General features: G+C 45.0%; 2 protein-coding genes across 4 annotated transcripts in view; one reads left to right on the top strand and one right to left on the bottom strand.

Annotated features, from left to right (window-relative positions):
* LOC121290833 (beta-1,3-galactosyltransferase 5-like) overlaps positions 1–6992 on the bottom strand; it is a 24397-nt gene extending 17405 nt beyond the window's left edge. The window contains exon 1 of the mRNA XM_041211821.1: positions 6937–6992. The gene's annotated coding sequence lies outside the window, so the exon portion shown is untranslated. The remainder of the gene's footprint in view (positions 1–6936) is intronic.
* Positions 6993–79499: 72507 nt separating this feature from the next.
* Positions 79500–193830, top strand: LOC121290832 (immunoglobulin superfamily member 5-like). 3 transcript variants are annotated; one of them, XM_041211818.1, is made up of 11 exons: positions 79500–79546; positions 80391–80564; positions 85134–85191; positions 111933–112011; positions 120566–120880; positions 126696–126995; positions 135887–136003; positions 138377–138401; positions 140332–140444; positions 146192–146250; positions 192461–193830. In XM_041211818.1, exons 4-11 carry the CDS (start codon positions 111966–111968, stop codon positions 192569–192571), a joined length of 1086 nt encoding a protein of 361 aa, XP_041067752.1. In that variant the 5' UTR covers positions 79500–79546; positions 80391–80564; positions 85134–85191; positions 111933–111965; the 3' UTR covers positions 192572–193830. The 3 variants fall into 3 exon arrangements, with proteins under 3 accessions (XP_041067752.1, XP_041067754.1, XP_041067751.1); XM_041211820.1 differs by lacking the exon at positions 85134–85191; XM_041211817.1 differs by lacking the exons at positions 79500–79546; positions 80391–80564; positions 85134–85191 and adding an exon at positions 95557–95757.
* Positions 193831–288358: the final 94528 nt, after the last annotated feature.

Below are 288358 nucleotides of genomic sequence, written 5' to 3'. Positions count from 1 at the left end.
CTTGGTGTAGTTTGGAAAAGAGGAAGATGCAAAGGAGGAAGATGCGAAAGATTCAAGAGTAAAGGAAATTACGATTGTATGAGGCACAAGTTGGCTACAATGGATTGGGAGACTTTACTTAAAGGGATGATGGTGGATAGGTAACAGCAAACATTCAAAGAGTGCCTGGGTGAACGGCAACAATCGTTTATTCCTGTCTGGCGCAAAAGTAAAACAGGAAAGGTGGCCAAACCATGGCTTACAAGGGAAATCAGAGATAGCATTAGATCCAAGGAAAAGCATACAAATTGGCCAGAAAAAACAACAGACCTGAGGATTGGGAGCAGTTTAGAATTCAGCAAAGGAGGACCAAGGGATTGATTAAAGAGGGGAAAATAGAGTACGAGGGTAAGCTTGCAGGGAACATAAAAACTGACTGTAAAAGTTTCTATAGGTATGTGAAGAGAAAAAGATTGGTGAAGACAAATATAGGTCCCTTACAGTCAGAAACAGGGGAATTTATAATGGGGAACAAAGAAATGGCTGACCAACTAAATACATACTTTGGTTCTATCTTCACAAAGGAGGACGCTAATAACATGCCAGAAATGTTGGGGAACACAGGGTTTAGTGAGAGGGAGGAATTGAAAGAAATCAGTATTAGTAGGGAAATGGTGTTGGGGAAAATGATGGGATTGAAGGCCGATAAATCCCCAGGGCCTGATAATCTACCCCCCAGAGTACTTAAGGAAGTGGCCCTAGAAATAGTGCATGCAATGGTGGTCATCTTCCGAGATTCTATAGACTCTGGAACAGTTCCTACAGCTTGGAGGGTAGCTAATGTAACCCCACTATTTAAAAAGGGAGGTAGAGAGAAAACAGGGAATTATAGACCAGTCAGCCTGACTTGGGCAGTGGGGAAAATTCTAGAGTCCATTATAAAAGATTTAATAGCTGAGCACGTGGAAAACAGTGGCAGAATCAGACAGAGTCAGCATGGATTTATGAAAGGGAAATCATGCTTGACCAATCTACTGGAATTTTTCGAGGATGTAACTAGTAGAGTTGTCGAGGGGGAGCCAGTGGATGTGGTTTATTTGGACTTTCAGAAGGCTTTCGACAAAGTCCCACATAAGAGATTAGCATGTAAAATTAAAGCTCATGGGATTGGGGGTAGTGTATTGAGACGGATAGAAAACTGATTGTCAGACAGGAAACAAAGAGTAGGAATAAATGGGTCTTTTTCCAAATGGCGGCAGTGACTAGTGGGGCACGCAGGGATCGGTGCTGGGACCCCAGCTAATCACAATATACATTAATGATTTAGATGAAGGAACTAAATGTAATATCTCCAAATTTGCAGATGACACAAAGCTGGGAGGGAGGGTGATCTGTAACGAGGATGCAGAGATGCTTCAGTGTGATTTGGACTAGCTGAGTGAGTGGGCAAATGCACGGCAGATGCAGTATAATATGGATAAATGTGAGGTTATCCACTGTGGTAGCAAAAACAGGAAGGCAGATTATTATCTGAATGGCTATAAATTGAGAGAGGGGAATGTGTAACGAGACCTGGATGTCCTCGTACACTGTCACTGAAGGTAAGCAATGCAGGTGCAGCAGGTGGTAAAGAAGGCAAATGGTATGTTGGCCTTCATAGCGAGAGGATTCGAGTACAGGAGCAGGGATGTCTTGCTGCAATTATACAGGGTCTTGGTGAGACCACACCTGGAATATTGTGTGCAGTTTTGGTCTCCTTATCCTGCTATAGAGGGAGTGCAGCGAAAGTTTACCAGACTGATTCCTGGGATGGCGGGACTGACATATGAGGAGAGATTGAGTCGGTTGGGATTATATTCACTGGAGTTCGGAAGAATGAGGGGGGAATCGCATAGAAACCTATAAACATCTAATAGGACTAGACAGGGTAGATGTAGGAAGGATGTTCCCAATGGTGGGGGAATCCAGAACCAGGGGTCACAGTCTGAGGATATGGGGTAGACCATTTAGGACTGAAATGAGGAGAAATTTCTTCACCCAGAGAGTGGTGAGCTTGTGGAATTCGCTACCACAGAAAGTAATAGAGGCCAAAACATTGTATGTTTTCAAGAAGGAGTTAGATATAGCTCTTGGGGTGAAAGGGATCAAAGGATATGGGGAGAAAGCTGGACCAGGCTATTGAGTTGGATGATCAGGCATAATCATAATGAATGGGCGGAGCAGGCTCGAAGGGCTGAATGGCCTACTCCTGTTCCTATTTTCTATGTTCTATGTTTCTATGTAAGTGCACCCTCCACCAGTGCAGGCACACTCACCTCGGTGGACCCTCAGGCCCTCATGGTGGTACAGGGTAAGTGATATATCATGAGAGAGGTGAGGGGGCAGAGGTAGCTTTGGGCAGTCCTCATGGGAAGATGGAGAACAGAGACAGCTACGCTCAAATGGACTGAGGTGCCAAGCTTTGGTGTGGTTGCCTTTTAACTTCGCAAATGGGAAACAGAAGTTAAGACTGTTTCCGGGTCCCGGAACAGCATCCCCAGGGGGAAACGTCACTCTTTGAGATTTTGACCAGGGTGCCCCTTAATTGGCATGGAGATAGGCCGACCAGAGGCATTTTGGTTTGAGAGGAGCAGCAGGCTGCAGTAACAGGTGAGTAACTGTGAGGGTGCTTCAACGTGCAGGTGCCCTCTCACCAACATTTTCAAAAATTTAAATAAAAAAATAGATAAAGCAGCTAGGAGTGGGGATGCAAGGATGGAGGGGGATTCCTTTACGGGGTGGTCTATGACTGCAACTGCACTCAGGTAGGCAGGGAGGGCCTGTATGCACGTCTGGTGCATTGGCCCCTCAACCTGCCGCTGATTCCACTATACCAGTGGGCCTCCTTTAAATGCTGTTAACAAGGCATTTGTTAATGAGCCTAAAATAAAAAGAAATACTTTACAGGTCTGGAAGCATCTGTGGTGAGAGACAAAGAGTTAATGTTTTGAGTTGAATATGACATTTCAGAGCATTTATATTTCAGATTTCCAGCATCTGCAGTATTTTGCTTTCATTTTAATGAACCTAATTGGCTGCCTGCCTCATGGGGGCATGGACCTGCCTCCCCTAAGATGGCCAGCGCCGGGAAATGTGTGCCCAAATGTTCCTTGTGGCTTTGCGAAGTCACGGATAGAGAATGCAGGAGTCCATCTATGACTTGCGCAGCAACATGTCTCAGGCATTAAGACAGTGGCCAAATCTCTTGGTGAGCTATATGTGGCATCACACTGAGTGGAGGCAGGAGCAGTGCTCTGACTGCCAGTCAATGAATGTCACCTTATGTAGCATTGACCAGTCTGTGGCACGGATGGTGCAAGATGTATAGAGTGGATGCCTGGTATTCCCCAGTTAGTATTTCACACTGATATTCAAGTGGACTAAGGAGTGAGGCAGGTGATGAAGAATGCAAGGGGACCACTTCTCAAGAGAGCATCCTTATTTTCTGATGCCCCCTTGGCCCTCTGACTGAGGCACCATTAAAGTAGGAAGGCCCTGTGTCAGTTGTTGGCCCTGAATCACTGCAGTTGGGGACATAAGAACATAAGAAATAGGAACTGGAGTAGGCTATTCAACCCCTTGAGCCTGCTGTGTCAGTCAATAAGATCATGGCTGATCTAATGTGGATTTAACTCCACTTCCCTGTTGGCCCCACAAAACCCTTGACTTCCTTGTCGATCAAAAATCTGTATAACTCAGCCTTGATATATTCAATGACCTAGCCTCCACTGCTATCTGAGGGAAGAGTATTCAAAATACGAAAAACTCTCTGAGAGGAAAAAATCCTGCTCATTTCCATCTTAAATGGGTGACCCCTTATTTTGAAACTGTGCTCCATAGTTCTGGATTCCTCCTCGAGCATCTAACCTGTCAAGACCCCTCAGAATTTTATATGTTTCAATAAGATCAGCTCTCATTCTTCGAAACTCCAATAAGTACAGACTTAACCTGCTCAACCTTTCCTCATAAGACAAGCCCTTCATCTCAGGAATCAGCGTAGTGAACCTTCTCTGAACTGTCTCCAATGCAAGAATATCCCTCCTAAAGCAAGTTGACCAAAACTCTAGGTGCAGTTTCACCAAAACCCTGAACAGTTGCAACAAGACTTACCTACTTTTATACTCCATCCCCCTTGCAATAAAGACAGATATTCCATTTGCATTCCTAGTTACTTGCTGTACCTGCACACTGACAGCAGGAACAGCCTGTTGTGGTGCCCCCACTAGCATCAAGTCAATGAGAACAATATCTCAGCCTCATCCACACGTGAGCAGCCTGTCTCCACCTCACCTTCTTCGGCAGGAAGAGCATCATGTAGGAGAGGCCAAGATTAGAGGCCTCCACATAGGTGATCTCACAGTTTGACTCACTTGAGTGACCTTTGTCATGTTTTTGAGATGTTACACTGATTCAATGTATTTCATTTAAGACAATTATGACAGCACCCAGCTTTCTGTGAGTCTCTTGACTAATGGGTTATAAACGAATTGTGAGGTGGCGAAGAGGGGCAATTGAGTGTGTTAATTGACATAGTGTGGCTGGTTGGAACTTGCCTTCTAGGCAATGTAAGGACCTGTGATGCCTTTATTAACTTGTCTGCTTAGTAAAAATTTGCACCCTTCCCCCTAGAAAGATCCGATTGTGAGTCTCTGGTCTTTCACAATGAAGAGTCCTCAGGAGAAACGTACCTGAATCAGAGTGATTCCAACCTGATTTCAACCTTGAGCCATCAATAAGACCTCTGGAGCTTGGGGCTGGGTCACCCACCTCTGCCTCTGCCTTATCATAGTCCACACCTCTCTGGAGGGCCATGTTGTGAAGAGCACAGCAGACCACTTTAATCCAAGCACAACTGAGGGACCAGACTGGACACCCACCCATCCCGTCCCTTCCCCAACCTTGACTGGTCAAAGCACTGGAACCATGTATTCAGCAGTTAAATAGCCTGCACTGCAGTGGCCCTTGCGCTGAGATGGCTGTGGCTGGAGGGCTTATAGTGCTTCTGTGCCTCCATCAGTATTGGGGTATAGATGTCAGCAACCTCTTGCTGTGTGAGTAGCTGCTCATCCTTAAATCCCAACCCCAAAATTAATATAATCACTCAAGTCTACCAGTTTTCTTTATTCTTCCATGCGATAGGGGTGTCACTGGCTAGGCCAGTATTTATTGCCCATCCCTGAGTGCACCCCAGAGTCAGCTGCATTGCTGTGTGTCTGGAGACACATGTAGAGGCCGGACCAGGTAAGACAGCAGATTTGCTTCCCTGCAGGGCATTTGTGAACCAGATGGGATTTACAACAATCAGCGATGGTTTCATGGTCATTATTAGACTTTTAATTCCACATTTTTAATTGAATTCAAATTTCACCATCTGCCCGGTGGGATTCAAACCTGGGTTCCCAAAGCATTACCTGGGCTTCTGGATTACTAGCCCAGTGACAATACCACTACACCACTGTCTCTCCAGAATACAGTAGATCATGTGTTGGAATTTAAGCATTTCTGCAACATTGCATATCAAATGGCAGAAGGCATTTATATATTAAATTACATTTATATAAGGGAAATCAATTTATTTACACATATATAGAAGCAAAATGCTAAGCAAGTGTACTGTATAATGGGGGTAATTCTAACCTAACTTGTCTGGCAGGAAACCACAGGACTGGGTGAGTGTATAAATGGAGAATAAATTTGGGCAGGTATAATATCACCCAAGCACCCAATCCCGTCAATTTTCCAGCAGGTAGGCTAGGTTAAAATTGTTCCCAGTTGGTCTGCCCTGGCCTATTGGATAGGATGCAGAAGGATTATTCTAGAACTAGTTAAGCAAGATGACCCATCGAAGTTGGCTCTTTGTTTTATATATTTACGTGAACACAGAGTTGGTAATAATTGAATCCAGCAATTCTGCTCATACCAATCATTCTGCACTTTTCTACTGTACTGTAGGATAAAACTGGATGGTTTGAACCAAACTTTTCCTTCAGAGACTTGAGAGAAGCATGCACAGGATGTGAGTACCTGGTTCAGATTGCAAAAGGTTGCTACACCCCTGGGTTATGCTATTGTACAAGCAGATAAAAGGACAATCTCTCATGAAGGAAGATGGTCAAGGAACTTAGGGAAGTGATGAACCAACCCACTGAACCTGAGGAGTTATGCACATCAATTTGTAATGCACTCCTTTTATAAAATTGAATCGAAATACATAGTTTTAAAAAACTGTATCAAAAGCCCTTTTCTAATCTTGAACCAACAAAATATTAGGTCTCCTCTATATTGGAGAGACCAAACGTAAACTGGGCGACCACTTTGCAGAACACCTGCGGTCTGTCCGCAAGAATGACCCAAACCTCCCTGTCGCTTGCCATTTTAACACTCCACCCTGCTCTCTTGCCCACATGTCTGTCCTTGGCTTGCTGCATTGTTCCAGTGAAGCCCAACGCAAACTGGAGGAACAACACCTCATCTTCCGACTAGGCACTTCCGGATTGAATATTGAATTCAACAACTTTAAGTCTTGAACTCCCTCCTCCATCCCCACCCCCTTTCTGTTTCTTCCCCCTTCCTTTTGTTTTTTCCAATAAATTATATAGATTTTTCTTTTCCCACCTATTTCCATTATTTTTAAATATTTTTAAATCTTTTACGCTCCCTCCACCTCCACTAGAGCTATACCTTGAGTGCCCTACCATCCATTCTTAATTAGCACATTTGTTTAGATAATATCACCAACTTTAACACCTATGTGTACTTTTGTTCTGTTGTCTGTGACATCTTTTGATGATCTGCTTCTATCACTGCTTGTTTGTCCCTACAACCACACCACCCCCCTCCACTTCTCTCCCTCCACCCCCACCACACCCCCCCCCACCCCACCCCCCACCCCCCTCACACACACACACACACACACACCTTAAACCAGCTTATACTTCACCCCTTCCTTGGATTCACCCAGTTCTGTTGAAGGGTCATGAGGACTCGAAACGTCAACTCTTTTCTTCTCCGCCGATGCTGCCAGATCTGCTGAGTTTTTCCAGGTAATTCAGGTTTTGTTTTGGATTTCCAGCATCCGCAGTTTTTTTGTTTTTATAATATTGGGGAGTGCCAGTGTAGAACAGATAATACATTCCTCCTTATCAATCTGCAGTGCATACTGATCTAAGAAGATCCTGAATTTCTTCTATGTCAGTTATGTAGTTGAGCTGGAAAGTTATGCTATTTACCAGCAGAGTGATCAGCAGGCATGTTTCCTTACTCATTTAAACATTTTATGCAAATTGGGCATAGATATATGTGTTTGAATATTGGGTTACCTTACTTTTCTACCAGAAGGCCAGCTGCTTCTGCAGCTCAAATGGTATTGTTGTAATGGGCATTGTTGCCTCTGGTAACACTAATTCTAGCTACCTATGAAGGTTTAAGTGATTATTGTTTTGAGATATGTTAGCAATGTAAGGTTCTTTCTACCACTTGCATTTATATTGTGGCTTTAATGTAGGAAAACTTCCCAAGATATGTCACATAACCAAGTAATAAAATAAAATCTTTAATTCCAAATTTTAAATTTGGTCTTTTAAGGTGGATCAATGTACTGGATTTAATAAACAGCTCATTGTTTCAATGCATTTTCAGCATTGACTTTCTTGTAATTTGTAAACAGAATATGCTCCTAACCATTTGAAGTTTTGTCCTACACTTTCAGTTTCCCAGAAATAATTTAACTCAAGTCTATTAGTTAATGTTGATTATAGCAAATTGTGTAGCGGAATTTAAGGATTCCCATTATTTCTTCAGTATATCAAGTGGCAGAAGATATTTACATATTAAATTGAACCAGCAGAGGCGAAACCCTTACATAATGTGAAGCATGCTTACTATACAGCACAAATAGCGTTTTAAAATACAGTTACAGTTAGAATGTCCACTTGAATGCCTTAAGTTTTCCAATCTTCTTACAATGGCTAGTAACAAAATAGTTAGGTAGAGGGTTCCATTTGAAATACGTCAGCCCGTCATTCAATACTGTTCTGTTAGTCTGAACACTTGAGAAGTTAAAGCCAGAATTAAAGAATGCAGAAAAATCCACTTGTTTTAAATGCTTGGTTCCCTTGAACACAACACTATACTGGCACTTGGAAATTGCACAGATTCCCTAACTAAATTTAGAGAACTATGATAAAGAGTCAGAAGCTTTTTCCCAGGGTGGAAGAGTCAATTACTAGGGGACATGGAATTAAGGTCAGAGGAGAAAACTTTAGAGGAGATGTGCGGGGCAAGTTTTTTATGTATTGGGTATTGAGTGTCTGGAATTCGCTGCCGGAGGAGGTGGTGGAAGCAGGTACAATAATGGTGTTTAAGAGGCAGCTTGACAATTACATGAATAGGATGGGAATAGAGGGATACGGACCCCGGAAGTGCAAAATGTTTTAGTTTGACAGGCTATATGATTGGCGCAGGCTTGGAGGGCCGAAGGGCCTGTTCATGTACTGTACTTTTCTTTGTTCTTTGTTCTTTAAGACACATCCTCAATTGAGAAATGTAGGAATCTATGTTTGTCCAACACTTGAGTATCTGCAACCAAAGGATTGCAACACTGCTTATAGCCTGAAAGCCCGGGTAGCTCACAAAAACCTGCATAGTCCAGTGCACACCTACATCAAAGGGTTATATGGCTTTAACGTGGACAATGCTTATACTAAAATGGCTATTCAAAAAGGCAAAGGAAATCTTATATTTGGTCTACCATAAAAGGATATAAAAATTGGATATGATAATCAAGGTTACAGTTCCATTGTCCAGTAACTCTCCTAGATGACCATTCTTCATAAATAAAAGTAAAAATGGCTGGCAATAGCAGGCCAGGCAGCAATTGTGCAGAGAAACAGAATTAAAGTTTGGTTTCAGGTCGATGATCCTTCTTGGCACAGGTACTGCATGACCTGCTGAGTATTCCCAGATATTTTATTTTTATTTCACATTTCCAGCATCTTCTATGGTTTGCTTTTGACCATTCCTCAAGCCACGATAGCATTGAGGAACCAAGGAGTACATTTTCCTATTGTCTACTTTTGCATACTGATTGCCACTATGTTCCTGCTAAATTTCTCTCCGACCTAGTGTAAGGTGTAAACAGGGCGTAAAAAAGTCTGAATGCGTTCAAGTTCATCTGTGAACTTTGTCAATTAGAAAATACACCCATATTTGACCATGGCGGATCGCAGTTGAATTAATGATGTTTTCAATAAAATTGAGATATCTTACCTCTCTGCGCTGGATGAGTCCTGCCTCACCACAGACCTAACAACAACACCATTAATAGTGCTCAGCCAGGTAGCGGTGGATAGTTTTACAGCCAGGTTTGAAGGCAGAAGTAGGGATTATCCTTAAATTATAGAGCACCTACGAGTGTGTAAAGTTTAAGTCACAAGGTTGGGTCTGCTCCATTTGTATTCATGGCTAGTTTCATTGTAACCTGAAACTGGCTGGTGGCTTAACTGGTCTAAATGTGGTGGGGCAATCCAGCTTTGGAAAATACAATTTGTGGGTGATATGGGGAGAGAATACAAAGCAGCAAATGCACTAGAATTAAGTCTCACAGGCAGCTGAATGAATAGTCTTGATCTTTATAACAAAAAAATCCATGAGTTCTTCACATTCCTTGTTGACAAAGAAGGTGGAAGAAGCAGGGAGAGGTGGTTTAAGAAGATATTGTGTGGTAGAAAGAAGAAGTCAGGTCTTACTGCAATGTGCAGAAGGTAGTTAACAGAGACAATGGGTGGAATTTTACAGCCCCCCTTGTGGCAGAGGGTGGGGGTGGAGTGGGGGTGCAGGGCCATAAAATGTAGCGAGTCGTTCAAAAGCCCATTGACTTCGGCAGGGCTGTGAAATCCCGCCGGCATAAAAATCTGCCCAATATCCGTCGGAGCTGCCTGGCAATATGAAGAGGGTAAAATGGATAATGACACATCATCGTCCTTAATTTAACTTTAGAAGGGGTACCTGGAAAGACAAAGATATCCGACTCCAAGGTGAAAAATTGGGATACGGTTATATAAATGTAATTTGTCATTTCAGATGTTACCACATAGTCAACCATTGTTACCAACCAAAGTAAGTTTTCTGGTGTCAGGTCTGCATGGGAGTGCTGCTTTGGGCTGCATTAGAATGCTTCAGTTGGAGTTTGGTGAGATAGGGACTTTTAAGGGTTAATTTCTACCGAAAATCTAATCTTTTTTTACTTTAGCAACTAACTAAAAGTTGCTCTTTCGGTTGGGAGACGGTGAGTTTTAAAATGGGTTATACAGGCTCTGCTTGCAGCTGCAGCTAATAAATTAGTTAACTGACTTAAAAAGGTTTTCAGAAGCTAGATTCAGGCAGCATAAAAGCAAGCCATCTACAGTGGACACCCTGGTCCACTCCTCCATCACCCCCTACTCCTCAACCCCCACCTATGGCACCTCCCCATGCCCACACAAAAGATGCAACACCTGCCCCTTCACTTCCTCTCTCCTCACCGTCCAAGGGCCCAAACACTCCTTTCAAGTGAAGCAGCATTTCACTTGCATTTCCCCCAACTTAGTCTACTGCATTCGTTGCTCCCAATGCGGTCTCCTCTACATTGGAGAGACCAAACGTAAACTGGGCGACAGCTTTGCAGATCGCCTGCGGTCTGTCTGCAAGAATGACCCAAACCTCCCTGTCGCTTGCCATTTTAACACTCCACCCTGCTCTCTTGCGCACATGTCTGTCCTTGGCTTGCTGCATTGTTCCAGTGAAGCCCAACGCAATCTTGAGGAACAGCACCTCATCTTCCGACTAGGCACTTCCGGACTGAATATTGAATTCAACAACTTTAAGTCTTGAACTCCCTCCTCCATCCCCACCCCCTTTCTGTTTCTTCCCCCGTCCTTTTGTTTTTTCCAATAATTCATATAGATTTTTCTTTTCCCACCTATTTCCATTATTTTTAAATCTTTTATGCACCCCCCCACTAGAGCTATACCTTGAGTGCCCTACCATCCATTCTTAATTAGCACATTCGTTTAGATATCACCAACTTCAACACCTGTGTTCTTTTGTTCTATTGTCTGTGACATCTTTTGATTATCTGCTCCTATCACTGCTTGCTTGTCCCTACAACCACACCACCCCCCTCCACTTCTCTCCCCCCACTCAACCTCCCCCCCACCTTAAACCAGCTTATATTTCACCCCTCTCCTTGGATTCACCTAGTTCTGTTGAAGGGTCATGAGGACTCAAAACGTCAACTCTTTTCTTCTCCGCCAATGCTGCCAGACCTGCTGAGTTTTTCCAGGTAATTCTGTTTTTGTTTTTATTATTATTGCTTTTGTCTGCACTGGAGTGCTGCTTTGGGCTGCATTAGAGGGCTTCAGTTGAGTTTGTTGAGAGAGGGAGTTCGCTGAAGAGGGCTCCTTTCATTTTCTACTTTTCCTTAGTAAGAAGAGTGACGGCCTTGGTAAGTAGGACCTGGTAAGCATTTCTTCTTCTGTCCTTAATATTCTTTAAACTAGAGGAAGTAAAAGTAAGAGGAGTAATTTAAGGGTAAGTCATGGTAGGGCAGCTCGGCCAAGTGGAATGCTCCGCCTGTGCAATGTGGGAAGTCAGGGGTACTTCCAGTGTCCAGGGAGACCATGTGTGCAGGAAGTGTCTTCAGCTGCAGCTATTAAAACCATGTTTCAGAGCTGGAGCTGTGGCTGGAGTCATTGTGGAGCTCCGCAAGAAGAGATCATCGTAAATAGCAAGTACAGTGAGGTAGTCACACCACAGGTAAAGAGTACACAGGCAGAAAGGGAACGGGTGACCGCCAGAGAGGGTAAAAGCACTAGGCAGGTAGTGCAGGAGTCCCCAGGGTCCATCTCCCTCTCTAACAGATTTTTTGCTTTGGATATTACTGGGGCGGGGATGGTTTCTTAGGGGAATGCAGCAAGATCCAAGTCTGTGGCAGCACAAATGGCTCAGCCGCAAAGGGAGGGGTGGGGGGAAGAGTGAGAGAACAATAATGATAGGGGATTCCATTGTAAGGGGAACAGATAAATGTTTCTGCAGCCACAGACGTGACACCAGGGTGTTACCTCCCTGGTGCCAGTGTCAAGAATGTCACTGAGCGGCTGCAGGACATTCTAAAGGGGCAGGGGGAACAACCAGAGGTTGTGGTCCGAATCGGTACCAATGACATAGGTAAAAAGAGGGATGAGGTCCTGAAAGCAGAATATAGGGAGCTAGGAAATAAATTAAAAAGCAGGACCTCTCCCCAGACCCCCTGCAGCTTCCCTTGGCTGGGAACAAGTTACAATGAGCTGAATGATTGAATCAGCTCTTTCTACTTCAGTTCTTTGAGCCAATGAAGGAGCCAAGGAAATAGATATTTTAATTGTTGAGGCAAGTATTATGTGGCTTTGTTTCCAAAAGTTTTGAATTTAATGCAGAAAGGCCAAGTGCAGTGTAATGCTGCCAGAAGTAGCATTAACATCACAATAAACATCCTGCTGTGCATAGCATCGTTTTATTTCTTGCAAAATATTCTGACGCTTGTCATAAAAAATGAATGTAAGATAAAAATTGAGGTGAAAGAATTGCTTATCTGTTGACGATCCCTTTTTTCTGCATCAGGAGAAACTTCTGAACAACTGCCCTGTGACACAGGGCAACATTCTATTACCAATCCCAAGGCAATAATTAATCTTTTTTTCATTCTCCCTGTACTTTATCAACACCTTTCACTGAGGATGTGATAGTTATAGTACTGGAGAGAATGTTAGCATGTTCTGACCACCAATACTAACCACCCAATTACAACCTCAAACCGCCCCCCCTCCACTCATCCCCCCCGAACCCCTGACTGCCCCCTGACACTCTGACTATCCCCCTGAAACACTGGCTAACACTCTGACCACTCTCTGACCATCCAACTACACCCCTAGCCACCTGATTACCTCCTGACCACCCGACTACGACCCTGACCACCACCTCACCCACCTAGCATCCAACCATCTGCCATGGAGTGGAGAACTTCCATAGGGTTTTCCTGATCTCCCGCTGTAACTTTGGTTGAGGGAAACATTGGAATGCAATGCCATTTCACTGAAGGTTCCCGCAGGGGATTGGCAGAAGCCCACAAAAACTCAGGTGAGACCGATCGAAAGGTGAAGGTGCATTCAACATTATCTTCAGCATCGAACTCTTTGCTGCACAATTGTACGCATGCCACAGTCACAGCGTGTGACACCCTCTGTGGGTGACGACAATGCATAACACACTGGCCCGGATTTTGCGGTCAGCTGAATAAATGACTTTAGCTGCTCATTACACTTTTGCTTTGCCACAGGTTTCAGTGCTCATGAGGGCAGGGGGTGTGGGGTTGGAGGGGGGGGGTGCAGCAGGGTGGGGTTGGGGTTGGGGGTGGGGTTGGGGGTGGGGGTGGGTGTGGGTGTTGGGTGACCTGACTGGCGTGACCAGGGGCAGAATTTTCCGATCGGCGTGCGGGGGCAGGCCTGACACGCCGATGCGTAAAAGGGATGCGCGATGATGTCAGGCGTGTGTCCCGACATCCGGTGCGCAATATCGCGATATTTCGTTCGGCAGGCGTGCACCGGAGTTGCCTGCCAAAATGCAAACGGCCTATTAAGGCCATTAAGAAATTAAAGCACTTATGAACGCTGCCCATCCAAACTTAATGTTGGCGGGCAGGCATAAAGCCCAAGCGGGCTTTGTGTTTTTAAGGAAACCTCATCCACGGGTAGGATGAGGTTTCCTGAAGCTTTTATTAAATAAATAAATTTTCATAAATTTAAAAACATATTCCAACTCATGTGACACAGTCACATGAAGGGACATGTTTAAATAACTTTTTCAATCATTTATTCAATCTTTTTCCTATCCATTCAATCTCCCTGAGACAGCTCTGTGCCCGCACAGGTAGCACTTACCGGCCTGTGTATTACGCTAGGTGGGGGCCTTAATTGGCCCGCCCACGTAAAATGGTGGCGTGCAGCCATTCCAGGCCCACCCCCACCCGCTCCCACCCAGCCCGCCCACCGTGGGAAAAGTCCTGGCCCAGGTTTTCAAGAGTCGAAACCAGGACAACATTGAAATGCCTTGGGAAGGTGGGGCTTTGTGAAGATTGACATGTTGGGTGACCAATGGCAAGAGTCTGGGGGGGGGGGGACTGTTGAAGGTAGGAGGTCATGCGATGACATCTCCTGGAATATGTCCAGCCAGAGTTGGCAACCCTATTAAGATGCCCAATTATTGAAGACAGCAGTTACAAATTCAGACTTTTGTTTCAATGACAATTCTGTGTCATTTTCCTAAAAAAAGAACTGAACCAAAGCTTAGTTTGTCACAAGATCTCAGAATTCTCTATTCCACTCTAACTTTATAATGCAATGAACAATGGTAAGACCAATTCCCTTTTCAAAGTATTATCTATTTTCATTTGCACACGATTCTAACAATAGATGTTTTCAACTCGAAGCAGGATTTTAGTGGATGTATCTCAAGTGTGGGAGATTTTGTTGGCAGCCAGAGCCACAAGCAGGAAAGCACGGGGACCTCTCAATGAGAAGTTTGGTTGAATATGCCACTGCACAACCAAATTTGCCTGCTTCCTTCCTCAGCGCCACTTGGTGGTTTACTGACTCTCTCTTCAACTGTGGTTTTGCGGTTGGCTGGCACCACTGTCATTTTTTTGACTCCTTCCAGAGGCGGATTCCCTCCTAGCTCCCAGCTGGTCATGGGGTTAATTTATAGGAGGTCGTGGGGATAAATTACCCTGGTAACTCCTATAAATTAGTGCTACTCCTACTGGCCTTATACTCACCCCCATCAGCCTCCCGATGACGCCCATTTTACACTCGGTCGGATTGGGTGTACGCCAACCCGCCGAGCTAAAGATTTTGCCCCGTTGGTTAGAATAGTTAGATAGATGATTGACACTGGGTAAGCTACCAGCTCCTAAAGAAGCATATATATTTTGGTGTTATACTGGTGGTAGGGGTTTGAGGTGCTGGTGAGGTGGCAGTGCTCGTCAGGCTGCTGCCTTCTTCAGATGGAAGATGGGCCAGAGGAGGAGGAGGAAGATCGAGGGAGGAGTTTCTTAACGCTTCAGTGAGAGAGCAGATGCTGTTATCATAAGCTACTGAGATCAACAAACTTTGCCGTTTGGCCTCTGGGATCAGTAAACTGCTCTGAACTGTTACAGGTTGTATACTTTTTCTGTTTAATTAGTTAATGTGTCATGTGTAAACTGTTGTTTCTTAATAAACTTAATAAGCTATCTTAAAATTATTTATGTCTAGTCGGCTGCCTACATAGGTATCTCTGGGCCCGAATCCAATAATCTTACAATACTTTTGAGTATATACGTAACATGCTCCGACTTGTGTGTTCGCTTTTGTTCCTGTACTTGCTGGCATCACTAATCAAACATCCTTTTATCTCTTTTATTCTTCCCCCTCTTATTTTTCATTTGTTCATTCTGGAGATTTTATTCCTATATCTGGTAATTAGCAAAATAAGATTGGAACTGAAAGATTTAATGGGCCTCAATGAAAATGATACTAACATGTTTGTGACGTTCAAATCTCACCTTCACTACTATATGGAGGTGCTTCGATGCTTAGAAAATAAAATAAGCTTGTAACTCCATGGTAACAGTTGTAACCACCACAAAATAGTGGCTCCAAAGTTAAGGATAGTCACATAGAAACTGGGTATATATGAATATGTTACTTATGGTAAGCAAGGGCAGAAAATATTAAAGTCAGCATCTGAAAGGGGAACAACAAGTGGAGTAAATTTTCCAGCTACTTTCTGATATGCTCAGGGAAGGGAAGATCTCTTCACCAGGTCAAATTTGGTCAGTTTAGGCTACAGTTCTTCACTGACACTCTTATGAAGAATCCAACATATTAATTGATGAACCTGCTAAATATTTCCAGCTATTTATGTTTTTTAAAATTTGATGCAAAATGAGAGTTGCACTTAGATTTCCAGAAGGCTTTTGATAAAGTGCCAGATCAAAGACTATTGCAGAAAATGAAGGCTCATGGTATGGGGGTAACATATTGGCATGGATAAAAATTGTACAGCTTTGGTCACCTTATTCAAGGAAGGATGTAAATGCATTTGAAGCAGTTCAGAGAAGGTTTACCAAACTAATACCTGAATGAGGAAAGGTTGGACAAGTTAGGCTTGTATCCACTGGAATTTAGAAGAGTAAGAGTTGATTTGATTGAAACATATAAGATCCTGATGGGTCTTGACAAGGTTGATTTGGAGAGGGTGTTTTCTCTTGTGGGAGAATCTAGAAATAGGGGTCACTGTTTAAAAATAAGGATTCGCCCATTTAAAATGGAGATGAGATTAAATTTTTTCACTCAGAGGATTGTGAGTCTTTGGGACTCTCTTCCTAAAAAGGCGCTAGAAGCAGAGTCTGAATATTTTTAAGGCAGGGGTCTATAGATTCTTGGTAAGCAAGGAAATGATGTGTTACTGGGGGTAACCAATTTTCCACCACCCTCCCCCCTGCTAAGGCCCTGAAAAATTCCAGCCTCTGTCATTGATACAGGATGTGGATTTGAGGTTACTATCAGATCAGCCATGACCTTATTAATGACAGAGCAGGCTTGAGGGGTCAAATGGCCTTCTCTTGCTCCTTGTTTTATGTTCGTATGTATGTTCGAAACCAGTGGATGGCAGTGGGAATGCCTGGAGATTTGATTTTAATTCAAGGGCTGGGATTTTTCAAGGCCTTAGCAGCGCATTGAGAGGTGAGGGGGGAAGGGTGGTGAAAAATTGGTTGGGAGAGTTGGGTGTGGCTTGCCCGTCAACTTTTGGCTACCGCTGGCATTTTACCAGTGGCCGAAAGTGACGGATGGCCCTCCTGCCCCAAGTCCAGTTGAAGCCCTTAAATGATCAATTCGGTCCAGTTAATGGCTCTTCCCATTGGCGTTGGTATCTTACTAACAGCACATGGGTCTGCTGCCACGTGAAGAGACCACCAGATTTACCCTGTCAGCCTCCTTGCGGGTGCAGGGGGTGGAGTGGTCCTTCTGATTGGGCACCCTGTGGTTCTTGAAGGCCTCCTAGGGACAAGGTCCTGCCCCCTTGAAAATAACCCCTTTCTGCCCTCACCAATGTCCACCTACCCCCGCTTCCTTCCGCAGGGGCCTGCGTGAATGGGTCTGGCGAGCTCGACTCCACTCGTCAGGGTTCCGGGACCTTCTCCACCAATGCTGCTCCTACCTGAGGTGCAGTCTCAGCAGTGTCCCAGTGCTCCTTTTAGCGCTGCTGGGACTGAAGAACTGCAGTCATAGAGGCAGGACATTGTCCTTTAAAGGGATGGGAGCAGGCAGTTAATTGCCTGATGCATGTAAAACCTTGCTGAGGCTCTCAGAACCAGACGAGATCAAGTTGCCCAGACTTTCTGGCTGGTGGACTGGGTCACCGCTGACTTGCAAAATCCTAGCCTAGATTCCAGGATAAGAGATACGCCTGACAGCAATGGCAGCACAAAGTACCAGTGCAAAGAAAGCAGGAAGGACTTATCTTTATATAATACCTTCTCATGATTGGGGAATCTAAGGGCCAATTGACTAACTTTTCCAAAGTTTAATCGCTGTTAGAGTTATAGCTTATTATAGCACAACTGGAGGTAATTCAGCCCATCATGCCTATGCCAGCTCTTTTAACTCTGAAGAAGGGTCACACAGACTTGAAACGCTAACTCTGTTTCCCTCTCCACAGAGGCTGTCAGACCTGCTGTGTTTTTCAAGCATTTTCTGTTTTTATTTCAGATTTCCAGCGTTTGCAGTATTTTTGCTTTTATCTTAGTGTTCAATTCACTGCCACTTCTCTTCCAGGAATGCCTACCTTGAAGACCTTAAGACCATAAGACATAGGAGCAGAAGTAGGCCATTCGGCCCATCGAGTCTGCTCCACCATTCAATGAGATCATGGCTGATCTGATAATTCTCAACTCCACTTTCCTGCTTTTTCCCCAGAACCTTTGATTCCCTTACTGATTAAAAATCTGTCTCTCTCAGCCTTGAATATATTTAAAGGCCCAGCCTCTACAGCCCTCTGCGGTAAAAAATTCCACAGATTCACTACCCTCTGAGAGAAGAAATTCCTCCTCATCTCTGTCTTAAATAGGCGATCCCTTACTCTGAGATTATGCCCTCTGGTCCTAGACTCTCCCACAAGGGAAAGCAACCTCTCAGCATCTACCCTGTCAAGTCCCCTAAGAATCTTATATGTTTCAATAAGTTCGCCTCTCATTCTTCTAAACTCCAATGCGTACAGGCCCAACCTACTCAACCTCTCCTCATAAGAAAATCCCTCCATAGCCGGAATCAACCTAGTGAACCTTCTCTGGACTGCCTCCGATGCCAGTACATCTTTCCTTAGATAAGGGGATCAAAACTGTTCACAGTATTCTAGGTGTGATCTAACTAGTGCCTTGTATAGTTTTAGCGAGACTTCCCTATTTTTATACTCCATTCTTCTCTTTAACAGGATTTCCATTTGCCTCTTTTGCCTTGTTCATCTTCATTGCTTTCCATTTCCCTCCTGGTGTTTGACAAGGTGCTTACCAAAACTTGCTTTCACAGCCATATTCCCTTCCTCAGCGACTATCTCTGTCTCCGACTTACCCCACGTGGATTCCAACTGAAGTCCCATCCCTCATGTTTCGAATCCACCCTTTTTAGCACTATTTGATTCCTTTTAGTGCAGGATATTTTCCACTCAACAGTTATTTGTCCTTGTGTACTATGTTAACATTTTGATATTGTATATTAGGAAAAGGTGTTGCAGAACATTTAACACAATTTAGACATGAAAGTTTGTAACACGGCACATAAATAAACTTATACCTTTATTTATTATAGATACCCTTCCAATTAGTGCACCGTATAATACTAGTATTAAGATTCTAAGCATAGAAAGTAGATATAGTTTTTTGAATGTCAGTGACTTAATCTGATGTTTTATAAGAATGGTACAAAATTATAGAAATCATTCTACTTTCCAAATAAAACCTTATGTATTTGTTTTTTCATTTAAAACAGGTATTTATCAGATAATTGAATGGCAAATTTCTGAATGCTGTGGTTTTGAAGCAAGGTCACTTTTTATGTGCAGGAAATACATGCAGAGTGTCTGTGTGTGTGTATACTGCTGTCAGGTGATTTTTTTTCAATCCTTTTTGGTGAAACAGCTTGAGATTTTGCTTTTCCCTCTGTTTTGTGAATTTTTTGACTGCAGACGTTGACTGACAGATGCATGGCTGAAACCTCCATTCTGCTCTTCACAGGATATGTATGATGGATAGCGATCTCTTGGTCAGGCATGGAGTCAGCCATTTCTCAATTCCTCTCTTATTTTGTCTCACTTAATTTTTCTTTCCACTAACTTCAGTAGAATCCACTCCATTAATTGACTGGTTTTCCATCTGTATGATTGGTGCTGATTTTAATCCTCACTGCCTCCAATATTGAAGCTACTTGTTTCCAGAAGTAACACATACAGGGGGATTTGGTTCATTGGCAGCAACAGCCAGAATTTTGGAGGGAAATCCTCTTACAACCATGTGGGGCTGTATGGTGTGTGTGTCCATGGTATGTGATACAGAAGGGCCGGCGTGGGGACCATGTTAAGTGATTTCTATCTTTGTGTGGGGCACAACGACAAATTTGCCGACCAGTTTCTGGAGTTTGAATTCAGACTAGGTGGTAAGAGTTCACAGAATCACACAGTGCAGAAGAGGCCCTTTGGCCCATCGAGTCTGCACTGGCATGTGATGAAACACCTAACCTACCTACCTAATCCCATTTACCAGCAATTGGCCCATAGCCTTGAATGTTATGACGTGCCAAGTGCTCATCCAGGTACTTTTTAAAGGATGCGAGGCAACCCGCCTCCACCACCCTCCCAGGCAGCGCATTCCAGACCTTCACCACCCTCTGGGTAAAAAGGTTTTTCCTCACATCCCTCCTAAACCTCCTGCCCCTCACCTTGAACTTATGTCCCCTCATGACTGACCCATCAACTAAGGGGAACAGCTGCTCCCTATCCACCCTGTCCATGCACCTCATTATCTTGTTGACCGGAATATCTAGAGCTTGCAGTGTGGCTGTGATTCCAGGGAGGTTAAAAGGGAGGGAGGGCTGGGCCCAGGCTCTTGGGCCTCATATTGCTGCTGCTGCTGAATGTCTCTGAGTCAATGTTAAAAAAACAACAGACCTTACAACCCCATGCACAAAGTCTTTTCATAAACAGACATTTCAGGGTCTTTGAAGCTCAAGGTTACTGGGATCTAAAGCAGCATCGGTATCCGACTGATAGTTTGCCTACTGAACGTTGATTCCTTGCCTGCGGTGGCCTGAGGGTGTGAAACACGGTGTAGTGTTTGTATTCCCTGCTGGCAGTGTTACATGGCATTTACAGCACAGAAGCAGGCCATTTGGCCCATCTCATCTATGATGGTGTTTATCTTCCACACAAGCCTCCTCTCTTTTTGATCACACTATCAGCTTCTTTCTTCCTCACGTGTTCATCAAGTTCCTTGAATGTATCTATACTGGGATCATAGAATTGTTAAAGCACAGAAGGAGGCCATTCAGCACATTGTCTATGGGTCAGTTCTCTGCAACAGAAACTCAGCTAGTGCCACACCTTGATCTTTTCCCTGTAGCCCAATAAAATCTTTTCCCTTTAGATAATTATCCAGTTCCCTTTTGAAAACCGTAATTGAATCTGTCTCCACTACACTCTCAGTGCATTCCAGCTCCAAACTATTTGGTGCATAAAGAAGTCCTTCCTCATGTCGCGTCTGGTTCTTTTGTTAATCACCTTGGGGTTCTCAACCTTCTGGGAACAGTTTCTCCCCGATTACTCTATCCAGCCCCCTCATGATTTTGAACATCTCTAACAAATCTCCTCTCAACCTTCTCTTCTCCAAGGAGAACAGCCCCAGCTTCGCCAGTCTATCCACATAACTGAAGTCTCTCATCCTCAGGACCATTCTCATGAATCTTTTCTGCACCCTTTCTAAAACCTTCCTATCCTTCTCTTTGAGGCTGAACCTCAAGTGTTTTATGAAGGTTCATAACTTACTTGCTTTTGTACTCTGTGCCGCGATTTATAAAACTCAGGATTCAGTATAATTTATTAACTGCTTTCCCGACCTGCCCTGCCATCTTCAATGATTTACGCACATATACATCCAGGTCCCTATGATCCTGCATTTCCTTTAGATTGTACCCTTTATTTTATGCCACCTCTCCTCATTCTTCTGACCAAAATGTATCACCACACACTTCCCTACATTAAATTTCATCTGCCATGTGTCTCCCCATTCCACCAGCCTGTCTATATCCTCTTGAAGTTTATCACTATCCTCCTCACAGTTCACAATACATCCAAGTCTTGTATCATCAAATTTTGAAATTGTGCCCTGTACACCCAGGTCTAGGTTATTAATATAAATCAAGAAAAGCTATGGCTCCTCTTTATACCATCCCCCAGCCAGAAGTAAAGCTTTCTGTAATTCATATTTTTAATAGGCTTGAATTGAATAATTAAACTGTTGCATAATGAAATTCTAGCAATGCAAAAGACTTGTGATTCATAACACCAAATGGTTCAAAATAAAATACTTATGGGCACTAATATTTTTCACTTAAAAAGCATAGTTTTACTGACTTTTGGGGATTCAATTGATTAATACATATGACAACAACATAATGGTAGACTTAGAAATGATATGGCCCACACACTTTCTTAGAGCTCCAGCACCTCAAAATTTGGCATTACACCCCTGTCTGCAAGGACTGTGCGATGGACACTCCTACTAATATAATCATGGACAGATCCATCTGTGATGGGTAGACTAGTGAGGACAAGGTCAAGAAGTTTTTTTGCCCTTTTGTTGGTTCCTTAGCCACCTGCCGCAGACCGAGTATAGCAGCTATGTCCTTTAGGATTTGGCCAGCTCGATTAGTAGTGGTGCTACCAAGTAACTCTTGACAATGTGCACTAAAGTCCCCTACCCAGAGTACATTCTGTGTCTTTGCTACCTTCTTCCAAGTGGTGTTCAATTCAACATGGAGGTGTATTGATTCGTCAGTTGAGGTTTGTAATCAGTCGGATATTTCCTTCCCCATGTTTGGTCTGTTGCCATGCGATTTCATTGGAATTAGATGTCAATGTTGAGGACCCCCAGCTGGCTGTGTACCACTGTGCTGCCATGTCTGGTAGTTCTTGAGTCAGGACATACGCAGGAATGGTGATGGAGGTGTGTGGGACATTGACTGTAAGATACAATTTGGTGATTCTGACTACAATTTGGTGATTCTGACTGTCAAGCTGTTGCTTGACAAGTCTGCGGGATAGCTCCCTCAATTTTGGCACCCTAGATATTAGTAAGGAGGTCTTTGCAGGATGTGCCTTTGTCATTTCTATGCTTGGTCGATGCCAGGAAGTCTATCTGGCTTTATTACTTTTTCAACTTTTCTGTAGTAGTTTGGTACAACTGAATGACTTGCTAAACCAATTCAGAGGGTAGTTAAGAAGCAACAACATTAGCTGTGAGTCTGAAGTCATATGCAGGCCAGACCAGGTAACAACGGCAGATTTCTGAACCGATCTAGGATCAATGTTCTAGCGAAAAGGGTAAATAGGATGGTCAACAGGACTTTAAACTAGAAAGGGGGGTGGGGGGGGGAAGGGAAGGGTAAAACTCCAAGAAGTATGACTAATGGGAAACAAAGCAGCAGGTTAGCATGTGGGGGGTGGATTCAACTTCATGGAAAATTATGAAAAAACTGAAAAGAAAGGAGAGCCCAGGAGAGACTATTAAAGTCTCCAGAACACAAAATAGGACAGAGTGTTTGGAAAGGGCTAGGAATCTAACTTCAAGCACATCAGATAAAGGGATGACAGTGAGAAAGGGGACGGGAAATACAGGACTGAAGGTGTTGTATCTGAATGCACGCAGTATATGAAATAAGGAAAATGAGCTTGGGGCGCAGATTGAAATTGGCAGGTATGATGTGGTGGGCATTACGGAGACATGGCTGCAAGTTGATGAGGACTGGGAGCTAAATATCCAAGGATATGCATCCTATCGAAAAGATAGGCAGGTTGGCAGAGGGGGTGGGGTTGCTTTGCTAGTAAGAAATGAAATTAAATCGATAGCAAGAAACGACGTAGGGTCAGGTGATGTAGAATCTGTGTGGGTAGAGTTGAGGAACCACAAAGGTAAAAAAAACCGTAATGGGAGTTATGTCCAGGCCTCCGAACAGTAGTCAGGATGTGGGGCACAAGATACACCAGGAGATAGAAAAGGCGTGTAAGAAAGGCAAGGTTACAGTGATCATGGGGGATTTCAATATGCAGGTAGACTGGGAAAATCAGGTTGGTAGTGGATCCCAAGAAAAGGAATTTGTGGAATGTCTACGAGATGGCTTTTTGGAGCAGCTTGTGGTGGAGCCCACTAGGGAACAGGCAATTATAGAGTTAGTGATGTGTAATGAGACAGATTTGATAAGGGAGCTTAAGGTGAAGGAACCCTTGGGAGGAAGTGACCATAATATGATAGAATTTACCCTGCAATTTGAGAGGAAAAAGCTGGAATCAGATGTAATGGTATTACAGTTGAATAAAGGCAACAACAGAGGCATGAGAGAGGAGCTGGCCAGAATTGACTGGGAGATGAGCCTAGCAGAAAAGACAGTGGAATAGCAATGGCAGGAGTTTCTGGGAGTAATTTGGGTGACACAGCAAAAATTCATCCCTAGGAAGAAGAAGCATACTAAAGGGAGGACATGGCAACCATGGCTGACAAGGGAAGTCAGGGACAGCATAAAAGCTAAAGAGAAAGCATACAATGCAGTGAAGAGCAGTGGGAAACCAGGGGATTGGGAAGCCTACAAAGACCAACAGAGAACAACTAAAAAAGAAATAAGGAGGGAGAAGATTAAATATGAGGGTAAACTAGCCAGTAATATAAAAGAAGATTGCAAGAGTTTTTTTTAGATATATAAAGGGTAAGAGAGAGGCAAAAGTGGACATTGGGCTGCTGGAAAATGACGCTGGCGAAGTAGTAGTGGGGAACAAAGAAATGGTGGAGGAACTGAATAGGTGCTTTGCGTCAATCTTCACAGTGGAAGACATGAGTGAAATCCCCAAAGTTCAGGAGAGTCGGGGGGCAGAGGTGAGTATGGTGGCCATTATCAAGGAGAAGGTGCTAGGAAAACTGAAAGGTCTGAAGGTGGATAAATCATCTGGACCAGATGGATTACACTCCAGAGTTCTGAAGGAGATAGTTGAAGAGACAGTGGAGGCGTTAGTGGTGATCTTTCAGGAATCACTAGAGTCAGGGAGGGTCCCAGAGGACTGGAAAATCGCTAATGTAACCTCGCTGTTTAAGAAGGGAGTGAGGCAAAAGACGGGAAATTACAGGCCGATTAGCCTGACCTCGGTTGTTGGTAAGATTTTAGAGTCCATTATTAAGGATGAGATTTCAGAATACTTGGAAGTGCATGGTAAAATCGGGCAAAGTCAACATGGATTCATCAAGGGGAGGTCATGCCTGACAAATCTGTTAGAATTCTTTGTGGAGGTAACGAGTAGGTTAGACAAAGGAGAGCCAATGGATGTTATCTACTTGGACTTCCAGAAGGCCTTTGACAAGGTGCCACACAGGAGGCTGCTCAGTAAGATAAGAGCCCATGGTGTTAGAGGCAAGGTACTAGCATGGATAGAAGATTGGCTGTCTGGCAGGAGGCAGAGAGTGGGGATAAGGGGGTCCTTCTCAGGATGATGACCGGTGACTAGTAGAATTCCGCAGGGGTCAGTGTTGGGACCACAACTTTTCACTTTATACATTAATGATCTAGATGAAGGCACTGAGGGCATCCTGGCTAAGTTTGCAGATGATACAAAGATAGGTGGAGGGACAGGTAGTATTGAGGAGGTGGGTAGGCTGCAGAAGGATTTGGACAGGTTAGGAGAATGGGCAAAGAAGTGGCAGATGGAATACAACGTGGGGAAGTGTGAGGTCATGCACTTTGGTAGGAAGAATAGAGGCACGGACTATTTTCTAAATGGGGAGAGAATTCAGAAATCTGGAGTGCAAAGGGACTTGGGAGTCCTAGTCTAGGATTCTCTTAAGGTTAACTTGCAGGTTGAGTCGGTAGTTAGGAAGGCAAATGCAATGTTGGCATTTATTTTGAGAGGACTAGAATATAAAAGCAGGGATGTGCTGCTGAGGCTTTATAAGGCTCTGGTCAGACCACATTTAGAATATTGTGAGCAATTTTGGGACCCATATCTCAGGAAGGATGTGCTGGCCCTGGAGAGGGTCCAGAGGAGTTTCACGAGAATGATCCCAGGAATGAAAGGCTTAACATATGAGGAATGTTTGAAGACTCTGGTTCTATACTCGATGGAGTTTAGAAGGATGAGGGGGGATCTGATTAAAACTTACAGAATACTGAAAGGCCTGGATAGAGTGGACGTGGGGAAGATGTTTCCATTAGTAGGAGAGACTAGGACCCGAGGGCACAGACTCAGAGTAAAGGGAAGACTTTTTAGAACAGAGATGAAGAGAAACCGCTTTAGCCAGAGAGTGGTGAATCTATGAAATTCATTGCCACAGAAGGCTGTGGAGGCCAGGTCATTGAATGTATTTAAGACCGAGATAGATAGGTTCTTGATTGGTAAGGGGATCAAAGGTTACAGGGAGAAGGCGGGAGAATGGGGTTGAGAAACCTATCAGCCATGATTGAATGGCGGAGCAGACGTGATGGGCCGATTGGCCTAATTTCTGCTCCTATGTCTTATTTCCTTCCTAAAGGACCAGATGGGCTTTTGCAACAATCTGATTGTTTCATGGTCACCATTAGTGAGACAAGGGGTGCAATCATGCCCTCCCCCATGGCATGTTTGGTGGCGGGGAACATTCAATCAGACGGGAGGTGTGGATGCGTCCCTGCTACCTATCCATCTCCACCCCAATTAATTCCAGGGCAGGAAGGCCCGTGGATGGCCTTTCCACTCTGCTGTTAATGGAGGCTCTTAAGCGCCCACAGAAATACCTCATCCCACTGCCACTGGTGTTAATCCAGCAGTGGGCAGGGGGCACGCCATGCAGGGATCAAAGCAAGCAAACCTGTGTGGGTTTGCTTGCAGGGTCCTGGCGGGTGGGGGTTGGGGAGGTTTCCTCATTCAAAGGCACTCAGTACCTGATTGAGGGACCTGCCATTGGGAAGATAGAGGCCCACTAAGAGCAACCCCCTGTCTTTGCTGATGACTCCCCCACACCACCTCCCCCAACATCACTCACATGTAGCCTGGAACCTAATGATGATTCTAGGCCTTGGGTGGGTGTCGTACCAATGGCAGCCACCATCTCCCCAGTAGTGCTCTCATTCAAAAGAGCAGCAGGCCTCTGATTGGTCGGCAGCTCTCAACAGGCAGGACTTCTGCTCCCAGGGTCCTTGATCCTGGAGGGAAGGACCACTGCTGGCTTGTTAAGTGCCTTGGTGGAACAAGATGCATTGGGTCTTCCTGGAAAGTGGCGACACGGAACTGTGACACCGGTTACCTCCACAAGATTCCGGCTTAGCTTTTAACTCCCGATTTATTGATTAATTGAATTAAAATTTCACCAGCTGCTGTGGTGGGATTTGAACTTGTGTCCTGAGAACATTAGTGGGGGACCTCTGGATTACTAGCCCAGTAACGTTACTATGACCTCTCCCATCTCCCACTGCCTGCACCTGTATGCTTCAAATAGTGCCATTTAGATTGTACTGCTTTATTTTATTCTTTTATGGGATGTGAGCATCGCTGGTTAAGCCCAGCATTTGCTCCCTATCCCTACTTCTCAATATTATTTCTCCTAAAGTGCAGCATTTCACACTTACCCACATTAAATTAAAATGGCCAGTCGCCTGCCCATTTCACTGCTCTGTCTATCTTCCCGAATATGTTACTCTGCTGCTCACTACTCCACATTTTATGCCATCTGCAAACTTTGAAATTGTACTCACTATGCCTAAGACCAGATCATTTATATTTCACAAGAAAGGCAATGGTCCTAATACCAACACCAGAGACTTCAGTGCAAATACCTGTTCACCACTAAACTCCGCCTCCATCCCTTAGCCAATTGTGTACTCAAATTGCTACCACCCCTTTAATATCCTGTGCCTTTTCTTCTCTAGGTGGCATCCTCGATTGTTTGAGGATCGCCAGAACCACAGCTCATGCTGCGATTTTGCTACGGGGCGAGGCCCCAAATTTACCTCAGCCAGAACAGGGATCAATCCTTGTGCTGTTGGGGTTATTCTGAGCCACATGCTCAGCGGTCTAGCTGACTGCCTCCCTGAGCCCCTCTGTGCTTCTATTTCACAAAAAAGAATCTGTTATGTGGTGCTTCATCAAATACCTAGGGAACATAACAACAGGAGCAAGCCATATGGCTCTTTGAGCCTGCTTCGCCATTCACTGAGATCGCGGCTGATTTGTAAACTAACTCCATTTAACCACCTTTGCCCCATATCCTTTAATACCCATCAATAACAAAAAGCTATCAATCTCAGTTTTAAAATTAACAATTGATGTAGCATTCTTTGCTGTTTCCAGAAAAGAGCTCCAAGCTTCTATAACACTTTGTGTGGGAAGTGTTTCCTGATTCAACTCCTGCAATTTCTGGCTCTAATTTTTAGATTATGCCCCCTCATTCTAGTTTCTCTCTATCCACCATATTTGCTTCCCTCAATAACTTGAGAACTTTGGGTAAATCACCTCTTAACCTTCTAAATTCTAGGGAATGTACCCCTGCTTTGGTGTAAGGTGGCAGGGGAGGAAGATGTGGTGTAGTGGTAATGTCACTGAGCTAGTAATCCAGAAGCCCAGGCTAATGGTCTGGTGATATGGGTTCAAATCCCACCATGGCAGCCTGTGGAATTTAAATTCAATTATTAAATCTGGAATATAGCTAATCTCAGTGATATCTTGATTTTTTTGATTTTTGTAAAAAACCCATCTGGTTCACTAATGTCCCATTAGAGAAGGAAATCTGCTTTCCTTACCTGGTCTGACCTGTATGTGACTCCAGACCCACAGACCTTACTCAGTCACTCAGCTCAAGGGCAATTAGGGATGGACAACAAATGCTGGCTTTGCCAGTGATGCCCACATCCCATGAAAGAATAAGGTCAAGAAAATCTCACCTTGTAATTTAACCCTTAGAGTCAGGTATCATTCTTGTAAATCTACACTGCAGTTTCTCAAAGGACAATATATTCTTCTTAAGATGCATTGCTTTGTACAGCTGATAAATCATCTCTCATCCCTTATATTGTAGTCCTCTAAATCTTCCATTCAGGGTCAGAACCCCTATTTCCAACCCTGCTCAGACAAAAAAGTACCCACTTACCTTCCTCCAATCTTCCACTGGATGATCCTCCCAAACTCACTCAGTGCAGGAAATCTCGGAGACATCAGCAAAGGGAATCTGTGAAGGAGCTGTGCCCCTTTTTTAATGTTACTAGCTGCTGTGTTCTGGTAAGTAAAGAGTTCAAATGTCTCAAAGCTTCTTTGAAAAGCTACAGATAGAAGTTAATCAAGCAAAGGAGTATGTTGGGTGAGGTAAGTTGGGGTGGGGGTAGGGTTGCAGTTGGGTAGTGTGGCAGCTATGAGGCCGGGTCAGGTTGAGTCAGGGTAGTCAGAAGGCCAGGGGAGCAGTCTGGTGGTGGGGACTGGTCAGGGGTTTGGGGGAATTGGGGGGTTGGAGGCGGGGGGGCAGGGGGTTTAGTTGTATAATTACCCAGGAGTTAGACTAGGATTTTTCTGTCTAACGTTTCCTATATCACCTTTTAGGGTAAGTCCCACAAAACTGTCCGAAGTCTCCAACTCGAACTCAGAGTTGGATATTTTTACGGAGGGTCCCGGGTAGCAGGGGAATTGCCCATCGGAAGTTCAAACTTCTTGGGCAATTCCCATGGAGTCAGTGTGTTAGGACTTCTGGGGGGGCTCCCGTCGCACATCTTGGGAGGTACTTCTTGTCTTTGATGATCTGGAGACTGAAAGAACCAGCATGATAGTCCAGCATTCAATCAATATTTTGGATTTTTTTCTGTATATTTTCATAACATTTTAATGATTTATGTACCTGAAGTCTCCAAGTCTCTTTGATCCTCTATTCATTCTATGTATGGAAATATGGAAAGTCCATATATACAATATCTAATGCACTACTTTCATTAACCCTCCTGTTACTTCACCAGAGAACTCTATCAGGTTAGATAGATACAATTTGCCTTCAGAAAATCTGCACTGCTTGTATCTTATTAGCAACTTTCACTCTAAGCCATGTGACTGTGTGGCAATGCAGCACCCTGGAAGTTCCCAAACAGGCCATGCACAAGATGGCCATTTTATGCTGCTGTGCGCAAATAAAAATGAAAGGAACCGCACACTTAGACATATTGCCTGTACGCCCCAAAGAGGGGCTTGGGCTCACACTCTGCTGGTCACCTCACAGACACATGTTCACAGCTGAGGAGGCAGTGTCTGCCTAGGCATGATCAAAAGACTAACTACGCCAGCCCTTGTCAAGCAGGTCCATTCCCTTGGGAGGATGGATGTTTGCAATCGCAAATTGGCTGCAGTTCACCAGCATGTCCCTTGTAGGCATCCACCTCCTTCCTCCTCTTCTTCCTTAGCTCTAAATGGAGCTGATGGCAAATAGCTCAGAGTGAACAGCAGCTCTACACCTTACTGGGATCTCATTGTAGTGAGAACCCTCTAGGCCAGACCTGCTGATGTTTGGGCTTCACCAGACAGTGAGGATTTGCAAAGCCAAAAGCTCTCATACAGTCTCCACATGATTATTAGTATTTTCCTTCAGTTGTCCAGTTGTGCTGACCTTCAGCTCCACCCACCCAAAAGGACCTCCTCCCACCTCAATGTTTTGCAGTTGGACATCAAGAGCGTTGCCTTTTTGGTGAGCTGCCTTGTCTCAGGATGGTACATGTAACATTTGAGACCATTTCCTCCACCTTTTACCCTCCTGTTACCCATCAATATCCCCCCATCACCATTAAACTCACCACCAACACCGCCACCAACCCCCCCCCCACCCCGCCACTGCCCCCCACAAAGTCACTTTCACTCTCCCCTGAATAACCCTTGAACCTCTCCCCTTCAGCCAGGACCTGATCATTTGGACATGCCTTCCCTCCCTGTTTTGATGCCCACCATGATCGTGTCCACTCCCCTGCCACAATTCCTGTCCCCCTCAATAACCCTTTGGATGAAAACTACATCCACCACACATGAACTCTGAGTGTACCACCCTGCCACATCCCACTTCCCCCTCTGACAGTGGCTGTCCCTTCCTACCACTAGCACCCTGAGTTCTCCCCCCCAGATTCCAACATTGACTCAACTGACCCCTCCTTTGAAACATTCTGCCCCGCCCCATTCTTCCCCACTCACTCTCCCTGTTCCCTTGATGTCTTCTTTACCCCCTTTCCAATCATGCCTTCATTTCCCCCTTCACTCCACCCACTTCCACACGTATCAACTCCTGTAGTCCTCGCCAGTGGTGGATGCAGAGTCGACTGACTAAGTCTTGAACAAGCAGACAAGTCTTCAATTGTATAGAATCTTGGTTAGACTGCACCTGGAGTACTGTGCGCATTTTTGGTCACCTTGCCTTAGGAAGGACACTATTGCCACAGAGGCAGGGCAACAAAGGTTCACCAGAGTTGTTCCGGGGATGGCGGGACTGTCCTATGAAGAGAGATTGAGGAAACTGGGCCTGTATTCTCTAGAGTTTCAAAGAATGAGAGATGATCTCATTGAAAGCTACAAAATACTTGAAGGGGTAGTAGATGCAGGTAAAACGTTTGCCCTGGCTGGGGAGTCTAGAGCCGGGGACACAATTTCAAAATAAGGGGGAAGCCATTTAGGACCGAGATGAGGAGAAATTAATTTACTCAGAGGGTAGTGAATCTTTGGAATTCTCTACCCCAGAGGGCCGTGGAAGTTCAGTCATTGGGTGGAATTGTCCCAGATTTGCACTAAGGGTCGTGGCAGGCAGGAAAGAGGATGCTTAACCTGCTGGCTGCATTGGAGGGTTTGGGCCATATCGTCACGCTGGGTCGCTGGCAAGGCATCCCCTGATTCGCCCACCCCATCATCTCCTCAGGCCTTCAGTAAACTAGGGTGCCATATTTAAAGGACGCCCCTGCAAAGAGCCAGCACTCTTCAAGGGATAGGAAGCTGCTGGGAACTGCTGGCTACCGAAGGGAGGAAACAACCTGCCCCCAGATTTAGCGACACCTCCCTCAGGCGCCTACTGGATGCAGTGGAGGAGTACCACGGCGTTCTTTACCCCCGCTCTGGGCAAAGGCCAGCAAGCAAGATCGCTAATCCAGCATGGCAGGTGGTGGTGCAGTGGTCGGCGCCACCGTCTTGCAAAAGAGGACAGCCACCCAGTGCTGAAAGAGGATGAATGGTCTCATCTGTTCGGCCAGGGTCAGTCACTTTTTTCATCACTCAACACACATGCTCACAAACCCATAAAAAGTCCACAGGGATCTCACATCTCAAGGGACAACACCACCTCTCACACAAAGCCTCACATCTCCATCAGGTTCATATCCTTTGGAGCTCGCGTCCTCATCCTAACCTTGGCTCCGCTCACTTCACAAACATTCTCCACAGTGCCACGTGTCCGGCTCACACTCTCTCCATCTGTTTCCTTGCAGAGCAAGCCTGCTCACATCAGCAGGGAGAGGTCCCAGACCAGGGGAGGAGTGGCCCACATTAGGTCCCTCACTCACTTTGAGGAATGTGCCATTGTGCTGACCGGTGAGGATGTGGACCGTACCTGTGGTGGTGATGATGTCGGCGGCAGACACCCTCTTTGAGGACCCTGCACCACACCATCCTTCTCTCACACTGTGAGTGCTCTCTGTCCTGCTTTTGAGCCTGTTGTCATGCACTAATTATCTCTACTTCGGCTCACAGGGAAATCTGCCAAGCGACCAACGCCCTCAGATAGCCAGTCCCTCAGCTCCCGGTCCTCACCTCCAGCCAAGAGGATATCTCCTCCATTGAAGAGCTGGAACGAAGTAGCCTGGAAGTCCCGTCACAGTGCTTACCCACACCCTGCACCAGCGCAGAGACACACACCTCGGTGGGACCTAGTTCTAGAGCGGGCTTGCTCACAATTTGGTGTTCACCGCACAGACATGTATTTGCAGCAGGAGGAGGCAAGTTCAGCCTAGCTCCCTGGCACTTGGAGGACTGCTAGGAAAGAGGCATCTGTGTGGTCTGAGTCAGATGATTAGCCTCCAGATTTGGTCTTCCAACTCATCGTGGACAGTCAGCAGAAGGCAGTGGAAAATCACACAGAGCTGTTGGAAGCCCTCAACAGAGTGGCACGCAAGTCGGATGAATGTGCCGCCTACTCTCTGAAGATGTGATGCCCACATAAGAACATAAGTACTAGGAGCAGGAGTAGGCAATTCAGCCCCTCGAGCCTGCCCTGCCATTCAATACGATCATGGCTGATCTCAATTCGGCCTCAATTCCAATTTCCCGTCCTCTCCCCATAATCTTTCAACCCATTACTAATCAAAAATCTGTCTATCTCCTCCTTAAATTTATTCAGTGTTCTGGCATCCACTGCACTCTGAGGTAATGAATTCCACAGATTCATGACACTTTGAGAAAAGTAATTCCTCCTCAACACTGATTTAAATCTACCACCCCTTAGCCTAAAACTATGGCCTCTCATCCTAGAATCTGCTCCACGTCTACTTTGTCTATCCCCTTTAGCATCTTATATACCTCAATTAGATCTCCTCTCATTCTTCTAAACTCTAGCAGTATAGGTCTAAACTGCTCAATCTCTCCTCATAAGACAAGCCCCGCATCTCTGGAATCAATCTAGTGAACCTCCTCTGAACCGCTTCCAATGCAACTACATCCTTCCTCAAGTAAAGGGACCAAAACTGTGCACAGTATTCCAGGTGTGGTCTCACCAATGCCTTGTACAGTTGCAACAATACTTCCCTATTTTTATACTCTATTCCTTTAGCAATAAATGCCAAAATTCCATTTGCCTTCTTTATTACCTGCTGTTCCTGCATACTAGCTTTCAGCGATTCATGCACGAGGACACCCAGATCCCTCTGCACTGAAGCATTCTGAGGTTCTCTCCATTTAAATAATAAAAGTCACCTTTTTATTCTTCCAACCAAAATGGATAATCTCACACTTATCCACATTAACCTCCATCTGTCAAATTTTGGCCCATTCACCTAACCTGTCCATATCCATTTGTAAATTTCTTATTTCTTCATTACAACTTACTTTCCCACCTATTTTGGTGTCATCTGCAAATTTAGCTATAGTACCTTCTATCCCTGAATCCAAATCTTTAATATAGATTGTAAATAGTTGGGGCCCAAGGACCGAACCCTATGGCACTCCACTAGGTACAGCTTGCCATCCAGAAAAAGACCCATTTATCCCGACTCTCTGTTTTCTGTTGGTTAGCCAATCCTCTATCCGAGCTAATATATTACCCCTAACTCTGTGTAATCTTATCTTGTGTATTAATCTTTTGTGCAGCACCTTATCAAAGGCCTTTTGGAAGTCCAGATATACGACATCTACAGGATCCCCATTATCCACTTTGCTTGTCACATCTTTAAAGAACTCCAGCAAATTAGTCAAACACGACTTACTCTTCATAAAACCATGCTGACTTCGATGGATTGCATTTTGACTTTCCAAATGCCCCATTACTACTTCCTAAACAATGGATTCCAACAATTTCCCAATGACAGATGTTAAACTAACTGGTCTATAGTTTCCTACTTTCTGCCTCCCCCCCTTTTTGAATAAGTGTGGTATATTAGCATTTTTCAAATCCACTGGAACCTTTCCAGAATCCAGGGAATTTTGGAATATTATAGCCAATGCATCCACTAACTCCCCTGCCACTTCCTTTAAGACCCTGGGATGCAGGCCATTGGGTCCTGGGGACTTTTCACCATTTAACCCCAATAGTTTGTTCAGTACATTTTCTCTAGTGATGGTTCCTCCTTCTCCCTATCCTCTGCACTACCTGTTACTTTTAGGGTGGTACTAGTGTCCTCTACCATGAAAACTGATGCAAAATATTGATTAAGCGTCTCTGCCATTTCTGCGTTCCCCACTATTAACTCCCCAGTCTCATCCTACAAGGGACCAACATTCACTTTAGCTACTCTCTTTCCTTTTATATACTTGTAGAAGCTTTTGCTATCAGTTTATACATTTTGTGCTAGTTTTCTTTCATAATTTACCTTTGCTCTTTTTATTATTTTTTTAGTAACCCTTTGTTGATCTTTAAAAGCTTCCCAAACTTCCAGCCTGCCACTGACCTTTGCAATTTAGTATGCCTTAGTTTTTGGCTTTATGTTATCTTTAACTTCCTTGCTTAGCCATGGATGCTTTTCCCCCCTCTTACCATCTTTCTTCCTCTTTGGAATATATTTTACTTGGGAGGAATTGAATATCTCCTTAAATATCTGCCATTGTTCATCAACTGTCCTACCTTGTAGTCTTCCTGCCCAGTCCACTAGGGCCAAATCTGACCTCATGCCTATGTAGTTACTTTTGTTTAACTCCAGAACACAGAAACATTGTTCCCAGGAAAGGTACAATGTAGTCAATGTGTATTTGCACCCAGGGTCTACCTGACCACTCCCATGGGTGTAATGGAGCTGTCACTGGCAACTTTTGCAGTTGCTGACATTGCACACAGTGCTTCACTAAACTTTCTATTTCGCCATCCATCCCAGGCCACCATAAATAGCGGCATGCTACTGTCTTCATTCGGGAAATTCCTGGATGAGCACTGTGTAGCTTCATTAAAAGTGGCTCCCTTCCCTTTGGAGGAACTATCACTAGATGCCATCTTGGCTGCTTATTTAGTGTCTTCTGTTGAAGTACGGTTTCATTTTATCAGATGCGGACCCCTGTGACCAACCATGTAGCACTTGTCCTCATACTTGAGATAGGACTGGGTCCCGACTTGTTCAATCTCTGACCTGCTGAGCAAATACCAGTGAGGATTCTAAGAAATTTAGCAGTAAAACAAGTTTTTGTGGAACTGGGATGTGCTCATCATTTTCTTGTAAAGGCAAACAACCAAGGGCATTGGCGTTTGCGATTTGATTGCCAGACCTATGTACGAAAGTGTATTCGTATGCTGCCACAATCAAAGCCCATTGTTGTATTCTTGCTGAGGCTATGGGTGGTATAGCTTTGTCCTCACTAAACAATCCTAGCAATGGTTTGTGGTCTGAATGATTGTAAAATGGTGGCTGTGTACATACTGGTGAAATTTCTGGACGCCAAAGATGATGGACAGGCCACCTTTGTCTATCTAAAAGTATCCCTTTCCTGCTGTGGTGAGCGTTCTTGATACGTAACCTATTGGCCGTTCCATGCCGTCATCCATCCGATGAGAGAGCACTGCTCTCATTCCATAGGGAGATGCATCACATGTCAGCACCAATTCTTTTGTGATTGGACAATTGTTTCACCTTTATGAAAGCTTCTTTCTGGGGCACCTCCCAAGACCACGGTTGGTTCTCTTTGAGTAGAGAATGCAGGTGGGGCCAGCACTGTAGAAAAATTGTGTAAGAATCGCTCAAAATAGTTGATCATTCCTAGGAATGATTGGAGCTCTGAGGTGTTCTTTGGTGCAGGTGCCTCTCTTATGCCTCTCACTTTCTCTTCAACCAGGTGGAGACCCTGTGAATCTACTTGGTGACCCAAATAGATTACCTCCCTCACCTGGAACGTGTACCTTTCTTTTGTTCGACGCACTCCAGGTTGCAAGAAATGTTTTGAGATTTCTAAGTTTGCCAAATGTTCTTTTTCAGTGAATCTCTGTCACCAAAACATTGTCTAAATAGACTACAACCTGGGGCAGTCCCTGCAGTAAGCTTTCTATTGTTCTTTAAAAGATGGCACAAGTGGAGGAGACACCGAAGGGCAACCTTGTATTTTGGCACAACCCTTTGTGGGTATTAATTGTGACAATTTCCCGGGAGGCACTTTCCAACTCTAGTTGTTGATAATCATGACTCATGTCAAGCTTTGTGCACTTTGTCCCTCCTGCCAGCTTGGCATACAGTGCTTCCATTTTTGGAATGGAGTGCCTGTTTAGCTTAGCTACTTTATGAACCATCAGTTTGTAGTATTCACAAATTCAGATGCTTTGGTCGAGTTTAAGGATGGGGACTATGGGAGCTGCCCATTCTGAGAATGGTGCAGGTTGTATAACACCCAGTTTCTCTAGTCTGTTCAGTTCAATGTCGACTTTTTCTCATAGGGTATATGGCACCAGTCTCACCTTCATGAAGCGAGAGGTTGCTTCCGGATTGACATGAATCTTGGCCTGTAGGCGCTGGATTTTCCCCAGTTCGTCCTTGAAGATGGGGCTTATTTCCTAAGTAGCTCTGGTAGCCCACTTGCTTTCAGCTGGAAAATTTCAGCCTATTCTAACTTAATCTCCTATAACCAATTTCACCCCAGGAGGCTTGGCCCTTCACCTGCTACCACCATCAAAGGTAACTTTGCCAATTGGCTTCTATAATGGACAGTTACTCTACTTATGCCTTTTACTTGAATGTCTTCACCTGTATATGTTTTTAGCTTGGCTGCTGTTTCTTCTAAACTTAATTGATGTTCAGCATAATTCAAATATCTGAAATATGTTCCTCATTTACTGTAGTGGAAGCTCCTGGTTTGCCATTTATTTTCACTGTGACAAATATTGGTTCTGTCTTTCCAACTTTCATATTAAACAACGAGTAAATGTCTAAATTTGTTGTTTCAGGCTCTTCTACATTGTAGATTTCATTGGGCTTTTTCTGTTGTTTAAAGCCAGCTTGAATCTTTCCTTGCACTGCCTCATTATATGTCCACTTCTGTGACAATAGTAGCATTCGATTTTTTTAAACTGCCAATCGCTAAAAGACTGATTGTTTCCACCTCTATTAAAATTATTCTTCAATTTCGCTGCTAAGTTATTTTTCTTTATTCTTTGGATCGCGGGACTGTTTCCTACCTCTCGGTGGAGTCTCGCTTTTTCAACCCTCTTTTGGCTGAGGTTTCACACCTGATGTGGGGGACGATGCCATTTTGCGCATCCTGTATTGCTTTTGAATCCGTACTGAACTCACAATGTTCCATTAGCTGCTTCAAATTTGCCACAAGGCATGCAATTGCTTGCCCGAGGTACAATTTCATGAATTAAACATAAAACTCTGTGCTGTGACTGAGGGCTTAGGTTGAAAGTGACCCTTCACGAGGTCCAGCAATTCATTGAATCTGGGGCACTGGGTGCCATCAGACTTCAAATCAGACAGTAGGTTTTGCTCCCACAAGTACTCAAGAGGATCGCTCGCCTCTTCTCTTCCCCGGAATCTCATTTGCTTGAAAAAAGAATGTGAGGTGTTCTATGTATTGAAACCAATCATCTGTGACTGGTTCAAAAGGACCAATTCTCCCAAATTGTGTTATTTTGAGAGGGGATAAAAACTTCAATTCTATCGGAGCTTGCTACTTACAATCACTGGGTGATGTACAGTGCTGATTTCTTTCTAACTTGATTTCTTGTGTTCAATCCTGTTTTATGCTCATTGCCAGTTTGTTGTAGGGTGGCCGAGTTGTACTATTAATGATAGAGTTGAATTGCTGACACTTCTTAGGTGGAAAAAAGTTTATTTCCAATATACTCAGCAGCAACTACACATGTGCTTTCAGCTCCAACTCTAACTCTACAGTGACTGCTAAGGGAGCCCGAGCTGCTCTCCTATTGGTTACTACAGATCATGTGATCTTGCCTAACAAGTATTATTCTTAAAGTTACATTACACACTAAATAAAACCATAATTACTACAACATGCCAGTTGGTCAGGGGCTTCCCTCATCAGTGCAGCTGCACCCCAGGTCAAAGAAGTACTTTTTTGAGGGTGTGAAGTGATGGGGTGTGTGAGGTGTTGGGGGGCGGGGGGCAGTGTGGAGCTGACTAGTGTTAGGGAAATTAGATCATACAAGATTTTTATGAAACAAAGTTCCCCAAAGAATTAGAAAGAGAAATCAATGAACTGAAGAAGTCTAATAGATTGCATTTTAAAAGAAACTGCAGTTCCAATTAGTCATATAGACTCTGGAGGGTTTATTTTCAGATGATGTAAATAAGACTGAGCATGTACGCTCTTTAACCACTCTTAATTACTGCTTTACATCTACTCTGCTGAAAGATACTATAGGTTGGTACCTGGTTAAGGACAACCATAGCACAAAATCAGGTTACTTAGGTAGCTATATTCAGATTGGTTTCAGTTTCTGACTCAGACTATAATAATGATATAAATTTGAATCTTTACTCAGTAAAATACATTTGTGGGATCTGTGAGATTGGCAGGGAGAGCACACTTTATCCTTAAAAGAAATGATACACCAATATTCATCCCTCCCTAGAGCATTTCCCTTTTGACAAGCATGAAAAATGAACAGAGAAGCGAGGCCAGTATTATGAGAACAGAGTGCAGAAACATTAACAAAAGACTACTTGCCGTTCTGCTTCAGGTATCAACACCCCAGTGTTTCCAATTAAAATGGCACTGCACATGTGCAGAAATGAAAGGCAGTGCAGTGACAGTGTGCATTTGCGGTGTTGCTCTCTTAAAGGGATAGGTGAACCTGAATGTGAATCACCTCAACTGGGTGACAGCTTTGCTTTGAATTCTGCACTGTAAGTCTCAGCTGGAGCAGTGTGAGGTATAAGATCAAAACAACTTGGCGATATTAGCATCTGAACACGTAACCCATTCATGTAACATTCCTGTTTCCACAAATATAAGAGAGAGTAGCCTGTTAATGTTAAAATAACATGTTAATTCCTTCATTAAAATAGCAGGGAAAACTGCCTTTTGAGAACATTTTAGGAAGTTCTGCAACAGCCGATCCATTTTTTCCCCTCCATTTTTCTCCCTTGCTATACTGAAGATTCAGTGTTGAGGAATAAACAGTCTTTGGCATTGCCGTTAATAAGGGGACAAGCATGCCTATATATATAAATCTGACAGGGGTGTGATTTAATTTCATATAATTGAAGTTAGCTTGTGGACTTGTGCTGTTGTTAGCACAAGTCCACAAGCTAACTAATACTGGGGAGGCTTCAATGCCCCAAGAACTGGTCTTAGTGCTAAATTTCCTTGATTCCTCCCCTGTTCATGCCAGACAAATCCGTGGGTGGACAAGCTGGGACCCACTATTGTCTGACATCCGGGAGCAGGTCTTGAATGGTTGGTCGGGCGGATCTAAATCCGAGGAGATGAAGGCCTATTCTGACCGCAAATAAGAACTCTCCTGCCAGGATGGCGTATTACTCTGGGGAGCTAGGGTTATCATGCCCCCAAGGGTGGGAAGGCCGAACTACATAGTGCTCACCCAGGCGTTAGTGGAATGAAGATGCTTGTACACAACTAGTTGTGGTGGCCAGGCATGGACTTGGCTATCGAAACCCCGGCCGAAAGCTGTCCTCAGTGCCAGCAGGTGCAAACACCTCCCCCCACTTAGCTCCATTGCACCCATTGTGGTATAAAGCTTTAGTCAGCTCAATTGTCTAATGGGTCAAATGGTCTAAAAGTGATTATATTGTAGAATGGTAATTTATGTAATCTTTACTAATCAAGCAGTGTAACCTAATTACGAGGAGTATCTTTGAAAAGTTTGTGGTTACAACTGCATCCTGTTATGTGCTAGATGAAAAAATGGTGCCCTGATTAAATGCACCATCTGCCTGTAATTGTATTACTGCGTTCTCCCTTTGATCGTGCTAACCATGACATAACTGTGATTTCTTGATGTACGAACCTTGTATGGTATGAATTTCCTGTTATGAGGGGTATAAACGATGCTGGATTCTCTGTTCAGGGTGTTAGACTGACTAGGATCCACATGTGGTGTTCTGAGCAGCCGACTCCCCAGCATGCTTAAATAAATATAGTTTTGCTTCTAACAAGTCAGCGTTCTCGTAATTGTGTCGCTATTCGACACCATGGGAATAGCTGGGGCGACCCTGGGTGCGCCTCCACGTCGATTTATATGGGACCCTTCTTGGACACACTATTCCTTTTACTGATTGGCTCCCACTCCAAATGGATGGACGTCTACGAACTCCGGTCGCCCACGTCGGCTGCCACCGTAGACCATTTGTGGTAGAGTTTTGCAGTACATGGGCTGCCGGAGGTCCTCGTGTCCAACAACGGGACCGCTTTTACCAGCGGGGTGTTCCACAGTTCACGACCCTTAACAGCATTAACGGCATCGAACAGCATGGCTGAGCGGGCAGCCCAAGCCTTTAAATCTAGGATGAAAAAGATGGAAGGTGATTCCATCGGCGTGAGATTGCCCTGATTCTTGTTTGCTTACCAGACCAAGCCACACACGACAATTGGCATTACCCCTGCAGAACTACTAATGAAGAGACATCTCTGCACCTGCCTGACCTTTCTCCGGCCGAATTTAGAAAGGAGGGTGGAGAAAAACCAAGAGGTGCAGAAGACCAAGCACGATGGTCATGGTCGCAAAAGAACTTTCATGGTGGGAGATGTGGTCCTCGTGAAGAACTTTGGAGATGGGCCCAATTGGCTGAGTGCAGTAACTGGAACCCTTTCCTATAAAGCATCAGTAAACGGCTGAATAATTAAACAACACATGGATCATCTCCGTGAAAGAACACCAGACCCACAAGAAGAAATGCAGTCTTCAACTAAGCTTGAGTTTTTGCCACATGTAGAGGACAGGTCACATGGTTTGGAATCACCGGTGGGGCCTGTGGGACCCGAGGGGGTCAATTTCCACTGAGGAAGCTAGTGGACAACTGTCCCCTGAAAAGGAGGTCTTGGAAACACCAGCCGAGGTTGTTGGGCTGCAATGCTCAACCTGTCAAAGAAAGCCTCTGGAGAGACTTGACGTGTAAATAGTTATTGTGTAAATAGTTAATGTGTTTTAAGTTTGTTAGCTGTGCTTTTAAATAAAGGGAAAGGGATGTGGTAAAGTGAGGTACCCTGTCCCTTTAAGAGAATGCAAGTGTACTAATCGTGTGAAGGACTGACAGATCACTGTACAGCTGAGAACTGTAAGTCTAGTTCTGGAAGTTTCTGAGTGAGCACGTATGATCTGGTGCTCTACCTTATGTCTCAATAAACCATCACTGTTTATCCTTACATCAGTCTCTCCCCATTATTGATTGCAAGCAGCAACTGAAGAGAACATAGGAAGGCGTGCAGTTAGAATTCGGATAGCCAACAAACTCATTTACCCAAGACATAAAAAGACGAAGTATTGGTACTATTATCTTTGCAGGGTAAACTCCTGAAAGCAAAATTCTGTGGCCCCTACAAGGTAGTTAGGAGGGTCAGTGCAGTGTTTTATCTGATAGATACTCCTAAGCATAGGAAGAAGAAATAGTTATGTCACATTAACATGTTGATGCAATATCATCGCAGAGGAGATGATCAGAAAGAGCAAGTGTGCCAGGTGGTAGGAGTAGTGGAGGATGACAAAGACAGTAAAAGTCAGGTAGAAGGAGAAGTAGACAGTTCACAAAGCGAACATACAATTCAACTAGCCAATATGAAAATAATGGGATGTGTTAGATCCTGTGATGCTGTGTCCTTATATTTAGAGGAAGGACCATGAGAAGATTTATCAGGTTACTTAGGAAGTATAAGGAAATTTGTAGGGATACACCTGGATGCACTATGTCAACTAAACATGATGTGGATGTAGGAGACTCAGTGCCAATAAAACAATATCTGTATTGGTTGAGTACAGAAAAACAAGCTCAGTAAGAAACAGAGAGCAAATATATGCTGGAAAATGAATTTATGGAGCCCAGCCAACGAAGCTGGGGTTCACCAGTCATGTTGGTTCCAAAGCTGGATGGAGCATAGTATACAGGAAAGTGATTGGGCAGTGCCTTGTTTCTTTCTAAAATTTACATATTGGAATGTTACTGATAAGTGCCATTAACATCAAAGGCTAAAGAAATATCTGCCTTGGTTGCACCAAGTGAACTGTATCAATGTTGAGTCATGCCATTTGGGTTTAAAAATGCCCCAGCTACATTCCAGAGACTTATGAATCAAATCGTAGTTGAAGTACATAACTGTGTGCTTTATTTAGACAATGAGAAGAACATATAAAGCAGTTAGAGGACCTGTCTAAGCAATTGCAATTGCAGACATAAATCTGGCCAAGAGTGAATTTGCAAAAGCAAGGGTAATTTACCTAGGTCATGTTGTGGGACAAGGGTAGGTGTTGCCGAAAACAGCAAAAGTGAATGCTCTAATAGAATTTCACATTCCTAAAACTAAACAAGAAATTGAGTTTTTTGGGAATGTGTGGATTTTATAGGAAGTTTGTGCCTAACTTCAGCACCATATCTGTACCTCTCACCAATTTGTTAAGAAAACAGGCAAAAGTTGAATGGTCAGCAGAATGCCAAGCAGCTTTTGAAAAGCCAAAGGTAATCTTAATAAATGAACCAGTGTTGGCTGCCCCTGACTTTACCAAACCTTTTAAAAAGGTGGTTGATGCTAGTGACTTGGGGGTATGTGCAGTCCTATTACAGAATGATGAATTAGGGATAAAGAAGCTAAATCAATATCAGAGGAAGTACTGTACCATTGAAAAAGAAACCCTAACATTGTTGTTGTCTTTTCAGCACTTTGAAGTTTATGCCTGACACGATAACAAAGAAACACTAATCTACACTGACCATAATCTGCTGATGTTCATTGAAAAGTTTAAAGCTTGAAATGCGAGACTGTTTAGATGGAGTCTATTGTTTCAACCATTCAATGTAAAGATTGTTCACACTGCCAGTAAAGATAATGTGATTGCGAATGCATTGACTCGGGTATAAAATACTGAAATAAGTTAAAGGGGCAGGAAATGCTTAAGATTGTATAAGGAGGAAGAAGAATGAATGAATGAATGAAAGTAAGTCTCGTGTTTTGGCATCCATGTGTCACACACCTTGTGATGAAACGCATTTTTGAAATGGCGTTTCATCCCTTTTTTAAGGGTGGAGGCATGTAAGGAACATATCTTTTTATTTTTCTTTATTTCTGTGGGACTGTGGTTTTAAAACTTGGACTGTGGCTTTAAAAACTACCATGGCTGCAGTTGAAAGACATGTTCACTGGAATAGGATGCGGAATATACAATTTTGCTCTCTCCTGGAACAGAGTGTGCCATGTTAGGACAAAATGGTGCCAGAAAGGGGAACTGCCTAGCAATAGCATTTTAATTGGCTCCTGATCAGGTCACCAAGGTTTTGTGTGATAGCAGTGAACAGGGAGATCCTAGCCTGCAAAGAGAACATGCCTAAAACCTCTCTCTCCTGTGTGTTTAAGATTCCAGTAAACCTATAAGGCTAGCTAGCTGGCTTTTTCTTCATATCTCTGTAACCTGCTCTCTGAAAAAAACCCCTATCATGTGGAAAAGAGGAAAATCACTAGTAGAGACATTGAAAAGCAAGTTTTCAACCAGTGAACTACAGACTGAAAGTGCTGGAAGACCATCTCATGTCGTTAACAATGAACTGCAAGGAATCTGGAAGACATCAATCAAAATCAACCCATCTAATCCCGTACTCCAGATTGGTGCTATGGAATTGTGTTATCTCACGCTTAAAGTTGATGTTTTGTATGTCGAGTGTGTGTGTGTGTATGTGTTTGTGTGTGTGTGTGTGTGTGTGTGTGTGTGTGTGTATGTATGTGTGTGTATAGGGGTTAAGAAGGAGTAGAGTTTAAGTTATGGAGTTAAAAGTTGGCAGTTCATTTTTTTCTTTTGCCACTGATTAAGGACAATTCGTTTAATAAACAGCTATCTACTTGTTAAGTTTAGAAACCTGGTGTTTGTATTCTGTGAACCTAAATTAAACAGTTAGATAGAATTGGGCCATTTGGTGGTCTAATCAAACTTTCCACATTTGTCCTGGCTCGGGGAGCAGTGGGGCTTGATATTAGAGCGCACTATTCTCAGTGAGTCGTGACAATGAGCAGCGTTTGTGTTATTCAGATGTAAAACTTTGGTTCCTGCACAAGGCAAAAGCAAGTGTCTCGGTCCAGGGCCTCCTCTTGTGGCAGCGTGTAACCTTCAGACCAAAGTGATAGTCCGGCTTCACACTCACTGGACACATTAGTGATGCCTGCTTGTTATTGCTGCCAGAATGCCGTGAGCAGGTGTCACAGAGATTCATCATTCTGTCTGTGTACTCTCAGCACCGTTGAGGTGGGGCTGGCTCCCCATCTCTTCAGCATCTGCGTCCATTGATGGTGTGCTCCTGAAGGGGTCAGGTGCTGAAGGCTGCCAAAGGAACAGGTGAAATTAAAGTTTCATAGCTGTCCCTCCATGATAGGACCCTGATCACAGAATGCAAGTGAGCTGCTCTCAGACAAACAGGAGTCAGATGTTCATAGAGGCTATATGAAGATCTATGGAGTCTCCTCACTGCATGTCGTCATCAATCTCCTGGAATCATGTGACTATTAGGGCCTGCATTGCATCTCCATGACACAAGCCTGAGCACTGAGGGTAGGTGCGCTGTCATCAGCTCCACAGGAGTCAAACATTCAAAGATGCAAGGTGAGGATGTCAAGACTGACATCTCATCTCACTGCATCTCATCTTAATCGTCCATGTACCTTATGGTTGTTAGGGCCTCACAAGCACGCCTGTCTCGTCTGGCCAGTGCCATGGCCTCATCGCCGGCATCCTCACCTGCGAGGACTTCGTCACCCTCATCCCCTTTGACGTCCTCTGCATCGGAGGAGACGTGCAGCTCTTCCATCTCCTCCTCAGCCAGAAGCCTGCAGCCTCTGTGGACCCTGGAAAATGTCAGGGTTCTGAGATCTGCTAAGGATGTAGGAGCTATGGACCTTTCCTGGGAAAGGTGGCAAACTTTAGGATGCATTTGTGGTGGTCACACACTAGCTGAACATTCAGCAAGTGGAAGCTCTTGCGGTTGACGTACTGGACTGCTTTTTGCCACGGGGATCCAAGGTCCACGTGAGTGCAGCTGATGACACCCTGCACCTGGGGAAAACCAGAGATCTGCACAAATCCCAGACCTTGCGCTCTTGCTTCCTGATCCCGATCAAAATGCATATAGTTCTGTGCCTTCGTGAAGATGGCATTTGTTACCTCCTGGATGCATTTGTGGTGGAGGTTTGCGAGATCTCTCACAGGTCACCTGTGGAGCCCTGGAAGGAACCACTAGTGTAAAAATTGAGCACCGCTGTCACTTTCACAGCCACTGGCAGTGGATGCCCTCCATGTTCCTGTGGTGCCAAGTCCTGCAGGAGGTGGCAGATGTGACTGACCAGCTCACTAACCATGTGCAGTCTTTGGCGACACTGGTTCTCAGTCATCTGCAGGAATGATAAGTACCACCAATGGACCCTGGGTCTAGTGAGGTGCCTGCGAGTGACAGATCACTGTGGATCTTCAGCTGCGTGTACATGAAGCCCTGCCATCCCTTCATCTTGAGGGTGATGCTCCTCCCATTGGTGAGCCAGGTGTCTAAGTTGAACTCTTCTTGTTCTCTACTTTCTGTAAGCCATGAGACACACCGATAGATCACCAGGCTCCATGATCCTTGCTGCAGGATCAAAGAGAGAGACCCATGGGTTAACATATATGTCCTAAGAACCTCGCTTGATTAAATCTCAAGGCCCCTTCACACATGCTGGAGAGTGCTGGCCACCACTTGGATGGGCAGTGTGTAGTGCGCTTCATGGCTGCCCGAAACCCCACCCACCTCTGCCCCACTCCACTTGACCGATTAGCAACAGTTTCTGCCACTGGACTGCATGCTGTGCTCTCAGCTCAGGTGCAGGCATTCTCCTAACCCGCACTGTAAGGCTGCGCTATTAGCTTGAACCATGAGGGTTACTGGTCCAAACCTGAATAAAGACATTGCAAGGGGCTGTGAGCGCCTCCACCAGTGACTGCTCCATGGCCACCTTTCGTAAGGAGATTGTACAACTTGCCCAGTCGGCCAATTGTTCTGCTGCCCCCTAAAATGCACATTAATCTGCAGTCTGCACCCGAGGGGTGAAATGTTCTGGAGAATTTCGTGGCACGTTCATGCTTCTGCGTTGCTTGAGCGGACAGAAATGCTTCAGAGGTCCGACTCCAAGCATGTCAATGGAGCTGTTGCTGAACGGTCTCAGCTGTGGAAGAATGCTCACTTTTGACAAGCTTTTCCAAGTGCATGGCCGCTTCCCTCACCCCCTACCCCCACCCTCCTGGCATGTGCTTGTGTACTTCCTTCAGTCTGTGCTGCCTTTACCCCGTTTGCCAGCCCCTGCCAGTTCCAGCCATACTGGAGCCTTTGCCCTGGCACCATACAGAAAGTCAGCCTGGAAAAAGCAACTTACCTGTGTCCCTTGTGATTGCGCGGCATCTGTTCCTTGATGTCCTACAGGCGATCCTCGCGAGTGCTGCGCAAGATTGTGTGCACTTACCTCCGGATTCTCCTCGAAGTTCAGCTCACCAGCTGAAATTTTACTTTTTAAAGGCATTTGTAACTTACACCGTTCTGAAGTCACTCTGACATGAGAGATACATTTCACGTTCAGGGGGGTGGGGGGTGGGGGGGTGGTGGGGGTGGGGGGTGGTGGTGATTCCAGCATGTTGGCACAATGATGAGATGCAAACGTATTAAAATTAAGTTCCCGACGTTGGACAGTGGGAAACGTGGTCCGTCATTGATGGGCAGAGTGGACAATTGCAAACTGGTTTCATGATGCCGTAAAATTGATTTTTGGCCTCTCACCATATTTTCCACTCACGCCCGCCATGACACCTGCCGCCAACAGGAGCAGACGATTCCGGCCAATGGCTTGAGGTTCGGTGGTGGTGTCATAGTCCAGGGGGAGGTAGGAATAAGTGTCTGAGAGTTGGCGATCAGCTTACCGCAAGGTAGAGGTTGGTACACAGGACAACAACAGCACCACCCTTGTCAGCAGGTTTGATAACAATGTCAGTGTTAAGTCTGAGACAATCATTGTAAACTATATTTGGTTGTTGGATTTGAATGTTCTTACACAAGGCAGAACAGCTAATCATAGAACCATAAAATCAATGGCCTATATTATGGGAGCTAAGCAGCCTACTGCCATACTGATAGAAGAGGTAAGGCCAGCAGCATTCTAAGTAGAAACACAGGAGTGTGATGGAATATACTCTACTTTCCTGGATGAGTGTAGCTCCAAAAACACTCAAGAAGCTTGACACAATCTAGGGCAAGGCAGTTCACTTGACTGGCACCTCATCCACCACATTAACTGTTCACTCCCTCCATCACTGGTGCAACTGTTATCATCATTGTGGGTCTTAGCCTCAGTTGTCCTTGGTAAGGATTGATAGAGATTGCAGGAGGCAAGGCTGTTGGTAAACTTTAACTTTTATTAAACATTCTTCTAGCTATGTACAAGGTAAGGCTCAGCACGAGGTTCCACGTAGAACCATCTCTCAGCATGCTCTGCTGTCATGTGATCTTACATCACTGATTACATATACTGTCTATTTACATTAACTCATTACACTACATACCCCCGCAAGTCTCTGACTCTATTAAATACATTATTTACATTATCCTACATCTCCCTCAAAGCCTCTGCCATATTTTCCGCTCATGCCCACCATGACACCCGTCACCAATGGGAGCGGATAATTCTGAAGTCTCTGCCTTCATCCCTGGTTCACAGAGGTAACCATTGTGGTGGTTTCACCAATCTCTCCAATCTTGTTCTCAGCTCTCTCAAAGATGTTTAGGATTCACGTTCTCTGTGTTCTCTCTTGAACTTGGTAGAGCAGTATGTGAGTCATTAGAGATTACCATGCTTGTGACCATGTTCTGGTCATCTTCTTGATCTTCTGGGTAACTGCTCCATTCCATTGAAGGTCTTCTTCTTGTAGATAGAAGTGCGCTTCTCTTTTTGTTCACTATTCAATTTTCAGTCTCTACAAGATAAGATCGTGGATGTAGTGTTTTTTCAAAAAACCTGGCCTTTGCAAACTTGATCACAAATCTGTTCTGACTCCCAGCCGTGAGTCTTGGGTAAGTCATGTACTCTATGGCATTGATTATAGTTTCTGGTTCGATTTGAAGAATAGACATCCTTCCCCTCCCTTACTCTCTCTATACCTGTTGCTTTGAGGCAAGGAATAAGCATATGCAGAAGGACAGGAAGTTGAATCTGCAGTCATCTTCCGCTTGAAGTTTCGATGGAGCCAGACCATTCTGGAGTGGTGTGGATCGGTAGCTCAAGAGGGCTAAGTTGATATCATAATTTTTCTTCAACAAAGTCTGCACCATCCTTACTCCTCATTTGGCCTCCCCATTAGCTTGCGGGTATCTGGATGAGTTAGTCATGTGAAAAAACCTGTAGGCTTCTGTGGACTATTTAAAATGTTCATTGGCAAATTGTGGACCATTGTCTAAAATGACAAGGTCTGGAATGCCCTGCGTGGCAAAAATTTTTTAGTAACATAATGACAGCTTCCAAGGTGGTACCATGTAGACACTTAACCTCGATTCAGCTGGAGTAATAGTCAACAACTATGACGTCTGTCTTCCCTTTGAGCTTGAAAAAATCCATTCTGAGACATCGTCCTAATCTGGACAGGAGTGAGGAGACCATCAGTGCTTCTCTTTTCTCCTGGCACTGGATTGTACAGGTGATGCTGTTTGAAATAATTTCTTCTCATGATTTTGAGATCCCTGGTCACCAAACAGAATTTTGCACTGTAGCACGACATTTTAGAATGCCTAGGTGTCTCTGAGGTATTCTCTGAGGTTCTCGAGTCCGAGGAGCCAGGTTAGGTAAGAACTTTCCTACTTGATTGATCATTCCCATGAAGCACTGAAGCTCTCATCATAAATCAGCAAGTGATCCATGACACTGAGATGTCTTCATTGCTTGAAGTATTGCTTTAGAATGAGATTATTTGTAACGTGCTCTGGCCATCTTTTGATGCAGTATTCCCGAATTTGAGCACACTGTTCATCGGCTTTTTGTGCTTTTCAAATTTCATTTAGCCTCTGTGCTTTTGCTGGCAGAAGGTTTTTGGTCAATGAAGTTTAATACTCAACATCTTTGACAAAATTTATGTCCTCTTTTTCAGGCTTGCCAGCAGGAATGTGTGACAATGCATTCGCTGGAGATTGTTGCTTTCCTTAGAATTTCTCAGTTTAGCATTTGAATCTCATCAATCTCAAACAAAATCTCTGGACTCTTGGCAGCATCTTTGCTAATTCTTTAGCATTTAATAATGTAATAAACAGTGGTCTGTCTCAATGGCATAGACATAGCCCTAAGACATAACTGGCAAATTTCTCACAAGCCCATGTATCTGCTAATGCTTCTTTTTTGATTACAGCATATATTCGTTCTGCTTCTGCCAATGATTGAGATGCATAGTTATACAGGTCTGAGTTTTCCATCTTTCTGGATTTGCAAGAGCACTACCGCTAGTCCAGTCGCTGATCTCTCTGGGGTAACTATCGTAGGCTGTTCTGATGAAATGAGCATCTCTTTTATCCTTTCAAATGAAATTTGTTGATTTTTTTTCCCAACACAATGCTTGGTCTTGCCTAAGCAATTGAGGCAGTGGTTCATTTACATGTGCCAGGTTAGATAAGAACTTTCCTACTTGATTGATCATTCCCATGAAGCGCTGAAGCTCTGACATTGCAAGGTGGAAAATCTTTAAATGCCTTGGCCTCTGAGGATCAGCCCTAATGCCTGATGTGTGAATGATGTTTCCCAGAAATTTAATGGTTGGTTGTGAGAACTCATATTTAATATTAAGAGTTGTTCCTACTTCTTGCAAGCATTGTAATACTGCTTTCACTTTGGCATCATGCTCTGATGTAGTGGATCAGGATGTCATTCATGTGACAGATGGCCTCTTCTGATCCTTCCAGAACGCTTGTGATCATTCTCTAAAAAATCTCTGGCGCTAATGTAGTACCAAAGGGTAGTTGATTGAAGTAATGTCTCCCAAATTGTGTGATGAATGTTGTTAATAGTTTGGATTCCTTGCCCTTGTCCGAAGGTAGTTGTCAAAAAAACCACTGTTTGTGTCTAGTTTGGTAAAAATTGTGCTTTTTGCTAGCTTTGCCAGACTCTCATCCACAGACACCATTGGATGGACCTCCCTTTCCACAGCTTTGTTTAACTGTGTGAGGTCAACACAAATTCGCAGTGAGCCGTTTAGCTTTTGGTACAAGAACCCTAACTGAACACTAACTTGTGGGTTTTGTTGCAGGTGAGGTGACTCCCTGATGCAGCATTGGCTCAATTTCTTGCTTCACCTTCCATAAAAGTGGGTGTGGAACTTTCCTTAGGGTGAACAAGCACACTGGTTTGGCATTTGGTTTCAATGTGATGTGATAGGCTGCTTTCAGCTTTCCAAGACAGCTAAATAAGTTTGGAAATTCTGTCCTGAATTCTTTTGTTTTGTCTTGGCTTCCCAATTTGCCTACTTTATAGATGAGTTGCAGATCTGTGCAAGCTTTTCGGCTTAATAATGGACACCCTTGGTTGTGGATCATGTACATAGTTTCTGTGATTTCTCTTCCTCTGTACTGAAGTTTGGCAGTCAACTGTCCCTTGACCTTTAGCTGAATGCCTCCTGGATCGTGGTTGTATGGTCGATGGCTGGAGGAAGCCTTGCTTTAGCCACTGTTCTGTGTCTGAATGAACTGAAACTGCTGCTCCAGTGTCTAATTTTAAACTTGTTTTATGTCCATTGAGCCATAATGTCTGCGCTCCAATAGTTCTCGTGAGATCCTGTAGCTTCTCCCAAAATTGGCACTTCATCGTCGTTTGCATTTTCAGTTTCTTAAGTGCTACACGCTTGAATCAGTTTCTCCCTAAATTTCTGAGTTGGAAGCTTTTTACTGTGGCATGCAGCTTTAAAACGTCCTCTACACTAACAGGAATGGTACTCCGCATTTTTGGCAGGACACTCTACGTGGCAATGCAGTCTTTTCCTGTCACAGCAAGAACATTGAGTAATGACGGCTATCATTATTCACTCTTTCCCTGCTGTTGAGCTGGTGCGCTGTTACTTCTGTGTCCTACAAACTGCTCTGTCAGTCGTTTTACTGCACAAAATCTCCCTGTCATCTCAAATAAATACACAATTTTGTTTTCTCACTTCTGCCTGTCTTGTTAACTGCACAGCCTTTGAGAGCATTAAATCCTCTCACAATTGTGAAAAATCTGATAAAGTCTCCACTAAGATTTTTTACAACAATGTAATCTCAAAGGAATTCATCTTTCAGGGTTCCATATTCGCACATCTCAGCTAGTCGATATAGATCGTTAATTAAGGAATCTACGTTCTCTCCAGTCTTTGGGTACATCTATTGAACTTCATCCTTTCTATGATTGTGTTTCCTCTTAGGCTGAAATCCATAACAAAGCTTTTATAGCATCTTCGTATGTCACTGTTTCTTCATTTATGCCCTGTCTAACCAACACGTCAGCTGAACTATGGTGTAGAGAAGGGTACTGATCTCTTCCTTGCTAGGCTTCTCTGCTAGTCAGGAAGCAGCTCTGTACCTGGCAAACCTATGACGCCAGTTTGCCACTTTTTGGTTTGATCCGGGCCTACACTTTTTCAAAACACTCTGCTAAGGGTAACATTTTCTCCATGGTTTTACTTCACTCTATCCTTTCTTTGAATTCTGTTGACGTTTGTTCCCACGCTGTCTTTTTCTTGCAGTGGTTTTGCTTGCTGCTTTTTCAGTGGCTGGGCCATTTTCTCAGTGCTTTTTCTGTTGTCTTTACCACAGTCACCATCTGTTATCATTGTTGTGGGTCTTAGCTTCGGCTGCCCTTGGTAAGGGTCGATAGAAACTGCTGGAGGCAAGGTTGTTGGTAAATTTTAACTTTTATTAAACATTCTGCTAACTATGTATAGGATAAGGCTCAGCATGAGGCTTCAAATGGAACTATCCCTCAACATTCTCTGTTGTCATATGATCTTATATCACTCATCAATTAGACTGTCCATTTACATTAACCCTTTACATCACATCACCCCCAAGTCTCTGCGTGGAAGATTTCATGTCCGCTGGCATCGGGTGTGAGCAGACAATATGGTGGGAAGGCCAAAAATCGGTTTCACAACGTCATGAAGCCAGTTTGCAATTGTCTGCTCTGACTGTCAATGGTGAGCCCCGTTTCCCACCATCGGACGTCGGGAAGGTCATTGTAATAAATCTGCATATCGTTATAAGCCCTGCTCACTGGCATCCTCTCCCCACATCAAACTTACCGCCTACATTGGCGGGAAAACACGGCGGTGCAGAGCACACCTTGACCTGCGTGACACGCAGAAGTCAGGACTTACCGTCAGGGCCTTGCTCACGTTGTGGACATGTGAGGAGCAGAAGATGCTGGAGCCCTAAAGCAATGGGACCCTGAAGGAACAGGTGCATCGCATACTGTGTGGATACTGATGGACGTGGCTCCACCGCAAAGCAGTTTACGGAAGGTGGAAAGTCAACATTGAGGGCCTGCTTCGGAACACCAGTGCCTTGGCCATGGTTTGCTACGGATGATCGTCAAGGTGGTGGAGAAGAAGGTCCAGCTGTGAGTGGGAGAGGAGGTTGTACCGGCGGGGTATGGGAGAGGATGATCTAGGCTTGACTGGGAGAGGAGGGCCTACCAGGAGGACAGCTGGTGAGGTTGGAGGGGTGGTGAAATTATGGTGTCGATGGGAGTGAAGTTGGGAGGTGGGGAGGGCGTACGGGAGGCGGAGAGTGTAACGGGGAGAAGGCGGCAACAGAGGAGGTTGGTGGAAGGTGTGAGGGAAGGATTTCAGAGGAGGTAAGGACTTTGGATGGAGGAAGGAGTTCAGAGGGCGCAGGACTCTGGCAGGGAGGAAGTAGTTTGGAGGGGGGAAGGAGTCCATGGAGAGGAAGGAGTTCAGAGGGTGGAAGGATTCCAGGCAGAGGAAAGAGTTCACAGGGGGAAGGAGTCAGGGAGAGAAAGGAGTACATGGGGAGGATGGATTAAGGGGTAAGGGTGGGAGGAAGGGGTAAAGGGGGGGATGCCCAGGTGAACATGCAAGGAGGGCTCTGTGGGGTGAATGACTGGCTCCTGGGGAGCATTATGAGGATGGGTGTGGTAGGAGGAAATGTTGAGAATGAGAGAGACTAGAGTGAACCAGTAGGATGAGGTTGCAATGGTAGTGGTAGAAGGGATGGCAAGGGTGGTTGGTGAGGACTCAGATGCAGACCCAGGGAATGGGAAGGAAGAGGCCAGAGAGGTCAATGTGGATTGGGGTGGGATTCTTGGGAAGATAGGGAACTTGCATGTTCACCTGGACATTTTGGCTGGTAGGTGATGGTGGGGAGGTAGAAGGTGATGACACGGGGTCAACAGAAAGGATATGGGTGATTGGGGGAGGGGAAAGGATGGCGGGAGCTGAAGACATGCTTTACTACAACCATCTTGCAAAATCGAAAGCGAAAGGAGCCTTGTGTTGGGTGGGAATAGCTGCTGCATGGGAGTGTGATCAGTGGGTGGGCGGAGATGCTGCTCAGATGGACAACTGAAAGAGAACCCCAGCAGACAGCATTGAAAATGTTTGGGACAGCGAGATGAGTGTGATGGAGGAAGGATTCATGTGTATGGGCGAGTGCTTGGACAAGGCTCTGAAAGGCCCTGCCACACACAACCTTCTCTATTCAGAATCACGTATGGGTCAGCTGTGTGCAGTTGACTGCAAGTGGCAGGGGTGGGGTGGGGTGGGGGGTTGGGGGGGTGTTGGGGGGGTGGGGGAATGCAAGAGGAGGACTTGTGAAGCCTGTAAATGAAGTTGAAAGACACCATTAAACATCATGCAGTGAAAGTGAATATATTTTCAGATTATAAAGTGACAAAATGTATTCATCTGTGCAACCCCTTGTGATCAGAAATTCCTAACTTTTTTAGGCCTGCCACTTCTTCTAGTTACGGCCCTGACATCCGCAGCAGGGGTGGAGGCTGCCTGTGCAATGTTTGGCCCTCTTGCCTCTGATGACTTCGGTGTGGGTCCTCTGGAGACCTGAGGCCTTGGGGGTCCTGGTTTGCTCTGGCTGTCTCCCTGTGGGCCAGCTACTCCCTCTGCCATGATAGAGGATGAGGTTGAGGGTGTCACAGGCAAAGAGGACTCGGAGGGAGAGGACAGCCTCTGAGATTCCTGAGTGGATGACCCCGGGGTGTTCAGCTGCTGCTTTTCCTCCCTTCGGGTGCTCAAGGGCCCTGGCCTGACTCAGTGAGGGGAAGGAGCACCTGGGGGGACGTTGAGGTGCCCCATTTCCCTCTCACGTTGCGACTACCGGAACTCACCCATGGCTGACATGATGGAGTGAAGGTCTGCGTGCATCTCTGCGTTCTGCTGGGCCAGGGTCTCCATGGTATTTGCCATCTTTCCCATGGAGATCTCCATACATGCAAATGCGCGCACCACTTCCTCAGAGAGCAGGTGGCCGCAATCCTCCGATGTTGAGTGCTTCCAACAGCTCTGCATGATGTTCCCCCGCCTTCTGCTGACTTTCCACGATGAGTTGGAAATCCGAACCCAGAGGCTCGTCACCTGACTCTGGCGTCACAAATACCCCTTCCCCTGCAGTCCTCCGAGTATCAGGGAGCATGGCTGAGCCTGCCTCCTCCTGCTGCAGACATGTGTCTATGCGATGACCACCTGATTGTGAACCAGATCCTCCTCTAGATCTAGGTCCCATCGAGGTGTATGTCTGTGCGCTGGTGGAGGGTGTGGGTAAGCGCTGTGACGGGTTTTCCAGGCTGCTTATTTCCAGCTCTTCAATGGAGGAAGTGTCCTCTTGGCTGGAGGTGAGGACGTGGATGGAGTTCAGAGACTGAGGGTGTCGGTCGCTTGGCAGAGCTCCCAGTGAACCAAAGTAAAAATAATTAGTGCGTGGCAGCAGAGTCAAAAGCAGGAGAGAGAGAGAGCACTCACCTTTGCATTGGGAGAGGGATGATGTGGTGCAGGATGCTCACGAGGTGTTTGCCACTGACCTCATCATCGCCACAGGAATGGTCCATGTCCTCACCAGTCAGCGTGGTGGCATACTCCTCAAAGTGAGCGAGGGACCTAATGTGGGCCACTCCACTCCACTCCCGGTCTGGGACCTCTCCCTGCTGCTGCGAGGCAGCTTATGCTGCATGAAAACAGATGGAGAGAGTGTTAGCAGGACACATGACACTGCGTGGAATGTTTGTGTGGTGAGTGGAGACATGGACAGGATGAGGATGCGAGCTCCAGAGGGTATGAACCTGATGGAGATGTGAGGGTGTGTGTGAGGGTTAGTGGTGTTGTCCCTTGAGGTAATCTTTGAAAGCTCTAATATATGCTCACTCTTTGGAAGTGTAATGTTACCCTTGATCAATACTGACAACCCTGCCTCCCCACCCCCTCCCCGACTCCACCTTTAATTTCCCTTCCCTTTCCCTCTATTCCTCCTGAATATATCAGAGTGCTCCATTGCAAGGCTGGTGGGCAGCCTTCACCAGCATAGCGCTGCTGAGGTGATTGCAGATGTAATGGAGGCTTGATCAGCATGTTGGGAGTAGCTGCCACTAGACCACTCCCAGCACTATCAGATACATCAGTCTCCAGGAGCTACAGACACCATGGCAAGCCTCTGCCAGTGGAAGCCATCAGCCTGGTAACTTTTTGCTGCTAAAGGAACTCTCATGCCGCTCTGGCCTCCCACCTTGCAGTCGTCTCCTCTGAGGCGCTGACTGTGCGAAAATTGCAAGTGGTGGAAGATGGGAATTAATGGCCTAATTATCTTCCTTAATTGCATTTCCACTGCTGCCAGGCAGGTTACTAACATAATACTACTCAGCCTATCCCTGGAAAATGTGGCCAAAGGCAGGAACACCTCGGCAAACCAACCCTATGTGTTCTCTTTCTGTTTGCTCTCCCCTGCCTCCAAACCTGCCTCCAAGAGACTGATCTAGTTCCTGAGCTGATCTTCCCTCTTGTGCTGCTTCTTTACACTGTTGCCGCCAGGGTGGAGATTTCACAGCCTAGTCTTGCACATGAAGAACTGAAGTTTGGGCGAAGTACCGAAAAGCTACGAACCCCAGCAAGAGTTAACATCTGCAGGGCAAGTGGAGGGAAAAGGAAGCTGTCGGCGGGCCCCATAATGAATTACCAGTTGGGCTTTCTTTAACTTGAAGGTGTGTCTCATTGCATGGCTGCCTTTGGAAATCAGCCCCAAATAAAAGTAACACAGTGACCCTGAAATATGGTTCTTGCAGGGAAAAAAAAGCAAGTAGCCTTATCCCCAACGAATTGTAATTTCATACAAATATAGCAGCGCTTGGGCGAATGAGAGCTCGTACCCGAAAATATGGTCAGCATTACACCTAGATTCCAAAGGGCTAAAACATCAACAGATCTCAAGATAGGGAAGCAACCCATTGAGCCCTGGTTTGCAAAAACCAGAGCAGCAATCCGAAAACCACAGGTTGTTCAGTGCCCACAGGATGGAGGAAAAAACCATCCAAGGTTCACACCCTTATTCAATATCTGACGGAATGTGCACATAAACACTCAGGTGGGGTTAAGTAGCTTGATGGTTGCTTGAGTGAGTTATGGAGTTCTACCAGGTTCTTTGGAACCACATTTCACTGTTATGACACAGCAGTTGGCAAAGGCTAAATTGTTTAAGTCCCAGGGGGAAACTGGAAATGACTGCCATGACCTACATTTTCAATTGGTATGTTTGAGATGCAGCTCTGAATTCAGGAATAAGACCACCGAGCCTCAAGAGGTTTTTTTTAATAAAAAAAACTAAATTAAACATTTATTAATTTACAACAAATTAAACACATACACATGTCTACAAGTTACCCCCATAATAACTTTTAAACAAATCCCCAAATTAACCACTCCCAGGTAAATCTACACCAAGGCAACAGTAACCATGGACTTTAAACAGACACCAGACAAAGCACATTTGACCATACAAATTCAAAATGAGGTTCCTTGCAATTTGGTTCCTTTGCAGATACAGTCGGAGGCTTACAGGCTGGTTAGATCTTAAATGCCTCTACCTTATACACAATCTCCTTTCCCTTTTGATACTTAGCTTCCCCTTTGAATGTAAATTTTTCATTGTATCACTAGGCTTTTAACTTCACATTTTCTAAAAATAACATTTTCATCCCATTAATTTTATTAGTAATATAAACACATTGCTTGGCGTCTCCCAGCTAGGTGAAAGATTTTACTCCCATTCTTGAATGCTTTATTCAACAAATGCAAATGTACACTTTACCTTCTATCCTCCTTACTGTTTACCCAATTAACATCTCAAACTAATGTACATCAAAGCACCCAGACTAGCTGGCTTTAATCCAATTAAGACATACACACAGTCAAACACATGGACACAGACCCCACTGCAAATCCATCTTTAAAATAATTTCCAATAACATTATAGATATTAATATTTCTTCATGACACCAACCCAGAGCCAACTCTTACAGGCAGAGTGTGAGAATATTGAATGAAGAGGATAAAAATGAGCAAAGGAGAACATTTAGACTTTTTTTCCTTTATTCTTCCATGTGGTGTGGGCATCACTGGCAAGGTCAACATTTGTTGCCTATACCTAATTTCTCTTGAACTGAGTGGCTTGCTAGGCCACTTCAGGGTCAACCATGTTGCTGTGGATCTGGAGTCATATGTAGGTCAAATAGCAGATTTTCTTCCCTAAGTGGGGCATCAGTGAACCAGATGGGTTTTTGCAGCAATTGATGATAGTTGACATGATCACTATTCATGAGGCTAGCCCTATATTCCAAACTTTTTATTAATTGAATACAAATTCGACCAGCTACCATGGTGGGATTTGAACCTGTGATCCCCAAAGCATTAGCTCAGGCCACTGGATTACTAGTCCAGCAACATTACCACTATGCTACCATCTCACCTGCACCCACTGGAATAGAAATACACTTAAGATAAGCAAACCCAGCAAAGTAAAAACTGCAGGAGTGGAAATAGCAAGCATACTTAATACCAAAAGTTGAGCCTAAGTAGAAAAAACATTGGCATCCGAACCCCAAACTGCTTGATAGCCTCCATTTTTTACATGTTATTCTACACCTGGCAGGACAACTTGGGCAATATCTTGAAGATGTTGGCAATTAGAGTATAGATTCGTAGAACAGAAGTGCAAACAGAAAAGCTGTTCCATGAGCAAAATGGAAGATTCATGAAAGAGAAAAAGAAGCAATTAAGTGAGAAACCTGCAATGGCAACATGAGAGGGAAACGGGGCTCCAGGTGCTCCTTCCCCTCAAGGAGTCAGGCCGGGGCCCCTGGGCATCCGAAGTGAGGAGGAGCGGCAGCTGGACACCTCTGGATCATCCACTCAGGAACCTCAGAGGCTGTCCTCTCCCTCCGAAGCCCCTTTGCTTATGAGCCCCTCAACCTCATCCTCTGTCACCGCAGAGGGAGCAGCTGGCCAACCAGTGATTCTAAGAGAAGGGCCTTTCGGGGCCTTGTGCAAGCACTCTCCCACGCAGACGGATCCTTCCCATATCAGACTCACCTCAAGGTCCTGAGCATTTCCAATGCTATCTGCTGGGGTTCTCTTTCAGCAGTCCCTCTGAGCTGACCTGCATCTCCACCCACCCACTGATCACACTCCCATGCAGCACCTGATCTCACTACTCTTATTTCACTTTTAATTTAGACAGCATGGTGGTGATACAGTATTTCATTCGCTCCCCCATCCTTTCCCCTCCCCCATCACTGTTGACCCCCTGGCATCGCCTTCCACCTCCACTCCGTGATCTACCAGACACAATCCTTTTTCTTCGGGGATGTCCAGATGAATGTGCACCTTCCCTTCCTTATCGAAAATCTCATCCCCATCTATGTTAAACTCCCCGACCTCCTCCTTCCCATCCCCAGATCTGTGACTGCCTCTGAGTCCCCACCAACCATCCTTGCCGACCCTTCTACCACTACCGTCAATCCCTCACCCTTCCACCCTATCGCTTCACTCTGCCCTTGGTCATTCTCACTATTCCCTTGTACCATGCCCACCCTCAGTTTGCTCCCCAGGAGGCAGACCTCTCTTGCATGTTCATGGACTCATCAGAGCCCTCCCTTGCATGGAGCCCTTCTCCCCTTGGAACAGCTTCCCCCCTTGGAACCACTCCCCCCATCCCAGACTCCTCCCCCAGTTCAGTCCTTCCACCTCCCTGACCCCTTCAGACACCCTTACTTCTTCCTCCCCGCAGACTCCCTCCCCTCTCCACGCTCCTTCCTCACCTGGACTCCCTCCCCTCTTTGGACCCCTTTCCCTCCCTGGATTCCCAGCCCCTCTGCACTCCTTCCTCCCACCCCCGGACTCACTCCCCTCTCTGCACTCTTTCCATCCTTCTTACATCTACCTTCCCAGTTGCTGCCTTTTCCCCCATTACTCCTTCTTCCCCGTGGTCCCTTCTCCCTCCCAACCTCAGCCTTCCCTGACATCTTACCCCCCATCCCACCTCACAACCTCCCCCCCGACACCTTCGATTCCCACTCCAACCTCACACCCCCCCGACATCTCTTCTTCTCCAAGTTGATCCCAGACCTTCCTCTCCCACCGCCCCCACTACGTCTTCCTCTCCCAAACACAGCTGGACCTTCCTCTCCACCCTCCCGACCATCATCCGTCGTGAGCAGACCCTCAACGGTGACTTTCCACTTCCCACGAGCTGCTTCGCTGAGGAGCCACGTCCATGAGAATCCACCCAGCGTGCCATGGACGCCCCTCCAGTGTGCCATTGCTGCCGGATTCCGGCATCTCCTGCTCCTTGGATGCCCGCGATGTGAGCAAGACCCTGGCGGTAAGTCCCGACTTCTGCACGTCACAGTTGTCCAGACGTGTTCTACACCGGCGCGCAATCACACCAGTGTGGGCGGACGATCCAGCGGGGAGAGTTGGGGGTGGGGGGGGGGGGGCGGCGTGGGGGGGGTGGCGAGGGGAGATGATTCTGGTGGGCTGGCCTTATAAAGATACGCAGATGTATTACAATGAGGTTCCCTAACGTCTGACGGCTGGATACGCAGCCTGCCATCGATGGGCAGAGTGGACGAGCACCTTATTGTCAACTCATGCCTGATGCCAGTGGGCGCAGAAAATTCCACTCTGGGGATACATAAGTAACACGGAAACTCTGACAGAACCTGATACACAACTGCATTCATTTTTATTGGATTTGCACATCAGCTGAACATGGATGGAATACGATCCCTGGCGGCTGAGAAATGTCCCTATTAGATCTGGTTCACCGCACTTAAATCGGCCTTTGTTAAAATAAAAAGCGGGAGGGTTGGAATTGGGTTTTGCATTCCTGATATTTTAACCAATCCCCACCTCCTGCCCTTCTCCCGGCTGTCAGAAGCAGGTGAGAGTGGGGGGGGCCGGGGGGGGGGAAAGCAGGAGGGGTGTAAAATATTCCCTCTGATTCTATATTCATAAGTCCAGGTAAACGACCCTACTCATTTCTGCCGATGTCACGGGCAAGAGAGGGAGCACGTTGTGTGATTCTGATGACAGCGTGCGGATCATATTTCAGTGACTCAAAAGCGGAGTCATGATGGCAAACTTGGGTGGGAGGAATAGCGGGAAAATGTGCAGAGCCTCCACACGTTGCTGCACTTAAGGAGTGGAATGGCAAAGGGGCGTGCAGGCCAAAGCAGTTTTTATGGAATTCTGAAAGAAAGAGATAGCAAAATCCCGAGCGATTTGTTCTGCAGTTGCTGTGCTGTGCATAGGCCCAGATGATTAATACAATTGTTTCAGAACCACTTGTTACCCGACACTGTCCCTGCAGCACAAGCCAAGTGCAGTCGGGAGTTATCCAGCTGCTACAGAGGTGGAATGTTTTCTCAGGCTCAGGTTTACCGGGAGTCTGGTTAGGTAACGTGTTGCAGGAGGAGCGGCGCTGTCAGCAACATTAAGGCGACGGGCGTCTTGCTTGTTTTCACCTCAGGCTCTTTCCAGGGCCCACTGGTAACATCAGTTGGCTTGCAGTGCACAACAAAAACAAAAATACTTGGAAAAACTGGCAGCATCTGCAGAGAGGAACACAGTTAACGTTTCGAGTCCGTAGGACTTTTCAACAGAACTAAGTAAAAATAAAAGAGAGGTGGAATATAAGCTGGCTTGCAGTGCACCGTTGCTTGAAGCAGGTGACTGATGCAGTGTTTGTCAGAACCAGTAATGCCATCACTTTGCCCCATGGGCAAAAAGAGAGGAAGGGGAGGAAAGAGCACTAGGTGTTTTTTTCCAGACCATGTTTTCCCCAAGGTCCAGAGTGTCACTGATGGCACATATACAATGCAAACAGCAACAGCATTGCCTCACACACAAATCGCAAAGGATTGCGTTCACTCAGCATTTAACTTGCATGCGAGCAGCCGTACGGAACAATACATGTGAATGCCTCGCTTTGCTGATCGCAGGGTCTAACACTGCTATGTCTTGACGGCCCAGCAGGCCCACATTGTTTTCCTGTTAATCAGAAGGTCAGGAGGTGGTCTGCTGGGTGACCCACGGAACTTAATGCAAAGATAAAAGTAAAATACTGCTGATGCTGGAAATCTGAAACAAAAACAGAAAATGCTGGAAAAACTCAGCAGGCCTGACAGCATCCTGCGGAGAGAGAAACAGAGTTAACGTTTCGAGTCCGTGTGACCCTTCTTCAGAGTTAAAGAGAAGTAGAGATGTGATGAAACTTATACTATTTAAGCGGGGCGGGGGGTGGAGTTGGATAGAAGATAGGTGAGGACAAAGAAGAGATTGACAAAGATGTCATGGACAAAAGGACAACGGGAGTGTTAATGGCAGTGGTAAGGGATAAAAATGGAGCGGATAGTGATAAAAGTAAGAAAGCAGAATGTGATAATAGCAGAACAAGGGAAAGCACTCTGTGAAAGAACAACGTGAACAAGTGACAGATGACCCTTGTGGGGGTGGGGAGGGGGTGGTGGTGCAGTAATAAAGGAATTGAAAATAGGATAAAAAGGGGATCAAACAATGAATAAATGAATAAAAATAAAAATGAATAAAATAAAAATAAGTGGGCAAAAAATAAAAATGAATTTTGAAAAAAGGAATAAAAAAGGGGTGGGGATAGAGGAGAGGGTTCATGGCCTGAAGTTGTTGAACTCAATGTTAAGTCTGGAAGGCTGTAAAGTGCCTAGTCGGAAGATGAGGTGCTGTTCCTCCAGTTTGCGTTGAGCTTCACTGGAACATTGCAGCAGGCCAAGGATGGACATGTGGGCATGAGAGCAGGGTGATGTGTTGAAATGGCAAGCGACAGAGGTTTGTGTCACGCTTGCTTTGGGAGCAGTGAATGCAGTGGACCAAACTGAAGGAGGTGGAAGTAAAACTTAGCTGTTGACCCCCTTGTGGCATTTGGATGTTACAGAGACTCAAAGATACAACAAGGACAGGCCCCTGCAAGATGCTTCATCAAGCGTATCATAAAACAGCAGTTCCAAAGCCTGGATAGGTTAGGTGTGCCCTTCAGACCAAGTTCCAAGCATTATTGTGGTTTGCTGTGTCGGGACCTTGTTATTGAAAAAGACATCTGCATGGAGCTCTTTGATGTAAGCAGTCTGCCTAACATTTGCAGGCTTTAACTATGGAGTTTGAAGAAGAACAGGCTTGTATTTCTTTTAATATAAAAGATTCAGAGGTGATTAATTGAGGTGTTGAAAGCATTTAAAGCAGTTGATTGGTTAGATAGAGAGAAACAACTCCCTCTGGTGGGGAACAAGGGACATGCCACTTCTTTACACAAAAGGTGGTGGGAATCAAGAGCTCTTCCTGTCGAGGCTGGGGGTTATTTGAGAATTTCAAATTGAGATTGTTAGGTTTCTGTTTGGCAAGGGCATACGGGGTTACAGAACTAAGGTGTGGAGTTGGAGTTAAGACACAGATCAACACTGATCTAACTCAATGGCAGATCTGCCTGAAGGGGCCGAATGGTCTATGCCTGTTCCTGGGACGGAGCAGAGAAGTATCTTCGGCAGCTGCAAGTGCCATTCAGCAGATCAGGTCAAGCGAGATTTGGACCTGTTTCTTGTTAGGGCAGCTTTCACCTCTTACAAAAGTTAGGTACCGCAGGGAATTTGGGACCCAAGTGATAACCTAGGCTAGTTTCAATTGCCTGGATGACTCAGAGACGAAGTCCCAGATCTTTCCCCCCAAATTGGCCTGGACTTTTTTCTGTATTTTTGCCTGTCTCAACAGGTCACCTGGTTTTGGGTTGGGCGGAGGGTGTGTGTATTGTGATGCACAAGGTATCACCATTGTGTAGGACAGGCTAGGTGGATCAGAAGGTCTTTACCAGTCCTTCATTATTGATCTGTTCAAAACTTTTTCAATATGATGCCCCTCCGCGCTCTCCATTTCAGGTGCTCCCTATATTTTTCCCTTTGCTCTTGAACAAATACATATTCCCAACTTTCCCAATATCATCATTCCAAGGCCAGGAAATAACTAGCTGGCCATGATGACTGCTAATGCAAGGAAACCGCCACTTAGCTTCCAGAATGTATATTGCTGCCTATAACCATGTGCTTCACCATTCCCGCTGTCTGCTTCTTTCACAATGCTGAAGATACTCGTGCGTCAACTGTTCTGTGGTTGGTAGCTGAGGTCCTGAGAGGTGAGTACTGCCATTCATGAATAAGATGAACAGTGAAGGAACCTATCGGGCCTGAGTGTGAACTGAGCATTCGATCCTAAGGCGATCCATACTTGTATCCTATCCTCGAATTAATTAGCCCATATTCCCAATGGTGAACTGTAGAAGGGTGAGCTACAAAAGCTCAGCATTTATTTTTCAACTTGCATGCTTCTTGAGCGCATATTTCCACTGGGAGTGTGGCGTCAGTGAATTAACTCTTCAATTTAGTTCAAGGATGGTTTGTGGTGAAATTCACACTGAACCAGCAGAAGGCATTCTTTCCAAGTTTAGCAAAGCTGAAAGAGTTTTAATTTGCATCCAACCTGTGCTACCCCAGAAGCAATTTGATGAAGCTCTGTTCCTGGAAGGGGGAATTCGAATGCACAGCTTTGCTGCATCTCTGCCTGCTCATGGGTGAAAAACTAGTGGGACAGCATGCCCACATTCTCAACCTGTGCCTCTGGTGGGCGAGGCTTCCCGCCGGGTACATGGTTTTAGAGGGCAGAATTTTACCACCTGCAGGCGGGCACACGCCCGACCTGATCAGGTGTAAAATAGCGGGCGATGGTGTCGGGCGAGCGTACTGATGTCATCGCGCACTCCCGAGATATTGCGGTCCGTGGGCGTGAGCAGGTGCCGGAGCCACGTCCGCCAATAATTAAGAGGCCCTTAAGACCATTAAAAAGCCAGTTGACGCTGATTTTCCATTGCCCGTGCAGTTTCATGCTTGTCGCACGGTCAAAATGGGCAGGCGACCAGCCGACATTTTCGAAAACCTCATCCACAGGCAGGATAAAATGGGTGAGCAGGGTGACTTATTGGTGCTTGGCAGCTTCATCTCTGTCTGGGGCTTCATTCTAGCATTTGCAGGTTTAATTTCAGGTCTCCTTGGTGTCTCCAAAGGCCCCTGAAGGATTCAGACCATGTGGACCCTTCCAGGCATCAGGCAGCCTTCTGTTCCCCTGGTAATGGGGATTGTGGTCTCTGCTGGTGGCACCTCCCCTGAGGAGGAAGAAAGGTGCAGAAGGGAGAGGAGGCCAGATGTCCCAATGCAGCTTCCAGGGGAGGAACCTGTGGGAGGAGAGGCGCAGGCACCAGGGGAGCAGGGCTAGCAGGAAGTCCAAGGCAGAAGGGGCTGCAGAAGATGCCACTATCCTGTTGCCAGGGTTTACAGGCGGTGATGCAGACATCTCAGTATGCCCGAGGTGCAAATGTCAAAGGAGGCTTCGCCTCTCCAGGGAGACTGTGACCTCCATTTGTCAGATGATTGGGCCTGAGATCAGCTCCAACTGTGTGAGTGGACACCCCATGCCAGTGGCTCTGAAGGTCACAGTGGCCCTCAACTTCTATGCCTGCGGTTCTTTCCAGGGGTTATTGGGGGATCTGTGTGGAGTCTCCCAATCAGCTGTTGACAGTTGCATCCAGCTGGTGGCAGAAGCTCTGTTCAACAGGTACTGACCCTTATTCATTACCGTACGGATGAGGCCAGCCAGGCTGAGCGAGCCAGAGGCTTTGCCGCAATTGCTGGGTTCTCCCATGTCCAGGGTGCAATCGACTGCACACATATGGCCATAAAGGCGCCAGTGGGTCAGCTGGGCGCCATCGTCAAATGGAAGAGATTCCACTCCATGAATGTGCAGATATTGTGTGACCACAGGATGCAAATTCTGCAAGTCTGTGCAAGGTACCTTTGGTGTTTACATCGTCAGACACCCCCAGGTGCCAAGGCTCAACCAAGAAGAGCGGCAGAGAAGAGTTACAATATGAGTCATATCTTCACAAGGGCGGTGTTATAGAGGACCATAGGTCTTCTTAAGATGCTCTCCCGATGCCTGGACCGTTCAGGGGGTGCACTCCAATAGCCCCCTCAGAGCGGGTGCTACTGATAGTGGTTGCATACTGCGCTCTCCACAATCTGGCACTGGCAAAGGGGGCACCCACTGGAGAAAGAGGATCTTGATGCACCTGTAGAGGCCACAGATGATGAGTCCAGTAGTGAGTCTGAAGATGAGCATGCTGAGGAGAATACTGAGGGCGTGAGGCAGACCTCAGTAACCTCCAGCAAGACAGGGACACCAGGGAAACCTTGATCTAATACTCCTTCAGCTAGACTACCAAAGATCAGCTTCAACCGCCTGCCAATTAATCCTCCAATTAATTAGCCTCCATCCCAGATGCCTGAAATGAACCTTTCGTTTGAACACGAAGAACACTAAGTGCCTTTGCAATGAAGTTCAGAGCCACTCGCATTCAGCATTACATATGGGTGTACCCTGCACCAAGAAACTAAAAAAATGAAGCATACACAGTCCGTTATGACAAAAACAAAATGGATCTCATTTTGACAATGTTAGGGCAGTTTTCACCTCTTACAAAAGTTAGGTACCGTAGGGAATTCAGGACCCAAGTGATAACCTAGGCTAGTTTCAATTGCCTAGATACCTCAGAGAGGAATTCCCAGATCTTTCCCCCCAAATTGGCCTGGACTTTTTTCTGTATTTTTGCCTGTCTCAACAGGTCACCTGGTTTTGGGTTGGGCGGAGGGTGTGTGTATTGTGATGCACAAGGTATCACCATTGTGTAGGACAGGCTAGGTGGATCAGAAGGTCTTTACCAGTCCTTCATTATTGATCTGTTCAAAACTTTTTCAATATGATGCCCCTCCGCGCTCTCCATTTCAGGTGCTTCCTATATTTTTCCCTTTGCTCTTGAACAAATATATATTCCCAACTTTCCCAATATCATCATTCCAAGGCCAGGAAATAACAAACTGGCCATGATGACTGCTAATGCAAGGCAACCGCCACTTAGCTTCCGGAATGTACTATTGCTGCCTATGACCATGTGCTTCACCATTCCCGCTGTCTGCTTCTTTCACAATGCTGAAGATACTCGTGCGTCACCTGTACTGTGGTTGGTAGCTGAGGTCCTGAGAGGTGAGTACTGTCATTCATGAATAAGATGAACAGTGAAGGAACCTATCGGGCCTGAGTGTGAACTGAATATTCGATCCTAAGGGGATCCATACTTGTGTCCTATCCTCCAATTAATTAGCCCATATTCCCAATGGTGAACTGTAGAAGGATGGGCTACAAAAGCTCAGTGTTTATTTTTCAACTTGCATGCTTCTTGAGCCCATATTTCCACTGGGAGTCTGGAGTCAGTGAATTAATTCTTCAATTTAGTTCAAGGATGGTTTGTGGTGAAATTCACGCTGAAACAGCAGAGGGCATTCTTTCCAAGTTTAGCAAAGCTGAAAGAGTTTTAATTTGCATCCAACCTGTGCTACCCCAGATTCAATTTGATGAAGCTCCGTTCCTGGAAGGGGGAATTCGAATGCACAGCTTTGCTGCATCTCCGCCTGCTCATGGGTGAAAAACTAGTGGCACGGCACGCCCACATTCTCAACCTGTGCATCTGGTGGGTGAGGCTCTCTGCCGGGTACATGGTTTTAGAGGGCAGAATTTGACCTCCTGCAGGTGGGCACATGCCCGACCTGATCAGGTGTAAAATAGCGGGTGATGGTGTCGGGCGAGCGTACTGATGTCATCGCGTACTCCCGCGATATTGTGGTCAGGGGGCGTGAGCAGGTGCCGGAGCCACGTCCGCCAATAATTAAGAGGCCCTTAAGACCATTAATAAGCCAGTTGACGCTGATTTTCCGTTGCCCGTGCAGTTTCACGCTTGTCGCACGGTCAAAATGGGCAGGCGACCAGCCGACATTTTCGAAAACCTCATCCACAGGCAGGATAAAATGGGTGAGCAGGGTGACTTATTGGTGCTTGGCAGCTTCATCTCTGTCTGGGGCTTCATTCTAGCATTTGCAGGTTTAATTTCAGGTCTCCTTGGTGTCTCCAAAGGCCCCTGAAGGATTCAGACCATGTGGACCCTTCCAGGCATCAGGCAGCCTTCTGTTCCCCTGGTAATGGGGATTGTGGTCTCCGCTGGTGGCACCTCCCCTGAGGAGGAGGAAAGGTGCAGAAGGAAGAGGAGGCCAGGTGTCCCAATGCAACTTCCAAGTGATGGCCCTGTGGGAGGAGAGGCGCACGCACAAGGGGCGCAGGGCCAACAGGAAGTCCAAGGCAGAAGGGACTGCAGAAGACGCCACTATCCTGCTGCCAGGGTTTACAGGCGATGATGCAGACATCTCAGTATGTGCGAGGTGCAAATGTCGAAGGAGGCTCCGCCTCTCTAGGGAGACTCTGACCTCCATTTTTCAGATGATTGGGCCTGAGATCAGCTCCAACTGTGCGAGTGGACACCCCATGCCAGTGGCTCTGAAGGTCACAGTGACCCTCAACTTCTATGCCTGCGGTTCTTTCCAGGGGTTATTGGGGGAACTGTGTGGAGTCTCCCAATCAGCTGTTGACAGTTGCATCCAGCTGGTGACAGAAGCTCTGTTCAAGCAGGTACTGACACTTATTCATTACCATACAGATGAGGCCAGCCAGGCTGAGCGAGCCAGAGGCTTTGCAGCAATTGCTGGGTTCTCCCATGTCCAGGGTGCAATCGACTGCACACATGTGGCCATAAAGGCGCCAGCGGGTCAGCTGGGCACCATTGTCAAATGGAAGGGATTCCACTCCATGAGTGTGCAGATATTGTGTGACCACAGGATGCAGATTCTGCAAGTCTGTGCAAGGTACCTTTGATGTTTACATCATCAGACACCCCCAGGTGCCAAGGTTCAACCAAGAAGAGTGGCAGAGAAGAGTTACAATATGAGTTATACCTTCACAAGGGTGGTGTTAGAGAGGACCATAGGTCTTCTTAAGATGATCTCCCGATGCCTGGACCGTTCAGGGGGTGCACTCCAATAGCCCCCTCAGAGCGGGTGTTACTGATAGTGGTTGCATACTGTGCTCTCCACAATCTGGCACTGGCAAAGGGGGCACCCACTGGAGAAAGAGGATCTTGATGCACCTGTAGAGGCCACAGATGATGAGTCCAGTAGTGAGTCTGAAGATGAGCATGGTGAGGAGAATACTGAGGGCGTGAGGCAGACCTCAGTAACCTCCAGGGAGGCAGGGACACCAGGGACACCTTGATCTAAAGCTCCTTCAGCTAGGCTACCAAAGATCAGCTTCAACCGCCTGCCAGGGCTGCCGCCTCCATCCCAGATGCCTGAAATGAACCTTTCGTTTGAACACGAAGAACACTCAGTGCCTTTGCAATGAAGTTCAGAGCCACTCACATCCAGCATTACATATGGGCGTACCCTGCACCAAGAAAATAAAAAAAATGAAGCATACACAGTCCGTTATGACAAAAACAAAATGGATCTCATTTTGACAATGTTAGGGCAGTTTTCACCTCTTACAAAAGTTAGGTACCACAGGGAATTCGGGACCCAAGTGATAACCTAGGCTAGTTTCAATTGCCTAGATGCCTCAGAGAGGAATTCCCAGATCTTTCCCCCCAAATTGGCCTGGACTTTTTTCTGTATTTTTGCCTGTCTCAACAGGTCACCTGGTTTTGGGTTGGGCGGAGGGTGTGTGTATTGTGATGCACAAGGTATCACCATTGTGTAGGACAGGCTAGGTGGGTCAGAAGGTCTTTACCAGTCCTTCATTATTGATCTGTTCAAAACTTTTTCAATATGATGCCCCTCCGCGCTCTCCATTTCAGGTGCTTCCTATATTTTTCCCTTTGCTCTTGAACAAATACATATTTCCAACTTTCCCAATATCATCATTCCAAGGCCAGGAAATAACAAACTGGCCATGATGACTGCTAATGCAAGGCAACCGCTACTTAGCTTCCAGAATGTACTATTGCTGCCTATGACCATGTACTTCATCATTCCCGCTGTCTGCTTCTTTCACAATGCTGAAGATACTTGTGCGTCAACTGTTCTGTGGTTGGTAGCTGAGGTTCTGAGAGGTGAGTACTGCCATTCATGAATAAGATGAACAGTAAAGGAACCTATCAGGCCTGAGTGTGAACTGAGCATTCGATCCTAAGGGGATCCATACTTGTATCCTATCCTCGAATTAATTAGCCCATATTCCCAATGGTGAACTGTAGAAGGGTGAGCTACAAAAGCTCAGCATTTATTTTTCAACTTGCATGCTTCTTGAGCGCATATTTCCCCTGGGAGTGTGGCGTCAGTGAATTAACTCAACAATTTAGTTCAGGGATGGTTTGTGTTGAAATTCACACTGAAACAGCAGAGGGCATTCTTTCCAAGTTTAGCAAAGCTGAAAGAGTTTTAATTTGCATCCAACCTGTGCTACCCCAGAAGCAATTTCATGAAGTTCTGTTCCTGGAAGGGGGAATTCGAATACACTGCTTTGCTGCATCTCCACCTGCTCATGGGTGAAAAACTAGTGGCACGGCACGCCCACATTCTCAACCTGTGCCTCTGGTGGGCGAGGCTCCCAGCCGGGTACATGGTTTTAGAGGGCAGAGTTTTACCTCCTGCAGGCGGGCATGTGCGTAAAATAGCGGGCGATGGTGTCGGGCGAGCGTACTGACGTCATCGTGCACTCCCGCGATATTGCGGTCAGGGGGCGTGAGCAGGTGCCGGAGCCACGTCCGCCAATAATTAAGAGGCCCTTAAGACCATGAAAAAGCCAGTTGACCCTGATTTTCCGTTGCCCGTGCAGTTTCACGCTTTTTGCACGGTCAAAATGGGCAGGCGGCCAGCCGACATTTTCGAAAACCTCATCCACAGGCAGGATAAAAGGGGTGAGCAGGGTGACTTATTGGTACTTGGCAGCTTCATCTCTGTCTGGGGCTTCATTCTAGCATTTGCAGGTTTAATTTCAGGTCTCCTTGGTGTCTCCAAAGGCCCCCGAAGGATTCAGACCATGTGGAACCTTCCAGGCATCAGGCAGCCTTCTGTTCCCCTGGTAATGGGGATTGTGGTCTCCGCTGGTGGCTCCTCCCCTGAGGAAGAAGAAAGAGGCAGAAGGGAGAGGAGGCCAGATGTCCCAATGCAACTTCCATGGGAGGGACCTGTGGGAGGAGAGGCGCAGGCACAAGGGGACAGGGCTAGCAGGAAGTCCAAGGCAGAAGGGGCTGCAGAAGATGCCACTATCCTGCTGCCAAGGTTTACAGGCGATGATGCAGACATCTCAGTAAGTGCGAGGTGCAAATGTCAAAGGAAGCTTCGCCTCTCTAGGGAGACTCTGACCTCCATTTGTCAGATGATTGGGCCTGAGATCAGTTCCAACTGTGTGGGTGGACACCCCATGCCAGTGGCTCTGAAGGTCACAGTGACCCTCAACTTCTATGCCTGCGGTTCTTTCCAGGGGTTATTGGGGGATCTGTGTGGAGTCTCCCAATCAGCTGTCCACAGTTGCATCCAGCTGGTGACAGAAGCTCTGTTCAAGCAGGTACTGACCCTTATTCATTACCGTACAGATGAGGCCAGCCAGGCTGAGCGAGCCAGAGGCTTTGCAGCAATTGCTGGGTTCTCCCATGTCCAGGGTGCAATCGACTGCACACATGTGGCCATAAAGGCGCCAGCGGGTCAGCTGGGCGCCATCGTCAAATGGAAGAGATTCCACTCCATGAATGTGCAGATAGTGTGTGACCACAGGATGCAGATTCTGCAAGTCTGTGCAAGGTACCTTTGATGTTTACATCGTCAGACACACCCAGGTGCCAAGGCTCAACCAAGAAGAGCGGCAGAGAAGAGTTACAATATGAGTCATACCTTCACAAGGGTGGTGTTAGAGAGGACCATAGGTCTTCTTAAGATGCTCTCCTGATGCCTGGACCGTTCAGGGGGTGCACTCCAATAGCCCCCCCCCAGAGTGGGTGTTACTGATAGTGGTTGCATGCTGCGCTCTCCACAATCTGGCACTGGCAAGGGGGCACCCACTGGAGAACGAGGATCTTGACAGACCTGCAGAGGCCACAGATGATGAATCCAGTACTGAGTCTGAAGATGAGCATGGTGAGGAGAATACTGAGGGCGTGAACCAGACCTCAGTAACCTCCAGCGAGACAGGGACACCAGGGACACCTTGATCCAACGCTCCTTCAGCTAGGCTACCAAAGATCAGCTTCAACCGCCTGCCAGGGCTGCCGCCTCCATCCCGGATGCCTGAAATTAACCTTTCATTTGTACACTTAGTGCCTTTGCAATGAAGTTCAGAGTCACTCACATCCAGCATTACACATGGGCATACCCTGCACCAAGAAAATAAAAAAATGAAGCATACACAGTCCCTTATGACAAAAACAAAATGGATCTCATTTTGACAATCCAAAAAAATTTACGTAATCTTCTCTGGTCTTCATTCCCAAGACAGCAAAGATAAACCAAACATAAATGAACAGAAAATCACCCGTGACCTGTCCCTCTTGTGCTCAAGGTGTCTTTAACTTACACTTCTGAGTGTTAAGGCTTGGTGCCCCCACTGCCCCCCCACCCCTCTGCTGGCAGCGGTATTGGAGGCAGCTGCTCACCCTGTTGTCTTGTTGGCCTTGATGACCTTGGTGGTCGTCCTCTGGCCAGTGGAGCCTGTGCTGGCCCTGCCTGGGAGGGAGTGGCCAGTGCCATGGCTGGCATCTCCCCAGTCATCGCAGCCTCATCAGATGTGACAGTCACTGGCAGAGGGGCAGAGGAGCTGCTGCCATCATCCAGAGCACCCTGAGATGAGCCCACAGAGACAACAAGCAGCTCGTGTGCCCATGTAAGGTCTGGACCTTCCTGCCCACCATTGATGGACGTTCCCCTAGCTGGGATTCATCTCCCACACTGACACTGACTATCTGAGGTCACTGCCTGTGTGAGGGCCTGCAGGTCTGAGCTTAACCCCAGGAACCCCTCATTCTGTCCCTGGAGCTACCTCTCCATGAGAGTCGCCACTCTCTCAAAGGAAGAGGCAGTGCGTTCTGCCATGAGGGTCAATGTAGTGCTCACGCTCTGCATACACTCCTCCATAACGGAGACCATGGCACACATACTCTCATGGATCTCTGCCAGATCCTCCTGCAGATCTCCGCTGGACATCCAGCATTTCCTACCTAATGGTCGACTCCAGAGCCTCATCATCTGCTTTCAACTGAGCATAGTCCTGGTCCCCAGTAGTCCTCTGACTGCCGTCGCCTTGGGAACTCTCTGCCTGCTCCTGCTCCTGCTCCTCAAGCGAGTGAAATGCCCTCACTGCTGAGCACCGACATTCTAGCCGCCGATCTAATGCCCACTTAGGTGCTGGTATCTGCGCTAGTGCCTGCTTCAGAAAGCGGGTGTGATGCAGGTGCAGATGAAGCAGGGTGGTCCTCTGGCATCGGGGTGGCCCTTCAGGGTCCACAGAGTGAGTGTGTGCTGGCGAACTTAAAAGGGATAATAAGGACATGTCATTAAAGTCATCACACAGTCACTGTGCATGCCAGGCACCCTGGTGAGACAATGGAGATCTGCATCATGGTGCCATCGTCTTTCAATGATCAATGGGGACTCCAGGTTCGAGGCTCCCTTCAAAGAAGAGACTACACTAGAACAGTTGCACAATCTGAAACTCTCACCTCTGTGCACTGCACTCTTACCTTCGACTGGCACCCCCACCTCTCCACGCCCGGTTGCACGGGGAGCGTGCCAGCTCTCCAGCTCCAAGGCGTCCTGCTCGAACCGGGAGGGCATCAGCAGGTTGGGTGGCTCTCCGCCTGGACGTGCCCTCTCAACATGGTTATGGCTCGTCTTCTCCTGAAAGGACACAGGAATATTGATTAGTCCGCTCTCTACCTGCAGCGCCATTGCAATCTGGCCAACCCCAGCTGAGGAACACCTCACAGGGCACATCCGAGTCGTGGCCCTCGAGCCGCAAGGCACTCAGTCCAAGCAGTCAGTCCCTTGGCCAGCTCTGCTGTCATTGACCAGTTGGCACTCGGACTCTAGCACCCCTGATGTCCACAGGAGGACGGCCACACCTTAACACTTCTGCACACTGACCCATGCCAACGCGGTTCTCACCCTGAATGCAGCAGGTCATTGAGCTACTTCTGGCACTGCACCCATGTGCTCCACACCACGCCATGGCTGCTCACCAGCGCTGCCACTTCCTCCCATGCCCTCTTGGTGAAGTGCGGTGGCCTCCTCCTCCCATCTCTGGGGACAAGAGCATCCCTCCCAGGAGCCACCTCCTCCAGTAGGACGGCGGGGCACTCGTCCAAAAAGCAGGGGGCCAACATGCCCTCCCGTGTGCTGTCTCCAGCCGCACTCGACTCTATCACTTGAGGTTGTGAATGCACAACAGGCGTTCTTCCATGGCAGCCTTCCAGGGGCTGCCTGTGCTGTTTTTAATCAGGCAGCCAAGTCGCCATTGGACCCAGCGGCCGACAGACACCCACCCGGCTTGGCCCTTCCTGACCAGTGTGGAGCTGCGTTTCACATGGGCTGTGCCTTAATTGGCCGGCCAGCATGAAATTGCGGTCGGGCCTGATTGCGAGCAGCGGACCATTTCTCGGCTGTTCCTGGGCCTGCCCACCATGCCCACCTACCATGCCTGCCCACCATGCCCGCCCACCATGCCCACCCACTGTGCCCACCCACCATGACTGCCCACCATGCCCACTGTGCCTGCCCACTGTGCCTGCCCACTGTGCCCACACACCATGCCCACTGTGCCTGCCCACCGTGCCCACCCACCGTGCCTGCCCACCGTGCCCACCCACTGTGCCTGCCCACTGTGCCTGCCCACCGTATCCACCCACCGTGCCCACCCACCATGCCCGCCCACCATGCCCACCCACCGTGCACACCCACCGTGCCTGCCTACCATGCCCGCCCACCGTGCCCGCCCACCATGCCCACCCACCATGCCTGCACACTGTGCCTGCCCACCATGCCCACCCACCGTGCCTGCCCACCCTGCCCACCCACCGTGCCCACCCATCATGCCTGCTCACCCACCGTGCCCGCCCACCATGCCCGCCCACCATGCCCACCCACTGTGCCTGCCCACCATGCCCGCCCACCATACCCACCCACCCTGCCCACCCACCGTGCCCACCCACCATGCCCGCCCACCGTGCCCACCCACCCTGCCCACCCACCATGCCCGCCCACCATGCCCACACGACAGCCTCAAAATCCTGCCCATAATATTACTTTATATACTTAGCTTCCCTTAGATAGTTTAAAATTGGAAATTTTCAGTTAAAACAGCTTAAACATGAAGCACGTTATGTTCGCCAGCACATATGTTGCATGACAATTACAAAGGCTGCAAAATTAGGCTAGTTAGTACCTGCCCTAGCCTCGAAAGCTGACAACGATGTTGGCCATGCTTCTGGCCATTTTTGGCTATTTCTGGCCAACCCTGGGCTATGCCCTCTGCTAGGAAGGGCGTTATCTTGGACGTGCTAAGTGTGCACTGGAAGCGTCAGAAAGGGCCCTACAATGACCCCAGTCAGCTGATTTAACACATGTAGAACACAGAACCATAGAACCATAGAAAAGTTACAGCGCAGAAAGAGGCCATTCAGCCCATCATGACTGTGCCAGGAAGAAAAAGTTGAAAAAGGAACTAGCTGCTCATTTTAATCCCACTTTCCAGCACCTGGTCCGTAGCCTTGCAGATTACAGCACTACAGTTGCAGATCCAAGTACCTTTTAAATCAGTTGCGCATTTCAGCCTCAACCACCAACTTAGACAGTGAATTCCAGATGCCCCACCACCCTCTGTGTGAATAAGTTTTTCCTCATGTCCCCTCTAATCCTTCTACTGATCACCTTAACTCTATACTCCCTGGTAATTGACCCCTCAGCTAGGGGAAACAAGTCTTTACTCTCTTCCTGTCGGCCCTTCATAATTTTATACATCTCAGTTAGGTGACCCTCAGCCTTCTCTGTTCTAAGGAAAACAACCCTAGTCTATTCAATCTTTCCTCATACTGCAATTTTCAAACCCAATCAGCATTCTAGTAAATCTTTTCTGTACTCTCTCCAGAGCAAGTATGTTCTCCCTGTAACGTGGTGACCAGAACTGTACACAAAATTCCAGCTGTGGTCTAACCAGCATTTTATACAGTTCCATCATTACATCCTTGCTTTTGTATACACTACCCCATCCAACCAAGGGAAGCATTCCATTTGCTTTCTTTACCATCTTACTCACCTGTCCTGTCATCTTGAGGGACCTGCAGACATGCACTCCAAGGTCTCTCACTTCCTCAACCTCTCTCAATATCCCCCCGTTTATTGAGTTTTGCTTTGTTTGCCCTCCCCAAATGCAATACCTCACATTTTTCTGGATTGAATTCCATTTGCCACTTTCCTGCCCACTCAGCCACCATTGATACTATTCTGGAGACAACAGCTAACCTCTTCACTAACAATTTTTGTGTCATCAGCAAACTTCCCAAACATACCTCCCACATTTATGTCCAAATCATTAATATATACCACAAACAGCAAGGCCCCCAACACTGAGGCCTGTGGAACACCACTGGAAACCGTTTTCCATTTGCAAAAAATCCATTGCTCATTATCCTTTGTTTTCTGTCGCTGAGCCAATTTTGGATCCAACTTGCCACCTTCCTCTGTATCCCATGGGATCTCACTTTTCTGACCAGTCTGCCATATGGGACCCTGTCAAATGCCTTAATAAAATCCATGCAGACAACATCCACTGCACTACCCTCATCTATCCTCCTTGATACTTCCTCAAAAAATTCTATTAAGTTAGTAAGATACTCCTCACAATATCATGTTGACTGTACTTGATCAACTCATGCTTTTCTAAGTGACAGTTTCTCCTGTCTCTCAGATTTGAAACTGATAATTTGACCACCATTGAAGTCAGACTGACCGGTCTATAATTTTATGGCCTATCACTTGCACCCTTTTTAGATAATGGTACAACATTTGCAGACCTCCAATCCTCTGGTACTCGCATGTATCTAGTGAGGATTGGAAAATGATCCTCAGAGTGTCCGCTATTTCATCCCGGGCTTCCTTTAACAGCCTAGGATACAATCCATCTGGCCCTGGATCTCAGTCGCTCCAGTACTTCCTCTCTCACTGTGCTTATTGTATCTAATATTTCACACTACTCCTCATTAACTAGAATGTCTGCATCATCCCTCTCCTTAGTGAAGACGGAGACAAAGTACTCATTGAGAACCCTGCCCACATCTTGAGCATCAACGCACAAGTTACCATCCACACCTCTGATAGGCCCTATCCTTTCCTTAGTTATTCCTTTGCTCTTAATGTACTGGTTAATCATGTTTGGGTTTTCTTTGATTTTTGCCAATTTTTTTTTGTATCCTCTATTTGTTTCCTAATTTCCATTTTTACTTCACCCCTGTACTTTCTATACTCCTCTAGACTTTCTATAGTATAATGTCTTTTGTGACTGTCATAGCTTTCTTTTTCTGCTTTACCTTGGCCTATATGCTTCTGGATAAGTGGGGAGCTCTAGATTTGGAGTACCATCTTTTTTATGTGTGGACATGTCTACACTGTGCCCATAGAATCTCGCTTTTGAATGCCCTCCCACTGATTTGACACTGTTTTCCCTTCTAATAGCCCAGTCCAAACTCGCCAGCTCACCTGAAGTTTGTAAAGTTTGTCTTCCCCCAATTTAGAACTTTCACTCCTGTTCTGTCTTTGTCCTTTTCCATAACAATGCTAAATCTAATTGTATTATGGTCACTATCTCCAGAATGGTCACCCACTGCTACTTCATCCATCTGCCCAGCTTCATTTCCTAAGACTAAATCTAGAATTGTGCCCCCTCTCGCTGGGCTTGTAATGTGCTGGCTAAAAATGTTTTCTTGAATGCAGTTCAAGAATCTTGCACCCTCTGTGCCCTTCACATTGTTCATATACCAACTGATATTAGGGTAGTTGAAGTCCTCAACTATTACTGCCATATTGTTTTTGCACTCAGAAATCTGCCTACGCATTTGCTCTTCTAACTTTTTCAACTATTTGGGAGTCTATAGTACACTTCTAACAGTACGGCTGCCCCTTTTTTATTTCTGAGCTCAACCCACACGGCCTCATTTGATACCTCATTTAGCATATTATCTCTCCCTAGAGCTGTGATTGATTCTTTAACCAATAATGCTACACCCCCACCATTTTTATCACCCTCCCTATCCTGTCTGAAAACTGTATATCCAGGGATGTTGAGCTGCCATTTCTGCCCCTCCTTAAGCCAAGTTTCCATTTTAGCAATGATATCATGTTGTCATGTGTCTATATGTGCCCTCAGCTCATCAGCTTTATTTGCTATATTCCTTGAATTTACATATATACCTTTGCCTTTTAATACTGCCAAATTCCTGTACCGTACACTTTTTAACCAGTGCCTCTTTTGTCTTTCAGAATCACTCACTAATTATCTCCTGTTCCTTGCTCTGACTTTGCCCTCAGATTCCCATCCCCCATCCCCCTGCCAATCTAATTTAAACCCTCACCCCCACAACAGCACTAGCAAATACCCCTGCGAGGATATTCATACCGGTGCCAATGCCCCAGAAATCTGATGCCCTCTCTCCTACACCAGCTTTCCAGCCACATGTTTAATCGCTCAAATCTCCTATTCCTATACTCACTTGCACATGGGACTGGGAGAAGTCCTGAGATTACTGCTTTAGAGGTCCTGCTTTTCAATCCCCTCCCAGCTCCCTAAAGTCTGCTTTCAGGACCTCACCCCTTTCCTACCTAAGTCATTGGCACCAGTGTGGACCATGACCTCTGACTGATCACTCTCCCCCAGCAGAATGTACTGCAGCCACTCCGTGACATCCTTGACCCTGGTACTGGGGGAGGCAACATACCATCCTGGATTCATGTCTATGGCCACAGAAACTCTTGTCTCTTCCCCTAACAAATGAATCCTCTATTACTATAACTCTTCCTTTCTTCTTCCTCCCCTCTAGTACAGCTGATCTGCTTGCGGTGCCACTATCTTGGCTCTGACTGCACTCCTCTGAGGAACCAGTGCCCTCACCAGCTTCCAAAACGGAAAACCGATTTGTGAGCAGGACCCCAGGAGACTCCTGCACTATCTGCCTAATTTTCTTGGACTGCCTGACAGTCACCCATTCCCTTTCTGCCTCCAGGCTCCTAAGATGCAGTGTGATCACCTCTCTGAAAGCTCTATCCACGCAGGCCTCAGCCTCGCGGATGCACCACAGTGACTCCAGCCACTGCTCGAGCTCTGAAACCTGGAGCTCCAGGTTCTGCAGCTGGCAGCATTTCTGCACATGTCTAGGACACCAGGAGCGTCCATGGCTTCCTACATATATAGGGTACACATTCCACACGACCCAGCTGTCCTGCTATGGCTTCAATTTACTTCTTTTACATTGACTTTATTTTACTTTGGTTTACTTCTGTGAACTTTGTACTTCTTGGCCCTACTTAATAAACCTTATAAAAAGTACAGTTCCTAATTTACTGTAAACATTAGGAATAGATTAAACCTTAAACACTTACTAGATATTCACCAGATACTCACCAAACAGCCTAGCTCCTTCTCCAGCCAATCAAACTGTTTTTTTCCTGCGATGTCACAATTTGTTTTCTTTTCACTTTCCTTTTGAACTCAGCGCTGGTCGGTTCCGAGCAGCTCACAGATCCTCCTCTCCGACTGCTCTTCCCAAAGGTGAGTGATGTGGCCGCACTCTCTGGACTGTATTTATTCTCTCTCCTCTCTGTGTATCTCCCGAAGGTACACCTCTCTGACTGCTCTTCCCGAAGGTGAGTCAATGTTTCATCACCTTGACCACACAGCATGACTGAATTCCTGTGCTAATGATTCACAGCTCAACATGTATTCTGCAGTTTGGAGGAACCTCACTAGTGTCACTTAAAATGCCAAGCATCCAATTTTAAGATAGAGTGCTTTTAGCTAATAGCTGTAATAGCTGTTTAGGCAAAGTTACATTGCCCCCCAACCCCCCGCACCCCACCCTGCACTCCTGCCAAGCTGACCTGACTCGACCATGCACCCGACTTCTCTCTGAGCCTCCCGACTATTCCCCCCGACCGGATGTGACTAACCCCGGACCTGACAAGTTGTCCCGACCTGAACCAAGCCAACTATCTCACCAACCCAACCTGACTAATCCTGACCCACCTCACTCACCCCATCCAAGTGCTACCCCACCTCTGTACTGACCCCCACCCCAGCATTCACTCTATATCCCCTTTCCCACTTACCTTACCCACCCTAAGCCCTCACCTACCCCACCCCCTCACACCCTACCCCTTACCCACTTACCCTACCCCGTCATCCATCCCTTCACTCACCCTACCAACTTACCTTATCCACACTATACCCTCATCCATCCTACCCCTTTACCAACCCTACCTCCTTACCCACTTATCCCACCCACCTTACCCCCTCACCTCACCTTACCCCCTTACCCACTATCCTTATCCACCCTACCCCCTTACCCACGCTATCCCCATACCATTTACCTTATCTACTTATCTTCTCTCCATAGTTGTTTACAAAGATGATATGGGACGTTTACACTCTGGAATATGGCAGCTAATGCTGTAAAAGGGGGACGTGTCTTCTGCACTGATTCTCTGCGCCACTCCCTATGAGGTTTGTTGCAATCAGGCGGATATGAAGGAACTTCCCTCAGAAGATTGCTCAGAAAAATCAGAGGAAGGTAAGTGCACATTTTATTGTCTGATCAGGGTTGGAAATTTCCCATCCTGAGTGGAACATCTGGGCCAGTAAATCATGGTAAATGTTTTTCAGACTGCAGGAGTAGCAAGCAGTAAAGATACCAATCGCCTGCAACAGGGCATAAATAGGCTAACAGAATGGGCAGACAAGTGGCAAATGGAATTTAATACATAGAGCTGTGAGGTAATGCATGTTGGCAGAAGGGATAGGGAGAGACAATATAGACTTAATGATGCAGTTTTAAAGAGTATGCAGGGACAGGTGGACCTGGTGCAGTGGGTTGGGGGGGGGAGGGGGTTCATGTACATGGGTATTTTAAGCTAGCAGGACATATTGGGAGAGTAGTTAGTAAAGCATTTGGGATCTTGGTCTTCATAAATAGAGATATTGAGTACAAAAGCAGTGAAGTTATATTGAATTTTTATAAAGGTCTAGTTAGACCACAACTAGAGAATTGCTTTCAGTTCTAGTTGCCAGACTTTAGGAAGGATGTGAAGGTCCTGGAGAGGATGTAGAGATTTACCAGTATGGTTTCAGGGAAGAGAAATTTTAGCTACAAGGTTAAGTTGGAGAAGCTGAGGTTGTTCTCTTTGGAGCAGAGGAGATTGACAGGTGATTTGATAGAGCTGTACCAAATTATGACAGGTTTAGATGAAGTAGACAAGGTAAAACAGTTCCCACGAGCTGCTGGCATAAGGTTTAGGGAAACAGATTTAAGGTTTTGGTCAAGAGCTGCAGTATGGGGGAATGTGAGGAAGAACTTTTCTCCACAATGAGTGGTACTCACTGCCCACAAGGGCGGTGGATGCGGAAACGATGAATGATTTCAAAAGGAAATTGGATGGGTACTTGAGGGAAGTAAATCTTTCAGGGACTAGAGCAGGGGAATGGGATTGATTGGATAGCCCAATAGAGAGTCGGCATGGACTCAAAGGGCTAAATGGACTTCTTTTGTGCTATAATGCCTCTAGTGGCAGAATTTAATGTCTTCCCCATGGTGAGTTTGGAGCTGAGGGACATTTAATCAGGCTGGTGGGTGCCAGGTGGGGACCCTAGTGCCTCTCACCTCTGCCCTGATTAAGCCTGAGGTGGAAAGGCTCAGGAATGGCCTACCTGCCCTGCTGCTAATTGAGGCCTTTAAGTGGGCAATTAATGCCCACTAAAAGAACTCATCCCACCACCACTGGTATTCACCCAGCAACAGGTGGGGCTAGTCGCCACATGGGAAGCCTGAAAAGCGAACTGTCGTGTTTGCTTGCAGGCTCTTGGGGTGGGGGCAGAGGCGCTCAGTGTCCAATTGAAGGGCCTGCCATTGGGAAGGGGGGCAGAATCCATTGAAAGCCCCTCCCTCTGACCTTGATGCTGGCTCCACTCCCCTCTTCTTTCACAAACCCCTCCCCGCGACCCCATCCCACCCTTACTCACTTGTGGCCTGCGTCCCTCAGGGAAACTTTTGGTTCATTCATTCATGGGATTCGGTGTGACTGGTTAGGTCGGTGTTTATTGCCCATCCCTGGTTGCCCTTGAGAAGGTGGTGGTGAGCTGCTTTCTTGTACCGCTGCAGTCCATGTGGTGTAGGTACACCATCAGAATGCTGAGTGACTTGGAGGGGAACTTCCAGGCGGTGGTATTCCCATGCATATGCTCCCTTGTCCTTCTAGGTGGTAGGGGTCGCAGGTTTGGAAGGTGCTGTCAAAGGAGCCTTGGTGAGTTGCTGCAGTGCATCTTGGTGATAGGCCTCTCACTGGGTGCATTGCCGGCAGCTACCACTGTTCCCACCGGTGTTGCCTGCAACGGGCAGCTGCCGGCCGCTGACTGGCCAGCAGCTCTCGGGGCCGGGGTTGTGGGAGGTGGGGGGGGTTGGGGGGGAGGGGTGGGGGGGGGGGGGGGTGGGTGGGGACAGGATTTCCACTCCACCAGGGTCCTTGGTCCAGGGGAAGGCCCACCACTGGCTACTTAGGTGCGTGAGAGGCACTTAATGCTGGTGAGCCTTTCCCAGAGGAACCCATGGGGGCAGGACTTGCCAGCTCTTTAGTAGGTGGGCAAGACCCCAGTCGACTGCACTACGTAATGCCCGATGTGCTGGAACCTCTGGTCACTGTGAACAGGCAGGAGCCAGAGCAGGCTGTATACCTGTCGGCCCCATGATAGTTATATACATTGCCTTCCAGCCTTCCACTGACCCAGAAAATTACAGTGAGATGGTCACCGAAGGGTACCATTGGGCTAGTTCAACTGCTGGGGTCATGACCTGTGGAAATTCTGCACATACACTACAAGCAATCAAACCCCACATACATTGAAACACTGAATAAAGTTGGATAATTACTTGAAGGGGAAAAGTCTTGCAGGGCCAAGGAGAAAGAAACAGGAGTGGAAGTAATTGAACAGTTCTTTCAAAGAGCTGGCATATGCACGATGGTATGAATAGCCTTCTTCTGTGCTGTATCATACCATGATAATATGAAAGTTGTTTTGGCTTTACCTGTCTTTATTTTATTGTGCAGTTCTGCAATTGTAAATATATTTAGATAAGCTAAAACAAGTGGGTACTGCATCGGTAAATGAAACTCAACCCTGACAAATGTGAAACATTTTATGTGAGGTGAAAGATGTGAGCATGCAATGGATAGTTTACTCTGGCAGGGAGAGGGTCAAAGCAGTTTGGTTTGAATTATGGAAATCCTCCAGCTGCAAAGGTTTAGTGTGAAGATAAAATCAGCTTTGGAATAATGTTTAAATTGCCAATTTATTTGAGACTTGTGGGTTGAAATGGCATTGTGTGGTATTAGTAACTAATAGATTGGCTTGTGTATTTAAATTCCTCCATCTGCTATTTGAATAGAGGACTTAGCTTTTTTATAAATCAAAATCTGGTCAATGGGTTTGTTAAAATAACGAACAGAAGAATGTCTTTCAGTGTGCTTGTTAATGCAAGAATATTAACTCATTTGTTGCTAATACTGCACACTGCCACTTCAAAGCTAATTCTTAAATCCCTGCACTTATGTCACCAAGTTCAGCCAAGGCCGAATCTTCCATACAAACCACAACTTTGCTAATTAGTGAAGCAGGCCACAAACTGTCTTCTTAATCTCTTTTGCATGCAATGCGAATGCTTTCCCTGTCTCCATTTTGTCAGTCTGAAAGGCAATAGTTTTTCCAGCTTTTCCAATTTCTGTGTTTGAGATTCGAAGCCATGGAGGGCACACACTTTGACTACTTTTAATAGGACATGGCTGACTTGGAACTTTTTGTCTCCTTCAGTAAATTCAGACTTCCATCACGCATCAAACAAGAGTGTTTGCTCCAGTAACTTAATATTGATTTCCAAGTCAGCAGTCTGGTGCTCTTCAAACAGATATACGAGCAGCTCCTGAAACTCTAGGACCTTAACCCTTTTCTTAGCTGATTTATTGGCTCTGGCATGGACCCTGACTTCTGGGTGTTCACCTTGCCCCACCACCATTATTTTTTTTACAACTATTATGTGACTTCAAAGGTCTGCAGCAATGGATCGATTAAGACATTCAGTTTTGAGCTCAGCAAAGTAAGTTTTATTAATAAACATTAACATTATGCCATTAGGTAGCAATTTGAATCAGCTGGTAGGACTCTCATCTCTGAGTCACAGCATCATGTCCTCAAACCCCACTCAAGGGCACATAACCTGGATTGTCATTCAGTACAGTGCTGAGGAAGTGCAGCAAAACACTTAGCTGAAACACGAATGCATGGTCAGGTTCAGATGGATGCTCGTGATTCTGGTACAACTAATTTCAGACAGTGTAAGAGGAAGCACTTTTAACATGAATTGTAGAGGCTGTATGGAACTTTCTTTCCCAAAAGGTTATTCCTGTTGGGTCAATTGAAACCAAGATGGAATTTTACAGATTTATGGATTTTCATAGTAAGGTATTGAAGGAAATGGATCAAAGGTATGTAAATGGAGTGGAGAAGATCAGCCATGATCAAACCGAATTGCAGAAAAGGCTTGTGGGGCTGAATGGCCACCTCCCCTGTTCTTATGTTCCTATTACAGAAGAAGCCTTGGAAACTGAGCTTGCCCCCACAGAACAATAGAACAAGCTGTATCCAGTCGTAATGGTATCTGCCAGTCAGTATCCACAAGGCCAAATGGACTCAACTTGAAGAAGTTCTGCTTTTCTCTCTGATAGGATTTCTGTTTGTCTCTTTTGCCTTTTCACCTGCATTGCTTTCCGTTTTCCATCTCCTGTTTGATCAGTTATTCAAAACTTCCTCTCACCGCCATATCTTTTTCCTCAGAACTGTCCCCATCTACAACATGACCACCATGTCAATGTAGGTAATACAAGTATGTCTTCAGCAGGCATCTCAGAAAGCTTGTTCCATCAGGAGTACATCATGTAATACTAGCAAGATAGAAAGGTCATGGCATACAACTACAGAAAGTACAAGAGGGAAGAAAAGTATACATACTTCCTTACTGTAGTTTCAATTGTTCTGTGTTTGATTATGTGAGTCTGTTTACTATTGATGCTCACGATGTTTGATTGGTTAAACCTAGGTGTGGAATCAGAGAAAAGTAAACAAAGCTGAAGAATGAGCTGGACGCTAAAGCTGAAGTATGAAGTAGATATTTAAAAGCACTCTGAATGAAACCTGTTTCCCACAGAGAAACTAATGTCACCTCTGCATAAACCTGAGATATAAAGTACACAACACTAACTTCATTATTATTTTTATTAGATGGAAAGACTTGCATTAATTTTATGGCCACAGGATTTCCCAAAGCATTTTACAGCGATTTAAATATTCCTGAAGTGTAATCATTGTTGTGATGTATGGAAATGCAGCAACCAATTGATGTACAACCAGCTCCCACAAACAGCAATGAAATCGTGACCAGATAATATGTTTCAGTAAAATTAGTTGATGGATATGAATTTGCTGGGACACCAAGGAGAACATGCATTGTTCTTCTTCAAAGCAAATGGGCATGGAAGATGGCAGCTCCGGCAGCACAGCATTCCCTCAGCCAGCCAAGATGTATCGTGGTATGTTAAACTTTACAGTTATGATATTTCTATTTTCCAGCAGTAATAATGAAAGGTTTGCTTAAAATCAAACCGCCCAATGAAGCAGCAATGGTACGGCCATGTTCTCACCACTACCCTTCTCCAGGCATCTCCTGGGATTGACGGAGACAATCATGGAAAGCAAGAACATCTGAAAAGTTTTCTTGTGGGAGGTGGGATGATGCTGACTGTCTCCATGGAGATGGGATGGAATATGGATTTGGGTTGGAAATATCTGGTAGGCCTCACCGCCTGACTATCCCTCCTTTTCCACTGCTTTATCATTAGATTTTGGCAGTAATAATGGAGAGATTTTCGGCTCAACATCCCAGATTCAATTTCAGCCTTTTGTCATCCTAGAATAAGGCTGTGAATCCATTAAGACATGGGCATTATGGAAAGTTGCTGGGAAAGATACACTCCTGAAGCATAATTCCTTGATGAATATCCTTTTTGCTGGTGAATGCTATTACACAGCTGCCAAAATAGCCAGAAAGAAAAACAGAAAATGCTGGAAAAATTCAGCAGGTCTGACAGCATCTGTGGAGAGAGAAACAGAGTTGACATTTCAGGTCCGTATGACCCCTCTTCAGAGCTACGGAGAAGTAGAAATGTGAGGAAATTTATACTGTTTAAGGTGGGTGGAGTAGGTGAAGCTGGGTTGAAGGGCAACGATAGGTGAATGAGTAAAAATGAAAATAAGTGGATAAAAGAAAATTGAATTGGAAAAAAAAAAGGATAAAAAAGGGGTGAAGATGGAGGAGAGAGTTCATGGTCTGAAGTTGTTGAACTCAATGTTTCATTTTTATTTTTATTCATTTGTTCATTGTTTGATCCCCTTTTTATCCCATTTTTGATCCTTTTTTCCTCACCACCGCCCCATCCCCCGACTCCACCCCCACAAGGACCATCCGTCACTTGTTCATGTTGTTCTTTTCAGAGTGCTTACCCCTGTTCTGCTATTCTCACATTCTGCTTTCTTACCTTTAGGTCACTATCAACACCTTCTTTAGCCCTTACTGCCACCATTAACACTCCCTTTGTCCTTTTGTTCAATCTCTCCTTCGCCCCCACCTATTGCTGGCCTTCCATCCAGCTCCACCTGCTCCACCACGCCCCCCTCCCCCCACCTAAACAGTATAAAATTCCTCACATTTCTACTTCTCTGTAGCTCTGAAGAAGGGTCATATTGACTTGAAACGTTAACTCTGTTTTTCTCCCCTCAGATGCTGTCAGACCTGCTGAGTTTTTCCAGCATTTTCTGTTTTTCTTTCAGATTTGTAGCATCAGCAGTATTGTGCTTTATTTTTGCCAAAATAGCCAGGTGGGTGCATATGATGCCAACTGCACCATAGGAAACTTATGTTTGTGCTGCCCTTTGCTGTTGCATACTGGAACAAAATGAATTGCCATGGTGGGCGGGGTGCAGAAGTTGAAGTTCACGTGCTGTCATTAGGTCCAGGCCCTCTTATCACAGCACTGAGGAGCTGTGGATTCCAAGTTCCCTGTGTAGCTCACCAGCCTTGTGAGAGCATGAATCCAACTGGCTCCCTGACTTTAAAAGGTTGGTAGGTCTGTCCACAAACGGGAGACCGTTTCAGGAAGGGCCTAAGACTAGTTGGCAGCAGACCAGGATGTTTTTATGGATCAGGGAAGAGCACGGTCATTGCTCCTGGGAATGGTAAAGAAAATGTTTAGAAGCTTCCTGGGCCTAATTTGGAGTGGCTGTCATTTGATTCCCTTAAGGACCACTGGTTAGACCACTTGATGCCAGTGAGTGGCATGTTCCTCCTATTTGTACCTGCAAAATGCTTGGAGGAGATGGTGGTGTCATGGCAATGTCACTGGACTAGTAAACCAGAGGCCTAGGCTAATGTTCTGGGGACATGAGGTTCAAATCTCAATACGGCAATGGGTGGAATTTAAAATTAATTAATTAATAAAGATCTGGAATCTAAAGGTGAAAACCCAGGCATTTTTTTTTATTTATTCATGGGATGTTGGCTTCACTGGCTGGGCCAGCATTTATTGCCCATCCCTAGTTGCCTTTGAGAAGGCGATGGTGAGCTGCCTTCTTGAACTGCTGCAGTCCATGTGGTGTAGCTACGTCCACAGTGCTGTTAGGGAGGGAGATCCAGGATTGTGATCCAGCAACCATGAAGGAACGGCGATATATTTCCAAGTCAGGATGGTGAGTGACTTGGAGGGGAACTTCCAGGTGGTGGTGTTCCCAACTATCTGCTGCCCTTGTCTTCCTGGACGGTAGTGGTTATGGGTTTGGAAGATGCTATCAAAAGAGCCTTGGTGAATTCTTGCAGTGCATCTTGTAGGTGGTACACACTGCTGCTACTGTGCGTTGGTGGTGGAGGGAGTCAATGTTTGTGGATGTGCTACTAATCAAGTAGGCTGCTTTGTCCTGGACAGTGTCAAGCTTCTTGAGTGTTGTGGGAGCTGCACTCATCCAGGCAAGTGGGGAGTATGCCATCGTATTCCTGACTTGTGCCTTATAGATGGTGGACTGGCTTTGGGGAGTCAGGAGATGAGTTACTCATCGCAGGATTCCTAGCCTCTGATGTGCTCTTGTAGCCACAGTATTTATATGGCTAGTCCAGTTCAGTTTCTGTCCCATGGTAAAGCCCAGGAAGTTGGTAATGGGGAATTCAGTGATGGTAATGCCATTGAACATCAAGGGCGATGGTTAGATTCTCTCTTGTTGGACATATTCATTGCCTGGCACTTGTGTGGCAAGAATGTTACTCGCCATTTGTCAGCACAAGCCTGGATATTGCCCAGGTCTTGCTGCATTTGGACATGGACTGCTTCAGTAATTGTGCAATCATCAGTGAACATTCCCACTTCTGACATAATGATGGAAGGAAGATCATTGATGAAGCAGCTGAAGATAGTTGGGCCGAGAACACTACCCTGAGGAACTCCTGCAGCAATGTTCTGAAGCTAAGATGACTGGCTTCTAGCAATCACAATCATCTTTCTTTGTGCTAGGTATGACCCCAAACAGCGGAGAATTTTCCCCCTGATTCCCATTGACTCCAGTTTTACTAGAGCTCCTTGATGCCACACTCGGTCAAATGTGGCCATGATGTCAAGGGCAGTCAGTCTCACCTCACCTCAGGAGTTCAGCTCTTTTGTCCATGTTTGAACCAAGGCTGTAATGAGGTCAGGAGCTGAGTGGTCCTGGCGGAACCCAAACTGGCTGTCAGTGAGCAGGTTATTGTTAGGCAAGTGCCACTTGATAGCACTGGTGATGACCTCTTCCATTACTTTTGCTGATGATTGAGAGTAGACTGCTGGGGCAGTAATTGATTGGGTTGGATTTGTCCTGCTTTTGTGTACAGGACATACCTGGGCAATTTTCCACATAGATGGGTAGAAGCCAGTGTTGTAGCTTTACTGGAATAGCTTGGCTAGGGGTGGGGCAAGTTTTGAAGCATGTCTTCAGTATTATTGCCGGAATATTGTCAGGCCCCATAGCCTTTGCAGTATCCAGTGCCTTCAGCCGTATCTTGATATCACGAGGGATGAGTCAAATTGGCTGAAGACTGGCATCAGTGATGCTGGGGACCTACAGAGGAGGCCGAGTTGGATCATCCACTCGGCACTTCTGGCTAAAGATTGTAGCAAATACGTTAGCCTTATCTTTTGCACTGATGTGCTGGGCTCCCTCAACACTGAGGATGGGGATATTTATGGACTCTCCTCCTCTCGTGAGTTGTTTAATTTTCCACCACCATTCACGACTGGATGTGACAGGACTCTAGAGCTTAGATCTGATCTGCTGGTTGCATGATGGCTTAGCTTGCTGCTTATGCTGTTTAGGCACACAAGTAGTTGTGTGTTAAAGCTTCATCAGGTTGACAACTCATTTTAGGTATGCCGGGAGCTGCCCCTGGCATGCCCTCCTGCACTCTTCATTGAACTCGGGTTGGTCCCCTGGCTTGAAGGTAATGTAGAATGGGGATTATGTCCAGCCATGAGGTTATAGATTGTGTCCGAGTACAATTCTGCTGCTGCTGCTGGCCCACAGCGCTTCATGGATGCCCAGTCTTGAGTTGCGAGATCTGTTCGAAATCTATCCCATTTAGTACGGTGGTAGTGCCACACAACACGATGGAGGGTATCCTCAATGTGAAGGCAGAACTTGGTCTCCACAATGACTGTGAGGTGGTCACTCCTACTGATACTCTTATGGACAGATGCATCTGCAGCAGGTAGGTTGGTGAGGATGAGGTCAAGTATGTTTTTCCTTCTTGTTGGTTCCATCACCACCTGCCACAGACCCAGTCTAGCAGCAATGTCCTTTAGGACTCGGCCAGCTCGGTCAGTAATGGTGCTACCGAGCCATTCTTGGTGATGCACATTGAAGTCCCCACCAGAGTACATTCTGTGCCCTTGCCACCCTCTGTGCTTCCTCCAAGTGGCATTCAACATGGAAGAGCACAGCAGGAGGTTTCCTTGCCCATGTTTGACGTAATGCCATGAAACCTCATGGGGTCTGGAGTCGATGTTGAGGACTCCCAGGGCAACTCCCTCCTGACGGTATACCACTGTGCCGCCACCTCTGCTGTGTCTGTCATGTTGGTGGACAGGACATACTCAGGTGATGATGGTGCCTGGGACATTATCTGTAAGGTATGATTCATAACAACATTCGGCCCCTCAAGCCTGCCCTGCCATTTAATAAGATCATGGCTGATCTGCTCCAGGCCTCAACTCCTCTTTCGTGTCAGTTCCTCACAGTCCTCAACTCCCCTTTATTTCAAAAATCTATCTACCTCCTCTTTAAATACTTTCAGCGATCTAGCCTCCACAACTCTCTGGGGTTGAGAATTCCAAACATTCACTACCCTCTGAGAGAAGAAATTCCTTCGCATCTCAGTTTTAAATGAGTATAGCCTTATTCTGTAACTATGTTGCCTAGTTCGAGATTTCTCCACTAGTGGAAACTTCTTCTCAACATCTACCCTGTTAAGCCGCCTCAGAATCTTTTACGTTTCAATAAGATCACCCCTCATTCTTCTAAACTCTAATGAATAAAGGCCAAATCTATTTAGCCGTTCTTGGTAAGTGAATCTCTTCATCCCAGGAATCAGCCTAATGAATCTCTTTTGAACTGCCTGCAATGCCAGTATATCCTTTCTTAAATAGGAGGACCAAACCTGTACACAAATTCCAGGTGTGGCCTCACCAACACCCTGTACAGTTGTAACAAGATTTCCCTATTTTTAAACTCCAAACCCCTGGCAATACAGGCCAAGATTCCATTTGCCTTCTTAATTACTTGCTGCACTTGCATGCTAACTTTTTGTGTTTCATGCACAAGAACACCCAGATCCCTCTGTGCAGCATGTTTTTGGAGTCTCTCTGCATTTAATTAATAGTCTGCCTTTTGATTCTTCCTACCAAAACCCATGACCTTACACTTTCCTGCATTAAAACCCATCTGCCAAGTTTTTGCCCACTCACTCAACTTATCTATATCCCCTTGCAGATTCTGTGATTCTGTATGTCCTCATCACAACATGCCCTCTCACCTATTTTTGTATCATCAGCAAATTTGGAGATGTCACATCCTGCCCCCTCCAAGTCATTAATATAGATAGCAAATAATTGAGGCCCTAGGACTGATCCTTGTGGCACTCCATTAGTTACATCTTTCCAACCTGAAAAAGATTCATCAATCCCAACTCTCTGTTTTCTGTGTGTTAACCAATCCTCAGTCCATGCTAACACATTGCCCCCAATACCGTGGGCTCCTTCTTGTGCGATAACCTTTTACGTGGCACCTTATTGAATGCCTTCTCGAAGTCCAAATACACTACATCTACCAGTTCCCCTTTATCAACTCTGCTTGTTACATCCTCAAAGAACTCTAGCAAATTTTTCAAACATGATTTCCTTTTCAAAGAACCATGTTGACTCTGATTGCATTAAGCTTTTCTAAATGTCCTGCTATTTCTTCCTTAGTAATGGACTCTAGCATTTTCTCAATGACAGATGTTAGGCTGACTGACCTATAGCTTTCTGCTTTTTGTCTCCCTCCCCTCACATTAATGGTTTTCCAATTCGCTAGGTCCTTCCCGGAATCCAGTGAGTTCTGTAATATTTCAACCAATGCCTCCGCTATCTCTGCAGCCACTTTCTTTAAAACCCTTGAAGGCAGGCCATCAGGTCCTGGTGCCTTGTCTGCCTTTAGTCCCATTAGTTTGTTAATACTTTGTCCCTCATGATAGAGACTTTTAGAACATGTTTCCTCCCATTAGCTCCTTGCTTATCTGATATCTTTGGGTTGTTTATAGTGTCCTCCACCGTGAAGACCAATGCAAAACATTGGTTTTAATTGTCAGACATTTTCCTGTTCCCTGTTATCAATTCTCCAGTTGCATCCTCCATGGGTCTCATTTTCACTTTAGCTACTCTCTTTTTATATACCCATAGCAGCTTTTGCTCTTTGTTTTTATGTTTCTTGCCAATTTACTTTCATAATCAATTATCTCCCATTTTATTAGCTTTTTGGTAATCTGCTGCTGATTCCTAAAAAATTCCCAATCCTCTGGCCACCACTAGTTTTTGCCACTTTGTATGCCTTAGTTTTTGATTGGATACTATTATGACACAGCTGATGGTAAAGGATGAATTGTTCAAATGCCAGAGGGAAACTTGAAACAACTGTCATAACCCGTTTTTTGTAATTTGTAATTTCGAGGTGCGGACATTTGAATTCAATAGGAATAAATGCTCTGAATCTCATGGTTTTGAATTGGATGATCAGCCATGATCATAATGAATGGCAGAGCAGGCTCAAAGGGCCAAATGGCCTACTCCTGCTCCTAGTTTCTATGTTTCCATTTCTGCTGAACTCTTCTGCTTATATTTTCTGCCCCTTTCTGTTATGTTTTGATTATCATTCGCCCACTTCACTACCCTGCACCTCTGATCTCTCATTTCTTTTCGATGTTTTAAACTTCCCTTCAATTGAACCCATACCACCTCCCCCTCCACTAATTAGTTTAAAGTCCTACCTACAGCCCTAGTCATACGATTCACCAAGACACTGGTCCCAGCATGGTTCAAATGAATATAAAAACAAAAAACTGCGGATGCTGGAAATCCAAAACAAAAACAGAATTGCCTGGAAAAACTCAGCAGGTCTGGCAGCATCGGCAGAGAAGAAAAGAGTTGACGTTTCGAGTCCTCATGACCCTTCAACAGTGCCACTGTGAAGAGACATGAGAGGTGTAGAATAAGTGGGAGGCCTCGGCCGTTGGTGAAATACCACTATTCTTATCGTTTTTTCACTTACCCGGTGAGGCAAGCCCCGAGGGGCTCTCGCTTCTTGAATCAGGTGGAAGCGGAGCTCTCGGTCGCCTGAACTTGATTTTCAGTACGTCAAATTTGATAAGCGTGGATGTTCGTCACTTAGGTACTGATGAAACTAGGTAGCCAGTCACATGGTTAGTGGTCCGAAGACCTACCCTGAATCACATCATCTGAAAAATGTGTGTTACTTTATTAATTATTTATTTACATTAACCCGAGGAAAAAGCCATATTTAGTTAACATAGTTATAATTAACACTGTGTAACCACTGCCAAATAATTAAACAAGGTAAAAACTAACCGTTATGCCAGACTATACAAGTTCATTTAACCCATATGTACAAATTGTCCACCTTACCCGCCCACCGGGGATCAGGCATTAGGCCTCCCATCCTGGAGATATACAATACCCATTTCGTGCAGCCTCTCCGTCCTTTGTCTTGGGTCTTGTGACATCTCCACAGGTGGTCTCTGTGAGACGTCATGAGGACTCGAAACGTCAACTCTTTTCTTCTCCGCCGATGCTGCCAGACCTGCTGAGTTTTTCCAGGTAATTCTGTTTTGTTATGGTTCAAATGAAGTCCATCCCAACAGAACAGCTCCCTGGTGCCAGTGCCCCATGAATCGAAAACCATTTCTCTCACACCAGTCTTTGAGCCACGCATTTAACTCTCCAGTCTTATTTACCCTTCGCGAATTTGCACATGGCTCAGGTAGTAATCCAGAGATTATTACCTTTGTGGTCCTGCTTTTTGATTCCATGAGGATGACTATGTCAGGTTGTTGCTTGACTAGTCTGTGAGCCAGATCTCCCAATTTTGGCACTAGTCCCCGGATCAAGAGGACTTTGCAGGGTGGACAGGGCTGAGTTTGCCGTTGTCGTTTCTGGTGCCTATGTTGATGCTTGGTGGTCCGTCCGGTTTAATTCCTTTCTTGAGACTTTGTAGCGATTTGACTCAACTGAGTGGCTTACTAGGCAATTTCAGAGTCAACCACATTGCTCTGGGTCTGGAGCCACATGTAGGCCAGACCACGTGAGGACAGCAGATTTCCTTCCCTAAAGGACATTAATGAACCAGATGGGTTTTTCCAACAATCAACAATGGTTTCATGGTCATCAATAGACTTTTAATTCCAGATTTTTTATTGCATTCGAATTCCACCATCTGCCATGGCAGGATTTGAACCTGGTTACTAGTCCAGTGACAATACCACTATGCCATCACTTCTGCTGAGCAGTTTGAATATCCTTTTTGCTGAAGAATGCAATTGCACAGCTGCCAAGATAGCCAGGTGGGTACATATGATGCCAACTGTCCCATAAGAATTTCATGTTTGTGCTGCCCTCTGCTGATGCTGGGACTAAATAAATTGTCACGGGGTGAGGGTGGGGAGGGGGGGTAGTGAACTGCCATGACACTGGGATGCTTTGTGAAAAATCTGGACTCTCCCGGCCAAAGCCACTGGCCACCCTACTGGTCTGGCCTACACTTGACTCTAGACCCACAACAATGTGCTTGACTATCAACTGCCCTCTGAAATGGCCTAGCAAGCCACTCAGTTCAAGGGCGATTAGGGATGGGTAATAAATGTTGGCCGTGCCTGCGATGACCAGATCCCATGAAAGGTTTAAAAAACACTACAAGCAGTCTCCTTCCCCTCCTTCAGGTGCCATGCCCTAAGAGGGTGTTGGCAACCATGGACCTCCATTGGATTGGTCCATGATTATACCTGGCAAAGTACTGCAGTATGGCTGACCAGGGAAGTCCCACTCTTACCACCTGCCATCAGGCATATTGGAAGGATTTACAGGCTGATAATCAACCTATTTGGCTACATTGTGTAAACTCCATCTGTGGCTATCAAGTCCTGAAGTGGGACTTGAACCCAGAACCTACGGCCCAGAGGTAGGAACGCTAACAGTACGCTTCACGACCTCCTGCTTCAAGCAGTTTCGGATCACTATTTGCATATTTAAACAGCCTCCCACCCGTTTTGGACTGGGAGGTCTGCTAGCCTACTGACAGGACCAGAAAAAATTGCACCTGGTGGTAAGTGGGCACCAACTGTGCAGCCAAAGTGTTCAGCCCAATTTTCAGTGCTTTGGTAACTTATTTTTCGGGTGAGAAACAGGCAGCCGGCAGTTGAAACTCAGTGTGTTGAAGGAAGGCGCTCGCGGCTTTAATAATGCGATCAGGCTGTACTCTAACTGAGTTATGGAAAGCCCTATAACTGAGTACACCAGGAGTAAAATGTAATCTTTTCTGCAGACACTGAGTCATTGTTGTGCATGCTGCAGCTGGTTTAACAAATTTTCTGTATGTTCGCGCTATTTTGTGGTCCATTGTCTGCTTGAGAAGCATTGAAAATTGATTGTTATGGGCAATCGCCGAAATCAGTTATTCTTTTCGTAACCAATCACCGTTAACTATATCCTTAAAATCACTGGTTTCAAAAGCTTGTGCTCCCTGGATTTCACTGGTGCATTGTTAATCTCTGGGCGTTTTGGCATTTTTAAAAACAATATGAATTTCAACATAAGACTGTATGGAACTATAGGGAGGTGCTGAAGCAATGTCACTTACTGGCAGGTATGGACTCCTGGAATGTACACAGTAGGTAGCTGGTTAAATATTAAACATTGATTTGGCAAACTTTGGCTTTCAACTTAGTCACAAAAATGTTCCTGGTGTGATACGAAGCAATAATTAGACATTTATTTCTGGGCGCCTTCAGAGAAGACTTCTAATTTGCTCCTTTTCGAAGCTCTTTCTCGGTAAGATTCACTTTTAGAATTTATACGGTATTTCCATTTGTTTATTTTTAAATTGACTTTGTTTATCTAGTGTCCTGTTCACACACTGATCTGTAAGTTGAAAGCTGCCCTTGTTTTGGGATTTCGTCTGCGTGCTGCTCACTGCAATACCGAGAGAAAACTGGGAAGTTCTTTAAAGATTTACTGGTACATTGTGGCTGACACTTCAAGAAAGACGAGGAAGATTAAGTTTTTACTTTCTCCTTAAGGCCGCTGAGCAGGCGTCAGTTATGCTTACTTTTTAAACAATCTAGTTTGGGAGGCAATCAACTTTTTGAAAAAAGGAGAGATGGATTGTTGCCACACTAAATGATTAAAATGACACGACAAGAATAATCCAGATTGGTTTATCTAAAATGGCAACTGGTCTGTTTATATCAAAGGGATAGATCCTCCATTTTTGACAAGTAGGGAAAGCATTCTATAAGTGAAGGCAGTGCTAGGGAGAAAAAGCATGGGCCCTTCTCATGTTCTTGGGCCTTGTGGAATACGAGTTTTGCTGTGCGGGGGGAAAAGGGAGGATTCTTTTTTTTATTCATTCACGGGATATGGCTTCACTGGCTGGGCCAGAATTTAATACCCATCCCTAGTTGCGTTGAGAAGGTGGTGGTAAGCTGCCTTCTTGAACTGCTGCAGTCCGTGTGGTGTAGGTACACCCACGGTGCTGTTAGGAAGGGAGTTCCAAGATTTTGAACCAGTGACAGTGAGGGAACGGCGATATATTTCCAAGTCAGGATGGTGAGAGACTTGGAGGGGAACTTCCAGGTGGTGGTGTTCCCATCTATCTGCTGCCCTTGTCCTTCTAGATGGCAGTGGTCGTGGGTTTGGAAGGTGCTATTGAAGGAGCTTTGGTGAATTCCTGTCCATCTTGTAGATGGTACACACTGCTACTACTGTGGTGGAGGGAGTAAATGTTTGTGGATGTGGTGCCAATCAAGGGGGCTGCTTTGTCCTGGACGTTGTCAAGCTTCTTGAGTGTTGTGGAAGCTGCACTCATCCAGGGAAGTGGGAGTATTCCATCACATTCCTGACTTGCGCTTTGTCGATGGTGGACAGGCTTAGGGGAGTCAGGAGGTGAGTTACTCATCGCAGGTCACCTAGCCTCTGACCTGCTTTTGTAGCCACAGTATTTATATGGCTAGTCCAGTTCAGTTTTTGGTCAATGGTAACCCCCAGGATGTTGATAGTGAGGGATTCAGTGCTGGTAATGCCATTGAACATCAAGGGGTGATGGTTGGATTCTCTCTTGTTGGAGATGGTCATTGCCTGACTGTTGTGTGGCGCAAATATTACTTGCCACTTGTCAGCCCAAGCCTGGTTATTGTCCAGGTCTTGATGCATTTGGACATGGACTGCTTCAGTTACTGAGGTGTCGGATGCAGGTTGTTGCTCCAAGATGGCAGCGCTGGTAACAGATCAATGTTACTCGCTGAATGATGTCACGATCTGCCTACTCTGCCTATTTCCGGGAAACATTAAAGGTGTGCCACTATAACCCCTCACCAAAATGGTGTCTGGCACACTTTGCATCAGAATCATGTGTATATGTGCTGCAAACTCCATTTCAGAACTTTAAGGCACCTCATAGCATCCAAAAATCCAATTTTGACATCAGAATCTGGTCCTACCTGTTTATGAATCTTGCTAAGTAGAAATGGGCATCAGAATTCCTTATATAACAATATTGACTACGAAGGCTGTTCACAGTAGCTGAAAAGCACCTTTGTGAAGTTGTGAAAGGCACCCTATAAACCATTTGGCAGGCAAAGTGGAACAAGGACCACATCGTCGGGGTGGAGGTCAAGAGGTGACATACCATCGAGGGTGGAGGCCAGGAGGGTCCAGGGGCATCATTGAGGAAGGAGTTCAGGAAGGAGGGCTTCAGTCGAGGGAGGAGATCAGGAAAGAGGGCCACCATTGAGGGAGGAGGCCAGGAAGGAGGGCTTCAGTCGAGGGAGGAAATTAGGAAAGAAGGCCACCTTCAAGCGAGGAGGTCAGGAAGGGATACACTTTTGAGAGGGTTAGGAAGGAGGATCACCATTGAGGGAAGGGGTTGGGAAGGAGGGTCGACAAGTGCGAAATGCAGACACCTGTGAGGTAGGAATGCCTTAAATGGGATGTGGAAATAAATTCAATGCAGTTGCAATAGTCCCTTTATCTTGTGCTTCAGTCAGGTCTGAAAACACCCACTGCCACAACATCCAACAAAAGCAGATTGCTCCTCATATGAGGCAGGTATGAAGTTGGTGTACATCTGCTTTGCAAGGAAGGGTTAATTGCAGTCTGTAATCTGCATTTTCGGCGGCTATCAAATTTAGCTCCCCCTGCTACTCCAGTGCTTTCCTAGACAGCTCCAGCTCATCCAAAACTCTGCTACCCATGTTCTACCTGCATTAAAACCTGTTCACCCATCCAGCTCAACGTTGTCCTCCTTTGATTAAATCCCTTTAAGGGTTTGCTCCCCTCTGCTTGCCAGCCCTACAACTCCTCCCAGACTCTCCATCCTTTTGGTTTCCACTTTTTGCAGATTCAACCCTCTCTTTGCTCTGCCATTGGTGACTGTGTCTTGGTCTCATTCTCTGGAATTCTGCCTTTTCTTCTCCACCTCTCTCTCGTCCTTTAAAGCCCTCCTTAAAACCCACCTTTTTAACTAAGTGTTTGGTCACCCCTTTTAAACTCTTCTTCTCTAATTTAGGCAAAGATAAACTGTCCCCATTAGCTGATGGTACAAGGACTGTGTAGTAACTGAAGGTATAGCCTCTCCTACTAGCTATCAGGGTCACGTGATGTTCTTGGAGGCTCCGACCAAAGAGCCTTAAGCGCGGGTAATCCGGGGGGTGGGGGCGGCTTCTTGTCAAGGACCTGGTTCAAGCTTGTAGCATCTGAAAAATTCTCAGTAAAGTTCATATGTTTCTGGTTGAAACCTGTCTGATCCATCATGTGATTACGTTTGGCGACGAGGGTAAAATAGCGTTAATGCTGCAGCTTACCTTGTTTTTTTAAAATTCATTCACGGGATGTGGCATTTGCTGTCTGGGCCAGCATTTATTGCCCATCCTTAATTGCCCTTGAGAAGGTGGTGGTGAGCTGCCTCCTTGAACCACTCCATTTGATGTGCTGGTACACCCACAGTGCTGTTAGGAAGGAAGTTCGAGGATCTTGACCCAGTGTTAGCACGAGTACGTCGAATCTTAAGAAAAAAGAAAAGAATATTCACCAGTTATGCCACTCGTCGGCAGAATCGATCCTTACAATGTGACTATGGAAGACTGGAACCAGCGTGTGGAACCCCTTGGTTTTTATTTTGGAGCGAACGGAAGTACTGTGGAGGAGAAGCAGAAATCAATCCTTTTGTGTGTATGTGGTAGCAAGACATACAGTCTCATCCGCAGCCTGACAGCCCCGAACACGCCCAATTCTAAGCGCTTTAATGAATTAGTGACCTTGAGAAAATGCATTTCCAGTCAAAGCCATCCATAATAATGCAGAGGTTTAAGTTTAATTCCAGTGTTAGGGCCCCGGGGGAGTCCATCGCAACCTATATCTTGAAGTTGAAGCAGTTGATTGAGTACTGCGGCTTCAGGGACACACTATCCCGAGGATAGATGACTTATATGCAAAGCTAGTTGGAGGCAAATCTTATACAAAACTGGACATGAGCCATACTTACCAACAATCAGAGCTGGATAGCACATCTAGAGGATACATGACTATCAATATGCACAAAGGTCTTTATCTATATACTCACCTACCCTTTGGAGTATCGTCTGTATGTGCAATCTTCCAAAGGACAATGGAGAGTCTTTTGTAAGGACTTCCTCCAGTAATAGTACAGCTAGATGATGCTCTGATCACAGGGCCAACTGAAGCCAAACGCTTGGCCAACCTGGAAGAGGTGTTAAGAAGATTCTTGAAAGCTGGCGTACGATTAAAGAAAGAGAAATGTACATTCCAAGTGCCAGAAGTTGCTTACCTGGGTTACAGGATGGATGCCATGGGTTTTCATCCGGTAGAAAAGAAAGTTAGGGCAATCTTAGATGCACCCTCTCCATCCAGTGTAACTGAATTCAAGTCTTTCCTGGGTATGATCACCTATTATAGCTGCTTCTTGCCAAACTTGTCAACAGCGTTAGCACCATTACACTTGTTAAAAAAGAATCATCGCTGGTCATAGAATTCACAACAGTAGGAAGCCTTTGTGAAAGTTAAGAAGTGATTACATTCATCATGTTTATTAGTACGCTGTGACCCATCGAAAGAATTGGTATTAATGTGTGATGCCTCTCCTTATAGTGTGGGAGCTGTGTTATCACACAGAATGGAAGATGGATCAGAAAGGCCAATTGGCTATGTCTGCACAATCCTCTCTACAGCCGAGGAGAGTTATTCCCAACTAGAAAAGGAAGGTTTATTGGTGGTATTTGGAGTGAAGAAATTCTGCCAGTATCTGCATGGACCACATTTTGCTATTGTGTCAGACCGTAAACCATTAATGGGTTTATTCAGTGAGGATAAGGCCATTCCGCCAATAGTATCAGCAAGAATTCAACGTTGACCTTTGATATTATTTGCATATGATTACACCTTTATGATCACACCTTTATGGTGTGCATATTGCAAATGCTAACGCACTCAGCCATCTGCCGTTACCAGATAGCATTGTACATGCTCCAGTGCCACAAGAAGTTGTGCTTGTACTGAATTTCTTGGATTCTTTACCTGTATGTGCAAAGCAAATCAGAAATTGGACAAACAGAGATCCAATTTTGTCGAACGTCAGACACTTTGTATTGCAAGAGTGGTCAAATTCATCTCTCTTTGAAGAGATGAGACCACTCCATGCCCGAAAAGCAGAGTTAAGTTGTCAAGATGGAATCTTCTTGTGGGGATCAAGAGTTGTCGTCCCTTCGCAAGGAAGAGAACCACTCTTGACAGAGCTTCACAGTGCCCATCCAGACATACCAAAGATGAAAATGCTTGTGCGAAACTATGTTTGGGAGCCAGGTATTGACAGTGATATTGAAAGCATAGTCAAGCACTGTCTCCATTGTCAGCAACATCAGAAGTTGCCTGTTTTAGCTCCACTGCATCCATGGGAGTAGCCTGGTCGACACTGAGTTAGACAACATATTGATTATGCAGGACAATTCTTAGGCATCAAGTTTTTATTGACCGTAGATGCTTATTCTAAATGGATGGACGTGTATGGAATCAGATCACCGACATCGAGCGTAACTATCGAAAAGCTGCACCATAGTTTTAGTATACATAGCCTATTGTAATTCATCATTTCTGATAACGGTGCAGTCTTTACCAGTATAGAGTTTCAGAGATTCATGAATTTAAATGGAATCAGACATATTAAAACAGCGCCATGTCATCCCTTATCAAGTGGTTTAGCTAATAGAGCTGTGCAAACTTTCAAATCTGGAAAGAAGAGGCTATCTGAAGGGACTCTAGAAACTCGACTTTCCCGCTTTCTTCTCAATTATCATACAACACCACATTCAACCGCAGGTTCAACGTTGTCTGAATTATTGATGAAACGCCGCCTACCTACAAGTTTAAGGCTGGTGTTTCCAAACTTAGAGGGGAAGGTAGAGGAAAATTAGAATAATGAAAAAATTGAATCACGATATTCATAGCAAAGCTTGCAGATTCACTGTAGGAGACACAGTTTTCGTTCGGAATTTTGGAAGTGGACCTTGGTGGGTTCCTGGAACAATGTGTCTCAGAAACTGATCCTTTGTCCTTCCAGGTAGAAGTGGAAGAACAAGTTGTTCGAAAACATGTGGGCCATCTTTGAAATGTCTTTGAGAGACATTGCAACAGTCAACCATTCTACTTGTGATTAATGTCGAATTATTAATCCCTGAGGCGACAGATTGACCTGCCCGATGTCTCTGTAGAGTCGCCAAACCCTGAACTGCCATTTTATAATGAAGTGTCTGGCACTGTACTTCCTGATCATATCAATCCTATGGAAGAATCTTATGTGGTAGGGCTCCGCTGCCCTAGCGAAATAAGGAAAGTGCCTCAGAGACTTAATCTTTAATCAGCTGAGCTGTATATATGCATATGTTGTTGGATATTCAAATGCTCTCCGTAAATAGAAACTTTAACAAACTAAAGGGGGAGGAAACATAGCAACTGGAGGTATAACCTCTTCTACTGTCTATCAGGGGTCACATGATGTTCTTGGAGGCTCCGACCAATGAGCCTTAAGTGCAGATAATCGGGGGTGGGGGTGGGCTTCTTGTCAAGGAGCTGGTTCAAGCAGTAGCATCTGAAAAGCTCTCTCTAATAAAATGTATCTGTTTTTGGTGAAACCTGTCCAGTACATCAAGTCATTACAGACTGGCAGACCCACATTTAAGATTCTGGGCAAAAGATAGAAGGAGGATTGTGCAGCGAGCAGTAATGACCTGGAACTCACTTCCTATGAGGGTAGTGGAAGCAGAGACGATGAATGTTTTCAAAAGGAAATCAGTTAGGCGCTTCAGGGAAATAAACTTGCAGGGCTATGGGTTTAGAGTTGGGACAATGATACTGATTGGATTTCTGTACAGTTAGCCGGTATGGACTCAATGGGCTGAATGGCCTCTGCCTATGCCCTAACGACCCTATGGCTCCTGATGTGCAGCATTGTTCTGTCGTGGAAAACGGGAAGATTTTCATTTTAATGATTGGGATTTAAGGGTCCTGCCCATGGCAGGAAGTGTTGTGGGCGGGACGGAAAATCCCGGCCAATGTTTCCATTGGTGCTGTTGCAAGTGGCCTGCAGTGATTCTCCGTTCCTCCTTCCTGGGTACAACAGTGAGCAGCAAACTGGGAATGTCACTGACGTCACCTGTTGGCTGCTGGAAGCAGCCCGTTGCAAGAAAGTTAAGGACCATGGTGACCTTGACGGCTACAGGCACTGCTGCTCGTGCCCTAGTTTGTGGCTCCGGTTGTAGTTGCTACAGGTGACATAGCTCGATCATGAGTGCCTCAAGGTGATGTTCAAGCTCCACAGTGAAACTGAAGAACGAGAATGCAAAAATAAAATACTGCAGGTGCTGGAACCCTGAAGTGAAAATAGAATACGCTGGAAATACTCAGCATGTAAGAGGCAGGGAATGGGGGAGGGGAGGAAAAAGAGCAAAATGGAAGGTCTGTGATAGGGTGAAGACAGGAAACAGGATGACGAGGGATTATGGTATAAGGCAAAAGGGGTGTGGTAATGAGATAAGGAAACAAAAGGCATGTCTAGAGGTGGTATCAATGGGAAAATGCTGAATCATTCCCAACAACTGTTATCCAAAAACAAAGAAGAAAAATGAGAACAGAGATTAGAGTCTGAAATTGTTGAACTCAGGCATAAAATTAGTAAAAGGTTGGTTAAAGGAGGAGTGAACACACAAGAACACAAGAATTAGAAGCAGGAGTAGGCCCTTTGACCCTTTGAGCCTGCTCTGCCATCCATTAAGATCATGCTGATCTGATTGTGGTCTCAACTCCACTTTCCTGTCTGTCCCCCATTAACCTTGTCCCTGGTCTATCAAGAAACTATCTAACTCAGCTTTGGACATATTCGATGACCCAGCTTCCACTGCCCTCTAGGGAAGAGAATTCCACAGACTAACGACTCTGAGAGAAAATAAAAGCCCTCTCCTCATCTCCATCTTAAATGGGAGATCCTAATTTTTAAATGGTGTCCTTTCTTTCTCAGAGATGATGACCCCTTGTTCTAGACCCGCTCAGCCAGAGGAAACATCATGCTTCCATCCATCCCTGTCAGAATTTTATACGTTTCAATGAGCTCTCCTCTCATTCTTCTAAATTCCAGTGAGTACAGACCTAGTCGATCCAACCTCTCTTCACAGAATAAATCCTGCTATCCCAGCAATTAGTCTAGTGAACATTTGCTGCTCTTCCTCAATGGCAAGTACATCCTTTCTTAGGTAGGAAATCAAATCTGCACACAATACTCCAGGTGTGGTCTCACCAAGGCCCTATACAGCTTTAGTAAGATATTGTTGCTCCTGTACTCAAATCCCCTTGCATTGAGGGCCAACATGCCATTTTCCTTCCTAACTGCATGCTGCACCTGCATGTTTGCTTTCAGTGATTGGTGTACAAGGACACCCAGGTCCCTTTGTATGTCAACATTTCCCAATCAATCACCATTTAAATAATACTCTGCCATTCTGTTTTTCCTACTGAAGTGGATAACTTCACACTTATCCACCTTATATTGCATCTGCTGTGTATTTGCCCACTCACTCAACCTGTCTAAATCACTTTGAAACCTCTTAACATCCTCCTCACCACTCACATTCCCATCTAGTTTGGTGTCATCAGAAAACTTAGAAATATTACATTTGGTTTCCTCATCCAAATCATTGATATATATTGTGAATAGCCGGGGTCCAAGCACTGATCCCTGTGGTATCCCACTAGTCACTGCCTGCCACTTCAAAAAATACCCTTTTATTCCTACTTTGTTTCCTATCTGCTAACCAATTTTCAATCCATGCCAATATATTACCCTCAATTCCATGTGCTTTAACTTTACACGCTAACCTCTTAGGTGGGACTTTTATCAAAAGCTTTTTGAAAATCCAAATATACCAAATCCACTGGTTCTCCCTTATCTATTTCACTATTTCTCAAAAACCTCCAGTGGATTTGTCAAACATGATTTCCCTTTCATAAATCCATGTTGACTTTGTCTAATTCCGTGGATATTTTCTAAGTGTCCTGTTATCACATCCTTTATAATAGACTCTTGCATTTTCCCTACTGCTGACGTTAGGCTAACCAGTCTATAATTCCCTGTTTTCTTCCTCCCTCCTTTTTTAAATAGTGGGGTTATATTTGCCACCCTACAATCTGCTTTTACAGTCCGCTTTTATGTTCCTTGCAAGTTTACTCCCATACTCTATTATTCCCCTCTTGATCAATCTCTCGGTCCTTCCAATTTTCAGGCTTGCTACTTTTTCTAGCAACTTTATATGACTCCTCTTTGGATCTAATATTTTCCTTAATTTCTTTTGTTAGCCATGGTTGGGCTGCTTTTCCTGTTGTATTTTTGCACCAGAAAGGAATGTATAACTGTTGCAATGCCTGCGTTGGCTGGCGAATTAACGGTCAGCCAGCAAGAAATTCATGCTGAGAGCCTCAGCGCTGCTGGGAGGGAGGGCGGGGGGAGGACTGCCAGTGCTGAAGTTTGCCCATGTGCGCGGGTGCTCTCACTGAAAGCTCCCAAGGCACAGAGCTGCCTCAGGGAGCTGAAGATTTTTAAAATGAAAAATGAAGATTTCGCAAATAATGTAAACATGTCCCCACATGTGACTCAGCCACACGCCGAGGGACATGTTAATGATGAGTTTAAATTTTTAAAAATCATTTTATTATTCCTTGCTGGAAACCTCATCCCACCCATAGATGAGGCTTTGCAAGAAATGCAAAGGCCCCATGCTTATTTACCTGCCTGCCAACCGTAAGGATGGATGGGCAGTGGAAAAATCTACTTCATGAGTTGTTTAAGGGCCTTAATAGGCCTCTTAATTGTCAGTGGGCAGGCTGCCGACTCTCACATGCATCTGCCGACTGAAATACCGCGCGAATGCGTGATGACGTCGGGACACTCGCCCAACATCATCACGAGCTATTTCACGCTCGGGCGTGTCGGGCACATGCCCACACGCTGAGCCAAAGATGCTGGCCTTGGTTCTCTAGCATTCCTTGGAAGTTATTTATGTCTGCCTCTGTGATGACAGAGCTAAAGTTGTTTAATTGCGCTGCCATTTCCTTGTTCTCCATTACGTATTCTCCCATTTTGGACTGTAAGGGACCTACATTTGTCTTCACTAATCGTTTTCTTCTTGTATACCTATAGAAGCTTTTACAGTCTACTTTTAAGTTCCTTGCAAGTTTACTCCCATGTTCTATTATTCCCCTCTTGATCAATCTCTTGGGCCTCCCAACCCTCAGGCTTGCTACTTTTTCTAGCAACTTTATATGATTCCTCTTTGGATCTAATACTTTCCTTAATTTCCTTTGTTAGCCATGGTTGGCCTGTTTTTCCTATTGTATTTTTGCGCCAGAAAGCAGTGTTTAACTGTTGCAGTGCCTGCATTGACTCCTTAAATATTAGCCATTGCCTATCCACCTTCATGCCTTTTAATGAAGTTTCCCAATCTATCGTAGCCAATTTACCCCTCATACCTTTGTAGTTTCCTTTGTTTAGATTTAGGATCCTAGTTTCAGATTGGACTACTTCACTTTCCAACCTAATGAAGACCTTCCATCCCAAAGGACCCCGCACAACAAGATTATGAATTAACTGCACAATACCAAATCTAGGATAACCTGTTTCCTAGTTAGTTCCTCCAAGTATTAATCTAAAAAACCATCTCGTACACACTCCAGGAATTCATCAGCCACAGTATTATTGCTAATTTGGTTTGCCCAATCTATATGTAGATAAAAATCACCAATGATTACTGTAGCACCTTCGTTCCATACATCTCTATATTCCTGCTTAATGCCAGCCCCACCTTACCACTACCGTTTGGAGGCTTATAGACAACTCCCACCAATGTTTTTTATCCTTTTTGCTTTTCAGCTCAATCCAGACTGATTCCAGGCTGATAGATTGGAGAAGCTGGGGCTGTCCTCCTTGTAGAGGAGAAGTTTGAGAGGGGATTTGATAGATGTACTCAAAATGATGAGGGTTTTGAACAGAATAGGTTGGTCAAGAGCCAGAGGACACCGATTTAAGACGATTGACAAAGGAAGCAATGGTGACATAGGAAACACATTTTTACACAGCAAGTGGTTAGGATCTGGATTACGCTGCCTGAGAGTGAAGCGGAGGCAGGTTCAATCATGGCTTTTAAAAGAGAATTGGATCGTTATCTGAAGGGGAAAAATTTGCAGAGCTACAGGCAAAAGGCAGTGGAATAGCACTAAGTAAGTTGCTCTTTCAGAGGGCTGGCACAGATAAAATAGGCCGAGTGGCTTCCTTCTGTGCTGTATGATTCTATGTTGAGTCCAGAAGGCTGCAAAGTTGAGATTCAAATTGTCCTTGAGCTTCACTGAAACACTGTAGAAGATCAAGGTCAGAGCTGAAAGTGGACACAAGTGGAGAATTAAAAGCATAGGTGAATAGAAGCTCAAGGTCACTCTTGTAAACTGAATGGAGGTTTTCTGAAAAGTGGTCACCCAAGCGACGTTTAATCTCCCTGATCTAAGAACTTAAATTAGAGCAGAAGTAGACCATTCAGCTCCTCCAGCCTTCTCCACCATTCAATATGATCGTGGCCTCAACTCCACTTTCCCATCCGTTTCCCATATCCCTTGATTTCCCTGAGAGACCAAAAATATATATATCTCAATCTTAAATGTATTCAATGATGGGAATGTTGAGAATTCCATAGATTCACATTCCTTTGAGTAAAGAAATTTCCCTTCGCCTCAGTCCTAACTGATCTGCCCCTTATCCTGAGACTGTGCTTTCATGTTCTAGGTTCCCTAACCAGAGGAAACAACCTCTCAATGTCTACCTTGTCAAACCCCTTCAAAATATTGTATAGTTCAATGAGATCACCTCTCATTTTTCTGAACTCCAGAGAGTGTAGGCAAATTTACTCAGCCTCCCATCATTGGACAACCCTCTCAAATCAGGAACCAATCTGGTGATTCTTCATTCCACCTCCAATGCAAGTATGTCCTTCCTTAAATATGGAGACCAAAACTGGACACAACACTCCAGGTGTGGACTCATAAAAGCCCTGTACAACTTTAGCAAGACTTCCTTATTCCTGTACTCTAATCCCCTTGCAATTAAGGTCAACATGTCATCTGCCTTTCTAATTGTTTGCTGCACCAGCATGCTAACTTTATGTTCCTTGTACAAGTGTGCATTATTTACAAGGTTCAAGTCTTTTAAAAAATATTTGCTTTTCTATGTTTACTACCTCACACTTCACCACATTATACTCTATCTGCCACCTTGCCTCCACTCACTTAACCTGCTTGCATTCCTTTGCAGCTTCTTTGTGACCTCCTTATAGCTTGCATTCCCAACTAAGTTTGTATCATCTGCAAACTTAGATACAGTACTCTTGGTTTCTTCATCTAAGTCATTAATAAAGATTGTAAATAGCTGAGGCCCCAGCACTGATCCTTACGGCACTCCACTCCCATTTATCCATGCTCTTTGTTTCCTATCTTTTAACCAATCCTCTATTCATGTTAGAGCCCACAACACTTTGAGTATTAACCTTTTGTATGGCACCTTATTGAATACCCTTAGGCAATAAGAGGTAACCGGATTGTGAGCAGTGATTACTGATAATTATATTGAAAGAAAGACAAGTAAATTGCTGTTTCACCTGGAAGAAGTGTTTGGAGTTCTAGACTGTAGCTGTTGGAAATGATCCTGCATTGCACCATCACCTCTTTTGCCACATAATCTGTCCTGTCTTCTACCTTCCCTCTGATTTGTCTCTAACTTCTTCCTGTTCTGATGAAAGTTTGTTGACCTGAAACATTGGGTGGAATTTAATGGAGCCCACTGGAGTGGACATGGTGGAGGAGCTGGGAGAATCAGGCAGAAATACCTACATCGTCTTCCCAACGTCGGGAAAATTGTCCCAAATTAAATTAGTGTGGGAAGGTCCGATGCGGGATTCCTGCCCACCGACAGTGGAATGTCAGTTAGAGTTATCAATAAGCTACTTTAGAGTAATTGTCTCTGAGCTCGCTGGAATTTAATGGTGGTTCAAGGATTTAATGGGATTCACACAGCTCTCCCACGCCTCTCAAAGGCTGCCTAGCAACCCGTGATGAGTGGCCTTGTAGGGTTGGGGTCACTCATGGTCAAACGCTCAGTGCTCAATCGAGGATCTGATGTCAGGAAGTGTGGGTGCTAAAAGCTACTTTTCTTGCCCTGCCCTTGCCTCTGACCACCCCCGATCTGCTACCGCCTTCCTTCTCCATTGACCCCCTCCTCACGACCCCCATCCTTGTGTAGAGGGATCCAGCGAAAGTTCTCAGGCTGGGCCCAGAAGCATCACTGGAAGCAGCCACCACTCCTGGTGATGCTGCTGACAATTGGTACCTTGTGTCTTATACAGTAAATAAGCCCAAGGTATTGACAGTGGGAGGGACCCCCTTCACTGGCACTGAGTCCTGGCCATTAAATCTGTTTTTCTCTCTCTCTGCAGGTGTTGCCTGACCTGCTGAATAGTTATAGCACTTTACCTGAGATATGAGACGTACTCCTTGAAGACCCACTGTGGATATTTCCCCTGTGCAGTGCCCTTCTTCTTGTTCATTTACCAGCTGCCCCTTCTCTCTCTTATCTCCTTTGCTGCTTTCTCTCTTCCTCCAGCCCCAAAGGCAGGCTTAAAAAAAAACCTTACCTACGATGGTAAGAAAACTGTGTTCAAGGGAGACAAAAGCAGTTCAGCACCAGCAAATTTTAATCCGTTGAAGTCACAATTCAGTTGTAGAATGCAGAAAATAGGGAGAAAGCAATCACCCATAAGTTATAATCATAGAATCAGTCAATGGCTACAACAAAGGAGACCACTCGGTCAGTCAAGTCCAGCCCACTTCTTCCTGTAACCCTGAAATTTTTTCCAATTCTCTTTTGAAAACAAGATTGTATATGCTTCCACCGCACTCTCAGGCAGCGCATTCCAGACCGTAACCACTTACTGCATAAAAAAAAATGTTTCCTCATGTTGCTCTTGGCCCTTTTTGTCAATCTGTGTCCTCTTGTTCTCATCCCTTCTGTCAATAGGACCCAGGATGATTTTGAATGTCTCTCTCAAATCTTCTCTCGACTTTTTCTTCTCTGAGAAGAATAGCCCCAACTTCTCCAATTTACCCAGATGCATGAGCCCCTCAACACCAGAACCATTTTTGTAAAGTCTTCACATCCTTCCTAAAATGCAGTGCTCAGAATTATACAAAATACTCCAGGTAAGGCTGAATCAGGCTTTATAAATTATGAAATTATGACCTATATACCCAGGTCCAACGTGCTAATGTTATCAAGGAAAGCAGTGGTCCTAATACTGACCCCATAGGAAAAACAATTGTACACCTTCCAGCAGTCTGAAAAGCTATCGCTGATTCAACTCTGCATCCACATTGCCACTTTCCCTTTTATTCCATAGGTTTCAACTTTGCTGACAAGCTTACTGTGTGGGACTTTATCAAATGCATTTTGAAAGTCCATGTACAGAACATCAACCACTTCATTGTTATCAATCCTTTCTGTTACCTCATCAAAAAATCAATGCAATTAGTTGGACATGTGTTTTAATTCATTCATAGGATGTGGCTGTCACTGGCTTGGCCAGCATTTATTGCCCACCCCTAAATGCCCTTGTGAAGGTGGGGGTGAGCGCCTTCTTGAACTGCTGCAGTCCATTAGGTGTAGGTATACCCACAGTGCTTTTGGGGAGGGAGTTCCAGGATTTTGACCCAGTGACAGTGAAGGAACGGCGATATATTTCCAAGTCAGGATTGTGTGTGAATTTGATTTGCCTTTAACAAATCTGAACTGGCCTTCTTTAATTAATCTGCAGTTGCACAAGAGACTCTTAATTTTGTCCCTGATTATTATTTCTAAAAGCTTTCCCATCACTGAGGTTAAACTGACTGGCCTTTATTTTGTTGGCTTTGTCCTTAGACCTTTTGTTGAACAAGGGGCAACATGTGCAATTCTCCAGTCCTCTGGAACCACTCAAACCCCACCCCCACCCCCACCCCCATCTCTGTATCTTAAGAGGATTGGAAGTTTATGGTCATTATCTCTGCAATTTCTACCTTCACTAGCCTCAACAATCTCAGATACATCCCATCTGATCCTGTCGACTTATTAATTTTAAGTCCAGCCAACATCTCTAATATCTCTGATTTATCAAATTTTTAATCCATCTAGTATGCCAACTATTTCCTCTTTCACTATGACTTTGGTAGCATCTGTTTCCTTGGTAAAGACAGATTAAAATGCTCATTCAGTATCTTAGCCATGCCCTTTGATTCTTATGTGTAGGTTTCTATTTTGGTCCCTAATTGGTCTCATCCCTCCTTTTACTATGTTTTTAATATTCATGTATCTATTGAAAAACCAGCAGCCTACAAGGACAAATCAGTGACTCATCTGTTTGGAGATGATGTGATTCTTAAATGGTGCTCCCCTGTTGATGCCATGATTTACTGAGCGAGTTTACCACATGATTTAGTGAAGCACTGCAATAACCATTTTCATTGAACAGTGCTACAACGAGCATGGAAGCCTTATTCAAATATTATCATGAACATTTTTAAGACTTTCGGTGCATCCTCTAGATGCATATGGAAGAAATTGATCCAGTATGTGCTTGGAGTCCTTCTTACACGGAATGAGTATGTGTATGCCATCTGTCATTTGGATTCCTATGTGCCTGATTTACACCATAAAATGATGGGCAGCATGATTGATGTTCCCTTCTAGTTTCTATCCGATTTCTATTGCCGAGAAACCTGCTGAGGTACTGGTGTGCAGTGCTCAACACTTGTCCTCCTTTCTGGGAAATGATATTCATCTTGTTAAATTAAAATTTGGTCCTGTATGAGTAGAACATACCCTCTTCCGTACCCTCACGTGCAGATATGGACCAACAAGGAGGGCTGCCAACTGTCCGGGATTGGTCTGAAGCCTCCAAGGATTGGAGATCAATCTCCAGGACATTGCTGTGTTCGACCCTGGAGAAAAATCATAGAGACATTAAAAGAGAATTTTTTTGTAATTTTCTTTGAACATTTCTCTTTCCCAGATATAAAAAAATTGAAAATGGTGGGGACAAAATTCTGTTTGGCTTACAGTCAAGCATCATCCAATTGGGTAATGAGTATTTTTGCTTTCCAATTGGTGTAGGAAGGCAATGCATCACAAATATAGATGTGCTGGCTGACTAATAGCTGGAGTGTGGGGTCAAGTCATGTGATGAAACTTGCAGGAATACATTTAATCACGGTTGGCAACCCTACCAACCCTTCCAGCATTAACAATCAGAAGCATTAAAATTGCATATTAGTGTAAGTTATTATTACATTTCCTTCAATGATCTAGATTGTTCTCCTTTCAGCCACGACTTTTGAAATGACACTTCTTATACATCATGGGGACTGTCGGAACAATTTTAAAGTTATTCAGCATATCTTTGGGTGAGTACACTACATAACAGTGTGCACTTTACAATAAGGTATTAAACATAGTGAAAACTTGTTCCATATTTATGTTCTTGCTCTCCCATCTAATTTTCTCTCTCTTTTCTCTTGTTATGCTGGTATTTGGTTCCAAGGTGACAAGCAGCCCACAAATGCCTCTCCTAAGTGGCCATTCTTCATGGGTGCCTCTAGATAATGAATGTCAGCAGTTTGTGTAAGAGAAAGGCATCAATGCTGCTGAGTCCAATCCTGTCCACACATGGACCATTCCAATAGAGCTGAGTCCAATCCTGTCCACACATGGACCATTCCAGTAGAGCTGAGTCCAATCCTGTCCACACATGGACCATTCCAATAGAGCTGAGTCCAATCCTGTCCACACATGGACCATTCCAATAGAGCTGAGTCCAATCCTGTCCACACATGCACCATTCCAACAGGAATCATTGGGCACTGATCAGAATTGGGGTCCCTGGCTGACATTTCACTTCCCTACCTGAGGGGAAAAAGAGAAAGATCTTACATTTATATATAGCATTTTTCATGACCTCAAGATGATCCAAAGTGCTGTAAGACTCTTAAACAGGGGGCCTCACTTCCCTCTAAGATCTGGATTCTAGGTGTCAATGACACAAAACAAACTTTGGACATAATTTCCACTTTATATGGAAAATCTTTATTAACCCACTCAGCAATAGTATAAAAGCAAAAAACTGCAGATGCTGAAATCCAAAACAAAAACAAAAATACCTGGAAAAACTCAGCAGGTCTGACAGCATCTGCGGAGAGGAATACAGTTAACGTTTCGAGTCCGCATACGGACTCATACGGACTCGAAACGTTAACTGTATTCCTTTCCGCAGATGCTGTCAGACCTGCTGAGTTTTTCCAGGTATTTTTGTTTTTGTTCAGTAATAGTATATATTTACAACACTAGTTGCTTAGTAAGTCCCACGTACAGTCGCTTGTTCCGGGAGCTCAGTCCACTGAACAAAGTCTTCCACATGACTTGCTGTGACTGACCACGTCACGTTTCCCTGGTTGTAACAATAACGTCCTTGTGGACTGTGGCTTTATACCCCTTTCTGACCCTGGTCCCTTGACATATAAAGTAATTGTAAAGTATTGGGAGCCCAGCACATCAGCACAAAAGATAAGGCTGAAGCATTTGCAACAATCTTCAGCCAGAAGTGCTGAATGGATGATGCATCTTGGCCTCATCCGGAGGCCCCAGCATCACAGATGCCAGTTTTCAGCCAAGCTGATTCACTCCCTGTGATATAAAGAAATGGCTGAAGGCACTGGATACTGCAAAGGTTATGGGCCCTGACAATATTCCGGTAATAGCACTGAAGACTTGTGTTCCAGTACTTGCCGCGATCCCTAGCCAAATTGTTCCAGTACAGCTATAACACTGGCATCTACCCAGATATGTGTAAAATTGTCCAGGTATGTCCCACCACAAAAAGTAGGACAAATCCAACACAGCCAATTACCGCCCAATCAGTCTACTCTCAAACAAACTAAAGTGGTGGAAGGGTCATCAACAGTGCTATCAAGCAGCAGTTGCTTAGTAATAACCTGCTCACTGATGCTCAGTTTGGGTTCTGCCAGGATCACTCAGCTCCTGACCTCATTATGGCCTTGGTTCAAACATGGACAAAAAAGAGCTGAACTCCAGAGGTGAGGTGAGAGCGACTAAACTTGACATCACGGCAACATTTGGCCGAGTGTGGCACCAAGGACCCCTAGCAAAACCAGTTAATGGGAATCAAGGGCAAAACTCTCTGCTGGTCCTAGTCTACCTAACACAAAGGGAGATGGTTGTGGTTGTTGGAGGGCAATCATCTCAGTTCCAGGACATCACTGCAGAAGTTCCTCAGGGCAGTGTCCTAGGCCCAACCATCTTCAGCTGCTTCATCAATGACCTTCCTTCCATCATAAGGTCAGAAGTGGGGATGTTCGCTGATGATTGCACAATGTTCAACACTATTCAGACACTGAAGCAGCCTATGTCCAAATGCAGAAAGACCTAGATAATATCAAGACTTGGGCTGACAAGTGATAAGTAATATTCGTGCCACACAAGTGACAGGCAATGACCATCTCCAGTAAAAGAGAATCTAACCATCACCTTTTGACATTCAATGGCATTACTATCACTAAATCCCTCACTATCTCTTGGGGGTGAAAGGGATCAAAGGAAATGGGGAGAAAGTGGGAGCAGGCTCTTGAGTTGGATGATCAGCCATGATCATAGTGAATAGCTGAGCAGGCTCGAAGGGCCGAATGGCCTACTCCAACTCCCATTTTCTATGTTTCTATGTTTCTATTGACATCCTGGGGGTTACCATTGACCAGAAATTGAACTGGACTAGCCATATAAATACTATGGCTACAAGAGCAGGTCGAAGGCTAGGAATCCTGAGGTGAGTAACCCACCTCCACACTTCCCAAAGCCTGTCCACCATCTACAAGTCAGGAATGTGATGGAATACTCTCCACTTGCCTGGATGAGAACAGCTCCAATAACACTCAAAAAGCTTAATAATATCCAGGACAAAAGTACTCCATTTGATTGTCACCCCATCCACAAACCTTCACTCCCTCTACCACTGATGCACAGCGGCAGCAGTGTGTATCATCTACGAGAGGAACTCACCAATGATCATTGGTTTGCACCTTGCAAACCCACGACTGCTATCATCTGAAAGGACAAGGGCTGCAGATGCATGGGAACACCAAGTTCCCCTCCAAGTCACTCACCATCCTGACTTGGAAATACAATCGCCATTCCTTCACTGTCGCTGGATCTAAATCATGGAACTGCCTCCCTAACAGTGCTGTGGGTGTACCTACACCACATGGGCTGCAGCGGTTCAAGAAGGCAGCTCACCACCACCTTCTCGGGGGCCATTAAGGATGGGCAATAAATGCTGGCCTAACCAGCGATGTCCACATCCCACGAATGACTAAAAAAATTGCACCATCTGTTTGCGTTTCAGTGCCTTATCAATCCCACCGTGGATATGCAAGACCACCTGCATGTGGTCATTCCCTCCAGTCAGCTGGGGGGGTGTCTCCAGGTGCTTATTACATAATATCTGCATCTTGATAGTGCAGAAGAAATCCATTTACACATATCCGTGGAGGCTATTATCTATGAGAGTTGTGGTGAACAGAGTGTCTGGTGGTGCAGTTAGTCATGTGTGTGCATGCGTTTGCATGCGTGCGTGTGTGTGTGTGTGTGTAGTTATAATTGCTTTATTTTTAAAAAAAGTCCAATATGAGCCCCAGCCAATATATCTTCAGTCAGCATTCTTCTCCCTTCATCCTGTTGTCGTCTGCATTCCATCTTCCTATTACCCAGTGAGCTCCACGCTCTGGTCCACGCCACAACTCTGTTACATTTTACTTATAAACAGAAATACAGGGATATTAAAAATGCCTTAGAGCATCCACCCTGAAGTGTATAAATTTCACCTCCAGACAGTACCACACTTGCAAATCTAATTCATTCACCTTATTCTGTCCCTTCATTACCATTTTCACCCGCTGTTCCGCTCTGCTACATTTGCGTCAACTACAAGGGCAGAATTTTACGGCCCTGTTTCGGCGAGGGGCGGGACCATAAAATGCAGCAAAATGTTCTAAACTCCATTGGCTTCAGCGGGAACGTAAAATTCCACCGCCATAAAACTTCGCCCATGGGCGTATTTTGAGCCTAATGCCCCACTAATGCTTATCACCAATGTTTAGTGTTTCTACTTTAATTTCCTAGTCCTTTTGTTGAAGGATATAAAAATATTTGTTGGAAGTGTTAATCCTCAGTAACAGCCCCATAGGGTGTTCAGGCAGGAAGACTTACATGAGTATGCCATACCCAAACCAGGCAACATATTCATGCAGCTGTCCTTCCAAGTCATCTCTTACAGTAATATTCACTTGTCCATAAGCATAAACGCTTAAGAATACCTGTGCACCCAGTCCAACAGGACAAGCTGGTGTAAAACAAATCATTCCATCAAGAATAGGACAGATCAGATCCTCAGACTGGCATCCCCGGTGTATGGTTCTAACACAATGTTCCTCCTTTCCTTTGTATGCCACCCACCCCTTCCATTATATACCACATGTGTCAGGAACTCTTTCCCCCTGGTCACCAGGACTGTACAATTGGACCCTCCCTGATCTGAAGTTAACCTGCAGGTTGGTGCTGTACTTTCAGTTACATCAAACAAGCAAACCGAAATATCCCCTTTCTGAGCACACCCAGACAAATCCAGGGCTATCCAAGTGATCCCATCCAGTCATACTAGGGTATTTGTCTTAATGTGGCACATGACCCTGATCCTCTACACCAATCTTTTCAATTCTTAAAAAAGGATTAGGCTTCTCCCCTTCCTTTAGGACAGGATAATACAGAACCAACCCTAGCATGCCCATGCTACTGTTCCCCAGATGGCACTCATTTCACCGACTATAGCTGCATGAGCTCTCTGATTTTATAGACATCAGTGGTAAGAAGGTAAGTGGACCTAGCCCTGAGATGTTTATCAGTCACTCAGGATGGCAACCTCCATTCCACAGCCCTCTGGAAGTTTTCATGAGTCTGTTCCACCAAACAAGAGCCATCATTTTTAGCAGCTTCCACAGAGGCATTTTATCCTCTCTTATAATTTCATTCATGCATAGGGCATGCTTTTCCAATTCCCCACCACATCTTGTTTGATATTCCTCTAATTCATTCTGTTCAACATCATTCATCCCCTTTAATATTTTCCTTAACCTATTTCTAACAGTTTTTACCGCTTCATCTAAAGTAACTAAATCAAAACTATTTACGAGTGATGTCCTGGTGTTAAATATAGTTGCAGCGTCATTAATTGAACTATGTCGTACCCACCCATGAGAGTGAGATTTCATTTGATTCCCTGAACTCTCGTAAGACTAGCATGTTCATCCTCCTCCATCGCAGTGCTGGTTCATTCCCTGAGTTCCCTCAAAACTTGATGCAGCATTCGATTCTGCAATGCTTGGGCTTTATGTTTATACTATGAGAGTAGGCCCATATCTGCTAAATTAATCACCTAAATCACCTGCACAACCTCATGGTGCACTTCGTGATTTAGTATCATTCGCGTGGGAATAACAACTATTCAGTTCTTTGGGCCTGGTGTATGTTTGGGGCATCTCGCTTTACTATTTGAGTGAGGAAAGGCCGGAGGCTTCCCTAGGCAGTATCACCTGAACGCTCTGCACTCTGCTCATCCTGCTATTTGAGCTGCATTGTTCCTGATCTTTATCCTTGCACACATTGATGCCTACCCCTTGAGCTTCAAATTACTCCCAACAAAATATCATCTTGTTGTGTCCCCTGGTGTCACCATCAAAACCCACCCTTTGACAATTTGGTGGTCTCCATATCCCCAACTATTTTACTTGCATCCTTGGGGACATTTGTATATGGGGAGCTATGCATGCAAAATGGTTTCCCCCATTCCACCTCTACGTCAATTAGACTCACAATCGCATTTGTAGGTCAGGTGTTTATTATTTCCCTCCTAACCGCAACCCTCATGATCATCACTTGAGATTCTCTCTTCCCTTTTTCTCCTGTATGAGAGATATAACTTTCACCGAATGCACCGGGAGTTGTGGGTTTCAAACTCGATTTGCTCCCTCTCTTCAGCGGTTGTTGTGTCAGCTCCTTTCCTCCGCTGGTTGGTCTGGCCATCTCTTTGCTGCCTTAAGTGTCAAGGGACACGTCTGCCAGGGACAAAGGGAATGAGCCCCGAGGACTAGTGAGTCTCAGATTGGTGACACACTATTGGCATGATTTGACCCATCATGCACATAGCAGTTTCCTGTTGGTGAGGGGCCTTGGTTTGGGATGTTGCTAAATTCATCTGATTAATGTGGAACCATTTTAAACATTTGGGAAACTGTACCGCACACCCCATAGGGCTATCCTTGTCCATTATGCTATAGGGTCCTTTGTACAGGGGTTCAAACATACTCACCCCCACATAATTTCACACCAGCACCTGGTTACCTATGCACCAATCCTGCTCTTTCAAAAAGGGTGGGAGAACAACCCTTATATGGACCTAGTGATGTCATCATCACTCTCTCCATAATTTCAAAAGAACAGAACAAAGACATTGCCAATTTCTGTGGCTAGCATTTGAACTGTTTTTTTCCCTAACAAATATCTCTTTAAAAATATAAAAATAAAAAATTTCCTTTGCTCCTCTCCGCTTTCCCCCTCCCACAACCTGCCCCCGGCCCCACCCCCACCCCAAGATTGACTCCTGAGAGTGAAGTTCTCTCCCTTCCTCGTCTGCCAACCCGGTTCAATTTCCCTCCAAGATTGACCCCTTGAGATCAAACCCCACCTCCCCCGAACCCCCGCCTCCAAAAAAAACACCAGCACAGATCTAGCTGGCCCAGTGGCTTCCATCAGCTGGTTCCCTGTCCGACCGGACGCCAAGGCCGAGATTTTCCAGCCCCATCCGCCGCCAGGATCTTCCAGTCCCGTCAAAAGTCAATGGACTTTTGGCTGGCCCACCGCATCCCTCGTAGCAGGTTCCGGCATGGCTGGGCTGGAATATCCCAGCCCAAGTCTGTCAGTCAGGTCAGGCTTACAAGTGAGGAACCAATCGGTGGTGTTAGGTGCATGCTGTGAAGTGACTCCCCTGTTCTAGCTTCCCCAGCCGGGGGAAATACTCTCCCTCCATCTACTTTGTCATGCCCTTTAAGAATTTTACACGTTTCAATGAGATCAACTATACATCAGCACTTTCTGGATTATCAATGTTCCTTATGATGACCCTTTAGTTATTGGTAATTCAATATCTCCTCATAGGCAAACTCTCACTCCAGGAAACAGTCCAATGAATTTTTGTTGCATTTACTCGCCGGCAAGTGAATCTTTCTTTAGTTTAGGAGACTGCACTATAAACAATACTCCAGGTGTGGTATCACCAAGTCCCTATATAATTGCAATCAGATTTCTTTAATCTTATATTCAATTTTCAGGCTAACATACCATTTGCTTTCCTAATTGCTTTTGTACTCCAACAAAACAACAGGCAGAAGTCAGTCAGCCGCCACAGATGGAAGAATAAATAGATTGACAAAGAATGCTATCCAGCTATCGTTGTAGTCAATTCCAACCAACAGTGGGCTTATACCCTTCCACTAGCATTTTGGGCATTGGATGTGTTCCTACCATTAGATTAACATGAACAAAACACTCTCTTTGGTGTCTCTACCTGGGGGCTGGATGGCTCAGTTGACTAGATAGTTTGTGTGTGGTGCAGATTAATGCTAGCAGCATGTGGTTCAATTCCCCCTTCTGGCTGAGGTAGACTCGGGGCCTGTCTCTACACCCTACCCATAGTAAAAAATCATGGCATTTTACTCTCGTTCGGCAAGGATCTGCCTTTGGGCAAAGAACTGAAGAGGATCACAATGATATTGCGAATCTGGAGAGAGCTAGACTGTCTTTGTCATTGTGTTTCCAATGTTTTTTCACCTAACTATCCAAGTCATCTCAATTGTGACTGACATTCAGGTTCAGTAATTTTCAAACTCAGTACCACCTGCATCTCTCCTTCATAGCTGAAACATTTCTTGCTATTTCCCAAACGACATTGTGCGCATGTTTTATTTGGATGTTCCCAATTGCCAAACTAGGTAAGGACAAGCGAGAAGTGTCACTGCGCTGTATGTTGTACGTACCTGCAAGCCATTGTAATCTAAAGGTGCTCAGCAGAGCAAGGATTAACATGGGACTGGAGAATAGCACAGCCCACAGTATGATGCATAGAGTCACATGGTAATAGACCACAAGACACTCTAGAAGCAGCCTACCCGCATGGCAGCAGCACCATGCAAGACAGTAACCTGGGATCTATAGTTAAGGATTAACAATAAACGGTTTATGTTTAAACATACAAATCCCAAGACCTTGTCAGAGACAGACACATAGCTGGCGGTGGTAATACAACACACTGAACCAGGCCATGATCCTGATTCATGACTCGGACCCCAATCCCTGACAACAAGTACCTGAGGGCTGCTGCCATCTTAGAAATGGCCCAAATTTAGAGCCATCTACACTAATGGATTATTGACGCTTCACCCAGCAACATTGAAATGACACCCAAGGATCAGGGGAACATCAGGCCTCAACATTCAGGTGCAGGCAGTGCAAATTATGTCCCCATCCCCGCATACCAAAAACTGGTTACAGCCAATTTCTAAGCCTTTGTGTGCGTAAGTGTGAGGCAGCTTTTTTTTAAAGCTATGAAAGCTTATCCCATACCAAGTCACGCTACACAGCAGAGTCCTGCTTAGACTCACATCCCATTTGAAGTCTTTAGATACTGCATCCTTCCTTGATACAAGTTGATGAGTACAGCACTAATGTGTAGCACTTAAAAGTAAAGAGGCTTTTTGTTGCCAACTTTCTCCTTTCTTCAAGACACCGTTTGTTGCTCGGCCCAATGTTACTTTTATCTAATGTCAACTATTTCTTTTTTAGGTGTGTGTTTATCTACAACTATCATAGAGGGTCCAAAAACTGCCTTTGTTTTGCTTAACTCTGATGCTACATTCAACTGCACAGTGTCTGAGCCTTGGACTATTATTATCTGGATGCTGAAGGAAACACCTGTCCTTACTGTAACACCAAAAGGACCAATTATTACAAACCCTCAGTTTGAACAACGCAATTATACAACTCCTAACAGTTTTACGTCAGAACTTATCATCTCAACAGTGACCTTCAACAACAATGCGACTGTGCAGTGCAACCTCCAAACTGATGGGAGTCAACAGGCAGCTTTGTTTGTGCAAGGTCAGTATATTTCTCCAATTTAAAATGAGGGACTTCAATTAAGCGGAGAGAATAGGGAAGCTGGGAATGTTCTCCTCAGAAGAGGGAATGCTAGGGGGATATTTGTTAGAGGTGTTCCAAATTCTAGAGGCTGTGTGACCACATGACACAAATTTAAGATAACTGGCAAAATGCCAAGGAGAAGATGAGGGGATTATTTTTACGCACAGCATGTTGTCTTGATCTGGAATGCTCTGCCATAAAGGGTGGTGTAAGTAGATTCAGTAGTAGCTTTCAAAAGAAAATGGCTATATGCTCGAAAAGGAAACATTTGCAGGGTTACAGGGTAAGAGCAGGGGATAGGAACTAAGTTGTTAGTTCTTTAAAGAGTTGGCACAGGCACAATGGGATGATTGGCCTCCTCCACATATGATTCTATGATTGTCACCTTATCTTCTATTAATCATCATCCCTTATGCCATTTAATCACTCCTGCCTTCCGCCCCAGCAGAGAGCTTCCCTTTTTGTTCTTTCCCCTCCCCCACTTTCCCTATCTCTGAGCTTGTTTAAAACCTGTTACATCTCTTTATCCAAGGCCAGAATTTAACGGGTAGTGGGGTTTTGATGCATCCCCGCCAATCATAGCTGCCTCGCATCCATTTAACATTCCGACCCATCTCAGAGAACGGCTGGCCAATCTGATTGGCTGGCAGTTCTGCAGCCCCAGCAGTGCCACCGGGAGCAGTGGTCACTGCAAGGAATACAAGCAGTTCCACCAGTCAAAGAGCTGGAGCCCACAGAACCAGCTAAGTCTGGGGTATCGCACTGAGAAGGGAGAAGAGGGGAGAGCTGGGGCAGGCGGCAAATGGGAGACAGAGGATGGGGGAACCTAACGACAAGGCCAAGTGGGGAGGGATCATTCGGGAAGGGTGGGGTGTGGGGCCGATCTAGAAAGGGGGCCTTTGATGAAGGAGCCCCCCTTCCCCCAACTCTCCCAGCTGAGGGCTGAGCACGGTGAACCTCTGGGCTTCCCTCCCATCCCGTCAGCCTCAAAACCTCATTAGTTGACAATTTAAGGCCCTTGATTGGGGCAAGGGTTGACCCTAGGCCTCGCCTGCCCTCATAAAATGGCGGACAGGTTAGGGGCATGTGGGAGGGCAGTAGGAAGGCCAACCTGGGAATTGTATGGCCCCTGCCTGCAAACCCAGCAGCAGGGGCCTTGAAAATTCTGCCCTGTTTCTGACAGGAGCTCACGGACCAGAAATATTAACTCTGTTTCTCCCTCTACAGATGCTCTCTGACCTACTGAGTTTTTCCATTTTTATTTAATAATTTCTAATGCATCTTTAGCCCTTTTTACAGTTTTTACCCTCACTAACTTATTCCTACATTACCCGGAAGCCTATTTTACAGCTAATAATGGAGATTTTGGATGGAATCTGAGGGCAATTTTCTGTCAGGAAGGTTTAAGGTGGGAATGGAGCACCTGCTTTGTGTCAGGTTTCATACTTCAGGCTGCATTTTGTCTCTGTGACCATCACACAGCCCAAATGTGTGTCTTCTTGAGTTGATGAACACCACAATTTCATTCAAGCTCGAAATGAGAATGAAATGGAGAAGGTGGGAGTTGGGGCAGGGATTAAAAAGGTAACCTGAAAGACCAAAGGAAGTGCATCACTGTAGCTTTTCATAACACCTAATTACAGAAGTGAAGGCAATCCTTTCCATCCTCGTCTCTTCATTTTGTGTGCTTTGGTTTTGTGGTGTATGCGGTTCTTCATACACGTCAGGTGCATGAGGAGCATTTTCGTCCTGTTTAGGCCGTTTTGATTCATCTCCCTCTCCGCTTTCTCATACATTCGCAACCACCCATTACCCAGGAGAACGGATCTGGGAATCCGGCTCTATTTCACTGCACAACGACAACATGGCAAAACATCACTGACGCTTCACAAGAGCGTCATCAATCAAAACCTAACACTGAGCCACAAAGGGAGATGTTGGGACAGATGGCCAAAGGTTTGGTCAAAGAGAAAAGTATCACTTACTAGTATTTTTGTGCAACTCAGCACAAAGCATTCATCCAGTTCTTTTAAAAGGCGTTTATTTAGCACAACTTTATTTACAGCCACCCTTGACATTTTTTAAATGTTCCTGTCTTTAAAAGAGTAACCTGTTGGGAGGGTGTTGGTTACAGAATTGTATGTCTTAAAGAAGTCTTTGTAGTCTTCAGTAGGTTAACTGTAAGTCTTTATTAACAAGTAGAACTATTTACACGTACAGTAAAGGGTACAGGCTAGGAATTATCTCCATGCTTAGGTCTTAACCCGTCTCTGCTCAACACCTCACTGGGTCTGGATTATGTGCCTTCTTACATCACTGTGTGGGTGGTACTGTACTCAGTCCCACATTAACCCTGTTTGTGTCAGACCCTTATACTTCATAATCTTTGTATGATGATCTGCATTGATATTTGTTATCAGCTGCTAGCCTCCATTGACCTCATTTGCTCTGAATAAAATACAGGGACACCATTGATAGAGAGAACAATGTACAGATGTGGTGGGCAAGGGACTTACACGATTATACTACCTCAAAAAATTAAAGTCTTTTCAAGTAACTCCCACAATCATGAAACTCTTCCATATAGCTGTATGAATGCTATCCTCTTTGGATGTCTCACCTGGCACTGTTAGGAAAGCGGACTCTTTAAGGATGCAGAGACTATTAAACCAAACAGTAAGGGTATTTGAAGAGCAAATCTTTCTCGACAAGATCCACTCTCGAAGAATTTTGATAAAAGTTAAGAGTGTCAGGAACAATCAGAATTGTCCCTCGCCTCTGTATTACAGCTGGTTGTGTTCAGGGAAAAGGCTACAACCCCTCAGATGAAGGCCAAATCAGCTCCTGAACTTGTTTGTTGTTAGCCTGCAGGTACAGCAAGCAATTAGGAAGGTAAATAACATATTGGCTTTTATTGCAAGGGGATTGGAGTATAATAATAAAGAAGTCTTGCTACAGTGGTACAGAGTTTTGATGAGACCACATCTGGAGTACTGTGTGCGGTTTTGGACTCCACATTTAAGAAAGGATATACTGTAGTGGAGGCGGTACAGCGAAAGTTCACTAAATTGATCCCTGGGATGAGGAGTGTCCTATGTTGAAAGGTTGAGTAAATTGGGCTTATAGTCTCTAAAGTTTAGAAGAATGAGAGGCAATCTCACTGAAACCTACAAAATTCTAAAGGGGCAGAGACTATTAAACCAAGCAGAAAGGGTATTTGAAGAGCAAATCTTTCTTGACAAGATAGAGTGGACACTGAGGGATTGTTTCCACTGGTCAGGGAATCTAAAACAGGGGGGCACAGTCTGAGGATAAGGAACAGATCATTTAGAACTGAGATGAGGAGAAAAGGGCTGTGAATCTTTGGAATTCTCTACCCCAGAGGGCTGTGATGCTCATTCATTTTTAAGGCTGGATAGACAGATTTTTGTCCTTTTAGGGATTAGGGATATGGGGATCGGGTGAGAAAATGGAGTTGAAGCCCAAGCCACGATTGTATTGAATGATGGAGAGAGCTTGATGGGCCATATGGGCTACTCCTGCTCCTAATTCTTGTGTTCTTCTCGAAAACAACTTTTAACAGAAGTATGGGCAGATTTAATCTGGGTGCAGTACTTTTGACATTGTCCATGAGCAGTTATAGTAGGACATCTATTCACATCAGAATAGTATAAGGAAAGTAAAAAGGATATGGATAAATTAATAGGTGAGCCAGTGAATGATGAATGTCATTTCACAAGAAAAGTTTATTGTAATGCAGAAATGTGAAACTTGTACACAATAGACTGGTGCTAACTGACAAAGATGGATAAGGAAATAGAGATGGGTGTGATTATCATCCATCGACTGAAAATGCCCAAGCAATACAAATCGACTAACAAGAATGCAAATACATGATAAGTTCCATCTCAAGGCAATTTGATTGCAACTTGAAATGAATTTATTTGAATATTTCCTTCAAGTTGCTTCCAAAGAGACAGAGCAAAGAGAATGTTGGGGCTTCTTGATCAGGAGAAAAGTTTAAAAGGACTCTTGATACCATCATAGCTTATATATATTCAAAACCTTCATCAGTAATTTGTTTAATTTAGGTTATGGTTGCGAGACCAAAGGATACATTAATAACTCTTGACAAAAAGTAAAAATAAATGTTTTACATGCAAAGTAGTAGCTATTTGGAATAGGTTTTAATCACAATTAATTATTCACAAACTATTTTAAGAAGATAGAGATTTTTCTCTGGTTTCCAAAGGATTAGATGTTAAGGGAATAAGGACCATGTATTCTGCGGAATATTAAGGATCCACTGCTTTGAAGCTAAGGAAGTATTGGGTAACAAGCAAATGCCAAATAACCATACTTTCAGAGTGTGGTGAAGGCAGGTTCAATCAAAGTGTTCAAAAGGGAATTAGACTGTTACCTGAAAAAGAAGGATGTGCAGGGTTACAGGTAGAAGATGGGAGAATGTTTCTAAGGGAGTTGCTCATTCGGAGAGCTGGTGCAGACACGAAGGAGATGTCCTCCTTCTACACTGTAGCAATTCTCTTTGATGCATGGAGTATGCACTCAGGATGGAACTCACTGACAATTTTAATGCATTGGAATAGATTTTACTATATATTTCAGTTAAGTTAGACCTCTGTGATAAGGTAATTTTCTTTCTTTTTATTGTTATTACTCATTTATATGTATTAACGAATGAGTAATGTATGCAAAATGAATTTCCATATAGACAATAAAGTGAAGATTGAATTGTATTGAAATTGAAATGGGTAGAACAGCATATATAAGCAGAGCCGGATCAGGGTACATACCTTGTTGCAACAGGAGGTCTTAATTCAAAGGCCACAGTGCCATGCCTATGATCTTCTGCAGCTAATGGCTTACTCCATCACCACTTTGGTTTCTGAGCAGTTTGGGCAGAATCCTGAGAGCAGATTACTTCAAAATAAGGTAGTGCAAGTAAAAACAGAAAATGTTGGAAAGACTCAGCAGATCTGGCATCTGTGGAGACAGAAACAGAGTTAATGTTTCGAGTCCATATGACTCTTCTTCACAGCTGCCAGGCCTGCTGAGCTTTTCCAGCATTTTCTGTTTTTATTTCCAGCATCTGCAGTATTTTGCTTTTATCTTAAGGTAGTGCAAGGGTTATGTTAACGGGCTAATAAACCAGAAGCCTGGACTAATAAGCCAGAAAATATGATTTCAAATGTCACCATGGCAGGTTAAGAATTTGAATTCAATTTTTAAAAAAAATCAGGAATTAAAAATCTGACATCAGTAAAAGTGAATATAAAGCTGTTGGATTGTTGTAACAACCCAACTGGTTCATTAATGTTCCTTAGGGAGGGACATCTTCTGTCTTTACCCGGTCTGGGCTTTAATGTGACTCCAGTTCTACATCAATGTGCTTAACGTTTAGCTAACGTCTGAAGTGGTCAAACATAGCCTGTCAGTTGTATCCAAACACTACCAGTGTTTCAAGAAGCAAGCCTACCACCCTCTCAAAGTAGTTAGGGATGGCTGATAAAGCCAGCCTCACCAGTGATGCCCACACCCTGAGAAGGAACAATAGAAGATGCACTCCTGCATGTGCAAGTCGGGTGATGGAGAAAGAAGTTCAATAGCAAGGAAGTGATAACAAAGGATAAATAAAGCACTTAAGCTGTTTTTGGAATAATTTTAATTCAAGAGTGTTCAGAAAAGTAATTGTCAAATTTATCTCTGATAAAACACTGCATAAAACTAAACCTTTGCTGTTATTGTGCCACAGTCGATGGAACGGTATCTTTTATGAGCACGATTTCATCTGTGGAGATAAACCATAGTACAGACATTGTCTGTAATGCAGAAAACTGGAATCCTGAGCCGACTATCACCTGGACAGTAAACCAAACAGCTGTGGATTCAAAAATGTACGCCACCACCTTTCACCCAACTTCAGGACACCTCTTCAATGCCCGCAGCACCTTAAATCTCACACTTAGTGCCAATGCTGAAGTTGTGTGTCTGGCCACTATAAGAGCACTTCCTCAGCCGAAAACTGCTGCACTTAACATCACTGTGAAACCACGTAAGTATAATGTCTTGTATATGTAAGTGACATTAGCTTTGTTTATAGTTACTGATTGGTCACAATGTCAAAATCTATATTAAACCAAGGCTGTATGAGGATTCTCTCGATAGTTCACTAGATAGATGTCAGTTCAGTGGAATTGAGCTGCGTAGAACAGGAACATCTCAAGATTATCCCTTGGAAAATGAGGAATGTAACTAATGTTGATGAGAGCACCATCGTCATTGGACTTAGAGCCCACAGGCTGAGGAGGGGAAAAATATAAATTGTCCTTTGATTCCTGTTGAAATGTACCTGGGAATGTCAGGTGCGGACAGGGCTAGGTTCAGGTGTAATTCCATCCATGGTCAAATCTCCTGTCAACATTCACTCCCTGGCCTCTCAAGAGGAGTTGTCCCCTAGGGGAGGTGGATGAGCACTAATCATGAAGCCAGCTCCAACATGAATCTGTGCCTTTGGGGACAAAGATGAGAAAATTCAGAAGTTTCATTGGTACTTTGGGCGTATTTACAGTGGACAGGCTACTTTGAAGTAACCATTATACCCAATCACACGACAGGGGTGACATCTTAGTGATGGCAGTACTCAGGTTATTGTCATGTCACGTGACCTAAAGGGAAATATTAACCAAACTATTTTTAGGAGAGCTCCTCGATTTTATGAAAAGGGAAGCTACACATTTATACTAAAAACTTCGGCTTCTAGTAGAGATGAGCTGTATAGTGCTCATATTTTGAAGGTTCTTATATCTAAGTTTTAAATGTTTGGTACAGTTTATTAGATTGCTGTGCACTACCAGAAGCCAGTAGGACTAATTGAGGCAAAAGAACCTACAAGATTGGAAAAGGCCAGTACAGGCCATCAGGCTGGTCTGAAGTTCCAAACAGTATAACGCGCTCTTCTATCTTAGATAGCTCTCAAATACTTCCCTCACCAAATATCTATTCAGCTCCCTGTTGAAATTATCACCACAATCAGTCCTCATTACCGCTAAAGCAACACACTGTTAATTCAGTTGTTAGTGGACTGGGTGCTTTTCTGTGATTTTTCTGTTCATGAGTTTCTCATATACAGACTAGTTACATAACATTGATGCAAAGGAAACCCTGAATTTTCAGAATTGGTATTTATTCTCGGTTATCCACTTCTCAGATTGATTGTCGGTATTTGATAATTATTTGCTAATCTTTCAACTAATTTGTGTTCACAAAAAGGGGTTACTTATAGATCAACATTAAAACTATCCAGTGCTGACAGTCAGAATGTGCATGTGGATAATAGAAGGATGAAGGAGCTGTTGATGAGAACATCAACACCATATAAAATTTATCAAAACTTGTCAATATTCATGACAGTGCAGTAAAACAATATGCTAATAAATTAACAATTTATTCTCTTTTTAAGTGTTATGATTTACTTTGTCAGGTACACAAAAAAAAAGGAGAAAAAAAAAAGGAAGACTTACATTTATAAACTACCTTTCATAACCACAGGATGTCCCAAATTGCTTCATCGTGAACCAAGTCCCTTTTGAAGTGTAGTCATTGTTGCAATGTAGGAAACACAGCAGCTAATTTGTGCACAGCAAGCTCCCACAAACCGTAATGTGATAATGACCAGTTAATTTGTTTTTGTGAGGTTGAGTGAGGCTTAAATATTGGCCAGGGCAACAGGGAATAGTGCCATCTGTCTGAAAAAGTAGAAGAGGCCTTGATTTAACATGCCGTGCAAAAGACAGTACCTGTGACTGTACAGCACTCCCTCAGTACTGTCTGGAGTATCAGCCTGGATTTGTTGTGCTCAAGCCCTAGAGTGGCAACTTACAAACTTTGGACTCAAAGATGAAAGTGCTACAAACTGAGCCGTGCTGATACTCCAATGTTTGGTCAGGTCTTGCAAATGTCTTTAAATTATGGCCACCTCAAAGTCACAAAAATACTAGCAGAATATTATAATGAGAGGCAAATGTTATAAATGTACTATTTTGTGACAATTATATCATAAAAAGACAATAAGACTTGTATTTCCACAATACCTTTTACAACCTCAAGACATCTCAAAGCACTTTACAGCCAGTGAAATACTCCTCAAGTGCAATCACTCTTCTAATGTAGAATATGTGAAGGATTCTGATGTCCTTTATTACTACTTATTATTAAACGGGATCATTTCACAATGATTCTGTGGTAATAGAACTATTGTATTAGCTCTGTATTGGTCCTGCCATTGATGAGCAGAGTGGATGATTGAAAACGGGTTTCACGACAGCGTGAAACTGATTTTTGGCCTTTCTGCCATATTGTCTGCTCACGCCTGCCATGATGCCTGATGCCAGCAGGCACAGAAAATTCTGCCTATAGTCTTTGTGATCCATCCGGTTTTGACCCCTCTACAATGGGTGTGCTTCAATTATTGTGACTGGGATCTATGATGTCATTTTGAAGCATAAATCCAATTTCATTCTGCACTTGAGCCAATTTTACTGGGTTTAATCTATGTGGGTGTTGCCTTATTGAAACTGAATCCCCCACATCAACATAATGCAAAACGAAATTTGTCTTCCTTGGTCTATTTGCATAAATTGCTTTTTGTGACTGCAACAGCTCATAAATCATTTTTCTGGAAGGTAATTTAATATCACATTTAGATTCTTAAATACTTCCTCATTATCCAATTTAATCAGAGCAAGGTCAATTTTGGAATCTTTAATTTCTGTTTCCTCCTCCTTACTTACCACGACTAGTATCTCCTCTTTATTCTCTCTGTCAAAATACCTTTTTATTATGTTTACATGCAACACTCACTGACTCTTTTTTCTACCTGGAGTATTCATTACATAGTTTACCTTACTCAGTCTCTTTTCAATCTGATGAGGTCCACTAAACCTTGCCTTTAATGGTTTGCCTGACACTGGCAACAATTCTAACAATTTTTCTCCAGCCACAAAACCACGAGCCTTTGCTCTTTTATCTGCATTTGCCTTCATCACTTGCTGAGATATATTTAAATGTTCCCTAGCTAACTCACATTCCCTACTCAATCTTTCACTGAATTTTGTTGCATTATCCAGGAGAGTTGTTTCAGAATTTTGACTTACTAATTTTTCCTGAATCAGTTTGAGTGGTCCCCTTACTTCATGACCATAAATTAATTTGAAAGGAGTGAACCCTGTTGACTCATTAGGTGTATCCCTAATGGCAAACAACAAGAATGGAATTCCTCGATCCCAATCATGTAGGTAGTCTTGACTATATGCTATAATCATAGGGCAGAATCTTCGGGTCGGTGAGTGGGGGCAGGCCCTGCTCGCCAACACATAAAATGATGTGCCGTGATATCGGGCGTGCGTCCCAACGTCACAGTGTGTCATTCAGATATTCAGTTCGGCGGGCGCGCAGCCAACTCCGGTGCGTGCCTGCCGAACTCGCAAAGACCTATTCAGGCCGTTTACGTTCCAGTGGAAATAATTAACTGAGCTGCCCGTCCAACCTTAAGATTGGTGGGGGGGGGCGCAGGCGAAGAGCCCAGACGGCCTTCGCCTTTATCATAAAACGTCATCCACGGGTGGCATGAGGTTTCATGAAGGTTTTAAAACACTAATAGAAATTTTAAATAAAATTTATAGACATCTCCCAGCTCATGTGATACTGTAACATGAGGGGACATGTCTTTAATTTTTTTTCCCTTTACTTTGATTTTTAAAAATTTTAATAATCTCCCTGAGACAGCTCTGCACATGCGTGTGGAAGAGCGCAGGCCCTGACTCAGCCGACTCCCTCCGCCCACACAGGGAGCACACAGCGCTTCCGGGTACATGTCACGCTGGGCTGATGTTAATTAGCCTGCCCATGTAAAATAGCGGCGCGCAACCGAACGCAGGCAGTGATTGGCTGTGCGTCCACCCGCGCCGGCTCTGGCCCAACGCCCCCCCAACGGGGACAAAATTCTCCCCATAGTCTTTCAAGTTTGATGTCACCTTTCTAAAACTCCTTGTGATTCAGGGTGATAGGCTGACGACCGAAATTGCTTTATTCCTAGGCTGTTAATTACTTCTTTAACCAGCTGTGATATGAAATTTAAACTCTGATCTGACTATATTTCTTTCGGTAATACATATCTTGTGAAGAATTTGGTTAACCCCTCTGCAATCACCTTTGCTGTAATTTTCCTTAAAGGTATTGCTTCTGGAAATCTTGTGGACACATCCATGATTGTCAGTAAATACTGATTTTCTTTTTTAGTCTTAGCGCAGGGTCCTACACAATCAATCAGGAGCCTACTAAAATGTTCCTCAAATGTTGGAATTGGAATTAAAGGTGCAGGTTTAATTACTGCTTGAGGTTGAGGTTTTCCTATCACTTGACATGTGTAGCATGTTTGACAGAATTTAACTACATCTTTATGTAGTCCAGGCCAATAGAAATGTTTTTGTATCTTAGCTTGAGTTTTCCTAATTTCCAAATGTCCAGCCATTGGGATTTCATGAGCCACTCCGCTACCCAGATGGTATCACTACTTGGTGCACTACCACCCACTTTTCTTCTGCCAGGACATGAGGCAGTCTGCACCTCCTCATTAACACATGGTCTTTAAGGTAAGAACACTCTGGAATATATCAGTTTCAGAATAAGCTGTCTGGTATAACTGCTTTAAGTCTGGATCCTGCTGCTGTGACTCTACGGACTTCATAGAACTAAACACCTCAACCTCATTCTCTCAAATCTCCTCTTCCTAAGTGATCTTTTCAAAGATTGATCCAGCCAACTGAGGTTCACCATCTTCCCCCTGTCTTTTAGATTCTCCCTGTTCCTGTTTAAGTTTGTGTCTTTGTGGCCTTGTCACCACACAATCTGGAAACAATACAGAATGCTCTTTCTGTTAAACCTCTGTTGATTGTATCTCAACAGGTTCCTCTACTTTAGTAGATGTAGTCAATATTTATGATCCAGCTATATCATTCCCTAGAATAAATTGAACCCTTGTAATGGACATTCTCTCTACCACTCCAATAATCACCTCTCCTGTTTTCAAATCACTCTTCAAATTTATTTTATATAGCAAAATAGGCGTACCCCTCTATGAATTCCACTAACTAACACTTTCTCTTGCAGCAACACTTTTGGACAGCAAATGGCACTATCCCATAATATTAATGACTGGCTAGCCCCTGTATCTCTTAAGATTTTAACAGTCTTCCCTGCTCTTTCTGGAAAACATGGATATATTTTCCCTTTGCATGTAAAAGTTTTAAACATCTCTGCCACTTGCCCTTCAGAACTTCCTTGGGTAGGCTGTGAACACATTCCCACCTCTCTGGCTAATACTGAACCTTCTTTTTCACCTGCTACTGGTCCATCTTGCGCCTGGGTCTCAGAGTCCACAGCACTTTCACTTACAGAACTCTTCTCAGTTCCTATCACTGTAATCAATCTTCCATTTAACTTCCAACAATTTGATCTTGTATGTCGAGCCTTGTTACAATGGCAACATACTACTTTTCTTCCTTTACCTCTGCCTTCTACCTTTCCATTTTAATAGATTGTTGCCTTTCAACCTGCTCCTTGTTACTAACACTTTTGCCGCCACTAGGTTTTCTATATCTCCAATTTCCTTGCTCAGCCCTGTATGATCCTTTTCCTACACTCAACTGTCTGTATGAAATATCATAAGTATTGGCTAAAACAGCAGCTTCCCTGATCTCTTTACTTTGTCTTTCATCTAAATATGTCTTGATAGTTACTGGAATACTATTTCTAAATTCTTCCATAATCATAATTTCTCTAATAGTTTCAAAAGTCTTGTCTAATTTCTTGTCTAAACCATTGAAACTAGAGATTTTTCTTCCCTCTTGCAAACTCTACAAATGTTTGATTAGGTATCTTTCTTACAGTCCTAAACTTAAAATGATAAACTTCAGGGACAAGCTTATGAGCATTTAGTATTGTCTTTTTTATTACCTTGTAATCTGCAGATTATTCCTCTGATCAACTAGCATATACATTCATTTCCGTACCTGACAAAACACTGTAACATGATAGTCTAAGAACCTCTTGGCCAATTCAATTTCATAGCTATCTCTTCAAATAAGGTGAAACATCTTTCAACTCCATCCTCCATAAATTTGGGGACGAACCAAAGATTTTTCATTAAGTCAAATTCCTCAAAGGAATCAAAATCATCATTTGAATCATTATTTCTCCTTTCATCCTTTATTCTAAGCTTCACTTTAGGTAATTCATACTGCCTGGCTTCTTTGTCTCTCTGATGCTCTCTATCTATTTCCTTCTCCCTTTCCTCAATTGCTAATTTCTCCCTCTGAAGTTGAAGTTCAAGCTTCCACATTTTTATTTTTGCATTATTTTATTTTCCTTTTCTTGCTCCTCTTTTTCCCATGCAAGCTTTTTTATTTTTCTATTTCTTTTAATCTGCCCCTTTCTTTTTCAAGTTTTTTCATTTCTCTTTCTTTTCCTTTTTCTTCTAATTCAAGTCTTTTCAGTTCCATTTCTTGTTCAAGTTCAAGCTTCTGCATCTACAACTCTCTTCTTGACTGGATGAGTGCGGGTCCAACCACACTCAAGAAGCTTGACACCATCCAGGACAAAGCACCACATCCACAAACATTCACTCCCTCCACCATCGACGCACAGTAGCAGCAGTCTGTACCATCTACAAGGTGCAATGTAGGAACTCACCAAGGCTCCTTAGTCAGGACCTTCCAAACCCACGACTGCTACCATCTAGAAGCTCAAGGGCAGCAGACACATGGGAACACCACCACCTGGAAGTTCCCTTCCACGTCACTCACCATCCTGACTTGGAAATTTATCGCCATTCCTTCAGCGTCACTGGGTCAAAACCCTGAAGCTCCCTCCCTAACAACACTGTGGGTATACCTACACCACATGGACTTCAGCGGTTCAAGAAGGCTTCTCAAGGGCAATTAGGGATGGGAAATAAATTCTGGCTGATCCAGCGATGCCCAGATCCCATGAATGAATAAAAATGCTGAAGTCTTACTACCTCTAGCTGTAGCATACTAGTTTCAGGTGTCTCCTCCTCTAACTTCAAATGCTGAGTAGGTACTTTAACCATATCAGCCCTACAAAATTCTGCTTTTGTTTCTACCTGCACTTCATCTGTTAACTCTGCCAGCTGAGTTTTAGTCAGCGATTTCAAATATGTCACAGTCACATCTTCCACTTTCAGAAAAACTCTTAGCAACTGCCAAAGCCATTTTACAGTCCAACCACTTTAAAATCCTCCAACACAAAACTCCTGAGTTCACTACTCTCCTCATACTCATATCCTTTAAACCCACAAATCCCAATTCAAGCAAGGAATTTTAAATCCCGCAAAGTGCTCCCAAATTTGTTATGATCATGATGTTACTTGCTGAGCGAGCCAGACCCCAGAGAGAAATTTGTCTTACTGTTCATAATTTTTTTTTGTATTTTGAAAATGAGGGTAAGAACTACTGATCCCAGAAGCATAGAATCCCAGTAACACTTTAAGGATTTTTCAACTAAGAGGTTTATTCACAAGAAGAAAAACACTTAAGCACACAAGATTTAAATTACACAGTTAGAACAGTTTTACAAAACATCCCCCAACAAACACACTTTGTCAGAACACACAAGTAAACTACTTGGCAACAGCTCCCTTATAGATTTTTAACTATAAAAATCCAGTAATATTACCCAAGGCAAAAATTGTTGTTCCTTCAGTAAAGGTATATCATATGACTCCTATGCTCTTCCATACTGCTGTGATAATCCAAGAAAGTTCAGAAACAACCTATTTTCTGAAACAAAGATTTTCCTGGTTTGACTGGATGGCTGTTTCAGGTTTCACACATTTTCTCAACACCGAGCTGGTCTCAGGACATCTTCCCCACACGTGCACCACAACTCAGCTTTCCTTAAATATGCTTTCCCCTTTCATCTCAGATTCCAATTGCTCTCAGCACCTCTTTGAAGTCAACTTTTTCAAAATATAAAAATCTTTCATGTTTTCCTATTGTCTCCACTTTCAGTTCAAATACAATTTAATAACCTTGCCTTGTTTACTTATGGAACCTTGGTAAATTGTAAAAGTTCATTGTCACTTCTAAACTCCCCTTTGAACTGAAAAGCCAAGTTCCTACTTAGCTCATAATGTAAATTTTTAAAACCCAACCTATGTACTTGTAAATCCAACTTCACCATAGCCTCTCATTATACATGCATGCATCCAACACCTTTACCCTTTTATCTCTCAACTCTCACAGTCAAGAGGTCATTCTGAACTTTCCCCCAGTTTAATTAATCATGGACACACACACAAGCTTCTTTAAAGAATATCACCATATTCCCAAAATATAAAAAAAAACATCCATCTTCATACCATGGAGAAGTAACTGCCAGAGCAAATAGGTTTTAGGTTTTAAATTGATCATCTGTGGTGAGTTAACTGATCTCCAATGGGTGATTATGCGGGTGCAAACAATTGACCTCAATCTCCTTAGGGCAGGAGGGTCAGCTAATTGCTAACACCAATTGTCAAATGCATGGATGTAGCTATTGGTGATGGCAGGGTCAGACTCAGTCATTGCAGCCTCAAAGTCAAACAAGCTCACAGAAGAAGTAGACACTTAAGTGAGTTACTGGAGTGAAACCCATGCCTCTGCAACCCTATCCCAGCTAGAGTCAACACTTTCAGGTGAGAGAGGGAAAGATTTCGACCTTGGTTTGAACTTCACTTTGGTGTTTTGAGACATTGCCTTGAATCCAAGCCTCGTCGCTCCTTGCTGTTTGTGTATGACCCTATCCATATATTGTAGATTATCAGAAAACGTTGTGTACTCACGCTAGCAGCTAATGACTAATTCTTTGAAATGTTTGATTTTGCAGCCAATCAAGATAAGGCCTGGCTGATTGTTGCTATTGTGGTGCCAATCGTTGTGGCTATCCTGCTCATAATTCTCATCATAGTAATTGTACTCTGCTTGAAACGAACCAAACGCTCTGGTCAGTGCCATTTTTCCTTTAAATGCTGACATTTATTTACAATTTTTTTTATTGCACTTGTTCTTTTGTTGCAACATAATTACATTAAATTTGTAAAACTCAATATACAAGGTTGATTGGTGTATGGTTTGATGTTGTATAATCATACGGTGATATTAATATGAGTAGGACATGTTCGTCACTTGGATTCTCCACCTGATGGTTTTTTTAAGTATTTACTGTATTGCAAGTAACCATGTGGTCTAATTTCAGGTAAATGCTGGGCTCTGTGTCAGAATTTTATTTTATCTGTGTTCCCTGGGCTTTTGACAGTTATCCTATTTTGAGTGGGGTGTATTAAAATCTTTGTTTTGAAGAAAGTAAGTTCTGACAATGTAAACTGAGATAGGAACATAGCGGTGGAGATCTTGAATATAGGCCACTGTGGTCCATTTCAAAAACACTCATCAATCGTTGTCTCTACAAATAGCTAGCTAGTTTTCTCCTGTATTTGCCAATGCTATGCATTATTTTCCAGACATTATGTCCCATATGTTCACCACTTACATGTAAAGTCATTAAATATAGACCATTAACCTTCTTCTGACCTTAAGTCAGTGCTTCCCTCATTCAGGTTCAAGTGTGTCAAAGAAAGCAAAAGTTGGTTATAAAGGTGCCACCTATGATGGACCAAAATTGATTGAACTAAAGTCAGTGCAGCACGTTGAGCCCATTACAAGGCCTGAGAGCTTCAATTTAAGACATTACTTTTGCTTTTAAAATTAATCGCACTCTCAAACTCAAACACATTCTTTCCCGAAATGCCAAAACTCCTTACTTCCCTTGTTAGGTCATTGGTTGTATGATCTGTAGGTTGTTAAAACCTAAACTTGTGATCATCTAACCATAATGTCATGACTTACCATATCCCTTCAGTTTTGAATATCTCTTGCACTGTCTACGTTGGCCCTTCACCTAGATGTAATAACTGATAAATTCTCGCTCCTCCAGCTGCTACACACACATACTTGGACAAAGACACAGTTAAAATATCACTTTGTTATGATACAGCAGATGGTATGTGCTGAGCTGTTCAAATCCCAGAGGGAAACTTGAAACATCTGTCACAACTAATTTTCAATTTGCATGTTTCGAGTTGTGGGCTTTGAATTCAGTAGTAAGACCACCGAGTCTCAAGATGTTTTTATAAAACTAATTTGAACATTTATTAATAAGAGAAATGATCTAAATGCATGCATTGGTCTACAAATTACTACTATGATACTTCTAAATCCCGCCTAATCAATCTAACTCCCAGTTACACTTTCGTTAAGGCAACAGTGAGACACATAGATTTTAAAAGACCCAGGCAAGGTGACCACAATACCCTGAACCAGTTAAATTCAAAGTGAGTTTTCTTATCTTCAGTTCTTTGAAAACAGCAGCTTGAGGCATAGATGCTGAAGGCTTTTCACACTTGTTAGATCTTAAACATGCCTATCCTTACACACAGCCTCCACTCCTTTATACATATTTTCCCCTTTGAATGCAAATGCCAATTGTTTCGCTACGTCTTTGCACTTTATCTCCCTGATCATTAAAATTTATCATAGCACGAATTTTACCAGTAATCTTTGGGAGGAACAAACACACTGGGCAGGTTTTCCGGTCGGCAAGCAGGGGTGGGGCCCGCTCGCTGACGCGTAAAATGACGTGGGGATACATCGGACGTGCATCCCGATGTCACCCCATGTCATTTAGATTTTCAGTTAAGGCCATTAAAAAACTAATTAGTCTCGTTGATGGATCTCCCTGTCCAAGCTTAAGGTTGGCAGGAAGGCCAGCAGCAAGGCGGGCCTTGGATAAAGCATGAAACCTCATTCCCCCCCCGATAGGTTGAAAATGCTGCTCACCATTTCTAAACTTCACCTGGCTAGGTGACACATTTCACTCCTCCTTTGAAAACAATCTAGCCTGGTTTATTTAAAAATGCAAATGTCCTTTTATACCTATGTTTACCGATTTAACATTTCAAACCTTGCTCATCTCCTAAATCCTTAAAGCCTTCAGACCAGCTGCCTTTAATTCAATTAAGTCTCTCTCTCTCTCTCTCTGTCACACACACACACACACACACACACACACACACACACACACACACACACACACACAGAAACACACACATATAGGCACTATTTTACAATAAATTCCAGTAACATTACAAGAATTATCATATTTTCCTGACAACTTTGTGTTGGAAAGAAATTTTACATTATTGAATAACGTGCTAACTGATAATTTAGGATGTTATCTTCAAAATCAAAGGATACCTTCATTTTTAATTAAATTGTTAACACTCTTAAATTTGCAACTGCATTTTTCTTTTCTTCCTAGAATCCAGTTATCAGAATGAGTTAAGGTAAATAAGCACATGTTACTTCTTTTACAGTATTGCCTGTTTGCTCCAAAAGGAGTAAAGAATCTTTAGAAATGTTTCATCTTCCTGACTGTCCAGTGTCATGCTAAATGATACAGGTCAGATTCTGTGCCGTGTTAGACAGTCTTAGCCAGGATGTCAGTAGATAACCTATAACTGATGTCACCTAGGGAGGAGAAAAGTCAGTCAATCTCCCTGTTCTTTATCACTGGGACTGTAACTCCTGCTGGACATTGCGTCAATGAATGTCAGCTGGGATCAGGCTCAGGTTCAACTGTGGTGCAATCTGGGGTCGATCAGCCCATCGAAACTTACCCTGTGTAGACTGGCCAATGAAGACGGGCAGTTGGGACGGTTACTAGATGGGAACCACTATCTATGGCACTGAACCCCAGCGTAAGTCAACACTATTGGTAAAGAAGGGGAGAACATTAGGGAGAAAAGGAAATTTTCAACATAAACCTGAAAAACTTTAACAGTGCACATATCACCTGATGTAGTACAATCTTATCTTCAATATCAGAAATATAAATGCTAATAATATGAAAATCCTTGTGTTTAAGTAGTAGCTAATCATCTCAAGATGCTTCACACAATGAATTATGTTTGAATCTAGTGACTTTTGTCATGTAAGAAAATGGAATATCAACCAATCCCACAATGCATCTCATGAAAGAGATGAATGGCCAGCTAATATTTTTTACTGTTGCATTATTTGGGGGACGAATGTTGGCCCAGGAGATTACTCTGCTCCCCTTCGAATAGTGCCATAAGATTATCACTGTCCACCTGATAAACCACCAGAAAAGAGACCCTTCCTCTTGTTAGTTGCTTAATTGTCCAGCACCATTCATTACTGTAAATGACAAGCCTACAAAGCTTTGACCTGAGCTATTGGTTACGGGATCGTTTAGCTCTTTCCATAACATGCTGTTTCTGCTGGTTAGCTTTCATTTAGTCTTGTTGTAGCTTCACCCAAGTGTTCTGGGTGAACTATAGCTTTTAGGAATCAAGTAAAGAGAATTCTCTGCAATTAAAATTGTAAGTAGGAGCATCAATGCTGAAATGTGTAATTAAAGGATACTACTAACCTGGCAGCAATTCAACACAATGAAATTGTCAGCTTGCTTCAGTTGGTTGCACTCTCAGAGGCTGTGATTTTGAGCCTCACTTCAGTCTAGACTGGCATTCCTGTGGAAGGCAATGTCCTATGGATGGGATGATAATCTAAGGCTGGTTTGCTATCGATGATCCCATAACACTTTTGGAAAACTGATTAACTGGTAATTTATCAGATTAATCTAGAAAAGAGAAGGAGGGGGGTCACCACTTTAAAATTATGTAGGTGTTTGATAAGGTAGAAATGTTCCCAGTTATGGGGGAAACTAAAACAAGGGGCCGTAAGTATAGTTGCCAATAAATCAAATAGGGAATTCAAGAGAACCTTCTTCATTTCGAAAGTGATGAGAATGTGGAGCTTGTTATCACAAGCAGTGTTTGAGACGAATCATACGGATGCATTTAAGTAGAAGCTAGATAAGCACTGAGGGAGAGATGAAGTAGGGTGGATGGAGGCTCCAGGTGGAGTATAAACACTGGCAAAGGCCAGCTGGGCCCACTTCTGACTTTATATTCCAAGTAACTGTGTAATTAATTAATTGCATAAATGATGGATTGGGACCCTGTTTTATGCCTGTCAGTGGTATGTAGGGATTCTTCCAATGTGTTTCAACTCACTGGGTCATTCTCGCTCAAGCTACAATTTTTATCTGAGACCATCTGCTCTCTTTTACTATTGAGAAAACAACTGCCTTGCTACTCAGCTACTCAACAGTCTATGTATAATTTTCCAGATAAGATTTTTAATTTGTATAAAATCTGCGATATTTTATCCTTCTTTTGTCACTCTAAGGAAAATATCAAGCAGGAAATCTCTTGAGGCGGCTGTGAATGATCAGAAAAGCTCTGGGCTGGAGAACTACGGAATGTCCACTGAAGGCATGAATGACTGCCAAGTTTCCCCAAGTAGGTGACGAAATGCATGTCTCTCTAGATTAACAGACGGACATCTGTTTGTGACCTCCTGCAATCTCCTCCAACGTTTTGCACACTCTGCATTGCCCCTAATTGGATATAGCCAGAAAACCCGAATTTAGACAGATATCTTTAAACGCATCTGTACCGACAGCCGAATCACTTTGCAAGGCAAAAAATGGGTGCCACCTCTTCACTCAGGAGTGGTGAACACTGGAAGGTGGGCGATGGAACATTTAAAAATATCACTCTACATGTCTCCAACCTAATCACGGTAGCAATGCTGCTATTCATTTAGTACATGCCAGCCGAGAGGCAGAGAATCAACAAGTTAGAAAACGGGTGATGATAAGAACATGGAAAAATCATCATCGTCATGTGGGCACTGCCGAATGCAGGGTCCTTGGCTCGTAGTAGACTTTCAGGGCGGAACCTACCCCTCCCGCCCCTAAGTGCCGTGGTGGGAACAGAAAGTCGAAGTGATCCCTGCCACGGAACGGGCTGGGCTTTTACGTGCAATCATGTGCTCCCCGCCTAATAAGTTATGCATGCATGCGGCTTGTGTCGAGTCTTGTGGCGGGGTGGGCAAAAAGTCAGCCACTCTGCCATCATGTCTGGCTGGCATATTTAAAAGGTGCCTGGACGGGCCCTCACTTAAGGCGGCAGGACCCTGGATGAAGGATAAGCAGGAGAAGGCAACAAACCACGGCTCCCCATCTCAGCGATGCATCTCCTCAAGGTCGTGCAGAGAAGATGGGATGTCCTCTTCCCCAGGGATGGCCACAGGAGGCCCACCCGACTGAACACGTTGGCCTTGGAGAAGGTTACCAGGGTGGTCAGCACCCATAGGGTCCAGAGGAGCGTAAATGAATTTTCTACTCTCCCAATTCACACCACTACTCATTTTGCGATTCTGTCATGGGCCCTGGGCTTCACTGGCCAAGCCAGCATTTCTGTTACCCACCCCTAAATGCCCCTGAGAAGGTGATAGACTGCTGCCTTTTTGAACCCCTGCAGTCCATGTGTGTTGTTAGCAAGGCGACTGCAGGATTTTCACCCAGCCGAGTGAAGGCACGCCATGGGGCAGAGTGCAGGGCAACTTGCTGGTGCTCCTGTTCCCATGCATCTGCTACCCTTGTTCTTCTAGCTGGTAGACCCCTACAGGTCCCCTCCAAACCTTTCCTATTTCATGTCTTCGTATGCACCATATCTGCGATCATCTCCCGTGGTTCAGCCAGCTCCGACTGTAAGGCAAGTGCTCTAAAATTCTCTAAAATGTGCAGTCGGGTAACGGAATGGAGTAAATTCCCGTTGGCAGGGCAGACATTTGACAGAGGCACACGATTCCGGTATCTTGGGGTTTCAGTGAGCTTGCATGAGATGCAAAACGGGTTCCTGTCAAGCTTCAGTGGGAAAGTCAACCCACCATCAGCCCACCATGAACATTGGGATGGGAAGACCCCCAACCCCGCTTCCCGACGTCAGGAAACCGATTTTTTGCCACCCCCATATCTTCCATCCCTGCCTGCCATGAACTCTGCTGATGGCTGGAGGGGGATGATTCCATCCTCCAGGTCTCTATCCTGTGCCACTCTTTTCATTTGCCAATTAACTTCCGTCAGTTTTCAAGCTATCCAGCATCGATATTCTGTTCCCGTAATGCATATATGAATATTTCTTGGTGATTTTGAAATATGCATCGCTTTGGTTTTGTCCACGTTCACTTTCATTCCAAAGTTCATGCCTGCTGTTATTAGTTTATCTGGTAGTTCTTCTGTGCTTGCTACAACTGCTTCGTCGTCTGAAAATTTACCTGATGGTATTCACCCCCCCGCCCCCAGTCTTAACACCAGATTCTGTGTCTTCAAAAGTTTATTTGATAATTTCTTCTGCATAGATATTGAAGAGGACTGGTGATAAACAACACCCTTGTTGAACTCCTCTTGCAACTACATATAGTTCTGATCCCTCTTTGGCTACTCTCACTGTTGCCGTTTGTCCCATGTACAGATTTCTTATGAGTTGTCTATCTCTCCCATCCATGCCGTCACTGTCAAGAGCTATCCAGTTAACCTGATCAAATACTTTTTCACTTTTTCAAAATCTACAAAGCAAACATATAGGCTGGGATTTCCCAGCACTGCCACAGGTGGGGGTCGTGGGCTGGATGGGAAAGTTTGGAGAGCGGTTGACTTTTTTCATACCACCTGTGACGCCGCCCTGGGGCTGGAAATTCCTGCCCATAATTCGTGTCCAAACTCTAAACTGCATTCACTCATTAATCTTATTATGCCAATTGCTTCTCTTGTCCCTCTTCCTCTCTGGAATCCAAACTGGTCATCTCCAATGTAGTGCTTTCCCACCCACTCTCTTTGTTATAACTCTCAACACAACCTTTGATGCATGGGCAATCAGACTAATGGTATGAAAGTCAGAACAAAGGCATTCCCCTTTTCTGTTCAGCAACTATCCTTATAGATTTTAAAATCTATAGAGTTCCAGTAATTTTTTCCACACAGAGCCTTTCCCTTTGGGGCGTCTACTCAGGCTGACAGCAACTGGTTGTCCAGGGCTGGCCTTGTTCACACTGTTTTCTGGGAGGTCTCACCAGCTAACCGGCTGCCTTCTGGGAGGTCTAAACAGCTAGCCTCACACATAGTCTTCAGTATTTCCTTAACTGTGCTCCTTCCCTTTGATTTTTCTATTATCTCAACCAGTCTCTTCCTAGAATTGATTAAACTCATTTCTTTACCCTAACTCTTAGACTTCTAAAAACAAACTTACTCTATCTTTTCCTTAAGTTTACAACCTGCACATATCCCCCTTTGAACTAAAATTCAATTCAATTCAAAACTATTCCTGTTACAGGTTTATGTAAAACTCTAATTGAAGTTCCTCTGAGTTCATTAACATATCAAAATCACTTCTTACTGTTGTTTTTAGACTCTTGCAGTCACTCTGGCTTTTACTCCAATTACCATATGTACAACCCCCAAAATCCTGTCCTCCAGTACATAAGAAATATGACAGTGACATTACCAGACAAAAAAAAATTACAATTTCTTGTTTTCTTGACAGGCCCCAGCTGAAGTATTGTGTCCAATTTTGGTAACCATACTTTAAGATGTCAAAAGAGAGATGGAAGTTTACTAAAATGTTTCCAGGAATGCAGGACTTCAGATATGTGAAGAGATAGAGGAGCTGGGGATGTTCTCCAAAAAACAGAAAAGTTAAGGAGGATTCGTTACACGTGTTCAAAATCATGAGGGGATTTGATAAAGTAAATAGGGAGAGATTGTTTCCACTGACAGAAGGGTAAAGAATCAAAAGTGAAATGAGGAGAATCTTTTTATGCAGTGAATTGTTATGATCTGGAATGCACTATGTGAAAAGATGACGGAACTAGGTTCCATAATAACTATGAAAAGAGACTTGAATATATACTTGAAGCAATATCTTTGCAGGGTGAGAACAGGGCAACAGGATTAATTGGATAGGTCCTTCAAAGAGCTGGCATAGGCATGATGAGCAAAATGGCTGCCTTGTGTTGCATCATTTTATGCTTTTATGAAAGGGAATGGAAAGGTAGTTTGCAGGCAAATTAACAGTACAAGGGTTGTCAGAAGAGTGGTGGAGGTAATTAGGAATTAAGTTGCTGGGATACTGGAGATAAAATTAGGAGGCAATAAGAAGGCTGCATGTATTAAAGTAGGTAATTCTGGATGGGATGCATTCTAGGTTGCTGAAGGAAGAAAGAGTGGAAATTGCAGAGACCCTGGCCACAACATTCTGGTCCTCCTTAGATACAGGGCTGGTGCCAAAGGACTGCGAGTATTATACCCTTGTTCAAGAAAGGAGAGAAGGATAAATCTGGAAATTACAGGCCAGAGTGGTTAATGCCAGAACAAAAACAGAATTACCTGGAAGAACTCAGCAGGTCTGGCAGCATCGGCGAAGAAGAAAAGAGTCGACGTTTCGAGTCCTCATGACTCTTCAACAGGGTCATGAGGACTCGAAACGTCAACTCTTTTCTTCTCCACCGATGCTGCCAGACCTGCTGAGTTTTTCCAGTTAATTCTGTTTTTGTTTTGGATTTCCAACATCCGCAGTTTTTTGTTTTTATCTCTGTGGTTAATGCCAGTGCTGAGTTATGGAAACAATAATTGAGAAGAAAGTTCTCAGGCACTTGGACAAGCCTGAACTAATAAATGAGAGCTAGCACACACTTATTAAGAGCAAATCACGCTTCACTGAGCCTTCTGATGAAGTAACAGAGTTAGGATGAAGACTGTACACCAACCTTTTAAACAGTGCATTGAATGTGTATGTACCATCCTATCAGGTAGTGCATTCCAATTCCTAATCAATCCTTGTATAAAAAAGTTTTTCCTCATGATGCCTTAAATCTGCCCTCTGATTATCAAACCTTCAGCCACTGGAAACAGTTTATCTTTATTTCAGCCGTCTAAACCCTTCATAATTTTAAACACCTCTGTCAAATCTCATGTTGGCCTTCTCCACTATAAAGAGAACAACCCCCAGTTTTTCCAGAGAGGAACACAGTTAACATTTCGAGTCCGAATGACCCTTCAACAGAACTAAGTAAAAATAGAAGAGAGGTGAAATATAAACTGGTTTAAGAGGGGGTGGGACAAGTAGAGCTGGATAGAGGGCCAGTGATAGGTGGAGATAATCAAAAGATGTCACAGACAAAGAGGTGTTGAAGATGGTGATATTATCTAAGGAATGTGCTAATTAAGGGTAGAAAGCAAGACAAGCAAGATACAGATAGCCCTAATGGTGTTGGGGTAGGGTGAAGGAATCGAAAAAGGCTAAAAGGTAGAGATAAAACAATGGATGGAAATACGTTTAAAGAAAATTCTATATAAATTATTGGAAAAAAAAGGGGGGATGATTTTTCTTTTCCCACCTATTTCCATTATTTTTAAATGTATTTCCATCCATTGTTTCATCTCTACCTTTTAGCCTTTTTTGATTCCTTCACCCCACTCCACCCCCACTAGGGCTATCTGTACCTTGCTTGTCCTGCTTTCTACCCTTAATTAGCACTTTCCTTAGATAATATCACCACCTTCAACACCTCTTTGTCCTTTTGTCTGTGACATCTTTTGATTATCTCCACCTATCACTGGCCCTCTAGCCAGCTCCACTTATCCCACCCCCTCTTAAACCAGCTTATATTTCACCTCTCTTCTATTTTTACTTAGTTCTATTGAGGGGTCATTTGGACTCGAAATGTTAACTGTGTTCCTCTTCGCGGATGCTGCCAGACTTGCTGAGTTTTTCCAGGTATTTTTGTTTTTGTTTTGGATTTCCAGCATCCGCAGTTTTTTGCTTTTACCCCAGTTTTTCCAGTTTACCCATGTAATCTCTCATCTCTGAAATCATTCTAGTAAACCTCTTCTGTTCTCCACACTCACACAACAGGCTGCTTTCAAAACTATAATTGGCATAAGGCTAGGAGTGATTTGTCTTCCAGTACTCTCAACAGTACTACAGAATGTTGGATAGCAACAGATTAAAGAAGAAAACACTTTTAATAAATTGGCAATAAAAGCCTGTTGTACATTTACAATGAAGGTGCGATTGCTGTAACAATCAATGATTGCCAAAATGTAATTTTTAACTGAACTACATTGCTGTTTATTGAAGTTGCTGTTGAATATGAAGTAATGCTAGCTAATTTGATGTTACTAACAGTACTCTTTCTTTGTCAGGTATTCCTTTGCCTCACCATGTGGACTCATGGCCTGGGAAAAACAATAATATGTTGGAGGTAAGCACAACAAACGTGGTTGACACTGACATTCCAAACTCAGGAAGTTTTTTGAGCATAAAGACTCAACCAAGCAGCAAAGGTCCAAAGTGCAAAGGACCAAATTTGGCAAAGGATTCACATCTGTGGCTGAAGAAATGTCTGTTGTTCTCCTAACTGTCGAATCCCCTAACACTATCTATTTCCCAATCTTCTTCCTCTACCCACTGTACAGCTGTGCCAGATGTGGCACCATGGCTCTGGTTGCACTCCCCAGAGGAACCATTACTTTCACCAGTATTTAGAACTGAATGCCAGTTGGAGAACAAGATGCTCTATATCTTTTCCACTAGCTGATTGCCTATAAAATATACCAGTAGTGTAACAGTACCTCTATTGTTTCTTATGTCTAACCAAACAGATTCTGTCCTTGATCCCTCTAGGACATCTCCTCACTCCAGCACTGTAATATTTCCAAGAACTCCTGCAGCATCTGCCTAGTTCTCCTTGACTGCCTGGTGGTGACTCATTCCCTCTCTGCCTGCACACTTTTAAGCTGCAGGGTGGTCACATCCAGTAACATGTTCTCCATGTAACTCTCAACTTTACTGATTTTACTGCAATGATGCCAGCTACTGCTCAAGCTCTGAAACCCAGAGCTCAAACTCCTCCAGATAATAACACTTCCTGCATATGTAGTTGTCCACAACACAAGAATTTTCCTGGAGTTCCCACATGGAACAGGATGTGCATTCAGCCAGATTGAGGTGCCCTGCCATACCTCTATTTATTAGACTATTGACTGAAATAAATAAACACTCACCAGCTACTCACCACTCAGCTGCTTCCCTTATGCTGGTGTCACTCTATTTTGTAGAGTCTAATTTAAATAAAAACATAAGCCTGCTAAACGTATCAAATTTAGAACTTGGCAAATTAAAAAACCTATAAGGCAATTAACTACATTTCTTAATTTAACCCACTTCTCTCATTTATAGAACGAATGACAATGTTAATACTCACCAACCTGTCACCTACCTGCTGCCCTTTGACGTGATTTCTTGATATCTTTCTCATTGAATATGCACTGTTACCTCTCCTCCTATTGTCGCCACTCAGCTCCGTGCTCTGCATGTCTGGCGGCGTACTTGTCGCCCGCTCTATTTATTGCTGCTGCCGCCGCTCTTCCTGTTGTCACTACTCAGCTCCATGCTCTTTAAAACAGCAAAAATGTCCCAAGCCATTGCACAGATCTGATTATTAAACAATATTTGACACTGAGCCACATAGGAAGATATTAGGACTGGTGATCACATGCTTGGTCAAAGATGTAGGCTTTAAGGAATGTCTTAAAAGAGAAAGGAGAGGCAGCAAGGTAACGAGGTTAAGGAAGGCAATTCAAGAGCTTGGGACCCAGGCAGCTGAAGACTTGGCCACCAATGGTGAAGCCATTAATATTGGGAAAGCGCAAGAGGCCAGAATTTGAGTAGCGCTGAAATCTTGGACGGTTATAAGGCTGGAAGTGGTTACAGAGCTAGGAAGGGACAAGGCCATAGATGGATTTGAAAATAAGGATGAGAATTTTAAAATGGAGGTGCTGCTTGTCAGGGAGCCAATGTAGGTCAGCGAACACAGGAGTGGTGGGTGAATGGGATTTGGTGCAAGTTAATGCAGCAGTGTTTTGAATGAGCTCAAGTTTATAGGGGTGGAAGATTGGAGGCTGTCCAGGAGAGCATTGAAATAGCCGAGTCTAGAGGTCACAAGAGCATGGATCAGAGTTTCGGATGGGCCGAGTTAGGTCACGTTTTGGAGGTGGAAGCAGGCAGACATGGTGACAGAGTGGAAATGTGGTTGCAATACAACACCAAGGCTCTGCTTGCTGTCTGGTTTCACTGGTGAGTACAGTGCTGTGCATAATTTGACTTAACTGTGTTAAAGTCATGCCTGGATCTGAACAATGCCTGCGGATCTCAACTTCTAAACATTAACAAGGCCTCCAACTGCCCATAACTGAAAAGAACACAGTTATAGTGGTGAGATACACCTGTCCACCATTATAACTGCTCATTTATTCCATTTTTGACAAGCGTGTTGTGTTGAAATTGACCACACAGCCTCCATATGATGTGGAATAAAAGCTTCAGTATTCACTCTTGGCGGAGCGCCAATGTTGGCTCAAATCTGTTTTTAGTCTTAACAACTCCAGTCTCATACAGGAATGAAATGCTCAGTAACAAACAGAAAAATTACCTTAAAGGGACACTCCAGGACAGCAACACAGGATGAATAGGAGGGATTTGCTAATGCAAGATGTGGTGTCAGATTATATGGCCATCTCAAATAAGCCAGGCCTGTACCCCAACAATTGTCAAGTCTGCCTGATGTGAATGTTAAATATGTATTCTGTCTAGCAGTATGGTGGACGTCCACATAGTTGGATTTCCCTCCTTCGTGTAAGATGCTATAACATTGGCTGCCCAAATATACCTTAAAGACCTCATGGTGCTTGTAAGATGTGCTGCAAGAAGCAAGTTTAGACCTGTTCCTTCTGTGTCAGGGAATGGGTGTCCTATATGTAGAGTCTTGATTCACAGATTATATGAAATTTAAGAACATGCGTAGTGATGCAAAGGGTGTGGGAGACCTCATGTTGCAGTTGCTAACCTCAGCAACTGGCTAATCAACCTTCCATCTACCTAACTTCTCCTGTCAATAGTACAGAATAATATCTTGAACTGACAGATTTGCCATCATATCTCTTCGGTGATCTGCATTCTTAATTTATATTAGGTACCATTATCTTATCATTCAACAGATTTGGTATCAGTGATTGAAAGCTCCATGATGGATCTCAGGACATAACAAAAAACTGTCCTTTCGTGTATGGAAATGATAAATATATAGTTGTCAAACAAACAGATATTTCTATTGGGAGGTCAAGAATACAAAAGGAATGTGAGCTTTCTGATATGATGACAGTCAGTACCAGCCTTTCAAAGGGATCTTGGAGATATTTGCTGTCTTGCTGACATCCTCCTACTGTGATTGTTATATCCAATCTCTAGAAGAGTTGCCTCTTAACCACAAAATTGAGTCCTGAATGAAAAGTTAAATCTGAAGATGACTTTACATAGCGTGACTTCTCTGGCAATGCTATCCGAAGAAAATAGGGGAGTTCTCCACTTGTCCTGGCCAATATTCCTCCCTCAATTAATACCACCTAAAGCCTACCCTTTCATCTTGTTGTTTTACATGGAAACAGTGCCTATGTTTGCAGGGGTGATGGTGGTGTAGTGTGATGTTACTGGATTAATAATCCCAAAGCCCAGGCCAATGCTCTGGGTTCAAATCCCACCACAGCAGCTGTTGGAGCTTTAATTCTATTAGTAAATCTAGAATATAAAGCTAGTCACGGTAATGGTGACCATGGCAATTTTTTTTGTTGTAAAAACCCATCTGGTTCGTTAATGCCCTTTAGGGAAGGAAATCTATCTAGTCTGGTTGAGACTCCAGACCCACAGCAATGTGGTTCATTCTTACCTGCCTTCTGAAATGGCCTAGCAAAGCCATTCAGTTTAAGGGCAATTAGGGATGGCCAACAAATGCTGGTCTTCCAGCGACGCCCACATCCCATGAAAGAATAATAGAAAAAACATAACTCTCACTAAACCTGTAGGTCTGCAAGTAAAAATAAATGTGCTATTGCTTATTAAGTTATAATTCAATTTTTATAGCTGAAGTAGGAATATAACTAGCAGATAAATTGTGTAAACATTCGGTTGAATTGCTGGAAGCAATTTCTTTTCAAAATCACATTGGCCTTTCTGAGGACAGAACTCTAAGCTGGTCAAAGGGAAAGAATTAAAACAGCATAGGATTGATTTTCCTTACTGGATTAAGTTAGGACATCAAAAGGTGGCCAGGGTGTGCTAACCCCTCCATGGTCTCACCCTTCCCTTTCTCTGTAACCTCCTCCACCCCAACAACCCATCGAGATCGAAATGTTTGGGTAGAAATAAGAAATGGCAAAGGAAAGAAGTCACCGGTGTTAGTAGTTTATACACCACCGACAGTAGCTACACTGTAGGACAGAGTATAAATCAAGAAATAATGGTAAAAAAGGTACAGTAATAATCATAGGAGATTTTAATCTTCATATAATTTGGATGATTCAAATTGGTAAAAGTAGCCTGGAGGATAAGTTCATACATAGGGTGTATTCGAGACAGTTTCTTAGAACAATACATTCTGGAACCAACCAGGGAACAGGCTAATTTAGACCTGGTAATATGTATTGAGACAGAATTAATTAATGACCTCAGTAAAGGATGCTTTAGGCAAATGTAATCATAACATGATGGAATTTCACATCCAGTTTGAGAGTGAGAAATGTTGGTCTGAAACTAGTGTTTTAAACTTTAAGAAGGCAAATACAAAGGCATGAAGATAGAATTAGCTAAAGTGGAATGGAAAATAGTTTTATAAAGGTAAGATGATAGAGAAGCAGACATTTAAGGAGATATTTCATAACTCTCAGCAAAGATATATCCTATTGAGAAAGAAAGACTGTACAAGAAAGTTGCACCATCCATGGCTAATGAAGGAAGTTAAGGATGGTATCACATTGAAAGAAAATATATAAAATGCTACAAGGATTGGCAGTGACCCAGAAGATTGGGAAGATTTTAGAAACCAACAAAGGATGACTAAGAAAAAGAAAAAAAAAGAAATTGAAGAATGAGAGAAAACCAGCAAGAAATAAAAAAAAAAGACAGTAAAAGCTTCTACAAGTATATAAAAAGGAAGAGAGTTGCTAAAGTGAGCATTGGTGTCCTAGAAATTGAAACTGAAGACTTAATAATGGGAGATAAGAAAATAGTGGAAACCTTGAACAAGTGTTTTATACCTGTTTTCACAGTAGAATACACAGAAAGCATTCCAATAATACTAGGAAATCAAGAATCAAAAAGGAGTAATGAACTTAAAACAATCATGATCGCAAGGGAAAAAGTACTAGGAAATGAGACTAAAGGTTGACAAGTCCCCTTGACCCAATGGCCTCCATCATAGGGTCTTAAAGTAAGCGGCTGCAGCGATAGCGGATGCATTGGTTATAATCGTCCAAACTTCCCTAGATTCTGGAAAGATCCCGATGGATTGGAAAACCACAGATATAGCACCACTATTCAAGAAAGGAGGGAGACAGAAAGCAGGAAACTATAGACCATCTGTTATTGGAGAAATTCTAGAATCCATTGTTAAAGAAGTAGTAGCAGGACATTTAGAAAATCATGATGCAATCAAGCAGATTCAGCATGGTTTTGTGAAACGGGAATCATGCTTGGCAAATTTATCAGAGTTCTTTGAGGATGTAACAAGCATGACAGGTAAAGGGAAACCAGTTGATGTAGTGTATTTGAATTGGTAAAAGGCATTTGATGGCACGTAAAAGGTTAAACATAAGGCACAACATAAAGACTTATGGTGTTGGGGGTGATATAATAGCATGGATAGAGGATTAGTTAACTAACAGGAAACAGAGAATTAGGATAAATTTTCAGGTTGGCAAACTAACTAGTGAAGTGCTGTGGGATCAGTGCCGGGATGTCAGCTATTTGCAATTTATGTTAATGACTTGGATAAAGGGCCGACTGCATTGTAGCCAAATTTCCTTGTGATACAAAGATAACTAGGAAAGCAAGTTGTGAGGAGGATACAAGGAGTCTGCACAAAGATATAGCGCAGAACCTTCTGTTTGGCGAGTGGGGGCGGGGCCCACTCACCGACCCGTAAAATGATGTGGGGTGACATCGGGCCTGTGTCTCAATGTCACCCCGCATCATTTAGATTTTCAGGTCGGCCTATTGAGGCCATTAGAAAGCTAATTGAAACCATTAACGGACCTGCCCGTCCAACCTTAAGGTTGGCGGGCAAGCCGGGAGCCCTGGCGGGCTTCTGAAAAAGCATGAAACTTCATCCACAGGTGGGCGAGGTTTCATGAGCGATTAAAAAATCTCAGATTATTTCAAAATAAAAGTTATGGACGTGTTCCAACTCATGTGACAGTGTCACATGAGGGGACATGGCAGCGAAATTTTTCTCTCATCTTAATTTGAAGCTTTAAATCTGAGCCAATCTCCTTGAGGCAGCACTTTGCCTCAGGGTGATCTGTGCATGCACTCCTGGCTCAGGGGATCTCCCCTCCCCCGCACAGGGAGCGCATAGCATTTCCTGGTGGACGTCACGCTAGTTGGGCCTTAATAGGCCTGCCCACGTATAATGGCAGTGCACCCCCAACCAGGGGCACCGATCAGGATCATGCCCGCCCGTGCCCGCTCCTGCACATACCCCTTGACGGGGGGAAAATGTTGGCCATAGATAGGTTAAGTGAGTGGGTGAAAATTTGGCAGATGGAGAATAAAGTAGGAAAATGTGAGGTTGTCCACTTTGTCAGGAAGAATAGAAAAGCAGGATATTATTTAAATGGAGAAAGACTGCAGAATGCCGAGGTACAGAACGATCTGAGCATCCTTGTCCATGAATCACAAAAAAGTTAGGATGCAAATCCTGCAAGTAATTTGAAAGGCAAATTGAATCTTGGCCATGCAAGGAGATGGAGTATAAAAGTATGGAAATCTTATTACAACTGCACAAGACATTGATGAGACTGCACCTGGAGCACTATGTACAGTTCTGGGCTCCTTACTTAAGGAGAGATATGATCTGATCAACCATGATCTTATCAAATGGCAGAATAGGCTTGATGGGCAGAATGGGCTACTGCTGCTCCTATTTCTTATGATATGTACTGCTCCCATTCCAGCCACTTTCACATCCCTGGGGCAGGATTTTAAGTTCCTCAGACGGGCGCGCGCCCGACCTGATTGAGCGTCATCGCTCACTCGTGCGATATTTCGGTCAGTGGGCGCTCGCGAGAGTTGGCAGCACACCCGCCGCCAATTAGGAGGCCTATTAAAGCCATTAATCAATTAATTGAAAGCTATTTTTCGCTGCCCGTCCCACCTTTCGGTTGGCAGGTGGGCGAATCAGCCAGACGGCCTTTGGATTTTTTTAGGAAACCTCATCTGTGGGCGGGATGAGGTTTCCAACATTAATGAAAAGTAAATGTTTTGACTGTGTTTGTCCTTGTTCATGCGAGTGAGCCCTGTGTGGGGACATGTCTTTCACATTTTCCAAATCTCTTATCCTTGATTTTACGATTCTTCAGTGCCCTGAGGTAGCGCCCTGCCTTTGGGGAACTTTGCGCACACCCCCCAACGCTTGTGCAGACTTTTGCACTCATGCTTCCCCCACCACGCAACCCCCCCCCCCCCCCCCCCACTTGCCCCCAGCCTGGCAACGCTGAGGGTCTCAGTGCGCCTTTCACACTGGCTGGCCGTTAATTGTCCGGCAAGCATGAAATCGCAACCGGGGGCTGATCGCGGGCGGTGGACGGTTTCCCGGCTGCTCCCGGGCCCACCCGCTGTGCCCGCCCGACCACCCAGAAACCTCGCGCGGTTTTAATTGCTCCGTTCAGGGCCGTGCTTTCAGCTGCTTAGCCCCCAGAATTCCCGCCGCAGACATCTCCACCTCTCTCTTTTCCTTTCAGGTGGTCCTTAAAACCTGCTTCCTCGACCAAGTTTTTGGCCATTTATCCTTGTATCTCCTTATGTGGCGCAGTACCAAGTTTTATTTTGTATGATAAAACTCCTGTGAAGCAACTTGCACTGTTTTACTAAAGGTGCCACGTTGTGAAGGGAGCAATATGCTTTGCTTTCCTGATCTGCGCCATTTGAATGGCCTGGGGACACCCCTGACACAGTCCCTGCTTGGCCTCTTTGTAAGGCTTGTGCTGGGTCAGCATCTGCTGCGGGCACCAGCGCAATTATATTATTTTGGGGAAGCCTCAGCAATAATTGGGCAGTACTTTGAGGCAGGTACCTGTACCTCCAACCCTTTTCCTCTTTACTGTGTCTAGGAACTGAAAATTTGCCAGGCATATTGTTGAGGTTAGTTTGCCACCATTGTAGTCCTAACTAATATTCAAAAATCCACGACTCAGTCCGAATTTAGTATCCACAAAGAAGGGAAGAGGGAAAATCAGCCTGGTTTCCTGTCACTGACAGATCATTTCCCATCGACGTCTATGGTGCCTCCCCTCATGAATGAACAGCACGGCCTGCTCAGGCATGTCTTTATTCACACACAGTGAATTGTACCTTGGCCCATTGAAACATGTAAAATTCTTAGGCGGCTTGACAGGGTATTTACTGATAGGCTGTTTCCCCTGACTGGAAGCCTAGAACTAGGGATCTTAGGATAAGTGATGAGTCATTTAGGACTGAAATTAGGGGAAATTTCTTCACTCAAAAGCTTGTGAATCTTTGGAATTCTGTACCCCAGAGAGATGAGGATGCTCAGTTAATGAATATATTCAAGGCCAAAATCGAAAGGTTTCTCAGGCATTATGAAATTGAGGGATGTGGGGATGGCATGGGAAAGTGGAGTTGATGAAGAAGGCCAGCCAAGACCTTATTGAATGGTGAAGTAACTTCGAGGGACCATACAAATGTTATTATAACTTATGGTTTTATGTTCTACGAAAGCTGGCAATGAAAGAGCTGGCCCTTCAATAAACAGAAATGCTCATTTGCCCCCTGAGGGGAAGGTAAAGAATCCCATGGCACGAGAAGAACAGGGGAATTCACCTGGTGTCCTGGTCAGCGTTTGCCCCTCAAACAACATCCCTCCTTAAAACTGATCTCTTGAATTAATCTTTTGGTTACTCTTCCCTTTTGGTTCAGTGTCTGTTTTTCCTTACGTTTCTCTGAAGCACCTTGAGGTATTTTCTGCTCTGAAGGGTACCATATAGGTGTGAGTTATTTTCTTTCTATGTGAACTCTTTTGTCCTCATTAAGCTGAGAAATGTTAATGTTAGCGGTTGAAGCATTTCCTTCTTGAGGGTTCAAGGCCTCATGACAACATGATTTCCAATCACAACAGAGTTGATTTTGTAATTTATCCAAAATCAATGTTAAAAGTGACTGGGATTGACTCTACACACATTGTTTAATGTAACTATCCTCCGCTCAATGCATGGAGAAATGCTAGAGAAATTGCCTTGTATTTACTGAGAGATGTAGAATGGTTAGGATAAATCTTAGTCTGCCTCAAAGTGCTTCAGCCCAGATGGGCAGCCCTACAGCACCAGGTTAACAACTTCTCATTCCTCACACTTGCCATTCTACAGCGTTTACTGACGTCACAGTGTCAGCAATGTGTTGGAGATGGGACAGGACTAACAGCACAGTGTCTTTTTTTTATAATGCAAACCAAGTCTATTTAAAGGGCATCCTACAGCAAATAGTTGAGAGGTCTATTTAAAAACAGAACTTGTGTGTGAACTACAGCAACATCTCTCAGTAAATACAAAGCAATTTCTCTAGCATTTCTCCATGCATTGAGCGGAGGATAGTTACATTAAACAATGTGTGTAGAGTCAATCCCAGTCACTTTTAACAGTGATTTTGGATAAATTACAAAATCAACTCTGTTGTGATTGGAAATCATGTTGTCATGAGCGGTGCCACAATTCTATAATCTAACGAGATGAGTTTGTCCATCTAATGCTGATTTGTACCAAATCAAGAGCACTTTTTACTGTTGAATTAGATTGAGATGTTTCAACTCACCTCACACTGGATCTTACATCCCTTTACTTGCGACTTGAGTTTTCATCTAAGCTCCAGAGGTAAACATTTGGTTCCTGACACACGCACGAAATTCAGTCACTTATTTTAAATTTAATGCAACTGAAATCATGCTACAAATGCTAGAATTGCAATATTACCCTGACTCACAGTGAGCCTGATGAATACTTGTACTTACAAAACTGACGTGCTAATTCATTACTGTGAGTTGCAGAGCATCTTCGCTTGTAGAGCAATTTATCAGATCTACTGCTGTCCATGCCTTGTGTTGTAAACTGTAAAGTTCCTCTGGGACAGTCGACATAGATCCTAGCTGCTGACACAGCAGCAACATGTGGATTCGTTTGCTGTATTTTATCCCATTACCTTAATAGAATTATTGCAAAAATTCCAGATTGGCTTTGGCCAGCTCTGCTGCTGTCTTGATTTCAAATGAACATGTCATGCATCCAGGTCTGCATCCATGGTTTCATAACAGCATAAGAAATAGGAACAGGAGTAGGCCATTCGGCCCCTCGAGCCTGCTCCGCCATTCAATAAGATCATGGCCGATCTTCTTGTGTTCCGATTTTCACATTCCCATCTAACCCCGATAACCTTTGATTCCCTTGCCTAACAAGAACCTATTTACCTCTGCCTTAACAATATTCAATGACTCCACCTCCATCACTTTCTGAGGCAGAGAATTCCAAAGTCGCACAACCCTCTGAGAGTAAAATCTCTGTCCTAAAAGGGTGAGCCCTAATTTTAAAACCGTACCCCCTAGTTCTGGACTCAGCCACAAGAGGAAACATTCTTTCCACATCCACCTTGTGAAGGCCGTTCAGGATCTCGTATGCTTCAATCAAATCACCTCTTCCAAACTCCAGTGGAAACAAGCCCAGTCTGTCCAACCTCTCCTCCTAAGGCAATCCACTCCTTCCAGGTATCAATCTAGTCAACTTCTTTTGAACTGCCTCCAATGCATTTACATCCTCCCTTTCCATAGAAAGAAAGAGAAATTTCAGCAACACCAACAACTTGCATTTCTATAGTGCCTTTAACCTAACAAAATGTCCCAAGGCACTTCACAGGATCATTACTAAATAAACTTTTACACAGTCATGTAAGGAAATATTAGGTCAGATGACTGAAAGCGGGGTCAAAGAGGTAGGTTTCAAGGAGTGAATTAAAGAAGGAAAAAGTAGATATTTAGGAGGGAGGGGGGAAATCCAGAACTTAGCAGCTGAAGGCCACCAATAGTGGAGTGATTAAAATCGGTGATACTGAAGAGCCCATAATTAGAGGAGATCAGGTGACTTGGATGGTTGTAGTGCTGAAGAAGATTACAGAGATAGGGAGAGCAAGGCCATAGAGGGATTTAAAAACAAGAATGAGAATCTTAAAATTGAGGCCTTACACGACTGGGAGCCAGTCAGTGAGCACAGGGGTGAATGGATGAATGGAGTTTGATGCGAGCTAGAACACAGACTGCAGAGTTTTGGATGACCTTAACTTTACGGTGGGTTGAATGTGGGAGACCAGCTAGGAATGCATTGGAGTCGTCAAGCCTAGAGGTAACAAGGGCATGAATGCGAGTTTCAGCAGCAGATCAACTGAGGTGGGGAGAAGTAGGCAAGGTTATGGAGGTGGAATTAAGTAGTTCTTGTGGTGATAAAAAAATGCGGATCAAAACTCAACTCTGGGTCAAGTATAGCTCAAAGGTTGCAAACAGTTTGGCTCAGCCTCAGACAGTAACTAGGGTGAGGGATGAAGTCAATGGGAGGGAGTGGAGATGGTCAAGGGGACCAAAGACAATGGCTTTGGTCTTTCCTACATTTAATTGGAGTAAATTTCTGCTCATCCAGTACTGGATGTTAGAAATTGGACCCAATTTTAATTCTGCGTAGATGAATGAGCTTTGAGTGGGTTAAAGTTGGACAGTTGGCGGGGGGGCGGGGGGGGGAGCGGGGGGTGGTGAGATTAGGAGAGGGCTGAGGATAGACCCATGGGGGATACCAGCAAAAGAAGTGTGGATGCAGGAAGAGGAGGCATGGCAGATGGTGCTGTGGCTAATATTAAATAGATAAGATAGGAATTAGGCGAGAGCAGTCCCATCCAGCTGGATGATGGTGGAGAGGTGTTGGAGAGGGATAGTGTGGTCAGCCATGTCAAAGGCTATAGACAAATCAAGAAGGATAAGGAGGGTTTGTTAACCTTTAGTCACATTGGATGTCACTTGTGACTTTGATAAGGACTGCTTTGGTACTATGGCACAGTTGGCAAACTGATTACAAGGACTTAAACATGGAGTAGTGGAAAAAAATGGACAGATTTTGGGAGATGACAACATATTCAAGTACTTTGAAAAGGAAAGCGGTGTTGAAGATGTGGCAGTAGTTTGCAAGGATGGGGGAGTCAAAGGTCGTTTTTTTTTTGAGGAGAGGGGTGATGACAGCAGGTTTGAAGGAGTGGACACAGAGGCTGAAAAGAGAGAACTGTTAAAAATATCAGGTGATCTGGAACACAGGAAGGGAAGTTATGTGGTTAGTAGTTTAATGGGAATAGGGAGATAACTTTCATATATAGATCTTTCTTCGTGACCTCAGGATGTGCCAAAATGTTTCACAGCCTGTTTTAGAGCTGATCTTCAGATAACTTTTCTTAAAGGAAACATTTGACTTTATTTACAAGACAGCAGCAGCAACTACATGTATGCATCCAACTCCATAACTAAAGAAGTACTCTCTCTCTGTAGAGGTTCCCCCCGCTGCTAACACATTGGTTTACACAGACCACATGATCTTACAGCACAGGATTATTCTTAAAGCTACAGTCCAACATTTCCCAAAACTTTAATTACTACACAGCCAATGACACATTTCTGAAGTGTAATCACAACCACCTGCCCAAGGGCAGGTAGGAATGGGCAACAATTGCTGGCCTTACCAGCAATGCTCAAATCCCAAGAAAAGATTTTTAAAATTGTAGGAATCATGGCAGTTAATTTGCACATTGCAAGTTTCCAAAACGAGCAATATAATAATGACTCGACAATCTGTTTTTACGTTGTTGACTGAGGGCTTGGACACCGGGGTGAACTCTGCGGGTTTTCTTTGAATAATGCATTGGGATCTTTTATTTCTACCTGAGAGGGCAGACAAGGCCTTGATTTAACTTCTCGACCAAAAGACCTCCAACAGTGCAGCACTCCCTCAGTCCTAATGGAGTGTTGGTCTAGATATTGTATTCAAATCTCTAGAGTGACAGAGGTGGAGAGGAGAATGCCACCAGTGAGCCAGGGCTGACATCTTACATGCATTTGTCTTTGTGTGGTAGATTTTATATTTCTCTAGATAGCAAGGTTTCACATTATGTCAATACAGTGCTGCCAAAAAATCAGTGAATTGATTCTGGCTCATGGTGTTGAGGCTGCCACATTGCTCCTGCAGCTTACAACTGGTCAGAAACCAACTCAGAAATGGTTGCAGACAAACACGCTATTTGAAACAAAAACAGAATTACCTGGAAAAACTCAGCAGGTCTGGCAGCATCGGCGGAGAAGAAAAGAGTTGACGTTTCGAGTCCTCATGACCCTTCCACAGAACCCAAGTTCTGTTGAAGGGTCATGAGGACTCGAAACGTCAACTCTTTTCTTCTCCGCCGATGCTGCCAGACCTGCTGAGTTTTTCCAGGTAATTCTGTTTTTGTTTTGGATTTCCAGCATCCGCAGTTTTTTGTTTTTAACGCTATTTGAAATATTGATTTACTTTCTGTTAAGTTTCTCATTTCCTCTCCTGAAGTCATTGTGACACTATGCTGGGATGAATTTTGAGATGTGTTGGATGTCTGCCAGTGCGCCCCCGCAACTGGCCAGCAGCACATGTGTGGGCTGTGGCAGTATGGCCTGGTTTTCCTGCCCAGTATGGCTCGGGTTCTGTGTGATACTCGGTGCGTTAGGCCATGCATCCACAAACAACAAGCTGCCAGTGACTGGTGTTCCTGATGTGGATAAGCTCGGGTGAGGCCAGCATACTCCTCCTCAGGACTCGGGTGCAAATGTAGCTTGGCCATTTTGCCGTCTGGGCTGTTGCCCAAGTGGAGAAATCAGACAAGGGTATTTGTGGGCTAGACAACTGTGGGAATGTTGCAGCCAAGCCCGTTTCTTTCCAGCCAAGGAGACACTTTCCAGGGAAGGGCCAGTTGGAACATAAGGAGGAGTGGGAACCCTGCTTGGTGTTTCTTTGCTCCAATGTCTATGGCGGCAGAGGCTGCTGGTATCTAGACTCCGAACAGCTCCCTCAGCTCAGAGCAAGGCATGAACCAGGGATTTTCTGGCCTTTATGCTTTAGCTTTAACCTATGCTAACTTAGGCAGAGAGAAAGCAGGGAATTATAGACCAGTCAGCCTGACGTCGGTAGTGGGGAAAATTCTAGAGTCCATTATAAAAGATTTAATAGCTAAGCACGTGGAAATCAGTGGCAGAATTGGACAGAGTCAGCATGGATTTGTGAAAGGGAAATCATGCTTGACAAATCTACTGGAATTTTTCAAGGATGTAACTAGTAGAGTTGATGAGGGGGAGCCAGTGGATGTGGTTTATTTGGACTTTCAGAGGCTTTCGACAAAGTCCCACATAAGAGATTAGCATGTAAAATTAAAGCACATGGGATTGGGGGTAGTGTACTGAGATGGATAGAAAACTGGTTGGCAGACAGGAAACAAAGAGTAGGAATAAACGGGTCTTTTTCCGAATGGCAGGCAGTGACTAGTGGGGTACCGCAGGGATCGGTGCTGGGACCTCAGTTATTCACAATATATATTAATGATTTAGATGAGGGAATTAAATGTAATATCTCCAAATTTGCAGATGACACAAAGCTGGGTGGGAGGGTGAGCTATGAGGAGGACGCAGAGATGCTTCAGTGTGATTTGGACAAGCTGAGTGAGTGGGCAAATGCCTGGCAGATGCAGTATAATGTGGATAAATGCCAGGTTATCCATTTTGGTAGCAAAAATAGGAAGGTAGATTATTACCCGAGTGGCTATAAATTGAGAGAGGGAATGTGCAACAAGACTGGGTGTCCTTGTACATCAGTCGCTGAAGGTAAGCATGCAGGTGCAGCAGGCGGGAAAGAAGGCAAATGGTATGTTGGCTTTCATAGCCAGAAGATTCGAGCACAGGAGCAGGGATGCCTTGCTGCAATTATACAGAGCCTTGGTGAGACCACACCTGGAAGATTGCATGCAGTTTTGGTCTCCTTCCCTGAGGAAGGATGTACTTGCTATAGAGGGAGTGCAGCAAAGGTTTACCCGACTGATTCCTGGGATGGCTGGACTGACATATAAGGCAAGATTGCGTCGATTAGGATTATATTCGCTGGAGTTCAGAAGAATGAGGGGGGATCTCATAGAAACCTATAAAATTCTAACAGGACTAGACAGAGAAGGATGTTCCTGATGGTGGGGGAGTCCAGAGCCAGGGTTCCAGTCTGAGGATATGGGGTAGACCATTTAGGACTGAGATGAGGAGAAATTTCTTCACCCAGAGAGTGGTGAGCCTGTGGCATTCATTACCACAGAGAGTAGTTGATACCAAAACATTTTATGTTTTCAAGAAGGAGTTAGATATAGCTCTTGGGGCAAAAGGGATCAAAGGATACGGGGAGAAAGCGGGAGCAGGCTATTGAGTTGGAGGATCAGCCATGATCATAATGAATGGTGGAGGAGGCTCGAAGGGCCGAATGGCCTACTCCTGCTCCTAGTTTCTATGTAACTCTAACTACACACAATGGGTAAACATTCCTTTCTCTTCCTTTCTATGGAGACCATGGGCGCAGACTTGACCACATGTTCAGTTACAATCAAGACACAGCAGAGCTGACCATGGCGAATCTGCAATTGTTGCAATCATTCACTCTTCATGCTTTGGAGGGATGATGTTGAGTGCCTGTCCCTTCCTGCCTCCTTAATGGTGCCCATTAGAGATGCTGGCAGAGGAGGAGTGGCTTTCCAATGGAGGGAGGTGGGGCAGTGGCATCTTAGTGGAAAGGAAAGAGAAAGGGGTCTCCTGGCGAGGTCTCCCTGGGAAAGGAGAGAGCGAAAGAGAAAGACACACACGGAAATGGGGGAAGGAAAGTGTGAGAGAGAAACACAAACTGTGGGAGGGAAAGTATGAGAGAGAAACACAAACTGGGGGAGGTAAAAGAGATACATGCAGACATTGAGGGGGAGGGAGGGAGAGAGAAATGCTAACTGGAGGGAGGGAGACATGGTTTCAGCCTGTGATGTGGCCTCTTGAAAAATGTGTTTAATGGGAATCAGGCAGCTTTGATCTTCTCTCTTGAGGACTGAGGCTTACTGCCCTGAAGCTGGGTTTCAGTGATGGTGTGTGGGAGTCAGTGATTAATTAGGCTTGATTTTGGTTTTATTGTATTTATTACTCACTGTGCATTGTAAAATGTCACCAAATTATATGTAAACTTTAGTTAGAAAGTTACTGGTATTGATGATTTTGTTGAACAGTTGTATTTACTTGGTGTTCCTTCTGCCATCAATACTAAAGAAATATCAAAGAAGTAGTTTTTACTTAATCATTGCTTATCCTTAAATATTTCTGTTCTTTCTTTGATTTATAAATTAAGTTATTAATTCTGCTATAAAACAAAGGCAACAAATATTTTATTGTTGACATTAACATTCTACTAAGCGAAATGTTGCAACATGCAGAGTAAATGTCACATGATCAAATATCATGTGACTAAGCATCAATTGAGCAATGTGAAATGATCAAATCTCCAGGAATACGTCAAACGAAAATTAGCAACGCTAGCTGGCAAGCGACCAAGAAGGGCCAATATCAGACCAAGCTGGGGCTGAGCTCTGAAAGGAGGTCATGATGGAGCTTATTCCTTCCAGCGGGGATATCTACTGCCACTTCTCAGGGCCTAACATCAGTTCAACATGGCTGCCCTGGGGAACGATCCTGCATGTCCAGGAAAGCAGAAAATCCCCTGGGACTCCAAACCCCAAATCCATTGCTGTTTACTTGCCGCGGGCACGTACAAGCTTGACAAGGATGGAGGGTGGGGTGTGTGGGAGGGAAATCCTGGTTAGACAGTGAGGCAGCAGTGGTGGGTGGAAGCCACAGAGAATTTCCTCCTTCCTCCTCTGCAACTTAAACAATATGTGTATATAATTGATAAATATTTTGAAATGTAATGTGACAATCCAAAGTGTGATTTGATAAATGCAGGCAATTAAATGGATATCATTTAATGCATAATGATTGCAGAATAAACGAGCAAATATGCAAATGTGAAAGGCACTTTTAAGGGCTAAGCTTCAAGCAGCTCATCGTTTTCTTTTTGCACTTGGCATGCCGCTGGTGTAGGAGAGTCACAAAGGGCTTCTCCCAGTTGTTGTGCCAACCCCTCCTTCTCTACCTGTTCCCATAAAAACTCTGGCACCTCAGATTACACAGTGTCCTGTTCCAAATTGTTTCCATAGCAATGATACAGTCTGGATTTTTCAGGGGATCAGTATGTCTACAGCTGTCTATGGATTGTGGGTGGAGGTGATCAGTATATGACTAAAACCACTCTACTTTAAGGATTAAAAATAGAGCACAGGGGGACTAGTTGCTTAGTTTGTTCAAAGAGCCAGCATGGGCATGATAGGCCGAATGGACCCCTTCTGTGCCGTAAGAGCCTAGCTTCTGTTCCTTGAAGGTGTTGACTCATGCTCAGGCATGGTTCCATGTGAATGGCTTACCTCTCCAATGCCTCACCCAACCGGCCACTAATCAGGAGTGAGCCCAGACTACAAGTGCTGAGAGACCACTTGATCGCACATGACAACCAGCCCAGCCAGGTCTGTTCCTGTCCCCTCAAAGCTCAGCCACGTGCACCTCCCAGCTGGGGATGCGCGGGCTGGGTGGAGGGGTGGGATGGGGGGTCACAAACAGGTGTGAAAGCTCTCTTGGAAAACTAGAGACTGTATTTAGCTCCAAGCTAGACAATGTAATGAAGTACTCTAGGTTTTAATTGCTCATTAACAGCTACTTGTGAAATAGAACGTAGAAATCAGTTTCTCAGTGACCTTGAATCTACTGTTAGATAACAATACTATAACATTATCCTTACTCCAGCCCCTCTCCAGATCATTTACAACTCACATCAGAAAAGCCCGAACTCAATGACGTCGCCTGGGTTCTGTCCAGAGGTCTGAGTGGCTCGGTCTGTGCCCCTGGGAGGTGTGCTAAGTAGCTAGAAATCCCCACCAGGTCTCTAATGCCCAGAGTCAGATTTCCCCCTCCAATGCATGGGCAGCAACCTGGCCGAGCAGATTTCCTGTTCCTTATAGAATCTCCCCGATTGTCATGCCATTAAAATGCTGGGGGGGGGGGGGGAGAAGTCAGGATCTGGTTTAACAAATTACTGCCCAGTGAGTGAAAACAAAAACACCAGCTTCCAAAACCTCTTTGATCATGTTGCAGCTCACTCTGATATGTTATTTTTTTAATGGTGCAGTGTTGTAGGAGTAAATAATGTTGTGCCATTCATACGTAAATATTTTATCAAGAACTCTCTCCTGAAAATGCTGATTACTGCTGCATTACAGTTCAATAAGCATCCATTCCCTCTCCATTACCCAACCCGAGTGCCAATTCTTCATGTGTGAGCCTAAACCACAGATGTTAGCAGATTGCTCGCCTGTGAACAATATCTCACAGACAAACTAAAACTTTCTTGTTACCCATCATTTACACACAAACACATGCCAGTGTCAGTGAGGGGAGACTTCAGCCTGAGTGAGACAGAGATTGAGTGAGTATATTTGGGAATTTGGTTCAAAGTGGAAATTCAGTGCATGGGGGGAAAGAGGTGCTTTAGGTAAGGGATTACTTCAAAAAGTATGGTGTGCTGAGTTGGGAGTTCGGTGAAGGGCAGGGAGGAGGTGCTTTTTTTCTTCTACCCTTTCCCAGCCTCCAGTATTTGATTTCCACTTTGGTGCAGCAGAAGGAGCAGGTAAACCACTAACTGGCATTATTAGTTTTATCTGTACTATAAGTACTGTATTGTTTACAAGTATTGTAAAATTTACTGGTAGTGCCAAAACCTATTGGGAGGTGTAGGCTTTATTAATTATAATTAATTAATTAGCAATTATGAATTAATTAACACATATTGGAGATGGCAGGGCAGGTGATGTGCTGCGACTGCAGGATGTGGGAGCTCCTGTATACTGCTGTGATCAAGGGTAAACACATCTGCGGTAAGTGTTTGTGGCTGCAGGAACTTCAGCTCCAAGTTACTGAGCTGGAGGCCAAGCTGCAGATACTGCCATATATCAGGTAGGGGGAAAGTTGCCTGGACACTTTATTCCAGGCAGTGGTCACATCCCCTTAGGATAGGGTCTTCCGATTTGGTCAGTGGTCAGGGACAGAAGGGTGTGACTGCAAGTGAAGCAGGTAAGGGCATCGCGAGGCAGGCATGGCTTTTGCAATTGTCCAACAGGTTTGAGGTTTTTTCAGCTTGTTTGGATGAGAATAGGGGCTGCAGGGTGGATGAGCTAACTGGCCATGGCACCGTGGTACAGGAAGCCATTCAAGCGGGTGGGAGTTACAAGGAGCATAGTGGTAGTAGGCGACAGTATAGTCAGAAGGATTGACACTATTCTCTACAGCAAAGAGCGTGAGTCCAGACGGCTGTGTTGTTGCTGCCAGAGTTCGGGACATCTGCTCGGGGCTGGAGAGGATCTTGCCATGGGAGGATGCAGACCCAGTCGTCTTAGTCCCATGTTGGTACCAATGACATAAACAGGACAAAGGAGGTTCTGCATAGTCAGTATGAGGAGCTTGGCACCAAATTAAGAAGCAGAACCTCAAAGGTCATAATCTCTGGATTATTGCCTGAGCCACTTGCAAATTGGCATAGGATAAATCAGATTAGGGAGATGAATGTGTGGCTCAAAGTCTGGTGTGGGAGAAGTGGGTTCCGGTTCGTTGGGCACTGGCACCCATACTGGGGAAAGTGGAATCCGTACCATTGGGACAGTCTACATCTGAGCCGTGCTGGGACCAGTGTTCTTGCGAGTTGCATGACTAGGGAAGTAGAGAGGGTTTTAAACTAAGTAGTGGGGGGTGAGGGTGCAAATTTGGGAAGATGTAAGTCAAAGAGTAGAGACAAGGCAGAAGAGAAGAGAAGGTACTATTACAAGAAATGAGAAACAGACCATGACAGGAAGGGATAGAGAGTACAAATCCAACAGTAAATCAACAGATGAGACTACAGGTTATGAAAGAATAAAAGGATAAAACTGAAGGGCAGAATTTTGCCCTTGTTGGGCGGGCTCAGTGAGGGACGGCAGGGACAGTTGGGAAGCCAACTACTGCCCACGATCGGCACCACACCGCGATTTCACGCTGGTGGGCCAATTAAGGTCCATCCAGCATAAAACACGAGTGGCAGTGCTGAGCGCTGAAGTGAAATTAAAAAAAATAAAAACATAATAAAGCATGTCCCCTCATGTGACTCTGTCACATGAGGAGGGACTTGTTATTAATTCAATTGTAAAACTTTTATTTTATTTTTATTAGCTTTTGGAAACCTCATCCCACCTGTGGATGAGGTTTCCAAAAAATTACAAAGGCCGCTTGGCCTTTTTGCTTGCCCGCCAACTGTTAGGTTGGACGGGCAACGAAAAAAATCTAGCTTAATTGACTATTTAATGGCCTTAACAGGCCTTTTAATTGTTGGCGGGCGCGCTGCCGACTCCGGTGCATGCCCGCTGACTGAACTATTGCATGACTGCGCATTGACATTGGCACACTCGGCCGACGTCAACGTGTGTCATTTCACACTCGAGCGGGTCGGGCATTTGCCTGCCCACGGAACGGAAATTTCTGCCCAAAGGCTTTGTATCTAATGCACAAAGCATTCAAAACAAAACAGATGAACTGGGAGTGCACATAGAAATAAGTAAGTATGATTTGATAGCCATTACAGAGACATGGCTGCAGGAGGGCGTGAATTGAGACCTGAATATTGAAGGGACATTTAGGAAGGACCGGAAGCGAGGGAAAGGTGGAGGGATGGCCCTGTTAGTTAATGATGGTATTAGTAGAATAGAGAGGGATGACCTAAGTTTAGGAAACCAGGATGTGGAAACAGTTTGGGTAGAGACGAGAAATGGTAAAGGCAAGAAGTCACGTGTGGGAGCCGTGTACAGGCCCCTTAATAGTAACCATGTGGCAGGATGAAGCATAAAGAAAGAAATAATGGGAGCTTGTCAGAAAGGCCCAATGATAATCATGGGAGATTTTAATCTACATAATGGACTGGAAAAGTCAGATGGGCAATAGTGGCCTAGGTGAGGAATTCATAGAATGTTTCCCGGATAGTTTCTTAGAACAGCATGTTCTGGAGTCAACCTGAGAGCAGGCTATACTAGACCTAGCATTGTGCAATGAGATGGGATTAATTAATGATCTCACAGTGAAGGCACCCTTAGGTAGCAGCGACCATAATACGATTCAATTTTACATTTGTTTTGAGGGAGTGAGGAGTGTATCCAAGGTGGAATCGTCCCAGATTTGCACTAAGTGCGGTAGTGGGCAGGTGAAATGCTATTTTGCCCAGCGGCCGAAATGGGGGCTTCTCACGTCATGTGGTCCCAAACATGCCTCATTAATTATGCGTTCCTGGGCCCTTTTGATGGCGGGTAGGCTCCCATTTGCCTGCCATACCATTACCTTGATGCTTCATCATGCTGGGCACCATGTTTAATGTGCAGCCGCGTGCGCACCTCTCAGTGCTCCAAGTCCAGGACTGCTGCATGGAGACAGGATGGCCCCAAAAAGCAAAGAGACTGCAGCCCCCGGATTAGTGACGCATCCCTCGAGCGCCTTTTGGATGCCGTGGAGTTTCGCCGTGATGTCCTCTGCTATTTAAAACAGAGATGAGGTGAAATTCTTTCTCTGAAAGGGTCATGAGTTTTTGGAACTCTCTTCCTGAAAGGGTGGTGAAAGCAGAGCCTTTGAATATTTTTAAAGTAGAGGTGGATAGATTCTTGGTAAGCAAGGGGGGTAATAGGTTATTGGGGTTGGCGGGGTGCAGATTTGAGGTTACTATCAGATCAGCCGTGATCTTATTAAATGGCAGAGCCGGCTCAAGGGGCTGAATGGCTTACTCCTGCTCCATGTTTGTATGTTCACCACACACACACGCGCACACAGACACTCACACAGACATGTACACATATACCACAAATATACATACACATATACCACACATACACAGACACATACACCGCACATTCACATATACAGATGCATATACATATACCACACATACACATACACATACACAGACATGTACATATATACCACACATACACATATACCACACATACACAGATAAGTACACATATGCCACATATACACTTAAACGTGACAATGGTAACTTGGGTATAAAATTGGTTAAGGGTTAGGAGGCAAAAAGTAGTGGTGAATAGAATTTTTTTCTGACCCGAGAGAAGTATTCAGTGGGGTGCACAGGGATCAGTATCAGGGCCATTACTTTTAATGTATATAAATGACCTGGGGCAGAATTTTCCCGTTGGTGTGCAGGGGTGGGCCCCCGCAAGCAAGTGTGTAAAATGATGCGCGGTGACGTTGGGCAAGCGTCCTGACATCACCGCGCGCCATCGCGATGTTTTGATGGGCAGATGAGTGATGATCTCCAATGCGCACTCGCCATTAATTGACGGGCCACTTAAGGCCCTGAGATACCAATCAATGGGGATTTTTTGGCGCCCGTGTAATCTTCGGGTCGGCACAACGGGCAGGCGGGTAGGACACATTTGTATAAACCTCATGCATGGGCGGGACAAGAGGGCTCAGTGGGGTCGCGAGTGTGCTCTGTCAAATATTGTTTTCTCAAAGTTACTGACATTTGCCTGTGTGACCTGCAAAACTTCAAAACGCATACCAGCTGCTTGGCCTGGACTCACAACCTTCAGGTCAGCACTCTGCAGTGAGGAGTCTTTTTTTGGGCCCGCAAGTTTCAGGAAGCCTTCCCTTAGCCTGAGAATGGGAGCTGAACTCTCCACTGGAGGCACCTCCTCTGAGGAGGAAGGGAGGGCTAGAAGGGGGAGGAGGCCAGGAGTGTATGTTCAGCCTCCAAGGGAGTCACCTTTGGGAGGACAGACGCAGGCACAAAGGGCGCAGGGCCAAGAGGTAGTCCAAGGCAGATGGGGCCGCAGAAGATGCCACAATCCTGCTGCCAGGGTATACGGGCGGTAAAGCAGCTACTTCAATATGTCTGAGGTGCTGTGCCGAAGGAGGCTCCATCTCTCAAGGGACACAGTCAACTATATCTGTCAGATGATTGGGCCTGAGATCTCCGCTAACTGTGTGGGTGGACACCTCATGCCAGTGGCTCTAAAGGTCACAGCTGCCCTCAACTTCCATGCCTCTGGCTCCTTCCAGGGCTCAGTGGGTGATCTTTGCGGTGTCTCCCAATCAGCTGTACACACTTGTCTCAAGCAGGTTACAAACGCTTTGTTCAGGTATGCATTGACTTTCATCCTCTACCATTGGGACCAGGCAAGCCAGACAGAGGGAGCCAGAGGCTTCACGGCCATTGCTGGCTTCCCCCGCATTCAGGGTGCTATAGACTGTACACATGTGGACATCAAGACGCCAGCAGGTGAGCCCGGTGCCTTCATCAACAGGAAGTGCTTCCACTCCATGAATGTGCAGATAGTGTGTGATCACAGGATGCTGATTCTACAGGTCTGTGCAAGGTACCCAGGCAGCTCCCACGACGCCTATATCCTCAGACACTCCCAGGTGTCGGGGCCTTCAGTGCTCCAGCCCGGCTGGATGGATGGCTGCTGGGTGACAAGGGCTATCCCCTCAGAAGGTGGCTCATGACACCTCTCCACCATCCAAGAACAGAAGTTGAGCAGCGGTATAATAGGAGCTACACCTCCACAAGGGCTGTGGTGGAGAGAACCATTGGTCTTCCCAAGATGAGTTTCCGATGCCTGGGGGAACGCTCAGGGGGCTCACTCCAGTACCCCCCAGATCGTTTGTCACTGATAGTGGCTGCATGCTGCACTCTCCACAATCTTGCGCTGGAAAGTGGGGACACTGTGGACGATGAAGACATTGACACAGTGGCTGTGGCTGCACGCGATGAGTTTAGCAGTGAGTCTGAGGATGAGCACACACAGGGAAATGCTGAGGGGGTAGATGCTGATCTGGGCATACTCCAGGGATGCAGAGACACCCGGGAGGCTTTAATCCAATGAACCTTCAGCTAGCACACCACATATGGACCTCCAGGACAAGTCTGGGCTGTAGGCTCCATTTTGAGATCAAAGTGCAAAATCTGCCTGGTTAGGAACATTAACTAAGGTCCTTGATAATAAAGCTGAATGTCCATCAAAATACTCATTACATTATTGGAAACCATCCACGTGCAGAGCAAAAGAGGCAACCTCAGCCTTGGTGACATTTCTGAATTTAATATTTCAACCAAAGAAACTTAATGAAACAAAATGAAAGAGGTGGTAAAAATCACACCAACTCAGAAAGACCTCATCTCAGGCCAACACAAAAGCACCAGTGATAAACCTATGGTGTGCCTAAGGTGCCTTATGTTTATGTTTCCGGGTGCTGCGTCTTGGTGCTGACCCCTCGCCTAGGAGTGGCATCTGAGCCAGCCTGCTGACTCTGCTGTCCTGTTGGCCTCGATGACCTTGGCGGTCGTCCTCTGGCCCGTGGAGCCTGTGCTGGCCCCCCCTGGGAAGGAGCGGCTAGTTCCACAGCTGGCATTTCCCCAATTGTCGCGGCCTCACCGGATGCAATGGTCACTGGCAGAGGGGCGAAGGAGCGTCCTGACAGGAGCCCATAGAGATGACAGGCAGCTGCTGCACTGACATGAGGTCACTACAGACCTCCCTGCTCACCGTGGATGGATGGGGACCAAGCTGGGAAACTTGGTGCCCAGACCATCTCTCACATTGGCACTGACCAGCTGAGGTCAATGCCCACGTGAGGGCTTGCTGGTCACAGGACATCCCCAGGAAGCCCTGATGGGTCTCCTGGAGGAGCCTTTCCATGAAAGCCGCCACTCTCTCTATGGAGTACGCGTGGCGCTCGGGCGTGAGGCTCATTGCTTCGGCAATAGTCCGCGTAGACTCCTCTACCATGGACACATGGCCAAGCATAGCCTCATGTATCTCCCCCAGATGCTCCCGCACACCCGGCTGCATTTCCTGCACTTGCTGCGTTGTGGATGATTCCAGAGGCACATTATCAGGCACCGACTGAGCATGTGCCTGGTCCCCTGCAGTCCTCTGACTGCTGGCGCAATGGGCATTCTCTGTCTCTGCCAGCTCCTTCAGTGACTGTGAAGTGCCCTCACTGCTGTGCCCTGGGACACTAGCCGATGTTCTAATTCCCACTGAGGTGTTAGTATCTGCGCTGGTGCCTGCCTGTCAGAGATGGTGTGATGCTGGTGAGACTTCAGGGCCCTCAGGTGTGAGAGGGGGCCCCTGCTGCTCCTCCTCCCAGCCCTGCTCTGCTGATGCTGAAAGGAAGAACAAGGACATTGGATCAGTGAACATGGAGACAATGTCAATGTGCATCCCTGTCCCCTGGATCTTTATGCGCTCATCCTTCAATAAGCAATGGTGAAGCCATGTTGCAAACTTCAATCACTGAACATTCAGCAATGCCATGGCTGCTGGGAGAACAATGATGACCTCTCTGCTGGGCATATATACCTGCCCATGGCACCCCAGCCTCACCAACACCAGTGGACCTGGGCACATGGCACTTCTCCAAATCTAGAGCCTCCTGTCTGAAGCGGCTGAGAATCGCTAACTGTGCCGGCCCTCTGCCGGTTCTCACCCACTTGGCGGCATTATGTGCATTCTTCTTCTGGAAAGGAGAGAAGAGCATTGATTAGTGCTACTTGTACCTGGACTCTCTTCACGGACGGCCCACCCCAACCAGAGTGGGACATTGCAGGGCTCCAGAGCCTCCTCACCCCGCTGCTGCTAAACACTCACACAAAGATGCTCGGCCTGTCCCCACCGCTACCCCACCCCCTTGGCTAAATACTGCCTACATCACATTAGGCACCACACAGTCTAACCTTCCATTGCAAGGAGCTGCAAGCACATGGAGCGCAGAGGACAGCAGATCGATCGGTGCCAACGCCACCTTGAAGCTCCCCTCCCAGCGTCACATCACCCTGACTTTGACATGTCCTGGAGTTCCAGCACTGTGCCTAGGTGCAGCTCCTCCAGGTTGCCCCCCAAAACAGTCATGTGGGTTATAGAGTACCGCATGCTGCGGGGGCAGAACCCATCTCTTCACCACCCCCTCAGGGTGACCTCGGCATGGGCAAGATCTGCTGGCCCACCCAGCGAAGGAAACATGATGTCAATTAATCCAAGCAGTCACTACTCTCAGGCTTGAGCGGAGGGGGGCGTGGTGTGGTGTGGTGGATGGTGGGTGGGGGGATAGGGGGGGTGTTGGGATCAACAGGAGGGAAAGCCCTGCTGGCTTAAGTGGCCAATGCCAACATGGTATTCACCCTTCCTGAGTGCAAGCAGTCTTTGAAGTGTTTGCGACACTGGACCCAGGTGCCGCACCACATTGTAGGAGCTCACTACCTCCGCCACCTCCTCCCAGGCAGGTTTGGTCATGTGGGGGGTGCCTCCTCCTCCCATCCTGGGGTACCAGGACCTTCCGCCATGCTGCCACCTCCTTGAGGAGGGCGGCAAGGCAATTATTGGAAAAACGAGGGGCACACTGCCCCCCCTGCCCTACCCTCTTGCCTGGCCTGCTCACTAGCAGCACTTTGGGGAGCCCTTCCACTGGCCATGATTCACAGCCTTGGAAAGGCTGCAGCAACTTTTTAAAACTGAAAGTCGGGTCGCCTTTGAACCCGTTGATCATTGTAGTCCCACCGCCGCCCACCCACTCCCGCTGTCGTCGGGAGCCGCGATTCATGCTGGGTGGGCCTTAATTGGCCTGCTTGCGTAAAATGGTGGAGTGGACCCGATCGCGGGTGGCGATCAGGTCCACGCCCGCCCATGCTCACTCCTGCTCTGCCCCCGCTCCCACTCCTCCCCCCCGCCTGCCAGAAAATGCTGCCCCTGGACTTTGTTCTTAGGCAGTACAGTTTCAAAGTTTGCAGATGATACAATAAAAACTTAGCAATGTATTAAATAGTTGGCAGGATATTAGCAGACTTCAGGCAAACACTGTTGAAATAGGCAGGCACATTATAGATGAAACTTAATGCGGATAAGTGGGAAGTGATGGAAGAAACAACATGGAGGGGTCATGCAATCTAAATGATACTATTTTCAGGTAGTGTGTGAGAGCAGAGGGCCCTGGGGTGCATATTCACTTGAAGGAGTTAGGGCAATTCAGTAAGACAGTTAAGAAAGCATAAGGCATTCTTGGTTTTGTAATTCCTCCTCCTTCAGGTACCCTGCCCTAAGAAGGCGTTGGCGACCAATGGACTTCCATTGGATTGGTCCATGATTATACTTGGCAAAGTACTGCAGCGGTTTGCCAGTACTTTGTACAGCATGGCTGGCTAGGAAATTCTCCCACTCTTATCACTTGCCATCAGGCATATTGAAAGGGTTTACAAGCTGATAATCAACCTGTTTGGCCACATTATAAATGCACCACCATGTGGCCATTGAGTTCTGAAGTGGAACTAGAACCCAGGTCTTCCAGAACCCAGAGGTAGTGGACACCAGAGTCCGGGATGTGTTCAGTGCTAATCACTGGGGCCTGTGTCTTCAGGAGGCCTGGGATTGGACAGCTCTGACCCCTCTCTCAAGTGGCCACCTCACACTCCAGGGGGTGCAGGGTCCCGGATTCAACTCGCAGCTTTTCCTATCAGCATCACTGCTCCTCTACCCAGGCGGCACACAGCCATACTCACAGGCTGCACTGAACCCTGAAATCTGATTCGATGGAGCTCCTGGACACATCGTCCTAATTGGCTGCCTCCGGGGAGATCTGCCCAACAGGCAGGCCAGTGCCGGTGAACTCCCCTCTCCTGGGTCTTGGCCAGCTCTCCTACTGTGCTTGGAGTCCACAGTTAGCAACTCAGATGTAGGGGATCCAGCACTGCACCTACCTTGGGCCAATGATGCCAATGAAGTGGGTAGATAAAAATTGCATGGGCTCCCTCACCTCGATCTGCTTGGAATAGGTAGGTCATGACTAGTGACACCCCCTCCTTCCCCCCCCCCCCCCCAAGCAAACCACAAAATCCTACTTTTAGTCCAATTTATAGGAGGAACAAAATTGAAAACGATCGACCAGTTTAAAACTGCTGAAGGGGAGAAAAATCAGCCTGAATTTCAAAAAAGATGTGTAGAATAATTAGGCTCTGATTATGGGAAGAAATGGAAAGGCAGAAATTGCTTCATCATTTAAACGCCATTTGCAAAGATTTAGGCTGGGATTTTCCGACCTTGCCATGGCGGTACCTTCCCTAGGCAATGTGGCGGCCCAGCCAAAAACCCATTGAGTTTCGGCGGGACTGGACAATCCCGGCAGCAGGCAGAAGCCGGAAAATCCTGCCCTTGGCTTAGTTCTTAAAGCTTTTTATATTGTATTATAATAATATACCATATTATAAAGCTGCAAGATGCTCCTAGCTGACACGTGTGTAAGTAGTTTTAGCAAAGTACTGGAGAAAGTAGGAAAGGAAATGTCTTGAGACTGGGAAACAAAAAAATAACTTAAGCGGTTTCCCGTGCAACCCACAGGAGAGAGTAGACAGATGGGTTAGGTTCTTCTCAAAGCTTGTTGTTCAAAGTTGCCGTTCAGGTAGAATAGTTTTCAAGCCATAGTGTAGTGCCTTACAGAATCAGGAGCTGGAAATGGTCCCAGCTTGCAATTATTTTCCAAGTCCAGGAGAGGAGGAAAATCCAGGCTGAAAGGCAAGCCGCTTCCGACTCCCACTTTCATATGAGTTCTGTCGAGGCCAGCTGGGAGTCTGTGCCACCAGGCGAATGTAAGGTTGGTGTTAGCTGAACCTAACTCCTTAGCTCAGGAGTCCAGGCGACCGGGACTTGGGGCCTAGTCTGTCTCCCTCTAGCTCTGCTTCTTAAGCCAAAAGGCAAAAAGGGTTTTATTAATTATCTCTGCTGCTTGGCAGTTTTCAATGTTCATTTTTATTAATTACTCATTTTTTTTAACTTATCAATTTATTGCTTTGATTTTTTTTTGGCTCAGTGAGTTGTTTGTGTTTTCTTCATGCCTTAGTTATCTCTTTTTGAAATTCATGTTTAATGTTGTGCCAACTCAGATCTCAGGCAGCTCCTGCTGGGTTTCTTGCTGAAGAGGAATGGAAGGCTCACAAGAAGCCTGATTGCTTTTTGGAGAGCAGGCAGAAGGGGTTATTTTTGCTCCAGTAGAAATGGGGAGTGTTGGAAATACTTAGAATTTCTGGCGGCATCTGTGAAGAGAGAAACGGAGGTCAGTGACCCTGTGTCAGAACTAGTGCAGATCATGTGCCTGACTTTGTTTATCATCTGTGAAGAGAAAGACAGGGTTAACGTTTCGAGTCCATATGACTCTTCTTCTAAAGCTAAACTAAAAATGTGATGAAATTTAAACTGTTTAAGAGGGGTGGAGCAGGTGAAGCTGGATAGAAGGCCAACGATAGGTGGAGGCAAAGGAGAGATTGACAAAGATGTCATGAACAAAAGGACAAAGGGGTGTTAATGGTAGTGGTATTGGCTAAAGGAGGTGCTGATGGTGGCATTAAGGTCAGAAAGCAGAATGTGATAACATTTGGACAAGGGTACGCACCGTGGAACGAACAACATGAACAAGTGACAGATGGCCCTAGTGGGGGTGGGGTGGGGGGAGGGGAAGGTGGTGGGAAAAAAGATTGAAAATAGGATAAAAGTCAGGGATAAAACAATGAACAAAAATTAATATAAAGAAAAATAAAAATAATTGGATAAAAAATAAATATTAAAAAATAAAAATGAATATTGAAAAAATGGGTTAAAAAAGGGATGAGGATGGAGGAGAGAGTTCATGGTCTGAAGTTGTTGAACACAGTGTTAAGTCCAGAAGGCTGTAAAGTGTCTGATCGGAAGATGAGGTCCTGTTCATCCTGTTTGCATTGAGCTTCACTAGAACATTGCAGCAGGCAAAGGATGGACATGTGGGCATGAGAACAGAATGGTGTGTTGAAATGGCTAGCGACAGGGAGGTCTGGGTCATGCTTGTGGACAGATCAAAGGTGTTCCACAAAGTGGTCACACAGCCTGCGTTTGGTCTCTCCAATATAGAGGAGACCTCATTGGGAGCAGCGAGTGCAGTAGAGCAAATTGAAGGAGAGCAGCATCACTGCTCCCAATGAGGTCTCCTGTACATTGGAGAGACCAAAGGCAGACTGGGTGACTGCTTTGTGGAACACCTTTGGTCTGTCCACAAGCATGACCCAGGCCTTCCTGTCACTAGCCATTTTAACACACTATCCTGCTCTCATGCCCACATATCCATTCTTTGCCTGCTGCAATGTTCCAGTGAAGCAAACTGGAGGAACAGCACCTCATCTTCCGATTAGGCGCTTTACAGCCTTCTGGACTTAACTTGTGTTCAACAACTTCAGACCATGAACCCGGTCCTCCACGCTCACCCCTTTCCTATCCCCTTTTTCAATATCCATTTTCTATTTTTTATCCAATTATTGTTATTTTTATTTATTTTCATTTTTATTCATTGTTTTATCCCCAACTTTTATCCTATCTTTGATCTTTTTTCCCACCACCATCCCCTCCCCCCACCCCAACCCAACTAGGGCCATCTGTCACTTGTTTATAAAAACAAAAAAACTGCGGATGCTGGAAATCCAAAACAAAAACAGAATTACCTGGAAAAACTCAGCAGGTCTGGCAGCATCGGCGGAGAAGAAAAGAGTTGACGTTTCGAGTCCTCATGACCCTTCGACAGAACTTGAGTTCGAGTCCAGGAAAGAGCTGAAATATAAGCTGGTTTAAGGTGTGTGTGTGGGGGGCGGAGAGATAGAGAGACAGAGAGGTGGAGGGGGTTGGTGTGGTTGTAGCGACAAACAAGCAGTGATAGAAGCAGATCATCAAAAGATGTCAACAACAATAGTACAATAGAACACATAGGTGTTAAAGATAAAGTTGGTGATATTATCTAAACGAATGTGCTAATTAAGAATGGATGGTAGGGCACTCAAGGTATAGCTCTAGTGGGTTTTTTTTTTTTATTTTATATAATGGAAATAGGTGGGAAAAGGAAAATCTTTATAATTTATTGGGAAAAAAAAAGAGAAGGGGGAAACAGAAAGGGGGTGGGGATGGGGGAGGGGACTCACGACCTAAAGTTGTTGAATTCAATATTCAGTCCGGAAGGCTGTAAAGTCCCTAGTCGGAAGATGAGGTGTTGTTCCTCCAGTTTGCGTTGGGCTTCACTGGAACAATGCAGCAAGCCAAGGACAGACATGTGGGCAAGAGAGCAGGGTGGAGTGTTAAAATGGCAAGCGACAGGGAGGTTTGGGTCATTCTTGCGGACAGACCGCAGGTGTTCTGCAAAGCGGTCGCCCAGTTTACGTTTGGTCTCTCCAATGTAGAGGAGACCACATTGGGTCTCCTCTACATTGGAGAGACCAAACGTAAACTGGGCGACCGCTTTGCAGAACACCTGCGGTCTGTCCGCAAGAATGACCCAAACCTCCCTGTCGCTTGCCATTTTAACACTCCACCCTGCTCTCTTGCCCACATGTCTGTCCTTGGCTTGCTGCATTGTTCCAGTGAAGCCCAACGCAAACTGGAGGAACAACACCTCATCTTCCGACTAGGGACTTTACAGCCTTCCGGACTGAATATTGAATTCAACAACTTTAGGTCGTGAGTCCCCTCCCCCATCCCCACCCCCTTTCTGTTTCCCCCTTCTCTTTTTTTTTTTTCCCAATAAATTATAAAGATTTTCCTTTTCCCACCTATTTCCATTATATAAAATAAAAAAAAAAACCCACTAGAGCTATACCTTGAGTGCCCTACCATCCATTCTTAATTAGCACATTCGTTTAGATAATATCACCAACTTTATCTTTAACACCTATGTGTTCTATTGTACTATTGTTGTTGACATCTTTTGATGATCTGCTTCTATCACTGCTTGTTTGTCGCTACAACCACACCAACCCCCTCCACCTCTCTGTCTCTCTATCTCTCCGCCCCCCACACACACACCTTAAACCAGCTTATATTTCAGCTCTTTCCTGGACTCGAACTCAAGTTCTGTCGAAGGGTCATGAGGACTCGAAACGTCAACTCTTTTCTTCTCCGCCGATGCTGCCAGACCTGCTGAGTTTTTCCAGGTAATTCTGTTTTTGTTTTGTCACTTGTTTATGTTGTTCTTTCCAGAATGCTTACCCTTGTCCTGCTATTATCACATTCTGCCTTCTGACCTTAATGCCACCATCAGCACCTCCTTTAGCCAGTACCCATTAACACCCCTTTGTCCTTTTGTTCATTACATCTTTGTGAATCTCTCCTTTGTCTCCATCCATCGCTGGCCTTCTATCCAGCTTCACTTGCTGCACTCACCTTAAACAGTATAAATGTTATCACATTTTTACACCCTTCAGCTCTGAAGAAGAGTCATACACACTTGAAACGTCAACTCCATCTTTTTCTCCACAGATGCTATTAGACCTGCTGAGTATTTCCAGCATTTTCTGTTTTTGTTTCAGATTTCCAGCATCCACAGTATTTTGCTTTTATCTGTTTATCATGGACCTTGACTCTGTTTATAACTCCACAATGCTGCCTGGCCTGCTGAGTATTTGCAGCATTTTCTGGTTATATTTCAGATTTCCAGCATCCGCAGTACTTTGCTCCCCTATAATATGCTCCATGTTGGGCATTTGTAAGTGTGGTTAGTTTCAATTTAAAATGAGAAAATATTTTTCACTCAATGCAAAGCGTCATTTTTGTATTAAAGCCCACTTGTGTGGAAAGAAACAGCACATTATTGCAGGTAAAGAGGTTGGTGCTAAATTACTGTAAGGTTTTGCCATTTTTAAATTTGGAAGAGAAATCAGGAGTTGTACATCAATCAAATATTTCAGTGTAAGTTCAAGATGTTCTCATTAGTGCATGGGATTGTTGTCTGTGGTGCTTGTGAGGTTTGAGTCTGTTGAAAGTTATTGTCTGGATATTGCATAGGGCCAGAGTCAAAGAAGCAGAGCTGGCTGCATAATATGAATGACCAAGTTATGTGTAATTGTCTGACAAAGCTGTGGTTGTAAAGTGTATCATACTGAAACCATTACAAATAGAGGCATAGAGTACAAAAGCGAAGAAGTTTTGATGAACCAATATAAAACAGTTCAACCCCACTGTGACAATGCTCCCCAGATCTGGGCACCCAGAGGATTTGAAGGCTTTGAAGAGGGCTTAGAAGAGATTTACTAGAATAGCCCCAGAGATGAGGGATTTCAGAGAAGCTGGGGTTGTTCTCCTTAGAACCAAGAAGCCTGAGGGGATTTGGTGAAGGTGTATAAGATTATGAAGGGTTAGATAGAATAAATAGAAACTGTTTCCATTGGCTGAAGGACTGATAATCAGGTGGCCCAGATTTAACTTTATTTAACTTGATTGACAAGAGAACCAGTGGTGACATAAGGAAAAACGTTTACATGAAGAGCGGTTAGGATTTTGAATGCCTTCCCTCCCAGATATTGTAGTGGAAATGGATTCAAATTAGTGTTCAAAAGGAAATTGGATAAATATTTGGAGAGAAAAAAATAAGGGAAGAACAGATGGGGGAAGCGGTGGCAGGACTGACTGGATTTGTTTTCAGCACAGATTTGATGGGCTGAATAGCCTCCTTCTGTGCTGCACTATGCTATTCCATAGAACCCAAAGCACGTCGTGAATGCGCTCGGCAGAAAATGTTGAGGGTTAAAGGTGGGGTGCCGGGCGAATAAGGACCCCGGAAACAGGATAAGCCCAGGGCCCATGATTTCTCTTTCCTAAGGGTTGCTACCACTTTGCCACAAGACCTCCCAGAATACAAAAACTAGGAAGGCAGGCTAAATCTTTATAAATCACTAGCTAGGCTTTGACTAGAGGATTGTGCATTATTCTGGCACCATACATTGAGAAGGAAGTCGAGGGAGAGGGGACTTAGGAAGTTCATACCAGGGATGATTGACTTCAGGTGTTTGGAGAGATTGGAGAAACTGTGATTGTCCATTCAGAGCAGAAGTAGAGAACTCACAGAGGTTTTCAAACTGAGGTGTTTTGATCGACTAAGTAGGTAATTAGTCCCTCTGACAAGTGGATCAGTAAATAACTGGCAAAAGAAGAAGAAGGGAAATGAGGAGAAGTTTCTTCACACAGATGGGTTATTAAGATCTGCAATGTGCTTCCTCATTGATTCCATAGTAATGTCAAAAGGCAATTGAATGTGTATTTGAAGAGGAAAAAGCTGGGATGTGGGATTAAATTGGACATAAAGCCAGCACAGGCACTACAGACTGGCTGATCTATTTTTTTTCTGTAGGAATTCATACACACACACACACACACATACACATAAACCATGAACTATGACTGATTTTCTTTCTTCTACCTCTGCTCCAGGCCAAGCATTTATGCATTTGTGGAGGGCAAACAAAGCAAGGAATACACAATAAATGTTAAAAATCCTGAGAAGTGTAGAGGAACAGAAGGGGCCTTGGAGCACATGTTCACAGGTCCCAGAAGGTAACTGGACAGGTAGATAAGGTGGTTTAGGAAGGCATATGGGATACTTTCCTTTATTAGCTGAGGCATCGAATATAGTAGCAGTGAGGTTATGCTAGAGCTGTATAAAAACACTGCTATACCACAGGTATAGTCCTGTGTACTGTGCTGGTCACTGCATTGCATGATGGATGTGAGACGATACAGAGGAGATTTACGAGGATGTGCTAGGGCTTGAAAATGTTTGCTATGCCCAGAGATTGTACAGTCAGGGGTGGTTTTCTCTATAACGGTAGAGGCTGAGGGAAGATTTAATTGAGGGGTGTAAAATTATGAGGGGCCCAGATAGAGTGGATAGGAGGGAACTTTTTCCCTACAGAGAGGTCAATAATCAATAATAAGATTTAAAGTAATTGCTGGAACTTTTAGAGAATTGAAGAGAATTTTTTTTAACTCAGAGAGTAGCAGAGGCAGAAACCTCATTGCATTTACTTGGATATACAGTTGAAGTGCTGAGTAGGCAGACTGTAATGTCAGTTTTTGTTATTTTGATTTGACAGAAGCCCCGCTATTTTCAACTTTGCTACTCCAGCCAATGCTCTCTCCTAACATTTCAAGGTTGAACGTGCACTCAACAGCAGGAAGGACACCTGACCAGAGTTATTTAAAGGGATCAGCAACCACTTTCAAGTTTTGCTTCTTCATTTCTACTGGATCTAGCTGAGTTTGTAGGAGTGTTGAGCGTTTTTAATTGCTATTTAAATTTGGTGAAGGTAGCAGGGAGAGGGATGCATGTGATGAAAACCTTGGTTCTGACTCAAGCCTTCTGGTCAGACCACTGGACCCAGTCATGGGTGCAGCAGTAACCATTCACCTCAGGGCACTGTGACAGGGAGAATGAGCAGGGGCAACACAGGGAGGACACGCGCCTTACAAGGGCGGAGGAGGAGGGGGAAGAGTGCCCTCAGCAGGAGCCTTATCCATTCAGGGTTTTCCAGAAACATTTACCTTACCTCAGCTTCATGCAGGAGCAATATGTGTGACCTCTCTGCTTTACGAAGTAGCTATTCACTGAAATCTGCCACCTCTTGCAGGCAGACCTGCAGCCTCACAACTGGGTGGGGACAGCCCTGCCAGGGCTGTGGCTGAGAAGGTGACCATGACAATGTACTTCTTCATGTCAGGATCCTTTCAGACTGGAGCAGGCAACATTTCTAACAAATTGCAGTTTGCTGCCAATTGCTGTGCAAGGGAGGTGACTTAGGCTCTGTAAACGGGAGAGGGGAGTGCATAGCATTCTGTCTAGCTAGAGAGATGGGAGTGCATAGGTTTTTACCAGGATAGCAAGTTTCCCCAAGATGCGGGGCACAATCGTGACACAAGTGGCTTTGTGTGCACTGCATATAAATTCAGAGATGTTCCGCAACCAGAAAAGGCCCCGGTCTCTGAATGTGCAGTTGTGTGTGACCTTGCTCAGCAAATCATACAGGTGAATTCCCAGTACCTTGGCAGTAGTCATGATGCCTTTATTCTTTGGCAGTCTGCTATACTATCAGTATTTCAGTCACCATGTTAAACCAGAGAGTGGCTACTAAGAGATAAGATCCAGTTGCGGACCATCTGGTTCATGATTCCAGTGTGCAACACAACCACACATGGGCATTAAGCATACAACGAGAGCTATGCTGCCACACAAAATGCCATCTGGCAGACCATTGGGGTTCTCAGGCAGCTCTTGCACTGCCTAGACCTCTCCAGAGGAGCCATGCAGTACTCACCAGAGTGTGTGTGGTCTGCTGCATCTTGCCCAATGTTGTCATCATGAGGGCATAGTCCTTGTCATCAGATAAGCAAGCAGGTGAGAAGGACAATTGCACAGGATACAGAAACGGGTCATTCAACCCAAAGAGTCCATGCTGGTGTTTCTGCTTTGCTCAAGCCTCTTCCCATCTTTTCTCATCTGAATCTACCTTTGTAATCATCTAATCCCTTCTCCCTCATATGCTTGTCTAGATTCCCCTTGCATCTATGCTATTGACTTCAACCACTCAATGTAATATCGAGTGCCACATTCTCACTACTCTTTGAGTAAAGAAGTTTCTTCTGAATTCCCTACTGGAGTTCTTGATGACGAGCTTGTATTGATGGTTTCTAAACATGCTCCTCCCCACAGGTGGAAACATTATCTCTATATGCATTCTATCAAAACCTTGCATCATTTTAAAGAGCTCCAATAGGTCAGCATTCGACCTTTGTTTTTCAAGACAGCGGAAACCCAGCTTGTTATCCCTTTCCTGATACATATCCCACACATGTCTGCTATCATCCTTGTAAATCTCCTCTGAACTCTCTCCAATTCCTTTATACCCCTTAAATAATATGGCACCCAGAGTTGCCGACAGTACTCAAAGTGCGGTCTCACCAAGGTTTGATACAGTTTGAGCATAACTTCCCTATTTTTCAATTCTATCCCTCTGGAAGTGAAACCTGGTGTTTGGCTTGCTTTTATTTGAGCTTTTCTCTAACCTATTAACTTAGTTTTCATAATAGTTATGTCCTTCTCTATCATCATCTTAAAGTGTATTATATTATGGTCACTATTACCTGGATGTTCCCTGACTTTTACTTCTCTTTTGTGCTCTGGTTCATTTCCCATTACTAGAGCCAATAACAAGCCTTCGCTTGTTGTGCGTTTTTCCATATTGGGTTAGAAAGGAGTCCTGTACATTGTAGGAACTCCATTCCCTTACCCCCTTTACCTATCTCTTCTATCCAATTAATATCAGGGTAGTTGAAATTCCCCCATATTATCATTCTATTTTTTTACTCAATTCCCTAATTTATCTGCATATTCCTCCCTCCACTTCAATCCTCCACCATTAGGTAGAGGTAGAAATATGCAGACAAATTAGGGAATTGAGTATATGATTATTGAGCATTGAGAATACAAGGGGGAGGAGGAAGAGAATGAAGAAAAGAGAAGGTAACCAACACAAGCCTTTTTCAGCCAGGCTGCCCACGATTGGCTCAACCCACTGTGATCACAATCCTAATTCCTCATTCGCTAACAGTCCCAGACTTCCTTCAGTCCCTGACCATCACAAAGAAACCACACAAAGTCAACTAATCATTCTTGTGCATTCTCTTAGTGCCCGTCTTGCAGGCAACTTTCCCTGTCATAGTTCTCCCACAGTGCCTGGAGATTGGCTGGTAGAAGGCTGCTGACTGTCAGTGAAGGAGATGGCAGATGGCCTCACAGGACAACCTCAAGCGTCTCTGGACCTAGAAGACCTGACTTTGGGCTGCACCAACTGGACATGGTGGCAGCAGTTTGTGCTGGCTGTCTGACAAGCAATTTGCAAGGGCATTGGCAAAGTGGCAGTGGTGGGATGATTGCTGTCATCCTAAGAGTTGACAGCAGGTTGGTGCTCCACAAACATACTGCAGGCAGCACTTGAAGTGTGGTCCATGGAGCCACTGCCACTTCCCTGGGATGGTGCCTGAGCAATCCTAGTAATCTGTTGGAGGTTAGATTGCTGGACTGTTTTGACATCCTGCAAGACCCCTTAATCACTGGTATAGCAATGACCATTATAATTACAGTAGTCTGTGCCTGCAGGGCAACAGTTTGCTCCTCCATGGCAGCAAGCACAATTTTGTGCCTTGAGTCTCAGCTTCCACTGCAGTGGTTACACACTGAGTAGTTTCTGCTTGTGCTGTAATGGAAGCTGTGACCTTGAGCTTCAGACGCTGGATCATGCTAATGGAATTGGCCACCACTTTCACACTGACAAGCATGAGCTCTGATATCTCTGCTAATTGATGCTAGACTCCTCCGTGCTCCTTGACAATGATAGAATGCTACCTGGAAGACCAGCCAATGCAGGAAGCAGTTCCGTGTGTCTGGCCATCAGTCTTTTTCTACATGCCTGTTCCGTCAAAGTCCTCATCTGAGTCCTCTGCAGCAGAACTCGTGTGAGATCTCACCCTCTGCAGAGCTGGCACCTGATGGCAGATCACTCGTGGTTGATGAGTCACCAGGTGTAGATCCTGCCATTATGCTACCTTCTAAAGTGCAAAGTGCCAGTATCTGGGCTGGTCAGAACTCAAATCGAGTGACAGCGTTTCATCCTCATCAGTCTCTTGTTCCCATCGCACTCCCTGGCCACATGCCATTTCTTGGGTATCAGATAGTGGAAGAGCAGAGGGGTAGGGTTACATTAAGAGAAGCAGGGGAAATGAAGAGGTGCATGCTTACACCATTGGCAGCTTGTAAATCAGTAGAGATTGTGGGCTGGAGGGGAAGTGAGAAGTGAGGAGGAGCACCACATAGGAACCTACCATCATCTTCAATGAGTTTCAGTCTGATCTGTTTGGGTGATGTTCCTGTCATGGTTGTATAGAGGGCAGTGTGAGCAAACTGCGAATTGTGGGTGTGAGGCTTACAGCAAGTGCTAAGTGGATGGGATGAAGTTATGAATGTGACGGATGAGATGTGATTGCTAGAGATTATCGATATAGTGACAGGGGTGTGGTGCATTGAGCAGTTTATGAAGTTACTGGCTCAGTTGTAAGAATGTGACATGTGAAGATGAATTTACTGACTTTGATACCCATGTGAGGTCATTGAATTTCTTTTGGCACTGCATCCAGATCCTCAGGCTGCACTGCTGGCAATGACCTGTGCAGCTATCTGCTCCTACCACCTGCGCAGTGTCTGTCCAGAAGGCCTCCTGTTTCCCTGTAGATAGAGGATCTCTCTCCTCCTGTTGACCTCCTGCACCAAAGCTTCAGTGCTGTGTCTGAGAGCTTTGAAACACGTTCTCTGTACTGTAGTGTAATTAATCAATGTTCGATATACTCAGAATGTCTTTCACAGACACCCTGTACTGCTGCTAGAATGCACGCCCCTTTTAGGTGAGCTTTAATGGTACTGGTCTTGCAAGAATTGAGCCCCATGCTGAGGCATGCAGCTATTTAGCAGTGTGGTTTATGCTGGGCTGCATGCTACTATCATTTAAATTGGCAGGCAGCATGAAGAAACATAACTGGACCCAGAAACTGAACTGGGCTAGCCATGTAAATAGTGTGGCTACAAAAGCAGGCCAGAAGCTGGGAATTCTGCTGCGAGTAACTCACCTCCTCACTCCTAAAGCTAGCCCACCATCTACAAAGCACAAGTCAGGATTGTGATGCAATATTCGACACCATCCAGGGCAAGGCAGACCACTTGACTGGCACCCCATCCATCACCTTAAACATTCGATCCTTCCAACATCAGTGCACTGTGGCAGCAATGTGTGCCATCTACAAATGCAGTGCAGCAACTCGCCAAGGCTCCTTTGACAGCATCTTCCAAACCTGTGACCTAGAAGGGCAAGGGCAGCAGACACAAACGCCACCACCTGGAAATGCCTCTCTAAGTCATAAACCATCCTGGCTTGGAACTATATCACTGTTCCTTCACTGTCACTGGGTCAAAATCCTGGAACTTCCTCTCTGCCAGTACTGTGGTGTACCTACACCACTTGGATTGCAGAGGTTCAGCTCATGAACACCTTCTCAAGAGCAGTTAGGGATGGGCAATGAATGCCGGTCCTGCCAATGATGCCCGCATCGCACAAATGAATAAATAAAAAACAACAGGCAATGGTTAATCGTGCATTGTGATCCTTTTCCCCCATTTTCAGGCCTTATCCCATTTTTCTCCTATGCAATTCACAAGTGCTCCTCCCTGTGGCTCAATGTTGGGCATCAATGAAGCCCATGAAGGCAAAGAGCTTGAACCCTTCTGGTTTAAAAGGCTCAGCAGCACAATTTATTGGAGGCCCATGGGCTTATATTCCAAAGTCTGTCATACTCTTAAATACCTGGGGGAGAATTTTTCTACCCATCGGGTGGGCTGGGCGGGAGTGGGCGCGCAGCCGGTCGCGGGCTGCGTGCCGCCATTTTACGTGGGCAGGCCAATTAAGACCCGCCCAGCGTGACGCGCACCCGGAAGTGCAGAGGGCTCCCTGTGCGGGTGGAGGAAGGAGGGAGAGTCGGGGCCCGCGCTCTTTCGCTCATGTGCGCGGAAGAGTGCACAGAGCTGCCTCAGGGAGATTAGTTTGATAATGAAGAATTGAAATAAAGAAAAAAAAAGTATTCAGACATGTCCCCTCTCATGACAGTGTCACGTGAGCTGGGACATGTCAATGAATTTTAATAAAAATTTTAATTCTATTTATAAGGCCTTCATGAAACCTCACCCCGCCCGTGGATGAGGTTTCATGATAAATGCGAAGGCCGCCTGGGTTCTTCACCTGCCCCCGGCCAACCTTAAGGTTGGATGGGCAGCCCAGGCAACCGATTTAATTAGATTATTAATGGCCTTAATAGGCCTTTGACAGTTCGACGGACCTGCAGCTGACTCCGGTACGCGCCCACCGATCTGAAAGTCTGAATGACGTGGGGACGCATGCCCGACGTCACCGTGCGTTATTTTAAGCGTCGGCAAGTGGGGCCCACCCCGCGCACGCCAGCCAGGAGGTTCAGGCCCTGATTTTAGCCGTGCCCCCAAGTGGAGGCAAGGTGCTTTTCCACAGAGAGAGAGGGAAAAGCAGAAGGGTGATGTCGGCTAAGGCCTCGCTCACACAATCTTTAGTGGTATTAATGGGGGCCGTCTGGCTCATGGCATCTCAGCTTAGGGTGGGGTTACCCATATTACAGGGTAAATATATGAATGTATCTATATTAATATAAAATAGTGATTTCCCATTTTTAGTGAAATCTGTGAATTTGAATTACTGCAGAACATATTTTTCTCAGGAAAGTAAACTTCATAATGCAACTTTTAACAATTTTATTGGGTGTCAGTGGCCCCATTGAAACTAACCAAAAATAGTGTTAACAAATTTCTGCAGAAGATTTCCTCAGTCAGAATGATTGGGAATTGACCTGTCACCTTGAACTTGCAATGATTCCCTTTGTGCAATTTCAATCAGCTATTTACCTCTTAACGAGTTTAAAGGATCAAAAGTATGTCTAGCTTGCCAATCTCTCCCGATTGATCTTCATTTGTTCCCCCTCAACATCATGACCAACATGTGCTCTCGGACTTCGTGCTAACAGGACCACAGGTGCTTTCTTAACTCACTGCTGGAAACTTATGGCGGATGCAACACTATTCCTCCCTCCATCTTAGCTGAAACCCCTGCTGCTAATGTCAATCGACTATCCTAAAGCATGTGTCTGGCAGCATCGGCGGAGAAGAAAAGAGTTGACGTTTCGAGTCCTCATGGCCCTTCGACAGAACTAGGTGAATCCCAGGAAGGGTTTCAGCCCTTCCTGGGATTCACCTAGTTCTGTCGACGGGTCATGAGGACTCGAAACGTCAACTCTTTTCTTCTCCGCCGATGCTGCCAGACCTGCTGAGTTTTTACAGGTAATTCTGTTTTTGTTTTGGATTTCCAGCATCCGCAGTTTTTTGTTTTTATCTAAAGCATGTGTGTGTGGTTGGCGGGTGTTACCTGCTTAATGCGTCATTCAGCAGCATAGCAAGAGATGCCCACCATACCTAATGTAGTTACCTTGAAATGATGATCTTTTGTGCAGTGCACTTCTATGAGCAGTGCACTGCAGCCATTTGAACTCCCAGGCTTTTCTCTCCTGGAATCATAGAATGATACTGCACAGAAGGAGGCCCTTTGGCCCATTGCGCCTGTGCCTGCATTTTGAAAGTGTTATCCAATTAGTCACACTTCCCCACTAAATTATTCCCCTTCCACTATATATCCTATTCCTTTTCAAAAGCTACTATTGAATGCACTTCCACCACCCTTTCAGGCAGTGCATTCCTATCATAGAGCGTAATTTTTTTTCCCCTTGTCACCTCTTGTTATTTTGCCAATTACCTTAAAGGTAGCTCTTGCTGTAATATGGAATAGCCAACAGTAGCTTAGAACTGAAGAAAGTAAGAACATAAGAAATCAGTGCAGGAGCAGGTCATATGACTGCTCGAGCCTGCTCTGCCATTCATAGAGTCATAGAGTTATACAGCACAGGAAAAGGCCCTTCGGCCCATTGTGTCCGTGCCAGCCATCAAGCACATACCTATTCTAGTCCCGTTTTCCAGTACTTGGCCCATAGTCCTGTATGCTATGGCATTTCGAGTGCTCATCTAAATACTTCTTAAATATTGTGAGGGTTCCTGTCTCTACCACCCCATCAAGCAGTGTGTTCTAGATTCCAACCACCCTCTGGGTGAAAAATGTTTTCCTCAAATCCCACCCCTAAACCTTCTACCCCTTACCTTAAATCTACGCCCCCTGGTTATTAGCGCCTCCACTAAGGGGATAAGTTTCTTCCTATCTACCCTATCTATGACCCTCATAATTTTGTATACCTCTATCAGGTCCCCCCTCAGCCTTCTCTATTCCAAGGAAAACAACCCTAGCCTATCCAGTATCTCTTCATAGCTGAAACGCTCCAGCCTAGGCAACATCCTGGTTAATCTCCTTTGCACCCTTTCCAGTGCAATCACATCCTTTCTACAATGTGGTGACCAGAACTGCACACAGTATTCCAGCTGTGGTCTAACTAGTGTTTTATACAGCCCCAGCATAACCTCCCTGCTCTTATATTCTGTGCCTCGGCTAATAATGGCAAGTATCCCATATGCATTCTTAACCACCTTATCTACCTGTGCTGCTACCTTCAGGGATCTATGGACATGTATACCAAAGTCCCTCTGATCCTCGGTACTTCCTAGGGTCTTACCATTCTTTGTGTATTCCCTTGCCGTGTTAGTCCCGCCAAAATGTAGCACAGCACTCCTTCTCAGGATTAAATTCAATTTGCCACTGCTCTGCCCATCTTACCAGCCCATCTATATCGTCCCGTAATCTAAGGTTTATATCCTCACTATTTACGACACCACCAATTTTCGTGTCATCTGCGAACTTACTGATCACACCGCCTATATTCACGTCTAAATCATTAAAGTACGCTACAAACAGCAAGGGCCCCAGCACTGATCCCTGCGGTACACCACTCGTCACAGGCTTCCAATCGCAAAAACAAACTTCGACCACCACCCTCTGTCTCCTGCCACTAAGCCAATTTTGGATCCAATTTGCCAAATTGCCCTGGATCCCATGGGCTCTTACCTTCTTGACCATTCTCCCATGTGGGACCTTGTCAAAAGCCTTACTGAAGTCTATGTAGATTACATAAGCTGCACTATCCTCATCTACGCAACTAGTCACCTCCTCGAAAAATTCAATCAAAATTTATTAGACATGATCTCCCCTTGACAAAGCCATGCTGACTATCCCTGATTAATCCCTGCCTCCCCAAGTGGAGATTAATTCTGTCCCTCAGAATTTTTTCCAATAGTTTTCCTACCACTGAAGTTAGATGCATTGGCCTGTATTTACCTGGTTTATGCCTAACACACTTCTTGAATAATGACCTTTGCTGTCCTTCAGTCCGCTGGCACCTCTCATGTGGCCAGAGAGGATTTGAAAATTAGTGTTAGAGCCTCTGCAATCTCCTTCCTTGCCTCACATAGCAGCCTGGGATACGTCTCATCTGGGCCTGGGGATTTATCCACTTTTAAGCCTGCTAAAATCACTAATACCCTTTCAATGCTAATTTTTTCAAGTATATCACAGACCCCTCCCTGATTTCTACACCTACAGTATCTTTTTACATTGTAAACACAAGTGAAAAGTAATCATTCAAAACTTCACCTATGTCCTCCAGCTCCATGTACAGATTCCCACTTTGGTCCCTAATGGGCCCTACTCTTTCCCTGGTTATCCACTTCCCCTAGATATATTTATAAAATGCCTTGGGATTTCCTTTATCTTGCCCACCAGTATTTTTTTCATTCCCCCTCTTCGCTTTCCTAATTACTTTTTTAAGTACGCCCCTACACTTTCTATACTGCTCTAGGGCTGCCACTGTTTTCAGCCCTTTGTATCTGCCATAAGCCTCCTTTTTTTTCCTTATCCAATCCTCTATATCCTTGGATTTGTTGGTCCTATCCTTCGCCTTTACGGGAACATGTTGGCCCTGAACTCTCACTATTTCCCTTTTGAATGACTTCCACTGGTCTGATGTAGACTTTTCTACAAGTAGCTGCTCCCGGTCCACTTTGGCCATATCTTATCATGTTGAAATCGGCCTTCCCCCAATTCAGGACCTTTATTTCAGGGCCATCTTTGTCCTTTTCCATAGCTACCTTAAATCTCACAGAGTTATAGTTACTATTGCTGAAATTCTCCCCCTCTGACACTTCTACCACTTTCCCAGCTTCGTTTCCTAAGATTAGGTCCAGTACCGCCTCTTGTAGGACTTGCTACGTGCTGACTCAAAAAGCTCCCTCTAAGCCTTTAACACTAAGACTATCCCAGTTAATATTGGGGAAGTTGAAATCCCCTACTGTTATTACGCTATTATTTTTTCACTTCTCTGAGATTTGCCTATATATCTGCTCCTCTATCTCCCCCTGACTGTTTGGAGGGCTATTGTACACTCCCAGCAAAGTGATTGCCCCCTTTTTGTTTTTAAGTTCTACCCATATGGCCTCATTGGAGGAACCTTCTAAGTTGTCATCCCTCCTTACTGCAGTAATTGACTCCTTGATCAATAGCGCAATGCCACCTCCTCTTTTATGGCCCCCCTCCCCAACCCCGTCATGCCTGAAGATTCTATACCCTAGGATATTGAGCTGCCAGCCCTGCCCTTCTCTCAACCATGTCTCTGTGCTAGAAACAATATCATATTCCAATGTGTTAATCAACGCACTCAATTCATCTGCCTCACTTGTAAGACTCCTTATGTTAAAATACATGCAACCCAGCCTTGCATTATTCCCTTGTGCCCTAACCAGCCTATATTTACTCTGCCTTCCAGACTGACTTAATATCTCTTCTATATTTGGCTGTGCATCACCCCATACTGTATCTTCACTCTGTATCCCATCCCCCTGCCAAATTAGTTTAAGCACCCCCCCACAATAGCATTAGCAAACCTCCCCACAAGGATGTTGGTCCCGTTCCGGTTCAAGTGCAACCCGTCTATCTTGTATAGGCCCCACCTTCGCCAGAAACAGACCCAGTGATCCAGGAAACTAAAGCCCTCCCTCCTGCACCATCTCTTCAGCCACACATTCATCCTCTCTATCCTCCTATCCCTATACTCATTAACATGTGGCACAGGGAGTAATCCAGAGATTATAACCTTTGATTCAAACGATCAGAACTGAACTTCTACATCAACTCCACTTGCCCGACCACTCCCCGTATACCTAGGTTTCTTTGGAGCCAACAATATCTATTGATCTCTCTCTTGAATATACTCAATGACTCTCTGGGGAAGAGAATTCCAAAGATTCACAACCTGAGGAAATTTCTCCTCATCTCAGACCTAATGGCCAATCCCATAACCAGACCCCTGGTTCTATAAACCATATAGCCGAGGGAAACAGCCTTTCAGCATCTACCCTAACAAGCCCTCTAGGAATCATGCACATTTCAATGGGATTACCTCTCATCCTTCTAAACGCCAAAGAATTTGGATCCATTCAATTCAATCTCTCCTCAGAGCGCACCCCTATCATCCCAGGAATCAATTTAGTGAAGCTTTGTCACACTTCCTCTAAGGCAAGTAAGTTTGTACTTGAGAAATTTAGCCCTTGAATGCAATCAGTCTATATGAGCCTTAGCTAGGATTTACCTATGTCTTTTCTCTGCTTTAAACAGATGCCAGTGGTTCCAGTCAGTAATCATGGAAGTCGGAAGATAGCAATAAATCAATACGTGACCATCATTCCTACTTCCCCACAAAAAACCAAACATGTGACTGCTGTTTGACCAGATGGACTGTGCCCTGGAGGACTTTGTATATTTTATGGTTCCAACTAGGTTTGTACTCGGTTGTCTTGCATTAGAAATCATGACTACTGGCAAGCATTTTGAATTTGAAGAGCCTCTGACGGCACGAATCATTCCTTAATGGGAAAAAGATTGATTGTAGAAAGGGGGTTTGAGTTGCAGGCTGTGTGCGATTGATCAAAGCTGTGTGGACTGAGGCAACCTGATACAAATGAAATTAAACACAAGGTTGGGGATTTCTGTTCTCTCCCACAGGCATTTTTTTTTTCCAAGTGAATGAAAAGCTGTTTCTTAATGTGTCGTGCTCTTTGGAGTATCATTTATTTAAATTGCCCTTGAGTCACCCACCATGCATTAGTGCCAATGAATGGGACTGCGGTCAGTTTTTGCACCTCTGTCCCCAGCGTCAATTCTACAGTCCCCTCTGTGTTATCAGGGTGTCCATCTGGCACCAGGTCATGGATGAACTAGACCTTGCCCCAGGTGAACGTTGGGAGAACAAAAGCCATCTTATTCTGCTCACCAACCTCGCTCCTGCTTCTAACCAACCACACCCACCGCCAGCAGTTCAAGAAGGCAGCTCACCACCACCTTATCAAGGGCAATTAGGGACGGGAAAATAAATGCTGGCCTAGCCAGTGACGCACTCGTCCCGTAAATGCATTTTAAAAAACCAATCCCCACCCCCACGATCCCACCTCCAGGGCTGCTCCTCTGTATGGCCTGTTTTTCATTCTGTTAAATCCAGATTTACAAATAAAGAAAGAGCTTACATTTATATAGCTCCTCTCACAACCTCAGGGCATCCCCAAGTGCTTTACAGCCAACAAAGTACTTTTGAAGTGTTGCAATGTCGGAAACATGTTCGCCAATTTGCGCACAGCAAGCTCCCACCAGCAGCAATGTAATAATGACCAGATAATCTGTTTTTTGTGATGTTGATTGAGAGATAAATATTGGCCAGTACACTAGGGAGAACTTGGCTGCTCTTAAAGGCAGACGATCTGTTCCATCAGATTACCCTGCACCCTCCGGACAGTGGAGATGAAGATTTATCCCAGCTAATAATACTATCTCAGTATCTTGCCAGTGGTCAGTACATTAGGTGGCCTGGCTGTGAAAGGCCTTTTCTTATTCCTGTTGCTGCACCTGTATTTTCTGCTGAGCTATTCTGTGGCTAATAAACAACTTTCTTACACCAGCTGAACACTGTTGACTGCAAATCCATGAATGCTAATTGACTGGACATGAGTTTGATTAGTTTGATTTGTTATAGGTTATTAAAAACTGTTTGAATATGCTGATAGATTATTTTTCAAATGGACAGTCTGAGTTATCCATGTGAATTGTGAGCATTAAAAGTAGTGCATTTGGTATGACAGATGGCTGATGTGTCTGATCTTTTACGTTAAACTGTTTTGGTATAAAATAAATTCTCTCACATCTATGCCTTTCTCACCTCCAGACATGACTATTTCAGTGCTCTCCTGACCAGCCTCCCATCTTCTACCCTCTAATAATTTCAGTTCCTTCAACGCTCTGCCGCCCATACCCTGCCCTGCACCAGGTCCCCCTCACCCATCACACCTATTCTCGCTGACCTTATTGGCTCCTTGGTAAACAAGATAAAATAGCTCGCATCCTAAGTGATGATTTGAAGTAGACATTAAGGGGAAACTAAACTTTACTATTTGATCCAAGTTGGCTTGAGAAACCTCAGGCAAAATGAGAGGAAGAGAAAATAAATTCTCAGCACCCTGGCTTCAGATAGGAAACTGCAATTGAATAAATGCAGGCTTGAATCCAGAACAGTGAAGAAGATTGGGCAACTGGGCTAAATGGCCTATGCTGCTGGGTCAGAGTTGTGGCGTGGGGGAGGGGGTGGAGGGGCAGTGTAGGAGGAGCAGCGGTTGTGGGGGGTGATGGCCGTAGCAGAAAGCCCAAGGTGGCAGGAAAGAGCAGACAAGTTAGCTAAAGGTATCAGGGAAGCGGAATAGGTGGAAGTCAGGCAAGACACTCTGGGCAAGCTCAGCAATAAGACATAGGAAGGAGGCGACTTCAATAGCAGGAAACTTATTTCCACATTGAAAGAAATGGGATATTTTCTCACATCCCAGACGGTAAGGTACTCGCACAAGCTGACCAGAGTTGATTTATTAATTTGGTTCGGAAAAATTTCTTTACCCAAACAGTGATAAGGATGTGGAACTCCCTAGCACTGGGGAATGGATGAAGTGAATAGCCTAGGTGCATTTAAGGGGAATCTAGACAAGCATAAGAGGGAGAAGAGAATTGGTTTTTACGATGGTGGAATTAGATGAGAAAAGATGGGAGGAGGCTCGAGTGGAGCATAAACACCTGCATGGACTGATTGGGCCAAATGGCCTATTTTTGTGTCGTACGTCCTATGTAAATAATCTGTTGACCGCAGTGAAAAGTCTTTTTTTAAATCCGTGAAAGCTAACAGAAAGAAACCCAGCTCTAATTTGGGAATTCTTTTTCCCCCACATTACAGGAACCAATTTGTTTCTTTATTTGTTTTTACCGGCCGACACTGGCACCTTTTTACTGAGTGGAAAATCAATCCATATTATAGCCAAACATTTTGATTTAAAACCACAAAGGTCACCATTGGATAAAGCAGACACGAGGAGAAGTATCGAACATCGGAGAATGAGCAAAATGTCTCAAATAGATTCAAGGCTTATACTGAAGGTGGTGGGAGATGGACAGCGCCACATATACAACGAGAATTAGCATTGCCCATCAGGCATCAAAATGAATTGGAAACGTTTGACAGGAGGGGCTGGATTTTGCCACAGGCTTTGGGAAGCTGACATTGGGACCAAATGGAGCTGCCTGATCCGCATTTGCCGGGAGCAGGACCGGCGGAGGAATCTTTCTGGAAGAGCCTTCCTAATTAACTGCCTGCAAGCCTCGGTGGGCTCTCAATGCTGCTGGCCTAATTAGAGGGCCGGCAGCTCTGGACCCTTGACAGCCCCACCGGGTGAGGTGGGCATTGCTGACGCAAATCGGGGGCCTTGAGGGTGCCTCAAGTGCACTTGTTGGTCTGTACAACTGTGGATGAAAAAGCCAGGATCTGGGCCAGTGAGTCAAGCAGGGTGAGAGGGAAACTCCTCTACTGGAATGGTCTCTGCTGGGGTTGACCTTTTATAAATGTAGCTCCTGCTTTGCGGCATGTGCACTCCGCCTCCGATGGCCCCTCTTTACTGCCACAGGGAGGCTGCATCAAAGGAGATGATGGGCACCACACATGCGAGGGGCTGCCCTGCTGCTGGCAGAGTGCCAGTGGGCCATAAAACTGCCTCAATCTCCCTTCTGTTCCACTTCCCAGCCGGCCCTGGGAATGTTCCCCAGCGGCGGGAATGGATCAGAGGGCTATCCTAAGTTGGCTCACCTGCTATTTTCCCAGTTGCCCTCCCCCCTCCCCATCCCCCAGCCTTCAAGTCCACCTCCATGGGCCTGGGAAAATTCAACCCAAGAACACTAAACCATGATTACAGGAAGCAAGTGTGTCAAAGGAGGTGAAGATGTGCCAAACAGGAGGTCTCCAAAAGTATATTATAGATAGACATATTTTTTATGCACATTTCTTAATATTTAGTTCTTTTAAACATGAGATGTGTTTTCCTTCAAACAGTGTGAGACTTGATCAAGGTTGTATTATCATTGTCTTAATTAGTGGTGCAATGTCGGTGCCTGATGGTTACCCATCCCGTCGCTATTCTCTCTTCCTTTCATTATTAGTGGCACTGGACATTAGGATGTGTTCCTGAAGGGTTCAGGAACCTGGGTTTGAAGGATCAGATGGACATCATTGGCACTAACAGGCCCACCTTGGTTCCAACGGTCTTTTATACTCAACTGGGAAGAGCAAGTCATTGAAATTAGCCTTCCTGCCACTAATTGAACAGAGGACCAAAACAGGCACTGGCTCAGGGACTTGCTGACTTGGGTGTGAATCTGAAGCAGAATGTGTTAGTCAGCTCTAAGTGACCGATAGTCTCACTTCATCCACTTGTGTGATGTAGGCACAAAGCTGTTCATAATTTGGCATAAAATGACGTTAACTCAGCAATCCATGCAGAATGGAAAAATCCACATTGATGTGTTGGGGGTGGGGGGAAGGCTAATGCAATGATAAGTTTGTAGCATATTCTGGGTGAGGAATCAATGATGTTTCTTTATATAAAAGCAAAATACTGCGGATTCTGGAAATCTGAAACTAAAACAAAAATTGCTGGAAAAACTCAGCAGGTCTGACAGCATCTGTGGAGAGAAAGACAGAGTTAACGTTTCGAGTCCATATGATGAAGAAGTATGTCCTGAAGGAGAGTCATATGGACTCAAAATGTTAGCTCTATCTTTCTTTCCACAGTTGCTGTCAGACCTGCTGAGTTTTTCCAGCAATTTATGCTTCTTTATATTTCTGGCCTGTACCTGACTAGACCATGCTTAATGCTGATACTAGATCTCTGAAACAGAAAAGTATTCCATCACTAGTATTGACATTCTTGACCTTGATAAGCACCACAAATTTCAAACAAATTTTAGCATTTGAGGTGCATTGTTTTCCTTTCCAACTCCAGTGCTGGATTTAGGCTTAAGCTAATTAAGCTACACCTGAGGGCTTCACAAAATGAGAGGCCTCTAATTAAGAAAAAAATGGACTCAACATCAAGTTTTATCATAATCAGTTGTTGAACAAAGGCGATATGGGAGAGTGACTCTCTAAATTGGACTTTTCATATACATGTCTACACAGTTAATAGTCATATTGAGTTCATAAATTTGTGCAGTTATAACAATAATTCATCTCCAAATTTCATGGAAAACCATTGAAAAATATTGGAGACAGACAAAATGAAAGATTTTGTTCAGCTACCCCTGTTGCTAAGCACAAAATTATTATCCTTGTCTTAAACTTGTCCCATGTTAAAGTTTTAACTTGTATACTATGTGTATAATATCCAGCTGGTTCCAGCTGCATGGCAGCATTCGTTGTGCCTCTGTCCAAGTCGCACAAGGATTCCTTCTCTCTTTGACACAAAGCAAAAGAAACCATGCCTGATTTAGACTACAAGTATGTAAATAAATGATAAAGGATTAGAAAAAAAGTCAATGATTGCAATGCACCAAATGCTGATGAAATGCTTTCTCCAAGAGACAAATTGCAGGTGAAACCTTTTATCTCTATGACAGATGCACTTGAAGCCAAATTGAAGAAAAGAGCATTGTGATCCTTAGCCAGACTCTAGGTCGTGGGAGGAGATCCTGTTAGGAATCAAGAACGTTTTGTTTAAAGTAGGAAAAGGTGAGATTCAGCTTACTAAGTGAATAAAGCCACAAGATTCCATAGTTTGGAACAAACAAAAATAAATTTTACTATACAAGTTCAGAATGATAATAAAAATGTTGCAAAATTTATCCTATAGTCTCACATTCAGGATAAGTATGAGGTACATGTGAATTAACAGATGAACTGTGGTCTAACACACCGCACTACACAATAGATGACAGATGCGACAAAAACAGATTCCCCAGATTTCTCAACAACCCACCCAGGCATTTGTCACATTATGAGCCAACCAATCTCACTGAAATTTCTGGCAGAATCGTCTCAGATTTGCACTAAATACAGTAGATAGCAGGTAAAATGAGTGGGTTTTCACGCTGTATCGTCCCAAACCTGCTGCGTTACTTATGCATTCCCAGCAAACACACTATTTCCATGGCGGGTGGGGTCTCATTTGCCTGCCAGGCTATCACCTCGCTGCTTCATCACACCAGACACAATGTTTAAAGTCCAGCTGCGTGCATTTCTGTGCTTCCAGCCCACAGCCACTGCAGGGAAGATGTCTATGAAAGGCAAAAAGACTGCAGCCCCCAGGTTTAGTGATGCATCACTGGAGTACCAATTGGGCATTGTGGATGCCCGCTGTGATATCCCCTATCCCCACAATGACCGCAGACAGGCAGCGGCATCACCAATCCAGCATGGTAGGCAGAGGCAGTGGCAGTCAGTGCCAGTGCTGCACAGAAGAGGTTGGCGATCCAATGCAGATAGAGGATGAATGATCTCATCTATGCAGCCAGGGTATGGCAACAACCTCATCACTCTAGACTCACACACTCAAGCCCATCACATGTTCATTAGCATCTCATTCATTGCCAGCTCATGGGATATCACTACCCATTCTCACTCACATACCCTCACATGTCCATCTGGCTTCATCTCCTCTGGAGACTGCCAAGAAATAGAAGTGGGTGAGGAACTCAGGAAAATTACAGCACACCAGCGAAGTGGTACAGAGCAAGTTGTTGGAGCTACGGGCTGACAAGAGCCTGGGTCCTGATGGATTTCAACCTACTGTCTTAAAAGAAGTGTCCGGTGGGATAGTTGATGCTTTGGTTTTAATTTTCCAAAATTCCCTAGAGTCGGGGAAGATCCCATTAGATTGGAAGATAGCAAATGTAACTCCATTATTCAAAAAGGGAGGGAGACAGAAAGCAGGAAACTACTGGCCAGTTAGCTAAACATCTGTCGTAGGGAAAATGTTAGAAGCTATTATTAAAGAAGTTATAGCAGGACACATAGATAAGGTGAAGGTCGTCTGGCAGAGTCAACATGGTTTTGTGAAAGGGAAATCATGTTTAGCCAACTTATTAGAGTTATTTGAGGAAATGATGTGCTGTGGATAAGGGGGAACTGGTGGATATACTGTACTTAGATTTTTGGGAGGCATTTGATAAAGTGCCACATCAAAGGTTATTGCGGAAAATAAAAGCTCATGGTGTAGGGGGTAATATATTGGCATAGATAGAAGATTGGCTGGTTAACAGGAAACAGAGAGTAGACGTAAATGGGTCTTTTTCAGGTTGGCAAGATGTGATGAGTGGTGTGCCACAGGGATCAGTGCTGGGACCTCAACTGTTTACAACTTCTGTAAATGACTTGGATGAAGGGATGGATGGGATGGTTGGAAAATTTGCTGATGACACAGATAGGTAGGAAAGTAAGTTGTGAAGAGGACATAAGGAGGCTACAAAAAGATACAGATAGGTTAACTGAGTGGGCAACGATCTGGCAAATGGAGTATAATGTGGGAAAGTGTGAAAATATCCATTTTGGCAGGAAGAATAAAAGAGAAACATATTACCTGAATGGTGAGAGATTGCAGAGCTTTGAGGTGCAGAGGGAACTGGGAGTCTTAGTGCATGAATCACAAAAGGCTAGTATGCAGGTACAGCAAGTAATTAGGAAAGTTAATAGAACGTTATCATTTATTGTGAGGGAAATTGAATACAAAAGTAGGGAGGTTATGCGTCAGTTGTACAGGCCACTAGCGAGACCACATTTGGAGTACTGTGTACAGTATTGGTCACCTTATTTAAGGAAGGGTGTGAATGCATTGGAAGCAGTTCAGAGAAGGTTTACTAGACTAATGCCTGGAATGGGTGGGTTTTCTTATAAGGGAAGGATGGACAGACTGGGCTTGTTATCCACTGGAATTTAGAGGAGGTGTCTTGATTGAAACCTATTAGATCCTGAGGGGTCTTGACAGAGTGGATGTGAAGAGGATGTTTCCACTTGTGGGAGAATCTAGACCTACGGGTCACTGTTTAAAAATAAGGGGTCACCCATTTAAAACAGAGATGAGGCAAATTTTTTTCACTCAGAGGGACGTGAGTCTTTGGAACTCTCTTACTGAAAAGGTGGTGGAAGCAGGATCATTGAATATTTTTAAGGCAGAGGTGGAGAGATTCTTGGTAAGCAAGGGGGCGATCAGGGGAAGGCGGGATGGAGATTTCAGGTTACTATTGGATCAGCCATGACCCTATTAAATGGCGGAGCAGTGTCAAGGGGCTGAATAGCCTACTCCTGTTCCTTGTTCGTATGTTTGTATGACCTCACCATCTTGAGGCCACTTACAAAGATTAACATGTGCCCCCACAAAAACCCTGGGATACCCTCCCTTCCCAATACAGCCCTCATCCTGCAGCCACTTCCTTTGCCTCAGGCCATTTCTCCTCCTTCCTCAAGCAAGACCTTGCCCTCCAGCCATTGAAGAGCCACCCACATGTGGCTGATCTGGTAGGTAGAAACCTGCCCGTGAGCCCCCCTAAAAGTGATGTGGTGCTGCCTGTGAAGCCTGGCACTGATGAATGCAGCCGCTGACCGAAGAAAGGTAGGCAAACAAACCTCGAAGTATTTTCCCACTGATGTGGGCGGAAGATGCAACATGAAGGATGAGTCCGGCGGCTGGCCTTATAATGCTGTGCTGATGTATTACAGTGAGGCTCCCGATGTCCAATGGCGGTGGAACGCGGTCTGCCATCGGCGGGCTGAGCAGACGATCGCAAACTGGTTCCACGCCGCCGTGAAGCCATCGCGCCATGTTGACTGCTCACGCCATCGAGCATGCCCGACGCCGAGGAGCATGGTAAATCCTGACCTTTGTCCTTCTTACGAGGGTTTGTAATCTTCATATCTGAAGATCTCACCTTGGAATTCTCTCCAAAGGCTGCTCCCAGTCGGACAGGTTCAGCAACGACCCACCTTTCAGGGTTTCAATCGCGCCTTCCGAGATTCCTTTCCCCTGGTCTCCGAGTGCACTGAAGCTCCACCTTCCAAGCACAATTTCAGATCTTCGGCATGCCAAGCAGAACGCCGCTGCTCGAAAGGGGTACCTTTGCTCCACAACCCGCAGCCACCAAGTCACCAACCTTCAGCTGCCTTCTCAGTTGGTCAGGGCTTCTCTCATGCCCACTGTGCCTAAAGTCTGCTCCCTGCAGCTCTCTCTTTAAGTTGCAGCCTATTTCTCTGCTCCTTTCTTTTAACTTAGGGTCTATTTCAGTCCTCTGTCTTTATCCCTTCCCATGGGACTTGCTTTTGGAACCTCTCCCTGTCCCCCTCCCTGGTTTGGGACCTCTCCCTGACCCCTTGGGTGTCCTGCTGCCTGGGACACTACTTGATAATGGTGGTCTGTATCAGGTCACCTGACCTGTATTTTCACGCCGTTCCTTGTCTTTTAGTCTGTGCAGGTCCTCAGACTGAAAAGCATAAAGTAACTGAACTGTGCATGTGCGGCCAGTTCCCGGCTGACACACGCACAGGAGACCTGAGGTTCATCGGGAACCGGAGTTCCTGACCTCTGAAGTAAAAAAAACATGAGTTTGAGGTGCACCACAAGAGAAATTATATACGAAAATGTTCCGAACAATTTGTTATGGACAAGGCGGGAGGGAGGGTTAATTTAAACAGCCCTCTCATCACCTGTTCGTAAACAAAAATGTGTTTTAATTTTGATTTTCCCTTTTGTAAGCAGTGGCATATTTCCCAATCCCTCAGTTTTGGTGTGATCCAATTTCTATTAATAGCTCCACAGCAAACTCGAGATAGGGTAAACTCAGAGGGTTAGCTTATTTGTGCACACTCAAAACACAGGATGGTGTGTCGCTATGTATCCCCCTGGGCATTAATGCAATAAAAGAAGCATAGAGAAAGAAAGATTTACAGGGCAAAGACCATAGAGCAAAGAATTATTGTTTCATGTGAGTCCAGAGTCCAGAATCAAAGTCCAATGGTGTATTCCTTCCCAGAGGTCAGCAAGTTGTAAACTGATGCTGGATAATTCATTTTTCTAGTAGAGATCACTTCCATGATGAAATAGGCATGCAGAGATGAATTAGTCTTATTGGTAATGGTATAGAAGTTGAGAAGTTCCAGTAGAAACAGTGTAGATGGGGACAGGCTTTCAAACCTGGACAGAGCCCATTTACTGTGCTGCTGCTTGGTAGATGGAAGATGGCAGCCTGAGCTTTGCAGTACAGCAAAACAGTAAATCTGGTTCTCCCAGCTGGTGGGAGAGGGGGGTGGGGTGTTGGAGGGGGTCATGTCACATGATTCCCACTCTCCACTTGGCTTTGACGAGGGCTGTATATTCTTTTGCCTGGGTGCAAGGAATAGGCCAGAAAATTATAGACTAGTCAGTCTGACTTTATTGGAATCAATTCTGAGAGACAGGATAAACTGTCGCTTAGAAAGGCATGGATCAATCAGCGATAGTCAGCATGGTTTTGTTAGGGGAAGATTGTGTTTTACTAACTTAATAAAGTTTTTTGAGGATGTAACAAGGAAGACTGATGAGGGTAGTGCAGTGGAAGTTGTCTACGTGGATTTTAGTAAGGCATTTGACAAAGCCCCACATGGCAGACTAGTCAGATAACTGAGATCACATGGGATATAGGGGAAGGTGATGAGTTGGATCAAAATTGGCTTAATGACAGAAAACAAGGAGTAATAGTCGATGGATGTTTTTGTGAGTGGAAAGCGGTTTCTAGTGGTGTTCCACAGGGCTCAGTGTTGGAGCCCTTGCTATTTGTTGTATATATTAATGATTTGGACTTAAATGTGGGAGGCATGCTTGGGAAATTTGCAGATGATACAAAAATTGGCCGTGTAGTTGATAGTGAAGAGGATAGCTGTTGTCTCCAGAATCATATCAATGGTTTGGTTGAGTGGGCAGAAAAGTGGAAAATGGCCATTCAGCCCCTCGAATCTGTTCTGCCATTTAACAATCCTGAAAAATGTGATGTAATGCATTTGGGATAGCAAACAATGTAAGGGAATACTAAATAAATGGCATGGTATTGAGAGAAGTTGAGGAAGTGAGAGACCTTGGCGTGCATGTCGCTAGGTCCCTGAAGGTGACAGGGCAGGGGGGTAAGGTGGTAAAAAAAGCATATGGAATGCTTTTCTTTATTGGATGGGGTATTGAATACAAAAGCAGGGATGTAATGCTGGAACTCTATAAAACGCTGTTTAAGCCACAACTTGAATTTTGTGTACAGTTCTGTTCACATTACAGGGAGGACACAATTGCTCTGGAGAGAATACAGTGGAGATTTACAAGAATGTTGCCAGGGCATGAAAATTGTATCTATGACAACAGATTGGATAGGCTAATGTTGTTTTCCTTAGAATAGAGGAGGCTGACCGGTGACCTGACTGAAGTGTACAAAATTATGAGGGGCCTACATAGGTGGACAGGAAAGGCTTGTTTCCTCTAGATAAGGTTCATTTACCAGGGGGCATAGATTTAAGATGATTAGTAAAAGGATTAGAGGGGACATGAGAGAAAACATTTCACCCAAAAGGTGGTGGGCACCTGGAATTCACTGCCTAAATTGGTGGCTGAGGCTGAAACACTCAAGACCTGCAAGGCCATGGACTATATGCTCGAAAGTTGGATTAAAAATGAGCAGCCAGCTTCTTTTTTCTCTTTTCATGGCCAGTGCAGATACGATGGGCTGAATGGCCTCTTTCTGTACCATAACTTTTATATAGTTCTACAATTCCTGAGATCGTTAACATTCCAGCCGTTAAGAATTTGAAAGCAATGTTAAAGGGCTCTTTGTCCTAGCAAAGCAGTAGACGCCAGTTGGCCAGGCTTGGATTATGAAATGTGGATGGCCTTTATAAAATTCTCGTTAAATTTGGCCTCTGCAGCCCACATGCAGTTAGCATCTCCTCCGAGATAATAAGGTGCAAATTTCTTCAATACTGACAGATTAGCTCCTATTGTTTGAAGGACACAGCCAGACATGGCTTCAGTCATTTTAAAAGGTTGTTTTAAAATTTTAGGAGATGCTCTGTATATATAAATGTTGGGCCGTAACCTGCGAGCTCCCTAGCGTCGGATTTGGGGGTACTGCAAAGATGCGTTGGGGAATCCCTCTGGGAAGTTCCCAGGTAAGGGTTTGCAAGGCAATTACCCAAAAGTACATACTTCCTCTGGACAATTGCACTGCACTGGGAACCATCCGAAAATGCAGTTTAAATCGCAAACATTGGATGGTTCCACCAAGGTTATACCGATAGTTACCCAGAAATAGTTAGAAGAATTAAAACCCATTTTTAACTTCTGGGTAACTATTGTAAAGACCCAGACCGATCCCACTATGGGACACTCCCCACAGCCCTGACACCCCAGGGTGCTCTCCGACTCCTGACTAACCACCCGCCAACATCCCCATGGGAATCCCCCCACCGCATGGGATTCCACATCTGACACCACCCCCCTCTCCACATCCCCGCCCCTCCCCACCCCTCTAGCAGTCCCAACACTTATACCCCGACATGACCCCTAATCCTCCCGCATGTCTGACCCACACCCCCCAAAATTGCAACGCCCCCTGAATATCTGACCGCCTCACCTTCTCCTGATGTCCAACTTTCACAGCCCCACACCCGGCCACTGAACGTTCGGCCCGCTCCACCCCATCCTGTTGTCTAAAACCTCCCGCCCTCCCCCTGCCCCCCAGCTCCCCACCCGATGTCCAGCCCTCCCCACCCGCTCCTGATGTCCGAAACCCCCCCAGCCCCTCCCGAAGTTCAACCACCCACCGCCCCCCTCCCCCACCCGAGGATCCGAACCCCTGACCCCTCTGCACCCCCTCCGGATGTCCGAATCCCCCCACGCCGAATTTGGAGACAGCTGCACTTCCTGGATCTTGCCCGGCCTGAGTTGGAAGGTTGGGTGAGACAGGCACGGAAGAAATTTGGGGTAGGTAAGTGGGCACGGAGTGGCAATCCAACACTGATTGCTGCTCCAAGGAATTTATGGCCCATTATATATTTCATAAAAATATAGTGTGAGCTCTTAGCCCTGTTACAAATTTTTATTTTTTGGTTGATTTAGATGCCTCGGAAAAATGGCTATGTGAAAGTGTAAACCTTCTGATGAAAGACTATCCTGAAGATGTTGATACACACAAACCTACGAAATAGGAGCAGAAGTAGGCCATTCAGCCCATCGACCCTGCTCTGCCATTCAATAAGATCATGGTTGATCTATTTGTGGTTTGAGTTCCACATTCCCATCTACCCCCGATTACCTTTGATTCCCTTGTCTAACAAGAATCTATCTATCTCCATCTTAAATATATTCAATGACCTTACCTTCACCACTTTCTGAGGCAGAGAATTCCAAAGCCACACAATCCTCTGAGAGAAGAAAATTCTCCTCACCTCTGTCCTAGATGGGCGCCCCCTAATTTTAAAACAGTGCCCCCTAGTTCTGGACTCACCCACAAGAGGAAACATCCTTTCGACATCCACCTTGTCAAGACCGCTCAGGATCTTATATACTTCAATCAAATCACCCCTCACTTTTCTAAACTCCAGTGGAAACAAGCCAAGTCTGTCCAACCTATCATTTATTCCAGGTAACAATCTAGTAAAATAAAAAAACAAAAACAGAATTACCTGGAAAAGCTCAGCAGGTCTGGCAGCATCGGCGGTGAAGAAAAGGGTTGACGTTTTGAGTCCTCATGACCCTTCGACAGAACTGAGTGAATATTAGGAGAGGGGTGAAATATAAGCTGGTTTAAGGTGGTGGTGTGTGGTGGGGGGGGGGGGGGGGGGGGTGGTGGGGGGAGAAGGGGGGGCGGTGGTTGTAGGGACAAGCAAGCAGTGGTAGGAGCAGATAATCAAAAGATGTCACAGACAAAAGAACAAAGAGGTGTTGAAGTTGGTGATATTATCTAAACAAATGTGCTAATTTAGAATGGATGGCAGGACACTCAAGGTACAGCTCTAGCAACAATCTAGTAAACTCCACTGAACTGCCTTTAATGCATTAATGTCCTTTGTTAAACAAGGAGGCCAAAATTGCAACACTCTCCCAATGCTCAGCATAACTGAAACATAACTTCCTTATTTTCATTTTCAATTCCTCTCCTAATAAAGGAAAGCATCCATTAGCCTTCTTAATTACTTGTACCCATGTACTAACCTTTTGTGCCTCTTGTGCCAGAATATCTAGATCCTTCTGCATCTTGGAATTCTGCAGACGCTCTCCATTTAAGTAATGCTCTGCTTTTTTTTATTTTTCCTGACAAAGTGAGCAACTTCACATTTTCCCACATTGTACTCCACCTGCCAGGTTTTTGCCCACTCGCCCACTCGCACCTATCTATCTATCATGATGTTAATCCGTTGGGGAAATAAAGCACTTTGATGCTTTTATTCAGGACAAATATGCAAATGAAGGACATTTAAGACACCAGGACATGTATCAAGTCATCATCCAAGATAGGATTTATTTGGCATCCCTGATGTAGAAACAACATTGCGGATATTTTTGTGTCGAGTGGTGACAAACTGCTCAGGTGAGAAGGTCATTTTGGCGACTGAAAAACATTAAGAATGAACTGCGGACAACAGTGCTTTAAGGAAAGCTGTCAGCCCCGAGCATCATGTGCATCAAAAGTGATAAACTTCGTAGCTTATCATTTGAGGACATCATTGATGACTTTGTTCTCCAAAAATCACAAAAGAAAATGCTTTAACTGCATGTGATGTGCAAACAGATACATTGCAGGTTGCGTTACTGCTTCCTTTTAGGAGGTTGCTGATTTTTCTAACAGCTTTTCTGTTGGTGTTGATAAAAAGTTTTCATATATAATAATTAAGAAATCATGAATGTATTTGAAGTTGGAAGTATTATATAATGCAAACAGGTATTTTGTAAGATGTGTTTTAGTTAGATTATAATTTTTTCTTTTGTGCATCTGTCTTTGTACATATGCAAATATTAAGCTTTCATATTTATATTTTCAGTGTCCTTTCTGTGAGAATAATAAAGTATTATTTTTATTGTAAGAAGCCTCTTAAGCTTAACATGGTTCAGGACCTCAGCATGTCATAATCCGACCTGCCTCCCTTCCCCTTTCCACCAGGGCAGTTTGAGGGTGGAGGAAGGGGAGGAAGTATCTAGTCATGAAGCTCCAGCCACCATGGTAGAGTGGGCTTGATGGATCAGGAGGCTTTTATCTTGCCTGTCAATTTTGCATGTTGGTATGCTTAATTGTCGTTAAACAGTGTTTTCCAAAAGCTGCAAAGTACTGAACACTATATATACTCAAGTTATTAAAAGGCAATAGAAAGGCAGAAGGATTTGCCTCCTTTTCCTTCCAGAAGAGTTCATAATTCTATAAATTTATTTAAAAAATTACAGAAGGAGGCCACTCAGCCAATCATGTCTGTGGCGGTCAAAAAAAATAATTATCCAGCCTAATCCCACTTTCCAGCTCTTGGCCTATAGCCCTGTAGGTTTACAGAACGAATGCATGTTCAGGTACCTCTTACATGCAATGCAGGTCTCTGCCTTCACCACTCTTTCAGGCAGTGAGTTCCAGCTCCCCACCGCACTGTGAGTGATAAAATCTCGTCTCAGCTCCCCTCTATTCCTTCCACCAACGATATTAAGTCTATGTTCCCTTGTCATTTACCTCTCTGCTAAGGGGGGATAGATCTTTCTTATCTACTTTATCCAGGACCCTATAATTTTGTCCACCTCTATTAAATCTCCCCTCAGTCCTCCGATCCAATGAATTGACGGCAGCCGATCTTCCTTCATTGTTAAAATTCTCCAGTCCTGGCAACATCCTCGGAAATCTCTTCTGTGCATTCTTCAGTGTGGGCACATCCTTTCCGTGATGCAATGACCAGAATGGTACACAGTACTCCAGCTGTGGCCTAATCAGTGTTTTAAACCATTCTCCCTGCTCTTATACTCTAGGCCTCAGGGAATAAGGCAATGTAGACTGTATTGCCTTCTTAAGCCACCTTAACTACCTGTCCTGCTGCCTTCAGGATTCTGTGGACATACACTCCAATGTCCCTTTGTTCCTCTACACTTCTCACCGTTAATTTTACCATTTATTGTGGGCAACATTTTCCCCCCATTGTGGGGGGGAGTGTGGGAACGGGTGTGGGCGGGTGGCCTTCTGATCAGCGCCCCCCCCATTTTTCGTGGTTGGGCCAATTAAGGCCTGCCCAACGTGACGTCCGCGTGGAAGCTCCCTTTGCGGGCAGGGGGGAATGGCAAATCCAGAAGTGCGCTCCGATCTCCTTGAGACTAAGCGCTGCCTCAGGGAGATCGGTCCCCAAAGTGAGAAAGTTTTTGTATTGGAAATTTCACTTGCCATCCATGTCCCCTCGTGTGACGATGTCACATGAGTTGGGACGTGGACATAACTTTAAGTAAAGGTGAATGTTAATTTTTTAATTCAGTCATGAAATGGATGAGGTTTCGTGCTTTTTCAGGTGGACGCTAGCACTCCCGACCTGCCCGCCAACCTTACGGTTGGACGGGCAGGTCCACTAATTGCTTTAATTCATTTTTGAATGGCCTCAATAGGCTGTTGACAGGTTGGCGGGTGCACAGCTGACTCGGCTGTGCCCCTGCCGACCTGAAAATGCAAATGACGCGGGATGACGTTGGGAGTTCCGCCTGACATCATTCCGCGTCATTTTACACATCGGTGAGAGGGTCCCGCCCCCGCTCACTGATGGGAAAATTCTTGCCTGTGTATTCTCATGCTCTGCTGGTTTTCCCAAAATGCAGCACGTTTCTCCAGATCGAATTTCACTTGCCACTTTTCTCCCAACTGATCTGTCTATCTTCCTGCAGTCTAGAGCTTTCTTCTTCACTATCAATCACACGGTCAATTTTTTTATCATCTGCAAACTTCTTATTCATGCCCTCTATATTTAAATCTTATGTACCCCCAGAAGCAAGGGACCCAGCACTGCGTCCTATGGAAACTCATTGAAAACAGCCTTCCAGTCACAAAAGCACCCATATTGACCATTACCCCTTGTTCCCTGACACAGAGCCAATTTTGGATCCAACCTGACACTCTCCCATACCTCACAAGTTTTTAATTTTACTGACAAATCTGCCTTGTGGGATCTCGTCAAAAGCTTTGCTAAAATCCATGCAGGCTACGTCAAACATGCTACACTCATTGACCTCCCTTGTTACTCCTCAAAAAATTCAATCAAATTAGTTAGACATGACTTTTCCTTAAATATCCATGGCCCAGAGGGCAGTTCCAGTAAAACTGGTACCAGTTTGATCCAGTTCTGAACTGGTAAACGGAGGGCATTTCTGAACTGGTAGCCCAATGGGGCAAAGCTGATGATATTGCCATTAGTGCTGGTAATAGTGCCAGTGCGACTGGTGATATTACTAGTAGCGCTGGTCCAAACTGGTTATTCCCCCTGTTTATTCTGGCCCCAATCATGAGCTGCATTTATTACTGGTGCACTTCTATGTTGCAGGATTGATTGAGGATCAACTGCTGTCAATAATCACCTCAAAGTATGCAGTCCTTTTCTGGTGTGTGTGTGTGAGTGACGGTGCTCTGGATTAAATTTGAGGTTGCATCTCCAAAGTTCCAGACAAAACACTCAGAATAAAAGTTTGAGTCAAAGCAGTGCAAATTTTATTGTGAAAATTAGTACCTTCTCAATCATGCAGTTGCTCCACATGCTTTCCTTCCTACCCGGGACAATCATTGAGAGGCCTCCGTTCTGTGTGTGCCTGGGCAGGTTTGTTGCATAGAGAAGTGTTGTCCTGGGCTATGTGGTCACATTGAGAGACTGATGCAGTGCTCTTACAGCAATTAGAAGCAAAAAAAAAATTATTATTTTTATATGAGGTTGGAGAAACAAATGCAGAACCCCAATAAATCCATCATCTTTTTCGAAGCAGAGGGATGCTACATTAATCAACACTAAAAGAGTTGTGGAAGATAACTTTAAATTCCAGTCATGTCCAACCTGAAGGCTGCAAGGATTTCTTCTTGGAGGCAGACATTAAGTCTCGAAATATCGCCCCCATTTCTTCCTGGCGGGCTGTCTTCTCTGCTTTCAACCTGCCGATTTTACCCAGCAGCTCTTCCTGGCATTGGACAGTTCCATCACCTGTACTCAGGAATGTGAGTTGGGTGCGACTGACCTGGAGCTGGAGCCAGAGCTGATCTCCACTGACTGCAGCGCTAATTGGGCAGAAGGTGTGCGATATGGTGCTGACTTGGAACTGGGAGCTCATGGGGACAAGAGCTCCACAGCTAGGCTGGTTTTGCTGCTGCTCCCAGTCTCTTACCTCTGCGTCATTAATCTGTGCCTCTCTAATTGACTTTTTATACTGTCCCACAGAAGTTTTCCAATTATTTGTCCACCACCAAGGTTAGGCTGACTGGCCTGAATTGCTCAGTCTATCCCTTTCTCCTTAATAGTACAATGCTAGCCTTCCTCCAGTACACTGGCACCTATAGCCAGAACGGATTGGAAAATAATGGTCTGAACCTCTGCTATTTCCTTGCTTGCTTCTCAACAGCCTTGGATCCACTTCATTCGAGCCTGGTGATTTACATACTTTCAAAGATGCTAATTTGCTAAGATGTCCTCTGAGGAATCTAGAACATTTTTTCTTGTTCGTTCATAGGATGTGGGGTGTCACTGGATAGGCCAGCATTTATTGCCCGCCCCTAATTGCCCTTGTTCATTTAAGAGTCAACCATATTGCTGTGGGTCTGGAGTCACATGTAGGCTGGACTAGGTAAGGACAGCAGATTTCTTTCCCTAAAGGGTATTTATAGCAATCAGTCACCTTGTTAATGTCCTTGGACAACTAACCGGAATGGGTACTCAGCTACATGCTTCTCCCAGAACGAAACAACACGCTTGGTAACTTGGAAGGGTCGACCCTTTAATCAGTGTGGTGCCAAAGCCCCAGTCCTCAACATAACACCTGCGCAGCCTATGGCCTCCCAGCTATGGGAACGCTAGAGGTTTATAAAACATGGGCGAGCCACCAATCATTATTAGATTTTTAACTTCAGTCTTTTATTGAATTCAAGCCCACCACCTGCCTTGGTGGGATTTGAACCTGAGTCTGCAAAGCATTATCTTGTGTCCCTACAACACTAGTCCAGTGACAATGCCACTAGCCACTGCCTCCCCACGGAAGGGTACAGACTTGGGATAAGGGGCCGATGATTTAGGACTGAGGTTAGGAGCAGTTTCTTCGCTCAAAAGATTGTAAACCTTTGGAATCCTCTACCCTGGAGGGTTGTAGGTGATCCATCATTGAATATATTTAATTATATATTATCTTACATTTATTATTAGTGGGGAGACGATGGCATAGTGGTATTGTCACTGGGCTAGTATTCCAGGATAATGCTCTGGGGACCCAGATTCAAATGCCACCACAGCATCTGGAATTAAAAGTCTGATGATGACCATGAATCCATTGCAGATATCTGGGCCAGTGGTGCAATGGATAACACATCTGACTATGGGTCAGATGATTCTAGGTTCAACTCCTGGCTGGCTCGGAGCAAACTTTTATTCTGTTTCTATAGATATAGCTCTTGGGGCGAAAGGCATCAAGGGATACGAGGAGAAAGCGGGAGCAGGCTATTGAGTTGGATGATCAGCCATGATCATAATGAATGACGGAGCAGGCTCGAAGGGCCGAATGGCCTACTCCTGCTCCTATTTTCTATGATTGTTGTGAAATCCCATCTGGTTCACTGATGTCCTTTAGGGAAGGAAATCTGCCATCCTTACCTGGTCTGGCCTACAGGTGATGCCAAACCCACAGCAATGTGGTTGACTCTTAAATGCCCTCTGAATAAGGGCAAATAGGGATGGGCAATAAATGCTGGCCTATTCAGTGATGCCCGTGAACAAATAGAAATAAATAATATTTAAGGTTGAGATAGACAGATTTTTGGTCTCTCAGGGAATCAAATGAAACGGGGAGTGGGAGGAAAAATGGGCTTGAAGCCAAAGGTCAGCCGTGATCATATTGAGGGAGAAGGCTCAACAGGCCAAATGGTCTTCTTCTGCTTCTGTTTCCTATTATGAGGAAGACTGCAGGAGGGATTGCAACAGCACACGTAGATAAAACACTTTGTTCTCCCGTAGATCACTGGAGCTCATGAGGAAATTCATAACTCTTTTTGTTACTGCTGCTGCTATGTCAACATGCCATGTCACTCTTCCTGGAACATTTATTTCTTGAGAATAATTCTGCTTTAATTAAATAGAGCCCCATGAATTTATGCAAATGAAACAGCTTGTCACATACTTCATTCTGACAGCTTGTAGGGTTTAGCTGAATGTAACGTAGGCTCAATAAAATCAACCTTAAAGACAAAACTAACAAGCCGCCTGTTAACAACCCATCACAGCACCAGGGCCTTTAACCTTTTCTCTTACGTCATATAGCAAAAGTAATGAACTCTGAGCTGATCACAGCCAGATTCCATTCCAAACCCACGTCATCTCAACAGTGTGAGTCGGTTTAGGTTTTGCAGTATGTACCTACTCCAGTTAATGTCTATTTTGGACATTGTCTCTCACATGGGGAGGTATCTGTAACTAGCCACAATCAGTTTATATTTCGTATCACATTTCACAAGCAAGAGCTCCAAAGAGCCAAGATTTTTTTTCATTTTTGCCAACTCAAATGTTCCCCTCTCAACCACTCTCCTGAAGATGCTGACTCATGCTAGGGCAACTGATGGACCCTGGCCATCATCCAGCGCCTCCGGTTCACCAGAGTGAACTCTCGTCATACGTGAGACTGTTGCAGGTCTGACTGACTGTGGAGCAGGAGACCATGGCCATCAGCGAAAATAAGTTCACGAGTGAGTTTTCCTTGTGTCTTTGTGTGAGCCTAAAGACGCCTGAAGTTGAAAAGAACCCCTCAGTCCAGACGCGTACATAAACTCCCTCCTTAAGGTCTTCATAGTTAAGTTGAATGCACAGCAGCGCATTTATTAAAGGAGCCACCAGAAAAGCCTATGGTCGTATCATTTTAGTGGATACCTAGTGAAGTTGTCAGAGTAGGCTAGCTAAAGGAACCTAGTTATATTGTAGAAATTATGCCTTTATACAAATTTGTCTTGATGCATGACCAACAGTAATAGAATGGCAACTGTACTAAGTGAGATCATGAGATGGGTGTTTGCACCAAAGTAAACTCCTTATGACATAGCAGCTAAATAATAAATGAGATTTGCATTCCATATATTAAATGTTGAGTGTACATTCTGAAAAGCAAAATGATTCCAAAAAACAATTTATGGTATAGAAGAGGAATATAGAAATTCTCCTCATCTCTGTCCTATAAGGGTGACCACTAATTTCAAAACAGTGCCCACTGGTTCTGGACTCACCCACAAGAGGAAACATCCTTTCCACATCCACCTTGTCAAGCCCATTCAGGATCTTAGGTACTTCAATCAAGTCACTCCTCACTCTTCTAAACTCCAGTGGAAACAAGCCCAGCCTGTCCAACCTATCCTCATTAGACAACCCACTCATTCCAGGTATCAATCGAGTAAACCTCCTTTGAACCACCTCCAATGCATTTACATCCTTCCTTAAATAAGGAGGCCAAAACTGCACACAGTATTCAAGATGTGGTCTGCATTCTAACTTTTTGTGACTCATGCACGAGAACACCTAGCTCCCTCTGCACCTTGGAATTCTGCAGTCCTTCTCCATTTTAGTGATACTCTTTTTTATTTTTCCTACCTGCCAAAGTGAACAACTTCACATTTTCCCACATTATACTTCATCTGCCAGATTTTTGCCACTCACTCAACTTATCGATATTTGCCTGTAAACTCTTTATGAATTCCTCACAACATACTTTCCTACCCATCTGTGTGACATCTGCAAATTTAGTTACCATGTAAATTGTAAAGGTAATGACACCTTTAACAAATAAGGTGCCTGTACTTTATTGCCAGATTGATCTACTTACTTTTCTGTTTAGAGCCTTTTACTCATTGTCTATTATTGTTTTTGTTGGGGATTAATTCACAGATTGACGATGTAGAATTTGTTTCAAAACAGTGTGTGGGATGAGCTGACAGTGTAGTTATACTAATAAATATCCCTGCTTTCCATCCTCCAAATACACACCATGCATTCATTTGAAGATGTCTCAGAAGTATCATGAGCAAATATTGTGTACCTTTTACACTTAAGAAACACCATACGAAGCTTCAACCACTTTCAGTAGATGAATTCAAGACTCAAATTTGAATGGATGAGGAAAAAGACTGGATGCAGCCCCATGATATTTGTGGTCTATTGGAATTTGATAGATTTCTTGCAGAAGAACTCAGGTTCCAAAGAAGTGAGATATGAGAAAAGGCACCAATAGCCTTGTCCAGGAATGTTCAGGACAATTTGAATCCTCCATGCGTAATGAACTATAACAAAGCTAAAACCTTGCTCACTAAGGGGAGGTGATGGGATAGTGGTATTGTCACTAGACTAGTATCCCAGAGGAATGCTCTAGGGACCTGGGCTTGAATCCTACCATGGAAGATCATGAAACTTGAATTCAATAAAAATCTGGAATTAAAAGTCTAATGATGACCATGAAGTGATTGTTGTAAAAACCCATCTGATTTACTAATGTCCTTTAAGGAAGGAAATTTGCTGGCCTACCTGTGACTCCAGGCCCATAGCAATGTTGTTCACTCTTTAAAAAAAAAAGCCCTGTGAATTAGGGATGGGAAATAAATGCCCAGCCAGTGGCACCCACATCCCATGAATGAATAATAAAAAAATACTAATAGTGAGTTTTATTCCTGTTTAGCACTATAACCATAGGAGCTTAATGAACTCCTCATTGTGAAGGTCCTGCCTGTTAAGTTACTTTTCAACTATGCAATGTGAAATGGACCAAGTAAGGTGAAAAATAGAGTTTACATCTATACAATGTGGGTGTGTGGCATCTTTGGATGCACATAATTTATTTAATCTCTTGAATGTGTGCTTTTTCTGGAGATTCAGGAGGGACAGTGTATTCCCCATATTCAAAAAAAAGATAGAACAAGAGCAACTAAAGACCAATTAGCAACGGCAGATAAAATAATTGAAGCTATACTAGTTGACTGCTTGTCTGAGAGGGTTAAAGCACAGGGGAGCTGAATGGCCTTTTACAATCATTGACTGTTCTTATGAGAATCATCAGAGTTGAAAGCTGAACGGAGATTAGAGCTTAAACTGGTTTTGGGAGACACCAGCAAGTGTGAAGATATTCCCATTAAAAATGTCTAGGCTTGTTGAATGAATGCTGCTTCTGTTAAATTGAACTGAGAGAATTACGTTCAGCACTGAGGAGTGTGAAAGGCAAATATAAATTCCGATGTCTGCCCCAAGGGACCATTACAATTGACCTATTAGATGGACAGTTGGCTGGTGGCAGCCAAGAGATAAAGGTGGTAGATTCTACCATGACATTCAAGCTACAATCAACTACGTAAGAACTGCAGACCAATAGGTGAGGTAGAAATCTACCAGATAGGAGAAAACTTTACAGACGTGTACAGTGAGACAGATATGCTGAAATATAAGAATATTATTAATATGTATCTATGGTTGTGAATTGTGTGCAATAAACATACATCATAATCAGCACCATGTTCATCCCATTTAAATTGGAAATATAGCCGCGCCTTTTAACAAATAATCTGCTAATACCTTTCTGGCAGATTAATTAATCTATTCCATGCCTCATAGTTAATGTGTGTGATTAGTTTATCAGAGTTAAATCACAAGCTAAAAATATTGTGCAGCACAGAGCAAGGAAACATAAACTTAAAATTAAAGTTAGGCCATTCAGGGTTGATGCACTTCTTCACACAAAAGGTTAGTGAAAACTTGCAACTCTCTCCAGAATTTTCCATGCCCATTGGCGTCGGGCGTGTTCGGTGGCGTGAGTGGACAACATGGCCACAAGACCAAAAATCAGTTTCACGACGTCATGAAACCAGTTTGCGCTCGTCTGCTCCACCCGTCAATGGCGGGCCGCGTTTCCCACCATCGGACGTCAGGACCCTCGTTGTAATACATCTGCATATCATTATAAAGCCAGCTCACTGGAATCATCCCCTCACTCTGGATCATCCACTCACGTTGGTGGGAAAACACGCCGATGCAGAGCACGTCTTGACAACTGTGATGTGCAGAAGCTGGGACTTACCGCCAGGGCCTTGCTCGCATCACAGAAATCCGAGGAGCAGGAGACGCTGGAGGAACGTCCATGGCATGCTGGCTGGATTCTCATGGACTTGGCTCTGTCACGAAGCAGCTCATGGAAGTTGGAAAGTCATCGTTGAGGGTCTGCCCACAACAGATGATCATCAAAGGGGCAGAGAGGAAAGTCCAGCTGTGTTTGGAAGAGAAATATGTAATGGGAGATGGGAGAGGAAGGTCTAGGATTCAGGGGCGGGGTGAAGCTGGGAGTGGGGGAATGAAGGTGTCAGAGAGGATGAGGTTGTGGGGTAGCGAAGGTGTTGGGAGGCGGGGTAATGCAGGTGTTACAGTGGGAGGTTGCGGGGAGAGGGTGTACAGGGAGAGGAGGGAGTAGCAGGGAGAAAACAGCAACTGGGGAATTAGCTGTAAGATGGGGTGGAAGGTGTAAGGGAAGGAGTTCAGAGGGAGGCAGGGGTACAGAAAGGGGAGGGACTCCAGGGAGAGGAAGGAGTCCGGGGTGAAGGAAGGAGTGCAAAGAGGGGAGGGAGTAAGGATGGAGGAAGATGTAAGGATGGAGGATGGAGTCAAGAAAGAGGAAGGACTAAGGGTGCGGGACTCCATAGTGGGGGTAGGATAAGGAGGTGAGAGTTTGGCGGGGGGGAAGGAAGGGGTTCCAAAGGGTGAAGGAGTTCTAGTGAGGTATGGGGTTCTGGGGTAGGAAGGAGTTCCAAGGGAGGAAGGGGTTCCGAGGGCGGAAGGGGTTCCGGTGAGGGGAAGGGGTTCCAAAGGGGGAAGGAGATCTGGGGGGGAAGGGGTTCCAAGGGCGAAAGAGGTTCTGGCGGGGGGGAAGGGGTTCTAAGGGGTGAAGGGGTTCCAAAGGGGGAAGTGGTTCAAGGAGGGAAGGAATCCAGAGGGTAGGGATGTCCAGTTGAATGTGCAAGGGAAGGCTCTGATGAGTCCCTGATGCCTCCTGGGGAGTGAACTGTGGGTGGGCGTGGCATAAGGGAATAATGAGAATGACTGAGAGCAGAGTGAGCTGGTAGGGTGAAAGAGTGAGGGTTTGATGGTAGCTGTAGAAGGGACGACGAAAGTGGTTGGTGGGGTCTCAGAGACAGACACGGACCCTGGGGGTGGGAAGGAGAAGGTTGGGGAGGTTAATTGGATGGTGGTGGGATTTTCGGGAAGGAAAGAAACACACACGTTCATCTGGACATCCCCGAAGGAAAAGGTTTGTGGTTGGTAGGGGAGGTGGAAGGTGATGCCGGGGTGGTCAACAAGGATGGGGGAAAGGAAATGGGTGACTGGGGGAGGGAAAAGGACAGGGGGAGTGAAAGAAAAACTGTATTACTGCCATGCTGGCTAAATCAAAAGTGAAACGAGAGTCATGGTGGGCAAGATCAGGCGCTGCATGGGAGTGTGATCAGTGGGTGGGTTGAGATGCAGATCAGCTCAGATAGTCAACTGAAAGTGAACTCCAGCAGGCAACATTCAAAATGCTCAGGCCATTGAAACAGCGTGTTTCCTGGGAATGTATAATAAATGTGGCGGGTTTGGGATGATACGGTGTGAGAAGCCGCCATTGTGACTGGCAGGTAAAACATTGTTTTTCCCACCTGCTACTGTGTTTATTGCAAATCTGGGATGATTCCACCCATACAGTCTGGGTGCCAATAAATAATTTCAAGAAATGATATTGATAGATTGTTAACAAAAGCAGAAATATCTGGAAAAACTCAGTAGGTCTGGCAGCATCGGCGGAGAAGAGCACAGTTGATGTTTTGAGTCCTCATGACCCTTCAACAGAACTGGACTAGAACAATAGAACTTGATAGATTGTTGTTAGGTAAGAACATTAAGCAATACCGAACCAGGCAGGTGTGTAGTGTTGTGGTACAGGTCAGCCATGATCCGATTGAATGGCAGAATTGACTTAAGGGGATGACTAGCCTTAGTTCCTAGATTATAGCTTGGCTGCTAGTATTAGTTGCATTTCAGACATACAAAAACTTCCTTTACATGGTAAGGAAAGTGGGCTAGATATTGTAGTCCTCTGGAGGCGAGTTTGCAGGCAGGTGGGCCCTGTAAAATGCCATGCCACTGTGTGCACCCCCTACCCACCTACCCTTGACCCTGCCATAATTTTCCAGCAGTGGGAGTGGGGCTGTTAGGTGGCCACCTGTCTAAGGGCCACTTGAGGTCCTTAATTGGCCAATTAATTCTCAATGAAGGGATAGGCCCACATGCCCAACACCCAGCCTAGCAGCTTTTATTGTGTGGGCTGGTAGTGGGCAAGGGAGAGGTGCCTCCTTAACAGGCCCCAGAGGCCCATTGAATGGCTCCTCTGGAGGCCTCCCCCCACCCTCACCCCTCCTGTTCGCCTATCCCCGCCTGGCCTCTCTACCCTGGTTCCCTTGGCCTGTTTACCCGGGCTCCACATCCACCTCACCTCCCCTCTCTGTGGCCTACCAGCCTGGCCTTAGTGTGAACTGCACACCACACTATCTCTCGCTCTGGCTCTGGCTCTGGCTCTGGCTCCTGGTGGGTCAAAGACTGGACGCAGACCCAACAGTGGCCACCGCTCTCGGCTGGAACTGGAGAGCTGACTGACATTTGATTGGCTGGCAGCTCTCAGAGGCGGGACCTCCTCTGAGTGTTAAATGCCGGTGGGGCAAGCCACTGGAGCAGATGAGCTCACCCCTGACTTTTTCCCGGGGGGTTGGAGTGGTGGGGTGGTGGGTGGCTACTTCAGCGCCCTGCCTAAATCCAGCCCAGTAAGACACACAGGTATCTGTAGGAAATGCTGCATAGGGCTGGATTTAGTGGGGCCCTGGAATCCCCACCCACCCCACCCAGTGAAAAAGTCGGGGGCAAGCTCACCCCCACCCCTGCAGCTCATTCTGCAGGCATTTAATGTTCATAAGGGTATTAATTGTCTTGAGACGGGACTTCTGCCCTCATTTGGGACAGACAGGTAGGCGGTGGGCATGGCATCCATAGCATTTTACAGGCACCCCTGCTAGCAAACCCACCACCAAGGGTCATAAAATCCAACCCATAGTCTCTAGATTTAGGGGCCAACTTGAGGAAACACAGGCATGTTGTCACTGTGGATTAGGTGAAGATCAAAGTGAGTGAAGTAAAAAAACTATAAACAAGTCCTTGACATTTCTGGTCTTCAAGAATTTGGAAAGTGATGTAGAGGTGATTGGTAAATTTTTGCATTTTTTGAAGAACATAATGACCAAAGAAGTGATAATTAAGAAAAGTCTATATCAGTGAACTCACCCGTGAATACCTAGGACAACCTAATTCCTTTGTTTATTAAATTTAGGAACCAATCAAAAGAACACCTGGCTGTTAAAATGGCTCAGGTGGTAGAACTCCTGCCTCTGACTCAGAGAATGTGGGTTCACAGGCCCGGTCCAGAGGCTTGACTACATAATTTAGGCTGGCACTCCTACTTCTCTACTGAGGAAGTGCTGCTTTGCTAGAGGCACCAGGTAAGACATTAAACTGAGGCCCTCTCAGATGGATGTAAAAAACCCCATGAAACTTTTTCAAAAAGGGGCAGGAGATTTATCTCTGGTGTCTTGACCAATATTAATCCCTCAACCAACATCATCATAATGGGTTATCTGATCATTATCGCAGTGCGGTTTGTGGGACTTGCCATGTGTGAAGCATTGCTGCTTTCCCTACATTTCAATTGTCAGCATACTTCAAAAAGCGCTTGGCTGTAAAGCGCTTTGGGACATCCTGAGGACACGGAAGTTTCTGTATAAATGCAAGTCTATTTTTCTTTCTACTTTAATCATGTTGGTAAACAAGAGTTGAATAATTCAACCTCCAGTAAACATTTCTTCTGTAAGTCTACAAATGCTTCGCCCATCTACTGACAATGGCCTTTCAATTTTCACTTCTCTACCATGATTTGCATCTACAATGCAATTGATTATTATGTAAATCAGGGATGTTAATACTTCTTTGTGGGGTTTTGGCAGTTGTTTTTGTCCCGTTGCATACACATATTTTCAGTATGACTGACGGGTGTATGATTTTATGATTAAATGAAAATTAACCACAGCCTAAGTTTGCTTATCATTTTAAATAATGAATTCTAAAATTCAGTTGTAATTGGCACAATAAATGTCAGATTGAATACAACTGGCTCTTGAGATGCTTTCAACAACTGCAATTGTGAATACTGCGTTCTGAAAGTAGGCACTCATGGGAAATATTGACTTTGCTATTTAACCTTTATCTGTTGCTGTGGCGACAGTTGAGCAAAGATTCAGTCACACACACAAGGTTGCAAACCCACCATGATTGACCTGGAATCTCCAGAATTGAAAGGTTAATCTCACCTCCACCACCCACACCCCCATCCCATCCCCCAGACACAACAGCAAGTAATCTGGGAGAAAGATGAGGTGGGGGTGGGTGGGGTGGGGTGAGGGTTGGAGGGAAAGGGCCGCTTAACCAAGAATCATGGAATTGGGTAATGAAGCGTTCTGGGAGGATAAAGGTGGCCAGTGACAGAAGTGGTTAGCGGTCACATGCTGAAACTTCTCAGAATACTTCCAGCTTGAGTTAGAAAGCCTACAAAGATGGCATGTATTGGGAATATATTAGGGGAGGAAAGAGTTAGTACACAGAAAACGCATACTCTGTTTAGTAGGTGGAAGATTTTCTTTTTTCTCATAAAATGTACTTTTTTCTATCCTTCTCCTTAGGCTCTCCCCATTTCTACATTACCTTCAGTCCAGGAATCAGACTCCAGCCCCACTACTGAGTCTCCATTATGCTACTCCATTGCTGGCCACAAAAAATGTTTGAGAAGCTCCGGTTGACTCTTCCTTTGTTTTTTTAGGAGAGACATTCTGATCTTTACGGTTTCGGGGAGGGTATTTGCCTATCCAGCTGTAGCCAGAGAATCACCTGGATTGGCTCCTCTTCCCATCTCCATACCATTATCCCTGGTATCCCCAAGGATCTATCCTTGTCCCCATCCTATTTCTCATCCACATGCTGCTCATCGGTGACATCATCCAAAAGCACCTCTTTGTTTACACATGCAATCTGATAACACCCATCGCTACCTCACTGCCACATCTCGTGACCCCTCCACTGTCATATTGTCAGATTGTTTGTCCAACATCCTGGACTGGATGAACGGAAATGTCCTTCAATTAAATATTGGGAAGATCAAAGCTATTGGCCAGGACTTTTAGGATCTCGGGGTTTCCATTCCCGCCATCCGAAAAGTTGGCAGAGAACACATCCCCGCCGATACTGCCAGTCCTGCAAGCACTTAATTCTCCAACAAGCGTCAATTGGCTGGAAACGGGACTTCCGCCCCTCACTCAAGAGGAAGTCCTACCTCAGAGAGCTGCCAGCCAATGAGATTGGCTGGCAGCGCTCTAGTCCCTGCAGTGCCAGAAGCTGCAGTGGACATGACTGGAACTGCAAGCTGTCCTTGGAGCCCAGGACCAGGTAAGTAAGTGTGGGGGTCTCAGGGCAGCGAGGGGCTATGAGTCCCAGGGGAGCAGGCAGAGGGGTTGGGGGTGTTGGTAGAGAGGCTTGGGGTCTGACCTTTTGGGCGGGGGGCGCCCAATGTTAAAAGGGGATTCCTGTTGGAGGTGCCCCTCTCTTCCCACCCAAGGTCTGAACACAGTTCATTTCTGGGCTTTCCCCTTACCCCAGAACTCCTCCCACCAGCCTGAAAGTTGAAATGGCCCTTAACTGGTCAATATTTGGTCACTTAAGGGCCTCAATTGATGCAAGGGTGGGTTGGCCGGCCTAGGCCTCACCCATCCAAATGTAAAATTGCGGCAAGGTTGGGGCAGGTGGGAACCTGGTGGACAGGCCATCCAAGAAATTTTTCAGTTGTGCCCACTGCCAAGCCTGCCATCAGGGGAATGTAAAATCCTGCCTATTGTTTTGTGACCCCACGCCAAAATCTGTTGCCCCGTTTCAAACTCCGTTCTTTCATTCCAATCTCAGTTTTAACCATTTAGCCACCAGCTCCATTCCTCTTCCAGGCAACTGTCATGGACTGATTCAGACTGTTTGCAATCTTAGGTCAATATTTGACCCCAAGGTGAGCTTCCGAAAGCATACTTGCGCCATCACTCAGGTCATCCATTTCCACCTCTGCAGCCTTGCTCAACAACACCTCTGCCTCAGCTCATCCGCTGCTATAAACCTTATCCATGCCTTCATTACCTCTGGACTTAACTATTCTATTGCACTTCCAGCTGTCTGCCCGCGTTCTACCCTTACAAAACTTGAGGTGATCCAAAACTCTGCTGCCTGTGTCTTCACTCATACCAAGTACTGTTCAACCATCACTCCTGTCCTTGATGATCTACACTGGCTTCCCTTCCTTACTCTGTAATCTTCTCCAGTCCTACAATCTGCTGAGGCATCAATGCTCCTCCAATTCCAACCTATTAAGCATCCCTGGTTTAAATCACTCCAAATTTGGTGGCCATGTCTACAGTTGCCAAGGCTTTGGAATTCCCTCCTTAAACCATTCCACATGTCTTTCCCTCTTTCCTCAATTAAGACACTCCTTAAAACCTGTTTCTCTGACAAAGTTTTTGGTCATTTGCCCTGTGGCTTGGCACCAAATCTTGTTTGATAATGCCCCTGTGAAACACTTTGGGGAGTTCTACTTTGTTAAAGGCATAATATGAACGCAAGATGCTATGTTGTTGACATCACTGAGAGCGAAAACTTTTTTAAAAGAATAATTGTTCTTGAGATATGACAAAATCAGAATTAATTGCCCATCTGTAATTGCCCTTGAGAAGATGATGGTGAGCCGCCTTCTTGAACTGCTGCAGCCCACGTGGTGTAGGTACACCCACAGTGCTGTTAGGAAGGAAGTTCCAAGTTTTTGACCCAGTGACAGTGAAGGAACAGTGATATAGTCCCAATTCAGGATGGTGTGTGGCTTGGAGGAGGACATTCATGTGTGTTTCCATGTGCCTGCTGCCCTTTTCGCTCTTTGTGATAGAGGTCGTGGGTTTGGACGGTACTGTTGAAGGAGAATTGGTGAGTTGCTACAGTGCTCCTTGCAAATAGAACACTGCTGCCATTGTATGCTGGTGGTGGAGGGAATGAATGTGTAAGGCGGTGAATGGGGTACCGATCAAATGGGCTGCTTTGTCTTGGATGGTGTTGAGCTTCTTGAGTGTTGTTGAAGCTGCACTCATCCAGCCAAGTGGAGAATATTCCATCACACTCATGACTTGTATCATGTAGATAATGTACCGGCTTTGGGGAATCAGGAAGTGAGTTACTTGATAGAAAATCCCCAGCCTCGAACTGGCCCTTGTAGCCACAGGATTTATATGGCTGCTCCAGTTCACTTTCTGGTCAATGGTCACCCCCAGGATGTTGATAGTGGTGGATCAGTGATGGTAATGCCATTGAATGTCAACAGGAGATGATTACATTCTCTGTGGGAGAATCTCAAATCATGGCCAGCCAGCGTGAAATGCATGCTGAGAAAGGCTCAGCACTGCTGGTGAGGACAGGAAGAGGGCGGGCGCCGATGTCACTGCGGTGAGCGCTTCCACTGAGCCCCCTGAAGGCAGACAGCTGCGGACCTCCACAGAATAAACGAAACAACAAAAATGCTGCAAAAATATGTCCATGCAGCACCACCAAGCACCTGAAAGCACACCTCATAAAACAAACAGTCCCCGGATATCTCTTTTTATCTTATTTCCCGGCGGAGATTTCATCCCGCCCTGGATCGAGGTTTGAGCCAAAAGGTAAAGGCCGCCTGGCCGAGCGGCCCGTCTGCCAACCGTAAAAGTGGTCGCACTGCGAAAAATCGCTTTCAACTGCCCCCTTAATAGGCTTAATTGCCCGTTTAATTGTCGGCAGGCACGCTTCCGGCTGGCGCATGCGCCCACTAACCTGAGGATTGCTTGCGTGCGGGATGCCATTGGCCCAATGTCATCTCGCGCTATTTCATGTCCATTCGGGTCAGGCACATGCCCATCCGCGAGATGTAAAATTCTGCCCTTTGATCAGCTAACTCAACAGAAGCTGGCAGTGTAGCTGGGTCACCCTAGTCCATTATTTCTCGGTTTCTACGCTGGGCAGTGAATTGGGTGAGTAGGGGACAACATGGTTTGTGATTTTTATGCATATCAGTTAAAATAATGTATGTTCAACAGAGTGTTAACAATCACCTTGTATCTCAATCACATGGAGCAACATTTATCTCTTTTTAATTAGCTGCCGCTGCAATTCCTGATATTAAAAATTTATGAAGACTGACAGATTCATTTCTTGTGCATAATTTCAGTTTTCATATTGCAATTGCATTTTTGAAGCCCTGATGAACTGACATTTTTTTAACTTAAGTAAAGCTGGGGGTCAGATCAGGTAAGATGGCTTGCTAATTCCAATTTACTATAAAATCTAATAGATAAATTGCAGCTTAAGCAAGTGCCTTATACTAGGATATGAAGTGTACACTGAATGTTATGATATTATGGGCAGAGCTATAGCTCAGCTTGTACTCTTCCTTTAAAGTGTAATTTTTTTATTGCTTCATGGGATGTTGTCATTGCTGGCAAGGCCAGCATTTGATACCCATCCCTAATTGCCCTTGGAATGAATGCTTTGCTAGACTATTCCAGAGGGCTGTTAAGAGTCAACCGCCTTGTGCAGGCTAGACCAGATAAGGACAGCATTTCTCTTTCCCTAAAGGACAATACTGAACCGGGTGTTTTATTTTTAAAACAACATCATTACTATATTTTAATTCCAGATTTGATTAATCGAATTTAAATCCCACCAGCTGCCATGGTGGGATTTGAACCCATGTCACCAGGGCATAAAGCCTGGGCCCCTAAGCCTGCTACCTTTATGACTACACCACCACCTCCCCCATAGTACTGCAACTGGAGTTTTGTTTAGTGAATAACAAAACCATTCAGGGAGAGAGTAAGTCAGTAGGTTAGCAATGTTATTGATGGAGGGAACCATATCACTAATGGCTTCTTCCACAATGGTTTCAGCCTATAGCATCAATAATGGATGTTTCTCCCTTCAGTTTCTCTTGTAGAATCACTAATGGGTACTTATAGTGCTTACCACATGTTCAACCACAAATAATTGTCTGCCCATACAATTTGTCCTGTGCCAACGCTAATGAGTACAGAAAAAGTGCCAAATATCACAAAGCCATCTGGAGTGAAATCCAAAAATTCATAGACAGGCGGAAGGACAATCCGTGCAGCTAAAAATTGGTTTGCATCATCTTATAGCCTGCCAATTGCTCTTCAGGTAGGCAGCACACAAACTAAGTGCTGCCTCGTCATTGTAGTGTAGGTCCAGACAATGCTGCTGGCTGCCTGAGCGGGGGTGAAGGGGAGGGGGAGTTGGGGTTGGTTCTAGCATTCTTCACAGAGTGCTCTGGAGTGCAACTTTAAACAAGAGCGCTGGGAGTTGGGAACTGGTTCTCACTCTACTACAGGGGAATAAGCTAGCTGTGTGGTGAATACCTGGTGAGCATCTGCTGAATGGTTAACGTCTATTCTATTCCTAAGGTTTAAAATAGTAAATGAACTGGTAGTAAGGTTAATACAATGTATAAAAAGGGAAAATAATTAATTGAACAAAATAATTAATATTTAATAAAAAGCATTATGGATGGCAGAACAGGTAATGTGCCACGGCTGCAGCACGTGGGAGTTCCTGGATGCCATTTGATCCAGGGCAAACACTTCTGCTGTAAGCGTTTGCGGCTTCAGGAGCTTCAGCTCAGAGTCATTGAGCTGGAGGCTGAGCTGCAGACACTGTGACACATCAGAGAGGGGGAAAGTTCCCTGAACATTTTGTACCAAGAAGTGGTCACACCCCTTAGAATTGGATCTTCTGATTTGGTCAGTGGTCAGGGACAGGAGAGTGTGACAGCGAATGAGGCAGGTAAGGGGATCCAAAGTGCAGGAGTGCAGGAGTCTTTGCTTTTGCAATTGTCCAACATGTTTGAGGTTCTCTCAGCTTGTTTAGATAAGAGTGGTAGCTGCAGGCTGGACGAGCTGACTGACCCTGGTACCGTGGTACAGGAAGCCATTCAAGTGAGAGGAGCAAAAAGGAATGTAGTGGTAGGAGTGAACAGTATAGTGAGGGGGATTGACACTGTTCTTTGCAGTAAAGAGCTAAAGTCCAGATGGCTGTGTTGCCTGCCAGGGTTCAGGACACCTGCTCAGGGCTGGAGAGGAAGTTGGAGGGGGAGAGGTGGGGGGAGGATCCAATTGTTGTGGTCCATGTAGGTACCAACGACATAGGCAGGATGAGGAAGGAGGCTCTGCGTAGTTGGTTTGAGGAGCTTGATACCAAATTCAGAAGCAGAATTTCAAAGGTAATAATTTCTGGATTATTACCTGAGCCACATGCAAATTGGCATAGGGCAAATAAGATTAGAAAAATGAATGTGCAGCTCAAAGACTGATATAGTAGAAGTGGGTTCTGGTTTGTGGGACAATGGCACCAGTACTGGAGAAAGTGGGGGCTGTACCATTGGGACAGTCTGCAACTGAACCGTGATAGGACCAGTGTTCTAGTGAGCTACGTAACTAGGGATGTAGAGAGGATTTTAAACTAAATAGTGGGGACACGGAATTAAGTTTTGGAATATGTGGTATATCAAAGAGTAGAGACAAGGCAAGACAGAAAGGTACTAATATGGGAAATAATAAACAGACTGTGACCGGAAGGGATAGAGAGTACAAATCTAAGAGTAAATCAGCAGATAAGGCTAGACACTACAAAAATAATAAAAGGGCAAAACTAAGGCTCTGTATCTGAATGCATGTAGCATTCAAAACTAAGCAGATAAACCGGTAGCTCAAATAGAAATAAATAAGTATGATCTGACAGCAATTATAGAGACATGGCTGCAGGGTGACATAGATTGGGGCCTGAATATTGAAAGGTTCATGACATTTAGGAAGGTTGGAAGCTAGGAAAAGGTGGCGGAATGGCTCTCTTTTTGGTATCAGCACAATAAAGAGGGATGACCTAAGTTCAGGAACCAGAATGTAGAAGCAGTTTGCGTACAGATGTGAAATGTTAAAGGCAAGAAGTCATTTGGGGGAGTGGTGTACAGACCTTCCAACAGTAACCACATAAAGGAAGAAATGATGGGAGATTGTCAGATTGTCGGTGATAGTCATGGGGGATTTTAATCTACATATAGACTGGATAAAGGTAGCTTAGATGAGGCATTCATAGAAGCTTTTTGGGATAGTTTCTTACAACAGCACGTTCTGGAGCCAACCAGAGAGCAGGCTATAGTAGAACTGGTATTGTGCAATGAGATAGGATTAATTATAGACCTTATGGTGAAGGTGCCCCTAGGTAGCAGTGATCATAATATGATTGAATTTTACATTCAGTTTGAGGGAGAGAAGAGTGCATCCAAAGCTAATATTTTAAACTTAAATGAGAGCAACGATGAGCGCATGAGAGTAGTGCTAGCTAAAGTGAATTGGCAAATTAGGTTAAGGGATAGGTCATTAGAGATTCAGTGGCTGACATTTAAAGGGATATTTCAGAATACAAAGAATAGATACATTCCAGTGAGAAAGAACAATTCCAAGGGGAGGACCCACCATCCATGGTTAACCAAAAAACTTAAAAATAATATCAAACTCTAAGAAAAAGCATTTTCTTCGCAAGGATGGGTGGCAGGTCAGAAGATTGGACAGAATATAAAAACAGGAAAGAATGATGAAAGATTAATGAGGGAAAAATTAGAGTACCAGAGAAAGCTAGCTATCAATATAAAAACAGGTGGGAAGAGTTTCTATGGATATTTAAAAAAAGAAAAGAGTTAACAAAGTGAGTGTTAGTCCTATAGAAAGTGAGCCTGGGGAATTAATAATGGAAAATAAAGAGATGGCAGATGAAATGGACAGGAATTCTGCATCAGTCTTCGCTACAGAGCAGGGGTGGAGAACCTTTTTCTTATCATGGGCTGATCACATATAGACAAAATCAATCGCGGGCCACACACACACACATAAAAACCAATTTAATTCAGATTTTTTTTAGAGCGAATACAGAAACTTTCAACTTAACTGCTGATTTAATGAGATGGCTGAATTTGAATATTATATTGCTAAATATTATTACAGTAATTTAGTTGATGCTTTTATCCAAAGCAAATTTGTAACGATGATGATAAAGGCGTTTTTGAAGGTGCTACTGTCATAGGTCTATATTTTCAGAAATCTTGCTGTAGGCTGGATGAAATTGAGTAATGGGCCAGATCTGGCCCACCGGTAGGTTCCCCACCCCTACTTATAGAGGATACAAATAACATCTCAGAAATAGTTTTATATCAGGAAATGGAAGGGAGGGAGGAACTTAAGATAATTGCAATCACCAAGGAAGTGATACTGAGAAAATTGTGGAGCTACGGGCTGACAAGTTCCCGGATCCTGATGGGCCTTATCCTAGGGTATTAAAAGAAGTGGCTCATGAGTTGCTGATGCGTTGGGTTCAATTTTCCAAAATTTCTAGATTCAGGAATGTCCCATTAGATTGGAAAATAGCGAAAGTAACTCCTTTATTGAAAAAGGAAGGGAGACAGAAAATAGAAAACTACAGGCCAGTTAGCTTAACATCTGTCATAGGGAAAATGTTAGAAGCTATTATTAAAGATGTTGTAGCAGGGTACTTAAATAAATTCAAAGGAATCAGGCAGAGTCAACATGGTTTTGTGAGAAGGAAATCAAATTTAACCAATTTATCGGAGTCCTTTGAAGAAGTAATCTGTACTATGGGTAATGCGGAACCAGTGGATGTACTATACTTAGATTTTCAGAAGGCATTTGATAAGGTGCCACATCAAAGGTTATTGTGGAAAATAAAATCTCATGGTGCAGTGGGTAACATACTGGCATGGATAGAAGATTGGCTAGCTAACAGAAAACAGAGAATAGGCATTAAATGGGTCATTTTCTGGTTCGCAAGATGTAATGAGTAGTGTGCCACAGAGATCAGTGCTGGGGCCTCAAATTTTTACAATTTATATAAATGACTTGGATGAAGGTATGGTTGCTAAATTTGCTGATTACACAAAGATAGATAGGAAAGTGACTTGTGAAGAAGACACAAGGAGGCTACAAGAGGACATCAATATGCTAAGTGAGTGGGCAAAAATCTAAAATGGAGTTTAATGTGGGAAAATGTGACATTGTCCATGTTGGCAGGAAGAATAAAAAAGAAGCATATTATCTCAATGGTAAAAAACTGCAGAGCTCTGAGATGCAGAGGGATCTGGGCGTCCTAGTGCATGAATCACAAAAGCTTGTATGAAGGTACAGCAGATACAGTATAAAAGCATATCATTAATTGTTATTATTATTTTTATCATTTATTGTTATTGTTTATTGTGAGGGGGATTGAATACAAAAGTAGAGAGGTTACGCTTTAGTTATACAGGATATGCTTCAGTTATACAGGGTATTGATGAGACCACATGTGGCGTACTGTGTACAGCATTGGCCTCCTTACTTAAGGAAGGATGTAAATGTGTTGGAAGCAGTTCGGTGAAGGTTTACTAGACTAATACCTAGAATGGGAAGGTTGTCTTATGAGGAAAGGTTGGACAGGCTAGGCTTTTATCCACTGGAGTATAGAGGAGTAAGAAGCGATTTGATTGAAACATATAAGATTCTGAGGCGGCTTGACAAGGTGAATGTGGAAAGGATGCTTCTCCTTGTGGGAGAATCTAAAATTTGGGGGTCACTCTTTAAAAATCAGGGATCACCAATTTAAGACAGAGATGAGGAGAATTGTTATCTCCCAGAGGTTAGTGAGCCTTTGGGTGGGATTTTCCGGCCCCGCTGAACACCGGAATCGTTCGGCCCACCGAAAGTCAATAGACTTTTGTCTGGGCCACCGCATCCTCCATGCCTGATCCTCCCATTATGGGGTCAGCAAATCTCAGCCTTTGGAATACTCCTCCTCAAAAGACGGTGGAAGCAGAGTCTTGAATATTTTTAAGACAGTGCTAGATAGATTCTTGATAAGCAAGGGAGTGAAAAGTTTTCAGGGTGTAGGTGGGAATGTGGAGGTGAGGTTACAGTCAGATCAGCACTCGGCTTGAGGGGCCGAGTGGCCTATTCCTGCTCCTAATTCATATGTTCATGTGTACATGGTACAGACAGCCTGCTCCTCTTAAAGGTAGTCAGTCCCTTATAAAAGGAAGCAGCACTAATTCATGGGAGGCTGCTGCTGAATGTTATCGCTGCAAATATAAACAAGGAAAATGGAATACCAGAGCAGAGAGAGGGCTCCTAGGTTCATTATTACATCGCTGGAGGTTTTAGTGGTGGAGGTGGATGGGAGGAGAGAGGCCAAGTTTCCTGGGGAGGGATCTGGAGGCCCTCAAGGACTGCTCTCAGAAGGGCACCTTTAACATAGTAAAAATTCCCAAGGAGCTTCACAGGAGTGTTTTTCAAACAAAGTTAGACACAAGTTACATAAAAAGATATTAGGGCAGAGTCTAAAATGTTTGGTGAATGAGATGGGTGTCAAGGAGTGTCCTAAAGCATAAACGAAAGGTAGAGTGGCAGAGGCATTTAGCGAGGGGATTCCAGAGCTAAGGGCCTTGGCAGCTGAAGACACAACTACCAATGGTGGAGTGATTAAAATCTGGAATGTTTAAAAGGTCAGAACTTGAGGAGCACAGGTATCTCAGCGGGCTGTAGGACTGGGGCAGATTATAGAGAGAGGGAAGAGCGAGACCATAAGGGGATTTTGAAATAAGGAAGAAAAATTTAAAATTAAGATGTTGCTGAACTGGGAGTCAGTGTAGGTCAGCAAGCACAGAAATAATGGGGGGACTGAACTTGGTGCCAATTAGAACACGGGCAGCAGAGTTTTAGATAACCTCAAGTTCATGGAGATTAGAAAGTGGGAGCCTGTCCAGGAGGTGGAAATGGGTGGTCTGAATGATGTCTCAAATATGGGATCAGAAGTTCATTTTGGCATCATAACCAAGGGTGCAAGTCACCTGTTTCAGCCTCAGAAAGTTGAGAGGAAGAAAGGCATGGAGTTGATGGACAGAGATTGGAGTTTGTAGTGGGAACTGAAATCAATAGCATTGATCTTCCAAATACTTGTAGGAAATTTCTATTCCTCCTGTACTAGATGTTGGACAAACAGTGTGACAAGTTAGACAATGGAAGGTGTGAAAGAGGTGGTGTTGAGGTGGAGCTAGACGTTGTCAATGGACATGTGGAATTGTTTTCGGATGATGTCAGCAAGGGGCAGCATGTAGATTAGAAATAGGAGGTCAAGGATGGATGCTTAGGGGGGCCATCGGAGGTAACGGTGCGGGAGTGGAAAGAGAAGGTATTGCAGGCTGTGATTAATGAGAATCGAATCAGGCAAGTGCAGTCACACCCAGCTGGATGACGGTAGAGAGACATTGGAGGAAGATGGTGCAGTCAACCATGCCAAAGTCTAGAGACAGGTTGAGAAGAATGAGGAGGGATAGTTTGCCTTTGTTACAGTCAGATAGGATGTCAGTTGTGACTTTGAAAGAGATGCTTCAGTGCTGTGACAGGGGCAGAAACCTGACCAGCGGGGTTCAATCATAGAGTTCCCAGAAACATGGGCATAGATTTGGGAGGCAACAGAATGTTCAGGGATTGTGGAAATGAAAGGGAGATGGGAGATGGGGAGGTAGTTTGCAAGGAATTGGGCTGATGACAACAGATTTCAAAAAGAGGGGGCAGAAACTGAGGTGAGCGTACCATTAACAATATCAGCTAGTGTGGGAACCAGGAATTGAAGTTGGATGGTCAGCAGCTCAGTGGCACTATGGCTGAGAGAATAGGGGATGGATCTCATAAACAAGATGAGCTCAGAGATGCTTGATGGGAGATGAGAAACCAGGGAAACATACAAGTTGAGGGCTAGGCAAGGGTGGGAGGGTGGTGGTCATATCCTTTAGAGGTAGTTTGGCCTATGGGGCTAGGGGAAGGCAGTGGCAGCTAATAGAATGGTCTCAACCTGAGTGACAAGGAAGCCTATGAGCTCCTTGCACTTGTTGTTGGGGTTGAGGTTGGACGAGACAGCGGGAAGGTTAACAAGAAGGTTTGGAGTGGAGAGAAGAAACATTGGACTTCTCTGTGTTACATTTAATCTGCCATGTGTCTTTCCATTTCACTAGTCTGCCTATGTCCTTCTGAAGACTGTTACTATCCTTCTCATTGTTTACTACATTTTCAAGTTTCATGTCATCAGAGAGCTTAGAAATAATACCCTGTATATCCATGTCCAGGTAATTAATATTTAGCGAAGTGAGCAATGGTCCTAAAACTGACCCCTGGGGAATACCATTGTCAACTTCCCTCTCGTCTAAAAATAAACAACTGTTCAACACTACCCTCAGCTTTGTTAAGAAACTCAAATAGTTACCTTCTTTAGTTCTTAGGTTGGGAACTCAATCAGGCCTCCTGCACATGCGCCAGCTGGGAAATGGCCGCACAAGCACAATTTGGTCTTTAAAATTTCTTTCAGGCTGGGGATCAGCCCTGCGCACCTGCACAGAAGCAAAGAAACAGAACAGCACAAAAATGCAGTTCAGATGGCCTGCTAGGGAGTGCCATCATAGTGAGTGTGTCCCAGGAAGCAGGAAAATCTGGCAGGGAGAAGAACCCAAACCAAGGAGGGGGACAGGAAGATGTCCCAAAATGAAGCCCCAGGTAAGGGACATAAACAGATCCCTTAAGTGAAGGTAAGGAAAGGAGCAGAGTAATAGGCTCTGAGTTCAAGAAAGAGCTGCAGGGAGCAGACTTTAAGTGAAATGAACATCAGAGAAGCCCTGAAGATCTGAGAATGCAGCCAAAGTTTGGTAACTCTGTGCAGCATACCACTGGGACAATGGTACCACATTGGAACAGTGATGCTCTGTTTGGCATAGCCAAAGGCCTGAAACTGTGCTTGGAAGGTGAAATCTGAGTGTGCTTAGGAATCCAGGGGGAAGGAATCATGGAAGGTGAGTTAGAAACTCTGTGAGGTGGATCATTGTTGAAGGCATCTGAGTAGGAGCAACTTTTGAAGGGGATTCCAAGGCGAGATCTTCAAGTGTGAAGATTGGAAACCCTCGTGAGAAAGACAAAGCTTCAGTGAGATTATTTGGCTCACAAAGTGACAAATGTCTGGGTGGGCTGTTGAGAAATCCATGAAACCTGCTTTGGTCACATCTGTCATCTATTGTGCAGTGGTTTCAGATTGAGACCATTCAATCAGCTGCTGCTGCCTTCCCCTAGGTCAAACTACCTCTAAAGGATACCCTACCCCTGGGTGTTGTGTCCAACCACAGTTCATCTGTTAATTCACATGTACCTCATACTTACCCTGAATGTTAGATATAAGAAAGATATTGTAAATTGTTTTATTTTTCTGAACTTGTATAGTAAAGTTTATTTTTGTTTGCTCCAAACCCATGGAATTTTGTGGCTTTATTTACTTAGTAAGCGTCTGGGCCCTCAAACTTTATCTACTTTAAACAAAAGCTTATTAGTCCCTAATCAGATCTCTCCACATATCCCAGGGTCGGGCCAAGGATCATAGCAGCTTTCTGTCCCTTAATCAGTTTTGTGTCCAGACTGCTACTGTCCACTTACCATCAACAAGCAGTTAAAACATACACCCAAAAATATTTCATTTTATTTATTTCCCGATTCTATTACTTCAGCATTTCAAACACCATGAACACAATTCGAAGCTTTTATTTAATGTCTATGAAAGATTCTGATAGACTAGATAAGGAAAAATTGTTCTCTCTGAGATGAGGGTCAATAACCAGATGGCACAGATTTAAGACAATTGACAAAAAAATGAGGGGGAGATAAGGGGCTTTTTAACACATTGAGTTATTTTGAGTTGGAATGCACTGCCTGAAAGGGAAGCAGATTCAATAGTAACTTTTAAATGGGGATTACATGCTTGAAAAGGGAAAAAAAAATGTAGCGCTGTCTGGAAGGAGAAGAAGCGTGGAACTAATTGGATAACTATTTCAATGAGCCAGCACAAGCATGATGGGCCAAATGACCTCCTCTTGTGTTAAAATTAAGATTCTAAGGGTTTGCTAGTTAGGTCTGCCTTGGCTCCATCAGTTCTTGGACAGAAGAATGCACCAGCTCCTCATCTGTACACTTTCATCTTCTGACAAGCTTCATTCAGCATAAACAACATCTCAGACAACAACACATCCATTTTTGGCAGCTTTGGGAAAGCCTGTGTTCCTTTCCCCCTCAACCTTTGATGGCTGTGTTGGGTGAGTTTTGCGCAGCTTGTGTTGAATTTTAATTTGGTTGTGGGTTGTCTCCCAGCCAACAAATCACACCAGAGATTTCATTCTTGTTCATATGCATCACGGCAGCCTGACATGCAGCGAATAAAAATGCATCAGCTGGTTGTCTGACTGCATCATTGTGCATCCTTGCCCTTGTACATATACAACATTCACTGCTTTATTGAGTACCATACATCCAGCTCCTTGCTTTTACCCCTTAATTTTGGTGGAGACCAAAACTAGGGATTATAAATATAAGATAGTTAACACAGAATTGCAGAATGGATACAGCACAGAAGGGGTCCATTTGGCCTGTCGTGTCTATGCTGGCTCTGCCAAGGAGCAGTTCTCCTAGTGCTACCCGCCCTTCTTCTCCCTGTAGCCCTGCATATTCTCCCTTTTTGGATAATAATCCAATTCTCTCTTGAATGCTTTGATTGAACCTGCTTCCACTAGAATCCTGAGGAAATGTTGGTGTTGTGGAAATATCACCTGAATAGCAATCCAAGGGCCCAGGCTAATGATTTTGGGACATAGATTCAAATCCCGCCATGGCAGCTGGTGGAATTTAAATTCAATTGATTAAATTTGGAACATAAAGATAGTCTCAGTGATGGTGACCGTGAAGTTATCATCAGTTGTTGTAAAAACTCACCTGGTTCACTAATATCCTTTAGGGAAGGAAATCTGCTGTCCTTACCCAGTCTGGCCTACGGTAACATGAAGAGGGGTGGGAGGCGACTAACGTAGAGAATAAACACTGGCACAAACCAGTTGGGCTGAATGGCCTGTTTCTGTGTAAAGTCTATAAGGGGTTGATTTAGTTTGAGTGCTAGCGTGTGTACTCATGTAATGAATATCTTTATTTTTTCATGGGATATGGATGGCATTGGCCAGGTCAGTATTTGTTGCCCATCCCTAATTGCCCTTAAACTGAATGGATTACTGGGTCATTTTAGAGGACAGTTAAGAGTCAACCACATTGTTGTGGGTCTGGAATCACATGTAGACCAGACGAGGTAAGGATGGCAGATTTCCTTCCCTAAAGGACATTAATGAGCCAGATGGTTTTTTTTTTACAAAAATCAATGATAGTTTCATGGTCACCATTATTGAGACAAGCTTTATATTCCAATCTAATTAACTGAATTTAAATTTCACCAACAGCTGCAGTGGGATTCAAACCCATATCCCCAGAACAGCCTCCAAATTACTAGCCCAGCAACATTACCCCACTTCCCCCAGGCTACAAGAAAAACTGGTGTATTGTTTGGTCTTTCACCTTTGGCTAGCTTTGTTTCTAAATGAATCTAGCTGAAACGACCATAAAACAATAAGGCGTAGGAGCAGAAGTAGGCTATTCAGTCCATCGGATCTGCTCCGCCATTCAGTAATATCATGGCTGATTTGATCATCCTCAACTCCATTTTCCTGCCTTTACCCCATAACCCTTGATTCCCTTACAGATTAAAGATCTGTCTATCTCAGCCTTGAATATACTTAACGACCCAGCCTCTACAGCCCTTTGCAGTACAGAATTCCACAGATTCACTACCCTCTGAGAGAAGAAATTCGTCCTCATCTCTGTCTTAAATAGGTGACCCCTTACCCTGAGATAATGCCCTCTGGTCCTAGACTCTCCCACAAGGGGAAACAACCTCTCAGTATCTACCCTGTCAAGCCCCCTAAGAATCTTATATGTTTCAGTAAGGTTGCATCTCATTCTTCTAAACTCCAATGAGTACAGGCTCAACCTAATGAACCTCATGAAATCCTTCCATGCCCGGGATCAACTAAGTGAACCTTCTCTGGACTGCCTCCAATGCCAGTATAACTTTCCTTAGAAAAAGGGACCAAAACTTTTCAGAGTATTCTAAGTGTGGTCTAACTAGTGCCTTGTATAGTTTTAGCAAGACTTCCCTGCTGTTATACACCTTTCCCTCTGACATAAAGGCCAACATTCCATTTGCCTTTCCTATTGTCTGCTGAACGTGTATGCTAGCTTTGTGTGATTCATGTACAAGGCCCCTTACCCTTACCTCTGTGCTGCAGCTTTCTGCCGTCTTTCTCCATTTAAATAATATTCAGCTCCCCTATTTTTCCTGCCAAAGTGCATAATCTCACATTTTTTCACATTATATTCCATCTGCCAAGTTTTTGCCCACTCACTTAACCTGTCTATATCCCTCTGTAGACTCTTTGGGTCATCCTCACCACTTGCCTTCCCACCTATTTTTGTGTCATCTGCAAACTTGGCAATAGTATATTCACTTCCCCCATACAATCATTAATATATATAGTAAATAATTATGGCTCCAGCACTGATCCCTGTGGCACTCCACTAATTACAGGTTGCCAACCTGAAAATCCCCCCCTTATCTCAACTCTCGGTATTCTATTAGTTACCCAATCCTCTATCCATGCTAATATACTCAACACCATGGGCTCTTATCTTATTAAGTAGCCTTATGTGTGGTATCTTATCAAACGCCTTTTGGAAATCCAAATATGTTACATCTACTGGTTCCCCTTTATCTATCCTGCTTGTTACCTCCTCAAAGAATTCCAATAAATTTTTCAGGCATGATTTCCCCTTCATGAAGCCATGCTGATTCTGCTTGATTAGATTATGCATTTCTAAATTCTCTGCTATTACATCCTTTATAATAGACCCTAACATTTTCCCAATGACAGATGTTAAGCTAACTGGCCTATAGTTACCTGTTTTTTGTCTCCCTCCCTTTTTGAATAAGGGTGTCACATTAGCCATTCTCCAATCCTTTGGGACTTATCCAGAACCTAAGGATATTTGGAAGATTACTACCAGTACACCCACTATCTCTGTAGCTACTCCTTTAATATCCTAGGATGCAGCCCATCAGGTCCAGGAAACTTATCAGCCTTTAGCCCCATTAGTTTCCCTAGTACTTTTCTCTGGTGATAGTTGTTGCATTTATTTCCTCCCCCACTTTTGCCTCTTAATTATTTAGTATTTTTGGAATATTTTGCTATTAGTATCTTCTACCGTGAAGACAGATGCAAAGTATTTATTCAGCTCCTCTGCCATTTCTTGGTTCCCCATTATTATTTCCCCAGCCTCATTCTCTAAGGGGCCTATGTTCACTTTGGCCTCTCTCTTTCCTTTTATATATTTAAAGAAGCTTTTACTGTCTGTTTTTATATTACTTGCTAGTTTACCCTCAAAGTTATTTCCTCCCTCTTTATATTTTTGTCATCTTTCCCAATCCTCTGGTTTACAACTAATCTTTGCCACATTGTATATTTTTTCTTTCAATTTGAAACTATCTTTAAATTCCTTGGTTAACCATGGTTGGTTTATCCCCTTCCTAGGGTCCTTCTTCCTCACAGGGATATATCTTTGTTGTGAGTCATGAACTATTAAACATCTACCATTATTCATTAACCGTCTTTTCTGCTAAACTCCTTTCCTAATCTACTCCAGCCAACTCTGCCGCAATTCCTTTGTAATTACCCTTATCTAAGTTTAGCACAATTGTTTCCGATCCTAGTTTCTCCCTCTCAAATCGAATGCTAAATTCTACCATATTATGGTCACTGTTTCCTAGGGATCTTTTACTCTGAGATCATTTATTAAACCTGCCTCGTTACACATTACCAGATCCAAAGTAGCCTGATCCCTGGTTGGATCCGCAACATATTGTTCTAGGAAACTGTCCCGAATACACTCTACGAACTCTTGCTCGTGGCCACCTCTGCCAATTTGATTTTCCAAATCTACATGAAGATTAAAGACACCCGTGATTAATGTACTTTTTTTTTTACATGCCCTCATTACCTCTTGATTTATTCTCTGTCCTACAATATAGCTACTGTTAAGGGGCCTATAGATTACTCACACCAGTGTCTTCTTCCCTTTGTTATTTCTTACCTCCACCCATATGGATTCTACATCTTGCGATCCAAAATCATTTCTTGCTATCCTACTTATTCCATCTCGTACTAACAAAGCTACCCCACCACATTTACCTTCCAGTCTTTCCTTTCAAAAAGTCATATTCTGCTGAATATTTAGTTCCCAGCTTTGATCTCCTTGCAACCATGTCTCCATAATGGCTATAAGATCATATTCATTAACCTCTATTTGTGCCATCAATTTATTTATCTTGTTCTGAATACTACATGTGTTTAAGTAAAGAGCCATTAATTTTGCCTTTTTACCATTTTTTCCGCCTTTGACCCTATTTGCTGCTATATTTTTATGTTTGTACACTCTGTCCCTTTCTGTCACACTCTGAGTTTCATTACCTAAATAGCTGCCCTGCAATGCTGCCATATCCTTTTGCTTTGCAAGCCTACGTATCCCCTCTCCAGAGCCCTCCCCCTTCTATTTTGTTTAAGGCCCTCTCTACAGCTCTATTTATTCAATTCACCAAGACATTGGTCCCAGCACGGTTCAAATGAAGCCTGTCCCACCGGAGCAGCTCCCTTCTACCCCAGTACTGACGCCAGTGCTCCGTGAACTGAAACCCATTCCGCTCACACCAATCTTTGAGTCATGCATTTAACTCCTTGACTTTATTTACCGTATACCAGTCTGCCCATGGCTTAGGTAGTAATTCCAAGATTATTACCTTGGACGTTCTGTTTTTAATTTAGTTCCTAACTGTTCAAATTCTTTCAGCAGAACCTCCTTTCTAGTCCTATCAATGTTGTTGGTACCAATGTGGATGATGCCAACTGGATTCGTCCCCTCCCACTTCAAGTTCCCATCTAGCCCTGAGGAGATGTTCTTAACCCTGGCACCGGGAAGGCAACGTAGCCTTCGGGTCTCATGCTCATGGCTGCAGAGAACAGTAGCCATCCCCCTAATTATACTGTCCCCCGCCACTACTACACTCCTCTTTTCTCTCCCCACTTGAATGGCCCCCTGTACCATGTGTGAAGCATATCAAGCTGTGTCTTCAAAGTGCCAGCTGATGACAGTTCATGCACTTCCTGTGGTACGTGTTCTATTACATTCATCTTGGAAGAACTTAGATACATTTTGTGATGTTCTGGCATTTCAAATCACAAATTCCACCCTATCCTACCAGGTACTGGAAGAATATTGGCATTTATGGGAAGGTAAGGACAGGACTAGGCCACTCAGCCCCTCGAGCATGTTCCACCATTCAATTCGATTATGGCTGATCTGTATCTTAACTCCAACTACCTGTCTTGATTCTTTAAGCTTTAATATCCTTGCCAAATAAAAACAAATTAATCTCAGTTTTAAATTTTCCGATTGAGTCCCAGCATCAACAGCTTTGTGGGATAGAGAACTCCAGACTTTCACCACTCTTACATCCTTGCTGACATCATCCCTGAATGGCCTAGCACCAGTTTTTAAGATTGTGCCCCCTTCTTCTGAACTCTCTGACAGAAAATAATGTCTCTTTATGATAGGATCATAGCATCATAGAAACTTACTACTCAATAGGAGGCCATTCAACCCATCGCATCTGCACTGGCTTAAAAAGCACTATCCAGTTCTTGGTCCATAACTTTGTTGGTTTATGGAAGTTCAAGTGTATATCCAAGTATTTTTAAAATGTGATGAGAGTTTCTGCCACTACCCTTTCTGGCAGACAGTTCCAGACTCTCATCACCCTCCAGGTGAAAAAAATTGTTCACAACACTTCTCTAATCTTTCTACCAATTACTTTAAGCCCATGCCCACCTCGTTATTGATCCCTCTACTAAGGGAAATAGGTCCTTCCTATCCACCCTTTCGAGGCACCTCATAATGTTGTACGTCTCAATTAAATCACCCCACCGCCTTCTCTGTTTCAAAGTAAACAAACCAGTCTATCCAATCTTTTCTGCTGTCCTGGCAAAATCCTCACAAATGTCTCCTGTGTCATCTCTCATAAGATCACATTCTTCCTTTGTAAAGTAACCAGAGCTCTATGAAGTACTGTAACATCTTGAGGGTTACCATTGACCAGAAACTGAACTGGACTTGACATATAAATACTGCGGCTACACGAGCAGGTCACAAGCTAGGAATCCTGTGGTGAGTAACTTACCTCTTGACTCCCAAAGGCCTGTCCACCATCTACAAGGCACAAGTCAGGAGAGCGATGGAATACTCTCCACTTGCCTGGATGAGTGCAGCTCCCACAATACTCAAGAAGCTTGACACCGTTCAGGACAAAACAGCCTGCTTCATTGGGACCCCATTCACAAGCATTCACTCCCTGCACCACCGACAAACAGTGGCAGCAGTGTGTACCATCTACAAGGTGCACTGCAGAAACTCACCAAGGTTCTTTAGGCAGCACCGTTCAAACCCATGGCTGCTACCATCTAGAAGGACAAGGGCAGCAGATAGATGGGAACACCACCACCTGGAAGTTCCCCTCCAAGTCACTCACCATCCTGCTTTGGAATTATATCACCGTTCCTTCGTTGTCGCTGGGTCCAAATCCTGGAACTCCCAGCCTAACAGCACTGTGGGTGTACCTAAACCATATGGACTGCAGCGGTTCAAGAAGGCAGCTCAGCACTACCTTCTCAAGGGCAATTAGGGCTGGGCATTAAATGCTGCCCAGCCAGCAAAGCCCACATTCTGTAAATGATTTCTTTAAAAAAAAGCTGTAGCATAACCAGTATTTCATCATAACGGGCATGTTCTTATAATCCATGTCTTGGCTAATAGAGGAAAGTATGCCTTCTTAAACCACCTTATCTTCCTGTCTTGCTACCCTCAAGGATCTGTGAACACGCACTCCAAGGTCCCTCTGTCATTCTACTATTTATTGTGCATTGTGTTGTTTTGTTTGCACCCACCCCCCCACCTCCACCCCCCCCCCCCCCCCACCCCCCCACCCCCAACCGGTGAATGCATTCCCAATTGAATTCCATTTGCCCAGTTTTCTGCCCACCTGACTGGCCGATTGTTATCTTCTGCAGTCTAGAGCTCTCTTCCTCACCATCAACCACAAGGCCAATCTTTACATTACCTGTAAACTTCTTAGTCACGCCCCCTACTTTTGGGTCCAATTCATTGTTATTTAGCACATGAAACTAGGTGCCTAGTACTGGGCCCTGTGGAACCCTACCGAAAACAGCCTTCCAGCCACAAAAACACTTGCAGACCATTACCCTTTGCTCCCTGCCAGTGAGCCAATGTTGAGTCCAACTTGCTACCTTCCCTTGGATCCCATGAGCTGATTAGCCTGCCATGTGAGACCCTGTCAAAGCGTTGCTAAAATCCATCCAGGCTACATCAACTCTAATTTCATTCATCAACCTTCCTTGTTACCACTTCAAAATATGTAATTACGTTAGTCAGATATGACCTGCCTTTAATAAATGTATGCTGACAGTCCTTGATTAACCCACTCCTTTCAGAATGATGATTAATGCTGTCCCTCAGAATTATTTCTAATAATTTGTCCATCACTGAGCTTGCAGAAGCTTGCCCTCAGAAATGGCTTAGCAAGCCACTCAGATGTAACAAACTGTTACAAAGTCACAAAAAAGGACTGAAACCAGACAGACCACCTAGCATCTACCTAGGCACTGGAAACAACAATGGCAATCGCAGCCCTGTCGACCCTGCACAGTCCTCCTTACTGATATCTGCAGGCTAGTGCTGAGATTGGGAGAGCTGTCTCGCAGACTAGTCAAGTAACAGCCTGACATAGTCATCCTCATGAAATCATACCGTACAGATAATGTCCCAGACACCACCATCACCATCCCAGGATATATCTTGTCCCACCCGTAGGACAGACCCAGCAGAGGTGGTAGCACAGTGGTATACAGTCAGGAGAGAATTTCCCTGGCAGTCCTCAACATTGGCTCCTGACCCCATGAAATCTCATGGCATCAGGTCAAACGTGAGCAAGGAAACCTCTGATTACCACATAGTGCCCTCCCTCACCTGATGAATCAGTGATCCTCAATGTTGAATACCACTTGGAGGAAGCACTGAGGGTGGAAAAGGCACAGAATGTGCTCCGGGTGAGGGCCTTCAATGTCCATCACCAAGAATGGCTCGGTAGCACCACTACTGATCAAGCTGGCTGAGTACCAAATGACATATCTGCTAGACTGGATCATTGGCAGGCTGTGAAGGAACCAACACGAGGTAAAAACAAAACAAAAATAAAAATACCTGGAAAAACTCAGCAGGTCTAACAGCATCTGCGGAGAGGAACACAGTTAATGTTTCGAGTCCGTATGACTCTTCAACAGAACTAAGGAAAAATAGAAAAGAGGTGAAATATAAGCTGGTTGAAGGGGGGTGGGGGTGGGACAAGTAGAGCTGGATATAGGGCCAGTGATAGGTGGAGATAGCCAAAAGAAGTCATAGACAAAAGGACAAAGAGTTGTTGAAGGTGGTGATATTATCTAAGGAATGTGATAATAGGTGACATTAAGGGTAGAAAGCAGGACAAGCAAGGTACAGATAGCCCTAGCGGGGGTGGGGTGAGGGGAAAGGATCGAAATAGGCAATCTCCACCTATCACTGGCCCTCTATCCAGCTCTCTTGTCTCACCCCCGCTTAAACCAGCTTATATTTCACCTCTTTTCTTTTTTTGCTTAGTTCTGTTGAAGAATCAAACGGACCCAAAATGTTAACTGTGCTCCTCTCCGCAGATGCTGTCAGACCTGCTGAGTTTTTCCAGATATTTTTGTTTTTGTTTTGGATTTCCAGCATCCACAGTTTTTGGCTTTTATATAAGAGGGAATAACATTCTTGACCTCATTTTCACCAACCTGCCTGCCACATATGCATCCGTCCATGGCAGCATCAGTAGGAGTGACCTCCACATAGTTGTTATGGAGACGAAGTCCTGCCTTCACATTGAGGATACCCTCCATTGTGTTGTGATGCACTACCACTGTGCTAAGTGGGATAGATTTTGAACAGATCTAGCAACTCAAGATTGGGCATCCATGAGGCGCTGTGGGCCATCGCAGCAGTAGAATTATACTCAAACACGATCTGCAACGTCATGCCCTGGCATATCCCCCACTCTACCATTACCATCAAGCCAGGGGATCATCCTGGTTCAATGAAGAGTGCAGGAGGACATGTCAAGAACAGCACCAGGCATACCTAAGAATGAGGTGTCAACCTAGTGAAGCTATAACACAGGACTACTTGTGTGCCAAACAGCATAAGCAGCAAGTGATAGACAGAGCTAAGCGATCCCACAACCAAAGGATCAGATCTAAGCTCTGCAGTCCTGCCACATCCAGTCATGAATGGTGGTGGACAATTAAATAACTCATTGGAGGTGGAGGCGCCACAAATATCCCCATCCTTAATGATGGAGGAGCCCAGCACATCAGTGCAAAAGATAAGGCCGAAGCATTCGCAACAATCTTCAGCCAGAAGTGCCGAGTGGATGGTCCATCTTAGCTTCATCCAGAGGTCCCCAGCATCACACATCTTCAGCCAATTCAATTTACTCTATGTGATGTCAAGAAATCCTGAAGGAACTGGATACTGCAAAGGTTGTGGGCCCTGACAATATTCTGGCAATGATACAGAAGACTTGTGCTCCAGAACTTACCTCACCCCTAGCCAAGCTGTTCCAGTACAGATACAACACTGGCATCTACCTGGCTATGCGGAAAATTGCCCAGGTATATCCTGTACACAAAAAGCAGGACAAATCCAGCCCGGCCAATTTCTACCCCATCAGTCTACTCTCGATCATCAGTAAATTAATGGAAGGGGTCATCAACAGTACCATCAAGCGGCACTTACTTAGCAATAGCTTGCCCACTGACCCTTAGTTTGGGATCTGCCAGGGCCACTCAGCTCCTGGTCCCATTACAGCCTTGGTTCAAACATGGACCAAAGAACTAAACTCCCAAGGTGAGGTGAGATTGACTGCCCTTCACATCAAGGCAGCATTTCACCGAGTGTGGCATCAAGGAGCCCTAGCAAAACTGGGGTCAATGGGAATCAGGGGGAAAACTCTCCACTGATTGCAGTCATACCTAGCACAAAGGAAGATGAGTGTGGTTGTCAGAGGTCAGTCATCTCAGCTCCAGGACGTCACTGCTAAAGTTCCTCAGGACAGTGTCCTAGGCCCAACCATCTTCAGCTGATCAGTGACCTTCTTTGCATCATAAGGTCAGAAGTGGGGATGTTCGCTGATGATTGCACAATGTTCAGCACCATTCGCAACTCCTCAGATACTGAAGCAGTCCATGTTCAAATGCAGCAAGACCTGGACGATATCCAGGCTTGGGCTGACAAGTGGTAAGTAACATTCATGCCACAGAAGTGTCAGGCAATGATCGTCTCTAATAAGAGAGAATCAAACCATCACCCCTTGATGTTCAATGGCATTACCATCACCGAATCCCCACTATCAACATCCTGCATGTTACCATAGACCAGAAACTGAACTGGACTAGCCATATAAATACTGTGGCTACAAGAGCAGGTCAGAGGCTAGGAATCGTAAGACGAGTAACTCATCTCCTGACTCCGCAAATCCTGTCCACCATCTACAAGGCAGAAGTCAGGATAGAATACTACCTACTTGCCTGGATGAGTGCAGCTCCCACAACACTCAAGAAGCTTGATACTGTCCAGGACAAAGCAGCCCACATGATTGGCACCACATCCACAAACATTCACTCCCTCCACCACCGATGCACAGTAGCAGCAATGTGTGCCATCTACAAAATACACTGCAGGAATTCACCAAGGCTCCTTCGACAACATCTTCCAAACCCACGACCACTACAAACTAGAAGGACAAGGGCAGCAGATAGATGGGAACACCACCACTTGGAAGTTGCCCTCCAAGTCACTCACCATCCTGACTTGGAAATATATCGCCATTCCTTCTCTGTCGCTGGGTCAAAATCCTGGAACTTCATTCCTAACAGCACTGTGGGTGTACCTACGTGGACTGCAGTGGTTCAAGAAGGCAGCTGACCACTGCCTTCTCAAGGGCAACTCGGGATGGGCAATAAATGCTGGCCAAGCCAGCGACGCCCACATCTCGAGAATGAATTTAAAAAAATCTATTTTCATTCCTTTTCAGAAATGTCACATGCCCAGTATGTCACGTGTGCTACGTGTAGAAAGCGTGATTCCAAAGTGCAACCCCATACTTTATACCTGTATTTTGCATTGTTACACACACTGACACTTCCAGTGGGTTTGGTGCGTTTGAGTGTTGTCCTTCATCAACAGACTCATTGTTAGATAGCTGCCTGCAAAACACAGCAATCAACAAAGTAAGCCGTCCAACGTCTGCCTTTGATCTTCCTTCAAAGATCTTTTGCGTAGCACATCAGCTGACATGCAGGGAACAGCAATGAATGTTCAGAGCGCATCTGGCTTCCATATCAGCTTTTCCATCCATCACTATGACAACGCTGTCAATAGGCTGCCTAGACCTGTGACATATTGTTCATGAACTTCAGGCAGCTAGACTTGAAGTGAAGAGTTTATATCCTGTAATCACGATCTGTTTGAAATTGACTTCAAATTATACCTTCAATTCTGGTTTGTATAGTTTATAAGGAAGGATGTAAATACTTCATCTCCCCTCAGTTATCTCTCTCTCTGTGTTCGGTGAATTCCATTTTTTGGACTAACTACAGTGATGAATTTCTTGAATGAATCGGTGAACTGAATGTTTTGCATTCCTCACAGCTCGTCCTTGTGCACCATCGTCAGGAGGTAGTTATTACAATTTTACAAGACAATCTAGTGGAAAGCTACACATCAAATAAAAAATAATTGTTGTGCCATAGAAACTTAGGAATAGGTGTAGGCCATTCAGTCTCTCCAGCCTGTTGCACTATTCAGTTAGATTTGTATCATAACTCCATCTACCCACCTTGGTTCCAGAATCCTAAATACTCTTGGGCAAGGGTATGAAGGTAGACCATTGGCCCCATCATTCATCAAGGTCTCATTGACATTGTCAGGCCATTATCATCTTTCACTTACAACAATTTGTAGAACCGAAATTTGTCAAGCTGAAGTGTGAGGGAAAGAGTTCAACTAACAGGACATGCCATGAGATGCCATTAAGAACTCAGTGATGACATGACATATGAGAAAAGTGCACTTCATCAAAGAACCAATATCATCTACTACAGGAAGACCTGCAGCTAAGATCATCTGTCCAGCCAGCTGTACTGGTGGTTGTGAGAATGATGACCACGTTTAACTTTTATGCCAGAGGCTCATTTCAAGCAATTATCAAGGGATCTGTCTGGGGTGGTGTCTGGGCAATCATTCATCAGGCTGCTGACACTCTTCAGGAATTAATCTTCATCTAGTTTCACAACACCATGCTAATACCATCCAGTTTTAACATTGCTGAGTTCCTCAAAGCACAGGATGCAATAGATGAAACCCACGTAACCTTGCAAGCTCTGATCTCCCTCAACTTTCTCAGTGGAAAGGGGTACCACTTGTTAAATGTTCAGATTGTACATAGCCACATGCAAACATTAAAGAAGGTTTCACACAAGTGCCAGATTTTCTAGAAGTTGCCATGATGCATTCAGCCTCAGGTACTCTGCCTTCACTGAGCCCTTCAAGGAAGATCACCAAGCAAATGGATGGCTTACTGGTGACAAGTTGTATCCCTTGCTGCCATAGATATCACTCATCTAAGTGTTGCAAGAACAGCAGTTGAACAGCATCACAATAAGGCATATGCTGCTACTAGACTTATACAGAGAACCATGGGGATTCTAAAGGAGTGCTTTTGCTCTCTTGATAGATCAGAAATAACCTGGAATGCTTACCAGGGCCTGTATTTGATAAAGCTGCAGCTTATTTTGTCTTGCACAACATTGCTACCAAGAAAGTCCTAGGTCCACATCCCTTTTTTATTTGTTCTTGGGATGTAGGCATCTCTGGCAAGGCCATATTTGTTGTCCATCCCTAATTGCCCTTAAGAAGGCAGTGAGCCACCTTCTTGAACCACTGTAGACCATGTGGTGTATGTACACCCAAGGTGCTGTTATGTTGTGAACATCAGGATTTTGCCCCAGCAATGAAGAAACAATGATAAATTCCAAGTCAGGATGGTGTGTGACTTTGAGGGGAACTTGCAGGTGTTGAGTAACTGGTAAGTTATACTATCTATTCTACATATAATAAATAGTTTGTAAAATCCAGGAATGGCAGGACAGCTCAGACAAATGGAATGTGCATCCTGTGGCATGTGGGAAGTCATGGATGCACCATGTGTTCTAGATCAACACATCTGCAGGGGGTATCACTGGTTGCAGAAGCTTGAACTCTAGGTTTTAGAACTTTAGCAGTGGCCGGAGTCACTGTGGTGCATCCGCAAGGCAGAGAACTACATGGATAGCACATTTAGGGAGGTACTCACACTGCCGGTTAAGAGCTCTCTCAAATTTGACACAAAGTATTTATGAGGAGGGCTTTGCATTCTCGATCTGTCTGGTTTTAGCCTTAATTGACTTTTCAGTGGTAGTTTAATAAAACTGAATGGTTTGTTAGGCCATTTCAGAGAGCAGTTAATAGACAACCACATTGCTGTGGGTCTGGAATCATGCGTAGGCCAGGTAAGGAAGGCAGATTTCCTTCCTTAAAGGGACATTAGTGAACCAGATAAGCTTTTACAACAACTCAGTCATTTCATGGTCACATTTGCTGAGGCTAGCTTTTTTATTCCAGACTCATCAATTAGTTGAATTTGCATGCCACCAGCAGCCTTGCCACCATGGCCCTTTGGAGAGGCAAGTGAAAGTATAGTGGAGCATCGAGAGAGCTGTCACTCAGAGGACCGAACAATGACAGCTGCTAGGAGGCATCAGAATTCAATTTATCGATAAAGTACTCTTGTCTATTTAACAGTCTGCTCTGTCATTATTGTCATTACTCCTCATCCCTTGCCTTCTGATAAATTATAGATTCTTCACTCTAGCTCCCATTCTACAATGCTACATCTTATCACGTCAGGTCTCTTTGACCCTGTGTAACCATGAAAGTCGAACAAATAACTGAGCATGGCTTAAGTGCCCGCTTTTCTGTATGACTGTAATCACCATGACTAGCAGATTGAAAAGTGCACATTCTCCTTTATTACGTGGAACTGAAAAGTTAACCTGAGATTTACCAGGATGCAGCCTGGGTTGAGGAAATGTGAGTATGAAGAAAGGTTTGAAAAATTTAGTCTTTTTTCACCACCACATTGCAGATTAGGGGTGCTGAGATAGATGTTTAAAATGGTGAATCCTAGGAAAGGGTGGAAAACTCAACAGGTCTGGCAGCATCTGTGGAGAGAGGAACAGAGTTAATGTTTTGAGTCTGTATTACTCTTCAGAAGAAGAAGAAGAGTCATACGGACTCAAAACAGTAACTCTGTTCCTCCCTCCACAGATACTGCCACACCTGCTGAGTTTTTCCAGCATTTTCTGTCTTTATTTCAGCATCTGCAGTATTTTATTTTAGATACAACCAGACTCCTTCTTGTCGTTGAGATGCAGGATGAGGGACCATAGTTTCAAGGTTAAACGTTATCTATTGAGATTTCGTACAGAGGGCAGGAAAATGTCCATGACTGGAACCTTCTGTTTAGTTAATCATGTGATTGCATAATCTAGTGAGCTGCTTCTGAATGCATAATTCTCACTGGAATATCCAACTGGGGATCAACCCTTAAAAGGCTTCCTTTTTAAAGGAGGATTGTCATTTGCGAAGACATTTTCCAAGTCAGTCCTGTAAGTAGAGGTGTAAAAAAGGACAAAGCTGGTGGTGTGATGAATTCAGTACTGTGCAAATATCATTTGCTACTACAAATCTTCCAAGTTCAATATTTGGAACTAATAAGCAAAATGACACATGAAAAGTAAAACTCTAAATGCTCATGAGCAATAGGGTGTGTCCTGTGCAGCAATGATATGCTATCCCAGTTGTTGCACCTAGGCGTCTGAGTCAAGTCAAGTCAAGTCAATTGGGTTCTGGGGGAAAATCAACATAGGTTGAAGTCATACCTAGCACAAAGGAAGGTAGTTATGATTGTTGGAGGCCAATCTTCTCAGCTCCAGGACGTTGCTGCAGGAGTTCCTCAGGCCCAAGTGTTCTAGGTCCAAATATGTTCAGCTGCTTCATCAATGACTTTCCCACCCTCTAAAGTTTAGAAGGGTGAATGTTTGCTGATTATTGCGCAGTGTTCATATCATTATCAGCTCATCAGCTACTGAAGCAGCCCAAGCCCTCATACAGCAAGGCCTAGACAACACTTAGAGTTGGGCTGATAAGTGGCAAGTAAAATTTGTGCCACACAAATGCCGGGCAATGACCATCTCCAACAAGAGAGAGAATCTAACCATCTTCCTGTGATGTTCAACAACGTTACCATCAACATCCACCTTCTCAAGGGCAATTAGGGGTGGTTAACAAATTTTGGCCTTTCCAGCGATGCTGTGAATGAATAAATTTAAAGAAGCTGCCATCATGGGCAGCTTCAAGCATTTGGAGCAGGCTAATCCTAGTAATCCAACCAGACCAAGAGCCCATGTGTCTGCAATGTCCCAATAAAAAGATACTGGGTGTGAAATTGGACACAGTTGGTGACTCAAACCAGGCGCAGCCACACTAGCCAACAGTCATACAACATGCCCGATAGTCAAGTCGATTGAAGCAGAAGGAACTGCATATCAGGAGGTGAGCATAATGCTTGACTATCTGGTTCTAACCCTGCCCACATCCAGTTTCAATCTCACTGTATCTATACAAAAGCTTTGAGAATGTCTTTGAAGTACAAGGTTCTCAATGTCAAACTCCTTGCACAAACTCCTGACAAATTGCAACCAAGAAATCTTTTTAAAAATAGTTACTCATGGAGAAAGATAGCCTTTCATTTCATCCAGTTTTTTCAGACATTGAGGCAACTGTCAGAACAAGAGGTGCAAAGCAGCTGCCAATTGAGAGAAACACCAGCAACTAAAATTGAGCTCAGATGCTATGTAGACCTTTTTTTCCACAAGAAGCGCCCAAGAAATGGGGATGGTCAGGTTAGATGCCAAAATGTTATTCCCCGTGCTCCAGACTTTATTATTCATTCTCAGGTTGCATCTGTCACTGGCAAGGCCCATTTATTGCCCATTCCTGATTGCCCTTAGAGAAGTTGGCGGGAGCCACGTTATTGAAAAGCTGTCTTCTATATTGTGAAAGTACACCCACAGTGCTATTCAGGAGGGATTTCCAGGATTTTACTTCAACGATCATGAAGGAACAGTGATGCAGTTCCAATTCAAAATGGTGAGCGACTTGGAGGAGAAGGTGTTCCTCATCACTTATTTTCAACAATACCTTAGAAGGTCAGCTAATATGCCAGAAATATGGTGTAATAGTATTTTTCTAACTGATTAATTTGCTAGAATGATTCCTCATCACATTTTTCCATGATAAAATATATTTTAGCAGAATTATAAAAACTACTTTTTCATATAAATGCATGATTAGGAATCCAAACTTTGGCATCTTTAATTTGAAAAGTGACAAGTTATATATCTTTTCAGTGCACATTGTTTTGGAAGGGTCTAGCTCTCTTTCTTTTTTCTCTCTCTTTCCTTCTCTCTCATATATATTTTTTATATGTATGTATATATATATATACATACACATGCACATACATACACATTGGTTGATAGTAATAACAAACTCATTAATGTGTTTCTGTGAAATGACTTTGTCCACTATTTTAATGAAGTAGTTCATTCTGAAATTCTGCTAAATTAGCCATTTGGTGGAAATCACTCTGGTAAATTTTTCTCTAGCTATAATTTAGATTAGCAGTCAGACTCTGACTTCAGGCTTTAAAACTGCAAGCTAGTTATGGAGCCTAGTTAACAAAAACTGCCTGGCAGTGGATGTCATCTGTCAATCAACTGAGAGCTATGACTGCAGCAGAAAGCTGGCTTAGTACTTGCAACTTGGGTGTGAGTTATCAGTTCTCTATAAAAGTAGACTGGCTTTGCTATTGCACAGAGTTTGACGAGGTTCGAGTGTGAGGAAATATCTGAGTGCCAACTTGGGAATTTGTTCTAGCTGGGAATTTAGTGCAGAGGCACAAGGAGGTGCTGCTTTGGATATCTTTGTTTTCAGCCTCCAGAAACGAGTGTTCAAGGCTTTAATTGGGTGAGCAGGTAGTTGATTGTTTGGTGAGCTTTTAAGATTTTAGCCTTCTAGACATGGGCAGTAATTTAAACCAGGACTCAGGAGATTTAACTATCGCATAAATTTATAGCTAAACTAGTTAAACTACTTGACATAACTATAGACAACGGTTGAGTGATATTTCTAAACTTGAAACCTAATAAGTTAAAATAAGCATAATAAATATAGTGGGGCAGGTGATGTATTGCAGCTGTAGCTTGTGGGATCTCGTGGACACCAGTGTGAGCAACAGCAACTCCATCTGGAGTAAGTGCCTGCAGCTCGAGGAACTTCAGCTCAAAGTTGATGAGCTGGAGTCTGAGCCTTGGACACTGCAAAGCATCAGGGAGAGGGAAAGCTACCTCAACACTTTGTTCCAGGAGGTAGTCATACCCCTTAGGCTAGGTACTTCTGATTTGGGCTGTGGTCAGGGACAAGTGGGTATGACTATGATTGAGGCAGGTATGGGGATCCAGAAGGTAGCAATGGAAGAGCCTCAGCCCTTGCAATAGCTCAACAAGTTTGGGGTTCTTGCTGCTTGTGTGGATGAGAGCAGGGACTGCAGGGTATTGTGTTACCATAATGATATATCAGATTAGCCATGACCTTATAGAATGGCGGAGCTGGCTTGATGGGCCAAAGAGCCTACTCCCACTCTTATTTCTTATGATTCAATTAACTTCAATCAGCACATTGATGTTTTCTCCTACAACTTTGCACAGCACAATTGGAACACTTTTGCTTTGGGTAGGGCCAACTTTCATGCTGCACGGCACTAATTAGAGTTAAAAAGCATTGAATAAAAGATGAGACAGTGATCAAACTGGGTTTCTTAAAGCATGAGCTCCTGGGAGGCTGAAGGCCCTTTAGGCAACAGTAATCGACCGTTACTGGGAACAGGCTTAATCACCTCAGAAGATTTGCCAAGGTAAGAATCCTGTTTCACCTCAATTATTCTCTCTTCACAACTGCAACACTTCAACCCCACTATTCACAGCAATCTGATTGCCTTTGTACTCTTCCAATCATTACACCACCTTTCAGTTCACTTTTTTCCCACCTACTCTCAAACTCTGTGGGCAGAATTTTCTGCCTGTTGGGCGGGCGGAACTAGAACGGACGTGGACCCAATCGGTGTCCTCGGTCGGGTCCGTGCTACCATTTTACACGGGCAGGCCAATTAAGGCCCACCCAGCGTATTTGCCGGCTCCCGCGGATAGCGGAGTGTGTGGGCTGCGACGGGCATGCACAGGCCGTCGGGTCCAATGGCGACCCGGCGGTCTGTTTAAAGGAAGTCCTGGCAGCCTCCTGTAGGCTGGTGACAATGGCCAATTCGAGGTCTCACCACAGGGGGTTGGCTGAGTGGGCCAGGCTGGAGGGAAGGGCAGAGGAGCAGGCCAAGCTGCAGGGTCTGCCACAGGAGCATGGTAGGCTGCAGGGTAGGCCAGCAGGGGGAGGCCAATGCGCCCCTTGCTTTTCTGATGACTGCCTTGCTGCCCTCCTGGAGGATGTGGCAGCACGGCGGGAGGTGATGGTCCCTCAGGGTGGGCGGAGGCCCACTCACGTGACCAGACATGCCTGGGAGGAGGTGGTGGAGGTGATGAGCTCCCATGATGTGGTGCGGTGCACCCGGATCCAGTGCCATAAGCGCTTCAACGATTTGTTGCGCTCTGGAAGGGTGAGTGCCATGTTGGCATTTGACATTTAACCCAGCAGGTAGTCTTAGCCTTTGAGGTCACCCGCCTCAAATCTTACTTGAGTGCATTGAATCATGTTGGGCATTTCTCGTACGCTGGGTGGGCAAGCAGATAGTGCCCATGCTTAGATCAGCTTGAGTGGTTCATGAGGAGATTAGTTCTCCCTCACAACATGCGTTGCTCTTAGTTGCACGTGATTAGTCTGGGGGCAACCTGTAGGAGATACAGCTAGGCGCATACTCAGAACTCCAGGACATGTCCTATTCAGAGTTATGAGATTGTGGAAGGGGAGCCTCAAGGTGTTGTGGCCAAGAACCATCTACTGCAGTCAACGCTGCACATAGTTGCCCTTCTTTGCTATGGGAGCAAAAACCGTGTGTTTCCTAAAATGATGTGTGCAGCATGTGTCCAAGGTGGCCGTTGGGGGGTGTTGGAAGCAGGTGTACTATCTTTGTGTGAATGATCAGCAGTAGCGGGGAGAGGAGGCACTGGAGGCCTGATATGGCCCACTGTGGTTGGGGTACAGTGTGCGCATGGAGATTCCAAGTGCAAATAGCCACAATGAATGGTGTTCTCTCTTTCTCAGGAGAAGGATGCTCATAATGCGTCTGAGTGTGCGAGGACTGGAGGTGGCCAGGCACAACGCCTCATGTTAAGCTGCTTCGAACAGGAAACCCTGGAGCTTGAGAGGAGCCATGCATCCAGGTCTACTGCTGTCAGTGAGGCTGGGGTGGAATGGCCAGGTATTTGAGGCCAACAGTGAGATCAGCAATGTCCTCCCAACACCCATAGCACTGATGATTGTTTAATTTGTTATTGTTGCAGCATTGCTCGGTCACAGAGTGATAGAGTCAGAGGTGTGGATCACAGAAAAAGGTCCTTCGGCCCTTCGAGAATGTGCAGGTCAAGCACATTCCTAAAATCTTCTAATCCCATTTCCCAGCACTATGCCCATGGCCTTGTATGCCATAGCATCACAACTGCACATCCAAATACTTATTACATGTTGGGAGGGTTTCTGTGTCTACCACCCTTTCAGGCAGTGAGTCCCACATTCCCAACACCCTCTGTGTGCACAAGTTGCTTATTACATCCCCTGTAAACCTCATGCCCCTTACCTTAAATCTATGCCACCTGGTTACTGATCCCTCTGCCAAGGGGAAAAGTTCCTTTCTGTCGACCCTATCTATGCCCCTCATCAGTTTATAAACCTCAATCATGTTCCCCCTCAATCTCCTCTGTTCCAGGGGAAATAACCCCAGTCTATGCTATCCCTCCTCAAAAGTCAAACTCTCCAAGCCAGCCAGCATCCTGGTCAACGACCTCTGCACTCTTTCCACTCCAGTCACAACCCTCCCATGAAGTGCATTTCAGAACTGCACACAGAACTATAGCTGTGGCCTCGGCAGTATTTTCTGCTCTTGCAACATCACCTCCCTGCTCCTATGTTCTATGCGTCGGCTAATAAAGGCAAGTATGGCACTTGCCTTCTTAAACACCTTATGTACCTGTCCCATTACCTTATCGGGCCTGTCGACATGCCCAACAAAGTCCCTCTGATCCTTGTTACTTCCCACACTCCTATCATTCATCGTGTATTCCCGTGCCTTGTTTGTCCTGCCCAAGTGCATCAACTCACACTTATCCACATTATATTCCATTTGGCATTTATCAGCCCACCTGACCAGGCCATCTATATCTGCCTGTAATGTAAGGCTATCCTCCTCTCTATTTGCCACCCCACCAATACTCGTGTCCATAGGTTCTGGAAGGTTGAGGGCATAATGAGCCAGGGGGAAAGGGATGAAATGTGTCACTGTGTGCACGCTAACTAATCCACTGTCCTTGTTGTTCATTTCAGCATCATCAGAGCATGGCTGCCAGGAAGAATTGCAGATGTCCTTCTCACACCTGAGGGCCCTCAAGTGTTACCTGCGTCACACCATTTCTGTGAGGCAGGCACCAGTGCAGATACTAACACCTCAGTGGGCATTGGAACATTGGCTAGTGTGCCAGGGCACAGTGAAGAGGGCACTTCACAATCGTTGGAGGAGCTGGCAGAGACAGAGACTGCTGATGGCGCTAGCAGTCAATCGGTGCCTGATGATGTGCCTCTGGAATCGTCCACGACACAGCAAACGCAGGAAATGCGGCCGGGTGTGTGGGAGCATCTGGGAGTGATACAAGCTTCGCTTGGTGTCCATGGTGGGGGAGTCCATATGGAGCATCACTGATGCAATGAGCCTCATGGCAGAGTGTCGTGCTTCCTCCATGGAGAGACTAGTGACTCTCATGGAGAGGCTCCTCCAGGAGAACAATCAGCTTCTCCTGGGGTTATGCTCAGACCTATAAACCCTCACAGCGCCAGTAGCCACAGTTGGTCAGTGTCAATGTGGGGTTGGTGTGGGCTTCAAGCTTTCCAGCTCATTGCCCATCCATCCACGGTGAGCAGGGAGGTCCGGGGGGACCTCACATCGGCGCAGCAGCTGCCTGTCGTATCTGTGGGCTCCTCTCATGGTGCTCTGGGTGAGGGCACCAGCTGCTCCGCCCCTCTCCCTGTGACCACATCATCTGGTGAGGATGCGACAACTGGGGAGATGCCAGCTGTGCAACTGGCAGATCCCTCCCAGGTGGGCCCAACACAGGCTCCATGGGCCAGAGGACAACTGCCAAGGTCATCAAAGCCAACAGGACAGCAGAGTCAGCAGGCTGTCCCTGAAGCTACTCTGAGCGATGGGGCAGCACCAAGACATAGCATCCGTAAACCGAAGCATAGCGCACCTTAGGCACACCACGGGTTTCTCACTGGTGCTTTTTTGTTGGCCCTAGATTAGGTCCTTATAATTTTTTTTTTTGCTTGCTTAACGTTTTGTTTTGGGATTGTGAGAACATCTGATGTTTAAAATAAAAATCAGATGTGTTACCATGGCTGAGGGTGGCTCCTTTGTTCTGCATGTGTATGTTTAAGAGAAATGTCATGAGTGTTTGTTTGGACATTCAAATTTATGCCCAAAGCCCTTATTTGCAGCTGATGACCTGGCAGATTTAGCACTTGGGTGCCGAGTGTGGAAGCGCCTGGCAAGGCTGGTCCAGCTGATCCATTTGTGATGAGCTAGCTGAAGGTTCGTTGGATTAAAGCCTCCGGGGTGTCCATGCCTCCTTGGCGTGGTCCCAGGTCAGCGTCTAGCCCCTCAGCATTCCCCTGTGCTTCCTCATCCTCAGAATCAGTGCTGGACTCATCGTGTGCTGCCACATCCACTGTGTCAACGTCTTCATTGTCCACTGCGTTCCCCCCTTTCCAGTGCAAGATTGTGCAGAGTGCAGCATGCAACCACTGTCACTGAGACACGATCTGGGGAGTACTGGGGTGCTCCCCCGAGCGGCCCAGGCATCAGAAGCGCATCTTGAGAAGACCGATGGCTCTCTCCCCCACAGCCCTTGTGGTGCCCTGGCTCCTATTGTACCGCTGCTCAGCCTCTGTTCTTGGATGGTGGAGAGGCATCATGAGCCACCTTCTGAGGGGATAGCCCTCGTCTTCCAGCAGCCATCCATCCAGCAGGGCTGGAGCACTGAAGAGACCCGGCACCTGGGAGTCTCTCAGGATGTAGGCATCATGGGAGCTGCCTGGGTACCTTGCACAGACTTGTAGATTCAGCATCCTGTGATCACACACTATCTGCACGTTCATGGAGTGGAAGCCCTTCCTGTTGACAAAGGCACCGGACTCACCTGCTGGTGCCTTGATGGCCACATGTGTACAGTCTATTGGACCCTGGACGCGGGTGAAGCTAGCAATGGCCGTGAAGCCTCTGGCTCACTGTGTCTGACTTGCCTGATCCCAACAGTAATGGATGAAGGTCAATGCACGACTGCACAGAACGTCTGTAACCTGCTTGACACAAGTGAACAGCTGATTGGGAGACACCTCAAAAATCACCCACCGAGCCCTGGAAGGAGCCAGAGGCATAGAAGTTGAGGGCAGCTGTGACCTTCAGAGCCACTGACATGGGGTGTCCGCCCACACAGTTAGTGGAGATCTCAGGCCCAATCATCTGACAGATATAGTTGACTGTGTCCCTTGACAGTCGGAGCCTCCTTTGGCACCGCACCTCAGACATATTGAGGTAGCTGCTTCGCCGCCTGTATACCCTGGCAGCAGGATAGTGACGTCTTCTCTGGCCCCTTCCACCTTGGACAACCTCCCAAAGGTGACTCCCCTGGAGGCTGAATGTGCACTCCTGGCCTCCTCCTCCTCCTAGCCCTCCCTTCCTCCTCAGAGGAGCTGCCTCCAGTGGACATGTCAGAACCCATGCCCAGGCTAAAGGGAGGCTTCCGGAAAGCTGTAGGCCCAGTGAAGATTACTGTTTGCAGAGTGCTGACCTGAAGGTTCAAATTACACAGAAAGCTGCTGGAATTCATTCTGATCCGCTGCAGCTCACACAGGCAAGTTTAAAACACTTTCTCCAATAAATACTCCACAAACCAGATTGACGACGCCACTGAGCCCTCTTATCCCACCCGTAGATGAGGTTCATAAAAAAGTCTCTTACCTGCCTGCCCGTTGCATCCGTGCGCTGACCCGAAGATCGCATGGGTGCCTGAAAATGGCCGTCGATTGATGAATTAAGGGCCTTAACTAGCCCGTTAACTAATGGCGGATGCAGGTCGAACTTCATCGTGCCCCCGCCCACTGAAATATCGCGATGGCGCGTGGTGATGTCGGGATGCTCACCCGACGTTACTGTGCGTTATTTTATGCGCGGACGTGTGGGATCCACCCCTCCCCTGCACGTCAAACTGAAAAATCTGCCCTATATCTCCTATTTTCAGCTCTGTTGCAACTCTCCCTTCCCAATGCTTGACATCTTTCACACATCTCCACTAGCATTGTATTACAGCAGCATTCTCACCACAGCTCACAAGACTATCAGTTATAGGAGAAGTTGGGGCACAGCACAAGGCAGTAGAGGTGGAGGAGGTTGAAGAAGCCTCCACACCCTCTCCTCATGTGGGGGGGTGGGGAAGTGCTGAGTGTCATGGGCAGGGGGAATAATGACCCCTCACATGGTTAATTCACTAGACTGGTGTGCAGGTGCTAGAGCACCATAGGATGCCACAGGGTCCAGCTCGCCAAAGGACGGAATCACGTACTAGATCTGCTGCAGAGGACAAAGATGATGGTTTCATAGCCCCATTTACCAATGATGGCTAATGGATATACACCAGGAAATACAAGGTGCACTGGACAACCTACTAGTGAGCTCATACATAATAGCTAAGAGCTTGCAGAAATCTAGCTCTAACCTGTGCCGAACTTCACACGGAGCATTTAGACCACTCTGTCCAACATCAGTCTAGTGGTTAGCTCCAAGAACATGATAGCACACCCACCATAATGAATCTCACACTGCCACCATGGAAGCTTAGATGGGGGCGCGGGGATGAATGGCTGGGGGCTAGTCTGGTCAAGGGTTTCCAGAACATCACATTCTCCCTTGTGCTCTGCTCTCATGCAGACACATATGAGTGCTGAAACGTAGGCCCAGGAGTGGCCTTGGCAGGATGGCAACATGCCTTTTCCCAACCAAAGCCCTTGATGTTGCCACACATTAATTGGTCTAGACCTCCGGAGAAAAGCCCTTTAAATAGCACTCCCACAAAGTTCCTCCTGACTGATGGAGCGGTGAATTGCTGGCTGAGTTTATCCTATGGTGAGTTAGGCAGACCAATTTCACAAAAGGTTCCGATGACAAGCATTGATCCCTTATTTAAACATGTTAATAACCTTCATGAATACTCACAGCACAAGCCCTTGACGCTAATGGAAGAGACCAACCCAAAATGGCGGGCAACTTGTGATGCACGATCATGTGAAGCTCACCATGTTGGACCTTTAGACATCCATTTTACACCTGAAAAATGGGAGTACTGGGATCAAATTTCGATGTCTTTGCCTTTCATTTGATTTAACAAAGCCTGAAAATGAATCTCATTTGAGCTTTAAGGCATCATCATCTGTATAATAGGGACTGTCACTGAATATGGTTCATTCAGGTAGTGCAACTTTAAATCCCTGATCCAATTTCCCTTTACTTTCTAAATATTTAAATGAGTAAACTGGAGTAAACGATGGATTAACTGTCTGTCAATATGTCGCATTTCAGGATCACATTTATGCAAGGAAAGAATATACCTCTTTGTTTCCAGTCGCTGTTATCTGTTATGTAAACACTGCTTAGGTTACGCTGCACACGGAGGTACAGCACTGACAGTGGGAGGAAAATAAAAGTTTATGTAAGAGCGATAAAATCTTCCAGTAGCGGAGGTTGAAATTCAATAAGCTATTGAAAGGAATTATTAGCAAGCATAGAAACGATTGCCCATTCAGTAAATGAAAGGTGCTAGTGATGAGTCACAGTAAACCCTCCTACCAGACATGAATGCTTCAGACAGTGACGTGTTTCTCAAAGTCTTTGTGAAGTGCTTTGCAATACTATCAAACGTTTTGGAGAAATAGAAAAATGCATTAATTACGCAACATATCACTAAAGATTTAACCACCATGATCATCTTGCCTGAATTTACACAAACGGCCTCGAAAACCGATGGTGTCGTGCCTACTCTTCTGTGGCTAAATGGGTGTCTAAGCTCCACAATGTCAGGCAGGAAGTGTGTGAACATTGCCAGCCAGAGTTGCAGGACCTGCCACATTGGCATGGGCAAACAATTGGGTCCAGTCCCATGCCTAAAGTAGCTGGTAGGCCCTCTACATCTACAGATAAGAAATCTCCTGTCTGCTTGAGGCCCACAATACGATATTCATTTGCCCTGAGGTTGCCCAGGCTATAACTTTAACCAGTAGCTCCCCAAGCTGACAAACTAAACTCTCCAGTCATTTCTCAAAACTCAGACCCTGAAAAGAAGGGACAGCCTCTTCTTTGCAGTGCTCCAGAGCTTGAGTGCCTCCCTATTTCTCAGACACGCTTATGGTTTCATCACAAGACAACAAGAACACAAGACACTGGAGCAGGAGTACACCATACGGCCCATCGAGCCTTCTCTGCCGTTCAGTAACATCATGACTGACCTTGGGATTGAACTTCACTTCACTTCCCTACCTGCTCCCCATATCCCTTGATTCCTTGAGTGGCAAAAAATCTGTCTATCCCAGCCTTAATATAGTCAACAATAGAACATCCACAACCCTCTGGGGTAAAAAATTCCAAGATTCACAACTCTTTGAGTGGAAGAATTTCTCCTCCTCTCAGTCCAAAATTATCAACCCTTTAGCCTGAAACTGTGCCCCCATATTCTAGACTCCTCAGCCAAGGAAAAGAAACTCTTAGGGCAGGATATTACATCCCTCTTGGCGGGCATGTGCCCGACCCAATCGGGTGTAAAATAGCGCGTGATGGCATCGGGCAAGCGTCCTGACGTCATCGAGAACTCGCGGAATATTCCCCTTGGCAGGCGCATGCAGGTACTGCAGCCATGCCCACCATTGATTAACAGGCTATTTAAGGCCATTAACAGTCCAATTGATTGTGATTTTCTTGTTGCCCATGCGATCTTGTGCTCATCACATGGGCAAAATGAACAGGCAGCCAGCCGACATTTTCAAAAACCTCATCCAAGGGTCAGCAGCATTGGCAGTGTGAGTAGTGAGGAGTTTGGTAGATAGATTACTGCTGGTGACTTATTAGTACATGCCAGCTTCATCTCTGTTTGTGGCTTCATTGTCAGTATTTCCAGGCTTCATTTCAGGACTCTTTGGTTTCTGCAAGGACCCCCGAGGATTCAGACTGTGTGGACCCTTCCAGGTATCAAGTATTCCATTACCCTGGTAATGGGGATTGTGATCTCACTGGTGACACCTCCTCTGAGGAGGAAGCAAAGGGCAGAAGGGAAAGGAGGCCAGGTGTCCCAATGCAACTTCCAAGGGAGGGACCTGTGGGAGGAGAGGCGCAGGCACAGGGGGTGCAAGGTCAGCAGGAAGTCCAAGGCAGAAGGGGCTGCAGAAGACGCCATTATCCTGCTGCCAGGGTTTACAGGCGGCGATGCAGCAACCTCAACGAGTCTGAGGTGCAATGTCGAAGGAGGCTCTGCCTCTCAAGGGAGACTGTGACCTCACCTGACATTGTCAGATGATTGGGCCTGAGATCAGCTCCAACTGTGTGGGTGGACACCCCATGTTAGTGGCTCTAAAGGTCACAGTGGCCCTCAATTTCTATGCCTCCTGCTCCTTCCAGGGCTCAGTGGGGGATCAGTATGGTGTCTCCCAATCAGCTGTCCACAGTTGCATCAATCTGGTGACAGGAGATCTGTTCAGGTGGGTATTGACATTTATTCTTTACCCTATGGATGAAGGCAGCCAGGCTAAGCAAGACTGAGGCTTTGCAGCGATTGCTGAGTTCCCCACGTCCAGGGTGCAACAGACTGCACATATGTGGCCATCAAGGCGCTAGCAAGTGAGCCCGGTGCCTTCGTCAACAGAAAGGGCTTCCACTCCATGGACATGCAGATAGTGTGTGAACAGAGGATGCAGATTCTGCAAGTCTGTGCAAGGTACCCTGGCAACTCCCATGACGCGTACATCCTGAGACACTGCCAGGTGCCGGGGGTCTTCAGTGCTCCAGCCCGGCTGGATGGGTGGCTGCTGGGTGACAAGGGCTATCTGTTGAAGAGGTGGCTCATGATGCCTCTCAACCAACCAAAAACAGAGGCAGAGAAGTCGATATGAGTCATGCCTCCACAAGGGCAGTGGTAGAGAGGACCATAGATCTTCTCAGGATGTACTTCCGATACCTGGATTATTCAGGGGGTGCACTGCAATACCCCGCAGAGTGGGTGTCACTGATAGTAGTTGCACGCTGCGCTCTCCACAATCTGGAACTGGCAAGGTAGGGGGGACCCACTGGAGAAGGAGGATCTTGACACAGTTGCACAGGCCACAGATGATGAATCCAGTGGTAAGCCAGAAGAGGAGCACGGTGAGGAGAATGCTGAGGGGGTGGATTCAGACCTTGGTAACCTCCAGGGAGACAGAGACACCAAGGATGCCTTGATCAAACACTCCTTCAGCTAGGTTACCAAAGACCAGCTTCAACCGCATGCCAGGGCTGCCACCTCCATCCCAGATGTCTGAAAGGACCTTTCATTGGAACACAAAGAACACTCAGTACCTGTGCAATAAAATTCAGAGCCACTTAATTCCAGCATTACATATTGGCGTACCCTGCACCAATAATATAAAATAAAAATGTGAAGCATATTCAGGCCATGACAATCCCAAACAATTTACATAAATGTCTCTGGTTTTCATTCCCAGACCAGTATAGATAAAGCAAACATAAATGGATATAAGATCACCTGTGATCTGTCCCTCTTATGCTCATGTTGCCTTTTACTTTTGTTTATGAGTGCTACGGGTTGGTGCCCTCCCCCTCACTGGCACCGGCATTGGAGCTAGCCTGCTAACTCTGCTGTCCTGTTGGCCTTGATGACCTTGGTGGACGTCCTCTGGCCAGTGGAGCCTGTGTTGACCCTGCCTGGGAGGGAGTGGCCAGTGCCATGGCTGGCATCTCCCCAGTCATCGCAGCCTCATCAGATGTGACGGTCACTGGCAGAGGGGCGGAGGGGCTGCAGCCATCATTCAGAGCACCCTGAGAGGAGCCCGCAGAGACAACAAGAAGGTTGTGCACCAACATGAGGTCACTCTGGAGCTCCCTGCTCACCATCGATAGACAGGCACCTGGCTGGGATATTGGGTGCCCAATCCATCTCCCACATGGACTCAGTGCCTGTGTGAGGGCTTGCAGGTCCGAGCACAACCCCAGGAACCCCTGATTTTGATCCTGGAGCTGCCTTTCCATGAGAGTCGCCACTCTCTCAAAGGATGAGGCTGTGCACTCGGCCATGAGGGTCAACATAGTGCTCACACTCCGCGTGGATTCCTCCAACATGGAGACTATGGCATGCCTCATGGATCTCTGCCAGATCCTCCCGCACATCTTGCTGGGCATCCAGCATCTGCCACCTAATGGACAACTCCAGAGGCTCATCATCCATCTTCAACTGAGCATCGTCCTGGTCCCCTGCAGTCCACTGGCTGCCGGCGCCCTGGGCAGTCTCTGCCTCCGCCTGCACCTCAAGCGAGTGTGAAGTGCCCTCACCAAGGTGTACCGACATTCTAGCTGTCGATCTCATGCCCACCGAGGTGCTGGTCTCTGTGCTGGTGCCGGCTTCAGAGAGTGGGTATGACGCAGGTGTAACAGAAGCTTGCTGGTCCTCTGGCATCATGGGTGGCCCTTCGGGGTCCGCAGAGCGAAAGCCTGCTGGTGAACCTAAAATGGAGAACAAGGACATGTCATTAGTTAAAGTCATCACACTGTCACTGTGCATGCCAGGCACCCTGGTGAGACGATGGAGATCTGCATCTTGGTGCCATTGTCTTCCAATGATCAATGGGGACTCCAGGTTCGAGGCTCCCTTCAAAGAAGAGACTACACTAGAATGGTTGCACAATCCAAAACTCTCATCTCTGTGCACTGCACTTTTACCTGTGTCTGGCACCCCCACCTCTCCACGCCCGGTTGCATGGGGAGTGTGTCGGCTCTCGAGCTTCAGGGCGTCCTGCTTGAACCTGCTGAACAGCAGGAGGTTTGCCTGTATGTGCCCTCTCTGCCTGGTTATGGCTTGTCTTCTCCTGAAAGGACAGAGGAGCATTGATTAGTCCGCCCTCTACCTACAGCACCATTGTAGCCTGGCCAACCACGCCTGAGGAACACCTCCCAGGGCACATTCGAGCCGTGGCTTTTGAGCCACAAGGTACTCAGTCCAAGCATCCAGAGCTCACCCACTTGGCCAGCTCTGGCATCAGTGACAGTTGGCACTCAGATTCTAGCACCCCTGAGGGGGAACGGTCAAACCTTAACACTTCTGCACACTGATCCATGCCAACATGACACTCACTCTTCTTGAGCGCGGCAGGTCATTGAAGCGCTTCCTGCACTGCACCCATGTGTGCCGCACCATGCCATGGCTGCTCACCAGCACTGCCACCTCCTCCCATGCCCTCTTGGTGAGATGCGGTGGCCCCCTCTTCCCATCTCTGAGGACAAGGGTGTCCCTCCTGGCAGCCACGTCCTCCAGGAAGACGGCGAGGGACTCGTTGGAAAAGCGAGGGACTGACCTGCCCTCCCCTCTGCCGTGTACAGCTGCACTCGACTCCGTTGGCAACGCTGAACAGACGTCCTCCATGGCATCCTTCCAGGGGCTGCCTGGGCCACGTTTAAACCAGTCACCGGGTCTGCATTGGACCCGGTGGCAGACAGGCCCCAGCCCTCGCTTGCCCCTTCCCGGCCAATGCGGAGTCGCGTTTCACGCTGGGCGGACCTTAATTGGCCCACCAGCGTGAAATCGTGGTCATGGGTCAGTCGCGGGCAACGGTCCATTTCCCGCCTGCCATTCCCGCCCAATGACCTCAAAATCCTGCCCTTAGTGTCTAATCTTTCAACCCCTTCAGAATCTTATTTTTCAGTGAGATCACCTCCCAGTCTTCCAGAGAATAACAACCCAATTTACTTAACCTCCCAAAATAGACAATCCACTTAGCTCAGGGACCGATCTAGTAATTGGATTCATCTGACTTATAATTTTTTTAAAAATTCTTTCACGAGATGTGGGCATCGCTGGCTGGGCCAGCATTTATTGCCCATCCCTAATTGTGCTTGAGAAAGTGGTGATGAGCTGCCTTCTTCAACCGCTGCAGTCCATGTGGTGTAGGTACACCCACAGTGCTGTTAGGGAGGGAGTTCCAGGATTTTGACGCAACAACAGTGAAGGAACGACGATATAGTTCCAAGTCAGGATGGTGTGTGACTTGGAGGGGAACTTGTAGGTGGTGGTGTTCCAATGCACCTGCTGCCCTTGTCCTTCTAGGTGGTAGAGATTGCGGGTTTGGAAGGTGCTGTTGAAGGAGCCTCGGTAAGTTCCTGCAGTGCATCTGGTAGAAAGTACAAACTGCTGCCACTGTATGACAGTGGTGAAGGGAATAGATGTTGAAGGTGGTTGATGTGGTGCCAATCAAGTGAGCTGCTTTGTCCTGGATGGTGTCGAGCTTCTTTAGTGTTGTTGCAGCTGCACTCACCCAGGCATGTGAAGAGTATTCCATCAAACTCTTGGCTGGTGCCTTGTAGATTGTGGGCAAGCTTTGGGGAGTCAGGAAGTGAGTTGCTATCCACAGAATTCCCAGTCTCTGACCTGCTCTTGTAGCCACAGTACTTATATGACTGGTCCAGTTCAGTTCCTGGTCAATGGTAACCCCCAGTTTGTTGATAGTGGGGGGCAGTGTTAAGCGATGGTAATGCCATTGAATGTCATGGGGAGATGGTTGGATTCTCTCTTGTTGAAGATGGTCATTGCCTGACATTTGTGTGGCGTGAACATTACTTGCCATTCATCAGCCCAAGACTGAATGTTGTCCAGGTCTTGCTGCAAATGAACATGGACTGTTTCAGTGTCTGAGGGGTCATGAGTAGTGCTGAACATTGTGCAACCATCAGCATCAACCATCACTTCTAACCTTATGATGGAGGGAAGATCTAGAATGAAGCAGCTGAAAATAGTTGTGCCTAGGACTGTAGCCTGGGGAACTCTTGCAGTGGTGTCCTGGGACTGAGATGGTTGACCTCCAACAACCACAACCACCTTCCTTTGTGCTAGGTATGAGTCCAACCAGATTCCCAGTTTTGCCAGGGCTCCTTTTTGCAGATTTAGTCAAATGCTGCCTTGATGTCAAGGGCTGTCACTCTCACCTCACCTCTTGAGTTCAGTTCTTTTGTCCATGTTTGGAAAACTAATGAGGTCAGGAGCTGAGTGCCCCTGGTGAAACCCAAACTGAGTTTCAGTGAGCAGTTACAGAGTAAATGCTGCTTGATCACACTGCTGATGATCCCTTCCATCACTTTGCTGATGATCGAGGGTAGACTAATGTGGCGACAATTGGCCAGGTTGGATTTGTCCTGCTTTTTGTGGACAGGAAATACCAGGGCAGTTTTTCACACTGCCCGGTAGATGCCAATGTTGTAGCTGTACTGGAGCAGCTTGGCTAGGGACGTGGCAAGTTCTGGAACACAAGTCTTCAGTACTATTGCTGGAATGTTGTCAGGACCCATTGCCTTTGCAGTATCTAGTGCCTTCAGCTGTTTCTTGATATTATGTGGAGTGAATCGAATTGGCTGAAGACTGGCATCTGTGATGCTGGGGGCCTCAGGGGGAGGCTGAGATGGATCATCCACTCAGCACTTCTGGCTGAGGATTGTAGCAAATGCTTCAGCCTTGTCTTTTGCACTGATGTGCTGGGCTCCCACATCATTGATGATGGGAGTATTTGTGGAGCATTCTCCTCCTGTTAGTTGTTTAATTGTCCACCACCATTCATGACTGGATGTAACAGGATGCAGAGCTTAGATCTGATCCATTGGTTGTGGAGTTGCTTAACTCTGTCTATCGCATGCTGCTTTCACTGTTTGATACACAAATAGTCCTCTGTTGTATCTTCACCAGTTTGACACTTCATTTTTAGGTATACCTGGTGCTGTTCCTGGAATGGCCTCCTGCACTCTTCATTGAACCAGGGTTGAACCCTTGGCTCGATATTAATGGTAGAGTGGGGGATATGCAAGGTTATGAGGTTACAGATTATGATTGTATACAATTCTGCTGCTGCTGATGGCACACAGCACTGCATCAATGCCCACGTTTGAGTTCCTAGATCTGTTTTAAATGTATGCCATTTAGCACAGTGGTAGTGCCACACAACATGATGGACGGTATCCTCAATGTGAAGAAGGGACTTCGGCTCCACAAAGATTGTGCGGTGGGCACTCCGACCAGTATTGTCATGAACATATGCATCTGTGACAGGTGGACAGACAAGGACGAGGTCAAATAGTTTTTTCCTTCTTGTTGATTCCCTCACCACCTGCCCCAGACCCAATCTAGCAGCTGTGTCCTTTAGGACTGAGGCAGCTTGGTCAGTAGTGGTGCTGCAAACCACTCTTGGTGCTGGACATTGAAGTCTCCACCCAGAGAACATTCTGCACCCTTGCCACCCTCAGTGCTTCCTCCAATTGCTGTTCAACATGGAGGAGCACTGATTCATCAGCTGAGGGGAGGGGAGTGGGGTGGACGGCGTGGTAGGTAGTAATCAGCAAGAGTTTTTTGCCCATGTTTGATCTGATGCCATGTGACTTCATGGGGTCCAGAATTGATGTTGAGACTTCCCAGGGCAACCCCCTCCCAACTGTATACCACTGTGCTGCCACTTGTGGTGGGTTTGTCCTGTTGGTAGGACAGGACATACCTAAGGATGGTGAAGAAGGTGTCTTGAACATTGTCTGTAAAGTATGATTTTGAGAGTATGACTATGTCAGGCTGTTGCTAGACAAGTCTGTGAGACAGCCCTCGCAATTTTGGCACAAGTCCCCAGATGTTAGTAAGGAGGGCTTTGCAGGGTCAACAGGGCAGGGTTTGCCATTGTTGTTTACATGCTTAGGTCAATGCTGGGTGTTCTGCCCAGTTTTATTCCTTTTTGTAGGGTTTGTAGCAGTTTTGAAATAACTGAGTGGTTTGCTAGGCCATTTCAGAGTCACCCACATTGCTGTGGGTCCGGAGTCACATGTAGGCCATACTATGTAAGGACAGGGATTTCCTTCCCTAAAGGACATTAGTCAACCAGATGGGTTTTTAAATGACAATGGTTTCATGTCACTGCTACCAAGACTAGCTTTTAATTCCATGTTTATTAATTGAATTTAAATTCCATCAGCTGCCGTGTGCGATGGCCCCCAGAATATTAGCTTGTGCCACTGGGTTACAAGTCCGATGATGTTACCACTATGTTACTGCCCCGTTATAATCTACCATTTCAGCTCTGCAGTTGGACACTCGACTGGTTTTGTTAATTATTGCTCTGGACTGGTTGAAGATGTTGAGCATTGGACCTCCTCAGGCTTTTCCTTCACACTTATCCTTAACTATTTCAATGGCATTCATGATAAAAATAACAAAAATACCTGTATTTATATATTGGCTTTCCTGACCTCCCAAAACACTTTACACCCATTGAAGTCATTTGAAAGTATCGGCGCTGTTGTAAGGAATGTGGCAGCCATTATTGTACACAGAAATACCCTACATAGAGCATTAAGATACTAACCAGGGTAATCTGTTTAGTAATGGTGATTCAGGTTAACTATTGACCAGGGCGCTGGGAAGAACTCATGCAAACGTATGCTATGGGATCATTTACATCCTTCTAAGAAAGTCTTAATTTAATGTCTCATCTGATAAACAGCACAACACCCACTCGGTACTGCACTGGATTATATACTCAACTTTCTGTGGTGGGATTTGAACCCAGAATCACTGGAGACAGAAGCAAGGTTACTACCATCAGACCACAGGGTACATCTAACCCTAGGCCCAGCCATCTTCAGCTACTTCATCAATAACCTTCCATTCAATATAAAGTCAGATATGGGGATGCTCGCTGATGATTATTATAGTGTTCAGTACCATTCGTAACTCCTCAGATACTGATGCAGTCCATGTCCAAATGCAGCAAGACCTGGACAGCATTCAGGCTTGGGCTGATAAGTAGCAAGTACCATTTGCACCACACAAGTGCCAGGCAATGACCATCTCCGACAAGAGAGAATCCAACCTACTCCCCTTGATATGCAACAGTGTTACCATGACTGAACCCCCCATTCACAAAATTTGGGGGTTACCATAGATCAGAAAAATAATTGGTCTAGCCATAAAAGTGCTGTAGGTGCTAGAGCAAGCCAGAGGCTGGGCATTCTGTGGTGAGTAACTCACATTCTGACTCCCCAGAGCCTGTCCACCATCTACAAGGCACGCATCAGGAGTGTGATGGAAAACTCTCTATTTGCCTGGATGAGTGCAACTCCAAGAACACTGAAGAAGCTCAACGCCATCCAGGACAAAGCAACCTGTTTGATCAGCACCCCACCTACCACCTTAAACATTGACTCCCTCCACCACTGACGCAGAGTAGCAGTAGTGTGTACCATCTACAAGATGCACAGCAGCAACTCATCAAGGCTCCTTTGACAGCACCTTCCAAGCCCATGAAATCTACTGCTTAGAAGATCAAGGGCAGCAGATGCAAGGAAACACCACCCCCTGCAAGTTCCCATCTAAGTCACACACCATCCTGATGGATCTACCCCTACACTGCTGCTCTTTCATTGTCGCTGCATCAAAAACCTGGGACTCCCTTCCTAACATCACTATGCGTGTATCTGCAGCCACTCAAACAAGTGATACATCCCCAACTTCTCAAGGGCAATTAGGGATTGGAAGTAACTCTTTCGAGTACAAACACATTTCCATCTGTTTCAGATGAAGTTACATTGTTTCAGAGTTTGCCATTGTGAGATTTGAACTCTTGATCTTGGGGTTACAAACCCAGTACCATACATGCTGACCTTCCACTGATTCCCACATTCTGTGAATGAATAGAAAAGAAGCTGGAACTTTCCCTGGCCAAAGCCCTGTTGACTTTTGTTAACCTGATTGCTGCTGTGGAGACAATCCTAAAGTTTACAATTGATTCCATTATTTAACATGGAAGTGAAGGAGTACTAATGAATCTGTGGTGGTTGACACAAAAGCAAAATGCTACAATTACATAGGTAGATAGAAGAAATTGGGTCTGTCCTCCATGGAGAAGAGAAGGTTGAAAGGAGATTTGATGGAGGCATTCAAAATCATGAGGGGTCTGGACAGGGTAGATAGGGAGACACTGATTGGTGGAAGGATTGAGAATCAGAGGGCACAGATTTAAGGTAATTGGCAAAAGGAACAATGGCGGCACTGAAACCTGAAATAAAACAGAGAGTGTTGGAAATCCTCAGCAGGTCAGACAGCATCTGTGGAGAAAAAAAGTTAACATTTCAGGCAGATGACCTTTCATCAGAACTGAGGAAATATAGAAATATAATTGAGCAAGTTGAGCAAGCAAGTGAAATCATAGAATGGTTACAGCACAGGAGGAGGCCATTGGCTCTTGTCTGTGCTCAGCCGCTGAAGGAACAATTCACCCAGTTGCTACTCCCCTGTCTTTTTGCCATAGCCTTGCAAGTGTTTCCTTTTCAGAGAATGATCAAATTCTGTTTTGAAAGCCTCATTTCACACTGCCTCCACCCCAGGTGGTGCACTTTAGATCCTAACCACTCGCTGCATGAATAAAATGTTTCCTCATGTCGCCATTGCTTCTTTTGCCAATTACCTTAAATCTGTGCCCTTTAATTCTCAATCCTTCCACCAATGGGAACAGATTCTCCCCACCAACTCTGTTCAGACCTCATGATTATGAATGCAGCCATCAAATCTACTCTCAACCTTTTCTTCCCCAAGGAGAACAGTCCCAATTTCTCCAACCTATCTATGTAACTGAAGTTCTTCATCCCTGGAACCATTCGTGTGAATCTTTTCTGCATTCTCTCTAATTCCTTCACATCCTTCCTAAAGCGTGGTGCCCAGAACTAGACACAATACCCCAGCTGAGGCTTAACCGGTGTTTTAGAGGGGTTTAACATAACTTCCTTGCTTTTGTACTCTAGCACTAATTGATAAAACCCAGGATGCTGTATGTTTTATTAACTGCTCTCTCAACCTGTCCTGCCACCTTCAATGATTTATCCACATATACACCCAGGTCCCTCTGCACCTGCACCCACTTTAGAATTGTACCCTTTATTTTATATTGTAAAATCTGCATTCTTGCTACCAAAATGAATCACTTCACACTTCTCTGCAGTAAATTTCATCTGCCACTTGTCCGTCCATTCCACCAGCATGTCGATGCCCTTTTGAAGTTCTATGCTATCCTCCTCATGGTTCACAACACTTCCAAGTTTTGTTATCATCAGGAAGAACAAAAGGGAAGGTCTGTGATAATGTGGAGGGCAGAAAAGATTAAACGGCAAAAGGTTTCATGGTACAGAAGCCAAAGGGAGTCGTAATGTGTAAAATAAAGGACTAAAGGTGTGTCCAGGTGAGGTGTGAATGGTTGAATAGCAACCATCCAAAAGCAAAGTGAAGGAATAAAGGAAAAAATAGAAACAAAAACGAAACTAGCAAAACAAAAGAAATAAAATGGAGCCAGAGGTTATAATCTAAAATTGTTGAACTCAGTTTTGATTCCAGAAGACTGTGGAGTACCGAGTTGAATGATCAGGTGTTGTCCTCAAGCTTGCGTTGTGCTTCCTTGGAACACTGCAGAAGGTCAAAGACAGAAAGGTTAAAGTGGGAGTAAAGTATGCAATTGAAATGACAAACAACAGGGAGCTTGGAGTCATGCTTGAGGACTGAACGAAGGTATTCTGTAAAGTGGTCACTCGATCTGCGTTTGGTCTCCCCAGTGTAGAGGTGACCACATTGTGAGCAGTGAATACAGAATACTAAATTGAAAGAAGCACAATTAAATCACTGTTTCACAGAATCCCAGAATTGTTACAGCTCAGAAGGAGGCTATTCGGCCCATTGTGTCTGCATTATGATTTAGTGCCATTCTCCTGCCTTTTCCTTGTATCCTTTCACATTGTTTCTGTTCAAATAATCATCTAATGCCCCCTTGAATTCCATGATTGAACCTGCCTCCACCACGCTTTCAGGCAGTGTATTCCAGACCCGAACCACTCGCTGTATGAAGAAAGTTCTTTCTCACATCACACTTGCTTCTTTTGCAAATCACTTTAAATCTGTGTCCTCTCTTCCATTATCCTTTTATGAGTGAGAACAGTTTCCCCTTACCTACTGTATCCAGCACCCTTATGATTTTGAACACTTCTATCAAATCTCCTCTTAGCCTTCTCCTCTCCAAGGAGAACAGTCACAACCTCTCCAACCTATCTTCATAACTGAAGTTTCTCATCCCTGGAACCATTTCTGTGAACCTCTTCTGCACTCTCTTCAACACATTCACATCCTTTCTGTAAACCAGAACTGTACACAATACTCCAGCTGAGGTCTAATTAGTGTCTTATATAAGCCCAGCCTAATCACCTTGCTCTTGTACTCTATGCCCCTATTAATAAAGCCCAGGATACTGTATGCTTTATTAACTGCTCTCTACCTGTCCTTCCACCTTCAATGATCTATTCACATATATACGCAGGTCCCTCTGCTCCTGTACAGCTTTAAGGATTGTACCCCTTATTTTATATTGTCTCTCAATGTTCTTCCTATCAAAATGCATAACCTCACACTCCCCAACATTATACTTCACCTTCCACCTATCTGTCCACTCCATCAACTTGTCCTTTTAAAGTTCTACACTCTCCTCTAGATCTAGGGCATTAATATATATCAGGAAAAGCAACGGTCCCAATACCGACCTCTGGGGAACTCCACTACAAACCCCCCTCCAACGTGAAAAATATCCATTAACCATTACTCTCTGCTTCCTATTACTCAGCCTGTTTTGTATCCACATTGCTACTGTCCCTTTTATTCTGTGAGCTGTAACTTTTCTCACACTGTATCAGTCTCTCACACAGTATCATACTGTGGCACTGTATCAAATGCCTTTTGAAAGTCCATGTACACCACATCAACAGCATTACCCTCATCACTTGGAAGGAGTGTTTGAGACCTTGGATACTAAGAGGGGCAGAGGTAGGCGGGCAGGTGTTGCATCTCCTGCGCTGCTGACATGGGAAGCAAAAACCCAATCATAACTAAAATGGTGATCAATCATCAAACATGTTATCAAGACCTTCCAATCAGCAAGAACAGCCACTGAGAGAGAACAGCGGGATAAATGGAAAGAACAGGCAGCTGCTTGAACCAACAATCCACCGCCCCCTTTACATGCTGACAACTGATGTGGTCACTGTGGGAGAGCCTGGAAGGTTAATAAAGGGCTCAACAGCCAGCTAGTAACCCAGAACCAACATTGATATTTCACTTCCATCCAGCCATCTGTAAGGAAGAATCATCCTCTATACAAGGGATTGCCGATGATGATGACATGATCCTACAAACATCCCAGTGAGACTCTTCTCCTTGCAAGATTCGTGGAGGTCATTTTTCCTCATTATTCCATTTGCAATTTGTTTGTTAATTAATTTGTTGTCATTCTTGTTTAGTCTGAGCTTGAGTTTTAATGCATTAGGTAACATTTATAAGTCCTCTAACAAATTAATGAAAATGAATGAACAGTGACAAATGTTAACAAAAGTTTTAACAAAAGTTAATTTACTAATACATCACCACAGACATTGATATTAAGTGAAACTATGAAAATATCTTTGAGGTTGATTCAAAAGGCATATTTTAATGAGAGGCACACTGGAAGCATTCTGTATATTGCGTGAGGTTGTCAGAAGCAATGCAGCATTTAATTTTGGATTCTTTTTTATTATTAAGTGGTATGAAACTGTTCTTTTGATGTGGAACTTGAACAATCTATAATGGATGAGTGTGAATACATACCATTAATTCACTTTATTATGTAACTGTAGCTAAATGGTAACACTGTGTCAAAAGGTTGTGGGTTTAAGTTCAAAATCAAAGCTGACTCTTCAATGAAGTAGTGAGGGGTGCTGCACTGTTGGAGGTGCCATCTTTTGGATGGGGTGCTAAAACCAAAGCCCTCTCAGTCCTCTGAGGTGGTAGAACATGGCCTTAAGCCATTGAAAAAGAGCAAAGGTGTTCTCCCTGGTGTCCTGGCCAATTTTTTATCCCCAATTAACATCATTAACTGCGCTATTATTACACAGATGCTCATGGGACCTTGCTGTGCACAAATTGGCTGCTACATTTCCTGTATTACAATAGTGGCTATCCATGTTTGCCCTAAGCTGCAGATATGTGCAGGCCACTCATAAGTTGTCTACTTCAAGACAATTATCACGCATGACTGGGGAAAAGCTGAACACGCATTGAACTGAATAGACCATGCACAACAAAAAAAAAAGAGGGGACATGAATGATTAAACTCCAAAAGTATTTCATTGGCTGCAGAGTGTTTCAGGATGTCCTGAGGTTGCAAAAGGTGCAAAATGAATACAATTACTTCATTTTCTTTTGTTTCCTTGAGGGGCCTGGATTGAGTGTTTCAGAAAGATCTATTTCCCTTAGCAGAGAGAAGTTAATAACCGATGGTGGGTGGGTGGTGTAGTGGGGTTCTGAAACTCACTGCCTGAAAGGGTGGTTGAGGCAGAAATCCTCCTTGCATTTAAAAAATACTTGGATATGAACTTGAAGTTCACCAAGAATTGGAAAAGTGGAATAAACCTGGATAGCTGTTTATTGACTGTCTTCCTTCCATGCTTTAAGTCCTGTAAGTCTAGGATTCTATAAAATCAAAGCCTTCAGGGTGTACAACTGGAAGCCACACCAAACTTCCATGACATCAGCACCCCAGGTTTGATTGTTTCTTTGGCAACAGAGTTTCAAGTTGTATATAAAACCTCATGTGTTCCTTCATAACCAAAGGTTTGCTCAATAGATTTACACTAATTTCCTTTGGACAAAAAGAGACGTTTTCTTGATGTTGACTGGCCGCCCAACAAGTGAAATTCATTGGTATTCATCTGCCTTTTAGGGCTGATGAACATCACAGGCTAAATTTTCTCCATGCAGGCAGGAAACAGGAGGCAGTTTTGTCCTTGATTTAGAAACATGCCTCCTGTGCGGAACTGATTAAAGTTAAGGTTTCCGCGTGGGGAGGCCCTTACTTGGCATGGAGACAGAATCCCTGATCAATTAGAGGCAGTAGGGATGGGAATGGAGTTGGATCAGATGAACTATGGGACTAATTTCTCAGCCCTCCCTGAGAGTCTGCTGGTTGCCCTAAGGGGCAGATCTGTTGTTTGAGCCAAAGTCTTCCACTGCACCAGAGGGAATGGAGATTTTACAGGGGAGACAGAGACTTGGCTATGTAGTGCTGCTATTATCTATTATCTAATGTACAGCTAACTTTAAATACTCAAATTGGATTTTGTAATGAGGAATAAAGCAGATTTAGTTAACAGCCTGGTGTGTGTGTATATTTATCTAATAGCAGTAATATTATGATCAAGATCAAAGTTGTGCTTGAAGGGGAGAAGGGAGGAACAGCTACTGAGATTCTAGATTTAATAAGGCCAACTTCAACAGGATGAGACAGAGATTGTCCAAGTAAGCTAGGTAATTCTGTTAATGGGTAAAATGAGAAAAACCAGTGGAAGGTGTTCAAAAATGACTTTAATGTGATACAACTAATTCATACACCTAAGGGGCAAGGGGTCTGCTTACAAAAAAAAAGACAAGTAAAGAAGTAAGGGACAACTAAAAACTATAAAAAACACACAAGAAATCAAAAAGGGCACCGATCTTAGTGAATGAGATATAAAGAACAGCAGAAGGTGACAAAACAGATAGTAAGGGTTGGAAAAAGGGAGCATGAAAAGAAACTTGCAAAATATATTAAATTCAAGACAATCATATTAGGCAGAAACAGTGGTTAGTATGGTCTCCTTAAAAATGGATAATGGTATATTATAAATGAAAATAAGGGAATAGTGGACATGTTTAAGAATTATTTTGCACCAGTGTTTACAGTAGAGGAAAAGAATAGCATGCCAGACATCCCAAGGAAACTAACGTTGAATCGGGGATGGGGATTCACCATTACTCACAAAAGCAAATTAAATTAATGAAGAAAAGAATGGCACTAAAGAGTGACCCCAGGACCAGATGGTTTCCATTTCAGGGTTTTAAAGGGGGTAGGTGAAAACATTGTCAATGCCCTAACCATAATCTTCCAAAATTCTCCCAATTCATGAACTATTACTCTAGATTGGGAAATTGTGCATGTCGCTCACTCCACTAGTTAAGAAATGTGTGAGGGGAAACCAAGGAATTATAGTCTGGTTAGTCTAATAATATCTGCTCTAGAAAATGACTAGAGGCAGAATTCTACATCCTGTGGGCAGGTGCACGCCCAACCCAATCGGGCATAAAATAGCACAAAATCATGTCAGGCAAGCGTCCCGACATCACCGTGCACTCGTGTGATATTTCAGTTGGCGGGTGCACGTGAGAGTCAAAAGCTGGCCCGCTGACAATTAAGAGGCCTATTAAGGTCATTTACGTCTTAATTAAGTTTGATTTTTCACTGCCCGTCCAGTGATACAGTTGACGGGTCGGCAAATCGGCCAGGCGGCCTTTGGATTTTTGAGGAAACCTCATCCACGGGCAGGACGGGGTTTCCAATATTAATTTTTTTAAAAATGCTCTCACAGAATTTTTATGATCTATATGTTCCTGTGAGGGAGCTTGTTGTGCATTTAAAGGGTTTGCATTTTTTTCCAGCATTTCCAAATCTTTATTTCATGGTTCAAAATTCTTCAGCTCCCTGAGGTAGCTCTCTGCCTTCAGGGAGCTTTCATTGCGCGCTACCCCACGCCCACGCAGACTCCAGCGCTCGCCCTCCTCCCGCCCCCACCCCGGCAGCGCTGGGCCTTTCAGCTTGCGTTTCGGCCAGTCAGCGTGAGGTCACGGTCGGGACCCAATCGTGGGCGGTAGCCCGTTTCCCAGCTACTCCCGGGCCTGCCCACCACACCTATCTGACCACTCGAAAATCCTGCCCTAGAATCTATAAATAAGGATTGGGTGACTGAATACCTCAAAAATTTTCAGTTGATCAGGGAGAGCCAGAGTGGAATTGTAAAGGGCATGCCTGACCAACTTAATTGAACTTTTGAACAGATGGATAAAGTAGTGAACAACTTGGGAATGTTTATGGATATTATTTATATGGACTTCCAGGAGGAATTTGATAAAGACCCTCACAAGATTTAGGATAGGATGGTAAAGGAAAATCCAATGCCAAGTGTTTTGACCATGTATCATCCATCATTCTAATAGATCCTTGGTTTCTCTGACACTGGCAGCAGTGAAAATCCGTTTGCAGGAACTCGTGTCTAAAAAATAACAGAGAAAATTTAATTCTACGCTAATTAGAGGCCAGAAAACAAAATGGGAGGAAAACATTTAAAAATCCAGCTTATTTTTGTAAGAAATCTTATTTTTAACTTGGAATCAATGAGAAGGGACTGAACACAGAGATGACAATAAAGGACCAAAGAGAATAGGAAATATGGTAAAATAAGGTGAAAGAATGCTGTCAAATTCACCACTTCCAAGTTCCCCTTAGGATCACACACTATTTAGACTTTAACCTCTATTGCTGCTCTTTCATCAAGGCTGGGTTGAGAGCCTGAATTTGACAACCCAGCATTATTGTTGGAGCGCCAACACCACAAATGCCACCGTGGTTCAGAATATACTTTGACGCAAGCATAAAAAAATTGCAATTGGGTGAAAACGCTAAAGAATTAAAACTCAATAATAGAAGAGCTATCCATTCGCTGTTTTGAATCCTATCGGAATATATTATAAATCAGCACACCATGTAAGAAAATGAGAAATAGATTAACAGGTGAGGTATGAAGGAAAGTACACCATTTTTAATAGAATTTTTTTCCATTTAATATTGTATACAGTTGCAACTTTTAACTGGACAATTGGCAGATTTACCACAGAGATAAAACTTGATAATACAAAGGCAAAATATTGCAGATGCTGTTAATCTGAAATATAGACCGAAAACGTTGGAAATACTCAACAGGTCTGGAAACCTGCGGAGAGAGAGAAACAGAGTTGACATTTCAGTTCAGTGATCTTCCTCCAGAAATAAATAATGTTACAGATATAATAGGTTTCAAGGAACTACAGAGGGAGGGAAAAGGGAAGTGCAGAAGGGATGCAATGGCATAGTAATCCAGAGATCCAGGGTACCTGGATCTGCACCCAAAGTGCTCTCGGCGGCAATGGACCGGGTGCAGGAAGGTGAGATTAGAAAGGGCACCTGGGTGTCCTCGGGCTGGCATGGACAAGGTGGGCCTCCTTCTGTGCTGTAACTTTTCTATGGTTCTATGGTTCTAATGCTGTTCGGACCTGGGTTCAAATCCTGCCACGGCTATGATGGAATTTGAATTCAATATAAATCTGGAATTAAAAGTCTAATGGTGACCATTAAACCACTGTCGATTGTTGTAAAAACTCATCTGGTTCATTAATGACTTTAGGGAAGGAAATCTGTGATCCTTACCTGGTTTGGCCTACACGTGACTCCAGACCCACAGCAATGTGTTTGACTCTTAAAATGCCCTCTGAAATGGCCCAGCAAACCACTCAGTTGTAACAAACTGATGCAACGTCACAAAAAAGGCCTGAAACCGGACGGGCCGCCTAACACCAACCTAGACACTGGAAACAACAACTGCAAATCCAGCCCTGTCGACCCTACAAAGTCATCCGTACTGATATCTGGGGGCTAGTGCCAAAATTGAGAGAGCTGTCTCACAGCCTAGTCAAGTAACAGCCTGACATAGTCATCCTCACGGAATCGTACCTTACAGATAATGTCCCAGATACCACCATCACCATCCCTGGGTATGTCCTGTCCCACTGGCAGGACAGGCCCAGCAGAGGTGGTGGCATAGTGGTATAAACTCAGGAGGGAGTTGCCCTGGGAGTCCTCAACATCGACTCTAGACCCCATGAAGTCTCTCATGGCATCAGGTCAAATGTAGGCAAGGAAACCTCCTGCTGATTACCACATACCGCCCTCCCTCAGCTGATGAATCAGTGCTCCTGCATGTTGAACAACGCTTGGAGGAAGCACTGAGGGTGGCAAGGGCACAGAATATACTCTGGGTGGGGGACTTCAATGTCCATCGCCAAAAGTGGCTCGGTAGCACCGAGCTGGCCAAGTTCTAAATAACATAGCTGCTAGACTGGGTCTGCGGTAGGTGGTGAGGGAACCAACACAAGGAAAAAACATACTTGACCTCATCCTCACCAACCTGCCTGCTGCAGATGCATCTGTCCATGACAGAATCGATAGGAGTGATCACCGCACAGTCATTGTGGAGACGAAGTCCTGCCTTCACAGTGAGGATATCCTCCATCATGTTGTGTGGCACTACCACCATGTTAAATGGGGCAGACTTCCAACAGATTTAGCAAATCAAGACTGGGAATCCATGAGTCACTGTGGGCCATCAGCAGCAGCAGAATTGTACTCAAACACAATCTGCAACCTTATGGCCTGGCAAATCCCCTACTCTACCATTACTATCGAGCCAGGGGATCAACCCTGGTTCAATGAAGAATGGAGGAGGGTATGCCAGGAGCAGTACCAGACATGCCTAAAAATGAGGTGTCAACCTAGTGAAGCTATAACACAGGACTACTTGTGTGCCAAACAGCATAAGCAGCAAGTGATAGGAAGGGCTAAGCGATCCCACAACCATTGGATCAGATCTAAGCTCTGTAGTCCTGCCACATCCAGTCGTGAATGGTGGTGGACAGGTAAACAACTCACTGGAGGAGGAGGCTCCACAAATATCCCCATTCTCAATGATGACGGAGCCCAGCACATCAATGCAGAAGACAAGGCTGAAACATTTGCTACTATCTTCAGCCAAAAGTGCCAAGTAGATGATCCATCTCGGCCTCCTCCGGAGGTCCCCAGCATCACAGATGCCAGTCTTCAGCCAATTCAATTCACTCCATGTGATATCAAGAATTGGCTGAAGGCACTGGATACTGCAAAGGTATGGGCCCTGACAATATTCTAGCAAGAGTTCTGAAGACTTGTGCTACAGAACTTGCCGCGCCCCTAGCCAAGCTGTTCCAGTATAGCTACCACACTGGCATCTACCCAGCTATGTGGAAAATTGCCCAGGTATGTCCGATAGACAAAAAACAGGACAAATCCAACCCAGCCAATTACTACCCCATCTGCCTACTCTCCATCATTAGTAAAGCAATGGAAGGGGTCATCAACCGTGGAATCAAGTGGCACTTGCTTAGCGATAACTTGCTCACTGATGCCCAGATTAGCTTCCGCCAGGGCCACTCAGCTCCTGACCTCATTACATCTTTGGTTCAAACATGGACAAAAGAGCTGAACTCCCGAAGTGAGGCGAGAGTGACTGTCCTTCACATCAAGGCAGCATTTGACAGAGTGTGGCATCAAGGAGCCCTAGCAAAACTGGAGTCAATGGGAATCAGGGGGAAACCTCCCCACTGGTTGGAGTCATACCTAACACAAAGGAAGATGTTTGTGGTTGTCCGAGGTCAGTCGTCTCAGCTCCAGGATATCACTGCAGGAGTTCCTCAGGGTAGTGTCCTTGGCCCAACCATCTTCAGCTGCTTCATCAATGGCCTTCCTTCCATCATAAGATAGAAGTGGGGATATTCGCTGATGATTGCACAATGTTCAGCACCATTCGTGGCTCCTCAGATACTGAAGCAGTCCATGACCAAATGCAGCAAGACCTGGACAATATCCAGGCTTGGGTTTACAAATGGCAAGTAACATTCATGTCACACAAGTGTCAGGCAATGACCATTTCCAACAAGAGAGAATCCAACCATCGTCCATTGATGTTCAATGGCATTACCAACACTGAATCTCCCACTATCAACATCCTGGGGGTTAACATCGACCAGAAACTAAAATAGACTAGCCATATAAATACTGTGGCTACAAGAACAGGTAAGAGGCTAGGGATCGTGCGACAAGTAACTTACCTCCTGACTCCCCAAAGTCTGTCCACCATCTACAAGGCACAAGTCAGGCGTGTGATGGAATACTCCCACTTGCTTGGATGAGTGCAGCTCTGTCAATGCTCAAGAAGCTTGACACTGTCCTGGACAAAGCAGCCTGCTTGATTGGTGCCACATCCACAAAAATATTCACTCCCTCCATCACCAACACACAGTAGCAGCAATGTGTACCATCTACAAGGTGCATTGCAGGAATTCACCCAGGCTCCTTACACAGCACCTTCCTAACCCAAGCCCACTACCATCTAGAAGGACAAGGACAGCAGATAGATGGGAACACCACCACCTGGAATTTCCCCTCCAAGTCATTTACCATCCTGACTTGGAAATATATTGCCATTCCTTCACTGTCGCTGGTTCAAAATCCTGGAACTCTCTTTCTAATAGCACTGTGGGTGTACCTGCATCACATGGACTGTAGCGGTTCAAGAAGGCAGCTCACCACCACCTTCTCAAGGGCAACTATGGATGGACAATAAATGCTGGCCCAGCCAGTGAAGCCCACATTCCTTGAATGAATTTAAAAAAAGGGAGATGAGGAGAGAACAAAAGAGTTTTTACAACAGCTTTCATTAGTTCTCTTCAGCTATGCAGGCCCGAATTGATTAAGTGCACAATCATTATGTTTGACAGAAATGTACTGAAAATATCAATAACAACAACATGCATTTTATAGCACCTTTCATTCAATGAAACATTCCTTGTTACAATAGACGCCTGATCAGGAAGGTGGAGGAAAATTAGGTGAGGAAGCTGAAAGACTTATATAGACTTTTCAGCACAGAAGCAGGGCATCTTCTCCAACTGGTCCCTGCAAGTAGTTGCGATCCCGGAGGAGAGAGGGATGGTTGCGGGAAACCATGAACCAAAAGAACTAAGTTTACTGAATGACTCCCCAAATGAAGAAGCCACCAATAAATTTTCATTTTTTGTAACTTTTACAACACAAATCAGAACAATGCAAGTTACGCAGGCAAATGATATTTCAAATAAAAAGGTAAATTTCACTTTAACTAGTCGATACTACAAAGATAGACCTTACACAACCACACGTATTCCCTTCGGCATGGGATTACATCGCTACAAAGTTCCCCAATGTGCTGTTCTTTATTCACACAAGGGAGTTCAGGAGTCCACAGGTGGAATCTTCTGCTCTGAGGTCTAAGTTTGGTGCTGGGCACGGAACACCGGAGTGATTGCTGCTGGGTGTTGGGGTGGTGGGATAGCTGAACACAGCTGAACACGCAGGATCTTGTGCCCTTCAGCTCTTTACCTCTGCATCCGTGTGGATCATGGAGAATCTCATGGTGGATCATGGTGGAGGCAGGCAAGAAGTCGGTGTCCCTGCCATTGAAGGTTAAAGGTCAGAGCGCCATGTTTAAAGGGCACCCGGGCAGCCATTCACTCAATGCAGGCTAGGAGCTGTGGATTCTGTGTCAATAGAACTCTCCAGGCGAAGAAAACAACTCTTCCCCACGGTTCATCCATGCCTCCCTGGACCCTCCCCTCCAGGATGTCCCAGGGGAAGCTGTTCCCCAGGGATGGTGGCTGGAGGCCCTCCCACCACAACACAGCAGACTGGGAGGAGGTGGCAGGGTTGGTTAGTAGGGCCATAGGGCCCCAAAAAGAACCGGGCAGCAGTGCCAGAAAAAAATGAATGATTTTCTGCGCTCCCCCAGGGTAAGTTCACAGTTTACTCACCGCTGACTGACACTCTCATAAGGGCATCTGGCAACCTAAGGGTTAGAGTGCACAGGGGTGCCACACATGACCACCTGATGGGGCATCAGCACTGAATGTGCGCCAGGCACTTCGTGCTCTCAATCTCGTATCAGCTGCAGGACAAAATGGCTCCTTAAACGCTTACTGGGGAGGGCTCAGCAGCTGCCGTGGGCATGCATACTCCTGAACTGCTCATGTACCCATTGGGATGACAATCAATCTTTCTGTCTTTTTGCAGGAGAAGAACGCCCACAAGAGGAGGGAGTGGGCCAAGACCAGAGGGCGAATGAGGAACAGGTTGGTGACATGGCCGGGGGTGGGCCAGCAGGACAGTGCCTGTGTTGAAGGCAGGATAGGACTCCCCCAGGAAGCCAGTGAGGATGCACGTATTCTGGAGTTGTCACATGCACGTGCTGACTGTGAGATCACTTCAATTTTCGAGCCTGCTTAGTCAATCACTAAGTCTTTCTTTTCTCTCTTTAAGGTACCAGCAAAAAAAAAGAGGGGAGCACTGCCAGCCACACCCGCCACAGCCCCAGCCTGCAAGCCGACCACTGAGGCCGATGCCTCAGGATCCTCAGAGGATGCATCGTGATGGCGTTCACCTGTATCTTCCACCGGCGCAGATACACTCACCTCACTGGGTCCACGTACTAGTGTAGGCTCGGGGTCACAATCTGGTGAGGACATCATTGACATGGGTCCACAGCAGGCGGAGACAGTGGCAGCTGAGGTCTCCGACATTCGGAGGACTGCTGGAGACCAGGCACTTGTTGAATCCCAAGCAGATGGTGAACTTCTGGGCTCAGTTCTAAGAGATCTGTTGGAGATGTAGAGACAGGCAGGGAACACCATGGAGAGTTGCCAGAGGACATGCGCAGAAAGGACTGAAGGTTGGAGGAGTCCGTCTACATTTTATCAGCTGTTGTGGCTCCAGCATGTGAGCACTTGGCTGCCTCCATGGAAAAGGTGGTGGGCACCTTGAAGACCCAGCTCGAGCAGAATGCACAGTGGCTGCTGGATATGCACACAGACCCTATTGCTGGAGGCATTAGTGCAGTGCAGCAGTGGCTAGGCGAGAGGGGACAGGGCACCTTGACCTCCCTCCAGATGCCCCTTCCCCTCAAGGAATCAAGGAGGTGCCATTGGGCACACACGGGGAGGAGGTGTGCCAGCCAGGCACCCTGGGTACTCCAAGAGTGCCCTGCTTCTCTACCTCCCCTCTGCCAATGCCCCAATCACCTCCAGCAGGACAGGCCTAGGAAGGTGCACCTGCAGTAGAGGAGATCCTTAGCAGACCAGGGCCCTCTAGGCCTCAGGACATCAGATGATGCCTGCCAAAGTCATCACAGTTAACATGCCATAACAATCAGCAGGCTGTCTCCACCTCAGTTGCTGATGTCAGGGCTGCACCAGATGTAGTCATGGGCAATACAAAATGGGTTACTATTGACCAGAAATTGAACTGGACAAGCCTTACTGATGGAATACTCTCCACTTGTCTGGATGAGTGTAGCTCAAACAATACTCAAGAAGCTTGAGACTGTCCAGGACAAAGCAGCCACTTGACTGGCACCCCATCTACAAAGATTCACTCCCTCCACCATTGACATGGAGTGGCAGCAGTGTGTACCATCTACAAGATGCACTGCAGAAACTCAGCAAGCCTCCTTAGACAGCACCTTCCAAATCCACGACCACTACCATGTAGCAAGACAAGGGCATCAGAAACATGGGAATAACACCACCTGGAATTTCCCCTCCAAGCCACTCACCACCCTGATTTGGAAATATATCGCCGTACCTTCACTGTCACTGGGTCAAAATCCTGGAACTCCCTTCCTATACCACATGGTCTGCAGTGATTCAAGAAGGCAGCTCACCACCACCTTCTCAAGGGCAATTAGGGATGGGCAATAAAAGCTGGCCCAGCCAGCGAAGCCCACATCCCATGAATGAATAAAAAAAAATCCCAACAGCATTGCAGCCTGGCTTTTGGGATACAGGTGGAATTGTACAAATTGGTGCACCATCCTGAACAGGGCATCTGTGACCTCCCATATGCATTTGTGTGTCACTGACTGGGAGATGGCGCATAGGTGGCCAATGGAGCTCTGGAGGGATCCACTGGCAAAAAGGTTCAAGGCGGCCGTGACCTTTAATGTCACTGCCATGAGATGCCCTCTAATCCTTGTAGCTGCAGCTCATCCTGGAAAAGCTGGAAGATTTGAGCAACCACATTCAGGAATAAACAAAGGCACCTCCGGCATTCCCTTTCACTCATTTCTGGATAAGAGCACCACCAGCAATACACCCACATTCGGGCCAATGGTGGCCATCACATTTCACCCTATTCACCAGCGTTTTGACCTTCTCGAGGCCCTGCTGGCTCTTGCTGCTCAGACCATTTCTCCTCTTGGCCCTCTGCCAACCTGTGATCACCCTCTTCCTCATCAAGATGGGAGTCAGTTCCAAGGCTGGGTTGCCTGCAGCCTGCATCTTCAATGCCTCAGTGGATCTGTGAATACATTGAAGTGATAAATTTAATGAGCATATCATTTACAGGTTTCCATTCATCTCAAAGTCAGCAGGCCAGTGCTGAACCTTTTGCCTGGCCTCTGTCTAGACATGGCACCCCACCCCAATCCTTCCAGGTGAAGGGCATCCTGGAGGACAAGAGATGGGTTTTCCTTCCACTTATATAGGACTGTACATGGAGACATTGTACATTGGACTGGGGTGATGACAGCCACGTGCAAGAACAATCCCTGTGACACTATTCAGCTTGCCTCCATTACCCTCTAGACTCTCTATAGAGAGACCCAGGGGAAGTGGTGGTGTAGTGGTATTGTCACTAGACCAGAAACCCATGCTCTGGGGACTTGGGTTCAAATCCCACTATAGCATCTAATGATGACCAGTGCTGTTTGTCATAAAAATCCATCTGGTTCACTAATGTCCATTAGAGAAAGAAATCTGCCACCCTTACCTGCTCTTGTCTACATGTGGCTCCACAGACCTGCAGCAATGTGGATGATGCCCTCTGAACAAGGGCACTTGGGGATGGGCAATAAATGCTGGATGGTTTCTTGCTGGAATACAACCAGCCAATGAGCAATGCTGATTCACAGGGTGTTGGAACCTTGAGAGGAGAACTCAACTGAGCCTGATTCTCCATGGAGTGAACTAATAATTAATAGGATGCCCCTTCACTTGGCCCAGAGGATGAGTCATTAACTCCTCTCACCTGTTCTGAGACCCCTCCCATACCAATTGTTTGTGGCTTTTTAGTAACTGCGCAACAACTCTTAGATTTTGAAGATGGTGCAGTTAAGGTTTGGAAACACTTCCAACACATTTTACCCTTCCCCCATCAGCTACCAAGTTCCTCCCATCCTCCTCCACCACCTTGTAATCCCTCTTCTCCTTGCAATCATTTAGCCTCCCCCATTGCCCTGGATCTAGATATTATTTTTGTTGACATTCCTGCTCTCCCACCACCCCTGTTCCCTTCACTGTCAACATTCCCATGCCCCTCCTGACCCCTCCAGTTCTCAAGGCCAGCTGTAGCCTGACTTTTCTGAGGCCACCACCACCATGAGACCATCCACTAGCTCCCACTAGCTCCTCCCCACCATGAGTCTTGCACTTCCACTCTACCAAATTCAACTCCCTCCTCTGACTGTAACTGTACCCCCTTGAGTCCCAGCACCTCCGTCCAAACCCCTAGGACCAAATTCAGGAACTAAAGAACCATCTGGACACATCATACTACAATGCTCACTGTCCAGAGAGGCCATCGATCGCCCTACAATGGGACCAAGACATATGTGACATGTTTACCTTTCTAACATGCCCTGGACAGTCTGGCCTCCTTGCCAGCACAGTATTCTAAACATTCTGCTTTACTTGTTCATGGGATGTGGGCGTCGCTGGCTAGGCCAATGTTTATTGCCCAACCCTAATTGCTTTCATTCAGAGGAGATTTATGAGCCAACCACATTGCTGTGGGCCTGGAGTCACATGTAGGTCAGACCGGGTAAGTACAGCAGATTTCCTTCCCTAATGGACATTAGTGAACCAGATGGGTTTTAATGACAATCGGCAATAGTTTCATGGACATCATCAGACTTTTCCAGAATTTTTACTGAATTCAAATTTCACCATCTGCAGTGGTGGGATTCGAACCCAACTCCCCAAAGCACTACTCTGGGTCTCTTTAATATTAGTCCACTGACAATACGACTATGTCTCGGATAGTCTGGCTTGCTTTTGAGGGCAGCCTTCCACCCTTCCCCGCTGGCCACCCCACCCCCCCAGCCTACCCCGTCCTGTCTCTGCTCCACCCATCTCCACTTGTCCTCGACCCATCCTGTCCTGTCCCCACTTCATCCTCTCCACTGGTCCTGTCTTCCATGTCCTGCCTTCACTCCACTCTTCCCCCACTTCCTCACTGGTCCTGTCTCCTGTGCCCACCCTTCCCCTCCCCATTTGTCCTGCTTCCCATGCCCAGCCTTGGCACAGCATTTGCTACCAGCACCCAAAAAGGCAAAAGCAGCACCTACTGACCTTAAAGTCATGGAAGAAGTGAAGGTCCCCAGGTGCACCTCACTTATGTATGGTTCTAACACTTTAAATTCTTGCAGGCAGGGAAATTAATTTGGAGGGGGAACTTAATTCCATTGATATGGCCTTTTAATGAGTTTGAATGAGATGCAAATGCATGTAAATGGGCTTCCCAACATTGTTCATCGGGAAACTCAACCTGCCTTTAATACGTCTTTAAAGTCCTGAGAACAAAATTCTGACAGTTCATCCTGACATCGGGAAACAGATTTTTGGCCTCCAACCAAATTAAGTTCCCCCACCTACCACAATTCCCACTACTGGCGGGAATGGGAGATATCACCCCACTTTTGGGAAAATAACCAGCCCTTTAGTGGCTCAGAGATATTCACACAGCTTTCTTGGTTTTAGACCTTTTTATCCAGCTTGCTAATTGCCTTCAAGAGTTCCTGTCTCCTTTTCTGCCAAACAGAAAAACTGACCTTTTCCTGAGAGTGAATTGCTTCTTCTCCTCACAAGAATTTTCTATTTTCCCCCTTCTGTCTCTGCATCTGTGCCTTCACCTTCCAGCTCCTCTGCTTGTAGCTCTCTTTGTGTCTGCGGTTCTCCTTTGTGACTAGCCGCATGACTTCTATATCTTAACTTTCTACCTGTTTGT

The sequence above is a fragment of the Carcharodon carcharias genome, chromosome 18 (assembly GCF_017639515.1).
Source record: "Carcharodon carcharias isolate sCarCar2 chromosome 18, sCarCar2.pri, whole genome shotgun sequence".
NCBI lineage: Eukaryota > Metazoa > Chordata > Chondrichthyes > Lamniformes > Lamnidae > Carcharodon > Carcharodon carcharias.
Note: the sequence above shows the minus strand (reverse complement) of the source record. Positions and strands in the feature narration are given on the sequence as shown.

Coding starts and splice junctions, on each gene's coding strand:
- LOC121290832 (XM_041211820.1), top strand. CDS start 111,966: ATGGGGACTGTCGGAACAATTTTAAAGTTATTCAGCATATCTTTGG. Junction 136,004..138,376: donor GAAACGAACCAAACGCTCTG/GTCAGTGCCATT, acceptor TTTTCTTCCTAG/AATCCAGTTATCAGAATGAG. Junction 140,445..146,191: donor TGACTGCCAAGTTTCCCCAA/GTAGGTGACGAA, acceptor TTTCTTTGTCAG/GTATTCCTTTGCCTCACCAT.